The sequence below is a fragment of the Natrix helvetica genome (assembly GCF_964273705.1).
Source record: "Natrix helvetica genome assembly, chromosome: 6".
Classification (NCBI taxonomy): Eukaryota; Metazoa; Chordata; class Lepidosauria; order Squamata; family Natricidae; genus Natrix; species Natrix helvetica.
In genome coordinates, this window is record NC_138553.1 from 40468228 (window position 1) to 40699973 (window position 231746).

The following is a 231746-nucleotide window of genomic DNA, read 5'->3' on the forward strand; positions in this document are numbered from 1 at the left end:
TGGGTGGAAAGTAATCAAGGAGAGAAGCAACTTAGAACTGAGGAGAAATTTCCTGACAGTTAGAACACTTAATCAGTGGAACAGCTTGCCTCCAGAAGTTGTGAATGCCCCAACACTGGAAGTCTTTAAGAAGTTATTGGATAGCCATCTGTCTTAAACGGTATAGTGTTTCCTGCCTAGGCAGGGGGTTGGACTAGAAGACCTCCAAGGTCCCTTCCAACTCTACTATTGTATTGTATTGTTGTGTTGTATTGTATTGTATTGTATTGTACTGTATAGTCATTAAATGAACTGTTGTTAAGTCAAGAATTACCTATACATTATCTTTCCCTTACTATCCCTAATTGACAAATATATCCTTTTGTTACTATGAAACACTGCAACAAATCCTAAAACCCTACTAGCTACAGGAGCACTGAAAAATCTCTCAGCTTGCCTGCTTTAAGACTTTATGAAACCAGGTATCTTAGGACCTCAGAAAAGTGAGCTATCAACCCTCTTCTGAAGGCAAAAGAAAGGATCCAATGTTGCATTGGAAACAAAGTAGGGTAAAGGTCTTCATTGCTCATTCATTGCTCTACTTCATTCATTCATTGCTCTACTGGGAGTTTGCTGCCAAACTCCCAGTTCATAGGCTGGATACGTCACACACTGGCCATGCCCACACCCGGTTTAGTGAAGTGGGGGGAAAGCCCCAATATATCATGTGATGACTCCATGAGTTTGACACTCCTGCTCTATTCGGTTTGTGAAACTAAAGCAGATAGAAGGAGCAACAACATTTTCTCTTTTTTCACCCCTTTTAAAGCACCTTCACTCCTACTAAATTTAATTAGAGGTAATTTATTCTATACCCATTTTTGGAATAGCATATATCTGCTCTGGTCTGAGAGCAAGCATGGGATCTAAGGAAAGTGTAAATCATTGTCACTGAGAATAGACCCAGTACCTCAACTGGTATTTTCTAAGCATTTACGTAGAATAGCTCTTTCTTTCTTTCTTTCTTTCTTTCTTTCTTTCTTTCTTTCTTTCTTTCTTTCTTTCTTTCTTTTTTTCTCTCTCTCTCTCTCTCTCTCCTTCAGAAATAAAAAGTTGCGGAATTTTTGGATGAAGATTTATTGGTCAGGATTCACCTTCTGAAGAATGATCACACATATCTTGCAGCAGTCTGAAGATACATCCCAGGAGACATAGGGTGCAGTCTAAGAATTTCTTGAACATCGATATCGTCCCTTTTCCTGCAAAGAATTACTTATGGCCTGGAAATAGAAATATATGAGTATTTATTGCCAGTCTGATGTGAAATTTGGTTCAGGCTAATAGTGAGGGTGATATACACTGAAAATTCTGCACCTAGGTGAACAGAAATCACATCAGTTGGAGTTATAAATTAATATACTGCATTTCAGTTGTCCAATTAAGAATAGATTCAGATATTCTGAAATTACTTACTTCTGAAATTACTTACTTCTGAAATTAAGATAAAATTAGATTTATTTGATTACTTAAGGGTGGAGTCAATCCATAATTTTATCTGAAAAAATTACTTCGTTAAATAAGGTTCCATACTTGTAATTTCTCTTTTGTACCATATTTTGTTATTGGAAGGACCTGTCTCAACTGCTAATTTGGGGGGGGGGATGTGCCATTTTTAACATGTGTGCAACTTCTAAATTAGCTATTCAGATAATCCTTGAACTGGATCCCTTGTTTAAGAGTAGAATTAAATTGATGTTGTTGCTGAGTCCCTGTTGTTCCAAGAGATCAACTGCCAATAACGCTAACAAGAATTATAAACTGGTTTAAAAGCATTAGCACCTCCTTTCTCAAGTGGGAAGCCATGCTGAGTGCTCCGTGGTCATCCGGGAACGTACCCAAATATTTGCTGGATGACCACCTGAGCTCAGCTGGCCTTAATATTCTTCTTTGGCTTTCCACTAGGATTAATTACAAGGAAGAACTATCATTGCTCTTAATTCACTAGGAAAACACTAATACCGGACTTCTAATTACTTTCAGCCAAACCAAAACAAAGAATGTGGTTCTAGTTATACAGTTCTATTTTTTTTTCACAAGTACAGTTAAGATTTACTCAGCTAACAAGTATGAGAAATGTTCTTACAAATATTAAGATAAGATGAGGGGACAGATGCCTGCACAACATCTGCAAACAAAATTTATTATAAAAATTTCCATTCTTTTTCAGTTACTATAGCTTATGAATTTGGGAGGTATGTTTCCAATTGCTCAAACTCAAATTATACTGATCACAGCATGTAAGAGTTTTCCTCCACCCTTTTCTGCTTTCAATATAGTTATGCAATAGAATATTCTGGATTAAAATCCTGGGAAGTTTGGGTAAACTACATTTCAGATATGACAGTTGGTTTGTAGCAGAATAGTTTCCAGAGCAGCCATGTTACAACAAGAATACAAAGAAACAAAATAAAAACTAATGTATGTATTAGTATAAACCTCTAAGAGTCCTACTTAATCATAATTATAGATTCTCAAAGCATATTCTGCAAAAGTATTCTCAGTGTTATAAGACACCAGAAGATTCTTTGATACAACACAGATTAACATGATCACTGCAAACATTACCTGTGTATTGTTCCAATCGCAGTATAAGCATTGGCCTTTTTATAATAGGCCTAACCTTTGGAACTCCTGTTAATTATGGAGAAGTCCTTTGAGAAAAAGTAAAATAACAATGATAGTTATAATTATAGATCTCACATTACATCTATATGTATCTTCAAATGCAAAAGTAATCAGAGAATGTGGACCAACTTCTGTAGTTTCCATCAAATTTAGATGTCAAACAAGTTCTTATTAAATTAGTGGGACACAGATTACAGTTCAGTGAATAAATCATTTTTTCTTACATTAATATGTGAATGGGCTAAATTCTCAATGAAAAACAACCAGTATTCTTTCACTGACCAGATTTTAATTATTTTATGTTTTATTTAGATAATGTAACAATACATTTTAAATCAAACATCTTTTTTTTCTTTCTAAAGATTATCTATATCAAATTGATTTGTCAAAAAGGAAAATATGACAAAGATTCAGTGTCATCAGCTGATGGCCAAAGAAATGAAACTTTGATGGCATATTCCAGTCTCGGTTTCTGAGAATTCGTATCACTATGATAATTTCTTGTATTTTGTTATAATAGGTTATACTAGTAAAGAATATATTTGTAACTTGTAGCAATAGAAAGTGATAGTAAGGAACAGAGAAACACAAACATACATCACACACACACATACACACACCTGTAAACATTTTGCATTTTCTGTAGTTCAGCAACGCCTTCCAGATCTCTGGTATTTCAGCATCCTGCTGGGATATTTGAACAGCCAAATCTTATCTTCTGGTTTTCAATATGCATCTAGAACCAAAGCTTTCTACCCATTATTTGTTCATGTTAAACTAGGATAGCCACCTGTTTCATAATTCAAGTGTTGAATTGTTAAGAAAGTGGCTCCTGATTTGGTGGCTTAATTTTTGGAAGTAAAGATAAAATATACATGCATAGATACATTTAAAACATTTTATGCTACTTTCCATTTTAAAAAAAAATCAGAAAGTATTTCATACTATTCAGAAAACTATCTCCTTTATATTATTAGTTCTTATTGATCACAGGGTTCTGTTAAAATTTGAGACTTACCAATGTCTAAGAGACCAGGATGCTTCATCTTCCTCTCTGCGATGAACTTTCCATGTGTTCTGACACCCAACATCATAACTTAACAGAAAACATGCAATTAAGGTCATTGGTTTCATTTGGAATTCTTCAGTACAGATGCTAGTAATTTACAACAATGTATGATTTTGGATGAGGATGTCTCTAGGGAAGACAGGTTGGATTTTTTTTTTTTATATCCTATGATAAATTCTGCACTATGATAACATCATAAATGCTAGAATGGAGTGGGGTTTCTAGTTGGGTAATAAAACATCTGCAAGGAAATAATGAAGCTTAGAGGGTACCAAGATTCTATAGTTCATTCCTGGGCTACAAATATTCTCTTCTATTCTTCACTGAGGATGAATATTTTATCTACAGATAGAAGAATAAAAGTAGCAGCTTCGAAATCCAGAAATTCAGAAATTCATCACAGGTAAATCAATCAAACAAAATACTTGCATTTACATAAATTCTATTTTTAAAACAAATAAATGCATTTTAAGAATCAAGAGCCTGAAGGAAGATCGAGAGCTGACCCTGTGTTTCACTATTTTCATTCCTCCGATTTTAGAAACTTTTGGAAACATTGCCCAAGAGGTTAATTTGTCTCCTGATAAAGTAGAGTTAGGATATGTTATCAAATTATAAACACTGAAAAAATGTTTTCATATTGTTACTTTTCACAAGTCTATGGATATTCTGCCATATAGTGATCATAATTTCCAATAAATAAACTCTCAACATTTTATTATTATTTTAACCAATACCTGCATCACTATTTATCTTCAAAACATTTTTCCCCATCTAAATCCTTCACTTATACAGAAGCACTATGTGGTTCTTGGCATAAATATATGCTTCTGATAGGTTCAGAATGTTAACTTTGTCAATCCAAATAAAGCATAGATCTATATACCTCCATATGCTAACCTTGGATCTGATGGTGGATTATTTATTTTTAACATTATCAACAAAATAATTTGAAAAAAATATAACATTGCAATCAAACTGATAAGATCAGAGATCACATTTTTCTCCTCATACATTTTTTATTAAGACTCAATTAATTTTGCAGGCAATCCTTGCTTACCAATTACAATTGAGCCTGGCAATTCTGTGGCTAAGCAGTGTGAATGCTAAGCAAAAAGAATCACGTGATCACACCAGACCTACGATGTCACTTGCCCTTCAATCATTAAGCAAATCACAACAGTTCTTCAGAGACACCTTGTGACCACAATTTGTGATTTCACTTCCACATTATCTGTTAATTCTGCTTCTTGGAAGCCAATTGTGAAGCTTGCAAATGGTGATCAAGCGACCATGGGATGCAGCAATGGCCATAAATGGGAGGATTGGTTCTAAAATTATTATTTTTCAACCATTGTTAACTTTGAACCGTTGTTAAACAAGGAAGTCAATGCCTGAGAACTACCTGTGTTATCATGTCATAACAGTATCAAAGTTTTATTCCAACTGGAGATCGCTTCTAGCTTCTGAAGGCGAGAGACATTGGTCCGCTGTTCGCTTTTCCGGTGGGCTCCTCTTAGGAGCACAGGCGGTCTTGGAGGGACCACCTGCCGTAGGGCAGCTTGCTGGAACCCCGTGGATAGGTGTGTGTGTGTGTGTGACTTCTTGGCTTGAAACTGTGACTGAGGATTAACTTTCACTTTTGGATTTGCCTGTCTTCTCAGACTCACTCGGCTGCATGCTTCACAGATGCCATTTCTTTTGCAAAAGATTTATACTCATCTCTGAACTCAGACAATGGGGCCCAGAAAACCACCTTCAGGCAAAGCAGCCTCGGCACCTACTTCTTCTACATCCATCCCAACGACTCAACAGACAAAAATTTCATCATTTTCACAACAAGAAAGGACTGGAGAGAGTTCAAAAGATTGATCTGTTACTCAAATGTTCCAGGCTCTTATGCAGGGACAAAATGAGTTGAAAAAGGAGGTGGCAGATTTTAGAGAAGAGCTCAAAAGTGTACTGCAACAAATAACAGAAAATAAACAGAGAATTGGTGTGCTGGAGGAGGGTGCGGTCAGGCTGGGGGAGGAGGTTAAGGCAATCCAGAAGGGGAATACAGAATTGGAAAATTTTATGGCAAAGATAGAACTTGAAAGAATGTCCTTTTTTCTCAGATTCCAGAACCTACCGGAGACAGAAGATGAAGATCTTAAGAATATCATGAGTACATTTTTAGCAGAATATATTAAAAGAGATAAAGAACAGTTGTGGTGGGATATGGATCTGGTTTACAGGATTAATTCAGCATATGCCATAACACATAATGTTCCAAGGGAAGTACATGTTAAATTTCTTAGGAAGACCACGAGGAATGAGATTCCAGGGGCTCAAAGGGGGAGACCACTAAAATATAAAGATAAAGAAATTGCCATTCTTAAGCAAATTCCAAAAAAATAAAATAAAAGAGCGATAAGAGGAGGAAGTATTCCTCCTTATCAAAGAAATTATATAATAAAGGAATTTGGTTTAGATGGTTATTGCCAGAAGGAATGTTCATCTTCTGGGAGGGAAACAGAATTAGAATTAACACAGTTGTGGAGGCAGAGGCCTTCATTAAAAAACATAGTGCCCTTCTAGAGGACTAAAATATAAGAGGTAGTGAAAAAGGCGACAATACACAAGACATGAAGGAGGGAGGGGCTGCGGCTCTGCCTGGGGACATGGGGGAGGGAACAATATTGGAAAGACTCAGGTCACAAAAATAAATATATCTGGAATATCATTCTAATTGTTGATATATTAGAAAGTGGCAAAAGAGGTGATTGAACACATGGTTGATACAATGTATAATAACATGCTGTTTCTGCTTATCTTTTATCTATTGTTTTTTCCTTTCTGTAAAAGTTGTGAGAATTGGAGAGATTCCTACCTCTAGCATGATGGAGCTGCCATAAATCTTTTGTATATCCACCTACCCTTTTCCCATAAATTTTAAAAATCAATAAAATTCTTTAAAATAAAAAAGTTTTATTCCAACCCTTCAAATAATAGTAATATGCAGAGTGTTATATAAAATTACATAGAACCCATACAAAGAACAATATGTAATAACCAAAAGGAAAACATTCATATACGCTGTGTTTTTATGCACAGAATTTTTTTTTCTACATGCTTTATGATTTTGGAATTTTAGTCTGGAAGTAAATAGTTTTGGTTAAAAAAAATCATCTGGAACATTTCACAATTAAAGATGATTTTGGGGTGATTACAGATCTTTCTAAAGAAAAAATAGTACAGAAAAATACAGGCCAATTATTCTTCCACAATTGCCATGGAGGGTCACACTCTTTCACTGAACAATGCTACCTGGTAGCAAAATCATGTCTTTTACATTGCACGTATGGATTTTAAGCATTAAATTGTTCTTTATACTAGATCAAAATTATGCAGAAAGCTTAGAAGCATAACAATTTGTCATTAAATGCATTACATTTGTCATCTTATCTATAGGATTTGTGAGAAAAACAATCAAGGAGAAATGTTTGATTGGGCAAGCCACGTTCTGATGTGGTCACTATTACAAGGGCCCTTAAACAAGATTGTACTGTTAACAGCCCTACTGTTTTTAATATTTACATTCATACTATGTTTAGTAATTTAAACTAAAATAGAATTTCATCCACCAGATATTGAACATAGACATATAATATGAATAACTATATACAACCATGCAATGAACCTACCATTGCCATATACTAGTATCAACTGCATAGCAGGTTGAAGTTATATTAGACTTATGGTGGAGGAAAGTGCTGTCCATTTTTTCTTGGTTTTAACAAATTTGGAATCAAACCATGGTTTTGTGTTAGGCTTACACCACTTATATCTTCCTTTATTTAAGCATTTAATACTATGCTAACAATAACATAGCATAATATAGAGCGGTATCTCACACAGGATCTGGAATAAATCAACTAAAATTATCTAAATTCAGTGGATTGAAACTGATCTTCTTTGTCTGATAGATATATATGTGTGTGTGTGTGTGTGTGCATGTGTATGTGTGTGTGTGTGTGTATGTATGTATGTATGTATGTATGTATGTATGTATGTATGTATGTATGTACGTACATAGATTATAGGTACATAGATGAGAGAAAGAGATTCATACCCTATAGCAGCAATGGCGAACGTTTTTGGGCTTGCGTGCCATAAATGGGGGGAGCGCAGGGGGGGTCATGTGTGGGCGTGCCTCATCCATAATGCAATGTGCGACCCCCCCAGTGCGCATGTGCGCACTACTGGTGCTCCCCCCCATTGTTACATGCTTTTTTTTAGTCAACTGAAACAGAATGATCAATTGGTCTGGAAAAGTCAATGTATGCTGCGGTCATAGGAAGTACAGTCTCTAGGGCTTATCGAAGTTGCTCTGGGGCATGCTTTTGCATTTAGCCAGCCTATTCCTAATCTTATAGTTGGTTGATGGACATAAATTTTTTATTAGCCCTATACTGTTCAGTTTAAGGACTTGTTATCTGAGGTTTTGTGTACACCTCTATGACATGCTGGTAGAAAAGAGTTGATCAAAACATGGAAAAAGAGAAGGAAGAAGACCAACTGACACTCTTGTTCTCCGAAATTGACATTCCTCATAGGGAATTTTCTTCATTCTGTACAGGCAGTCCTCAACTTACGATACTTCATTTAGTGACCATTCAAAGTTGCAACAGCACTGAAAAAAGTGACTTATGACCATTTTTCACACTTGTGACTATTGCAGCATCCCCATGGTCATGTGATCAAAATTCAAACTCTTGGCAACTGACTCATATTTATGATGCTTGCTTGTCCCATGTCATGTGATCACCTTTTGTGATCTTCTGATAAGTCAATGGGGAAGCCAGATTCACTTAACAACTGCATTATTAATTTAACAATAGCACTAATTCACTTGACAATGATGGCAGGAAAGGTCATAAAATGGGGAAAAACTCACTGTCTCACTTAGCAGACATTTTAAGCTCAATTGTGATCATAAGTCAAGGGCTACCTGTACTCTCGCCTCACATGACTTTCTCAAAGCAAAAAGCAAAAAAGATCCAGTTGCCTTTTGGATAAAGCACCTTTGAGACAACCATGACCTGGACGATTGAGAATCTCCATAGGCAGATGTACTAAATGGGCAATGTCACAGACTATGCTCGATTGAACTTCCTCAACTTTTTCAGGCCCAAATCCAAATTGCAAGATGGATATAGCTACATTCCAGTCCAAGCTTCAGTTTGCAATTCTCTGACTTCAAAGAAGCTCCTGGAGTATATCTGGCTTCCGACTCATCCTCCCTACAAGAGTGTTAATGTCATTTTATGTATTTTTTTTTACAGGGCTATTTTTAAACTGTGACAATGTATGTGTTAGTTCACACAACTGTATGTACTCTCATTTAGTTCACAGCGTGATCAATATTCTGTTTGAAGTAGGATTGCCAATTTCTACCTCTCACAAGAATGGATGGAACTCTTGACCAAGAATGCCATGGTTAAATATTTGTGAAACATAAAACAGACATATAAAGGAGAGTCATTAAAAACAAAGACAATTAGTCAGACTAGAAAAACAATACGTAGAGATATTTATGTCTAGCCCAGATACACACAGTAGCTACAGTCTGGAATCACTTACTTGTGGATTACTTTTTATCTATTAATAACATTTGAAAAATCACTCTGTGCCCTAAACCTTGTTTCATGAGACAAGTATAATGCAATCTTGACTATTTTTAATAACCTTTCCATGATCATAGCTCTTTAAAGCTTTAGCTGCTCTGTTTCAATAGGCCTTTTAGGATTTTCCTCAACAGTTAAATTTAAAGAGGAAAAAATATCTAATTTACAGCACTTTCTGAAGGGTAGCAATTAAGAATTTTGGACTATAACTTTTCTTGCTCTAGGAAAAAATGCTATCTTCGAAATGCTTATATATCATAACATTACTACTGCTGTTTCTTTTTCTTTCACTTCTTCCCAAGTGAGCCCAGAATAGTATGTGAATAACAATATTGTAATCGAAAATAAAATCATCAATCTTAGAGGGGGGGGGAATTCCTCACAAATACAAAAGAAATTGTCACGGCAGATAATTGATAACAAGTGTGAGAGACATGAAACTCATTGTATATATTTGGCCAGATTCCTATATTATCAGAGTGGAGAGTCTGAGGTTTCTCCAACTTCATCTCCTGCTGCTTTGAAAAACGTAAGCTTCCCTTTTGATGTCCTGTTCTTACTGTGGTTTCTGTTAACCATGAGTGCTGTCATATTGAACTGGGCACATGCAAAGAATTCTCCCTTAAAAATATGTCTCTGAAACAAAATGGGGACAGTTGTTTATCAGAATCCAGTGCCAGAAAAGAAAGTTTGTTGGAGCATATGAAGGCATGTTGACCACACTGATCTTATTTCCGTTACCCACTTCAAGGATCTAGAACTGGCAGAAATAATTTGAAATGTTATAACAAAAGAAACCATAAGATTTACTCTCTATTTTCCCTTGGGGGTAAATTGGAGGAAAAAAGATCAAAGCAGATATATACTTGCATAGTATTATATATAGATATATGGATACAAACATACACACACACACAGAAACACACACATATTTCAGACACATTACATTTAAGCAGATATAAAGTAACGCTCATGTTAAGACGTCCCTAGTTCTCCCTGTTCATGGCCGGCTACTATACTACCTTTTCTCCATTCAAATGGCTTTAATACAATGTTATACTGGACACATCTTCAAATCAAGTATGTTTTTCAATAAAAAAATTGACCCCAAATAAAGTACTTTCATCCACAGAGTAGACATATGGCCACAGGATGTGAATTATGCACATGTTGCACTGTAGGTAAACATTTACATTACAGGGGAAGATAGCAATGGAAGGCAACCACAATTTGAAGACTGACAATATACATTGTATATTCAGTATACATGACTTTGTTTTAGTACAATAGTTAAAATAGATGACCTTCAAATCCCACTGAGGTTTCAAAAGATAATATAAAAATCTATATACAATAATTGGACAGTTAATAAATTCTGGTTCCTTCTTCCTTAAAAGCCATTACAATATATTTTTATTTTTAGCATTGGTAAATTTCTGTCAGTCCTAACTGTGCTATTTTAATGTGTTTCAGCACATAGGAAGTACAACTTAAAGTCAAAAGTATGCATGAAGTAACTAATAGATTACCCAGTTCCATAAGTCACAAACATTAAAATTTCAAGGCCAAAGAGGAATGCATAAATTATTGGATTCTCCAATTTTTGCTCTAGACATTAACAAAAGATTTATGTGGATCTTTCTGTATTTAATTAAAAATACCACTTCTGAATGTAAGCACACTTTCAGAAACAACTTGCTGTCAAGTCATTGGACTGTTGAACTTACTTTGGTGCATTTAAAAGAGGAAATATGTTTTGCATAAATTAATCATTCCCTAACTTCTTATTTAGGGCAGACCAGTGGCTGAGCAGTTAAGATTGCTAGACTTTGTTTTTGTACAAACCCAAACCTGGGTTTGAGACCCAAGCACCACACAACAGGGTAAGCTCCCCAATGTCTGCCAACCTAGCAGTTTGAAAGTATGGAATGCAAATAGATAAATAGGTACCACTTGCTGCCCACATAATGACATCATGCTGGCCACATGACCACAGAAATGTTTTCAGAACATGCTAGCTCAATGGTCTGTCCACTAGATGTCGTTGGCAACAACTAGTGGAATTGCAGGTGCTCTTTACCTTAACTTGTATTTAAATAGAAACAAATACAGTGTATTGTAAAGAGAAGAGAAAGGAAAAGATGAGAGGAAAATGGTAGCCAAAGACATTTCCATTAAGTGGCCAAGTAGAGATACTATCTTCTGTTTCATGTACAGCAGCAAACGTTTCAGCATGGGATAACATTCTGCCTACTGTAAGACAATTTCAGAGAAACAGACAATGCCCTGTAGCACATATAGTTCTTTTCTCTGAGGCCTTACCACCATTCCTCCCTCCTCTTCCTGAGGTGCTTGTTTCACTCTGCCTCAGGGTAGGATCAGCAGATCTCTGTCACCAAAAGAATTCCATAGGAATTTATCCAGAAATACATTGCATAATTAAGGAGATTGCACATTGTTATTGTAATCCCTTCTCATTGTTAACTGTATGGAAATAATGTCATAATTTTGTCTAAGAACCCAAATGATTTGCACTGAATATTAAACAAACTGTATGCTGCACTGAGGAGGAAAGGGCTTAAAATTAGCAAAAGCTATTATCAAAGATAAAGCTATTCATATTTGGCAGAATCAATGGAGTGAATTATTGCAGATTGTGTAAACAGCATGAAAAAAAACCCAGAGAAAGAACATGAATTTGTATATCTCAATAAAATATGTATTAAAAATGGAAAACGGATGAAGAAGTTTGAATACATGCAAATGCTGATAGAATCGGGGTAGATATATAGTGTGTTGTGAAGAAGGAATGTTTGCTGAAAGAAGTGAAAACATCTGGGTATAAGAACATGTTTCTTCCTTTGTTAATGGCAAAGAGAGTTTGATACTGTATGTCAGAAGAAACATAAACATAAAATATGTTTCTTCTGAAGAAACATAAGAAACATAAAATATATATGTAATGGAAAGAGAGCATTTAAGAACCATGCGTAGCATAATAAAAAAAGATAGTCCTGACTGAATGGGTGCTGAATGAATATGGATTAAATGCTAAAGTGAGGAATGACTATGAAAAAAGTGATTTGATCATATACACCGAATGAATGAGGATTAAACTGCCAAACAGATATATGAAGAACAGCAAACATTTCACAGGTAAGCAGAAAGATTGAAAAAAAAAGGTTGTTGGAAATCCTCAAAAGGAAAAGAAAGTTAAGACATTTTAAGAAGAAAAGGTAATCTATGGCCCAGGGTGGAAACAAAGTATTTTATACGTAATTTAGAAATGTTTTCTTTATTTTCTTACCTATGCCCTTGATTACTTTGCTTTACTATTTCTTAATTCCTTTCTGCACTTTGCATAATATTGCTTATTCTGAAAAGGAATATTGTGATGGAGATGTATGTCAAATGGAATAAAAACGGATATAATATATTTTAATTTATAATGTTTATACAGCAAGATAAATTTTGCTTTTCTCATATCTGTGGTATATCAGTATACCTTGACCCTAAAATCAAATGTCTACTCTTGAGGGAAAATGTTTAGTACATGAGAGATAATTTGACAGGAAATTGCTAGAAGAAATAGCTGAGAAGTTACATATTCCTCATAAATTGACTGGGATTAGTTGAATATTACAATCATGTGTTCATGAAAAGACTTACATTGCTACCGTTTAGGGAGAAGAGCTTTGATTTCACCACTCATTTTGACTGATTATGTGCCATCAACTCCACGCAAATTGATTTTCTCAAAGCCGATCTATTCCTAACCTCCTCTTTCATGTCTCCACTCATTGCATCTGTAACTGAGTCCATCCACTGTACTTCTGGTCATCTTCTTCTTTCCTTTCCTTTTACCTTTCCTAGCATTAGAGCCTTTTCCAAAGAGCTTGATATTCATATAATGTGTCATATAATATAATTCATAGGATGAATTTAGCCTGGTCATTTGTGCCTTGAGTAAGAACTCTGGATTGATTTGTTTGATAACCCATTGGTTTATTTTCTTGGCTATCCATGATATTCTCAAGAGTCATTACCCACACCAAAATTCATAAGCATTTATACCAGGGGTGTCCAAACTTGGGAACTTTAAGACTTGTGGACTTCAACTCCTAGAATTCCCCAGCTGTCTGGGGAATTCTGGAAGTTGAAGTCCACAAGTCTTAAAGTTCCCAAGTTTGGACACCCCTGATTTATACTATTCCTATTGTGCTTCTTAAAAGTCCAACTTTCACTTCCATAGAGTATCACAAGTAATACCATGGCTTGCATGATTCTAATATGTGTAGGCTATCATGGCATTTTAATATCTTTTCCAAGGACTTCATGGCTGCTCTGCTGTGTGCTAATCTGTGATCTATTTCTTGACTGCTTAGTCCTTTACAAGGCAGGTCCTAAAATGCAGAGATATCCACCACGTTGATGTCTTCATTGTCAGTTCTAAAGCTGATTGTTCTACCAGTTGTCATTAATTTGGTTGTTTTAATATTTCATTTTAGTCCTGCTGATTCACCGTGTTCTGACTTTTAGTTCTAGGGTCTACAGATCCTTTGCATGCTCAGCTATCAGGATATTGTCATCAGCATAATGCAGGTTACTGATCTTCCTTTGTCCAATTTTAAAACCATGCTCATCTTCTTCCAGTCCAACCTCTTTTAATACATATTCCACATATAAGTTGAATAAATATGGGAAGAGTACATAATCTTGTTTCACTCTCTGACCAACTTGAAAGCCGGTCTGTTTTACTACGTTCTGTCTGGACTGTGGCTTCCTGACTTGTATATAAGTTTCTCCTGAGGACAATTAAATTTCTGGGATTCCAACTTTTCTGAGCTCATCCCATAGCTTCCATCAGCAATAATGTCTCATGTTCCTCAGCTTTTTCTAAATCCAGCTTGAAATCTGGCATCTTTTTTTTCCATGTAGGGTTCCAGTCTGTATGATTATTATAATGAATATTCTATCCTAAATCAATAATTACTCTTGACTTAAAGTCTTTCAATACAATGTTGGGGTGCACACATCATTGTAAAGTGTAATGGAATTTGTTTGGCTTTGGCTTACCAAGATGTGTAAAGCTGCCGTTGTGGTTTGGAAACATGGCTTACCATTTTTTTTAACTGAACCAATAAGTTTGTTCAAGTTACTGTGCTTTTTTAAAAAAATTACTTTAACACAATTTGTAGACCCAGCCTATGACTAAAAGGTAGATTGCAACAAATCAGCCTTGGTTTTGGACTAGAAACTCATAATATTATTGCTAGTTGTATAAGTTAGTAATACAATAATGTTTATGCAATAGCAAAGCTTGCGCTACCATAATCTAAAATAAAAGCTCAAACCAGTACAAATATTGTACTAAAACTCCATTCACTTTCACAAGGCACAAATGCTGTCTTTTTTTCTGAACTTTCCAATTTTAACACTGGAAAGGTATAAAATAATTTTGCATCACTTATATATCGATAACATAGTTATTAAAATTGTCGTAATAATTCCCTTGAGGGGTATGTATAGCAATGTTATGCACTATTCAATTATTACACAAACATTAAACTTCATAGGAAGGAAAGGGACTCAAAGAAGTCCTGTCCACAACATCACATATGATATCTTTAAATATTTAGCATGAAGATCTGAAGTAGGTCAGGTTTAGGTAGTCACAAAAGGCTGTACTGTAAAAGTGCTAAGATTATTAACCATATTCCTCTGAACATAATCATATATTTCATTCATATTATTGTGCAAAATTAGTGATCATATCAAGAAACGTCTCAATATACTGGAGCTTTGTTCCTTATTTATACTGAATTTACAGTTCCTCACATTATTGATTTGAACAGGATAGGAACAGGGAAGGATGTTGGTAAGGGTGTTACTTTATGTTTGAGATCATGCCTTTCCTCTGATTTCTAGCTACTTTGTTATGAGGAGCCTCTTGCATTTAATGAAACTATTTAAAACAAGCAAATGACAATTATATTTTTTTGTGTAATCTTTTCTGGCATTCACACCAAATGGCAAAAACATTGAAACCATTAATTCCAGGTTTTAAAAAATATTATTTTAAAGGCAATGGGATAACACAGTGAAAACTAATATAACAGAAAAAGTTTCAGGTAAATACATATATGCAATTATGTATCATACATTTCATCATTTTTCCATAGTAAAAAAGGAAGAAAAATATTGTCAATTTATATAATTATTATTCAGAACTAATCTATATTTGTAAAATGCCTACTCTTCTAAAGGTTAGTCTCTAGAAATAAACTTGCTTTTCCAAGTAAAATGAAGTAACAAATATATACAATTCGACTTGTATACAAAAGCATACTTATTTGCAAAGCTAAGCCAGAAGTCATGAATTACTTAGAAGAGCTAGGAGATCAATAAAATTAAAGATAGCCAGAGAGGCAAAAATAACTCCCATATGAATTTTGTTTAATAAGGTTATATCAAACGTTTCTCAATCCCATATGGTTTTTTCTAAAACTTTAAATATTTAACTAGATATCAACTGGACACAGTGACATTTGCACAACATATATGGTAATCAGACAATTTAAACCTCCACAAACAAAGTGGAAAAAAGATTGACATCAATGTTAACCATAATTCTGAGATGTTAATGAATATAAGGTTGCCTGAATTGTACAATTAAAGCTAGGTGAAGTACCGGAACATTTTATTAGATGCAATCCCCACTGGGAATTAGTCATTCATTGTACTTAAACATCATTGAATTGATAAATACCATTGTCAGTCACAACCATAAAGATGAACCATCCCCCAAAATAAAGCTAAGTGCTTATTTCGGGGGTCAAGAGAAAATAAGATCCCGTCTTGTTTTTGGGGAAACAGGGTAGATAAATTACTATTGAATATACAATCACAAATATGAAGCAAATTAATTAATTAATTTGAAAATAAGATAAGGTGGCAACAGTCTGCTTATCTTCAAACATTCTGTGGAATAGTTCAGAAGACCAAAGGAGATGGGCAAATCTTCATTCTAATGTGGTCAGAAAGTAAGATATGGTAAAGAAGAACATATTGGATGGGCCAATTTAGATAAACAAAAGAAAGGGAATAAAAGCAAGATAACTTTCTTTTTCCCTTTCTCTGTTTCTAGTCATGAAAACAAATGTGCAGCAAATTGTTATCACTGTTTTAAGTGGGAAATTGGAATGTCAACCCTGAAGCTGGCCTGGCTGAAGCCATCTTGGAACGTCAGTGCTGTCACACTGGAGCTGAGGGATAGGGAGGGGGGATTAGAGATAACTGGGGTTGTGTAGTCAAAATAAAATACTTTCTCTTGGGATCCAAGGACATTCTAAAGCTGGTCGGAGGAAGGAGGAGTCATGTGAGAGGATCACCGGGCAGTGCCGTGATTGGACCATGTGATGAATTGCTTGGGGTTGAGGGAAAAACCTTTACTCTTAACTAGATGAAAAACAAGGGACTAGGTAGGTTTTCACCAGATTTGTGCCAATATGATATATCTAATAAAGCTATTCTTTGAGGGATTCACCTGCCTCAGAGTTTTGCTTATGGTTCTATTACTTGGAACCCTGACATGCAAAGTAGGATGCAACAAAGAAACATATGAAAAGAAGCAGGAAAAAAATAGGCAGATCAATAACCGATGCACATACTGTCTTAATCACGATGCCAAGGGCTAGTAGAAATTGGCCTCATCTCATGCAAAGGAATTATATCATTCCATTTTTCCCTTCCCCTTCCAAATTTCAAATATTAAAAAAAACACAATCAGGTTTTTGTCTGGAATGATAAATGGCAACCCCAAAGCAAAGCAAACTTGTTTTGTGATAATCCTAGGAGATCAATAGCTGCCTTGTTGTCTAGCTTACATTGGCCAAAGAAACTAAAATGCAAACATTCACTCCCTCTTCGTGTATAATTGCTGCAGGGAACTAGATCTTGATTCATTTCTGCAAGAATAAAATAAAGCTTTACCTAGACCATATTTTATTTACAAATATAACAATCACATGGTTTGCTATAAAATAAATCCTACAAACATGACAATTATTTGGTTTGTTGTAAGCTGCAGGTTTCTTATAAAGTACACTCCTGGGGGAATTCTTAGACATCTGGCTAGGATAATGTTTTTGCCCATAAAATCTGTACTTTTCTTTTTGAGTAATGGGCAATGTGCAACTTTCCAAATTATCTTGAGTGGATATAGCTACAAATAAATATGAATCGTCAAACAGTAATTTATAAACGCAAAATTCAATGGTCTCTACTAATTTTGTTAGAGGGTTTCTTCTTCCTTTTTGCTTATCATAATACCTGAGATTATTTCAACCAGAAATCCTAATTTGGTGGGATGCACCAAATTGATTGACATGTTTGGCATTTGTGATCAAAAAGGGGGGGAAATCTATGAAAAATTTTACAGTTACAAAGCATTGGCTTAGCAAAATTCACCTCTTTTAGCCCACTCCTGGAGTTACTAGTTACATTACACTACTCCACTCCCGTAGTTCTAGTTACATTTGCTATTTTATCCTTTTCTTGGAGCAGGTGAACTTAATTTTGGTGATAATAATAATTTTAAAAATTGCATCATTCTTAATACCATATGGCTCTATTTAGGAACTGTGGGTATTTTGGGAAATAAAGATGACAGTTGGAATCTAGCCAGAATAACCTTGAGGACCTTAGTCCATGGAGGATTCCAAGCCTTATATTTGGTGGGCACTGAAGTTAATCAGAATTTACTTGTATGGGTACAACTAGTTGCATACATCATTTTCATTCTCTTGTGTCTGTCCAGGGCAGGAGTTATTATACTATCCTGGACAAATGACTGTCCAATCTTTTCTTGAGAACCTCCAGTGATGAAAAACCCACAATTCCAGGAGGCAAGCTGTTCCAAATGAAATTCTTAATGTGATTCTTTATCAGATCTTCATAAGATGAATAATCATATTAAGTGAGAACTGGGTGTCCTTGAGATTGCCCATTAATAGTCAGGACCTGAATAGCAGATTGAACATAGAACACCTGGCCACAATCTTATTTTAAAACAACATATGTGCTGCATTTTCCATTAAATTATTGTAAGACTTTCTAACTGCAGATCTACATGTTTACATTCACATAATGCAAATCATCTTATTTTGCCATTAATTCAAGATTTTCTTCCAAGAAAAATAAAACTTTACTTTGGATATACCTATCATTAAATATTGCATTATTACTATGCAGCCCAACATACTAACATTTGCTTTTCATTCTTTATATCAGAACATATGGAGTGTAAGTCTCCATAAATGCTAAAATTGACTCTTTCATGATGTGAAACTGTCTAGAATATACTTTTTGTTCATTAACTGGACAAAATGTGTACGTTTTAGAATGTAGACAGAACATGTCTAAAGATTGGGGAAGTATTAAAACTTGTAAAATAAATACGTTCCTTACTATAAAGTAGCAGGAATCTTGCATGGATAATAGAATGGTTTACCACTAATGGTTTATCATTAAATGTTCCAGGATCATCATCAGATGCATTGATCAATAAATCAGTTTAAGGTTTATTATCCAGGCTGAATTAACTGAGAATTGCTTTTCAGAAGATGGACAATAACCATTACATATCTGTGTTATTTTTCAAAATAATATTAAATGAAGAACACTATCTCTTTTTCATGAAATAGACTCACATTTTGTCCTATTGTCCTGTTGCCAAATACTAAATGCTGTTACACTTACATGCATACACACAGACAGAGAGATTTTAGTTGAGGGTGATGTCATGCATTGGCTTTAAAATATTTTCCTTTATAAACTGTATTTCACATTCACAATACAGCACAATACAGCTCTCCATCTTTTTTGTGAAGGCCGCTATAGCTTTCAAAGAGCTGTTCATAAGCTCACACTTCATCTATCATGTTCAGCTACAACATGATACATATTAAAAATGCAACCTGATAATAGACAGAACTGCTAGTTTCTCAGCCATAGCTGTACTGATGCCGGCACAAAAATTCAGACAGATAAGGTATTACGTATTACGGCAAAAAAAAAAACCAAACCTTTAAGCAAATCTGTTAACTGGCTTTCTCATTTATTTAAACTGTGTCACAGGGAATGAAAAGCCATTGCGTATATTATAAGAAAACTAGAAACTTGGACACAAAAAGATCAAGAGACAGAGTGACATTTTTCTTCCATTAGATGTTCTTTTAGATGAACAAATATAAAGTTGTTTTTACAATGACGGTGGTGATGCTGTCTAACCCACATTCTTCTACTTTATCTAGTAGTAGGTTATGGTCTACCTTGTCAAATGCCTTACCAGATGCCTTACTTATTGTCAGCTACAATTTTGTATCCCAGGATCTTCCTTCGAGGTTTAATTGGTTCCTCATCAACCAAATGAATCTCTTGTAGTGGTATAATATGTATCTTATTATCTATGGCCAATCTGTTTAAGTACTCACATTTATTTCTATTTGAAACCTTCTTTAGTTGCAAAATATGGAACCAGGGTCCAATATCTTTTGTCAGTGATTTCTTAAAATAACTGTTGTAATCTAATTGCTGCCTCTGTAGTTTTTGACTATGAGGGATGCAATATCCAGTTCAGTCACTGTGTGTTTAGACTTTTAGCCACTATGTTAAGACAGAACATTGCCCATATACCATCGTTTAAAATAGTCAAATGTGGGAAAAGGATAAAATACAACTACCATCCACAATATGCCATATGCTGAATAAATATAGCTTATTAAGAAGCCAAGTTGCAAATCAGTTTTGAAATGTGTGGACAGGCTTTTTCTATTTTCCCAAATAATACTTTGATTCTGCTTATGCAAAATATGATTGCAGAGATAAAGAATAAATTGGATGTTAAAATTTTATATGGAGCCTTGGGCTGAACATGCTTATAGCTCAGATTTCCTAAAAATATAGAATATGGATCACTTTTAAAAAATCATCCCAGAATGCATCGTTAGAAAAGAAGTAGCCATTTTCACACAAGCTTCTGTTTACAAAGTATCCTTCACATCCATTAGATAACTATTCACACATCTCCTTCTCTGCTCAAACCTGGCTCTATTTTGTTGATCACATTGTCTCTTACAATATCAGTTATCTAAGATTGGATACTCACGAGGACAGAAATCATTCTTCTCTACCTTTTGCAGCAACATCAGCCAGAAGGAGATGGAGAACTGAAAGGTAACATCTTAGAAGCTTCCAATGGTGCATAACAGCAATGTGGAATCAAGATCAAAGGTTCTGAAAAAAAGCCAGATTTGACTAAGAAAAAGGGAGGGAGGGAGGGAGAGGGGAGGGAGGGAGGTAAGGAGGGAGGGAGGGAAGGAAGGAAGGAGGGAGGGAGGGAGGGAGGGAAGAAGGAAGGAAGGAAGGAAGGAAGGAAGGAAGGAAGGAAGGAAGGAAGGAAGGAAGGAAGGAAGGAAGGAAGGAAGGAAGTTTATTGCTTTATTGGGAGTGAGGATCATACAATGACATAAAAGGATAAAAATAGCCATTAAAACATCTGCAAACAGTTCTGGGGAAGAGATGAAGGAAGGAGTAAAAGCAAGGACGCCGCCTCCTCCTCCACATGCCAAATGACCTATACTCTGAAATGTTCATTTATATCTATACTGCTCTTTCTTTGACTCTTGACCACTAAAGTAGAGATAACCAGATTGCAGCCCATCTCTTTTTAAAACAAAGATACATTGAAATACATGATCCTGATGGAGGTTTATGCCTCTAATTATTTCAACCACTGCTATTAATTATTTGATATATATTTTTCTTTACTAGTACTACAAAATATCCATCTCCTGGATCATAGCATTGAATGCATTTGCTTTAGTTTGAATTTTGTGTGTGTGTGTGTGTGTGTGTGTGTGTGAATGAAATAGGGAAAGTCACACTTAGTCCTTATTTAAATCCTAAACTGCAGAATCAAGCAGTACATATTCATCCATTAAGGTTATGAGTCTGTATACCTTTCCTTAAGCAAATAAACACAATGTTTCGAGCCATCCAAAGCAGTTAGAAGTTCGCTTGAAATGTTCTGATTAGAGAATTTTAGCAGCAAACCTCTGGTTGAATGGAAGGATTAGTAAAGCATATCTAGCTGCAAAGCAGAAAGAAAGACAAGTTCTTGCAGTTTTGAAGCAGAGAGAGGGGGAACATAGATCAAGCTGCAAACCTGAAAGCACAATATAATTTGCATTGTTATGAATATAAAAACTGTTTGCTGGAAACTAATGTTTTATTTATAGATTTCCAAATATGTTAAAAAGCAAAGGCTTCAGTGACTTCTGCTCCCAAAGGAAACCAGTCTCTGATTAATGGTACCCAGGAACTTCATGCCAATTGAAGAAGAGGAAAATATAGAGAAGTTTCAACAAAGGGCAATATTTGTAGCTTAGGGTTGAAATGAAGAGTCCTTGGTACTCTCTGAGCTTGCTTGCTTTCTTGCAGATGTTTCATTACCTAACTAGGTAACACCGTCGGTGCTAGTAAGGAGTGCTACTTGCTGTCAGTTTATGTTCTGGTGTCTTACCTGTCTGTATGAGTGTGGTGGTCTTGGATATTATTTGGTTGGCTTGTTTACTGATGGCTCTTTGGAAGTTTCTTGATTTGGGTATTGCTTACTTGATTTTTGATCTGAAGTTAACCTTGGAGTTAATCTGTGTTGATCTGGGTGCTGATTACTGGTGGAGAAATGCAGGAGTCATTTTGTTCTCTTTTGAGCTGGTTGATTGTCTCTTTTGCATAGGCTAAAGATGTTGTTAATGTCTATGTGTCTATTGGTGGCTGATTTGTCAGCGTACCAGATTTCTAGAAATTCCCTGGCATTTTTGGACCTGGCCTGGTCTACGATCATCACGTTTCCCCAATTGAAACTATGGTTAAATCTGTCTATATGTTGTGAAATTAAATTATTTTTGTCATGTCTCCTGATTGTCAGTTGGTGTTTATGGATGTATTCTGCCAGCCTTCTTCCTGTTTGTCCTACATAGTGATTGTTGCAGTTCTTACATTGTATGTTATAGACAACTCCTGTTTTTTTCCTGGGGTTACTGGGTCTTTTGATTTGCTTAGAATGTTTTGAAGGGCTTTAGTTGGCTTGTGTGCTATGCTGATTCCATGTGGTTGTAGTAGTCTGTTGTTGGTTTCTGAGATATTCTTGATGTATGGCACTGTAATTCTTTATAGGGTTTGTGTTGGTTGTGCTGTATTGGGTTGAGTGGTCAGGAACTTTTTGCTAAACTTTTTGTTGGATAGGTTGAGTAAGCTAGACAGGCATCCAGTAAAGTTACTAAAATTGCATCGTATACTTTAGGTTTTACACTAAGCAAGGAGTTGCACTATGGAGTTTCATGCTTTTTTCTAACTCCATTAGTATGTGAGTTCATAAAAATGTAGTCATTGTCTCTAAGAGGCTTGACAATGTAAGTATGGCAGAATGAAGAAGGCTAGAACTATTATTAATTATTATAACTAAATGCATATTCATGTCTAAAAGTGGTATACTCAAAGATATGCTATTTGGGAGGGCATGAAGGTGGTAGATACAACAGGACATCACTTCAGCTTGTGACTTCTATTGGCATCTAGTTTTGCTGCTGATAGAAGCATTGTGTTGTATTAAATGCAACTTCATTTTGATCTAACAAGGCAAATGCTGTAATGGCAAAGTCTGAATATTTTTGCTTTAAACTGCTTAGCATAGCTTATAAATCTATGAGTCATAATGCAGCAATGTAGATCTGCAGCAGATATTTTCCCCCCACAGTCTTTTTGTCTTAGTGGGACTGCACTTGATAATGTGACCCATTAATGAATTAAAACATAAATCTGCTGAAGAGCTACGAACAGTTGCAGTGTGGTCCTTTTATAACTGCTTGAGAAATTATCTTTTGGTTATGTTCCAGCCCTAATTGTTGACGGAGAGTCAATAATCTCATTTTGTGGTCACACAGCAGAGTTCATAGTCTATCTTTTCCACTGGCTTCACAGATTGTCTACTAAACACAAGATTTTTTCTGAAGTTTGACATTAGAGTGGGCTGCTTATTTACAACATACCAGCAACAAAGAATTAGGGTCACTTCTTTTTACTCCTACCCACTACGCTGAGCCTGGTATTTTAAAAATTGATGAACATATAACATTCTTATGGAATAACTGAAAGTAAAACTCCACTGTATAGCAAAATTTTCATTTTTCATAGTTATGATTATGATGTTACCTGTTTTAGAATTCTACTTTAGTTTTCTTTTGTAGAGAGAAAACCTACGTCCAAGATCTTATATTTCACATATTGTGGCTTAATTTTCAAATAACCACAATTCACTAGTTTAAGATTAAATATAAGAAAAATAATCAAACAATAACTATATTCAAAATGCTAGATCAATGACAAATTGCAGATTAATACTGGCAGATTCTTCAATTAGGATAACAGTTCTTCAGCCCTGGATTAATCATTAAGAAAAATAGGCACATGCTTAGAGAATCAAGAAAATAAAGGGTTTCACTGTCCCCCGTCCACCCCAGCTATCATGTCCTTAACTCTTCCATTGCCACACTCCATTTTACTTGAACATCTTCTAATTGTTCTTTTCGGCCATGTTTGACTTTAATCTGCATTCCCCAAAAAATTATTTTACTTGGAATGGCGAGTGAGTAAAGTTTAAAAGCTTGGCTTGAAAATGATGTCATAGATAATATTACAATTGTTTTCATCTCCGCTCCTTCCGTGTAAAGCTCAAGACCCACCTTTTCCAATTAGCTGGCCTGGCTCAACCATAGTTTTATCCCATTGCTCCTGACAGCCTTTTTTAAATTTGTAATTTTAACTGAGGGTATTTTAATTGTTAATTTTAATTCTATTATTATTATTGTATGCATTTGACGATTGTTACCTCCTCCATGTATATGTACGTGTATGTGTTTATGTGTATGTGTGTATGTATTGTATCTATATGTATATTTGTATGGGTTTTTATTGTACGCCGCCCCGAGTCCTTTTGGAGAAGGAGTGGCTAACAAATTAAATTTATTCTATTCTATTCTATTCTATTCATGGTGTGAGATTTTCCCTTCTATTGAGGGACACCATTGTTGGCTGCTCATAGGTCATCATTTGGCATTCATTTGATCCTGGGTATCTTGTCTTTGGATTTACTTATTAGTAAAGTAAAAGCATTGTAGCAATAAGTAAAATTATGTAAGCATTTATATACAAATATATAAATATGAAGGATTATGTCCAGCATTAGCTGGGAATAAGATGCATTGAATAGTAGTAGCATTCAAATTTAGCCCAGACATCCCATGCACTTCATCATTCCTGCAATGCCCCTATTGGCATTCCAACTATTTGCAATTTGTCATTCTGAATACTTCTTTAACAATGCAATAAAACAATTTAATATTATGTATTTCAAGCAGTTATTTACTTGCATAATGATTAAGTAAGATACAAGGATAAACCATTTTAAATGTATGGGATTTAATTGTAACTACTACCATTGAGTTCAACAAGCCTATCCTAAACAGAATAGCAGATGGATTCAACCCACTGCAAGGTAGCTATGGACATTACTATTTCTCTTCTCACTTAGTAATTGATGGAAAGTATCCCCCCCCCTCCAAAAAGAGAGTTTATTTATAAATTGCTTTGGTCCACTTGACAAGGTCAAATCCATTCTTTTAATGATGAATCTCATCTGTTCTGATGCAGAAAGAAATGTTTTCTTTCACTTCTACGTGTTGTAAGAGCTCATTCATCTCTGTATGTCCTATAAGAAAATCTAGCTACATCAGAGGGAAAAGGAGTAACCAAAAGGGCAACTGATGGCCAGGAAGATATATTAAATTCACTTTCCTGGGACAGACAGTCAAATGGTAACAAGTGATAGAAAACAGGGCTATATTTCAGCATGATGTGTGTTCTCTCCCTTATAATTAACCCCCCTTGTGGGCCATCTGCATTTAATGAGTCCAAACTACTTTGTAACTGCAGATTTTGTTCCCTTCTTCTCCTTCTTCTTCACAGCCCTTATTTATTTGAGAGGAGGCCCAGTGACACCCTCAAAACATACAGCCCTGCCAAAGGAATTTGAAAGAAAGAGCAAATGAATGAGCCAGTGTTGTTTTAAACATTTAGTAGTATAAATAGGAAGTGTGGATAAATACAGAGGTTTAAGTGGCTCTCTGAGTAGCTTTGTTATATCCTTTGCTGACAGTCGAGCAGAATTAGGTCAATTAATGTATATAATATTTCATGCTGGCTTTCAACCCAAAGACTCGGGGTATATAGAAATTGATTATTTGAAAAACTGATATTCTCTGTTGGAATAGTTTTTTAGTTTTTTTTTAATTTGGAGATTCTACCTGCAGTAAATGCATACTAATTGATAAACAATAACAGCAGTAGAAAATATGGGTGCAAATTTCTATCAATGCAAGATTTAATTCAACAATTTAGGAAGCTATATGATTGAACTATTAGAATTTGGAAAAGCAAGAGAGGAACAATATTGATGCTTTTAAACTTTGGTTTTGATGAAGATTCCTGAAATCCTGTGGACAGCCAAGAAAACAAACAGATGTATCATCAAACAGATCAACCCAGGCACAAATGACCTGACTCAAATTATCCTTCTTTGTACAAATTATACAAAGATCTACCAATCTGGAGAATGCCGTAATGCTGGGAAAGGTGGGAGGAAAGAGAAGAAGAGGACAACTAGCAGCAAGTTGGACTTAGTTACAATGGTGAGGTGAGTATCATTGGAAGACCTGAAAGACCAGGTTAGGGATAGATTGTCATGAAAAAACCTATCTATGCGGTCACTAATTTGATGGCAAATAAACTATCAATCAAATGATTGAACTATATGAGAGCAAAAGAATTATAACTTGATTGCTATACTAAAATACATATGCTATGCTGGCCATGACTGTTAAATGTGTTATAGCAGGCTTTCACCCAAGCCTTGTCTCTCTATCATTTATATTTCACACAATGCTGCACTCTGATTTGTAAAGTTCTTATTTGCCCAGTTTTGTGAGTCTATATTTTCAGGACATCATTTTTGTTGCTTTATTAAAACTATTGGGAAAATATCCTATCCAATAATGTCCTTGTTACACCATGAATTGTGTTCAGGATGAGGGGGAAAAACAGCATTCAATCTGCAAAGATCTTGAGTTTCTACACAGGAGATAATAGTCATATATCATTATACAGATAGAATATATAAAAGGCAATACAGTAATTGAAACTACAAGCCTCTGAGCTGACAATTGCTAAAACAATCACATAATTGATTGCAAAGCAATACGTTCTGTATATTTTATAACATCATCACCTACAAAAAATACCATGGTGGTTGGAGAATCAAGAAAATGCTGACAGTGTAAAGACCTGAGGTTTCTAATTGAGTGTCCAATTAACTTTCACTGTTAGGATGCATCCAGTGAACCAGAGAGGCACCAAGAAAATCTAGATTCAAAATTCTCAGCAACAAAGTCAGTCTATGACTTAGTTCACAAAGTGCATCATTAATCATTGTAGTTTGGTTTGAGCTTCCTACATTGTGTGAATTCAGGATCATCATTTTTAAATTATATTTTAATATATAGTCTATTAAGTACACTCAGCTATCTGCAGTTTTCAATAAAGTATGGTTAACAATCAATTTTTTATCATGAAGCTGAGCCCAAATTTCACATATCTCATCAAATTGTAATACATACACCCCAGTGGTGGGTTTCAAAATTTTTAGAACCTCTTACGTAGGTGTGGCCTGCTTTGTGGGAGTGGCTTGCCAGCCATGTGACTGGGTGGGAGTGGCTTGCTGCCCATGTGACCGGGTGGAAGTGGCTTGCCAGCCATGTGACTGGGTGGGCATGGCCAACTTGTAAAATGTGGTGAAACTCACTTAACAATTCTCTTGCTTAGCTACCAAAATGTTGGCTCAGAAACTCATTTGAAGCACACAAGTCTTACAAGACCCTTGCACCCCTAACCCTTTAGAAAAAAAACCCAAGGATGTTCAAACTTGACAGCTTTAAGACTTGTGGACTTCAACTCCCAGAATTCCTCCTCTCGCTCTTCATCTTGATGATTTGGAGATGGGCAGGGGGAGGGAGCTGGAACCGGTTCTAAACGGCACTGTAGATTTGTGGAACCTCTTCTATAGAAGAGGTTAGAACCCACTCCTGATACACCGCCTTGAGCTTCTAGAGAAATGCAGGATACAAATACAAGAAGCTTCTTTATCCATCCCAGTCTCTTTGTCTCGATTTGTGTTGTTCCTAAATTATAGATCAGTTGAAATGTTACTTCTCATGTTCTGACTCACCACATTTTGAAGTTTAGTTACTAGTGCAAAATCCTACAGGAGTCTGTAACATCTGGATACAGCAGATATAAAGGACAATGTGGTTCCAAGGAGTAATTAGTTTTATCCTAACAGGCAGAAATAGTTGAACAGAATGTCCCTCATCAAGGCAAAACTTTATGTGTTTCTTTTTCAAAGTCAAAGAGAAGGATTTCCATTATCATCTCAGCTTTCCTCCCATAAAGTACATCCTCAATTGATGTCTCCTAAAAGGCCAGTGAAAGCAATATAGACATATGCTTTATGTGTGAGCAAATTGGAGGAAAGGAAGGTCAAACTGCATACTTGTTTTGCAAATCTAACAGGATTTTGGCATTGCAATTTAATTTTTCCTGGCCCCAAGTGATGGCTTTCATGGGAAATGTGTGGGCCAAACTGTCATCAGTGTAGCTCTATGGCTGCTCACATTTTTCACCCGCTTCAGTTATCAGAATATTGTATCTTTATAGAAAGTAGCATCCTGGATTATGCAGTATTAACGATGCATTAAAAGTCAGTCTCATTTGCTTTCTGCTGGAAAATACAAGTCTTAAACTGCTATTTTTTGCCAAAACATATTTAGCTAAATGTTGCAAACCATCCAGAGACTTCCAGACAATTTTAATTCTATCATCACTAGCATCAAAACAATGGAAGGAAATCGTATTTTTACAAGTCAATAATACAAGTCATTCAATAGATATCCTGGAACAAGCTAGCCCTGCAAAATTGATGAAATTGTGGTTGATTCTAGTGAAAAATCATGAGGTCCTCATTTTTTTTACTGTATTTAAAAAAAAGTCATCACTGAAGGACCTTGTGGTAGATTTATTAGTATTGCTTGCATTATATTCTGATTTGTGGAAAATTTGTTTTGAAAAGTGAAATATTTTTTTAAATAAATATGTTTTGTTAAAATGCCACTAGATGCATCAGCTGTCATTATTTTAAAATATAAATAGCCACCATTACATTCAAACAAGATGAGGCTGGTCTTGTGAGGAAAAAAATAACACCTTTTTTGCAGTCTGGCAAGTGTAAGGAGACTGATAAAATTGGGTTGTTTTTCAGCCAAAATTTAGGGGAATAATTTTGCTCTATTTTCTTGGGGTTAATGAAAATTAAGGTAGTCCATCTTTCATGGGTTTTGCAATCCCATTTATTTCTGTAAACAAACATGAAAAAATATGCTACTAAAATTTAGCCATTTGATTGCTAAATTTTGGCAACCTGTTTTGGAGTGCTTTGAAAACTAAAACTAGGTTTTACAGAAACTCCATGTTAGCTTTGGGAAATAAGTTGCCTATTCTCATTCACAGAAATGAAAAGATTTTGAAAAAATGAATAAATGTTGTTCCCTTTTCCAGTTTTCTCTTAGCAACTGCCTATGAGTTAGATTAGGATGAAAGATGCTGACTGGCCCAAAGTTACTCAGGGATCCTCTCTGGCTAAGCTTAGACTTGAATCTGAGTCACTTGAATCCTAGTTGAACATCTAAACCAGGGATGTGAAACTTACATCGTCATGGCGGCATCATGTGACATATCAGGACTTTTTTCCGCTTCACTAAACTGGGGGGGGAGGGCAAGGCCAGCACGTGACGCATCCGTGACATGAGCCATGAGTTTGACATCCCTGCCTGATCTAAACCATACCATTATACAGGCACCATAATGGGAGGAGAAAAAAAAGAAAAAATCAAGGGTGCAAAGTTTTCAGTGCTTATCTGGAAGTAAGACTCAATGAAATGGTAGGATTTATATTTGAAACAGGACAAACAAGGTTTTATTTCAGGCTGAAAATCTATACACACTTATCTAAATAGCTTAGATCTAAACAGGATTAGACAATAATAGTGTGATTTATCATCATCCTCATCCTGAAAAAGCAGAAGAGTCCCTATCAATGGGATTATACATTATATTAACAGTCAACTTTTGGTGAAACTTTAATGTTTTCCAGTGGGCTTTGCTATAGCTTAAACATCTTTCTTATATTCAGTATCCTGGTAACAAGCACTTTGAAACAGAGTCCAACAGTGCAAATTAGGCCTTGCCATTATAACAAGCATCATTATTGCATTCCTATCTGAGCTGACAGGCAGACTAGCAATTGACAGAAAATGAGCATGTAAGCACCTTGTAGCCTGATTCACACAAGCAACTATTCACATGAAATAACCCTTCAGTGATTGCATGGTAAATGATCATCCTACGATTCCAGAGTTAAGAACTGACCATTTTGAGGTTTGGAACAGGCTTGAACAGCCTGGAACTTCTGAGGCTTTTTTTCTTTTTTCTTTTGCAGTCCCTGGAGCTCTCCTGGCCATAATCATTTCCCTTTCTTCAAAAGCTTTTTGAAGGAAGGGAAACACAAAAATAGGGCTGTAAACCCAAGAATATATTCCACATAGCAGAATAAAATAAAGTCTTCCCCCCAAAAAACAGAAAAAAGCCCTGTTGTTTTACAAAATTTGCTGACCATGTCCGTAGAATCTCCCAAAGTCTTCAACCACATAAAAAAATTTCCATTCCTGAATGAGACCCATTTTCAATATCTAAGTTCCCAGATCAATGAACAAGACACTCAAGCATGTATTGTATCAGTGATTCGATTCAAAAAATGTGATTCTTGTCTTATGACTCTTTAAGGTCATAAAGACTAATCTAACATAACTCTGCAATCTAATGGCTTCAAACCGACACGGGTTATCTGGTTCCCCATTCATCATGTGGAAAGCTGCCTCGCCTCGATAGACTTTCATTCATTGCAGCTATGGAGCTGTGTGCAGAGGCATGACAAGTTTAAAGCTGTGTCTGCGTCTCATCACGCTTCTGCTCCAGGAAGATCGTGAATACCTGCTTGTCTAACTGCATCAGGGTATGCCTGCAGTATGTAACCAGAATAATTTCCACCATAAACATAGTGAGGGAAAGTTTAATTTAAACACAGTCTTTCCAATTAGTTAGAAATGGCAGGAAATTTGCATCCACACCCTCTTCCCCTCAGTTGAAGTAATTTTACACAATGGTTGATTGGCTGCAAAGTCTCCACTACTGCGGTCTACTGGTAGGAATTTTGCTGTTTAGAGCTTATCAAGATTGCTTTGTACTTCATCATCGTAAATAATACTAACAATAAGTAACATTTTCTGGGAATGACCAGATGATATTCTGGCTTTAAAACATTGGAGACATTGGGAAAGAAATATTGCGCTCCTGTTAATAGTATTGAAAAAAAATTATCTGAAAATATACATTGAACAAGATTCTGTGGAAATTTAAAAAAAAAAAAAAAACATTTTCAAGAAGAGTTTTGCTACTTAATTGCAAAATGCTTGTATTTTCTCTTCTTATTTTCCTCAATGCAGGAGAAAATTCTCACCAACAAATTCATAGAAATATTTGGATTTATAGCTCAGTAGCACCACTTCATAATAATCATTTACTCCCTTGCAATATGAAAACATAAACTTTACTAAATTCTGACATTTTACTTTACATTTTTTAAAAGTAATTTTATCTGCTACTAATCCGGAAGGTTTTTTTTTTCATCCCCCACCTTTTTCAAAGCAATTGTAGACATGCTTTTGAAAGAAATAAGATGGCAATTAGCAAAGGTTTTCAAAAAGAATGCCAATATTGAATTGAAAATTGCAAGCAAAAACAATACATTTTTTCTGATAAATAAGTGATTGTGTAAAAACCCATTTAAAGTGCATTATCAGTAAGTAATTTTTAACTTTATTTTTAACTGTTTTTAAAAGAAAAGAGTTCCAGGTTTTCTTGATGAAGAAGGTGACTAATCAGTAATTCTTTAGACAGAACATTACTTTCAAGTTCCCAGCTGAAATACCGATTTAAGAAGCACATTTCTATACCCATGGTAAATATTTATAAGCTCATATTTGAACAACTTCCAGTATAAAAATAGGACATGAAATATTAAATATTAATCATATAATAATTAAATATGGATACAGTCCCCAAAGTTGCTTCACATCACTTAAGTTATTGGAGTCCCTGCTCTTAAAAAAATAGCATCTGGATATATTTTTGCAAGTCAGTTTTAAGGGTTCAGAAAATGATTCTGACTACCCATTTATTCACTCATTCTTCCAGCACTAAGCCATTCTAAACCTTCAATCAAATTTACTTTCCTTTCCTTTCCCTTCCTTCCCTTCCCTTCTCCCTTCCTCTTCAATAGTAATAAAAGCATACAGCAATATATCCATTATTGTGAGAATTTGGTGATTGAAAAGTTCATTGCTAGGTCTTGAGGAAGAAATCTCAATGAAATTTCTAAAGGCAATGTAATCCATAAATTGCATTATATATATATATATATATATATATATATATATATATATATATATATATATATATATATATATATATATATATATATATATATATAAATATATATATATATATATATATATATATATATATATATATATATATATATATATATATATATATATATATATATATATATATATATATATATATATATATATATATATATATATATTGTATTTGTGCTGATAAATAAATAAATTTATTTATTTATCAGCACAAATTTATTTATTTATTTATCAGCACAAATACAACACAAATATAAAAAGGCAACATTAAAAATAAAAATATGGTTTTCTGCCTGGATGGTTTTCTGTGATGAGCCGAAGGACAGAAAGAGGGAGTAGTGAGCTTCCTCCCATATTTGGGCATACCAGGGGATATTTGGGCATACCAGGGGTTGTAACACACATACATACATACATACATACATACATACATACATACATACATACATACATTACTGCGGTGAATGCAGATGAACCATTTTCAAAGCAAATCTAACACCTGAATCAATTTGTGTGCTTCTGAATAATATTCTTCCCTAGTATACTATATTATACTGCTCTTCTCTGACCATATGTTCAATTCTTCAAGCCAATGGGCACAAATAAGGTTCACCGCAATCACTGATTCATCAAAGCACTCTCCTTACTGTTTATCGTCTTGGGCTGATTGTTTCAAGAACATGAATGAGAATTAAAATAAGCTAATTTCTACCTAAGCAAGCTATTTTGAGACAGCTCCATAGGTTATTGTAATTTTTAACCAACTATAGGCAGGACAAAGTATCTCAATGTGTTGAACATTGTAGTGATAGTATGCCTTAAGGTAAAGGTTTCCCTTGCACATATGTGCACATATGTGCTAGTTGTTCCCGACTCTAGGGGGTGATGCCCGTTTCAAAGCCAAAGAGCCAGAGCTGTCCATAGGCATCTCCATGGTCATGTGGCCGGCATGACTATGGTCATGCTGGCATGACTAAATGATCATGTGGCCAGCCTGACTAACTGCCGAAGGCACACAGAACACTGTTACCTTCCCACCAAAGGTGGTTCCTATTTTTCTACTTGCATTTTTATGTGCTTTTGAACTGCTAGGTTGGCAGAAGCTTGGACAAGTAATGGAAGCTCACTCCATTACGCAACACTAGGAATTTGAACTGCCGAACTGCCAATCTTTCTGATCGCAAGCTCAGAGGCTTAGCTACTGAGCCACCGCATCCCCTTAGAAATGAGCAAATATGCTTCAAGTTTGATTATTTTAATTCAGACAAGAACTATTCTAACATTTAAGATCTGCACCATGAGCATGCATATTTTCTTTAGATTTGTGGTATAGTGAATTGTATAGTTTATTCTACTTTTAGAAAAAACAAATTTCCCTCTAAACAGTGAGCTTCTCCCCACAAAAATCCTTCAATAAAACAAGTTCCTGGTTTATTATCTGTTTTTGTGTTATATATATTAGATGTTTTGTCAAGGCACATGGTATGCCCCAAATATGGGAGGGAGATACTGCTTCCCTTTTGCCTTTCAGCTCTAACCTAGGAGCCTTCCAGGCCGAAACGTTTTATTCTGGATTTTTTTGCTGATAAATAAATGAAGGGAGACTAGTATAGATCTATTTCAAGCTATTTACTTCTCATCAGCTAGCCATACCCTTACTGGGATTTGAACTTAGGCTGTTTTCACATGTTAGGCAATTATAATAACCTCTAAGCCACAAGCTCTCCATAATCTCTAGGAAATGGTGTAAAGTTGAGAAAGGCAGAAAGAAAGGAGACAACCAGCTACCAGGTGGATGGATTCAGTTATAGTGGTGGTAAGTCCACCATTGGAAGACTTAAAAGACCTGGTTAAGAATAGGTAATCATGGAGGAAATCTATCAATCAATTCATTAGAACTTGAAAAGAAAAGTTATTTTGTTTTCAATAGCTACTGCATGTGTCAGGGGGGGGGTGGTAATCATGGTAATGGCTCAGTACGTGTAACTCTTCTTCTAGATTTAATATGGCACCCACCCCCACTCAAACATGATACTTAATGAGTGATTTTTGGTCAGTTGTCATTTTTCAATATCAGTTGTCCCATGGGGTTGATTATTGAAATAGGGGGATTTGGAGGGAAGGCAAGTAAATGTAACAAACATATCAACTATACTATAGGATAGCTCAGCAGGATTTGAACCCCAAGGACCCACATGTCCCCCCACATTTCATTAACCTTAATGTGACAGAAGAAGAATATTATAGACATGAGACTGAATAATCAAATTAGCTATATTGAATTTTATTACATTTAGGTGCTAATGCAATCTAGTAATATTTTTCACTACATTTTTAACTGTGGCCCTAGTATATATTTGAAGATGTAAGTGAAGTGCTTCGGCCTGCATTCCTTGCTGCTCTTACCAGTGTGTGGTGATGATATTGGTTAGCTATATTAATTTTGAATTAAATTTTCTCTTGAATTTTCTATTCAAAGGTATTGGAAGCTCCCTTGAGTTGAAGAGTAAAATGTAAAAGTATGTAATAAATCAGAGAGATTCAGAGTGCCACATCTAGCTGATGTGTTGAAGTGAGGAAAGAACAAAGTCTGAGTTGGAGAAAGGTGTGTCCTCAGATTGCATTAAAACATCAACAAGTTTAAGCTGTAAATTTATGTGTATATATGCACACATGGTGTTGTTAGTTGCGAAGTCATGTGTGACCCATCGTGACCCCATGGACAATGTTCCTCCAGGCCTTCCTGTCCTCTACAATCCTCTAGAGTCCATTTACGCTTACGCCTACTGCTTCAGTGACTCCATCCAGCCCCCTCATTATCTGTCGGCCCCTTCTTCTTTTGCCCTCAATAATTCCTAGCATTAGGCTCTTCTCCAGTGAGTCCTTCCTTCTCATTAGGTGGACAAAATATTTGAGTTACACACAAGCAAACATACTCATAAATAATCACAGGAAAAAGACAGAAAAATCTGCCAGTTGCCATTACCAACTGAAAAGAAGCATTTACATTCTTGGATGATGCTCCAGTACAGGAATGTTTCAGAGTTCTATCCTGTTATTTAACATCATTATGAAGTTGTTGGATAAGCTAATAATATGCTGGGAGTTGGGATGAGATATCAATATACAATTATACAATCTCATTCCATATCAAACTACAAGGGTTATGGAAAGTCTGAATCAGTATCCAGAAGCTGTTAAGGGTTGAAACAAGTTCAGATTATATCCTGCCATGATCAGAATTTTGCATAAACATTGTGCTAACACTGATTCTGACAAATATACTATCTGGGGACACATTTCCTCCTGAAAGATCTGGTTCATGAGGCAGAGCTGACTTCACAACTCTTGCTAAAAAGTCTCTGGTTTCTGTGCCTGTTGTGGTTAAGATTCTCTGGCAACGATAGTGCATGCTTTGATCACTACCGCAATGCAGTCTACATGGGGTAGCTTTTGGATATAATTTGGAAATTGCAATCTAGAATGTAATACCAATACCAGTTAGATGGCAGAGCACTCTCACCAGTTCAGGTTAATCCCATGTTGAGGTCACTGCTTTTTACCAAGAGTTTCCAGAAGTGAAGACAGTCAGTTTGAACATACAGTACCATATCCTATCAAAGACAGCAAAGGCATCATTATGAGATATGTCATAGCAATCAGGGAGAAATAGTGTGTGTCCTCATTGGCTGCATTCAGGAGAACCATCCAAAAGTGTTTTTGAGTGGAAGATGATTTAGCCTGCTATAATTCTAGCCAGACTTTCTTATCACTGAGCTCCACTGCAAACGGTTTAAGCAGATATTTGCAGACAAAACATTTTAAGCTCAAGTGGCCTTTGTGTCACTTTGGGCAGTACTGGACCATACCTAATTTATGCAAGACCTCATTTAATAATATTCATTTGTATCAGATATATATTACCTCTCTCTTGAGGAAGTAGATAAGGCTTTTGGCTATGTTTGCATCCATATTTGCATATTTGATGCTGTTTTACTACTTGGCCTACAAGGATCCCTAAGAATTTCTTCCTACCAAAGAATATAATTCACACACATTTTTTTCCAGGCAATCCTTTTCATTAAACCTATGTCCATGTTTGGCAATTTGTTAAAGAAGTGACGGTTTTGCAGTTCCAGAAGTTCTGGGATGAAATGTATTGTTTTTATCCTTTCCAATCTTGGTTCATACTTGATTTTGGCAAGGAAATATTGTGAAATAGATTACTGTATATTGGGAGGAAGATGAAGTGTAACCCTGTTGATAATCTGTTTTCAAAAGCCCTCAAATATTCATCTTATGAAATGAAGTGTCATTGGAGTTAAAACATCTATTTTTTTAAAAAATAATAATATTATTTTAGCTTTGTGTTTTATACCTAACATGCTTTTAATGTTGTTTTTATGACTGTTTTACAAGGCACTCAGAATTAATAAACGGTAGGTGCCATATCAATTTTCCAAATAAACTTATAGGTAAAGTCAATGTGCCTATATTTGCCTTCTTATTAGGAAGCATGCAAATGGCAATTTAAAGACCCAATGCTTGGTTGACAGTATATTAATAGTAGAAGGAACTACTGTACCATAATGTGGTAGTCAGCAGTCTTTGATGCAGTGTCTCCTCTTGTCCTCTTGTAATTTTATTGCCTAGATTTTCTTTCTGCAAACAGATTGTCTTCCCTTCCTGTCTGAAGTTCAGGGGTTGTGAGAAAAAAAGCAAGAATGAGCAAAGGCTGGCCTGTATCCTGTTCTACTCAAGGCCCAATCTCAAGTATTCCTTTATTTCAATTAAGTTGTATTTGCCTTTCTGAACTTGGGAGAATGTTTCTTTCAAAGAAGCGAATATTTCGTTCATCTGAAGGAGTCCGGAATGTGACAGGGGAAAGGGAGGAGAAGTAAATCAAAGCAGATAGCAATTCACCAGATGTAGAGTATTTTTCTTCAATGCCCCCTCCATCTTCCATCTTCCCTCCCTTCATCCCAACACACACGCCTTGTTTTTTTCTCTCCTACCAGAAGTTTCAGAATGTTTGCTGACAATTTAATTCCTTCATATAACAGAGGCACTGACATCCTGGAAAGGAGCAGCAGTTTCGTCTTGCTCCTGATGAAAAGCCAGAGGGAGTTTTGCCTTGAATCATCTGCAACTCAACATACCACACAGACAAATCTTGACTAAGATGGACTGCAGTCAGTTTGAAAGTTCAACTCAAGTTTGAACTATTATAGATCTTCTTCCAACTTTGCAAAGTCATTTTTCAGCTCAGTAAAAGTCTGGAATTGGCAACATTGCCTGCATTTTCTTACCTTACCTTAGGATGCAGAAGAAAAAGGATTCCTCAGAGTTTTGAGTCATTTCATCAAGATGCCTTTAGTATTGAAGAATGCCTCCCAAGCATGAAATATATAGTCAAAGGTTAGTAAATAGTAAATGATGAACTGGATTGAGAGAAAGCCTTTGAGCAAAATTTTACTCACAGAGACTCCCTTCCTCCCCCTCCCCCCCATAAAAACAATTGTCAGGACATGGTACAGGAGGCTGCAGGGAATAAAACAGTGGGTGAAACTCTTCTGCCTTTCACTGTCTTTCATGGGTTGTGACCTGCAAAACTCATTGTGAGTAGAAGCATACATAAAAAGACTACCTTGAATTTAGATTCAATGCAAGAGAGAGAAGGAACAGGTCTCTTTAAAATGTGAATGGGGATAAATCAAATATTTACTCAGTTACTACGGACATGTATTGTGGATAGAAAAAAAAACAATTTCTACAGATACTGGGAGTATTCACAGTGTTTTGTGTGCAGTATAAAATCCAGAAGCTTTAAAAATGTGGGAACCACCAAAACTGAATTAGAAGTGATATAAATGTGTAAAGGAAAGGAAAGAGTTGGAAGTGAATAATAGTTAGCAAAAGTAGGAAAGTAGGAAGCAGAAATTCATGAATCATTTAATCACTTCATTTTTTTTCTTTCTCCTAATTTATAATCTTATCCCAATAACAGGACAGATCCAATCCTTGACAACAAAATAAATATCCATTAAATATTTTTGAAAGTATATTAAAACTTTAAGAGACTCTACCTATTTATTGTTTTCAAGATCCCATTGAAAAAAGGTACAGAAACTCTTTTTCTAACTTTTCTTTTAAAAAAACATGTCCCACAATTGCAGAAGAGCTATCAATGGAAATAAGTGATGTCTAGAACACCTTTTTTCTCCCTTTTTTATATTGATGCTATTGGTGTTTTAATAGAGGTATCCTACTGTTGAGAAATAATTGGGGAAAAAATCTTCCTATAAGAAAATCAGAGCAATTTTTCTGTCTACACCAGGGGTGTCAAACTCTCAGCATCACATGGTCATCACATGACGTATCATGGCTTTTTTCCCTTTTGCTAAATGAGTGGGCATGGCCAGCACATGACACATGTGGCCTGTAAGCAATGAGTTTCACACCCCTGGTCTACACTCTTAACAGAAAGTTTGTCAAAAACTATTTGTGTCTATGTCCATTTGGACTTTGCATTTTCATACTACCTGTACCAAAATAAGTTATAAGTTTATTTCAAAATGTACCATATTTTTCAGCTGTCATTACAAGTGAATGGATTGTTAAAATAAAAGTGTCTGGCTTTGATTGCTACTAAATATTATATTAAAACATAAAACTGAATTATTATAGTGCTTTACACAACTGTCCTCAAACATCTTATGAATGCGCATATCATTTTAGACTATCAATCTCTCCTGAATGTCATTAAATAATTATAGAAAAATTGTATTTTCATCTTCCTATAACCATTAAAATTAGCAGAACCTACGTAGATTCTTTTTTAAAAAATCATTGTATCTTTATATGTTGAAGTACAGGTTCAATATAGAAGGCCTATTAAGAAAAAAAATGTGGTAGATAAGTTTGCCATAGATACTATCACTTCTTAATTCCTCATTACTCACAAGATGTTCAATATAAACGTATCAGTAATAATATTTGATAAATTTGATCAGTAACTTGGACCAATGGGGAAGAATGCAATTCCAGTATTAAAACACATCTAATTCTTTTTATTTCTTTTTTTGCTCAATCTATCTCTTCACACTTAAACAGCAAAGCCAGTAAATATGCAATTTTGCTTCTGCACCAATTTGTCGTGCCTCTAACACTTCCTTTTTTCCTGTGGTTGTCTCCCCTTTGCCATTACTGAGATGCTCCCTCAATGGAGCTATATCTTTTTTTTACTGTTAATCATAACTTTGGACATAACTTAAGTAGAGTCTTCTATTCACAATCTTAAAAATGTTCAAAAATAAAATTTATTGGGAGGACTGCAAGGAGTGACAGGGAGAATTCAACAGCCAAATGATTTAAGTGTGAAGGCTGAGACAGCTGCGTTAAAATGCTATCCATTATTCCTCAGTAGGCAGAAAGGTACGCCAACATAAATTTTGCCTGAGATGTACTCAGCATCAACAGCAGCCACAGATACTGCCTTAAAATGTGAATGTGGACCAGGTAAGTGAAGCAACCAATGCATTCCTTTGACTTTGTTTCTTTCCTACTATAAATTATATGCCAGCAGGAAACCACAGCCAATTGCTCTTCCTAACTTAACTGGGACTAGTGTAGATAGAGACTTGGAGTGGTGCATTCAGCACCATGCCAATTTGCCCAGAAAAAAAGATCAGAGGTACTCTGTGCCTGTGACCTGTCAACTGGTCAATGTCTCAGCACTAGCCTGTTTTTTTTTAAAAAAAAATTACAGGCTCAGAAATCCCTTTGAAAGAACTCTAAACCTGTGTCTAAAAATAGCCTGGCTGACAGGCCACAGATGGAGGAGCAGAGCAGGGTGAGACGGGAGGCAGTAACTGATGAGTGTGCTTTATTCACATCTACCACAGCAAGAGAATGATAGCAAGTCCCCATGGTCAACAGCTTCTGAAAGGAGCGCCTGACAACTCCCCCCCTCCCCCGAATAATAATAAGAAATTACAGTCATACTGTACTTTTTGGCAGAAGCAGTCAAAAACATGTAAACCAATCAATGGTGACAGAACCAGCAACCTCCGCCTGACGGAACCAACTTTTTTTACAGATTTTAAATCAGCCTTTTGTGAAGCACAGGACTAGCATTCTGTCAAGAAAGTCCTGCTTTTTCATCCCATGTCTAGGGTTCTTCCAAATGTCCACTGAAACCATATTTTTGAAAACAAACAAACAGACTGAGGTAATATTCTTTCGAAAAAAATCACGAAATTTATGTGCCTAAGGCTCCTGATTTGGAAAGGACTTTGGAAAGCCCTAATCAGGCGTCATGTGTATAGCTGCCTCTTTGGAAGCCAATTTCCCATTTCTCCTCAGCCCAGACCAACTGGTCATAGAAGGCTGCCTGCAGTAACCAACATGGCCAATAGAAGCTAGGCACTTAAATGGGTCATCATCAAAATCAAAGAGATTGATTGTAGATCATATCAAGGCCTACAATCAGCAAATAACTCATATGTTTAGTGGAGATGAGACAAAAGCAGCATCATGAAGACAAGTCATATAAAAAACAGTTTGCAGGACATAGTTTGTGCCACGGTGGGCCCTTGCTGTTAGATAGAGGAAGCAACCTACATATCCTAAAAGAAAGCATGGCACCTGGTAAGGCATCCAAATACAATATTCCTCCTACTGAAACATTTTGCTGCATATTTTATGTTCATATGCAAAATTATACCTACAAATGTAGTTTGATATACTTCCTTTATATGTAAACATGGTTTATGTGAAGTATTTCCTGCAGATCTATCTTTTTTTTACCTGTTGTGTTGCACAAACTTTCTTAACGTCATGCGGCAAATATAGACTTTTTATAACATATAAGGAATTGACATAAGTTGTAGCTGTTGAGGGGTGCAGAAAATTAGCTCACTTGAAAGAGCAAGATGGCAAATTTGAAGAAACAGTAAGAAATTGCCCTAGTGGTACTTTTGTACTATATGCCAACAACCCTGAAATTGTATATATTGTAAAGCGGATACCTTTCAAAGCTCCAGAAAAACTCATCATGTTCGTGGGAAATAGTTTTTACAAAGGATGCATTATCAAATAAATAAATGCACAACTTCTGTTTGTTAAACAGAAAGGGGAAAACATTTCATTCAACACACCACTTATTAAAAGTTTCCTTTAGAAAGGAACCTTTCTAAACATTTGTTGTAACAAATGCATTTTTCTCTGTCAGCCCTGCTTATGAGTAAGCCATCTATCTTGATATTGCACTGACATCAAGTAATATGTAGCACACATAATTGTTTAATAGGTTTATTATCTTTTGCAGATTTTACAATTATATTTCATCAACTGGTACAACAAAACATATTTTGCTATTTTTAGAGGGCCTTTGGAGATTTGCATGTGGTGGTTCCATTCATATACATTGATGCTTAAATGCTAAATAGCATATTGGGTATTTATTCAAGCAGGCTTCTTTGTACATCCTGATCACTAGCAATTCATCACACAGCAGCTTATTGTTGAGTCCTTTAATTATGGAAACAAGAATGGTGGTGGAGGAGAAGAGCTTTTTTTAATGTCTGACCTTGAAATGGAAAGAGATTCTGTTACATTACATAGCCCAGGAAATATTAGCAGTATGTTCCTTGGCTTTCATTCGTAAAACTGCAATACTGGAAGACCTCCGTTCAAATTCTGGCTTGGTTTCAAATGCATGTCCATTAGTTCCAGAAAGTAAAGAGTCAGTAAAGAAGTTATTAAGGGGAACATGGCTGAACTGGCTCTGATGATTTGAAAAGCCAGAGTACCCGGAATCTGTCCGAGGCGAATGGGAATAAGGGGTCATACAAGAGGAAGTATCCCTTGGAAGCATGCAGGAAGTCACCGAACTGCTAGCTGCATTTCCTGCCCACAAATTATTCTGAATCTGGAACATATAAACAAGACAAGATTAAATGTATATTTCAAACATCTCTTTCTTCCTTTAGTTTCATTTTTCATTGAATCTATTGTCAAAAGTGCTGGCAATAAAATAATAAGTTTATGCAATTGAAAAATAGAAATTCAAATGAGAACTGTACTTTTCTGAAGCAGTTGACAAAGTAATAAATCTGATCTTAGATATTCTGTCTTTCACTAGGGAACTGGGTATCATTTGATGACTTGCCTCAGGCTAGAAAATAGCTTTGACCATGTTTGGTCATAAGTAAAATTCAACAGTGAATGTAACACTAATAGGTTTGACTAAATACTTGGTAGCCATTCATGGAATGTAAAAGCACTTGTTTTATTGCCCCTAAAATTAGGGCCTACAGTATGTTTTCTGAGGAAATTGGTATCTTGCTTACAGTCCCTTCACAATAGATTGAGATAGAATTTTAACAGAAACTCTCAGTCAATGTCATGAGCAACTTTGTGCTCTATTTTTGCAGGAAGATTGATACCAATATGATGATTCTCCTGCAGCAATGCATATATATAATGAAATATTTTTCTGGCCAACTCTGGTTTATAAGTCTGACATGTACGTATATTAATGAAACATATATTTAATGAAAACGAAGGATACCTCTGCATTTCATTTCAACCTTGAAAATAAAGTATCTAGTATATATAGAACTTTTTATTTTTTCGTTAACTGTTCAGAAATATATATATTCCTATCGATGGGACAGCTCAGTGATGCTTTCTGAAATTTTTCACTATTTACAGGAAAATGGCATGAGTTCGAGAAAGTTCCCCCCCCCTATAAAGAATGGTCACCACATACTCCAATCAGATCTGGATTTACATAATGGCCTGAAAGCCAACAGTTACCATAGGTAGTGCCTTTGGGTACAATAAGTGTCATCTTAAAAAGGCTTTTAGAAAATTTCTTCTCTCCCTAGAGAAATGCAGTCAATGATCACTTAATTCATCAGCACATGGAAAGTGTAAAAGATTTGTAAGAGACGTTTGTGCACAGCTGTAGATTCATTCCTTAGTTTGAAATTAGCTTTGTATACAGCAGCAAACATTTACAACTATCCTGAAAATCACTGCAGAAATGGAAGCAAGCTATAAAACTAAACAGCAATATATAGGGAGAGTTTAACCCTGTCCTCTGACCTTGGATCTGGACCAAAGAAAAAAAATCAGAATAGCAACTACTATTGTCTGACAACAAAATGATAGGTTCATTTCAGCTGTGGTGGGGAAATAGTGCCATACCTGGAAACTTCATTTATGGAGATATTGTCAAACAATTGCAAGCTGGAGAGAAAGTAACTGAGGAAAAGTCAATTTTTGTTATCTTAATCAAATTCTCAGGTGACTAAATGAATAAACTGGAAACAGGATTACATTCTGTTTGAGAATGTCTTCTGCACATATAAAACTGTATATGCACAGGAGCTGTAGGAATAAATAGAAAATTTCATCAAGGGCTACAAAAGTGATTGTGCATATACAGTACATGTGGTTGTACATTTGTTGTTGTCTGATGTATATTTCTGTTCTCTTTTCTAATTGATTCACAGCAACAGTTGAATGGCAAGAATGAGAATACAAAGTGCTCCTTACTCACATGATTCTTAGCATCCTTCCCTCTTTCCATATATTCCATTCCTCAAAAATCCTCTTGTATAGATGTTCCAACATCCAATGAAGCACTTCTGGAATGTCAGAGAAGTCATACTGGCATTCCTTATGTCTAGCAAGTACCACTTTTATGGTTGCTAAGAGATCACCATATAATCTCATGAAAACAATTTACTAACCCATGGTTGGGCCACATTTAGGATTATATTAATGTGGCTGAAGGTATGTTGCCCCACTTGTTCCATGGATGTTACACAAACAAGCATTCCCATCCCAGACCCACTCATATCTGGCCACACATCCCCAAAGTTCAAATACTGCCAATTGTGGTGTTTATTTGCTGGAGATATTTAAATCAAAGCAGCACCACAAACACTTCTGCTGTTAATATATTTTAAGACATTGATAATATTTACAGTAATTAAATTCTTAAAGTTATGGTTCCAAATAGCTCAAAAATTCTAGTAAAGTCTAACTATTCATCCTTTTGGGGAGGAAAAAGACACAACATTTGGCCATGATTAGGTTTCAATTAATTTTGTTCAAAATAAATATATAACATTCCATATGGTGACAGTTATGTCAATAATTATCTTAGACTTCCATTAAATAAATAATTATTAATATCAGTATAACCCAAATTTGGGTTAGCCTTTTCAAAAAACTGGCACAGAAAAAAAAATGCAAGAATCTTGCTTGCAACACCCAGTTCTAATTAAACCATGCAAACCAATTTCCATATAAGTGGCTAACAAACTCTAAATAACTAAGTTCCTTTTTGCATTAGCATCGGTAGCAAATTTTAGTTTCGAGTGCCATCCAAACTTTCTTAATATCTAATGGATTTTGGCATTACCATTTACCATTTGATCTAACATTTTATCAAGGTGTGTATCTGAACTTCCAAAGAACATTAAAAGGATGTTAAAAAGACATGGGAAATGGACAAAAACTGAATTCATGGCTGGTTTATATGACAAAAACAAGCCTATGTTTTTATATAGAAATTTTTCATTTGAGATGATAACACAGAGGTGTCAAACTCACTGCTCACAGGCCAGATGCATCACATGCTGGCCACTTAGCGAAGCAGGGGAAAGTCACAATATGTCACGTGACGACGCCATGATGACACGAGTTTGAAACCCCTGTAATAACACAATGTAAATTTCAACCCTTTGAAACACAGTTAGGAAAATGCCATGGAAGATTATTTCAATATATGATTACTATTGCAAGATTATTATATGCACAGAAATAAAAATATTTTATACTTCCCACTATGGAAGAATAGTTGGTGAAACTATTAAATTTTGACAAATTCCTTTGATTAAATTTTTTTTACTGATAACTGGATCTTATGGACTTTTTGCATAAAAATGAAAAATGTGAATTTGTGGTTATGGCTTTGATAATTACATAGGATTATAGAAAGTAGGGTGCTATGATGTAACTTTAGAGAGAGGGGCTAAAATATATTTGTATTTATAGCTACCATCAAGAATATTGGTTGCTACTTCTTTATACCTTTTTTATTTCTTTTCTATTTTTCTTCAGCTTTTTTCTTCCTTTGCACTTTTGTTTTTATCTTCTTGTTTAAAGGTTACAAATACAGAGCCTGTAATCCCTCTAACAACACATGGTTTAAGAGCAAGTGGCAAATGTCTTCCATGTTTTATTGCAAACTGATCATTTAATTTGCTGTGAAACCTGAAAATTTAACCACAAACTTTATGTCAGACAAAGACTTTAAGAATGTATAAAGCTGGCAAACAACTGTGAAAAATTTTCTTAATGGAGAGAATATAAATTGGATAATACGAGCACAACACAACACTTACTGCTTGGCTCATGAATCTAGTTGAACCTTAAAAGTTATGGTACTGTGAGTTTGATCTGTTCCACTTCTTTGAGTAAAAGAATACATGCCAAAGATTCATTACTTAGCAAGTTATATAGTGTAAGTATCATAAAACAAAATTCTAAACCTAAATTTATATTGGAATTCAAAATAAATAAAATTCTTTACAATAAGTAGAAAACTCTGGTACATGGGAGGGAAAGAAAACAGTGCTTGAATGTAAATATAATTATTCTTGTTTAAATTTTCTGTGATCCATGCAGTATATAAAAGGTAATTCAGGGAGTTTCTGAATAAGCCTACACATAGATCTCAACTCTGGTTTCTGTTACATCACAAATATTTTAAGTTTTTCTCTTGTGGTTAACATGTAATCACCAAAGTATCCTTTACTGTGTTTGTGCATGTGTGTGTGTTTATGTCTGAGTATGTTACATAGGGTCTGTAAGATTTTAACAGTTTAACTAATTTGAACATCAACTACAATTTAGCCAATTAATAGGTAAAGATAGCTTTAATCTATGGGACCTGGCAGAAGATCTATAATTTGAAGTTATTTTAGTTCTACTATGTTACCCTACTACAAAAAAAATCAAACTACTTTACAATCTTAAAGAAATACATATACATAAAGACATATACAAAAGTATCTAAATACATAAAGAAATAAATATAAATTCACACTTGTATTAAAATGTGCTTGGTTACAACCACTGCAAATGCAGATTATTAATCAGTTTTAAATATTATTTAATTAACTAGCAGCCTCACTGTCTATGGTGATTCTCAGTCATCCAGATCATAGTTGTCTCAAAGATGCTTTTTCAAAAGGCAACTGGATGGGGTTAATTTTTTTCCTTGAGGAAGAAGAAGGAAATTACTTAATTAACCAAGAAACTGGGAAAGACCCCTTGCAGGGTAGGGCTGAAGAATTTGTTCAGTATCTGCAGGATAAAATCGCTCAGATCCAGACAGGCTTGGACTCTGACTGGGTAGGTTGACCCTGTGACCCCCGAGGGCATGGACAGGATTATGGGGAGACTCAGTGCTACCACTTGTGTGCTGGACCCGTGTCCCTCTTGGTTAGTTTCGGCTTCCCAGGAAGTGACACGAGGCTGGCTCCGGGCGATTACCAACGCTTCATTGAGAGAGGGGTTCTTTCCCACCGCATTGAAGGAGGCAGTGGTGAGGCCTCTCCTTAAGAAGCCTTCCCTGGACCCAGCTTCTTTAGCCAACTATCTTCCAGTCTCCAACCTTCGCTTTGTAGCGAAGGTTGTCGAGAGTGTAGTAGAACGTCAGCTTTCCCAGTACCTGGATGAAGCTGTCTACCTGGATCCATTTCAGTCAGGTTTCAGGCCCGGGTACAACATGGAGACGGCATTGGTCGCATTGGTCAATGATCTCTGGCGGGCCCGGGACAGGGGCTGCTCCTCTGTCCTGGTCCTATTAGACCTCTCAGCAGCTTTTGATACCATCGATCATGGTATCCTACTGCAACGACTTGGGGGGTTGGGAGTGGGGGTCACCGTTTTATGGTGGTTCTCCTCCTACCTGTCAGATCGGTCACAGTTTGTGTTGACTGGAGGACAGTGTTCGACCCCAAGGCATGTCACTTGTGGGGTGCCCCAGGGGTCAGTTCTCTCACCCCTCCTGTTTAACATATATATGAAACCACTGGGTGAGATCATCTGTGATTTTGGGGTACAGTATTATCAATATGCTGATGATACCCAACTTTTCACCTCTATTGCAAACCACCCAAACGATGCCCTGGATGTGATGTCCCAAAGCCTGGATCGGATCTGGATAGGGAGGAACAGGCTCAAGCTCAATCCCTACAAGACTGAATGGCTGTGGTTTCTGTCATCCCAATTTGTGCATCTTCTTCCATCTTTGATGATAGGGGGAGAAATTTTAGCCCCCTCAGAGAGGGCTCGTAATCTGGGAGTCCTCCTGGATACCCGGCTTAGTTTAGAAGAGCACCTGATGGCCGTGATCAGGGGGTCCTTTTACCAGTTCACCTGGTGCATCAGTTGCGCCCCTTCCTGGATCGGGATGCTCTGTGCACAGTCACTCATGCTCTCGTCCTTTCTTGCCTGGACTACTGGAACGCTCTCTACATGGGGCTGCCCTTGAAGAACACCCAGAGGCTTCAGCTGGTCCAGAATGTGGCTGCACGGGTTATCATGGGGGTACCTAGGTGCTCCCATGTTACATCCCTTTTAGGCAGCCTGCACTGGTTGCTGGTTGTTTTCTGGGTACGATTCAAGGTACTAATTGTGACCTTTAAAGCACTCCATGGCTTAGGCCCAGGGTACCTGAGAGACCACTTATTGCCACCAGTAACCTCCCACCATCCAGTGCGATCCCACAGAGTTGGCCTCCTCAGGGTTCCGTCGGCCAGATAGTGTCAGCTAGTGACCCCCATGGGGAGAGCCTTCTCCGTGGAAGCACCTTCCCTCTGGAATGAGCTGCCCCCAGAGCTTTGCATTATCCCCAACCTCCAGTCCTTCCGACGCGCCCTAAAAAGTTGGCTTCTCCAGCAAGCTGGCCTGGCCTGAACAAAATAAAATAAATGATTGATTTAATTGTTAATTTTAATCCAATTTTTAAAATGTTATTGTTCATATTAATTGGGTTTGTTTTTGGATACTCTATCTAATTTCTTTTTAACTTTGGTAATATGTGTTTTTTTATGTTGTATGCTGCCCTGAGTCCTTTGGGAGAAGGGCAGCATATAAATCCAATAAACAAACAGGAAATGATTTGCTTCTCATCCAAAAAACTCAACTGGTGAACGTTCTTGGATGAGAAATGAAACATTTTCTTTCTCAAGGGAAAAGAAAACAACAGTCAAGTTGCCTTCTGAAAAACCATCTTTGAGATAGCAGCCCCCACTATTTGCTAGATAGAAATGCCAAGTCCTGCCCTCCAAGTAATTTCTGGACTACTTAATTTTCTCGCTGTATCAGTATGCAGCAATGTAAATTTGAGGAACAAGTAAAAAGAAAGTGAAATATACAGCTACAAGTAATAGATGCCCTACAAGCTCTGAGATTACAGACATTTCAAGAATTCAAATTAAATGGCAGGGGTAAGAAAAGGTACAGCATGCCAGCTGATATCAAAATCTAAATCTAAAGAACAATAACCATCTGGATGTCTTATAGAAAATAAAAAGCGATACACAATATTGTGTCACACAACATTACATTAGATTGGGGTGGTCCAAATACCATCCCAATCCAATCTAATGTAATGTTCTAATGGTTAGTTGTCAACTGTACATTGAACTAGATTATTCTCTTTATTTATTTTGTAATTTTATAATTTCATGTTTGATGTCCATTGGCTAGATTATAAAAATTGTAAAATAATTTTAAACAACCCAACCTTAAAAATAAACTTCACTAATTTATCACTGATAAATCATGTCAATATTTGCTCCTTAGTCAAATTGATTCCATTTTATATGGATAATGAAAAAAGTTAGAAAGGTATCAGGCTTAAAGTATCATAGCTTGGAACTTAAGCCCAAACTTAAAGATGATGGCAATTAAAGCTGTGCGCTAGTCAAATAATTCCATGGACAATATCAGCACAGGCAATTGTGCAAAATTCAATGCAATCTCCACAACAAATTTAATTAGGCCAATGGGGACTAGTATTTCCAGGGACTATCAAAAAAGGCCAATTGATCCAAGTAATTAACCCAAAAGTTAGTTATCCCTCAAAGACCAAGTCCTGTTTGCAGTTAAGTTAACTTCAACCAGTCAACTAAATCCCCCATGCTATACATGAAGAGTAAATATCACATTTGCATACACACTGCAAACAAGCCTCCATGTCTTCTATAACATTAGTGCTAAAGTTATTAGTAATTCCAAGGGATGTGAATAGATGGCCTCCTGCCTCCCTTCACATTAGGTGAGAGGATCAAAGCATGAGAGAAAGGCTATAGTAAAAAGTTACTTTTCCGCATACTTCCCTGATTGGAAATATGACTTTAAATCAGGATGACTTGAATTTCTGGGAGATGCAGTAACAACACATCTAAAAGACAGGCAGGGCAACTATACTACACAAACAAAAGCAATATTTGGATAAGGAGCAGGAGGCAGTCCTCTTTTTTTATTCACAATATGATTATGATTTTGGCTTTTTTCAACATGTGAGTTAGATTGCACTGAAAGAAGTAGCTGATCTATGAATTCCATGGTCATGGTCACTTTGTTTTCTTAAAATAATTACTATATGTCACAGTGTATTCATTCTGTCTTCCCTATCTCTCGCTTGCCATGTAAAGAAATCTAAGACATGGTCCCCTCCTAGAATCATATATTGAGCCATTTCAAGAGACAGGAGAGTAAACCATCTGGCCATGGCACCCTAGAATACATGATATTAAACTTGAAGTGCTGGTTTGTAGAATCACAGGTGTGTTCTTATTGTCCATACTGAATCTTTTATTCTATGCCACACAGAGCCAACCTGTGTGGTATACAGGTTTGTAGTTTTTTAAAGAAAGAAGGACTTTAGCCATTTTCTTTTTCAAAAACAGCTGCTATTTAAGTCCCTGCTTTGGAGGATCACTGCAGAGGGTTATTTTAAAAAATCTTCTGAATGTATTATATCTCCATGCCTTTACTTGCATTCTCGTCTTTTAAGAGTCAACTGTTAAGCAATACCTCCTATCAATCTGTTTCTCTTGCAGAGTATTAGATACAGAGACTGAAGCAATAGGCTTCACCATTCTGGTGGGAAAATACATTAAGCTGATTGGCTGAGCCGTCTGACAGCTCCCTATATAAGAGCAGACTGTCAGACAGACCAGCGCTGGATCTGTACCTAGTTGCTGAATAAAGAGTTGTTGTTGTCACTGAAGCCTGAGCCCTGTCTCCTCCGGTCACCCTATCTAACACAAAGATTTAGAAAAAAATCAGAATCTCAAATTTGCACTTTGTGAAGATCCCTAGACAAGCACAAAAAGAGAGAGGACATGCATTGTTTTTCATAAAGTGATTTTTTTTTCTCAATGTAAATAAACCTATCTTTACCTCAAGTTTTTTTTCAAAATGCTAAAAAACAGACTTTTGATCAGAGCAACAACCTGATAATTTAGAATTGTGTGCCTTGTTATGTTCTATTGTTTCTCTGTCACCATTACCAGAGAGAGAATCTTGTATCACCCCAATTACCCCCGCATCCACAACTGACCCCATTTCAACCATTGCCTCTATGCCTTCCTGCCTTCTTCATCCATCCCCACTATGTGTTTTCTGGACAACAACCCTGCTCGTTATTTTTATATTTAGTTTCACTTTCCTTGACTTCTAGCCTTCAATTTTATAGGAACCAAGAATCAGAGTTTAAAACACAAATTTAGTAACCCAAGCAGCAAAGGAATCTAAGCTATTTTTTTAAAAAAAATTAGCAACTGACCTCAATTATTTTTAAGTTGCTGTTTTTTATTTATTCAGTATAATAAACCAAAACTTGAGTGTGATGAAATTAAGAAAAGCTCAAACACACTGATGATGTCTAATGGCAACAAAACATTTGCAACCAAATTGCCAAGAATAAAGCTCAAACCAACAGCCTAACTACCAACTCGAGCTACTAATATTCAAACACATTTTAATTAAAGAAAAAGACATGTAACTTCACCTAACATCCAAAAGACACTAATAATGCCTCTCCTGGGGTATGATGCTAGTTTGCCTCCTTGTAGTGCACCCTGGATAGCATGGAAGTGTGAACCAAATGACTAGCAACAATTGGTAGCCAGACTACATTGACGAATTGGCAGCTAACAACAGTTGACAGTCAGACATCTTTGTAGAACTCCTGGCTCTCTAAATACATGACAAAAGATAAGCAAAATGGCTCCCCATCCTGAGCCACATTGCACCACCAGCTCTACCAAGGCAGGAAGCCTTAGTAAAGGAGTACAAGAAAATTACAACTCATTCAATAGCTGTCTAACAACTTTGATATCAACACACAGTGGAAAGCTAAATGGGCTGCTGAACGCCCAGCTACAGGCAGTTACATAGATGACCCTATACAAAGGATGCCAAATTTTGACCTTCCTCGCCAGCATTGGTCAACTCTGAACAGGATCCAACCCAACATGGTGTCTGCCAGGATTCATTTTTTTATGAATTGGGTCTTGTCTCTACCCCTCAGTGTGACTGTGGTGCTCCTTGACAAAATATCCATCACATTGTGTCCGAATGTCCATCAAGAGCTTACATCAGCCCATAGACCACCCTGTCCTTGAATGGCTGGGTGGACTGGATGTTAACATGTGAACTACTAAAAGTCCATGCACTTGCCATATGCTAAATAAATAATAAATGCTTCTCCTGAAGAAGTAATCCACTAAATTCCACTGCAAAGCTCTGGCCAGGCTATTAAAGAAAGCCTTTAGGGATTCCCCCTCCATCATTAAATGATTTCAGGGGCATCTGTGGGGGTGCACAATCAAAGCCCTGTCCTTTTAAAAATATGTCAATCACAGAGAACCATCTTGACTTTTTTTCTCTCATTCAAATTGCAGATGCTCCTTTATAATTGTAATGTTGGCAATAATGATATTACATAATATATTGGAAGTGAACATTATTGTTAGTTGTTTGCTTTTGTACTGTATTATTTATTGCTTTAACATTTCTATTCCATTGGACTGTACACTGTTTAGAGTCATTCATGAATGAAGTAGATTATTAGCCTAAATAAACAAAATACTGAAAGTGGCTCATGACTCATAGTCTTTACTCTATGTAACCATAGAAGATTTCACTCTATATGTTTATTGAAATCACAGGAAGGAAAGAGTTATATATGCATGAATTATCTGTATAGTCACTCAGATTTTCTAGTTCTCCTTTCTAATTTAGAATATGCAAGCACTGGTTTCATGCTATAACTTTCATATGCTCCAATCATCATAACCAATGATGAGAGATGATACACTCCAGAGAGTTGGTAGGCACCATTGTGAAGAAGACTGGGGCAAAGAGACATAAGATGTTATAAAATCAGTCAATTTGATCTCTAACCATACCTAGTCAAGAAATATTTTGCATTGGAATCTCCATTCTAAATAGTTTTACTTGGAAGTTCATCCCATGCTTTTCCTATTTTCAGAGAAATGGAGATACTAAAGCACCTATGTTAGTTTTATTAGGACACAATATTGACAAAGAAAAGCTGTTGTATTAGCATAATTACAGCTAGTTTTATAATATGTGAGATGACACTAAATCATCTACAAGACTCCACCAGATTGTCCAAACAGAAAAAAGAAGTAGAATTTCCAGACAAAAGGTCAATGCCTGACATTTTGCTAGCAAGCCAGCTTTGGGACTTTGGAAAGAGTTGAAAGAAGTTTTCTCTGACTCTCTTTTCATGCAATATTCCAACAGTCAATTATTTATCTCTGTAAACACTTCAGTTGTTCTGATTACAAATGCTTCCTGACATTTATGGAAGGCAAAGGGGAGAAAAAAATCTCCAAAATGTGTCTGAAGGAAAATAAAATTATACAATTAACAATTAACAGAATGGAATAAAAAGAAAACAGATGGTTGGCTTCATTACTGTTTTTATAAAATTCTTGTTCGAGCAGGTTATAGATTGCCAAAAAAGAGTTCCCAAGCATTGTCCTATCATGCTATTCAAGGGCAGATTTCTTTTAATAATTAACAACTGCATTGAATTGAAAGAGCAAAATCTATAGTAATTTGGTCAAAACTTTTTATGGTTTTATGAGCTTATGGGTTTCATCTTGACTTCTATTTAAAATGTCTTCCAAGCATCATAGCTAAACCACATCTACTGGGAAGCAGACATCCCGGTCCTGTAACAGCTCACAACCGATGGAACTGCCATCTTTCCCTTGAGTAAGGATTCCCTGGTTAACTCTGCTGCCTGCATCTCAGCTGTACTGAGAGCTTTGATTCTTCACACAGAATGAAATAGTTCCAGACAAGTGTTCCACGTGGCACACAAAATCCCCAATTTAGATGAAAATAATGTAGGCAAAATGAATTTACTGTATAGCAATTACACCGTAATTGTGCCACTTGTAGGTGTGTGTGTATGTGTGTGATAAATAAATACGAATTATGCATTTTTGTCTTCCAGAGAAAACAAACAAACAATAAATATTCAATATTTAATACCTGGGGATAGCTATCAGTCCGTGGTAAAACAGATATATCATATGTGGCAGCAAAATGACTTTTTGCTTGTTGGATTTGCCCGTAACGTTCTCTCTTTCTCCATTTTGCTCTTCGGTTTTGGAACCAGACCTATGTCAAATAAGAAAGTTGTTAGATTGTCCAAAAGACCATTTCTGCTGCCCTCCTTCTTAATTGTTTTGCCAGCCCATAGATCAGTGATAAATTACTTAAGTCCCAGGATTGCAGTTGACCCCTGAACATCCTGCATGCATCCCCCAGGTACCTGGAAAAATTATGTCCACATCATAAATATTAATTGGCAAAAAGATAAAGTGTTATAATCAAAATAGTAATATAAAGTTGATAAATCAAATAACAAAATGAACTGCATTACATTTTAATTTCAGTCACTAAAAGTGTGTTAAATTTTAATATGTAAAGATAGAGTTTCTTAGTTCACCCACTACTTTCTGAACCATGGGCCCCACATGTTGTCTGTGCTAGCCCTGGAAGGAGTTTTGCTTGAAATTTCTTTAAGTAAGATAGAACTCTATCAGGAAAATGTGATTATAGCCATAGGATTCCTTCTTCTGATTCTTCAAAGAAAATACATGTCTTAACACACCTTACAAATGTCACGAGAAGACACTTTCCTCTGGAATGACAGAGACCTTGTATATAATCTGACTTGCAATGTCTATTCCTGAATAGCAGTGGGAAAATTTATCCCAATATATTTATTTCATTATTACTATCTGTAAACTTTTGGCTCTCAGTAAATGCTAAATTCAAAATGGGAGATAGAATGTTTCTACAATAATCTTGCACATGGGTATTTTAGTGATTAAAAAATATACTAAAAGTTGATCTACCAAGAAAGAGGGGAATCCTGGAAAATGAAACAAAAACAGAAAAGGTATGGAAAAAACAGTAGAAGTCCTTTGTCACATTAAGTGATTAATTCCAAAGAAAAGATTAAGAACGGCTTTTCTACTGATGCTGACTTCATTTTCTTTTCTTTACCTTCTTTCAGATTCAAACTTTCATAGTCACTTTTAGTTTAAATATTTCTTATTAGGTTATAAGATAAAATACAAAATATAAAAGTAAATAGGAAGAACAGTGAGGTGGGGGAAGAGGGAGAAAAAAGTGAGGAGAGACTGGGGAAAAGAAAAGAAGAAACGTTGACTTCCAACTCCCTCCGTTGCAGTAAAATAAAGCATTAACATGAAACCACAACTTTTTGTTTTTCTGTAATAATATAAATTAGTCATTTCTATAAAAACATGTCAATCTAATCGATAAAACCCAAAATCAAAGTTTCATTTTTTTTCCACTTCAGGCACAAAGTTCGGAAGTGGTCTCCATGTGGCAACAAAGCTACTTATATTCTTTCCTTTAACCAAAACATTCAATTTAGCCATTTCTACCAACTCCATCTGCTTCTGTAGCCATTCTTCCATAGTGCGAATCAAGATGTCCTTCCATTTTTGTGCTTACAGTAGTCTTGCTGCTGTCAACATATATAAGATGAAAGTTCCAATTTTTTTCTCCAAGTCTTTTTTTCATTAAACTCAAAAGAAAAGTTTCTGGTTTCATTTTTATTTTTGTTTTAAGAATTCTTTGTATTAAAATATGAACCTTACTCTAAAATTTCTTTTCTTTATCACATGTCCACCACAAATGATAAAAAGTTCCTTCTTTGCTTTTTCACTTCCAACATTCATTTGAAATACCTTTATACATTCTAGCTAATATATCCAGTGTTAATACCAGCAACAAATCATCTTATAAAGATTTTATTTTAAATTATAAAGGTAAAGGTAAAGATTCCCCTTGCACATATGTGCTAGTTGTTCCTGGCTCTAGGAGGCAGTGTTCATCTCCATTTCAAATCCCCTTACACATATGTGCTAGTTCCTGGCTCTAGGGGGCGGTGCTCATCTCAGTTTCAAAGCTGAAGTGCCAGCGCTATCCAAAGACGTCTCAGTGAACATGTAGCTGGCATGAACAGTGCATGGAACACTGTTACCTTCCCACCAAAGGTGGTCCCTATTTTTCTACTTGCATTTTTACGTACTTTCAACCTGCTAGATTGGCAGAAGCTGGGACAAGTAACAGGAGCTCACTCCATTACATGGCGCTAGGGATTCGAACCACCAAACTGCCAACCTTTCTGATCAACAAGCTCAGCGTCTTAGCCACTGGGCCGTCCCTTATTTTAAATTATAATTTAGTGTAAATTTTAAACCTTTCATCCATATATTTTCCCATTGCTCAAGCATCACATTGTATCCAAAATTCGTTGCCCAATGAATCATACAATGTTTTACATGTTCATTTTCCAAATTCAATTTCAAAAACATTTTATAAATCTTACCAATAATATGCTCATCACTACACACAGTAAGATTTCCAATTCATTTTTAGCAAAACCAAACCCATAAATCTTTTTACCTGATTTAAATCGTTCTTTCAATTGTTAATATATAAACCAATGGCAAAAATAACCTTCAGATTCAAGTTCTTCCCTTGACTTTAGTGTAGGCTCACCGGAGTTTAAAGATAATATTTTACCATACGTCCACCAGTCTTGCTTCGCCACCATTTCTTTTCTTTAAAAAAAACTTCCTGGGACACCCAAAGAGACAACTTCATAGAGAATCTTATTTTATATTTATTCTAAACTTTTAGTATGGCATGTCTAGCAAAGTGATTATTAAAATCAGCATTAACTTTAACTTTATCATACCATAAATAATTGTGCCATCCAAACCTTAATTTGTGGCCCTTTAATTCAAGTAGTATCACTTTAATAGTCATTTTAATGTTATATGTGTGATGATACATTCAGCAGAAACCAGTGCAGCCAACTTCCATTAAGTATTGTACAGGATTACTGCTGGAAGAAAAGATCCTGCATGACTGCACACTTTAATCAAGCTGAATCTGTCAAATAAACTCCAATTATCTGACTTAGGGTACTCTTTTCCCTCTTAAATTCTTTTTTGAAATGTGACCCTTATTAATTTAGTACAAAAGATTTGTAGCTCTTTGTTCCCCAATGAAACTACTGGAAATATACTATTTCTGTTTCATTTACCTGGCCCAGTCAGAGAATATAAATGGATGGAATAAGCAGCAATGGGGGCAGGGTGTGGGCTACTCAGGGCCATCCACAGAAAAAGACTTTATGTGTATCAGTAGCTGTGTTGATTACCACTCATGGTTGGTATCTAACTATAGAACAATCAATTACGATATTGCAATAAGACATCAAGAAATTATTTAAAATAGAGTTTTTCTTATTTTGTCCAAATAAATACCAGGATTTAAAGTCACATAACAAGTAAGTGCCATTTAAATATGGACATGAATATAATAATAATACTTTATTTACAGTCACAGACCAAAACACGACCACTACAAAAGAGACACAGCAGCCAGTCACCAAAACCCCAACTAAGGGAGGATTCAGCTCTCTCCTCTAATGGTCACAGCTCTCAAGAAAAACCTGGAAACCTGAGAGGTGATGTACGAGGAGACATCCCCAAGGCAACGCACAAACAAATCACAGCCATCAGGTCCAGAAGGGACGATTTCAGGAAGAGACAGTAACCTAGATCTGTCCGCGCTATACACAGGGCAAAATAGAAGGACATGCTCCGCTGTCTCAACCTCGGCTCTGTCACAAGGGCACAGCGGCTTATTAATCGGGAGCCTCTTGTAACGACCATCGAGAAGTGCTGAGGGTAAGACATTGAAGCGAGCTGGGGAAAAAGCTCTTCTATACTTGGGAATGGTTAGGGTATAAAAATAGGAAGCCATCCTCAATCCATAGTTATTAACTTGGTTGAGAGTCAGGGGGGAGCAAGTTTTATTGGCTCTGGCTCGTAGATATTGTAAATCAATGTCCACAAGCCGTTGGACTATCCTAAATTGGGCATCTGGACATGAATATACAAAGACAAGGGATGCAGTGGCTAAGACACTGAATTTGTTGATCAGAAAGGTCAGCAACTCGGTGGTTCGAATCCCTAGCGCTGCATAATAGAGTGAGCTCCCGTTACTTGTCCCAGCTTCTGCCAACCTAGCAGTTTGAAAGCATGTAAAAATGCAAGTAGAAAAATAGGGACCACCTTTGGTGGGAAGGTAACAGTGTTCCATGCACTGTTCATGCCAGCCACATGTCCACTGAGACGTCTTTGGATAGTGCTGGCTCTTCAGCTTTGAAACTGAGATGAGCACCGCCCCCTAGAGTTGGGAACGACCAGCACATATGTGCAAGGGGAACCTTTACCTTTACCTTCATACAAAGACAAGAGCAACCATAGTTTTACTTCCATTCTTTGTGCCTTGGAAATAAAGTAATAGTCTCCCACAACTGTTAAAGTAAATATTTCACTTCCAGTAATTTCTAGGCGCTTTAGATCATATTCAGTCTTGAAGGAAGTCCTACTGAGCTTTATCAATATTTTAATGAGTTGAATACTCTTTCGGTAGATTAAAAAGAAAGAAGAAAGAAAGAAATACTACCAAATTATGATTAATGGAAATAAGGGAAACCTGAATCCATACATGATATTGGGGAAACAGTCTTGGGATTTCTTATGAAAAATAAGTAGAAATGCTGAGAGGTGAATAAATTCAGTTTTAATAAGCCATTCCAAACAGAATTTCAAACATTTTCAGTAGTTAATTCTAATCATATAGTCTAATAGGAAATAGTTTAATATTCCAGCAAATGCTTAACAAATTATAGTTCCAGTTTTATAAAACTAAAAGGAAAATAGGTTTTGCCAGAAATTTCTAAATTGGCACCAGAATGGTGTACTCCAGTATTTGTTCAGTCATTTACATATATAAATACTGTCAACATTACTACTCCTTCAGGCTGGAAATGGAGTACAGTTGTTCCAACACATTAAAAGGCAATAAAAATGAAATGATATCTTGTATTAGATACAGCATTTAAAACTGTATATAAAATGCATAAATAAGGAAAAAGGAAGAAGCATTTTTTTTCCAGAAAGAGCAAGCTATAACTATGCTCCTTGAAGAGTCTTGATATAAGAATCACCAGTATTTTCTATACAGACCTAAAGACTGATAGGGATGATTTTTAATCCATATTTCAGCCAGTGGATAGAGCAACAATGAGAGCCAAATTGTTCTGGCCAAAAAAATGCTGAACGAAGTACAAAAATTGCAATGTGACAACTGAATTGGGATGAAATTGGATCCAGGTGGATCTCCCTCAAAGGACATAAAATATTAAGTTTAAAAATGGATATACTTTGATTCAGGATTTTTTCACATAGTTTTTGTATCAAAACTTAGCTTATTTTTTTTTTCACTAACAATATAAAATCAGAAAATTCTAGTTCTTGTTTGAGCAGAGGATTTGTTTTCCCCTCTTATAAAGTTAGACCTGAAAACTTTCAAGAGTATTGCCAGTAAAAGAAATCAATAACAAGCTATTCAAAGCCAGAGTTTTGGTATAAGTTTAAAAGTCTATAAATATCTATGGAGATTCTCAGTCATCCAGGTCATGGTTGTCCCAAAGGTGCTTTTTCAAGAGGCAACTGGACTTTCTGCTTTTTCTTTGAAGATGTTTCACTTTTCATACAAGAAGATACTTGGATGAGAAGTGAAATGTCTTACAATAATACAATAGTAGAGTTGGAAGGGACCTTGAAGGTCTTCTAATCCAACCCCTTGCCTAGGCAGGAAACCCTATACCATTTCAGACAAATGGCTATCCAACATCTTCTTAAAGACTTCAAGTGTTGGGGCATTCACAACTTCTGGAGGCAAGCTGCTTCACTGATTAATTGTTCTAACTGTCAGGAAATTTCTCCTCAGTTCTAAGTTGCTTCTCTCCTTGATTAGTTTCCACCCATTGCTTCTTGTTCTACACTCAGGTGCCCTGGAGAATAGTTTGACTCCTTCTTCTTTGTGGCAACCCCTAAAATATTGGAACACTGCTATCATGTCCCCCCTAGTCCTTTCTATTAAACTAGACATACCCAGTTCTTGCAACCGTTCTTCATATGTTTTAGTCTCCAGGCCCCTAATCCTGTGTTGCTCTTCTCTGCACTCTTTCTAGAATCTCCACATCTTTTTTACATCGTGATGACCAAAACTGAATGCAGTATTCCAAGCATGGCCTTACCAAGGCATTATAAAGTGGTATTAACACTTCACGTCATCTTGATCCTATCCCTCTGTTTATGCAGCCTAGAACTGTGTTAGCTTTTTTGGCAGCTGCTACACACTGCTGCCTCATAATTAAATGGTTGTCCACTAGGATTCCAAGATCCCCTCACAGTTACTACTATTGAACAAGGTACCACCTATACTGTACCTGTGCATTTCGTTTTTGTTGCCTAAATGTAGAGCCTTACTCTTTTCACCATCGAATTTCATTTTATTAGATGGTGCCCAATGTTCAAGTTTGTCAAGATCCTTCTGTATCTTAAGCCTATCTTCTGGACTGTTGGCTATTCCTGCCAGCTTGGTGTCATCTGTAAATTTGATGAGTTCCCCATTTATTCCCTCATCCATCCGTCTTCAAAGAGAAAGCAGAAAGTCCAGTTGCCTCTTGAAAAAGCACCTTTGAGACAAGTTTATAAATGGTTTATAGACATTTATTGACAAGACAAAAATGCCCCTCTAAGTGTTTGACAATGTGAACAATATGAATTTGCTACAGGTACACCTAAGTACAATTGGAACCAGAATTTAGGGCACTAAGCAATGCAGTTGTTAAGCAAGAATGAAGTGATCAGACAAAGTTTTGGGACTATTTTTATCACAATCATTAAGTCAATTATTAATTGATTGATTGATTGATTGATTGATTAAATTTAATGCTGCCCATTTAGCTAAGGTGAATTTCATGGTTGTTGAGTGAATCATATGATCATTGAATGAATCTGGCTTCCCCTATTGATTTTGCTTGTTGGAAGCCATTTGGAAAAGTTGCAAATTCTGATCACATGACCATAAGTTGCTGAAATCATCATAGCAATAGCACTTAGACTTATATACTGCTTCATAGTGCTTTTAGAGCCCTCTCTAAGCAGTTTACAGAGTCAGCACATTGCCCCCCAAAATCTGGGTCCTCATTTTACCCACCTTGTAAGGATGGAAGGCTGAGTCAACCTTGAGCCAGTGAGATTTGGACTGCTGAACTGCAGCTAGCAGTCAGCTGAAGTAGACTGCAACCCTGCACTCTAACCACTGTGCCCACTCAGCTATCATAAATACAAGCCAATTGCCAAATGCTTAAATTGCAATCACGTGACTTCAGGGTTGATGCAACAATCTAACTTTGAGGGTAAGTTATAAGTTACCTTTTTTAACACCATTGTAACTTTGAACAGTTTTTAAATGAATGGTCATAAGTTGAGGACTAACTGTACAGAATGGCAATGAAGCAACTGGCAATTCCAAAGTGAGAATTGGCAGATATGTATCAATTTCACATACTGTAGGTTCTTCCCTATCACTAACAGGTAAAAGTCAACTTGTGGATTTATTTTTATAATTATAACTTAATACAGACATAGAAATAATCAACTGTTTTCAAGCAGATAATGTTTCTCTTTAAAAATCATAATGGAATTAACTGATTTGCAAATTGGGTGATCATAAAAATCATTTACAAATGAATTCATTTTTCCATGTGTTAGGACTGCAGTTAATGCCCTCAGCAATCATTGATTAAAATTATTCTTAAAACACTCTGAATACCTATTCATGTATTTGTGAAATCATAATTTAGACAGTTCTGGAAGCCCCTGGGGTAGCACATGTGTCAGTGCTGTTATGTGAGCTCCACTGACTGCCATTTAGTTTCCAGATCCAATTCAAGTATTGGTCATCGCCTTTAAAACTCCTATATGGGAATCTAAGGAACCACCTTGCCCTGATGGAATTAACCCACTTTACTCATTCCAGTGAAAAAGCCTTCTTCGGATTCCATTAATCAAATAATTTTTGCTGGTGGAGTGTAGGAAAAGATGCTTTTCAGCTGTGACTCCTACCTTCTTGAATATTCTGCCATCTGAGGTGAGATCTACTCCCATACTCCTGGCCTTCTAGAATGGCCTAAAAACCTGGCTCTGCCACTAATCTGGGGTCCTGACAGAGGCCTGCTATACTGGGAGCGGCTAATGATGTACAAACATTTCTCACCCCCAGGCTGCCCACCAACTTGTTTTTTAACTTTTAATCTTTTTAATCCTAGCTTTAACTGTTTTTAGCACTTTTAGACTTTTTATTATATGATAAGCTATCCAGAGCCGCTGTGTTAGTGAGATGGGCGACATAGAAATTTAATAAATACAATAAAAATAAATAAACTTCTGGTTAAATATATTTTACATTATTTACCGTACTCTAATTTTCTCTGTGTATCAGACCAGAATAGTTACGGTATAATATTTTAGTACAAGAGTTGGAACTCAACATTTTGGCTTTTTCACTTATCAAATTGTCCAGTTTGCTGTTTCCGTAAGAAAGTTATATGCTCCCTCTTTGAGCAAGACTACAAGTGTTCTGAAATAAGGATTATAATCAGATAAGGACTGTTTTCTTAAATGTTTTATATGTGTGGGATATATACTTTCTCTTTTTTTAAAAAAAGGTTGGTCTTTATTGTTTATAAAGCCTTGTTTTATTCCCGTGTGATTGCTTATCTATTACTTTTGCTACAAGCAATAAAATGGTAATTCACAATACTCAATATGCTTAATGTGACAAATGGATCATATTAAATTCATTGGAGTATAATCATATCAACTATGTTTAATCAATTTGGTTTAAAAGAAATGTTTTCTTTTGGTCCTGCCTATTTCTTTGCACTGCTACACATCTCCATCATTTGATTGAACAAATTGCAGCCCTTGGTTCAAAGCACTGAGGAGAAAGACAGCCAAAAGTTACTTCTTGACTTATGATTTAATAAGCATCTTTAAATTTACAGCACTGTGTGGATAAGATATTATCCTTTCGTCCCTCCTTTACTCTGTTCTGGATTTTAATGAAATCCTAGAAACTAGCAATGTTCTGAACTTGATAGATACCATCATAAGCTATTCCTAAAACATGCAGTGAAAGATGTTACTGGCAGAAAGATGAAGGACTTCTTAATAGAGGCCTTTTCTGAAGACAGAATTAGAAAGAACAAGGATGGCTAAACTATGGTCCAGCCCAAATCCATAAAACTCCTTTTTATAAAATAACACAGTTTTGACCCCCAATGACTTTTGGGTTTCGTGCAGCTTTCGTGAAAGTCCTTTTCAAATAATCAGGCTGGAGCTCAGACAGGAAGGGTTTCCATAACAAACATCATCTACTTGACTCTGATAGAATGTGGGCAAATGCTAAGATGACCATTCCCTACTTCATATCTCAATTTCAAGTGTCATTACCTGGAATAGCATATGGTGCTTCCATCATGCATTCTTAATGCAACAGGATATTTAAAAGACTTATCATCACCTTACGATCCGATGAATCTGATGAACTCATGTTTTAAAACATTTGCTTTGTTGCATTTGACAGATACCGCTTTTTGTACAAATTGAAAGTGCTTTCACAAAATGAAACTGCTGCATCAAACAAGTCTATTGACACTATCTTTCTAATAGCATTTGCTCATTTTGTTTCTCTGTGATACATTGTTCTGATGCACTGATGATATTACCTAGTTTGATAATGAAACATCTGCAAGAAAATCCTCAAGCTCAGGGAGCTACCAAAGGCCCCATATTTTCATAATTCTCACAATATGTCGGACTTTTTCATCATTATTAATCAAATGATGATTAGCATTTTTAGCAATACAATGTTTTTAATTAAAGTGTGCATACTGATTTTTTTAGATATGATGTTATTACACACTTGATAGACTACAATATAGTATGCACTTTCAACTTTTTCTTCTTTACTTCCTCTTTTACCACTTCAATTGTCAAGGGAGTATATATTATATATACTACATATAATGTTTACATTAAATGGGAAAGTTAAAAAAAAGTGTGACTCACTTTATTTTCAATATTCACTTCATTGTGATAATCTCCACAATATTTTTAAGATATGCTTATATGATTAGGTTCCCATATGTTCTCTGGAGAAGTGGAGTGCAGAATTCTCATAGCCTTTGGCAAAATAGAAATAGTAGAATGGAATAACAGAGTTAGGAGAGACCTTGGCAGTCTTCAAGTCCAACCCCCTGCTTAGGCAGGAAACCCTACACCACTTCAGGCAAATGGTTGCCCAACCTCTTCTTTAAAAATTCCAGTGTTGAAGCATTCACAACTTCTGGAGGCAAGTTGTTCCACTGATTAATTGTTCTAACTGTCGGAAATTACTTCTTAGTTCTAGGTTGCTTCTCTCCTTGATTAGTTTCCACCCATTGCTTCTTGTTCTACCCTCAGGTGCCTTGGAGAATAGTTTGACTTCCTCTTCTTTGTGGCAGCCCCTGAGATAATTGGAACACTGCTATCACGTCACCCCAGTCCTTCTTTTCATTAAATACAGATATACAAAATACAAATATACCCTTAAGGATATGACCCTACAACCAATAGACTTCCAATATCTGAGAATATTTTGTTCTGCACAATCATTTGTAATTGGATCTCTAACATTTTCAATCATTTTTATTTTAAATATGCTAAATATGGCAAGCAAAATGAAAAAAACTGCAGGATCCAATCTGGGTCAGTCACCAGGACCTGAAGGTTTAGTCTTCCAAGCTTTGAGACTCATGGAAAATCTCTCTACTGGTTTGTGTGCTTTGGGCTATTCTATGCATAGAATAGTATGTATGTATAGTATTTATTTATTTATTTATTTATTTATTTATTTATTTATTTACTTACTTACTTACTTACTTACTTACTTACTTACTTACTTATTTATTTATTTATTTATTTATTATTAATTTATTTTTGTTTGTTTGCTTGTTTGTTTAGTATTAGTATTTACAAGGACTTGGCAGCATAAAGAAATAATAACTAATGTCTTAATAGCTGGTCATCAGCATCTCAATTAACCAATAAGAAGCCGCACCCAACCAGGGACCACATAAATACTCTGAATAGAATAGCCCAAAGTACACATTCCGGGAGAGAGAGATGTTCTCTGAGGATGGGCTCCAGCACAAGTATGAAAACTCAGGTGACTAAACCTCTGGTCTCGGTGACCCACCCAGATAGATCCTGCAACATTATCCTGGGACATGTATATTTGCCTTCATTCATGAAAATCAAAAGTACCAATTATCATTTAAACTCGTATTTTCAGACATGACCATTTTAAGATAAGTCCATAAAACCTAAAATTGCCAAGTTTGAGAAGCAGTGATTACAGTGGTGGGATTCAAATAATTTAAAAACTGGTTCTCTGCCCTAATGACCAGCTGGGTAGGCATGGCTTGGTGGTCATGTGACCGTGTGGGCATGGCAACATCACTCAGGTCAATGGGCGCTTCTCCTTAGTTGTTACAGTAACAATGTAATAAGGGTTAACCGGAGAGGCAGTTTCTGTAAGCAGGGCAATAAAGATTAGGCTAGAAACAACACCAGAATGTTTCCTTCCTGCCTTCCTTACAGGATTAGCCCTGTAAAGTGGGGAAAAAAATAAGATTTCTTCCAACTACCGTTTCTCTGAACTGTTTAGAAAGTTAACAACTGGTTCTCCCTAATAGATGCAAACTGGCTGAATCCCACCACTGACTGATTACACTAAGGACAGAGGGGCTACGTTTTTGGATAAGTGGCATGCTTTGCAATATCTGTTTACCAGAGGCAAACTAGTGAGGTTATTCCTTGTCACTCTTTCGGACCCCAAAAGTAAAAGGAAGACATATTTCCAAAGAGATGTGAGAGCTGCCTTCAACCACCGTCTTTAAGAACGCTTGTGGACTGGTTTAAGGCTCCAGAAGCAGTCTTGAAAATAAAGATGATGTCAGAGACTATTTTACACTATCCAGCATTCAATTTTTAAAATAATTAAAATATTTTTTAAAATAAATAAATAAAGTCAGGCAAGTCAAGGAGCCCAGTGGCACTAGCAAGTCTCCATAAACACACTGGTGAAGAAGGCCCTGCATTCTCTGCCCCTGGTCTAAAACATTAACACAATCAAAACATTGTGCTTGGAAATATATCATTTAAAATATAGTTCCATAAGTAAAAGGCATTTGTAAAAGCAAACTTTACAGTAAAACTCCATGTGTACCAAAAGGCAGGCAGAAATGAAGTTGCACAGGAGAAGATTCTATCCCTTGAAGGGAAAATGCTAAGAGAGCAGAGCAAGACATCTTGATCGTCATGATCCCGTTAATCACTTAATCCCATTTGTGGGGGGGGGTTGTGTCCGTTCTCTCTCCCCCCCTCTCTCTTCCACCCTCCCTCTCTCTCTCTCTCCTCTTTGCTTCAGAGTAAGCTATAAAAGGTGTTTGAAGTGTACATTTTATATTAAAATGAACATTGAATGAAATATAACATTGGAATTACTAAAAGTAGATTATGATCACTCCAGTGACAGCAGAAATCTCTTTTGCTCAGTCTCTTTCTTTCTCTCTCTCTCTCTCTTCCCCTCACAATAGTAATTGAAAACTGGCAAGTTTTCGGATAAAAATTCCTGATCTTACTATCTTCTTTATTTATGCAATCTCAAGGGAATGAGAAGTCCTTGTCCATGCCCAAGACATGTCTATTTATCTTCTTTCACAGAGATGTACATTTTCTATAGTTTCTTTTATCATGTTAACAATTTTGACCTGGGGGTCATGTAGGCAATGCAGGCTGCTTTCCTTCTTTTTATTGACTTCATTCTGATTGTATATGAGTTTTAAAAAGGGGCATCTTTCTATGCATTTTTGAATATGTGTGTTTCTCTATTTTCCAGTTTACTTACTGTGACATGGGTATTCTGATGTTGTTTGGAAGCGGGGGGGCAAACTGCAATTTTGCATATGGGACATAATCCCTACTCTAACTTTTATTTAGCATCTTGGACACATTTTTGTCTCTGGTTTGAATTAGTTAGCTTTCTGAAATTAGGTACTGGCTTCCAAAGAATGGTGGCGTGTTTTGCAATTCAATCCTCACTTCGATCATTTTCATATAATTCTGTTTTGTTTTGTTTTTACTTTTAAAAATAAAAACAGCCCAATATTAGTAAGACTATCAACAGCTAAAGAAGTAGAGAAAAGCTGGGAAACAAAAATAGGAAACTTAAAAAATCATCTTGAAGAAAAACAATTGGCAAAACAAATTGGACAGAATACAATGTCTTTGCTATATTTTATGCAATCCCAATTTTTCCCTTCTTCCATGATGATTCTAAAAACTTGCTGATCCAGTCAATTATTCAGCTACACTAAATAAAAGAAGCATAGTATATTTTTTTTGAACCAACTGAAGTTTCCAAAGGCAGTCTAACCACGTCAAATATATTGTAACTAGCTGATATGAAGCAGATGGAACTTATGTTCTTAAGGTTTGCTACTTTTGTGTTCTCCAGTATCAGTACAAAGGCTTATCTGCAGTTCTCAAAGAAATATAAGCTGGAATAGTTGCTTTATTGGAGCGGCTATCCCCAAGTCATGACAGGACTGGAATTTCATGAAAGCTAGTAGCTGCCTGTGACCTTCCAAAGTTATTGTTGCAAGATGTATGTAAGCATGGCAAATTGCACAAATAATTTATTTCATATTTGTTCCTTTTCAACTGAATTACTGACTATATTCTAGTGTTACCACTATTCTACCACATTCATAGTTAGCATTACATAATGACAAATCTGCTGCAAATAGAACACTCCTCCAGGGCAGTTAAAGATTAGCCAATTAAGAAACAATTAAACCACTTGAAATTACTTTCACTGAATAAAGTGATTGCCATGCTGAAACACCAGCGTGAGAATTAATTTTCCACAAAACCTCTTGCAAATTTAATAGAACAATTTTGAAAAGTTCTCCCAAACCATCAAAAGAAGAAACACGGCTAATAAATATATTATGAACATATATATGTAACCATTAGTCAATAAATAACCACTAGTCAATAAAGTTTAGCCAACTGCATAATCAATTGCAGGAAACTTTTGTTGTTGTTGATAAATTTGTGCTGTACGAAGGCTCTGGGAAACTTTTTTTTTTTTGGCCTCGCCTTTGTGTCTGCAGTGAGCAAATAACTCATAATATTTAATATTTAGGACCCCGGCACTGTAAATGTCTTGACCATCTCCTTAGGCTGGTGCCAGTTACTCCTCTGACACGCAACAGAAAAAGAAAACCACTTCAATAAATTAGATTCAGGCAGGCTCTTTCGGCATGTAAGCAGGATGAAACTAAAATTGGATCTTGATGAAATACTGGCAAAATGAGATGTGCACTGAATATATTCAGCCAATCGTTTGGCTAATTTAAATCAAACAGTTTGCTTGAATTTTAGGAAGGAACTCATGGGGGGGAAAACCCACATTTTTTAACCCGGACACTCCCCCAAAATGTTTCTGTTTACATCGATTTACTGAAAACCGACTCTTGGCAAAGATAAAGTAACCGTTGCCTATATAAAATGAAGCAACAATCTGCTGCTTGTTATCCCTGCCTAACCAGATGCCGGTCTCTAATGATGTAAAGCCTTTGAAAATTGCTTAATATTATGATGGAATACTGTTGCCGATCTGTGGAATTATGATCCCCATTTTCTTACATTGGCCTTTTTCAGTAGACTGATCAGAGATGCAAAAATCTAGGGCATTTACTTCAATAGCACGGAAATCTCTATGTACACAAAGAGTAGAGTAAACATTATCAGGGAAAAAAAATGAAACCAGCAATTTTGTTCCAAAGAGAGAATATAATATATACAAGCCATAACATCCCTCTCTCTCTGGCTCTGCCACTCTTTTATCTGTCCATAATGACTTGAGAAGCCTTAGTAAAACCTAAGCAGCTGCCTTCTGCATTAAACCAAATCTTGCTATTCCTTCAAATAGTAAGATGTGATGTTAGCATGAACGGCATTCTTCGAATGCAAAAGCAAAACCATAATCGGTAATTCTGATAATTGTGTCCAGCAAATTTTGACTTAGATACACAGTGTTCAAAAATATTTATTATTGACACTATTTTTTTTTATATTTGAGAAACAGGATGCTTTGGGTGTTAAATAACTACTAAATATTCTGGATTTAATGAGATTTAAAAAGTATAGTTTTACTTTGCTTAAATGAGACTGTATTTAATTATACCACCAGGAAGCTGTGAATTTTAAACCTTCCTAAGGAATAAATAACATCTGAGTGACTTTGTGCCAGTCACACTCTCTCAACCCAACCCACCTCACAGGGTTGTTGTTGTAGGGAAAATAGGAGAGGGCAGAAGTATTGTGTTATGTTCACTCCCTTGCATTATTTATAAAATTAACAAAGGCAGGATAAAAATAAACAGACTAAATAAATAATAAGAGGCATTCTGTAAAAGACAAATACCATCCCTCTCCAATCACTGCAGAAGATATGGCCTTAATCCTATTTAGAATAGATTAATTCAGATTGGTGCAATTACTCCAATATTCCAGATTTAAGTGAACTTTTGTTTAGTTTTATTAAAACCGGAAGGATTAAACTCAGTAGTTTTTTTTAAAGCATGAATTAAGTCTGGATCCAAGGTATCATATTTCTTTATAGTTCTCTACAGTTTAAGGTATATTTTTGGATTTGTTGATATATTCATTATCAGCTGTTTCCCAGTGTACTAACTACTATCTTAAACCTATTGTATTCAATGGAATTTGCTTTACTTAGCAGGATTTTTATAAGTTTGCCTCAGAGATATTAAATTCATCAGAAAATACATATAGGATTGCAATACAGGTAGTCCTTGATTTATGACCACAATTGAGCTCAAAATTTCTGTTACTAAGTGAGACACTTGTTAAGTGAGCTTTTTCCCATTTTACAACCTTTTTTGTCACAGTTGTTAAGTGAATCACTGCAGTTGTTAAGCTAGGAACATGGTTGTTAAGTGAATGTGGATTCCCCATTGACTTTGCTTAACATAGAGTCACAAAAAAAAGCATAAACTCACATGACCCCAGGACACTGCAGCCATCCTAAATATGAGTCAATTGCCCAGCATTTGAATTTTGATGTGACCATGAAGATGCTGCAATAGTCGTAAGTGTGAAATACGGTCATAAATCATTTTGGGGCATAGTGATAACTTTGAACAGTCACTAAACAAACCGTTGTAAATCAAGGATTGCCTATATTAATACCTGCATCCAACAAGTCTCTGTTAGCACCCCATAAGCATTACATGATTTGACAGAATATATGAATTAATGCAGCCTCAACTAATGCAACAACCTTTTCAGATGTATTAGATTATAAATCCCATTTTGTAAAGCTTTTAAGGGGTTCCAGGGAGCGGGGAGGGTTGGTTTGGCCCTGGGGTATGGATACAACCAGGCCAACATGTAGGGTCAAGACGGAAGGGAGGGTCAAGACGGAAGGTAGCGAAGCGGAGCGGGTGGGAGGAAATAACATCCCTATAAGGGGAATTCCAATCACGACGGTCGTAGGGAGGGGCAGGCGCGAGGACACCAGAAGAACGTATAGTCGGTTGGCAGACCGGGGCCACTGGATACGCCCGGTCGCTTGCACCAACCCCCGCAGACTAGGTGGACAGGATCAGCAGAGCCTGGGCCTTAGGCTGATGTTATGTAACGCGAGGTCCGTGGTTAACAAGGCCCCCCTCATCAGTGACTTGATCACAGAGGGGGAGCCGGACCTCGCAGGAATAGCGGAAACCTGGTTGGGCCCGGAGGGGGGGTTGCCCCTCAGGGAAATGTGCCCTCCAGGTTACCGTGTATTCCACCAGCCACGGGCCCAAGGTAGGGGTGGGGGGGTAGCAATTATCATCCGGGACGATCTGGCACCGAGAGAATTCACTGTGTCGCAGACATCTGGTTGTGAGTCTCTGGGCGTAAAGTGGGGTCCAGGGAGTCAGTTGGGCCTGTTGATAGTATACCTGGCTCCCCGCCATACATCAACGGCCCTGCCCGAGCTCCTCGAGCGGATCGCGGAGATGGCGGTTGAGACCCCCAAACTACTAGTGATGGGGGATTTCAACCTGCCGTCAACGGGAAAGGCATCCGAGGTAGCCCGGGAATTCATGGCTTCCATGACAGCCATGGGTCTGACTCAAGTAATTCAGGACCCCACTCACGAGCGAGGCCACATTCTGGATCTTGTGTTTGTCTCCGACCAGTGGACGAGTGATCTGGGAAGAGGGCATTTAGTCATCACGCCCCTGTCATGGTCAGATCACTCACTTCTCCAGCTTGACTTCCCTGGCGCTACTCCCCACCGCGGGGAGGCGGAACCAGATTATCCCAGATGGTTCCGCCCCAAGCGCCTGATGGAACCGGATAGGTTCCAGGCTGAGCTTGGGCCATTTCCTGCTGACCTGTCCCGCTCCCGGGCTGAGGACCTGGTAGCCGCATGGAATAGTGCGGCTGCCGGTGCCTTGGACCGGGTGGCGCCTTTGCGGCCTCTCCGATGGCCACGATCGACCCGGGCCCCCTGGTTTAACGGGGAGCTAAGGGCGATGAAACGCCTTAGGAGACGCCTGGAGAGTAAGTGGAGATCCTCCCGCTCCGAAGCTGACCGAACACAGGTAAGAGCCTACATAAGGACCTACCTTGTGGCAATAAGAGTGGCCAAACGTCAGTATTGTGCCACTCTTATAGCGTCCGCAGAGAACCGCCCTGCTGCCCTGTTTCGGGTGACCCGCTCCCTTCTGTCACAGGAGCAGCGGGACCCCCCATTGCAGGGCAGGGCAGAGGAATTTGGAGAGTTCCTGCAGGATAAAATCGATCATATCCGGAGAGGTTGGACCCACTCCAGTGCTCCAGTGTGGACGTCCGAGACTAGTCTTGAGAGACCATGCTGGGAGGAGTTTGACCCTGTTGTCATCAAAGATTTGGACAGGTTGCGCATGCGACTGCGGGCCACCACATGTTTACTGGACCCGTGTCCCTCCTGGTTGGTGCTGGCCTCCTGGGAGGGCTCACGAGGCTGGCTACTGGGGCTGGTGAACGCTTCGTTGGGGGAGGGCCGGATGCCGGCCGCCCTGAAAGAGGCGGTGGTCAGGCCCCTGCTCAAGAAGCCTTCTCTGGACCCAAAGGAACTAGCAAATTATCGTCCTGTCTCCAACCTTCCTTTTTTAGCAAAGGTTGTTGAGAGTGTGGTGGCTCAGCAGTTTCCGCGTCACCTGGAGGAAGATGATTATCTAGACCCGCGCCAGTCCGGCTTCCGACTCGGTCACAGCACGGAGACGGCCTTGGTCGCGTTGGTGGATGATCTCTGGAGGGCAAAGGATGAGGGTTGTTCCTCCATCCTTGTTCTATTAGATCTCTCGGCGGCCTTCGATACCATCGACCATGGTGTCCTATTGCGCCGGCTGGAGGGGTTGGGGATTGGAGGCACCGTGCTACGGTGGTTCCACTCCTACCTCTCTGGCCGGACGCAATGTGTGTTGACGGGGGAGCAGAGGTCGACCGCAAGGCCCCTCATTTGTGGGGTCCCACAGGGGTCGATTCTCTCGCCTCTCTTGTTCAACATATATATGAAGCCGCTGGGCGAGATCATCCGTGGTTTTGGGGTGAGTTACCATCTGTACGCTGATGATACTCAGTTGTACATTTCCACCCCAAACCACCCCAACGAGGCTGTCGAAGTGATGACCCGATGTCTGGAAGCCGTACGGGTCTGGATGGATGACAGCAGGCTCAGGCTCAACCCCTCCAAGACAGAGTGGCTGTGGTTCCCGGCTTCCCGATTCAATCAGCATATTCCATCGCTGACCATCGGGGATGAGCAATTAGCCCCGGTGGAAGGGGCGCGCAACTTGGGCGTCCTCCTTGACGATCGGCTGACCTTAGAAGATCACGTGGCGACCGTGGCAAGGGGGGCGTTCCTCCAGGTTCGCCTCGTGCGCCAGTTGCGGCCCCTTTTGGACCGGGAGGCCTTGCGCACAGTCACTCACGCGCTGGTGACGTCCCGCCTGGACTACTGTAACGCTCTCTACATGGGGCTCCCCTTGAGGTGCGCCCGGAGACTGCAGTTGGTCCAGAATGCAGCCGCGCGGGTTATTATGGGGAGATCGAGATTCTCCCATATAACACCTATCCTGCGCGAGCTGCACTGGCTTCCTGTGGCCTACCGGGTGCGCTTCAAGGTACTGATTACCATCTTCAAAGCGCTCCATGGCACAGGGCCTAGTTACCTGCGGGATCGCGTCCTGCCCCATACATCCCTGCGACCCACTCGCTCACACAGGGAGGGGCTACTCCGGGTGCCGTCCTCTAGAGAGTGCCTGGGGACGGTGCCCAGGAGTAGGGCCTTCTCTGTGGTGGGCCCTACCCTTTGGAATGACCTCCCCCCAGACATCCGGACAACAACCGATCTTCGCTCCTTCCGTATGAAGCTGAAGACCTACCTGTTTTGTCAAGCCGGCCTGGCATAACGTTACTATCTTGCCACCCCAGGTCATTTTACAATGGGAAATTTTGTTTTTAATATTTTTGGGGTTTTAAACTTTGTAAGTATGCTTATTTATGGACTTATTTTTACCTCCTCTGCACGATTTTATGGTGCTATCTTGATTATTGCTCTGTACGTCGCCCCGAGTCCCTGTGGGGAGAGGGGGCGACTAATAAGTTCAATAAAATAAATAAATAATAAATAAATAATAATCTCTAGTCTGGTGGATGGCAATAATAATTGTAGTCTGACATCTGGAAGATATCAACTGAAGAAAAATAAAGTTCTGTTTGGGACAGAATCTATATAATAAAATAATTCCAAAACACAACCTAATTTCTTCTATACCATCACAACATGTAGGAAGTTTTCAAGCTTCTAGCGGCTCAAGTATTACTGTGCCTCCTCTAATTTCAGTGGGAATAGCTGCCAGGAATGGGAACTGAATGTGGTAGTTTTAACTAGTATAGCAGCAGATTACCAATATAATATTTTGCAAACTACGGTATATAATGTTCAACCTGATACTGCCAGCTTTGCAGGGATATGAGTTCCTAACCTGCATTAGTAGTTCTATGTAAGATATATGCACTTACAAATACAAGCATGCCATGCATTTGCTGTTCACCATATATATGTTTAAGTATATGCTTAACACATCATAAAAATCATGCTTGTAATAATGAAGAGGAGGATATGTATATATACAATAATCTGAAACAGCTTTAACTGATAGCTTACACTTGCATTTGAAGAAGCACAAGAATACTGATTAGCAGAATGCTGTTACGACCATTTACTACATTAATCTTGACAGTTTAATGCAGCAGATCCTATAAACAGAATTCCAGTGCTTTTAGTGAAAGATCCAGAACTCTGTACTTTTCAAAATCAGTCACTGATGATGCTATCGACTCATCGAGTGTGCAATAAAATGTTGGCATCACACTTCAATAGAAAAGTTCCTGGGATTATATAGATTTCCAGATGGTAGAAGAGTCATGTGTGAACTTCAGGGCCAAGTCCAAGATTTCTCAGCTCAGGAGAAGCCAGTTGGGTGAAGATAATGGTACTCAAAGGACCTCAACCGCTATGAATATGCCAGAGGCTAAAATGCTTGACACTGTTCAATATAATATGCTGTTTCTTTATTCTACTCTTTAAAGACATTTCAGAATCAACAATAATAAAAAATAAAATAATAATACAATGACTTTCTATAATGAATTGAATCAATTCACTACAGAGTTGTTTTATTATTATTATTATTATTATATTATTGTTGTTGTTGTTGCTGTTGTTTAAGCAAATTATCATTTTCCTGAACGGAAGGATAGATATTCCCAATTTCAGAATGCAGATAACATTCCTTTAACTACCTGCACAACTTGGCATTCCTTAATCATTACGTTAAAATAATTTTACCATATTTACATCAGCTTTATATTTCCAGAGTCCCTAATGTGAATAAATTACATAGGAATTGGACTATGTAATTATTTTTATTGAAAACATGGCTTCTTCTGTTCTATGTCCCTCACTAACAAAATTTAGCTCCAAAATGCAGCTCATGCAAGGGTGGTACAAAGGCACCTTAATGAAGCAGGGTTAAAGCTGTCCAACAGAACCATTTGCTGCCACAGACAGGGGATCCAGGGAAAGCAGAGCATATGACAAAATGTGTGTTGTGACATCATAATGCAACCCACATGGCTTACAATGCGGAGATGCAAGCACAGAAAAAGGGATCAAGTTGTGATTGTCCAGGTTCCGACTAATGAACCCAACCAATTCAGCACTCGGAGACTTGCAGCTTTCTCGAAGAACTGTTTTCATCCATGCTAAAATGATGTACTCAATAAAACAGTTTTTTTGAGAAAGCTGCAAGTTTTGGAGTGTTGAATCAGTTGGGTTCATTAGTCAGAACCTTGAGAGTGATATTATAATGTACTTCTCCTCATCTGTTCATGACTGCTGTTAGCAGTAGGGCTTTAGGCTGTCACCGCTCCAGTTAAACCCCAAATGTCCTCAGTCCCTAATCCAGTATGATATCAGATGTCCTAAAGCAAGACACTATGCTTTTGCCATTTCTGGCTGAAGGGTATATAAAACTATCTTGCCTTACCTTACCAAGACCATTAGACAAACTCTTGAGATCATGAAGTGAAGAACTGGAGTGGTGGTGGCAGCTAGGGAAGTTACTCAGTGTTAACTAGATGGCATACCTTGTTAGCAAATAGTAAAGTTCTAAATAACCTATTTTATTTTGTCTGACTGATAATTTATACCTTTTGGTTGGGTTTTTGCAGGACCCTACTGCTTCAACTGTTTCTTCTAGCCATTCAGTAATTCAGTGTTTCTCAAACTTGGCAACTTTAAGATCTGTGAACTTCAACTCCCAGAATTCCCCAGGGAGCACGAAGTCACATGTTTTAAAGTTGCCAAGTTTGAGAAACACTGAATAGATTATGTTGTTCTGTTTTGGATGGAACTGAGGCACCTACCTGAACTCGAGCTTCGGTAAGTTCCGTTCTCAGAGCCAACTGCTCTCTGACATAAACATCGGGGTAATGTGTCTTCTGGAACACTTTCTCCAGTTCTTCCAGCTGTAAACTGGTAAAAGTGGTCCGGTGTCTTCTCTTCTTACTGCTGGAAACATTGCTGTCACACTTATCACCAAGTTCATCCAATTCTCTTTTCTCCGGAATCCCTTTCACAGGAGACATTCGGAGGTTGCTGCAAGTGTCCAGGGGTCTGCCCATCTCAGAGTGCAGTGCTTGACTCTCAACTTTCGTAATCCCAAAATTCACTGCAGAAGAAAATAAATGAAGTTGGCCTGCATTCATGTTAACTTTAGCATCATTTTTTTTTAAAAAATGTGAAAAACCATAGATTCCTTGTATGAATAATGTGTGAAATGTTTATAGGTACATGGTCTACTTGTGGGTGAAACTTGTCATGCCCAGATTTCTTTTTATATGAGTAACTAAAAATTAGTGGATGAGATAAGGGTATTATTGTGGATTTTGAATTTAGACTCATCAAGATCTAAGTCTGATTTTTTTTCAAAGTAAGATGCACTTTTCCACCAGTGCTATTTCTTTTTCTACTAAAGATAAATTGATTCATACTTAGAATGGAAAATTGGATCAATGTAATAGTACAAACATATGGCACAGTACTAGACATAGCTTCTTAGCAATAAATCTTGTTGTATTCATGGGGAGTTAACTTTGTATTAAGTCTATTCATTTAGAACAAGCCTTATTTTCTTCAATAGGGCTTATTCTCTATGAAATATCTCTAAAGGGTCAGCTATATTGTGAAGCCTATGTCTACTTTTCATTTACAATGTAATCAAAGGGGTTTATTTTCAGGTAGACAAGCAACACTATCAGATATAATCATAACCCAATTTACTTAGGAGTAAGATCAATTGGGGATAATGAAACTTATTGCTGAACAAAGACTATGCAGAGAAACTATCTGAAGATATTCAATTTGAGGAAAAACTCAATCAGAGTTTTAAAATGCTTTCCTTTGGATGGATGATGTCCAGTTATTTTATTTTGCAAATTATTTAATAATGAAATTGCATGTATTACAAGGATTTGTTAAAGAATGCAACATACTGAATCAAGGTTAGTAAGAAATGGAAATATTTCACCAAAAAATAATGTTCTTAGATCTTAGTTGAGTGGCTTTGTTTCCAATTAGTTTCTTTATTACTGCAAACTGGGAGGGGGTGCTATTTAAAATCACAACACAGTCAAACTAGTTATTTCCTATATGTTGCCCTGGTCCTACAAGAACTATTTATCTTTTCAAAAAAACGATCACTGTCCAAGATAAAGCTTAAAGTATTCCCCCGCTCCCACTTAGCTTCTGAACAGATTCCCATGATTCCACACCCCCTCCTAAAAACGTCATATTTCTAAGATAATTGATGTTACATGTTGGGGTGGAATCACAAGTTTAGGAGGAAAAAGTTATTCCATCTACCCATAACAGTAAGCATTACAATGAAAGGAATTTAGCTTGCTATTTTGATTTTGTTTTTAGTGTTCTCTGTCACTCCCAGTAATTTCACTACCCTGGTCTGCTCATTGGGTATGATTTTAACAAGGCATGGCTTACAATTTATACTAGTGCTCCTACCTCTAGGTGACATTCCAAGCAAATTCAAGGGAAAGTTCTACTGATCAAATATATCTCTATATTTACTTATAAATTAGGGTTGGAGTTACTCTTTTGTCTGTCTCTCTCACACACGCACACACACAGACACACAAACAGAGAGTGAACTACACACATAATAAATAAAACTATATATAAAATTAAATAATTTAAGCGAGATGAGAAACGATTTAAATTCTGCCAACAATGTACTTCCTGGTTCCTTTCCTGGTAAAACCTGGATTCCATTTTCTATTAATGCAAACAATAACTAAACATGTATGAATACTGGCCCAATATTAGGCATTAACAAATAGTAAACTAATCAATACTTTTATGAAATTGGTAGATTCATTAGATATTCCCTGCATTTCTCCATATGTATGTGGGAATGTGTGAGTGTGTGCTGGGAAGTGATTCTTTTTGAAATCATTTGAACTTTTTCCTTAGGCACACTGAATACTGAAAACATTACAAATGGAAGGATAAATCCTTAAATCTAATAGTAAGGGAAATTATATAATGCAAAATTAAACTTACCAAAACATAACAATCATTGAACATAGTTGCTTTATTTGACACATGTTTGGTATGTAAATGTCTCTCACCATAATGCATTAAATATCTCTCTTTGCTGTTTTAATTGCAAAATTTCTAAGAAGCCTTCCACAGATTCAAAGTCTTTATAAACTCCTTTGCTTAGAATAAATTATCACTTAGAAATTTGATGTTTGTATCTGTTCAGCTATGAAAAGGTCACATTTTTCATTCTATATTCTTTTTTAAAAAATACAAATACAGTGCCTCAAAGTCAAAATTGTAGCCAGTTCACTAAGTCTAAAATTAGAGAGCAAACCATCTTTCTGTTGTGAATTATGTGGCAAAGAACACATTGCAAACGAGAAAATAAATGTAGCATTTAAAGAACAGAAATGCTAACTAATCCTAGAAAGTGTGTGTGTGGGGGGGTGTTACTAGATGTTTTAGGCCAGCATCGAATTGTTTGTTTTGTTAAGTGATGAGTTTTTGCACTAATTACACAACTAAAGAGAAATCCAATCCACTTAAACTGAAGGACTTGGTAACAAAGCATTTCTTCTTGACTTGGTTTGTCAGGTTTTAAGACTGAGATAGATAAGAGGTGAATATGAGAGAGTAGCGGAAAATGCTTCCAGGTTTAGGAGGCAAATCTGCAAGTTAGGAAGAGTAAGGGATGTTTTGCTCCTGTTTTTGTTACGGAGTTTTGGATGACCCTGAAGCTCCTGTGAAATAGTTGGAATTAATGGAAGATGTCTTCCCTATAAATCTCCGAAACAAGCTAATTCCAATATACCCTTATCAGTTAGAAGTGGTGAAGTGTGTGGCTGTGTGTGTGGAAGCCTAACTTTTGCGATGATTTTTGTTGTTGTTGTTGTAAGTACAAAGCTTCGCAAAGGCAAGATTATTCACGCAGTCGCCAAGTTCCAATGACTTTCAAGGGTGGAAAAGTGTTAACAGGCGTGCCTGATTGCCACGAAAGCCTCAGTGCAATGCACAATTGCTTGGGGAGTCCATTAAAGCTCATTGAATTCTTACTTTTTGCTTGCTAAGTATGAGCATGTAATGGCAAATCAAGGACTTCATTTCTGAAAGAGTCTGCTTGCTACTACTACTGCCGCTACTGCTCCTGGATGAAAGAGGGAGAACAGACTAATAAGAACCTGGCCCCTTTGTATGTCCTGGCAGGTTTCTGGTTTCCAACATTTCATTTTGCTGGACTGTTTCTTCAACCTCCAGCAAGTAGGCAGAGCGGCGAAGCTACGCGGCGCTTCCGGGCAACATGGAATTAACCGAAAGGGCAGCTGCTGGTTTGGGAGAAAGAGAGAGAGAAAGGAAGTAGAAGGACCACTACTTAACTACGCAATCGTTTGTTTTCCCCTTCATTTAATTTATCTTAGGGAGCAGCGCACAAAATAAAGTATAAAAGAACTATTTGCTAAAGAAAATAAGTAGAATAGAAATACGGAGATAAAACTATCTGTGAAGCAGCAAAGGTTTTTTTTAAAATCAATGAAAAAATAATTCAATGTAATCGTGTTGACCGATGCCTCTATAAATGGAGAGTTGGTCCGAGTGAGGCCTTCTATATATGTAACCGGTAGTTTAAAGGGAAGAAAGCTTTAGAAAATAGGTTCAGAGCGACTGACCAGTTGACCATATGCAAAAAGAAACTCAACAGCAGAACGATGTCCCCCCAAATCATAATTAAGTTGCCTGGTCCCTTCAGTTGCTTCGTTCTGCCTAATATAAGTTATCCATTGAGTAGTCTTATTCTCTCTCCATATAAACAAACAAAAAATTATGCTCTTATAATGGGCTGGGGTCTCCATTCAGATGTTCCATCGTAAAAGTCGAGTTGACTTATGTACGATTCAGATCACAGCGGCATGGCAGTTAGCTGAAACAGAGGATGAAAATGAAAAGTTGCTACTGCACCCGGGTCAAAAGTAAAATGAAGTTTCGGGACGCCACTTGACCCCAAACAACTGCTGCTTTCTGCCATCCTCCCCCCTCCCACGCACCCCGTCCTCGCCCGGTCAATAATTTTAAGTTTAGCATCCCGGACTCTGCCTGCCGAGCCTTTGCGGATTCACTTTCGTTTTGCTAAAGAAAAAAGAAAAAAAAAGAGGAAGATGCGATGTTGATGTTTACAAAATAAAAGCGATGGGTTTTCCTCCGTGTAAGATCGACGAGTAGAGGAATCCGGAAAACCTACGAGGCCAGAATTTCGAGCGTAGGGATCAAGATATGGGTGTTTGTGGTATGTTTAATTTACAACAGTCTCCACGTTTTCGAAGGATTTCCTAAACGTACGTTCTTCCCAGAGGATCTAGAAATTCGTCTGGAAACAGTCGAGACGTTCAAATATTCCAGGGCGGTTTCCAGACCAAGCTTCTGCTTGAGGGAAGACTGGGTGTGCGTTGTGTGTGCTTTGTGTGTGCGTGTGGATGCGTATGTGTAACCAGGGTGCCCAGAACGTAACTGCAAGCATTGATCAGAAATTGTCAACCACTATAAAATGAAAGGACAGACGGAGAGGAATACGCGATACGTTGTCTCGATTTTTAAAGAGCGCGGATTTTCTTTCATTCACAATTATAGCAGCCGGTCCTAAATATTTTTCTTTTCCCCGAAGTCACGTCTGTTGATTTCAATTAATTTTGGAGGTTCTTTCTGCCCCCTAGGCCGTCGCCCATTAATAATGGGAATCTGTCAAAAGGCCCCTGCGAGGCATCCGCCCGCCCCCCCCCCCCCCCCATCAGAAGACGGCTCCTAAAGCGAACCCGGAATCTAAAGACGTCAGGAAAGTTCTAGGTGGATCGAGCCCCCAAAGTGCCAATTGCAGCATCAACCAGAAACTAGCCAGCTGCAACATTTTTGTCTGGCCTGTTGTGCTGTCTCAACTCTCCAGATATTTTCCGGTTCAGGGTGTTGTGCAAACCCCCGTGTGTAAATCAGAAGTTAAAATTGCTGTCCGGAGCCGGACTGTTTGTGTACTTAGGGGAGGGAGAAGAATTGACAAAGATCACACACGCGCGCACACACACACACTCACTCGCTTCCCGTTTCCCCGTCCAAAAGGCCAGCTGGGCTCCATTGAGGCGGCTTTTCTTCGCCAAACAGGACCCCGGCCATCCTCAACCGTCCCGTCCCCGCCCCCGTTGCCTCGCTTACCGGAGCCGTCCCTAGCAGGGGAAGTCCTCTCCAGCCGGCCGTGAGGAGCGTAGGCAGCCTGACCCACGCATTTGCCTCCGCCTTTGGCGTAGAAGGCTTCGCCGCCGTCCAGCGCTTCCATGACGTGCTCCAAAGGGGCTCCGGGGGCCAGGTAGAAATCGCCGCTTTTGCCCGCCGCCGCCGGGGGGCTCTTGAGGCCGAATTTGTCGCTCAGGAATTCCATAATCCTCGACGGAGCCGCGCTCGCCCCAGCTGCTGCCCGCCCGGCTGCCGTCCTGCTCCCTGGCTGCCGCGACGGAGGCGCCCCGACGGCGCTTTTTATATCTTGAAGCGCAGCAGGGGTTTCTTGCGCAACCCTCCCTGCGCGCAGCCTCCGCTGGCTCCACCCAGCCTGCTGGCCCCTTCCCTCCCCCCTCCTCCAAGCCTCGGCCCACAGCCGGCGAAGGGGAGGGGGACCGACTCACATTTCGGGCCGGCTTCTTCCCAGCCCAGAGGAGTCCTGCCCCCGCCCCGCCTCCCCTGCCCCGAACGAGGCCGTGTCGACCCGAAGATTTAGCTTCGGCTCCGGTAAACCGGAGGAGGAAAGCAAAGGCGACCGATGAGCAGGGGCGGTGATGAGAGGGGCGGCCGCTGAACAGTCGCAAGATTTTTCCAAAGTTTCCTGGTTGAGCCGGCAAAACAGCGCCGCTCCGAAATCGCCCGGGAAACTTCTCTGGCCGCCTTCGAAGGAAGTGCCTTGGGGAAGCCAGCAAAAATGAGAGCGCTGCCAGGCCGGCGTGGAAAACAGCTGCTGCTGTTGCTGCTGCTAGAAATTCCAAAGAACTAGGGGTGACCCGATAGCAGTACTCCAGCATTTGAGGGGCAGTTACAAACAAGAGAAGGTCAATTTATTTTCCAAAGCGCCAGAAGCAAGCACCAAGGCAAGAAACAATCGATGGAAGCTAATCAAGGAGAGAAGCAGTCTGGAATTAAGGAGAAACTTCCTAACAGTGAGGACAATTAACCAGTGGGAAAGCTTGCCTTCAGAAGTTGTGGGGGATTCATCACTGGAGGTTTTTAAGAAGAGACTGGACAGTCACTTTGTCTGAAATGATAACGGGTCTTCTGTTTGAGTGTGGGGTTGGACTAGAAGACCTCCAAGGTCCCTTGCTGTATTCTGATTGAAATTCTCTGGAATAAGCAGGTCCTCTTAGTGGCTTCTGGCTCTGGCTGCAGATCCGAAATGAATTTAAGACTGAGTAGGATCCTAATCTAAAGCATCTCCTGTTTCAAAGTGCAGCAGCCTTGTTCCCGAGCTTATCCTTTTTTACCATCAGGAGCAGCTTTGCCGAACTTTAACAGATTGGCAGGCCAAAGAATTTGACTCCGCAGAAACGCGCGTCTGCCTGCCTGCGGGAGCTCTGGGGATCTGGAAAAGTCCTCCGCACTCGAGGAGGGCTCAGGTAGCGCCAAGTAAGCCGTGAGGTGGCGATTTCCCAGGAGAGCATCCCACCCACCCACCGAAAGGCCTAGTGAGATGCCTGATATCTTGTCCCTTCCATCAAAATATTAGGCGGCTTAATATTTCAAGTGAATGCAGAAGGATGGGTCTATGTGGATCTGGGGCAAGGAATTGCAGAGAAAGGAGCTATGTACATTGTGAACCCTTTTGGAAATGGGATGGTGGTGGTGGTGGTGGTGGTGGTGGTGGTGGTGGTGGTGGTGGTGATGATGATGAAACAATTTTAGTGTGATTAACTAAAAAAATCAAACTAGCATCTTGAAGGCTAATGAGCTGATTATGAACACTGTAACCTAGGAATTAGGAAAGTCTTTATTCCTCTCTCCCCACCCCCACCCCAGCATCTTTAATCTTTAAGTCACTAAAAGTCTCCTACTGTTTATTTCAAGTAAACCAGCTTCGTGCATAAGTGCGGCCAGCGTACTAAAATTGGTTTGTTGTTAAGAAAACAATACTCTCCAATCTAAACCTTTATCTGCTGTTAATTCTTCCATTTCAGAAAAAAAATACGGGCGGGGGGGGGGGGAATGCTGCAACCATTTCTCCTATTTATTCCTTCTTGCATCTCCCACGGTGCTCAACCAGTCCCCTACACGGTCAATCTCTTATGTTCTTAAATCCTCCCCATTCCGTTTCCCAGGATCGTCGGAATGGTGTGCAGAATAGACACGTTTCGCTTTGTTGTGGCCTTTGGCCCCGAAACCGTTTCTTGTGCTGATATTGCAGGATCTCTGTCCCTTCCTCGCCGCGTTCTTCCCCTGTCTGTGAACTTTGCATCTCGAGGGATAAGAGAAATCACAAACTGGTAAAACATTGGTGCCATTTTTCCTTATCAGAGCCTCCCTTCTTTATAAGGAGAGTTGGCGGAGGGGGGGGGGTGCATGCCCCGGGAAGTGGGACCTTGGGAGAAAAGATGTAAGGATGTTCAGTAAGCCAGTTCTCCCACGGCTTCGAAATCACTGAGCATTTTGCTAGGCATTTTACAGCACTCCGGATGCTCCAGGCGCTTCTTGATAAATATTGGAGACAGCTAAAATAAGAGCTCCCCCTCCCCCTTTCTAAACCTGAAGTGGGAAAGGACAAGGCATCTTCAAGCCCGCACCACTGTAGTCACTTTGGGATATTATTGCTGTTGTTGGTGTTGAATAAATCAAGGCGAGGTGGGAGCCAGATTCGTTTGGAGAGAAATGTGCGTTAGACGAACTTAGTACAAGCTACCCCTCTTGCCTGTGGCTTCTTCTGCGTTAGCCGCGATTTGCCCAGTCCAGACGGGGCTTTGAGTAAAAGAGCTACTGAGTAGGTGACGCTCCTCCATATACTGTAGAATCTCGAACAATGCCAGCATTTCTGTCCCCGACGATCCTCTAAACGTCACATCAATGAATAAGCATTTCCCGGAGTTGAGTACCAAATTCCGAACTATTCAAATCGGAAGAGTCAGATTTTTGTAAGCGCCAGTAAGAATCCCCTAAAGGTCGATTACAAAAGTCCTATGCTCATTTGGAACAGCCTATCCTAACCGACTTGAAGTTGGGTTGGATTATTGGTTCAAAGAGTTCCGCCACAAAGTAATGGATGCGCCATCGGGGACTGTTTGCTGGCTTTGTGGGGTCTACGCTTGTTTCGGGCATAAAACCCTGGCTACTATCAGAAATAGCTGTGAGTGAGAATCAGTTTCTTATTGACCTCGGGACGAAGTTCGGGGTGTGTGTGGCATGGTGGCCTCCCGATGCACAAGGTAGAGAGAACCATTCACAAATTTTGTACCGGAGGAAGGGAGGATTTCGGGCAAGAAGCAACTTACTACGTTAACAACTGGGATGAGATCGTTTTGTGCAGTCACACAAAGGAAAAAGGTGCCTAAAGTTCAGTCCTTCCGGACTGTAGCTTTGAAAAATCGTTCCAGAACCTTAGGATAACCTTCCGAGTTCGGAGTTCCCTCACCCTCCCTTCTCCCCTCCCCAGCCTTCATCAGTCAGAGAGATGTGGCTTTCTGTATCTTTGAAATGAAAGTCATGAGCGTCCTCCTCCTCGCCTTCAAAGGCAGCCCACGCGAGGAAAGAATGAAGAGGGGGGAGGAGAGTAAGAGGGACCCTTCGATTCGCCCTTCCTCCCTTTCCCCGGGAGGGTTGGGCAGGCCAAACATCCAACGGGGGTCACCCGGCCTCTTTCTTTGGAAGCCGCCGGGAATTTGAAGGATTCCCCTCGTCTTCTTCCGCTGTCTTGTACACGGTCTCTACCGGCTTTGCCCTGGATTTAGGGAGGCGGTGTGACCTCTCGCCAGACAAGCTCCCGTGATTTATAAGCCTTGGATGTGATAAGATCGAGCCCAGGGAGGGGCGAGGGAGGCGGACCAGCAGAATGTTTCCCTAAAGAGGGGGAGGGAAGGGAAGGGAAGGAAAAAGGAAGGAACGGAAGAGGGAAAGAGAAAGAAAAAGAGTCTGCTCTCCTGGGCTCGCTGAATCGGGAGACAAGAAGCCCCGCTAGAGTCTTTCTTCGCAACTGTTTCTGAGTTACCTTTGGTGCGCAGCTTTCGCCTCGCCCCCCAGGCCCTTCGCATCTCCAAAACCGGAGAAGCGCAAAACAGATCCAGCCAGACGACGCTTGGGGAAAGAAGAAGCCCGGGAGGAAAGGAGGGGGCCCGAATGCTTTTCCCGTCCTGTCCTATCCTGTCGCGTTTTCTCCCACCTCTGCCCGCCCGCTCCGACGAGTCAGAGGCGCAATCGCTCCGAAGAGCATCCTCTGAAAGGGCGCCTTCTCCGGCTGCAAAAGCCAGACGGCCAGGTTTCTCCCAGCGGCCGGCAGGCAGATGTGGGGCTGTGTTCCAGAAATGCAGCCTTCCCCGGACCGGCTGCGGAAGGGTGTCGGCTGGATGGGGAGACGGTTCGTGGCGGGAGGGGTGTGTGCAAGAGGAGGAAAACGGTTCCTGAGATAATCTCGGGAGCCATCCCGGACAAACTACCTCCCCGCAGCCCGGGCCGGCGGCGAGGAACCCGCCTGTTGAGGGACGGTGCTGAAAAGTGCAGCTGACGAGTTGCGTCAGCCTTCAGCCTCGGCTCGGCCCCGACCGCTCGCCCTTCAGAGGGTGAAATTGGGGCAGCTAATGAGCTCCAGGAGCAGAGGACACCTCGCGACTGGCTTCAGAAGGAGGGGGGAGGGGGAGAGAGCGCTGCTGGCAAGACGCTGGAAGAAAACGAGGGGGGAGTAGGAAGGAAATACAGTAAGTGAAAAGGGGAGCAGCAGTGTTCATTTTTACAGCGGAGCGGGGGTGTTCACCATCCGCCTCTGCTAAAAATACCTGAGTTACCCGAAAGGAAAACCATTACGCATTTAAGATAACTATCTTCCACATAAAAAAGCGAAGGGGCAGGGGGAGAGAAAGATAGAGAAAAAAACCACAGCTCTTTTCTCGGTTTTTAAAAGGCTCCTGCAATTAAAGATCACATACTTTGATTTAAAAGCTTCAGTTCAAGTGTTATAATGTTCTTAGCGCTAACAGCGGAAGGAAAACGGGGAGCCCTCTCTTTGAGAGCCCTGCTTTCCCGTAAGCGCCCCCCGCCCCCGCTCGGCTAACGTTACAGGATCCACAGGATTTCACCGGATCCAGACCCTCACGCAGAGAGAGTTGCGAAGAGAACGTTCCTTCCAACATGCTGACACTCTTCAAATAAGAGAAAAATCACTAGGTTTGCCTCCTGTTATATTAAGTGGTCAGCTCTCCTTTCTCATTATTGTAACCCAACTATTTGGTTACACTGCCCACTTTCTTCCTGGTTCTCTCCCCACCCTTCCCCCAGCATCAATTCCCCACAAACTAGGAGCTCCCCCCTCCTCACTGTTTTAGCTCTTCAAAGAATCGCCTTTTGAAATTGCCCACGAGGAACACCTCGCAATGGCTTTTACGTCAATTTCAAAGCCCGCGTTAATTTCAAGAAGAGTCTCCCAGCCCTCCAGTTTCAATGGAGCTTGTTCCTCCTGTCCGATCTCCCACCGCTGTTTCTCTCCCATCCTCCCACACCCAACATTCAGGAAAACGTCGTAGTTAAAGTTTAGAGCTGGCCTTCCCATTGCGTTCTGTCTTGCTTACAAGGAATCGATTTTATTGCCAGCCTTGCAAAGAGGCGCCTATTTGTGGAAGAAAAACGTCAAGGTTTTCCAGCTTTCTTCAAAAGAAGCGGCAGAGGAAAGCACAGACTCGCTCAGAAAGAGATTTCTCTCCCGGATCTCTTTCTCGATTGTTTGGAATATAAATTTAGGATTATTTACTAAGAAGCCTGTTGAGAATGAGGGATATTTTTAAATGCTTCAAATCTAGACAGGCGGGGTAGAAAGAAGCGAAGCAACTTATTCGACTAGTTCGCATTCTGTAAATAAGAACAAAATGTTCCTACCTCATACCTTCCATGCTTATTATATGGTCTCCAGATTCAGGTAGGTTAGTGTGTGTGTGTGTGTGTGTGTGTGTGTGTGTGTGTGTGTGTGTGTGTTTCTCCTTGTCCAGATTTCATTGCAAATATCTCTTATAATTATGTCATTAACAATTATTGTAAATAATTAAAATGTGCTGTTCAACTTGAGTTCTTCGAGTGGTATTATAACCAAACACTTCTAAGGTACAGATTTACCTGGGCAGATGCTAAACTACTAGAAAATGTTTAATTCAGGGTGATTTAAGATGTTGGACTGAGCAGTTCGAAAAAGAAACAAAAAAAGCTTCCTACTTCTCATTGCTCTCCTGGTAAGGACAATAATGCTTTCTGAAATACTCAATGTCATTAAGATTCTAAGGATGGAGCAAACTTTTGGGGACAGGTGAGAAATGTGCTTGGTTCCGCCTCTCTACTTTATCGCCAGATCCGATTAAACCATCTCTTAACCCCCCCCCCCCCAATAAAGATTCTGATGTTGCTCTAAGAGGCCTGCAAATACCCTGGAACTAGAACTTTAAGGTTTGCAAAGCTCTTTCGTTGCCTTCGCGCAGTTCACACTCAACGCGTCTCCTCGAGCTTAAAGGAGTCTAACTCTCGATAAGGGAATCTAGGCTTACACGCCACTGCAACCCAATTCTACGCGGCCGCCCAGGTAAACCCCATGGAGCTCAATACGGTCGTTCTTAGTGGTATAGGCGTACACGCGCACAAATTTACACACAGATAAAAACGATTTCTCCTAAAAATAGGTGTTAGGTCTGCTACGTATCCCAACAGAGAAAGAAATCATAACAAGCACGTGGTTTAATTTCCGATTGATTGGAAGGGTGTAAATCGTCCCGTTGGAAAGAGAGCTATTCAAAGCCTTCGGGGCAGATCTGTCCGCATCCCAACGCTTCCCGTTTCCTTCACACTCCTGTGCTAGTTTTGGACAAGCTCGCTCAGCGATGAGCGTGAAAAGAAATTCAGATGGGGAGTGGGGGGGGGGGAGAGAGAGAGAGAGAGCATAGAGAGCAAGTGGCGTGCCTGGAGTGAGCCAGAGGAATATCCTGATAGGAAATTCTCTCTTTCAAGAATAAAACAAAGCCACCCAATTCCGATGGAGTCAGCGGCATGACTCCAGAGGACCAAGGGCCAGGGTCCTCTTAGCACCCCTTTCAGTGTTGCTTGTGACTCCCCAGAGAGCCTTCGAAAGTTTCTCTGCTAATCTTAAGTTTTAAAGCAACTTAGCAGCATCTGATAACTTTACAAGTGGTTTAAAGGGAAATGGTATTCATGAAATTCCTGGGCCCGCCCACGGTTTAGTCTGAAGAGACCCAACTCTGCCCTGAGGACAGAGCCCCAAGGCGCCGGTCTCTCCTTGGTGTCGGAAGGAAATTGGCTTTCATTGCCACGGCTATATTTAGGGTTCTCGGATGCCCAGTGTAAAGTAGGCACCGAGAAATAGGGACCCAGAGTCCTGCCGTGACGGGGGATGTTCATTGGTCTCTTCCTTTTCCGAAGCAGGAGTCCCGCCGCTTTGAAGGGGAGGACGCGGGCAGAGAAGGAACAAGAGGGAGCCCTTAACGCACAAGAACCGACTTGGGGCCGGTCGTCAAGGCTTGGCCGCTTGCCTAAGCCGTCTAAAAGACTCCAGCACTTTCTTGCCTCCCTTGACTCAGAAGAGACTGCAAGAAAACTCTTCGCAACTGGTTTCCTGGACGTATCATCTTTTATCAAGTCGAAATGCACCTCTCGGGTTTACGGTCTTCGGTTCCTTCTCGACTTAGAGGTGAGAGCGGGGCCCGGTTTGGTCTCGGTCTCGATAGGCAGGTACTCAGAAACGGCGAAGGTCAGCTTTACTTTAATCCCTCAAGCACCTGGGCTCAGGAGAGGGACCAAATAAATATAAACTCCATTCTGGATCCAGACCAAAGTCCGTCCAGAGATCGAAAATCCCACGGCGGAGTTGAACAGGATTTAATGCCAAGTTAGCTTGAGGAAGGTTGGAGCCCCCGTTCTATATTTTCTTCCCAACAGCAGTTCTCCAGATGCGCTGAAAAGTTCACATGCAGGGCATGAACCTCATCTCTCTCCCGCCCCTGTGAGTGCTTGTTTCAAGGATCTGGGGATACTATTGCTGTGCACGGAGGATCCGTCGGTGGACCTGTGATCTATTTATTTGCCCTAGACGGATCCGTCGGTGGCCCTCCCCTCTGATTTATTTGCATAGTCGCATTCTCCCTGTTCCCGATATATTTTACTCCAAAATCCCAGCGAGATCAGATGGGATGGTCTCTGGAAAGGGGGCATTAAACTGCAGCTTGTTTCTTCACAGGTTTACTCCAAATTTAGTTATGTGAGATTTGCTCTTGGGGAAGTGGTGCAAGGAAAGGATTTTTAAACCTTGGTGGATGACAATGAATCTACTTTTAAAAAGTACCAGTGTTTTCCCCGACCTAATCCCCCCCCCCAGATGTTCTGAGCTAGAACACCTATCATCATTGGTCCTTGTAGTTGATGATAATGGAAATCTACTCCAACATAGCTTGAAGATGTCCAGATGGAATTTATACTGCCCAGATACAATATATAAGCTGTATCTATGAAGCTTATTTGTAAGTAGTGAAAGTGATCTGTATCCTGAAAGGCATGTGCTCATATTGGAAGGGAAAGATGTAATTCGAGATAACAATGAGAAAGTCACAGTACAGATTTGGAGCAGGAATCAGCCGAAGTTGAGAAATTCACTTTGCAATCTTGTACAAACAATTCCCTTGGATTAAAACTGGAAATGTGAATATTCACCTTGACACAAAACCCTCTTTAGTCTTTTTGGAAGGGTACCAGAAGAAACTGATCCATGCCCCACATCAGGAGAAAACGCCCATGCAAGGTATAGATCGGTTTTTTAAAAGGAGCATGTGGATTAGCCTGTTTTATTCAAAATGGTCAAAGTAATCAGTTAAAATAAAATCACCAAACACACTCACTGATCTTGTCCTATAAAGAATTGTGATGATTTGGGGTATAAAAAGAAGACAATGTGTAAATGTGAGATTCAAAAGATAATTCAGAATCTCAAATGGTCTTCGATCTACTAATTTAATGTAGTTGATTCCCACTTGTGCGTGCCCAGGGAACTATATCACAATCCTGTGCACTAAAAAGGAAGGAAAATAAAATCTAATTTCAAGATAACTCCCCTCTCAATTTTTGGTTGGACAGGGAGCCCCAAATAGAGCCAATCGGCAGCACCAACAGGATCTTTTCATCATTTGAGGAAACTCAGGTGCAGAATAGTCCACTGGACATGTGTGCACACATAACATCTATGCAAGATGCTTAACCTACTCTGCGTCTATGTCTATGCAAATGCTTTTATTTGTTATTGTGTGTCCGTTTAAACCAAAGGCTAATCATTCATTTGATGTGCAAAAAACTAAAATAACTAAAATATTTTAGCCAATTATTTTTATTACCTCAACTAAAAACCATGCCTATATAGGTGATCACAGCAGATATTGAACTGTATTTGGCTAATCTACATACAGTATGGGAGCTCAATTGCCTTGGTGCCCCCTCCATAGACCCTAAGCTTAGACTGCTGGTACCTGCCCAAACTTCCACTTGAATTCAGTAAAACAGCTTGCCAGTTGCAGCAGTCCAGCATTTTGGTGGCATGTGTCTTAGGGGACAAAAATGAAGTTAGGGAAAAAGTCATAGTGCAGGTTTCTCTCTCCCCCCGCCCCCCAATATTAGTAAATGATGTAGCTGATTCTACTATTGATAGACGAGGTCTTAAAATATCTGGAAAACTCTCCTTGTTTTGCTCCAATAGCAATTAGTATAAGGGAAGCTCCAGATGCCCCCCCCCCAGTACAACTTCCCTTTCCACTGTTTAAGGTGAAAAAGGTGACTCATTTAAAATCAGGTTTTATGACCCAATCCCCCACCCTTGACATCTCTCTCAAAGGGATCAAAAAATTAGCTTGAAACATATACGAAGAGATGAGATTCCAAATGTGGTTCAGTCTGGACCTGGCATCCTTCTCTTAATTCAAACAGCATCAGGCTTTGAGTATCGTTTTTCCTGTAGCAGGGCACCCTGAATGGACGCTAGAGATGGACCCACAAGCTCTTGAAAACCAGCTTAGTCTCCAGTGGAGATGCCTAGTCTCCTGGTCTTTTATCAGTCTTTTACTTGCAAGACTGACCTGCCACATGTCAGAAACCGCACTCTATTTAGCATTACTGATTTAATCAATTCAATTACACACCCACCCAAATACTGATAGAAGACAATATTTATAGCTCAGGGTTGAACTGTTGGATTGCACTGATGATGTTACCTAGTTTGGTAATGAAAACTCTGTATCAAACTCAGAGAGCACCAAGGACTCCACGTATACAAATCCTTAATCAATTACCCTATATTTAACATTGGTTTGTTGAACAGATGACTATTAGTTGAGAAGACATCAATATCCTAAGGCATAAAGTATGGCTGAGTTCACATGACATGCTAAAAGAAATCCAACCAAACCACATTATGGTTAGTCATTTAAGATCTTCCAGGGAAACATGCACACAGTTGCAATCATGTTGCATGCCCTACAAGTCCTTATCTCAGTATTTGAAAAAAAAATGCACACAAAATCAAACTCTGAAGGAGAAGCCTAAGAAACTTAACTCATAATAAAGCTCATCAACCGAATCCTCACAATTCTCAATCTAATTTCATTTCTAAATTAACCACTTTTTTTTCTGAGTTTGTGTAATACATAGAACCTTAAAGATATGGGTTGTATAACAAGGCAAAGTTACCAAAAGCACTTAACCAAGGTTAAAGTAACCAAGGTTAACAAATGGAAATGCAAGCGCTTGCTCTTTAAACGAACTAGTTAAGCCTGTGGTGAAAACACAGCCATCCAATTTCGCTTTTTAAAAAAAAAAGAGAGAGAGAGATTACAGCCCCAGAGGGTGAATTTGCAAATGTCTACCTCGATGGAAATCCCCTTAACTTCTATAGGGCTTGGTCCTCCCTACCTGGATATCCTGAAACTAGCTCCAGGCCCTATGTCAGTTTCCAGCAAGTATCAGGCAGGAGTGGATATATTCTTTGAGGCATTACAATTGGATGATTCTTTATCTCTTCTGGAGCCACAACAATTGACTATCTTTCAGGCATTTCATTTTCCTTTGGGTCTCGTCCCTCCTTTTTCTGAAATTGTGAAAATTAGTGTGTCAATGAGCTCTACTTAAAGCAAAGCTTTCTGGTGCAAAGTGCTGTGCAATCCAATCCAATTCAACCTACCTTACTGACTCTTGTTAATTTCAAAAGTGACAAGTTCCAAAGAAGTTTTTTGTGCAAAGAATTAGACTTGTGCAATGAATGAGTTCTTGCGCATGAGTTTTGAGGATCAGGTGAAACTAGTTTTTCTGGAGGAAGATCTGCAATTAGTTTTAAGTAGAAATATGATTTTTTAAAAAAATTACTTAGCAAACTGTAGTTCTCTGTTCATGTAAAATTCTTAAAATGTATCATTTTAAGACAAGACTTGTAAAGCAAGTCTTTGACTCCCTACCCCTCTGGCTTTTTGTTTTAAGTTACTATATTCATTGCTAGCGGTATACTGTCTGTGATGTACAGCAAGTATTTACATTTTGCACAGCACTTTTGTTTCCATATCTGAATTTTATGTTCACAATATTTAATCCCATTATTTATTTTAAAATTGCTATGAGATCCATCTTATTCTAGACTTTAAAATCCCACTATTACCAATAGAAGAAAAAGAGGGGAAAAAACACAGTCTCACTTTCTGGTTGAACCAATCCAATACCTGTGAAGGGATAAATCCCAAAACCAATAATATGAAGATTAAATGCAAATATTTTCCTTTCTAAAATGGAATATGTTCTTGTTTGACGTCTCAGGTTTTTTTTTTTTCATTGTTGTTCTTGGAAAGGAAAGGAAAAATTGATTGCTGTGCAATCTTAATTCCACAAATGTATTAAAATGTTACATAATAACATGTGGGCTAGCCAAAAGTAATTGGGATTCAGATTAGTTGATATTAAGCGTTTAGCTGCAGAATATATGAGGTTGTTCATATCCTACCAAGAAGAATGTACAATATGCATCTCGCCTGCTTTTTCGATCCACATTTACTACTCAAAGAGGGACACGGATCAGTCAAGTCGACTTACAGGCAGGAGAGCACGAATTGGACTTTTTCTAGGGGCAGCGCTGGCTAAACGATAGGATTTGTAATTGACAATCCGCTCCATAAGAGCTCCGCTGTCCAAGGCTAGAAATGAATGGCATGGACGCAGCCAACATGACCCGGAGGCGACACGCAGTTAATCCTGAGTAAACTTCCCTGGATTCAGCAAAGGCCGCTTGAATGGCGCCATTTCTGCTGCTAAATAAAACTAAATCCTTTAAAATAAAAATTAAAAAAAAAAAAGGCCGGAGCGATTGCATCCTGTGGGTTTAAGGCAGAAATCTGCTTCTGAGCCGGAGGCGTTTAACCTTTAAGAAACAGAATCAGCACCAACTAGACGCCCCGGTTCAAGGTCGAGCAATATAATTGGATTGCTCAGCGGATCGCTCAGATGCTTTTTCACCATTTGCGAGGTCCCCTCCCCCCCCCCCGCTTTTCCGTGTCATATTCCGGAGGGCAAAGGGAACCGGCAAAGGGAATCCGGACTCGCGTTCTGCCCTGCCATCCGGCTGTCCAGCTTGTTTTATATAAGCCTTACAGGCCTCGGGTGAATCACCCCGAGGGAATCGGGTGGCTACAAGGCCTCGGCGAATGCTCCACAATCAGCCCAAAGCCTTTTCGCCTCTTGGCGAGGACGAGAAGCGGCCGTCCTATCCTGGTTGGATCTAAGGCCTCCAGCAGAGACCAGGTTTCAAAGCCCAGGTTCCCGAGCAGTTTGGAAACAAAGCGATCTGAGAACTCGACCCTTTCTGGCCAGAAACAGAAAGGAGGGCCCTCGGCAAACAGTATAGGTAGTCCTCGACTTACAACAGTTTGTTTAGTGACCGTTCAAAGTTACAAGGGCACTCAAAAAGGTGATTTATGGACGTTTTCCCACACTTATGACCTTGGCAGCATCCCCCATAGTCATGCAATCAACATTCAGATGCTTGGTAACGGGTTCATATTTGTGACCATATTTGTGACCGTAGCTGTGTCCCAAGTCACCCTCTTTGGTGACCTTCTGACAAGCCAAGTCAAGGTTACTAACCTATCAACTGCAGTGATTCATTTAACAACTGTGGCAAGAAAGGTGGTAAAACGGGGGCAAAATCTATTTAATAAATGTTTCGTTTAGCAACAGAAATGTAGGGCTCAATTGTGTTCATAAGTTGAGGGCTACCGGTACAGTCTTCCTTGGCAGGTACCTTGAAGCCTGGGTCTGCAGACCCTTCGGTTTCAGGGGTGTGGCGGGCGGGCATCTGGGTTCGAGCGAAGCCCTGATTACAGAGGGTGCCAGACTGAAGACCCTGAGCAGTGGCATTCTTCTTTGGAACGGGGTAAGAAAGCTCGGTCTCGGTCTAAGAGTCGGGTTCAGCCCATTGCAAAGCTGCGCAGGGAAAAAGTTTCCCAGATCGTCTAGTCCTACTTCAGAGCATTTTACCTCCTCGGTTCAAGCAGAGAAAGGGCTCGAGAAATCTTGGTCGTCTGAAGGGGTATGGTAGCTGGCGACCTCGGGGCCCGCCGGCATTCTGAATTTTGAAACGTCGAGCATTAAAAGTCGTATCGAATCAACGTCTCTTCGAGGAAGCAGAGCTCAGCGCCCACCAGCTATTTGCGGTACCCAGAGCCTTTACCTTTGGCCCTGCCGGCTGCGGCTGGTGGGATCTGGCAGGCATCCCGTTTCCTGTCGGTGATTTTAGAATACAGAGGCAAAGCGAGTTTCGGCATCATCCTCACCCACACGCCAGTATCAAGAGTGCGAGAGTCCACCTCGGGGGACACAGTTGCTTGTCTGACAGAGAGAGCTTTCCTTTTTCTGGGTTCAAACTTTCAAGGAGTTTATAAAAAATGCAGTTTGCTAGCTCGGTTCTAGGGCTTCGTGTAGCGTAAGCCAGGAAGAGGTCGCCTCTGCACCCCAAACGGGATGCCAGTATGAGGAGGGAGCTGCTAGCCGGATTGCCTTCTGCGATTTAAACCATAATTCGGATCCGACTTGCCCAGAAACTCGAGCGAGCGCACTGTTCCCGCGTTAGCTTCTTTTGACTTTTCCGCCCGGAACCCGGTGTCGCAGAACTGGGGGGAGGAGCGCGCGGGGGGGAGGGGAAACTGGGGTCCACTTCCCAACAAGCAGAGTAAGAGTGATCTGAATTCACAGTGGCCCCCGGGGGTGTCAGATAAATTCGGCGGGGAAATTGCAGCCGCTCGCCTCCCGTTTGCTCCAGTAGAACCGTCGAGGGGCAGTGGGCGCTTGGTTTGGCAGCTCCCCCACCTGGCCGAGAAGCAGTCGGACAGGGCGGACTTGATTCGCCCTTCTGAACCTTCGTGTCTGAGTATTTTTCCGGGAAGGGAGAGAATCCCTTCAGAAATAGGTCTGCATTTGTCCTTAAAGAAAAATGTCCCGGATCAGAATGTTAATAAAATGAAAAGAAATCAGCTCGAACTCGGAGTTTGCGGCAAGAATATGGTGTTAATAAGAGCTCATACGCATTTTTTTTCCAGAGATTGAGACAGGCATACAAATTGTGCACAACACAATAATCATTTCTCATAAAGCATTTCTTTCCCTAAATTATATTTTCCTCAAATTCTATCTTTTCTTTTGATTCAGCTTTATTGAGCTGACGTTTTATCAGGATGACACACTGTAGGTTTGTAATAAGCTTTATAAACGTTAATTATAACAAACCCTTTTGATTTGATTTTCCAGGTAATACTTTCCAGCAGGGTATCTGAGTATTTTGCCAGCAACAAGCAAATGACCAGCACAAAAATGATGGCTGAAAATTAATTCAATCAACTTGGTGTATGTATGTACACACACACACACACACACACACACACACACACACACACAATTATCCTAAAATACGAGTTCCAGGTGTTGTTATAAAAGGAAAAACAGTCATTGCTACCCCGGAACTTAAAATATATTGCCCACTTAGCTTTAGTTAGCCTCTGCTAACATCATCAGTGTAAAAACTACCATTAAAGATATATCTGCTTTTATACATCATTAATCAATTTGGCCATTGCACATGTGATAGGCTCACCACACATACATATATCTATGTATATATGTATATACCTATTGTATATAAATATATATGTATGAATATTATATATATGCACACACACATACATGCACACAAACCAAGATATATTTCTACATGTGTATTCTAATCTTTAATTTGCCACAAAATGCTGCTGGTGGTGTGTTCACCTCCAGTAAGAATTCTAAAATAGCAATAATGCAGCCCAGCCTGTGTAGCTTACTCATGCATTAATGAGCGTAATATTGTAGCTTTAGACTTGCAGATGTCACTACTCTTTCTCCAGAGAGTTTTGGTTTGGAATTAAATCTCTTTGTGGAATAGTACTTTCTCTGACACTTTCAAATATGCATTGCATAGGAAGCAGTGTGTCTGATAGCATCAAGATTTATGACCGAATCCAGCTATAAATAACTAAATGTGGTGAGACTGGTGTTTCAGAAATTAGCTGCTGTTTCTTCTTCCTCCTCCTCTTTGTTTTAATTCTGTTAGAATAACAAATGTTTTATATACTGAGTAGGATTAAAATAAGCAAGAGATGCTCGTTGGACATACTTCCGAACAAACAGGCAAAGGATTGGATTGTGCAGCTCTGGCAAATCTTTTCCAGTTGTTACTGACCTGAAAACTAAACATAAAGAAAGGGATGAAGCCAAGTTTCCTTTGTCAGACACGACTATCTTCCTTTCAATTATGTAATGCTACCTATGCAAAAGATGAAGGTGAGTGGTGGCAGTCTTCTTGCCTGCACTCTTATCCATGACTGATAAAAAAAACCAAGTTCTTTCATTCTGTGCAGGAATCCACAAATTCAAATTCGAATCTTCTTCCTTGGAATCAAGTTTTCTTGAAGGTCTTGTTAATGTGTAAATTGTCCAAGAACAGAAAACTGATGGATTGTGTCCCCATTCTAGTTTCGCAGCTGTCCTCTGGGTATAGTAATCTTGGCTTGTTCATGTTCAGGCACAAGTCCAAGGCTCCATAACCTGTTGGAAAGATTCTGGATTACGAGCATCTTTTTCTTTCCACCCCACTTGCTGTGGGTCTGGACCTCTACTATTGCTCCCTCTATTCCTATGTCTGGAGCTTCTGAAGGACATCTTGTTTAGCCACTCTGCCAACACTATGCCTCAGCTAACCTTATGCCTAGGGCTTTGCTGGTTTACCCTTCTGGGGTTTTGTGGTAGTAATTTTCCTACTTCCAGAGTTGTGACCTTCCTTTTCTGTCTATTTCCACGTGGCAGCCCAAGCCTGTAGGTTTCTAAGTGCAAAACAGAAAGGGAGAGGAAAAGCCATTTTAGGACAGCTAAAGATGGAAATTCTGGAAATTAAGCTACATACTCTCTCTCTAGACCCACAAATAAGCCCTCATCTTTGGCCAAGACCTTTAAACCCACCCACAGAGAAGCATGAATTATTTTAGTGGTCCAGGTCATGATTGAAACAAGGGTCCAAGTTTTATTGTAATCCGTTCAGAGCAGCTGATATAATTTCTAAGAAAGAAAGAAAGAAAGGAGAGAGGGAGGGTGGGGGGAGGAAAGACAGACAGACAGACAATTTTTAAAATTTATGTAGGGGACAAAATGACACAGTTTTGCCCCGAAGGTCCAGGAGATACCCTCCTATCCATCCGCATTCATCCGGCAGCCGATCATGACCACATTGGCTTTTCTGAACAATAAAGATATTCGGGATTGTATTGCGTGGATAAACTCATTGGATGAACAAAGTCGGCCGGATGTCATCTTCGTCCCCGATTTGAATTTTAGGAAAGTGACTTCCGACTACCGGACTACCCGTCCGCCCGTTCTATCGGCCCCCACCTCCCATCATTCCCGGGTCGGTTGATTAAGAATGATGGAGAATCTCTGCAAACATTCTCTCATGGTTGAAGTCAATAGAAGTTGCTCCTTCAAGAAGCAGCTCCGGAAATAGACAAGTGTCGGAACTGGGTCCCTGAACCCCACCTCCCCTTAAAGATGCCTTAAAACCCTTGCTTGAACTGGGGCGAGTGGGAACCACGCGAGGTTTCTGTGGGCAAACCGGCCTGGCTTATTCGAACCCACAGGAGCCATTTATTTCGAGACATCTTGAAGACAAAAGTAACCACTACCGGAGATCTCGCTTTTCCATGCCCATTTGGGCTTGGCCAGCAGAGATTTAACTTGACTGATTCTGGAAAGGCTGGAGAGAAAGGTTCTTGGCCCTGCGTGGTGTTTTGGTGTGGGTGGATTGGACCCTGCGGTTGTGACCAGCCTTGGTCTGAACCCAAAAAGTGCGGTGTGGGGGGGGGACCCATTTCTTGAAAGAAAACCGAGATATTGGAGTGGACGTTGAGAGCTTTTCTGAAGGACTCGTATTCTTCGTGATTTTCTCTGAAAATTATGAGGAACAATAACGGAAGTCGAGGTTGTAAGAACTTCTAGGGTGCCTCAACAGAAGAATCGCCTTCTCTCGTGTTTGTTTGGCCGGATCGACGAAGAGTTCCGTCCCAACCTGTGGACGAAGATTTCGTCGCTTTCCACGATGGGATTTTCTCCTTAGCTTCAGATTGAAAGACCGGCGTGGCTTGTTTAGCCTCTGCTGATCTCAGCACTTTGGATCGTTCTGATTTTGTTTCATTGGGATTCCTCATAGAGAAACGTAGATTGGTTCAAGGTTCCAATTGGGGTCATTCATGCATATTTCTCAGACACACATAATGCATGGGCCTGTTCATGACCGTTTAGTCCAGATCGGGGTTGTTGTTTTATTAGTGGAAGATGCAACAAAATGTTGCTGCATGACGTTTTAACACACACACACCATATAGTTTGCTTGTTTATATTCTATTTTTATTATTTTTACGAATAACTCGGCAAAACAAATCTATACACAATCCTCTTATTTTCCCCACAAGAACCCTGTGAAGTGGGTTGGGCTGAGTAAAAAATGATTGGCTCAAAGTAACCCAGTTGGTAACCAAGAACAATTCCTCCCCCCTCCCGTTTTTTGTGTGCCAATCTCTTAATTCCCTTCCCCAGCCATATTGGTTTGCTCCTCTAGCAACCTTAGGTTAACGTCCTACAGAATTGTCAAATCTTTTTCCATGGATGGGACAGTTTTGGTTTGATAGGAAAGTTATACCCACAAACACAGAGTGAAAATAGAACTGCTGAGACTTTGCTTAACCGATCACCTTCCTCTTAACTTGCTTACATAAAGGCTTGTAGAAAATTGGCATAATGTCAAAATCTTATGATTTTTTCTTTTCCTGGAGAGTTTTTTCTTTCTTTCTCAGAGATATGAAATGACACAGCTGAATTAGCCAGCTACTGCCTACTGTTCCTATTTAAAACCCAATTTTAATATTTGTTCTTTCATGCTCTCTTAGATAGGAATCGAAACCTCCTCCCAACATGAAGGGAAGTCTCTGAAATTCAGTCTAACAAAATGAAATGTGTTCCAGTGGAATTAAACGGGCCTCCACACAACAATCAAAGAACACTCTCAATGCACTGATCAGATTGCCTGCAGATTAGTGAGAAAGAAACTCTCCTTTGGCACATATGATCAAGCCTACTTACAGTTTAGCTGCTTTTGAGTTTGAGTACCTAAATGTGATTTCTTTGGGAGCAGCTACTAGAGATACCAGAAACAATGTCCCTGGATTACCTAATTTTCATGGGGACCACGTGTGCAGACTTGGTGTCTGCAGAAGAAATGTGACGCCAGGCATCTCATGACATCATGGTGCAAATAATGCAGACCACATGATTCTTGACATTTGCCAGATGACAGCATGGCACATGTGACATCACCATTACTTCTACTAAAGAGCTATGGCAGCTCGCAGCTGGTGGAGAAAATGCGTTAGCTTTGCTGTTCCAGGGTTTGATTCAAGCCACCCAATTTGGACTTTCAACCTGAATTAAGCCAGATTCCCCCCAGGCTAAGAAACTAATAGGGGATATATTTAGAAAAGAATCTTCATTCTTTGCTTTAAACCAGCTTAGCATCCTGTTTTTGTTATTTCATTATAAATCACCAAGAAATCTAGATAATCCATGATATATGAAGTCTAATTCCTATCTGAAATAATAGAAAATACTAGAGTTATAATCTGACAGTTACTTTGCAACAAATAGGACTCTTGTACTTCTATTGGCTAAAGATAAATCTGAAAGAATCACACAGTTTTAGGAATCCCTCATTCTGCAATGATATGAGGAAGGTACTTGAGACTATTTCTTCTTCTCTAGAATTGCTAATATTTCATCAGTGATTTTCCTATTAGTGACATAGAATCACAGAGCATCACCCAATAGTTGAACCCAGCTTTACATTGCATCCGTTATAACTGGGGGAAGCTAGAAGATGGAGCGATTCAATAGGGGGCAAATACACTAAGTTAATGTTACAGACTTGGGTTTGGTAGGATGTGAAAGAAAGTAAAAAGTCTTTAGGTCTGTTTTGGAGTGGAAGGATGGAAAATAGTATTTCAGTGAGTTTGCAGGAGATGCCAACTTGTCCTGCAATAGGAACTAAAGAACCCCTTCCTCAGCAACTACTCCTGACTTCATTTAGATACAAATTTTGATGAAACTAATAGGAACTTCCTCTCATTAATACTAAAGTAGAGATTTGACAATGTTTAGCCTTAATGCTCCAGCCCTTTTTTATAGTATACACATTGGGGTATTTTTAAAACTCAGGCAGGTAGCTTGAGTTGTAGCAAATCCTACTGATTTATTTGGGGTTTTTATATTCTAAGAAATTAATTAGAAAAAAAAGAAAAGAATAAAAAAATTCTAGAAGAGTGGGAGCTGCCATGCCAGATATCTTTATGCTGCAATAAAGGTTCAAAAAGATGATAAGAAAAAAATGCTATGACTGTACATGTAATTCTGTAGCTCAGCTGTCAGTTTTAATTAACTGTGGTTTTTTGGGAGTTGCAGAGGAAACTGGAATAATACCAGGCATACATACATGTTCATATTCACATTCCATAATTACGATAATTAAATTTCAAACAATTATATCCATAGGTGTCTTTTTGTTTTTTGATTATACTTCATTTAATTTAAATCAATATCACAAAAAGCTGCATTAGTAAACAATAGAAACAGGTGATCAAGCAATGACAAAAGAATAGAGAAAGAGAAGATAACCAATTTTGGCTATTTCAAATAATATCATTGTGGCATTCAATTTTCAAACTACAAATCAAACATAGATATGAATCATATTATCTGATCTTGTATGAGAGTTGACAGGCTTAATTGAATTATACTTAAAATCTGATATTTACAAATCTTTCTAAGAATGATCTCAAATAATCTTTTGTACTACCATTGATGTATAATATAGTCAGAGCATTCATACAGTCAGGTTCTAAAGTGTACAAATATAATTTATGTTTAAATTGTATTAAAGCATGTATGTACTTGCAAGAAACTGCTCCACCATTAATATTTATTGTCTAGGCAAGAAAAAACTACCAGTGGATATATCCAAAACATACATACTAATGTGCCCTCAAAATTGTTCCATCTGTAATAAAAAGATAACATTCTTTTTCAAACATCTATTATAATGTCAAAATGTATCACCATCACCATCATGTTTTTAAACAAGAAATATACTCACAATCTTAAACCCTAAATTATAATTGCAATAACAGATACTATGTAGTATAAATTTTAAATCCATCTTTATAGCATTTTGTAGTTTTTGTCATAATGAATTCTAGGTTTAGCTCCTATAAAAACCTTCACCGACAGAGGTAAAACATCTGGACTTTTAGAGGCTGGTAAGAATGTCATAGCCAAACATAATAGGTATTTTAACTGAATACATTGCCATTTGGCTGTTTTTAAAAAGTGGTATTTTTTGTAGCTTTTCAAATGTTTTAAAAATACCTTTATGTGTTAATTTACAATAATTATATCATTTTAAATCGATTATTTCCAACCATTCTCCCTTGTCTTAACATGCTAAAAATAAAAATAATTCTAAAGCATCTGAAATTTCATTTTTTAAGATCTAAAACCACTTTTAGTTTCCAACAAGACCCAGATAAGTAAAACAACAATGTATCTGCAAGAGGTTTTTATTGGTATCAATGATATTGTAATTCTCAAATTTGATTGCAATTTTCAAATTAGTGAGCTTAGGGTGACAACTTTGAGTTGTGACCGCGACATGATAATCACATTCTCATTCACATATTCACAGTATCCATTAAGTAAAATTGACTTATATTGATGACAAAAGACAATTGGTTCTTAACCCACCGTAATGCTTAGAAGCAGTACCGCACTTTTTATGATTTCATTCAGATTGTATTCTGGGACACAAGTACATATTTTTACTTATAATGCACTACAAATTGAAGTTGAAACTTCATAGTTAAACTTTAATACTATTATATTAAGTCAAAAGTGAAAAATGAAAATTAATCTAGAATTGCATTCCATAAATCAAGAACAGGAAATATCTAAATTTGAACTTGAAATCAACCATTTTACACTCCACGTTTTGCACAACTAGCTTTCAATTGACTTGCATTCACAATTCTGAAATTGAAGAAGTTAAGAAGTAAATTGAGGGAGCTAAAATTATTTAGGCTGCAGTCCCATTAAAAAAATACACAGTGATATGATAAATTAAAATATAGAACTTAATTTTGTAAATGGTACATGGTTGGGAAGTGATTGTGTATTTTTCAATAGCTTACCCATAACATCTCTGATACCCTTTATTACCTCTATTGTTGTGGCTTTCTTGCAATGTTCTAAAAATATATTCAATTCATATTAATTTGAAGACACTAATATAAACAGAAAATATGGGAGGTTTAGTATGTCAAGGAAGATTAGAGTTAGAGGTTTTACATACAGCCATGCTATTGTAGATAGATATCATACTTATTTTATTGATTAGAATCTTTGTTCATCCTTGTTTTTTCATTTTGATAGTAATTTTGAATGTGGAATGTAATTATATATAAGCAAATATAGATGATGATGATGATTCATTGTAATTATCCCCACCTCAGTTTTTATCACTAATATCTGCTGCACTAACCAACATATTGCTTCAGTTAGAGTGATATCATTTAATGGAAATGGGAAAAGTTATTATGACATTGAAAAACAAGATTTTAACAAATGCAAATAATCATTAAGGTAGACCAAAATAATTGTGTAGTTTTTGATAACAGTTTATTTCTGGAGAATAAAAAGATTGCCAGAATACCACAGAATGAACATAATTTAGCAATATGAAATAAAACTTAACATTGCTGAATTTAAATGGACTGTAAGTATGCACTTTTTCAATCTTATCTAAATATGTTATACTATGAATACTTTCTGAAAAGTTCTGTACACAAAATGTATTTATAGTATTCATATGTATGGAGAGATATGACACTTAATATTTTATTCTTTATAAATACATATTCCTAACAGTTATATATTCCAATTTACACATTAGCCAAGCAAAATATCTAGACTTGGGGACCATTTTAAACTATTTTTTAATTATATAATCTGAAGAAATCTGTCTTAACACAAATATTTTATGCAAGCCATTTCAACTGTACACTACAATAAAATCATATACCCATTATTGTATATTTTCTTCCAAATTTATTCTTCCATTTATGTATTACTTTTTTATAATTGCAGATGGTTTTGAAGTTTAAATTGCATTGCAAAAATAAATTTCAGTAACATTTATTTATTTATTTAACATTTACAAAACTTCTTTGCCAAAAAATGAGAAGTTGGAAAATCACAGAGAGTAAAATTAAATACAGCACACACAATATTTAAGTTTTTTGCATCTAGGACATTAAAACATGATGATAATTCATGTGCCAACTGCGAACAAATTGCATTTAGATTTAAATGCCGTAGGTCAATTGCTATTTCAATAATTTTGTTTTCTTTTTGCCACTTCCCCATCCAGCGCTGAGTTGAACTGGATGGTCTCGAAATGATATCCGTTGTTTTTGGGCAGGGCTCAGTTGTGATTTCTCAGGTGAAGGTGTATCCTTTTCTAGAGAAACAGAAAATGTTATTCAAATGATAACATTTGAATCCAGTCATCTTCCATTAAGCTTAATGGAAAAATAACAACTTTCCATAATGCTTTCAGTAAGGTTTCATTGGGACACTGCATCCAAACTACATTTAAATCATTTATTGATTATAAAACTTTGATCACAAATGTTGATTTGTAAATATTCAGTACAATTGCAACACAATGCATCTATTCAACATACTGAAACAGAAAAAATGTTGAAAACAATAATGTACTTAATACTGAACAATCTTTCATGTAACAGCATAAATATATTTACTTTAAACAAGTATTTAATTATATATAAATTGTCTTGATATTTTTAATCCTTTACCTGCTACTTACTAAAACCTAATGATTTTTGGTAGTTTTAGTGGAATCTGAAATGTTCAGAATTAGCTGAATATAAAGAAGCTGAAAAATTAAGCAAATATATACTTTATGATCTTTAAAAATATTTTATCCATTTTTTTTTTGTAATTTCCCTACCATTATTTCTTGCACATCAATTTCATGGATTTGGACATTTTTTAACCCATCAAGAAAAATCAAGGTAATATGAGTAAGAAATAGTGCATAAAACAGAGTAGATAGATATCAAATTGAGACTTTCTACATTTGGGGTCACAGCTTTAAAGTAAATGATGATTTTCTCTTCAGTGGAAAAACCCCCAAGTGTCAATAGAGATGTTGTGGCTCAAGAGACCGAGGAAGAAAGCATTATTGTGGTCTGTTGCTGCTGTAAGCATTATCCCACTGACATAATATTGCTTTGCAGTAAAGCTATGGAATTTGGGCTTCTATATGCATCTATTTATCTAGATATCATTGAATGCACTCCAGGTTTACTAAAGCTTTGTTTCTGGTAAGGTTGGCATATTCCAATTCTAAGCCATGCATTGAGTATATAAATCATTGATTTGATGAATTGATGATAGATCATGAACAGAAATTCAGCTTCAAAACCATGATCAATTAATATGCATTAGATTTCAAGTAAAATACTGTATTTCCAGATGGTATTCCAAAGCTTCAGTTTAAAAGATAAAGATCTTAATGTGCAAGGAACAATAACATCAGCAAAAAGTATTTCCTTTCTTATGATACTAAATAATTTCCTCTTAACACACAATTGTTTATTGTAATTTCCCTTCCTTAGACCAACCAGCTAGCCTGTCAACCAGCCAGCCTACACTTACCCTTTCAGGCAGAATATCCATTAAATATGGGTTATTATAAAAAGCTGCAACAGAGGACAATAAGAAAAATTGGAAAATAAACTAAGAAGTCATCCTATGTAGTTTGATGGGTATTGTATTTTTAGGCCATTCTAACTGTAGTATTCTATAGTCAGGTCTCCAAAACTGGCATATACACCTGTTTGTCTGTCTTTCAGTAGCTACTGGTCTCCCCGTAGTAATTACTGCTTCTTCTTCTCTATGCTTTTCAGTGTGTCTGTTTGAGAAAACTGTTTGCTGGAAAAGAACAATTTGCAGAATAGAGAGACAATAGGCAGTGGTAGAAGGGATAGACTTAGTGAACCATCCAGACGCATTATTATAAACAAGGATAGAGTTAGAGATTGCAGCATGTCACCTTCTGATTCAATTTCAATTTATTTTAACTGAAAAAACTACTATCGGATGGGAAATGAACTTGCCATGTGAAGAGAGAGCTTTCCAGAGATACCATGTGCTGTATTTGGTTTCTAAACTATATCCCTATGAATATCATCTTCCCATGTTGCATTTAAAAGAAACTTGATATGCAATAGCTGCAAGCAAAAACACTCAATACCTGGTTTTCATCTCTATAAGTAGCTGAATTACATGTTTGTAAATGCCGTAAGTCTACTTATGGAATAAATTTTCCAAGCAACTAAGCCCCAAACAGATTCTATTTTCCAGAATTTTTAACACTGCTGCTATCTCTTGGTGGGTTTTAGCCATTGTCTGTTGGTCACTTAAAGATCTACTAATACAAAGAAGCATTCATATTACTTCTAAAGCAATGAAAATGTTTATAATGCACTAGAATATCATTAGGAACAACTCTGGATATGCAGTGAACTCTTCACTGAAATTGTAAGAACCGCACAGGAAACTATATATAAAGAGCTGATCAGTAATGTAAAATGCTGATATTGAATAATATTTTTGATAAGGTTTCTAATTATGCCATGAGAAAATATAATTGAGTTAAATTCTATATCTTAAGGCATAATTTTTAAATTTGGCAAAATTTCAAATATGTTGAAAAAAAAGGGAGAAACTTCATTGGAGATTTTGAAAATGATATTTTCTTATGAAAAAGTTTATTCTTAAAACCCCTTCAAGGCTATTGTTTCTGCATAAGATATGAATTCTGTATTTGTTACTACATGTTGCTAACAAATATTATACAGTTACACATAGTTTGTCCATCTCTTACACTAATTACTTCCTATCCTCTGGAGAAAGTTAGAATTGTTTTCATTCACAAAAGAAAAGAAAAAACAAACATCAAGTCTCAAGAGCTATAAGATAACCATGTAAACCTAAACCACAAGATGTAACTCATGAAGACATCTTTAAAAAAGATACTGAAATGAAAGATAATTGTGGAAGAGCACAGCTATGTTCCCAACAGTTCCCATTTAGTCTAGTATTACATTGAAAGGAGAAAATCTTGTTGGATTTCATTCAAAAATTTATATATAATTATGGATATGGATTCTGATTAGACAACAAGATAAAAAATAGCTTTCTTTGGGTTGAAAACATGAAATGTTTAGTTCTTCTTTGCAATTCCATCATATCTATATATTTAAAGTACCCACCATCTACAATTTCAATTTAATATTATGCATCTACTCTATTTTCTCTATTTCCAAAATACAGTACCAGTTTAAATTACAATAGGGAAGTAATAGAATTTACTCTTTACATAAGTTACTCGGGTATTGGAATTGCTTTTAATGCTTCATAAGAAAACAGAAGATAATGACAGGTGATTGTTTCTTCTGCAAATAAGCATACCTTTGATGATACTAGATTTATTTTTTAAAAAGAGAAGAATTTGAACACCCCAAACTTCAGTATGTCTCATTTAATATAATGCATATGATTTTCTATTGATCCAAGTAAAATGAGTACTATCTGTATTGATAATAATTGTAATTATCTAAAAGTGGCAGGAGCAAAACAAAGTACTATAGAGTTTTATATTATTATGAAAATATTATTATGAAAGTATTTTGGAAAGTACTATTCCATATAGTGTAATCCTTGCCATAATTTCTCAGAAGTAAATCCATTTTGGTTCTCAAGACTTACCAGCAATGTACCTACTGTAGGATGTAGTATTAAACATTTGGAATAGCTCCAAATAAAGGAGCTAAAATTGTATCCATTAACAATTATCTCCACAAGATTCTTTTTAAGTAACAGGCTAATAATTGATTGTGTGTGTGTGTATGCATGTATATGCATGTGTGCAAGCATACACACACGTATGAAATTTGAAACAAAATCACAAGGATTATGCATGCTCTCCAGTGCTCCTAATATAATTGTTTGGGCGGGCCCTTACTTGCAATTCAACATTATAAGAAGTTTAGAAAAAAGAATAGAATATAAATTTGTTGCAGCTGCCACTTCATTATATTCTACAGAAATTAAAATTATAAAAAGTAGTCTTCTCATTCATTCATAAATAATGATTATTTACATCATTGACAGCAAAGCACATTAGCCATTTATTTAAGTGAAAGCTGCCAAAAAGCAAATGGTCTTAGGACTGTGGCTTAAAAATGAGATAAGTACCTGCCTTAGAAAATTAAATATTAAGGGTTTAGTAAGGCCTGCAAGAATAAGCAATTAAATTATAGTTTTCAAGTTAAACCAAACCATTGACAACTCTAATTTTTCACATGATTGAATTTATAAGGCAATATATATGCACATATAAACTTAAATATACAAAGATTTCCCCTTTTTTCTAGATACATTTAATTAGTTAACACACAGAGAAATAAAATTTGTTCAAGTCTATACATTTTAAATGTGCCCATATATAGTTTTATATATCCTATATATACATAACAGAATAACATTTCAAAGAAGGACAGAATCCAAAGCAAAAACTTGATCACGCTACTAAAAACAATTGTAATGTAGAAACGAATCAGGTGATCTGAATTTTATCTACTAGTATTAAAAAGAAAAAAAAAACCCAGCTTACTTGAAGATTCTGCAGAGTGTCTGTGTGGCTGATTATTTTTTTCTCTGTTCTGAGTCAAAGTACTTCCACTGGTCAGGGAAACAAGCTCTAAATCCGTATCTTCTCTCCTTACAGGGCTTGTCTGGAATCAGTGAGAGAGAATGTACACAATCAAGAAACAAAATAATGCAGCTCACATTACTCTCAAATAAACAAGCCAGCTCTGTCAAACAATCTTCTTCAGAATGATCCCACAATCCTTTATTGCTGCCCATTCTGAACAAATGCACTATGTCAAAGCATTTTGGTAAATGGGAGGCGATCTTAAAATTGTGGTTTGTGATCAGAATCAGCGCAGCAACAAAAGACAACATTTTAGTACTGTAATTTTGAAGAAAATAAATCTTGCAGACAACTGATGAAACCTTAAACAGCTTAAGATCATTTACTGGGCAGTCTGTAATTTAAAGTTGGAACTGAATGCCAGAAATGTTATATCTGATTCTTGTTGTCATATGTCCACTTAATCCTATGCAAGTATCTGTTTTATCAATTCTACAGTGGTTTAAGTTATTTCACCTTCATTATATAACTAAATTCTAAACGACTGATATAGATGTACATAGATATAGATGAATATAGATATTTAGATCATAGAATTATTGGTATAGATATGTAAGCAAATTTCTAAGTAAAAGAAGAATTACTTTCACATAAAGATCATATTTTCTGAAGCTAAAATCTCTATTAATTTGGTTTCTACAAAGAGCCTTATATAAATGTAATACAGGTAGTCCTCAATTTATGACCACAATTGAGCCCAAAACCACTGTTGCTAAGTGAAACATTTGTTAAGTGAGTTTGCCCCATTTTATGACCTTTCTTGCCACAGTTGTTAAGTGAATCTTGCTTCTCCATTGACTTTGCTTGGTGGAAGGTCCCAAAAGATGACCACATGACCCCAGGACACTGCAACTGTCATAAATATGAGTTAGTTGCCAAGCATCCTAATTATGACCATGTGACCACAGGGATGCTGCAATGGTCATAGGTGTAAAAATTGGTCATAAGTCACTTTTTTCAGTACCATTGTACTTTGAACGGTTACTAAATGAACAGTTGTAAATCAAGGACTATCTGTATTTATGAAATCTGTATGTGTGTATATACATACTGTATATAAATATCAGTTTATGTATAGATTAATATTTATGGCAAAATCTGTGCTACCATAAAATGTACATGTGAGTGGTATTGATAGATTCCTAAAATGAGCTCAGGCTGTCAATATGTTTGCAGACAATATTTCTGATGGCCATCAACTTTCCTACCCTATTTGATATGTATATTTTTTTTAGAAATATAAAGTAAAAGAAGTGGGATGCTGACATACTTTAAAACAAAGACCCACCTTACTTTGACTCCAGGAACAAAGTGAGCAAGTAAATAAAACATTTCTGCACTTTTCCCTTCAAATTGATGATTTTTTTTTCTTTAGGGGAAAAAACTGCAGAAAGATTTTATTTCCTTCCTCGCTTTGTTCCTCTACTCTTCAGCCTGGAGTCAAGGTTAGGTTTTAAAAAGGGATACATATCAGAGACCAAAGAGAGAGTTTAGTTTTAGTACCTAATTTGGTGCCGGGGGGGGGGGATATATATTTTTTCATTGAAGAAATGTAGCTGAGGGAAGGAGCGGGGTGGGATGGGGGAATTAAGGAAGGGAAAGGTTTTGGAAAGGTTTTCCTGAAGCTGCATTTTATGCAAGGGCTGGCTTCTCAAAACCAGAGAAGGGGCAGGAGAATTTTGCAGCCTTCCACTGCCTAGCAGAAACTCTGAAAGCAATAGCCATTTCTGCAAGGGTTGGGCCCCGGAAAATGGAGGCATGGGGAACCAGCCCAAGCATTGCAGGGGGCATGGGGGGGAAGAGAGGCGGGGGTTGGCATCACAGCTGTCGTAACTTTGAAATAAGGTTGCATATAGTTTTGAGGTGTTGGTCATAAATTTGAATCATCATTAAGTGGCCTATTGTTTCTGGAGAACTACCTGTATAGCATTAACACAGCAAAAAAGTATTACCTTGCCATGAAAAAGATACAAGAAAAGTGCCCAGGAAGTCAAGAAGTCAAGACTCCCTCTTTGAATCCAAAGCAGGGCTATTAAACTCCCAACCTGTGGGTCAGAAGTATCACCCGCTGGCCATGCCCAGTTTAGCAAAGGGGGGGGGAAATCCCAATGTCACATGACGCTGCCATGATGATGTAAGTTTGACAGACCTGATCTAAAGTGTTTGTGCAAACATGAATATGAATATACACACATTTCCAATTTCCAATTCAGTGTAAGTACTTAGACTTAGACTAATTTTATTGTCACTTTAAATGTACACTAATTGGCATACATTAAAATGAAATTTGGTTGCATACAGCTCAAAGGGTCACCACCTCCAATATGCACTACATAAACAATAAACAAACAAACAAACAAATATGCATATACCCATATACCTACATATATTATATGAGACAGAGAAACAACACAGTCTAGTTTGGATATATACATGTACATGGCAAGAAAAACAAATCTTGTAAGTTTACCAGACAGATGGCATAGGGAACAAAATTCTTCCTTAATAACCAGTTGCTTAAGACCATTCAACATTATGATGAACCCCATCTAAAGATACTTATGATCTGGTTTCTAAATTCTAATAGCTGCATCCCCCTTGCAGTGACATGAATGCATTTTGCATGCTTGGCAACTGGCTTACATTTACACCATTTGTAGCATCCTACACTCACTTTATTACAATTTTTGACATTTTTTGCTGGTTTTCAGTGTTTACTTACAATTTCCAGCAAAAAATCTTTCTTTCCCCTGCTCATTTTCATGTTCTTATTTTGTACTTCTTGAGGATTGTTACAATGTTCTATCCTAGGACTCCATAGATAATAAATAAAACATGAAACTCAAATTATGCAAATAGCTCCCAAATGTATGTATTTTTTATTAAATGTCTCCTTTCGGAAGCCAGTAAATTGAATTTTTTTTCAAAGAGCTTTAAAAAGTATAAGCGTAAATGGATAAACAAACTGAAAAAAAAATACTATGAGTTACTGCTTATCCATTTCTGACAGCTATGATAGGAACGTTAATGCATGTCTCCCTGAAATAAGAAACTAAACTTTATATAAATTTAAAATTTAACAAATGGTGACAAAGTGGTTAGAGCCTTAAACATTGTAAAGAGTTATAAAATTACAGAAATTAGAACCTAAGCATTTAATACATATTTCGGAACTATTACAATTTACATCTTTATTTAGAAGTAATTATTGTTACTAGGGTTGATAAGAATGCACAGGATTACAGCCTCCATCATTTATTGCAAACTTTTATCAAGGAAAAAGTATCTTACCACAAGCTGAACTCTTCCTCCCTTGAGAACTTCTGGATCAATCTCAGGTAAGAAATGCTTACTATAATAGTGATTAGAAAATATGTACAAAATCAGTGACAGTCCAACATGCAACCAAGTTAATTAAAGTGGGATATACTTTTCTCCCTAGTTAAACAACTTCAGAGACTTAGGAATGTATGTCTATGATTTTTAGCAACCACCTATAACTTATTCTACATTATATTTATATTTCAAAAGTAGTTAGCTTTATATAGAGACTGCATGATAAATCTAAATTCTACTTGATTACACACAAAAATAATTGTACAATTGTTGGTTCCTGATTTAAGAGTGCATTTGTTTACTTATTAGTAAGTTTAACAATAATCAGTAGAATTTACACAGAGGGAAAGACATTTAGAAGTAGACTGTAAAGCTCCTTATATTGGTTGTTAAAATGTTATCATTTTAATATGCTTTTGTTAACAAATTTGGCTCCTGTTTTAAACATATATTTTAAACAATTTAACCAGAACAAATAAGTACAGATAGTTCTTGACAGGTAGTTCATTTAGTGACTGTTCAAAGTTACAACAGCACAGAAAAAAGTGACTTGTGACCATTTTTTACACTTACAACTATTGCAGCATTCCCATGGTCACATGATTAAAATCCAGATGTTTGGCAAGTGGTTCATATTTATGACAGTTGCAGTATCCTGGGGTCAAGTGAGTTACTTTTGCAACCTTCTGTTAAGCAAAGTCAATGGGGAATCCAGATTCACCTAACAACCAGGTTACTAACTTAACAATTGTGGCAGGAAAAGTTGTAAAATGGGGCCAACTCACTTAACAAATGTTTCACTTAGCAACATACATTTTGGACTCATGGACAACCTGGTGCTATTAGTAAGCAGGAAGAAAAATCTCAAAACCTAACTTATTGAGTAAATACAACTTTATTAAATTTACTAGTGAATTGAAAGTGTACCTCTGCTGCAATAATCTTGGATTTTGTCAGATATGTTTAACAGCTGTTGAATACATGTTTTTTTATAAAGGGCTTTACCATCATATTCGGAGTAATAGAATCCATTATAACATTTATATTATCCTAATACACATCCTATAGTTATTTGTGTGCCATATAGGTGTACAGAAATAACTCATTACAATTTAGAAACCATTCAAATTGCATAAGGAAATAACATTTTTTAAAATAATATTTTTCTAGATTAAAAAAAAAGATTAACAAGTATTAAAATGCAATTATATGCAAAGATAATTTAATTCAAATTTAATTATTGGAAAAGAATTAAATTAATTCTCTTTCAAGAATTAAATGCTAAGATGAAAAAAGTATAAAATTTTAATTTAGTATTTTTGTCATCATCTAAAATATATATTCAGGCAAGAAAGCACAAGAAATCAGAATATTTGATTTAAAACATAGTATATAACCATAACAATCATTTTTCAAAGTTAATGCTTCATTAATTGATGTTTTTATTTTTTATTATTTAAAATACAGTTGAAAAGATTATAAGTTGATTTTCTATATTTTTACAGAACACAGCAGAAATATCTATATCTCAGAAGCCATATTTTGCTTCAAGTATTTTTTTTCCGATTTGAAACAAGAGTTAAAAAAAGCAATGGAAATCAAAAGAAAAAATGTTTTCTCAGCTATAGAAAATGAATACTTACATGATTTTAAAAAAATAAAAATATTTCTATTTTTGACCTAATTACATTTCTTCATATTTCATTCAAATTTAGTCCTTCGCTTTGCTGCTGACTCTCCTGCTTAGTCCATGTTTAGTTCAAAAATTTCACCTGCCACATTTTAGCATTTCACAGCATTCTTTATTGTAGTTGGTTGACTGTTAAGTTATGATTATTTAAATTCATTCCATAATTTAAAAACTATCGGAAAATATTTTTATCCCGGACTGTTCATAAAAAATATTCTACTTTCTAACAGAAAATATGTTCATGGTTATATTAAAGAGATACTCCATGCTGGTGTGTCATAACAATAGTTTAAAAACTGGCAGAATGAGATGAAATTTTTATTACATTAATTCTTAACAGGAGCACATTTTAAACTTAGTAATAGCACCCTTGTGGAGGTGGGGGGGGGAGAACTGTTTTTCCTTTAGAATAATTAAGATGGGTTTTGTATTACATGCAATATTAGAAAAATCCAAACATTTAACTTAAAAGCAATGATCTCACCATTTTTCAGTTCTGGGACTAGCTTCTTCATAATCCCAAACTTGTGTATAAAGCCATTGGCACGTACGTTCTTTACTTCTTTGTATCCTCTCTGTTGCAAAATCTAAGTGAGAAAATTCTTCTCCTTTACCTGCGGAGGGGAGATATATTGAGTACTGATCTTCTGTATAAACTATTTGTGGAAGACACCAAATAAGGTGGGCATTCTGGATAACGTTTATGGTATAGTAAGCTATCTTGAATTTATGCATAATTAATATTACATTTAAAAATATTAAATCAATGGACAACCCAGACTAAAATGTTCAAATAACAAAATCCACAAAATAAAACAGGGGCCATTAAATAAATAATAAATATTAATCCCAGGCCTGAAACCAATAGCAATAGCTTTTAGCCTTATATACCACTTCACAGGGCTTTACAGCTCTCTCTAAGCAATTTACAGGGTCAGCATATTACCGCCAACAATTTGGATCCTTGTTTTACCAACCTCGGAAGGATGGGAGGCTGAGTCAACCTTGAGCCTGATGAGATTTGAACTGCCAAATTGCAGGCAACCAGCAGTCAGCAGAAGTAGCCTGCAGTACTGCATTCTAACCACTGTACCACCAAAGCCAGATTTTCAAAGCTTTTGGGAACCCTAGAAGAGAGGGCACTGTCCTTATCTCTGGTGAACAGGGTTACTGTTCCAGAGCATGAGGGCCACAACTAAGAAAGTATAGTTTCTCAGTCCCACAAGATGGCAACTTTTAATGGAGGGAACCAGGAGCACACCCATCCTGCTGACTGGTCAAGTAGAAACAATTGGAGACAAGTGATCTCTCATGTATACAGGCCCTATGCCATACAAAGCTTGATAGGTAAGAACCAACACCTTGAATTGCATTGGAAAGCCCAGTAGCATCCGATGCAACATAGCACACTGAGTGGCATTCATTACTAGTTGTGCCACTACATTTCAAACAAGCTGTAGCTTCATGAACAGCCTCAAGTAGAGCACATTGTAATGGATCATGTAAATTCTTTGTTATCTTACTGCAATGCCCACTTACAGAATGATCCTCCATACAGAAACATCTATATCTGTATCTGTGCATGTATTAAGTTATATAAGAACTCTTATTATTTCTTATTATTTCATTAAAGAAATAATAAAAGACAAAAAGAATAGAAAAACTTAAAAGAAATACATAAGTAAGTCAGCTTCCATACATTACTTCTATAATTCCATTTATATTACAGATGCACAGAGATTTTTCCTCAGATCATAAAAGAAGGCAGCTCCTCCCTAATAGTTATATTAACCAGCTGAGATTTAACTTCTGCTCCAAGGGAAAGACCTATGAAAATCTTAATGGTGCCATTTATTCATCTTCTACACTCTCTTCTATTCTCACTGAGCCCCAAAATATTCTTCTAGCTTCCTGTTTTCTCCTCAATTTGCCTAGAATCATATCACTTCCATATCACTTATTCATAGCCAAATCAAAATAAAGAATAGGAATAGGTGGTGGGCAAGAATGTAGGAGATAAGCAATGGACTGCAGAACAGTACAACTTTAAAGCTATACTTTTCTTTACAGACATACAAAATAAGGAGGGAGAAAACTAGGTATAACATATACCAGAGCCTAGCCAAATTCGATACTTCTACCCAACAGATGAATTTGTAAAACAGAAGGATGGGAGGAAAGAAACCATCATACCTAAACATGTGTGAACCAAATACAGTACCACACAGAAGTGAGGTAATCTCCTGTGCAGCTTTTGCTTCACAAATGCAGGAGATATTGAAAAGTTACTTACCACCAGCTGGTAAAACTCCATTTATGAATGAAGAAATTCACATCAGAATATGTGGTATTATATCCTACTTATGTATATATGGAGCTGTCTTTTATTTCTTGTTTTGTCAGTACAGGAAGCTTGAATCCTCTGGCTAATTGTATAATGTGTAAAAGCACTTAGTGAAAGGTGTTGGAATGAACATCCTAATTAATTTCTGATTTTTTTATAGTGTGAACTTGGATCACTGTTCAAAATCGTAACATGCCTAGCACTTGTTTCCTAAAACCGATTCAGGGCAGTCTGTAGAATATTTAATCTCTTCACATGATTATACGCCAGTTTAGCACCCTTTATTAAAAGTTGAAGTCTCAAGAGAAATAAAGACATATTATATTTTAGCTATTTTAATTGCTTTTTTCCTTGTCATCAGCAACAGTTGTTTTATGCAAAGTTTATATATGAAGTTGTTGGGCTTTTATTTTCTACAAATAAGAAAACATAGTATTATTTTTGAGAAATTCTGGAAAATTGATGAAAACACAAATAATTGGAGGGAAATAAATCCTATCTATTTTGTCACCTTGAAAAAGGGGACAAAAGAAGACCCAGTGAACTGTAAATCATCCCCCCCAACAATGATTCTGGAAAGATCTAGACCAGGGATGTCAAACTTGATTTCATGTAGGGTTGCATCAGGGTTGTATTTGACCTTGGGGAGGAAGGGATGGGAGTGGGTGGGGTGGCCAACTTGACATCACCTGTGTTGGAGGCACCTGTGGTGGTTTCTCTACCAGAGAAAATGGGCTCCTGAGCTCCACTTTCGACTGTGACGGCCTCCTGCAACCCTCTGCCAGTGAAAACAGAGCTTGGAATGGCCACATGAGCTCTGTTTTCACTGGCAAATGTGTCATGGGCCAGTCCTTTGCTGTTTCCAGAGCAACCCTGTGGGCCAAATCTAAGCACCCCACAGACCGGATCTGGCCCCTGGGCCTTGAGTTTCACATCCCTGATCTAGACAAATAGTGAAGAAACATTATGAAAGTACACTTAGCATTATAATTACCATGGGTGTGCAAAGCATTCTGAAAAAATTATTTACAGTTTGAAACTGGCTGTATTGATTTGACAATTTCACAATGTTATGAACTTGAAATGAGGCCATATTGAATTTGAAACAGATTATTAAGAGCAGCCCATTTCAAACTTGGGGGAAAAGCTGCTCTTTTAAACAGGTATTTTGAACTCAAATTATTTCAAATTCAGGAATTCAGCTTATTCCTAGTGATAGTTTGCCAAAAGCAAGTTTTATTGGAATACCGTATTTTTCAGAGTATAAGATGCACCTTTTTCCCTCAAAAAAGAAGGCGAAAATCTGGGTGCGTCTTATACACTGAATACAGCATATTTTGCCTCCCTAAACCTTGCCCCCTTCACCAAAATGACCATGCATAGCCTTTAGGAGGTTTCCAGAGTACTCCTGGGGGCTGGGGAGGGCAGAAATTAGTGAAAAACAGGCCGCTTTTTGCTCATTTTTGCCCTCCCAGCTCCCAGGAGCACTCTACAAGCCTCCTAAGGGCTATTCATTCCCTTTTTGACAAAAAATGGGCCTCTTTTCGCAAAAAACAGGCCATTTTTGGGAGGCCTGCAGAGTGCAAAAACTTTTTTTATTTGCCTTTTCAAAATCTTGGTAAGTCTTACACTCTGGTGCATCCCATACTCTGAAAAATACGGTACTCTTATTTCATTTTTAATGTGTTACTCACTTTAGTTGACTATGGAGTAACAATAAGGGTAGTATATCTTTATTTAAAAAGAAGATTTGACTAAATACTCTATAACAAATTAGATTTTTATTGTGACTATGGTGAATTAACCAAAATACTGATTGCAGGGAATCTGTATATGTCATGGGTATAGATGAGGCTGGAGTGTAATTTTTGTGACTTAAAAAAGAATCACCTGTGAAAGCTTCAATAGACCAAAGCTATGATGTGTCTTAGGGATCAATATCTATGGTACCCATCTGGAAGAACCAAAGGCAAAATTAGGGGAAACTGTAACAGTCTGAATTAATGCAATTCAGAGGGGGTTGGAAATGTTTTGATAGGTGATATGATGCATGATAATGGGATTGAATGAGTAGAATAAAAGTGATGGGCCTTGTGGAAATTCAAGAATAAATGAGAATGTTGGCTGATCAATTTCTTCTGATTTTTTGAAGTCAATAAATACTGGTACTTTAACAGGTTTTTTTTACGCTTTGGAAGGCAAGTGAGATGCAGATAACTCCCCTGTTTCCCCGAAAATAAGTCCTCCCTGGATAATAAGCCCAATTGGGCTTTTGAGTGCATGCGCTAAAATAAGCCCTCCCCTGAAAATAAACCCTCCCTGAAAATATTGCAACACAGCAGCAGCCATGAGGTGACCATGCTCGCCGCCTTCTGCACCTCAAAAATAATAAGACCTCCCTGAAAATAAGGCCAAGTGTTTATTTCAGGGGTCAAAAGAAAATAAGAACCCTGTCTTATTTTTGGGAAAAGATGGTAGGAACTGCCACTGAATTTAGGCAAGAAACCACGACACTGTGGTTTATTATCTGATTGATAATAAAAATCTCAGGGAGTGGTAGATGCACAAACTACCTACCTCTGACTTAGATAAATTTTTTAAAAAGTTTTCTAGATACTTACAGTGAATTCACAACACTCTGTAGCTCTACCTCTATACTATATTTTAAGTATAATTCTTCCATACTTGTAATTCCATTTACTCTATTTTTTGGAGTATAAGATTTTTTTATGGTTGGATGGAGCAGAATGTTTGTAAATAGTTGTTTAAAAGAAGCAGTGCAGAAAGATTAAAGTAACCTACTCTGGGAATTTGGTCTATAGACATAAAACATTTCTTTATACTCTGTGCTGGTTTTCTTTTGGCCAGCTGCTCAGGATGCCAATCCACATTTACAAACATTCTGCTCCATCCAACCATAAAAAAATCTTTTCTAACACACTCAATATAGGTGCATTACAAATTAGAAACGTGATTAAATAAACAAAATACCACAGAGTTACTCATATGGATTGATTTGGGAATAAATCCCAATGAATTCAATTCTGAGTAAATATCTATGGGAATGTACCACCGAGCTGCAGTTCTAGATTTCTGATAATAATATCAACAGTATCAGAATTCAAAGTTTTCTTTTTCTAAATACATTAATTTTAACTCAATATATAGTATAAGTATAATCTTTATTGTCATTGTACTTAAATACAATGAAATTGGTTAGATAGGATCTGTATCAAACAAAGTAATGAATATTTTCCAAAATTGATTAACACAACTATCTAAGATGAATGTTTCAGTATAACAATCTTCCTGAAACTAAACTAGTCGAAAAACCAAAATAGATCTTTGTACAAAGGAGGGTCAGAGGGAAAGGCTGAATAAAAATGTGCATACATGGTAACCATATACATTATAACATTTAAAGAGTTATTTAAATTTTCTGATTTTTAGGAATAATTTACAACCCACACAAACATCAATGCTACTGCTGCCAGGATAAGATTAATAAAGAAAGTAGTTATTCAATTCCTACATCCTGGATGAATTTCATAGCTTTGTACTACTGTGCCAACATCTTGATCTATATTTAATTTAACAGCAGCAACAACAAAAAATTCAGCTTGCTTGAGGTTGCATTAAAAAAGAAGATAGGTATCAGAAGAATCGTATTTGTGGTCTGAAAGCAAAGCATAGTAATTGAGATTTTTTACTTATAAAAGTGGTTTATACTTTGTTCATAGTGACTGCAGATTTTGAAAACAAAGTTTACATTAAGGAAAGTGTTTATATATCTAAAAAATTAAATAAGAAAATCACATCTATCCAATATCCTTTTTATTGTACCATTACATTATAAAACAATGATTTAAAGTCAATACTGTAAACTGGGAAATGAGTACACTTAGAATAAAGCTATCTACACATCTATGTATAACATATACACAATATAAACAGGATATGTGTACTGCAGATATCAAATGATTCGGGCAAATAAATTTGCACCAGTACATGTTTTTGCACTTTGAGAAATAATTGCTATGCCTGAAAGAACAAAAAAAGTATTATAGTAAGAGGTCTCATAGCTTTAATTTATTGTTGGACTCTAATTTTGGTTATTTCTTTTGAAATTTCCAAGATGTGGGATCTTATTACAACTGAAAATGGTATTTTGCCTACAGTATTGTCAACAATGTAGTATAATCTATCCCAAGGGATCAGAAAAGCTTTGGCATCTGTAGGAAACTGAATAGAAAGGTAAGTCTGATTACAACTGAATGGCTTTATTAAACAGCATAAGTGTCAGAGTGATATGGCCCAGTTCAACTGCATATTCCTGGCCTTACTATGTTTTAGCAAGTTGGAAATGAATAACACAGCTATGAATTCACACTTTGGTGCTTCTCTTCATTGATTCTTGATGATGTATGTGTAGATACTCCCTAATCTGATTTATAGGTATGTATTTATTTAGATATCTATTTATCTAGATTTTAAAAGCATGCATTGAGATCCTACTAAAAACAAATAAGAATTGAACTATAATTCTTCATTTCTAATATATCTAATATAATCAGTAACCCAGAATAGGCATGAAGCCTTTTTTTTGAAAGTAAGAAGACTCAGACAAGAAAGGCATAGAAGCACTGCCTTGGTCACAAAGGCAGCTCTGGGTGACCTTGAGCAATCACTTTCTCTCAGCCCCAGGAAGGAGGCAATGGAAAACCACTTCTCAAAGTTTTTACTAAAAAACCTGCAAGGACTTGTCCAGTCTCTGTGAATTGGACACAAATGAACCGAAGGGAAAAAAAATAATTGCTTAGCTTTCAAACTTTAAATTTTACTGTTGAATTTGAATCTTTTGCTAATAACTGGATTAAAGAAGTTATCTATTTGATCTTTCTGTTGTTAAGAGTTGGACTATGGGGTGAAGAGTTTTATATTTGGTATTTAAAAGGAGATGAAGAGATCATGGAAATTTATTTATTTCCCGCCTTTATTATTTTTGACAAATAATTCAAGGTGGTGAACAAATCTAATACGCCTTCCTCCTCCTTTTCCCCCCACAACAACAACCATGTGAGGTGGGTCAGTCTAAGAGGGAATGACTGGCTCATATTCACCCATCTGGTTTCCATGGCTAACGCAGGATTTTAACTCACAATCTCCTGGTTTTTAGCCTTGTGCCTTAACCACTAGACCAGAGTAGCTCTATATTATTACTATACTATATTGCTATATTATCTATATTACTTTATTATCTATATTATACCTGCCATGTTGAGGGTGGGAAGTTGTTTCCTAAGGGAGGGAAGTGGGAGCGTGTGTGTGTATGTGTGTATAATTTTCTCTTCTCCCCTCTCTCTTTTATCTCTTCTAGTTTGTATTACTTTATTGTTCTATTCAAAATATTTAATAAAATTATTTTTTTCAAAAATGAAGAGTTGAATTATCTGCTAAGTTGTTATATTTTTGCAATGTATATAGGGTTTCAGTATAGGAACATTAAAAAAATAACTCACAACAAAAACATAAATTCAAACTAAACCAAGAGAAGCAAGTTATCTGTTTACATGTGAAGGGCTGGGTTATTAAAGGTTTCCCTATCTGAAATTAGGGGGAAGAGGGGAAATAATTTTTCATCATAATAATGATTCTATCCATTTGGAATTTCTTAGCTCTAAACATTCATGTGGTGCCCTCCCTTTATCATTTAGGAAGGTGAAGCCCTTTCATTTATAGACTGTTACTAATAATAGGCACAAAGGGGTTTTGAGGAGGTTTTATTTACTTTTCTTTATAAATTGGTTTTATTGTTTGAATAAAACGATGAAAAATTGTAAATAGCTAAGAGTTTTAGCATTCTCAGCTTATAGCTGTGGTAAAATAAATCTCTATTATATCTGTTTTTCATACCCACGCACACACTAAGAAAGTGATTTATATAGTACATAACTGTATGATATTATCCTTTTACAAAACACATGTCTTTAAAACAATAACAACAGTCCCCCCCCCCAAAAAAAAAAAAGATTTCAAAGAGTGCACCAAATGCACAGAGCACTTTGACAGCTCAAGTAAATTTCAGCATAGTTTGGCCTACTAGAAAACTCTGACAAAAATCTACCAAGGCGGACCTGGCTAAGAGTCAGGAGTCATGCTTATTATACAGAAGTCCCAGGAGTTCCTTTCAATCAGAGGTCACAATCGAGGCAACAGAAGCAGTGTCACAATATCAGAGAAAGGGCCAATTCAGGCCTGCTCCCTAACAGTCAGTAGGTCAGGGCTTGCGGCAAATCATTGTATTACAAGGGAATATTCCATGTACACTTTTAGAGCTGTCATCTGAACAAACAGCACCAGGTCATCTATAGGTTAAATCAGATTTTTTTTTTTGCTAACATTCACTTTATTCCTTATTTAATTATATAGTTTTGTTTCCTCCAAGATGCATTTTTATTAACATTCTTTGCTTTAGTTTTGACCTAAGAGTGGTACAGAATAATTTTGTAATAAAATTAATTTTATTCATTTCAGTAAAACCTCTGAATTATAATGGCATTTATCATCTTGTACTACTCTAATGCATTATGTAAATGAAAATGAATAGCTACAGGCCCCTGCGTTATAAAAAGAAAAAGACAGTTAATTTTTTTGATATTTCCTTTTATTAGATGAGAGTTTTATTACCAGTTTGCTGTATTCACTAAGTTCTGTTCACATGTAAAAGAAAAAGTCTACATCAAAATTACATTTCTGGAAATAGGTACCCCAGCAATACTGTCCAAAAGCTATTGGATGGATTAATTCTCCTCATGCAAAATGAATCACATTGATTCAAAGCAACATATGGTTACTTCATTATATGCTAGCAATATGAACTAGCTCTTGGAGAATGAGAACATTCAGAAATGGCCTTCCTTCTCTCCTCCTGCCTTTGAACAACCTGTCAAAGGCTGACCTTAATAGGTGATTTTGTGGAGCTAAGTTAAAACCCAAAATACATCTTCCTGGGGGGGAAAAAACAAAGCACAGATTCAGCTATAAAGTTTCAAACTGAGCACCTCTTTGTTCAAAATCTCATTGTCGTTGCAGCTACCTCGTAATTACATCTTACTGGTCTTATTGACTTCACTAGGCACATCAAGTGAAATACTTGTTAGCTGTTTCCATGTATGTATGTATGTATGTATGTATGTATGTATGTATGTATGTATGTATGTATGTATGTATTTGTGTTACAACCCCTGGTATGCCCAAATCCCAGTAAGGGTATGGCTAGCTGATGAGAGCTAAATAGCTTGAAATAGATCTATACTAGTCTCCCTTTATTTATTTATCAGCACAAATACAACACGCACACACACACATACGTGTGTGTTTGTATGTATACACACACACACACACACACACACACACACACACACACACACACACACACACACACATATATATATATATATATATATATATATATATATATATATATATATATATATATATAAAATAAAATATCACACTATTAATGACTCTTTGCCTGTATGATTATCAATAAACCAACATATGTTCTGATATAATGAGTCTTGGCCTCCAGTTCAAATGTACCCCTAAATATTGTGCTGGAATAGACCCCTGTTTTGGGATCATGTATATACAGAATGCAATTAAGTATAAATGGTTGACAAAAATTGCTGACATACCATCTGACTTATTTCTTTGGCATGTATAGCTATATTCATAGTGCTTATTTAACTGTATTCAAATGTGAAGAAACAAAAGGGGAGAACATATATATATATATAGCACATTCTCTAATTCTTATTAGAGACATAGATGTATATTCTTACATAATTCTATTAGAAATGGCCTTTGAATCATTTATAACTGTATAACCTCTCATAAATATTTCTTAAACTATAGTAGCAAAATGGAGGGTAGAAATTGCAGGCAATGGAATAATAATACAACTAAGCTAAACTAAAGCTAGTAACTAAATAACTGGGTAATTAGATGACAATATTTAAATCCTTCACATTCTTAATCCCAGTCTAGAATGATCCCCTTCATTTGCTATCATGTTGGAAAAAACATGTCCTTCAATGAAAATGGGAGCTTTTTTCCAAAGGATAAAAGTGATTACTTTGTATTGCTTAAGAATGTGACTGAAGAATTGCAAAAAAATTGTAAAGCTTTTTTGCAAGGTGATACATAAATCGATATATAGTATTTCCTTTTAAAAATGATTTTTAAATGGCAACTGATTTCATTTCTAGACTTAAAATAACATAAAATAGATAAACAGCAGAAAATAACCATGTTGGGAATAAAAACTGAGACAATTAATGAACTAATAAAAATAAAGTATAGCATTTTATGTGTTGTGTAGAAGAGTTTTTATAATGTACAATCACTATTGTAATATTTGTTCAAACATTCTTACTTGCTTACCTGTCCCTTTCCTTCTCCTGTTAGCTAAATCTATTTGAATTTTAAGTTGTTACTAAAATTATCTGTCTTTTGCACTCTAAGACCTGGGTCACAACCTTACTTAGAGGGAGGAAATAGTCATCAGGTCACTGACTGGTCAGATGAAAAGAATTTGAAATGCTTCAGCACTCAGGATTTATTCTTCCAAATATCTGCCTTATGCTATAAAATATGTCAAGATTTGTCTTTCCCTTCTATTTATTTATGCGGGCTACAGAAAATTTAGCAAAGTTTCAGGTGATGGAGGCACAAAATTAAAACCTTAAATAACTGATGTACCACATTTATGTGATTTGATAAGGACTACATTTTTAGAGGCAAAAATAAATAATAAGTTAATATGAATTAGCTAGGTATTTATTCTTTAAAAATGTCTAATAGTGAACCCAAAAAGTAAGTGATCTGAATTTCTACCTCAGAGTTCTTGTAGAGTACCATTGGATTAAATGTAAATATGTTCAGGTTTATGAAAATATGCTAGATAATAGACAAAGATAATTGTTTAGGCTAAAATTTAGAGGAAACTATAAATACGAGCACAGAATAGTCAGTTGTCCAAACTTAAACCAATCTTTTCTGAATGTACGAACTTCAATTTTGTAATCAGCTAAAAAAAAACTATAAGCAACAAAGAATAATAAAAGAAAAAGACACACATTCTTCTCAGCTGTCATTGGCTGCTCAGTTGAAGGTATAGGAGTGAGGGAGAGTCATTTAGGCCCATGTTTATGTATTGAGAACTATATTGATTTACTCTTTCATTAAAAGACACAAGTTGAAAATCATAGTCAACTATGAAGATTGAGTTTCATTGCTGAGTCAAGTGTTACCTACCCAGGCAGTCTTCCTCTCATTCCCTACAGTTAATAATACAGTGTGCTTTTAATTGCTTAGTTAAGCACTTAAGACTGGTTAAATATATAGCAGAGTGATGGAGACAAAGATATTTTCTTACCTGACATTGCTAGTCTACATCTCCCACTTTCCTGCCAAAAGCTTCCCCTCATTCCATTTTCTTGTTTATTTGAAGATAATTTACTTGCTGGGAACATGCATTTAGTGTGCACAAGTGGAGGCTGACTTACAATTAGCAACTTCTGTCACAACCACCCACTAATAATCCAATCAGAAATCCATAGCTAATGTAGATGTTGCTGGATCTAGTTACTGCCTTGTTTGGGTGAAATGAGATGCATGGGTCTGAAGCCGCATGGTGCTGAAATGTAAGTGACTCCAGAAATCTTATCAGTTGGACATAAGAAAAAGCATTCTGCCTGAAGGAATTTGTTGTTCCTGAAGCACGTTTTGATCTTGCTTCTCTGTGTCCGAGGGAGCCTCCTTGTCGGAGAAAAAGAAAAAAGAAGAAAAATGGAAAGAGCTTTCTCTGACAAGGAGGCTCCCTCGGACACAGAGAAGCAAGATCAAAACGTGCTTCAGGAACAACAAATTCCTTCAGGTGCCGAGCCAGATATGGGAGAAGGAGCTACAGGACGCGACATCCACGAAACGAGGTCAGTGGTTCCTCCTTCTAAAATATCTCCAGGAGATTATGAATTTTTGGGGGCCAAGCCAAAACTTCCCACTCTGCCAGAGCCACTCCATTCCCAGACCCTCGCAGATTATCAAACGATTGATGAATGGCAACTGCCGGCACAAAAAAAATCCTCCCACGCAGAAAGCAGATTTTATGAAATCCCCCCAGATGATGAGCAAGAAATGCAAAGCTATCTTGATCAAATAAAGCTGTTTGAAAAATATGCTAGGGAGGCGAGAGTGTGTTTTGAAGAGATAAGTCGAAGTAGGAGAAGCTCCCCCACTCCCAAAATGTCTGAGGACGCCATCTTGTCTTCAAAACAACAGCCTAAGACACACCCCACAGAGTTCATTGGTCAATTAGAACAAAGAGACATGTACACGTCACCGAGGTCATGTGGTCCCTTTGAGTCAACGGAACTTCCGCATACGTATAGAAAGGAGAGGCAGCCAAAAAGTGAAGCTGCACTGCCATCTGCTGGCGGAGAAAAATTATTACAACAAAAGATAAAGCAATTGGACCAGATTTTTAGAGATCTGTCTATGAGTTTTACAGAAGCCCAAACTTTGCCCTCAAAGGTTAAGTCTTCAACACCCCCTGGCGGTGCGGAATTCTCCCTAGATGGAAAAAGGCAAAGCCAAAGGCGAATTCGAGGAAGCCAATTTGATGTTGCCACGCAAAGGCCAATGATGCAACCCCAGCATCCCCTGGTTCAACAACCAGATTTGCAACCAGAGCAACAAATTGTTCCTCAGCAGGTATTCACAGTCACCCCCTTGACTGGTGAGTCCAAATTAAAGGAGTCAGGAGAGAATTATAAAGCCTGGGTCAGTGAAATTGCGCTCTTACTTCGAAGAGAAGGCACACATTCCATGATTTTTAATCCTCCCCGTCAACCCTGGACACCTGCAATGAGAGACCTCGAAAACAGAGCAATCACGACTTTGCTCATGTCAATGGAAATTGAGATCCAAGGTATCTTTCCACCTGATGCAACTGCCCAAGAAATATGGGCTATTTTGGAAGATTGCTACAGGCCCGTTTCAATTGAATCTTCATGTTTGCTCATGTCCGAAGTTGAAACCTGGTGAACGAATTGGTGGACATTTGACCAAACTGAAAAGAATGAGAAGTGAATTGAGACAAAATGGCCATGTAATCGATGATATCCAAATGATTAGCATCATCATTAACTCATTGAATTATGAATGGAAAGATGCTGTTGCAAAGATTAACTACGTGCCTATTGCTCAACGCACAGTTAACCACGTTTGCAGACTTTTAGTGGAAGACGAAACTATCAGGTTAGCTACCCCACATCTGCAACGACCTCCAACGTCAAAGGCTCCAGCCAGACGTCCCTTCCGAGGAAGAGGCTACGCTCCAAGGATGCCAAAGTGCTACACCTGCAACCGTGTGGGACATGACACCCAGGATTGTCCCCAACGAGTTCCAGCTCCCGTCACGTACCAGCCCAGAGGAACAGATTCCAGAGGCAGAGGTAGAGGCGGAAGACAAGGTCGTCGTGGTCCAAGGCGTGATCCACAAGCTCCGCTTGCAACACTGGCCATAACCAACGTTCCACAACCTGATCCAAAGTTCGACAGACGTCTTTTGTGGACTTTAGACAGTGGAGCAGCTGTGCACGTTACCCACAGAAGGGAACTTTTCACAGAGATGGGCGAACCAGAGCCCGAGTATCGAGAACTGTATTCCTTCACCAACCACACTTGCAAGGTTATGGGAAAAGGAACTGTTTACATTGAAGAGCTCGATACACACATCCCTGATGTTTATTACATACCTTCAGCAACCAGTAATTTGCTTAGTCAAAGTCACTTGTCTAGAGATTTAAAGTTCCAGGTTCACCACCTCGAAAAAGCAAGTTACTTAGTTAAAGATGGAGATATTGTTGCTGAAACCATGCTGATTGGTGGTGTTTATTACTTAAAGCCAAAGCCTAAAGGGCAAGCACAGGCAAGTATGCAAACTCCAAAAAGGCACAACGCAAACCCAGAGAGAGTTGTCCCAGAGAAAGAAAGCGTTACTGTGCCAAAGGCTCCTAAAGCCAACAAACAGAGAAAACAAAAACAGATTGCTCAGAGCAAGCCTGAGGGTCCTCATGAAACTGTTAATGTTGAGAATTCACTAACTGGTAAACCTTTGCATTCCAGGTGTATTCACAAGTGGCACAGAAGATTGGGGCATGCCAGTTTCCGTGTTCTTAGAAAGATGCCGGAGTTCGCAAAAGGTTTGGATCTAAAGGGGTGTAAGGTGTTTTTGGATTGTGCGGTTTGCAAAAAGGCTAAATCCAAGGCGGCTGCAATTCCCAAACACGCTACACGCCGGTCAACACGCATTTTTGATTTGGTACACACTGACATAGTGGGTCCTTTCCCACCAACACTTGGTGGCAGAAAGTATTTTTTAACAATTGTAGATAATCATTCTAGATATGGATTTGTATATCCTATGAGAGAGAAATCTGAGACCTTTCAGATCTTTAAAGACTTTGCAGCGTTTGTTTCTACACAATACCAAGTTCGCATCGCCAGAATCCAGAGTGACCGTGGTGCAGAATTCATGTCTCAGCGTTTCCAGGACTGGATGCGTAAGAATGGAATTCTTCATCAGACATCTGCTCCATATACACCGGCTCATAACGGAGTCGTAGAAAGAAGACAAGGGGTTCTACAAACCATGATGCGTTGTCTTCTAGAAGATGCCAATCTCAGTAACGCATACTGGGGTGAAGCAATCAAATATGCAAATTACATTGTCAACCGTACTTGGAGCAGTGTAATCAATCAAACTCCTTTCTACATGCTGTATGGCTACAAGCCTAATCTCAAGAACCTCCATATTTTTGGTTCATATGCTATGGTGAACACTCCCTTAAGTCAAAGAAGAAAGGGAGGTACAGTAGCAAAGAGACTGAGATTTATGGGTATTGATGATAATTCAAAATGGTACAAATTCATTGATACTAAACATGTGATTGTCATTTCACAATCTGCTAATTTTGAGGAAGACATTGACTGGTCCAGGATTCATTCCAATGATCCTGAAGTTTATTTTCCTAGAGATGGTGTTCCAGATGCCACGCAGCCTGATGACAATTTGCAGGCAGATGTTCCTTCTACCAGTTCTTCACAACCTGATGTTCCGTCTTCGCAAGCCGCGGATGCTGATGCTAGCGACGAACGTGAGGACGAGGATGATGATGATGATGATGAAGAAGACTGGACTGATGTTCCTAGACGCTCCAAGAGGGCCACAAAAGGAATCCCTCCACAACGTTATTCATGGCAACTGACAAAAACACCAGTACCTTTGATTTGCAACGTTACTCTTCCTCCAGAGACATTCACACAAATCAAACAGCTTCCTGATTCAGAACAAGACAAATGGTATGATGCAATGCAGGATGAAATGGACAGTTTAAAGAAACTTAATGTATTCACACCTGCAAAACCTCCAGCAAACAAGAAAGTCATTGGCACCCGATGGGTCTACAGAATCAAGAAGAAACCGAATGGTGAGTCTTTATACAAAGCCAGACTTGTAGCTCAGGGTTTCGCTCAACGTTATCCTGAGGACTACACAAACACTTACTCACCAACAGTCAGAACTGAAAGTGTAAAAATTGCTTTAACCACTGCAACTATTCTTGGTTTAGAAGTTTTTCAATTTGATGTGGACACAGCTTATCTACATGCAGACCTAGATGAAGAGATCTACGTGAGAAGCCCTCCAGGATTCCGAAAGCAAGAAGGGGATACCTGGTTCCTGAACAAAAGTCTTTATGGTCTGAAACAGTCAGGTTTAATGTGGTATTTATGTCTTACTGACAAACTAAATTCAATGGGCTTTATTAAGTCCGAAACTGATGAATGCGTGTTCACAAAAAGATCTAACAATGCATATGAGATAATTCTTGTTTATGTTGATGATATTGTTTATATTGGTCCAAATAAGAAAATGAGTGAGATTTTTGCTAAAAGTTTGCAGAGATACTTCACACTAAAATCTTTAGGACACATTAGCACTTATTTAGGTGTTCAAATTGAAAAGACACAGAAGGGGTTTAGTCTTTCACAAGAAGAGAAAATTGACCACATTCTACATCATTGCAACATGAAAGATGCTAGCACAACAAAGACACCCATGCAAACAGATTTTCACAACTTAACACATGAACCAAGTCCTGAGTTCGAGGATCAAACACTCTATCGTTCAGTCATTGGTTCACTATTATACATTAGTAGTTGGACCAGACCTGACATCGCACTTAGTGTTAATCTTTTATCACGACACGTAGGTAAGGCAACACAATTTCATTGGTCATGCATTAAGAAGTTGTTGAAATACCTGAAACACACTAAGCACATGAAGTTATTGCTAGAACCAACACACGCTGATCAACCAAAGTTGATTTGTTTTGTTGATTCCGACTGGGCGAGCGACAAGAAGTCACGCAAAAGCACTTCTGGTTACATGATGTTCCTAAATGGTTGTCCTGTTTACTGGCAAGTGAGAAAACAGAGTTTTGTTTCATGTTCATCTACTGAAGCTGAATATGCTTGTGTTTCAGATGCTTGTAATTCTCTAACGTGGTTTGATGCTTTGATCACAGATATCTGGACACGTCCGATTCGACCAATCACCGTGATGGAAGATAATGTATCTGTTGTTTATATTTCTGAGTCACATTTTACAGGTTCTAGGTCCAGACACATTGACATTCGTTATCAAAACACAAAGCAATTAGTTAAGCAAGGTTTTGTTAAATTGCAATATGTTTCTACACATGATCAGATTGCAGACATGCTTAACAAACCACTTGCCGCAAATCAACACGAGTATCTGCGAAAGAAGATGTGCCTTAATTGATGATTTGATGATGTCAGCCCAGACTAGCAAAAGACGGGGTGTCATGATGTTAAAAAGTTTGCTAGGCCTGAACTGCCTAAACTGACATTCAAGAGTTAAACTAAGAAAGCTTTTTTGCGCAGGTCATAAAACAAAATGTTATCTGAAAGTGATTTATTGCGCACGCGTTACACATTCCAAAATTCCTCTCTTCTTTGTTCGGCAGCCAACTTGGCAAACGTAGCTTTCATTATCAAAATGTAACAATTAGTTATTTTCTGTTTCATTTACTTTTATTATTTTATTATTAAAGTTTGTTTATTAATTAGAATATTTTAAAGACTTTTGTTTTTTCTCAATATCTCAAAAGATATGCGGAAGGGAATCAGCCACGGTCCATTGATCTCCAACAGGGTGTTTTTCCCCTGACATAATATATTGATAAATATATTAGATAGATAAATAATTATATTGTAGTTTTTAAATTCTTAATGATGTGGAAATTAAAGATTAATGGACTTAAACCTAATGTTATATGAAATGTATATTGTTTGTGTGTGTGTGTTTGTTCGGAGAAATTGTCAAATGTAAATGTTTGTACTATCTGTCATAGTTAATTCCATTAAAAGATTGAGCGATGAATTTGTCAAATACCAAAGTTATATTGATGAATTTATTGAGCTTTGCAAGTAGTTTGCTTTTTTAAAAAAACTGGATTGGGCCCAGATAACAACTGGGAATCAGAAAGTTGGTTCAGTATGAGAAATAATGAAAGGCTTTAAGGATGCTTCAGTAACTGTTCATGCAGCCACATACTAGGCCAGTTGAATTTCTTGTCATTCAAGAGCATTCCCACCTCAGATCATTGCAGTAGTCCATCTCTGAAAGTTATCTAACTTTCAGAGCTGGACTTCTCTCTTCCCCTAAGTAGACTGCATTATCAACTGAAACTGACTGCATCAGCACTATATCTAAAAAGATCTGGAGAATGTGTATCTGCTTCTTAAGTGAGAATGGAACCCATTCCAAAGCTTATGTATCTGAACCCTGAGGTTCAACTCCTGGTATAAATACAAACTTTATCTTGCCTGAATTCAGATTTAGCTTACTCCTCCATACCAGTCCCATACAACCTGAAGACAAGAGGAGGAAGGCATTTGAAGGTATCATCTCTTAGCTTGCAGAAAGGAAAGTAATAGCAGAATTTTGATGACACTACAAATGTTCCTTTGTATTAATCCTTCTGTTGTTATGCAGCATTACAATCCTTCCACCCTTCAAAACTTTATGTAGAAAAATGACTATTGTTCCAAGTCAAGAGGTTCTGCAAATATATACATATTGGAAAGTTAATTAAAATGGCTTTTACTATGCAGTCTTATTTTATCACTTCTAATGTTTCATATTAAGTTGAGGTTTTTTTTTTACTGTAATAAAGGTTGACTGTTGATTGACTGAATATTTCATGCTTGATTAATTGTTATTTTAATCTGATACTATGGTTTTACACTATTTCATTCCTCACCGGTATTTCTCTTTCAGTTTTTATTGTATTTGTTATTCATAGGGACATTAGAAATAGAGATACAGGATTTACCTTAACAACAGCCGCCCCTCCCTTTTTAAACAATGAGAAAGCAGACAATTTCAACGATGTAACTGAAACTTCAACAAATGCATGTAAGGCCCTGCTGTCTTGCAACTTTTCAGAGCAGTTCTATTGTGAACTAGGTTTGCACTTTGCCAGCAAAGCAGCTCTGACCCATGGAGAGCACTCCTTCAGATCAACACTGCCTCAGGCTTTGCTGAGTTCTCCAAGAAGTCTTACATTTCAGGCATCAAGTTGAATTTCTTCTGGAGATGATTAGCCCAAACCCATGACAGATTTTTTCCAAGATATCTAACTCTTTATGTTTATTTTATCCTGGCTCTTTTTGGATGTACTGGACACAAGTAACCTACTCATTTTACATGTTAAAGGACTGGTGGAGAGCCATTAATTCCTTAAAATATTTCAATGCACAATTCTGTGAGCTCACATTAGATAATAAGAAACAAGCTATAGGATTATGATACTTGAGTGAAATATTCCTTTCTGTCTTGAAATATTTTTAAAAACATTCTTAATAATCAGGAGACAGTGATCTTAGGCTTTATAGAAACCCATAAGCTGTAAAAATAATTGTTGAGATATTACACCAGCCAGTTAAACAATGCAGCATCTAAGTTTGGGATCAATCAAAAAGTATATTGTGGTTTCCAAAAGCTAATATTATTCCCTAATGTTGGTGAATCATCCTTAAATAAAATTAATTTTGAAGAGTCATAAGCAGGTTCTAGTTTTAGAGGAATTATGAATGTGACAAAAGTCTATTGCTTTTTGATATAATAGAAATATCAGACTATGGCATAATCTTTGTTTCAGATAACCTGAAAATTAGTTAGAGCTACACTGTATATTCTCCAGATCTTTATATTTCTCTCTCTCTCCCCTTATTTCTCTCTCTCATTCTGTCTAGGAGAAGATGCAGATCTTGGGGGCTAAGTCAATAGAGTAATCAGTATAGTGTCCTTACATTCTCACAAGCAATCCAACTCTAGCCTCCCTTGAATTTCTTTAACTCTTGTGTAGTGCCAATTTAGTGTCAACCATAAATTGACTAGATTCTTGTGTACAGGTTCGAGCAATAAATAATCTTAACTTGAACTTAATGTGTGGTCCTGATTCTTTGTGTCTGTTTGACACACTCTCTCTCCCTCCCTCTCTCCCCCCCACTCTCTCCCTCCCTCTCTCCCTTCCCCCTTTTTTAGAACAGGTTTATTTTGTCCTTCTTCCAACAAACGTGGATACAAAGAATATATAATCTTTACTTTGGTTTCATCTTTCTAAAAATGCATAATTGGTTCAGTTAGAAGGTAATCTTAAAGAATGCTCTGGCAGTACACATATATGAGCACATACAAGCTTCATGGGCTCCTGCATGTTTTTCTTATGACATGACTGTATAGGGACTAGAAGCATCCACATCTGTTTTTAAATTAATTAGATTTCTCTGCAACAACCATATTTAAAGAATACAAGTTGGTTGTACTTATGATTTTATGAACAAGTGAAAATAATGTTTGATCCAGACCTTTTAAAATAATAGTTCAAATTAGCCAAACTTCATCCAATTAGTTTAAAACTCAAGTCTAAGACCAAAACTATCAAAGCCAAAATATTGTGATAACTATGCATCCATACAAATCAAGCACTGATGTACAGAGATAACATAAAAACAGAGCTTGCTGACAAAATGTAGAAGTGAAATTTCAGATAGAATAGCAAGAGCACTTGTAAGAGGGTGAAACATGAGGTTTTGTTATACGAGATCATTATATTTCTTCTATTGTATGAATGCTTGGCAAAAATATGGGATTCCTATAATTCATATGATGTGCACATTTTGCACCACACCCCATGTGGTACTTTTATTATCTTACTATATACACTGTAACAGTGTCAGATAAACACTCCAGAAGTATGATTTGGCATTTATCTCTAGTTATTACTGAGCCATGGGGGCATTATTTTAAGAACTGTGTGTGTGTCTATTTGCTAAAGTAGAAGGGTTTGTCAGAGGTGTGTGTGTGTGTGTGTGTGTGTGTGTGTGTGTGTGTGTAAAAGAAAGACAGAGATAGAATAGAAAGTACTTCCTCTTTCTAACAAATGAAAAAAGCTGCACAGTATGGTATATTATACAAATGTCCATATTCATTGACACTCCTACTATCATATGTACATTATATACACACACATATATATTTATTTAACATTTAGAATTATGTACCAAATAATCTCTGATCCTTCCCACTCAATAAACAAATTTCCTGAAAGGGCTATACATATATTATAAATATAACTATATTGTATTTCCAATATGTCTTTTTAAAATAATCTTTTTTCTGCATTCTTTCAATTCATTAAATTTGAACTTTTAAAAAAAATGTAGTTTATCTATCAATTTGTTTTAAAAGGTACACGAAGAGCTGCCAAAGTAACTTACAGACAATGTAAAACAATACAACATAAAGATACATGCACAATAATTAGATCCATAACAGAAAAAGCCATGCTTACAGAGACCCCCTTCCAAGATTAATGGCAAAGTCATAGTTAACAATGATCACTTATTTAATTGGAGTTATTATAAATCTAACTCTGGATCCAAATAATTAAAAACTAAGCAGATCAGCTATAGTTAAGTAACACTAGTACTACATAATTAAGAGTTTTAAGGATTTGTAATGCCTCAAGCAATACCATGTTTTCACAAAAATAAGACCAGGTCTTATATTATTTTTTGCTCCAAAAGGTGCATTAGGGCTTATTTTCTGACTAGGTCTTATTTTGGGAGAATACGGTACTAATTGCATCCATCTGGCTGAGGATATTAACTGGGGATTACTTTTGGGTCAGGACTTATATTAAGAGCATCCTGAAAAACCATGCTAGGGTTTATTTTCTGGTTGGATCTTATTTTCGTGGAAACAGGGTAGAAGGCACTAACCAATCGTACAGTGTGCTACAAATGGAAAGTCCTCACCTTATTTGCCACTATCTACCTCCTAACTGCTGAAAGCAAAAGGAAATGCAAAAAATATGAAAGAATAAAAAAGCCGCTTAATGTTCTTTAAAATGTTTACATAATTAAATATATACATAGCAACTATGGACAAAGGGTTAAATGTCTACTCTAGGTAAAACAAAAAATAAGAAAAAAAAATGAGGGAAGACAAATTAACTTTTGGAAAGAAAATAATAAAATTAGGATGTTTTAGTTATGATAACTAGGTGAGTGATGTGGGACAAACATATATCTATTTTTCCTATTCATTAAAGATGCAACTGTAGGTACCATTTTTAATGTAAAATATTTTCTTTATCTACTGGTATAAGACATTTTACATCTTGCATTGTTCTTAGAATCTGTTCATTTTCCTGCATATTGCATGCATCCATGTGATTGATATTTCATTTGGAGAAAACAAGGTTCTAACAATTTCCCTTGTTAAATATTTTTTGTTACCATAACATTGAGATCAGTTATATTCATATAAAAATACATGGGAAAAGGTGAACCACTGCACAGTAGTTCATTTACAGTTCAAGGATCAGGGGAACTAAAATAACTTTCCACAACAAAACAGGGATTTATTTGTTAAAATGGGACAATATTAGTTGTTCAGTGATATTTTAACAGTATATGAATAATTTTATTTTTTCCTATGATATACATTATCAGATGCAGAATATTTAAATCCAAAAAATATGCAATATAAAAAAGTTTTTTAAAAAAATAAATTAGTCATATATTCTTACCATAGCATCAAAAGCACTTTCACATATGATTGCCAATTAGAAGTCCTTTTTTTCTCTTCTATATTATGCTAGGACCAGTTTTAATACTGATAAATGTTGTATCAGTTAGAGACTAAAAGAATTTCTCAGGCAGCACCATATATTCAGATGTCTTATGATTTTTCATGATGGTGATATATTCCAGTTTAACAAAACCTTTAAAAAAATCTAATTGTTTCACTTCCTAGGGCATACCCTTTCTAAACTAGCAATCCTTTTAACAACTAACATATGTGTACTTGCTCATGGTGTTAAATTCCACTCTGTATTTCTAACTTTCAAGAAATAAAGGAAATATATTTTGAATGAAGCTATCTCTTCAGTGGGTCTCCAGAGGCATTTCAATTTAAAATTTTCACCTGAACATTTTATGTACACGTATACCTGCCTCATTAGCAGATTTAAATTGTATGCATTAAAGCTTTTCTTCCTGTTAACCAAAGTAAAGTATTTTAAGAAAATTGATCAAAATATTGGTACGAGTTTTATAATTTGATCAAAAGATAAGTAGAATAAAATTTCTTTGCCTACCTCCAAAGTAACCAGTTTTTGTAATCTGTGGCTTCTTTGGTGGTTTGACGGGGGGATGTTTATTTTCATTGTTTTTGAACAACGCCAGTCGCACAGCTGGGTCTAGACGACAAGAACAAGTTAAAATCAAAAGGTCAGATCTTGCTCATTCGTTCCTTGAAAGAAGTATTCGCCTTTTAGCCATTTATTAAGAGAAACAGAATATCCTTGTAGGTTTTACATTAGGAAGGAAAATATACCATTTCTAACATTAAAGAGTTAAAGTTAAAGCACCTCAATTTCAATCATATATCTTAAAACAACTATTGTTTTAATTTGGCTACTATATACAAAATTGCTGTCATAACTACAATAAAAAGTATACTTCAGTTAATAGTTGAATGTTCTGGTTTGAACATGTATTTTCTACTAAGTTAAAAAAATGCAAAATATACCTTTAGCTATAGTGCATATGTTCTTACCTTCATTTACTAATAAAACAAAACAAAATAAATGAGTTCAATGGAAGAACAGTATTATAACCTAAGGGAATTCAGTAACTAAGGTTTCTACTAAATTGAATCAAGAATCTAATTTGAGATTTAAAAATTTAAATATCTTATGATCTGATACTAAAGAAACAATCTAATGCAAGAAGCTGCTTTGCACTGTCTCTCTATTTGTCTTCATGCATAGCTACTTTGTAAAACACTGAGCTTTCCTCTCAATGTTAGTTGGGTTTATCCAGCTAGCTGGGTTTCTGAAAATAGGAGAATTACATGAGGAGTGGCCAATAATCTATGGCAATCTATACCTCTTTTGCTTTTGTACTACATCTCTACCAGAGTTGGAAATAGTCCAGCTGTGGCACAATAATTTTGTCCAATCAAGAGTTTTTAAAAAGCTTCTTCTTCACATCTTTAATTTGAGGTTAACTTGAAACAGTTCCTGCTCCTCTTCTCAATCCAACTTCAAAATTACTCTGACTGAATTAGTGGAATTCAAAGGGTAACAAATAAAATAGGTCGCTGCTAATAATAATGGATGTTTAAGGTCAAAGAGGTGCATTATGCTCTACTGCTGATTACAGTTGTATCTTAAAGAATATTTGCCAGAATTCTTGGTTAGAAATGTTCCAATATGATGCCAACCCCTTTTCTATTACCTCTTAATAGACAAAAATAGTTAGAGTGGACAGCAGTAGATGAATAAATCACAGCACACATTTGAGTTAATTAAACTGTGGCCACAACTTATTTAGCTATTTGAATAAACACTAATCACTATCATGAACTAAAGGAGAACAGCCTTCTGAGCCATTACCTAACAGCATTGGTCCACATGCATGTACTCAGCCATCAGATAAGTACAACTTGTATGGAAAGCAAAGCTGGGAGTCTTTTCTTTTGATAAAAGCCACAAATCCTTTATATTTTTTGAATTTAAATTTCCTTCAAGTTTTCAGACATACATACTGAGTAAAATAATATGATATGCAAGTGGTCTTGGTCACCAATTTTATTTTGCGCTCAAGTTAGTACTCTGTTTTTAGTGTGAACAACTGCTTTACTTCTCATGGAATTTGAGATATGTTGTCAAAGGTATATTTACAGTAATATCAACAAACTATGAGTATTTAATTTAAATTACAGTTTGTCAATCCTTAGACCTGCCAAGCAAATGTATTGGTTTGAAATAAAAGGGATGTTCTTTATTTTATATCCTCATAAAAGTTTTAATCTATTAATTCCTGGTGTGCTTCTACCACTGTCATTATATTAAGAGACTCGAACAGTAAGTTAAGTCTCCCCAAATGATTTAGTGAATACGATGATATAGAAATGAATTTTTAAAATGCTGGTTTTATTTTGGTTTGTTTCTTGAAAAAAGTTTAGTTTATAGAAAATATGTAAATATGTTTTAAAAAACAGAAAATCTAAAACTAGATTCTAAAGTCTGAAATGCACAAAACGACTAGAGAGAAAACTATGAATTAAAAAATAGCACATCATTTACATATTCTGCAAATGTTTACTACAAAAGTATCTCTTTTGTCCATATCCATTTTTGGAGAATTTATCACCACTTAGGATTTCTCTGACAGGAACATATATATTAATGAATCAAGATGAACCATATGTATAATTTCCTAACAGAAACTAATTTGTACTGGAAATATTTTAATGGGAGATGGTCCAGATAAAAGGATATAATCTGAGAAAGTCTAAACAAAACCAGTGGAAATCAACACTTAGCTAGTAATTGACTGGAGTGGAAATTATGGCTGGCTAGATTAATGAGAAAAGACTAGAAATTGAAATAGGGAGCTTCAGTATTTGTCACCCCTTATATTATATTGGGCACAGCTAGGTATATGTATTAGCAATCTATTAATTTATACAAATGATTTGCAAAGTATTAAAAATACCCAATCACAAGTATTTGCTTTTGTTTTTGTGTTTAATTTCACTTAATATGCTCATTTTGTAATAATCCATTTTTTGTATGTTCCCATCCATTATTCAAGCCCATGTCAATGGTAAGTCTATACAAGTAGAGTCATAGGGCCACAGTTTGGAGGTACTGGGTGACATATGCATGTGTGTATGTGTATCCACCAAAATACATATTTACATAAGTTTATATTTATGTGCATAAAGAGATACGTATATACACAAATGACTAAATATATTTCTACTATAAAGGAACACGGTGGCTTAGTGGCTAAGATGCTGAGCTTGGCCATCAGCAAGGTTGGCAGTTTGGCAGTTTGAACCCCTAGTGCCACATAATGGAGTGAGCTCCCGTTACTTGTCCCAGATTCTGCCAACCTAGCAGTTCAAAAGCACATAAAAATGCAAGTAGAAAAATAGGAACCACCTTTGGTGGGAAGGTAATAGCGGTCTGTGCACCTTCGGCATTTAGTCATGCTGGCCACATGACCATGGAGACATCTTCGGACAGTGCTGGCTCTTTGGCTTTGAAACGGAAATGAGCACTGCCCCCTAGAGTTAGGAATGACTAGCACATATGTGCAAGGGGAACCTTTACCATTATTCTTTATTAACTGTTAGACATTATTGAATTCTTAATAATATATGAATTATTGTTGCAGCTATCTTACTATATATGTAAATTGCCTCAGTCCATAAAAGCTGAAATGGTAAATACATAAATTCATAAATAAATAGCTCCTAAATTTCTTTTTTAGGTATATTTCTCATTACCCAATAGAAAAACTATTGGTCTTTCTAGCTAAGGCTAATGGGGTATAAACTACAGTAAAAGGTCATATGTTTCGTATTCTTGGATTTAGTTACTGGTAGAGAGAAAAAATGTATTTTAAATAGGGATAGAATAGAATAACAGAGTTGGAAGGGACCTCGGAGGTCTTCTAGTCCAACCCCCTGCTTAGGCAGGAAACCCTACACCACTTCAGACAAATGGTTATCCAACATCTGCTTAAAGACTTCCAGTGTTTGAGCATTCACAACTTCTGGAGACAAGTTGTTCCACTGATTAATTTTTCTAACTCAGGAAATTTCTCCTCAGTTCTAAGTTGCTTTTCTCCTTGATTAGTTTCCACCCATTGCTTCTTGTCCTACCCTCAGGGGCTTTGGAGAATAGCTTGACTCCCTCCTCTTTGCGACAGCCCCTGAGATATTGGAACACTGCTATCATATCTCCCCTAGTCCTTCTTTTCATTAAACTAGACATACCCAGTTCCTGCAACTGTTCTTCATATGTTTTAGCCACCAGTCCCCTTGCTCTTTTCTGCAATGTAGTCTCAACATCTTTTTTACATCGTGATGACCAAAACTGAATGCAGTATTCCAAGTGCGGCCTTACAAGGCATTATAAAGTGGTTTTAACATTTCATGTGATCTTGATTCTATCCCTCTGTTTATGCAGCCTAAAACTGTGTTGGTTTTTTTGGCAGCTGCTGCACACTGTTGGCTCATATTTAAATGGTTGTCCACTAGGACTCCAAGATCCCTCTTACAGTTACTACTATTGACCACATATTCTGTACCTGTGCATTTTGTTTTTCTTGCCTAAATGTAGAACCTTACCTTTTTCACCATTGAATTTTATTTTGTTAGATAGCGCCCAATGTTGAAGTCTGTCAAGATTCTGCTGTATCTTAAGCCTATCTTCTGGAGTGTTGGCTATTCCTGCCAGCTTGGTGTCATCTGCAAATTTGATGATTTCTCCATCTATCCCCTCTTTCAAGTCATTCATGAAGATGTTGAAGAGTGCTGGACCTAAACCAGAGCCTTGGGGTACTCCACTGCATACTTCCCTCCATGTTGAGCGCAGTTGGTCAGCCAGTTATGAATCCATCTGGTGGGTGATGCTGTCTAACCCACATTTTTTCTATTTTATCAAGTAGTAGATTATGGTCTACTTTATCAAATGCCTAACTGAAGTCTAAGTAAATTATAGAGAAAGTATTCCTCTGGTCCACTAATGTTGTCACTTTGCCAAAGAATGCAATAAGATTCATCTGGCATGATCTGTTTTTAATAACCCATGCTGGCTTTTGGTTATTACTTTGTTTGCTTCTACGTGTTTGCTGATTTGTTGCTTGATTATCTTTTCCAGAATCTTCCCTGGTATTGAGGCTGATAGGTCCATAGTTTCCTGGATCAATTTTTTCCCCTTTTTTGAAGATGGGAACTATATAAGTTCTGTTCCAGTCCTCTGACAGTTCCCTGGTGCTCCAGAATCTTTGAAATATATAGTTCAGTGGTTCCGATATCTCGTATGCCAGTTCCTGGTGATTTCAACTCGTCTAGGGTAAACAAGTCTTCACTTACCATTTTCTTCCCTGTTTTAGTTTGTGTTCCTAATCTGTTTTTTGTGGTGCTGTTTTTGATAGGTTGGACTATTTTTTTCCCTTTGGTTAAAGACAGATGCAAAAAATGAGTTAAGTAGTTCTGCTTTCTCCCTGTTGCTTGTCACCTTCTTGCCACTTTCTCCCAGCAATGGACCAATTGTTTCCTTGACTTTTTTTTTCTTCTTTTTACATGTTGGAAGAAGCTTTTTTTGTTATTTTTTACTTTTGTTGCAAGCCTTTGTTCATTGTGAGCCTTAGCTTTCCTCACTTTATCTTTATAGACTTGACCGATTTAATATTCTGCCTTAGTTATTTGCCCCTCTTTCCACTTTTTATACTTGTCCTTTTTTTCTTTCAATTTGTGATATGTTTGCTATCTTTTTTTCAGGAAACCCCCACCCCAGGATTTGGAGGTCTTCTAGTCTAACCCCCTGAACAAATGGGAGACAATGTAACATTTCAGACAAGTGGTTGTCCAATCTTTTCTTAAAAATCTCCCGTGAGGGAACACCCATAACCTCTGAAAGCTGTTCCACTGATTAACTGTTCTAACTGTCAGGAAGTTTCTCCTTATTTCTAACTTATATCTAAGCCAAAACCTGTTCAGACCTGATATTACCTGATACATATGATTAAGATTTCATTTTGAGCCATTTATACAAAAATATAATAATGAAGACTACATTACCACTCTATTTTTGTTGAGATTTAAACAAAACAAAACAAATCAAGCTTATTTATTCACAGTTTTTCACAAGTACTTAAAGTACCTTATGTATTATTACTCAGTAATCATTTTAACATGCTTTGCATGATTAGTTCTGTATTATGGGTGAGACTACCACTCAGTAAATAGTTATTTGATATCCATTTAAACATTAATAGACATAATTTCTAGACAACTGGTGTCTGATGCTCTTTCACTGTTCTGCTACAGCTGGTCTCTATTTTTATATTAATTACATTCTCATCTACTTGGGAATTCTTTTTAGTAAGCAAACAATAAGAAAAGTATTTTCAGTATTGTTAATATTAAGCCCCTTAATATTAGAAGCCCCAGAAGCCCCCTCCTAGATGACAAAAACAAAATAGCTGTCTTTGATATTCTTTAAGAAAAAAATATTTATGGCTGGATTAGTCACTTGTTACATAAAACAGATCACATGTGGAGAAAAGATGATACATTCCATGATATGTGGGCCACCAAGTTGAACATATGTGGAAGATTCAACTGGACTCCTTCTTTCTCTTCTTTTCTAAATAGTGTGATAGAACAAGGCAGAAAGCCACGAGAATCGCTATTTTTTAATGCAGCTTTTTAGCGCCAGATAATTTTATTCTGTCACATGATCAAGATTTAAATAACATTTCTGAAAGGCATAAAACCTGATCCAGTGGTAATGGATTAAATATTTAATACCAAAGAGTTAAATGAATATCTTCAGCTTTGATGTATGGTATGTCAGTTACAAAAGGTATAGAAAATGTCATTCTGGCATTGCTTGAATCCAGGTAAATTCATTCTCAACATAGATATATTTATTTCTGTCTACTCTAAGTAATCATGTAGAACGCCTACCCTAGATTATTACTATTATGGAGAAAACCTATCCATGTGGTTGCTAGGAGTTAAGAACGACTTGATGTCACATAATCCATCAATCAATCACTCTAAATAAACACTCATAGAGCATAACTATTGTGATATAAGGTCTCAATAAATGACTCTGAAGCCAGTAGGAGTGAGAGCTCCTAATGTGTTACACTAAGTTTGGAAAGGAAGCAATGAACCTTTGCCGCTGTTATATAACCTATAACAGCGGCAAAGGTAGTCAAGACAAGTCTTTGTAGCAGTTAATAGAAAGCAATCCTCCCAGAGAAAGTCCTTCAAAATCAAACTTGGAAGATGGATAAGCCAATCACTTCTTCATAATTGCCAAGGAAACTATGCTTATGACTATAACATTCAGGGGAGTTTGGGTGTCAGATGGAAAGATCTCCAGTTGAGAAGACATATTTGGTTATTGGGAAGAGTGAACAATATAGCCAGATAAAAGCAGAAAGGAAAACTAGTCACCAACGGAATCAGTACTGAAACATGAATTCTTTCATTTATGAGGACACAAACAACTGGAATATAGAATATGAAAGGCATTAAACAAGAATAACTTGAAAATATCAAAATGGAAATGAAGTGGATGTTTTAGGAACATATGATCAAGTGAACTGGAATGGGCCATTTTAAATATTACATGATAAAGAAAAGTGGTAGTGATATTTTGCTATAATCCAATAAATGACAAGATTAGTAGATATCCAATGGATATTAATATTGATAATTAATATTGACAATATTGACAACAAATGGTGAAGGACCCTGATGATTCTTTAGTAAAGTGTATGAGATGAGTACTACAAAAACTGGAAAAAATGTACAACTAAAAGTTAGGGAAATAGAAGAACCTGGAATTATAAATAGATTTGGATTAGAAAAGTAAAATAATGCTGGAAATAACTTTACTAAGCGTTTTGTGGTTGTTCATCTGCTTCAGGTAACCTAAATGAATGTTCTAAACTTGGTCATCTAAACATTGGATGAACAACACTGGAATCAAATTACGTAACTATATAAGAGAAAACCAAAGATGTGCAATTCAATCAGCCAAGACATTTCTGGGTACAATTTGCGGGGCTGAACATGATTTGCTAGTGTTAAATACACAGTTTAATTAGAAAATTAAAGAGAGTGGGTATTATCAGAATACCTAAATGAATGGTGTGGAAGAAATTTGGTTAAAATATAAAATTAGTGAATGAAAAGTTTTGGTAAAGTTAATTTATACAAAAAAGATCTTGAGAAATTATGGGAAGACAAGCAATACTAGACAACAACACTGTCTAAAAAATCCAAATGGTTTTCAGGATACATCTGGAATATGATTATAAATCACTCCCTGTGATTTGTAAATCATTCCCTGATTTCTATCCAGACAACTGATGTACCACACACCCCAAAAACCCCAAGAGCTTTTCATGGTCTAGAAGAAGAAAGAAACAAAACAATTTGCAGAAACATATAACTGTCAGAAAATACCAAGCAGAGGTCAAGATGATGAGCTTTTATCTGTATAGCCATTTGGGGGTGGGCCAGCCTAATGAGCCCGAGTTAGTAAACATTTGAAATTAGAATTTTAGAGATCTAAAATTTTCTAAAATACCATTTTCCAATTATGGTATAAATGAATAGTATAGTATAAAAAGCAGAATTATTTAAAGAAATGCTTTTATAGGCACTTACTTTATAGGAACAAAAATTAGAACACATTTCTATTTTAATGCAAATGGTCAGGGGATGATATAAAAATTATTAATACGAAACACTTCATATACTATACACTAAGCCTATCAAACAATAACAGATAACACATAAAGAAATTTGATTATCTGGCATAAGAATTGTTTATTTTTAAAAAGGTATTCATTATGGAAAGGTTAGTATTGTATTTCTTTCTTTCTTTCTTTCATTCATTCATTCATTCATTCATTCATTCATTCATTCATTCAAATAATAAGGTTATTTGATCTCCTTATGACTTTGGAGATGTACAATAGTAAAGCAATTAAAAAATGTAAACAAAATAATAACAAGTATCCAGAACAAAACAACAACAACAAAACAAAAAGAGCCACACAAATCTCTAACAACTGCCACATAGTACACAACAGGCTTATTATCCACTGTAGCCCAAGTCAAGGGGATGAAAGCCAGGTTTTAAGGGCTCTTTTAAAGAAGGACACCTGGGAGACCAAATGAATCTCTAGGAATATTGTTCCAGATGATAAGTCCAGTTGTCCAAAAGTCATACATACATGCATACATAGATACATATAAACACACACACACACTGAAATAGAAAAGACAAGCTTTCTGAGTCTTACTGATAATAATGTTTAATGAATGGGATTTGGAGTAGGCCATCTCTGCCTGCTTGTACAAGACAGGGAGAACTATGAAACAGCCAGTCCTTCTGCTACCATGCACCATAAAGGATATTAAAGTTAACTACCAATACCTGAAAATCTGCAAAGCTCAGAAAGCGTAGATGTTACATGAGCATGCCAGTAACTGCCCATACTGCTCTATTCTGGACCAGCTGCAGCTTTTGAATGGTTTTCAGAAGCAGCCCACATATAAAGCACATTTCAATAATCTATATACAAGCTGATCAAAGGATTCTGAATCGCAATCCATCCAACTTCTCAACAACCTTTAGAAACTGGACCAAGTGACTGTCTGTGGATATAATAAGAGTGGGAAAATACCTATGTAACATCTAGTCTGATATGTTATTGTGTTTGGTTGGATTCACATCTAATTCTTCTCCATTTGCACTCTAGGGATCTTTTCTGGCATTTCATTTTCTGAAGTTGCTCAGAAAACCAAGGAGCACTCCAGGATCAACCCACAGAGAGAACCTGTAGGAACCATCTAATCCAAAGCCCTTCCAGCCAGGCACCAAGGCTTCTTCTGAACCTGCCATTAGATCCTTGGAAAAGCCCAGCTAGTTATGTAAGTACTAAACCTTCAGCACTCACATGGGAGGTCTAGACATACATCCAACTCTGAGAAGGGACTCAAGAATCAACAGAGCTAAATGAAGCCACTAGAAGAACCACCTCAAGACCCTGTTGTTGTTAGCCATAAGATCTCACCCCATCAGCCTCCATTTTGGCTCCCGTTTGTAATTTGTTTCTCTTGAAGCTGACCAGCACTGTTGTCAGGACCACTTTCAGGTGACAGATATATAAGATCTTTAAACTTATTTGGTGTCTGATCACTGTTCTTTATAACACTATTTAAATAAATAAGAAATCAACCAATCACACCATATAAATTCCAACTTAACTCCAGACCTCCATAAATATAGTGATTCTTCCACATCCTATTTTGAGTTATTACATCATGGCTGATTTGTATTGTAAATATTTAAGGATATTTGATGACAGTCCTTAAATACTTTACCATCAACCAATATTAATTAATTGGCATTTCTAAAAATAATAAAACATAAATGTACTATTTTGAGTACAAAAATGGTAAAAAATGATTTGAAAATAGATAACTTCAGTAGGGCTGTAACCACCTCTACAGATTCAGACAGCTGAATGATGAAGAATATTCAGCTCCATAATTCTGGGTAGATTAAAAGTATATATTTGGATTACTTAAGAGTCTCTAGAGCACATTCTACTGAGAATTAATTATTGCCTACAGAATTATATAATCAAAGTCAACAAATAATCCTACTGACTATCACTAAATTGAGGGGGAAAGATTAGTATGAGGTCATCATATATGCTGTTCTCTCTGTTCAGTTTTGTGAACTGAACTTTCTGTTGCAACTAGCTGCAATACCAAGGTTTAGCTATATAAAGTTTCGTTAAAATGAATAGAGCTTTCTTTATTATTAAAAATCTTAGTATATGCCATCATACTAAAGGCTGATTTTAAATACGATTTTTAGAAAAAGTAATAAGCATAATTTAAATCATTAGATTTAAAGGGTACTCACCAACTTTTTTAGCATTATATTTTTTTGCTTTCATCTTATGTGCTCTTTTTAGCATCAGCTGTGCAGTAGAAATGTCTTTAAAACCCCTAGAGAAGAAACAGTTATTCTCCACATGGAAACATAGGTGTTTGTTTAATAAGCATGCAGGCTAGTAACTTCTGGATACTAGTAGCAGCCCTTTTGCAATACTGAATTTGCTCTGGGAGGTCTTTTGATCTTCAGGAGTGTCTTTTCAAGGAATTGTAAGGCCAAGAAACATGCAGAGAAAATTAAATATGCAAAAAAAATTAGTTCATGTGACTTTTGGGGTTCTATATATTTCTCCCATCCAATTCTAAAACAAAATATATGATTTTGCTGCATATATTACAGTGAAAACTATAGAACATAATTTTGATTTTATGTGTATTCAAAACATATTTTATAATCATACAGACCAGAACTATACACATACAGTATGTCCTAACAATATGGTTGCCATTAGGAATGCTGATGAAAGAATATCTAATACTCTGGCCATCATTTAGGACGTATACAATATTGCTGAGTAGAATAGCAGAATTATTTTATATCATAATGTCAACATATGCAAAACTGTCATCTAAACATTCTGTATACTTTCAACCCACCATTTATGCTTAAAAACTAGTCATGATCTAGGTTGGGCATGCTAGTGGGAATCAGGAAATGGGTCTTCTCTGCTATAGCTCCACACCTCTGGCATATTCTCTCTTCTGGAATGGGACAACCTGCTGTAGCCAACTCCCTGCAGCCAAATTTGCTAGAAGACAACTTGCCACATGTCAATTTAACAAATCTAATAGTTAAATTAATTTTGATGGAATCATGGCCAATAATAAAATGAAAAAGTCAATCCAGAAATATAAGAATTACAATAATTTTGACAAAAACATGGTCAGCAATAATAAAAGTACTGAATTAAATGATTATACAGTGTTGAATTGTACGGAGGTGAGTTGGCCTATGGTGAATTGGCTGTGGCAAGTTGGCTGAAGTGACTTGTCCTAGATCCGTGATGGTGAACGTATGGTACGTGTGCCAGAGGTTGCGCACAAAGCCTCTCTGTATGCATGCCCACTGTGTGCAAGCCCACTACGCCAGCTGCTCCTCTGGTTTCCGGCATGCCAGTTGCTCTTCGTGCACGCCGAAGTGCCAGAAATCTAAAGAACAGCTGACCAGTGCACACATGCGCACTGGGCAGCTGGTCTTCGGGTTTCCGGTGTTCCGGCATGCACGTTCCTGTTGGGCACTCAGTGCTGAAAAGGTTTGCCATCACTGTCCTAGACCCTCTCCCTTCAGGTATCTGGATGACCCTGAGCCCATTGGCCTTTTGCATTGTGTGACTGTGACCCCAATGTCTTAAGGATTCCATTTCCTGGCTGTATTAATAGTCAGGGTAGCAGTTTTACTTGGTGCCATGTATATTTATTTGTACTATTTTGATTATTTTAAAATTATTTTTATGCTTTATGATGTATGCCACCCAGAATCATTTTGTTGAGATGGACAGCTATGCAAATAAAATGAATAAATAAAATGAATTTAAAAGAAAATAACCCAAACATACCATTCTTCTGAAATTTTTTCCTCCTTTTCAGATCGTAATGATAACTTTTGGCAGGACTTTGCCTCAGAAAGCGGTGAAGCGGTGCTTCTTCCTGACCTAAGGAGAGCAAGAGCAAGATGCTAAAAAGCTAATCCAACAAGATTTAAATCTTTGCAGCTTTTGCTGTGTTATAAATTCCCATTATCTTCTGAAGTTAAGAAATAAAATCTAAGCTCCAAGAAAGCTTTATGCTGGAGAATAATAGAAGTTAGAGATTTATATAAAATATTTATATTTGTACTTCAAACATATCCCAAGATTTTTTTTACAAAGAAATATAGGGTATAGTAAAGCTTTCTTTATGTTAGATATTTTTCTTTTAAACTCTATATAATTTTTATTGACTTAAAATTTTAGGATTTGAGAGTTTAGTACTGCTATGCTTTTCTTTAAATGAGTAAAGGATGGCTTTAAAAGTCAACTGCTTAGCTTGAAAAGTAACATTCTGAATTTGGTGTGTGCCATTTAGTTATGAACACATGTGCTTTAAATTTAATTATTTGCAGGAATTAGAATAGCAAAGCATCTAGATGTTTTCAATTATTCATCCATCTTGGGTGTTGTCAGTATGCAAATAACCACAAACAGCAACAGATAAAGCAATTTATTTGACTTACCAGTTGCTAATATCGCTGTTTTCTGATAATGTTGTCATTTTCCTAAGCTGCCACATTTCATGGGGAGGTGATTTTAAATGAAATGCATTGTCCTCACTTTCTGTTGATTTGTTGTACTTGTAAAGAGAGAATTTTTTAAAATCAATAATCTCACTTTTGTCTGAATATGAAATATGAAAGAAGGGCTGACTTATGTACCACTTTCATTTATTGAAATTTTTATAAGCTGCTTCTTTAGGCCAAGTTAGTCTACAAATAAATTAACACTGTGACTAAAGAAAATACTAATATCAAAAAACCCACAATAGAGGGGGGAAATGAAGCTTCAAGTATTTCTAAGAATGAAACCGTGCCAACACAGTCAATTTCAAGTCAATCAAATCGTAAGTGAATCAGTCAGTTGAAACAGAGTTGTGACATTGTGTGAATGGGGGCAATCACTTGCCTTGGGGCAATTCCTATTTAAGGTCTGCTTCTAAAAATTGAGCTCGCGCTGGTGGAATAGATAGTAAGTCTAATGGGGAATATAATTAAGAGGAGGCCTCCAAAATATGCAGTCTCAGAGAGAAAAAAGATTCTCAACAGCAAACTAGGATCTTTAATTTGGTACAGAAATGCACAGCCAGCCAGCTCAAATTATGTAACACAGTCAAAATACTTAGATATCATTTGTTACATTTTTTTCATTAGTTGAAACTTCCAGGTTACATTCAAAGTAACCTCACACTGTAACTTATTTCCATAACACATTCTTCTTCTGTGGTGAGGTTTCTTTATCTGGGTTTAATAATTAATACAGCCTGCTATATAATTTTTTGGTTCACATGGAATATTTCTTCACATGTAAATTATGCTTTTAGGAATATGCAGCACCGTTGAATAAACTTTTTGCAATATTTGCTAGGCATTGCACAATGCACATGGAAAATAAGGCAAATAAGTACATTGAAGTGCATGGAATAAGAATAGGATGTTTTTACATCCTAGGATGTTTACTAGTCTCTTAGGATCTGACATAAAGTAAGTTATGTGTAGAGAGAACCCTGTGAAGTCAGAGGCTTGAGGTTTTTATAACAGCTGCATCTTGCAAAGACAGGATGCATTTTAAATTTTTAATGAAACAATGGCCTCTGTAGCAGTAGAAGCAGCCGAACTGAAAACTTCAAAGAAACATCCGGTATTGTGGAACATTCTCCTATACCCATAGTCTCTTTTGTTGGATCACAGCCACAGACTTTAACAGGATCCAGTCATTTTACCATAAGCTGGAATGCACTAAATTTTCCCAATATACCTATGGTGTGAGCAGATTTAAACTGCACAGTTTACATGGCTTCTAGATCATGAATTTAATGTTTAAACATATTTGCAGTATTTTTCATTCCAGCTTATGGTATATTTACTGGGATAGGGGCCCCACTTAAAATCAGTGAATTCACTCAAGGGCATGGGTTTAGAAAAGGATGCAAATCTTAACTACTTTCATAAGAGGAACAATAATGGATATGAAGCTCTACTCTTTGCAGCTTATGATCATTCTCTTACTACTGGAGGGAATACACTACACATATAGTTAGGATACACTTTAGAAAATATAATGAACGTTTACACTTCAGTTTATCAAGTAACTAACAAATATTACAGTTCAACACTTTTAGATGGTCTGAAAACCTTCAGCTGTTGCTATATAATGTATACTTCAGTCTTTTTTAAAGCACTTTGTCAACTAGCCATTTTTAATCCACTGCCAAATGTGCAGCTGAGACATATCATTTTTTGTTTTGCTACTGTGAAGTAAAGTGTTGAAAGAAATCCAAAATAAAGGGGGGAAAATTAAGCAAATCAAAGAAAAGCTACATGAAAAATTATATCTGGGGATGAGGAGGAAGTTACAGACTTCTAAAAGTAATTATGTTTCTTCAGTCAATAAATTGTGGTATTAATCATACCAAGTATAGCACGTTTCTAAAGGAATGAACAAAGGCCAAAGATGAATAAAGTTTCTGTGACATGTTACCTTTGGCGAGGGCAACTGGTCTGAGCAAAGCACTGTTTGTGAAAGGAAGCAGTTGGAATCCAAGGCTGGCCATTCTTTCTCAATGACAGCCTGGTTTTAAAAAAAGGCAGTGAAGTTAATAGTGCAAGGACAATATAAAGTCATTTTGATAACTTTAATAAAGTAGCATTTTAACTATGTTGCATGAGTTTTCCAGTATCCCTGGAATAAGAATTGTCACCCATTATGCAGCCAAAACAATATTTGAATTTGAATTTTATTGAATTTATAGACCGCCCCCTCTCCCTGAAGGGACTCGGGGCGGTGTACAGACAGCAGTTAAAAGACCATATACAAAATAGAAAATCTTAAATACCCCTAAAAACAGATTAAATATAAAGCTGTACAATAATAATAAAAATTAAATTCTGAAGTGATAAGGATTAGTATTGCATTAATGATATACTTAAAAACTTACTGTTGATTAATAGTAACACTAATGGAGAAAATCTAGGTTCTAAATTATTTTTCATTCATGTTTAGCTTCAGACATTGCCACAGACTGGATTTAACTCAGACAATTATCTCCTGCATATTAAAGGTGTTTTTTTGTAAAATTGTACAATGGAATGTGAAATTACACAGAGTTACACAGGAAAAGTGAAAGTACAGGATTCTTATGGAAGTATTGTCTGGAGAATTAATTAGTTTGTCTCAAGAATATACACAGCTGCCAAACTTGAACATTGCAATTGTGGAAGGCATATATTAAAACAAAGAGCGAAACAAAACAAGATGCACAGTCCTAATTAACATTGAACAGACATTCCTAGCAGGGGTGGGTTCTGGGTGCTGCTACTTCTGGTTTGCTCAGGGACACACTGAGTGTGTGCACATACTTGATGCGTGCTACGGGCGCATGCACAGTACTAAAAAATGCTTCTGGACATGTGCAGAAGCAAAAAACAAGATGGCGGCACCTATGGCATTGTCGAGAGAACCAGTTCAAGGGCATTTACTTGGCTGAGCTGGTCTGAACCGGTAGGAACCCACCTCTGATTCCTAGGCAAATAGAAGCCCAACTTCTTACCTTCCTCTGAACAGAAACTCAAATCATTGTGGCCCCATGGCCATAAAACCCCCCAGCTTTTAGTATTTTTTCCTGATGCAACTGTTACTTTTTGAAATTAAATTAAATTTTCAAAATTTATAAGTCAAAAATTACAGCTGTGAAATATCACAATGATTGACTTTTGAGAAGATTTATATTTTAAAAAAATCCAATTGTGTTCCCTGAAGTACATATACTTTCTTCTTTTCTCCATTTTCAGTTAAAACCAAAAAAGTACAGACTAAGTTACAGTTCCATGTATTACCTTTGCTATACCTTTGAAATTGTAATCTCAAAAGAAGGCGCACTGGAGACAAGAAATATGTTTGTAATAATGTTTGTTTACAACATAAAAGCTGAGCAACTATTATCAAAGCATAGAAGCAAACACATCCAGTCAGGCAATGCTGGATTTACAACAGCCTCCTGAATCAGTCACTCAAATCGGAAACCCATAAACCAGAATGTTTAGGGCACTTTGACAAAGTACAGCAAGACTTAAAAAAATTATTGAAAATGGTGGTGCTGAAACAGCCTAGTATAGTAACTTTTTTTTCCATCTGACCAGGATTTCCACATAGATATTCACTGTATGGAAAGGGCTTCTGGCAATTTCAGAAAAGAATACATTTTCCTACAGTTTAGGTGAAAAGATCCCCTAGATAGGAATATTCTTTAGCAGTAGCCTAATTAATAATAAAAGTATAAAAGATGCCGAACTAAATTAACATCACCACATTGCTGACATCAGGTGGGAGTGCTAGTGGTGATTGAGTTCATAAATTAAGAAGATTTAGGTATATTTGATATTGAATGGACCATTATCAGAGAATTCTAGGACTCTTGACTGGTCGGGGAAGTTGAAAAATATTCTGACAAGCCACTTTTGTATTATTGCTAATCACATGAAAGTGTCTGTAAAGTAATCAGAGGTCAGCCTCAGAGAATGTCATTTTGCTAACCTAGCTTACTGGTTAGTTCTAATGACAAGGTAACCTTTGAAAAGATATTCTGGGTACTCAGATGACCACTCTGAGCCAAAGTCTTTTCCCTAAATGCACTTTCTTACCTGCAACTGAATTTGGGTCAGGTTTATAATGCTTTCTCATGCTGGGAGAAAGGCTTACATATTCTTACTGTGTCAGAAAGAAAGATTTCCCCCTTTTTCCTATTTTTTTCCTAATTTCCTCCCCCCCCCCAATGAAGACAGACAGAAGATCAAAATAATAATCAGAACAACCATAACAAAACCCAAGAACAACACCAACTCAACTTCTTGTTTGGTTTTATCAACTTTTAAGTTGTTTTCTTGGTACAGAAAATGCATCTCTGTTTTGCTTTATTTAGTTAAAAGATTTATATGGCTGTCCATTTTACACAAGCCTGGGCAGCTTATGACACCGATAAAACCAATAAATGAAAATAATGAAATCAATAAAAAGAATAAAACAATAAACCAAAACTGTGCACCCTAATCGTCCCCCTAGGCATTCCCCACAGCAGACTCAGATACCCTCCTTCTATACTTCAGTATCTAAAACTTAAGTATTATAACATGGTTCTATATAACTTTGATAAAAATGAAATAATACTGTTATAAATTTAGAATATTCATAATTGGAGCAATCCAAATAGAGTAGTACATTTTCATTTCAAATAGTCTAATTTTTCAATATTTTAAACTGCATTGATGATATAATTACCATATAAAATGAAATTATTGACAACATGACACTGTAAAATTTGTGTTCCAAAGATAAGGTTGTTTTTTTTTTTTTTGAATGAGCCTATTTATGAAAAAAGCTAAGGTAAACTATACTATGAGAGGAGTAACAATATTACTTTGGTAGATATAGTTTAGAGAAAATTAAAAAAAATGAATCAGGTTTTTAATGAAGGATACAGCAAGGAGCATATATGAAATATGGAAATATATGACATATAATTTATCTAGCTATTGAAACAATATGACTTAAATATGTCACATGTTTTTGTACTTGAAACATTTTTAAACATTACTAACTAAAGGACTTATAATCAAAAGTTGTATCCCATTACCTACTTACTTCATTAAACACAAATTCATCCACATTAATTTCTTGATAGTCATCCTCAACTTCATCAGTTTTAACAGCTGCCAAAGCGCTGGCTAGTTTCTTTCTCAAACGGAACCCTTTCCAAAGTGCCTAAACAAAAATGTAAAGCATGCTATATGAGGCCATAGATCAAGTCCACATTCAGATTCTCTATGTTATCCCATTAGAAAGATAAAACATTTTAGACTCTCTCTCTCTTGCCTAGCAATAGCTCAATGATCTGTTTTTTGAACTTTATGTGACATTTAAAACTAGAAGACAAATTAAATATCAGCATATGCCTAGAGCTCAGAACACTCTGGAGGTTTGACTCAAGCAAGCAGAATGGAATCCTAAACTCCTTCAACTACAAACCAAGGTCAACTAATTAATTATTTGACAATTCCTTCAGGACCTACTATGAGTGTAGAAAAATGTGTGTGCGTGTGTGTGTGTCCATGTATATGTATGTGTGTGTGTGTATGTATATGCATATGTGTATTCATTCCATTAAAAAATAAAATACAACAAAGCCAATGTGGAGGTGAAATCTGGAATACTGATTTACAGTAAACATCCCATAAATGTATGCATTACTCTTATTACTTTTTAAAAATACATTTAAATAATTTCTGCTACTAGTATACTTTTCAAATAAACTTCCCAATATTTTTAAAAAAAATCTCCAATACATTTAAACATTTTTGCAAATATTTGTTTTTAATAACTCCCCCAGAGAGATATACACACCATTTAATCATTTGCTTTCTAGCATAAAGCTCTTAGGGGCTCCATTTGATAATATTTCAAATACAATTATATTGGGAAATTAAATTAAATTAAAAATGAAACACTGAATTTGTAATTCTACTGTTCTTGTCACTGACAGAACTGCTTTGCCAGTTAGAATTGCTCCTTCAAATAACCAATAAGGTTTGGTTATATATAATAATGGATTTATATTTGTATGATCAGATAAGATAATTTGCGTTCTGTTGCAACAATGATAAAATAAGAGTTTGTACACTTTAAAGATGAACATTAACAAAATGACTCAAGATTCTGTTTGTGCATATCTCTGCGAGTGATGCTTGCTTTTATGCTCAAGTAATCCATAAGAAATCACTCAAAAGACACTTGAGTTATACAAGCCAATTACTTGTATTACTAAAAGACCACAGGAGGACTTTTCAGAATGACTTACCATAAATGCAACTTTATACTTCAGTTTGCATAAATTCAACAGCTAATTACTATTTCTTTGAATAAATACCTTTAAATCCATTTAGCTATCTGAGTTCTCAAAAAGGAGGTGAGAGGGCACATTTTACCAACCTTAGCTCACTAACCTGAAGTATAGTAGCAGCTTTATGCCTATCCAAAAAATGATTATTATTTTTTTCACAGCTGACAATCTTTCTTCTGAGGCAGTAGCTCCGCCAAGCAGACTGGATTACAGTTGCTGCCAGATGTAGCCTTGTAGAAAAATTGATCTCTTTACGAATTCTATAACCTCGCCAACATGACTGGATAATTGTGGCTGCTGAGCTATAAATAAAAGGAAAAAAAACACATTACTTTAAACACATAGGCTGGGCCAATAATTGTAAAGCATATCGCTGTTTTTTTAAAAAAATGTGGGATACTATTTGTGGAACAAATAAAAAAGATTAGATCTAACAAATATAAATGTGCTTTTACTGGAAACCAAGGACAAGTTGAGCCCTGGCAAAGAGCCAAATTTAGTCCTTTTCTCTATGGATACTTTGTTGTGAAAAAATCTTCCCTATCATGAGAGAGAAGACTACTGAATGCAAGGAAGCTTTAATATTAGATAATTCATGCAAAATTGAAGAAAGAAGTAGGGAGGATAAAGAAGACTGATGGACTATTTTCCAGGCGTTTTACAATAATGCTATTTTGCTTGATACCAAATAACTGTCGATGCCGACATTGAAGGTTAGTGCATGTTACACAAGCAAACTAATTGTTAATTAAAAATAAAATGGCATTGCAAATTTTAAATCCATATATGCTAAATGCATTTTAAGGAGATAACTACTTTTTCCATACACAGTATAATAATCTTACTGATGCTAAGAGTAAGTTTGGCAGTTCCTGGTAGGATCATTCTTGCTAAAACGTTTGGAAGGGGAATTCAAACAGAGTGAGGAAAGGAAACATATTATCTTCATATCTGTTAAATTTATTTAACAGCAAATATGAAATGTCAGAATTGGAAGATAGGAAACTTAGAATCAGAATTCAAATCAGGATCAGAAATTATTAGTATTTGAACAATCATTTCTGATTCTGTCATTAGAACTGGAATTGATAGTTTTAGTGTTAATAATTTTAGATAACACTATTTATATGAAAATAATGACTTTACATTATAAAGTAAAAATGAAAATATGAACTGAAAATATTAAAAACAAGGTAATGGCAACCAGCATGCTTAATGATCTCACAGCTGATATCAAAGTAATGAAGGTTAGTTTTGCATTACTTGGCTCAAGAACAAATAAAAATGAAAGTACATCAGTGAGATAATCAGGAAAACAATTATATGGAGAATAGCAATATCACTTAGACTTATATATACCACTTCACAGTGCTTTACAGCCCACTCTAAGCAGAGAGAAGAGAAGAACAAATGTCGATAACTTCTATGAAAATAACAATCAGACTATTCAAAGCACTGCCCCCCCCCCCAGTGGAAATGTCCAGCTATGAAAGAATCAGAGAGGTAAGACAGATGACTCTGAATTATGTATATGGATATGGTTGTTATGGATACTATGAACTGCAAGAAAAATTAATCAATTGATCCTGAAAGACCAACTGCTCCCTGGAGGCAACAAGGAAAAAATCATCTGATGTAAATGAATGACAAGACTAGAAATACTATTCTAATAGAAAAGACGTGAAGACAACAAACAAGATAAATGGGTGGGATGAAGAAAATATTGTAATATCTGTGGAAGAATGACAGATTATTATTTGGGAAAGATTCAAATGGTAGCATTTACCAAGGCAGCCTCCAGGAATCAACCTGAGTTGATGGGACATTATTTTTGCAGCTTGTTCAGTCATAGAAATCCAGAAAAAAAATAACATCTAGGACGATTTGTTTTTAATACTAGTATCAGAAAAAAGTACATTTCTCTCATTATTGGCCTGAAGCTCATCTCTGTTCCAAATGCAGAAACTGTGCGTACACTTTGGCATCACTCAGTAAATAGTATTTGTAATAACCTGCTGCCTCAATATCAGTAAGAACATGCATAGAATGTACTCACTGAAGCTGAAAAATCCTGAAAAGGCCAATCTTTACATTTCACAGTTTACAGCAGCATAAAATGCAATAAGGTATTCAAATGCAACTCAGGGTCTCTGATCTGATCATTTTTTTCTGTGCCTTCAAGTCAATGTTAACTATATCCTGCAGTTTACATGACATTTTTTGGAAATGGTTTCCTCTCGCCATCCTCCCAGGGATGAGAGAAATGACACAAACTCACCTAGCTCACTTTGTATCTTATTTGAGACTAAAACTTATGCTTTCTAACCTGATGCCTTTACCACAACACCAAAGGATTTCTTCATCAGTAAACTATAAGGCAAGAAGGAAAGTTAAAGAAGTTCATAAGGTTTAAAGTTTAGGACATCTCTGACTGCAGATCTGTATCCTATCCATCCCAGATGAGTTGAGAGGCAACTAGAAATTTTTTGAAGAATTCCTGTTAAGAATGTACCAGAATATTTTGTATGTTACCTATAAAGTAGAATCTAGGGGTGATCTATATGCATAGACCAGGAGATAGCAAAACACTGTCTTTTCACTAATCAGGAGGATTTGTTTGATCTGAATTAAATAATAGTTTGTCTCCTTTATGGCTGATAACAGATTGCTTTTTAAGATTTAAACATCTTCCTTGATTTTTAGCCCTAGAGTGCCTTAACTATTGGAGAAATTGGTTTATGTACTAGGGGGAAAATAATTAGATTAGTGTATATTTTTCTCAAAATTACTTCACCCTATTTTGGTAGAGCTGCTTTGTATGCAATGTTCACTCACAAGGACTAACAGAAAGCCTTAGATGTTATCACCATCAGAATAGTTTTGAATGTGCAGCTAGGTTCAAATATTTAATTATGGAAACAAACCTTACATTCCAGGAGCACTTGTGCAATATTGAATTCAAGTATTAAAAAGTTACATTATCTGATTGGAAGTCGTGCCTGAAACATGCCTGAACAACTAAGTAAGTGAGCTCCAAATCTTGGCTAACTGTATCCATTTCTTCCTATCCTAATTTGAAAAGATCTATTCATCTACAGAATATTCAATTAAAATAAATTAATAAAGAGGTGAAAGATTATTGGTGATGCATGCTGTCTCCCATTAAAACCTTGGCCTTTCTAGATGGATGAGAAAAAATCATTTGAAAAATTGGGAGTGTTGCTGTTAATCAGTACAGATAATACTAAGTGGACCTAAATTCAGATTTAACACAAAGCAACTTGCATACATCACAATAATAAATTGGACCCTTTTCTTAATAAATCCTGAGAAATTGTCACATAATTTAAAAGGTGTTGTCAAAATATATCCAAAACATTTTACAATTGCTGTACAATTTTTCTGTCATGAACTACCATACAGAGCAAGAGAACATACAAAAATATATTAATATCAGTTTTTTTACAACTATCAGATTATAGATTGTGGCCTTGCCAGCCCATCCCACACTATCCTGAAAACTTCCAAATTAATACCCATGAATTATCTTTGTCAGAAATGTTATTTCACCAATCAACTAGCTTAATTTCTATAGTTCTACATCACCAGCAACCTTAGGAAGATAACGGATACAGTGAAACCACTCAGCTCACCATTTTGGTATAGGCGTTACCAGGAATGCAACAAAAAGAACAGTCATAGAGACAGGGGAATCCCTTCAGGCTGAGGAGCAGAAGAATAACTAATAGCAGCATGCAACAGTACTCATATTATGTTACTTAAATCTTCTCAAAAAAGTGCTTTATGGAAATTTATAAGATGCATGACATCAGCACAAATTCACCACAAATAGCTCACCTAAAGAGGCTATGTATATATTTGTGAAAATGTTTTAAATAAAATATCAAAAAAAGAGGCAATACACTATAGAGAAATGCTGAGAAACAGAAAATAATAGAAAATACTGAGAAAAACTTTTGTTTTTCTTGTTCCACTAATAGGTAAGCCAGAATTCTTGAAATGATTTAATACATATAAGTTTCATGCCATCCACAGTATAGAAAACAGTCCTTTAAAATTGATAAATTCATTTTATGGCAGTTATATGAAAATAGGTTACTGAATCGATTATAAATCTACTGTCCAATAAGACAGTATATTTTGGAGGTTTGAGATTGGAATTTGTTGTGCAAGTAAAATTCCTGAATATTGCTCATTTTCATTAATTATATTTATTTCATATTTCACTTCTTCAGAAAATGTCTCAACAATTAAAAATAATCTTTCCACCAAAATTAATTTCATTCAAATGTCAAATTTATAGGAATCTAAGGCAAAATGAATTAAAAATCAATTGATTAACGACTATTCTGTTTGTTAGAATACTTTGGGACAGAAGGAAGTAGTACTGAGATAGAAGAAGGAAACAGAAGAAAAAACCAGAGAAACATGATCTTAAAGACTCTTGAGGTTTTTGTGTATGCATGTAATAAATTTCTCTTCTATTCGGAGCACCAAAATAACTAAGTGGTTATGTTAGGAATAGCCTTTGGAACAGTCCTATACATCAGTGTTTCTCAACCTTGGCAAGTTTAAAACACGTGGATTTCAACTCCCAGAATTCCCCAGCCTGCTATATTTCAAGAGATTCAGCTTCCTAAATGTTTCAAAGACAGGTGATGTTTACGCCAATAATCTTTTTGAAGGAATGATTTGCAATGCACTGCATAGCCTAATGTTTATAGATATATTCTTAGTACAACTAGTATAATTATGTTTATACAGAATAGAGAAAGAGTAGAAATAGAAGACAACACGGTAGTTGCTTTTTTCTTGCTTATGGTGTGCTACTCACATGTTTCTATTATTACTGATGTGCTGTCAAAGTAGGTGTACAGTATATGTACTTAGTGATGCTGCTGTCTGTTTTAAGATTACAGAGAGATAGAGTTATATTTCCATAAAAAAGCTTGACCCTTTGATCTTACTTTTGTGAATTGTCAAAATGTTGAAGGTAATTTCCTCTTTCAATGGCTGTAATTTGCCTGTTGAATTTGTTTCTCTTAGGGCTGATTAATGCATTGCTTCCCTCACTGTCATTTGTAGAATATTGAGTATTATTTTGTCTGTATACTTGATTTTCATCTGTTTCTGGAACTGTCATGAAGGAGTTAATAGGCTCAGCGTGAGTATGGCCAGAAGTAATCCATCTTTCAGGCATATTCAACAAGTCCTGCTTATTTTCTTTTACACTTGAAGTAAAGAAGTTATTTTTCTCTATGAAGTCTTGTGTCAAATGATCTGCCTGTTTTTTTGGTTCTTCTGTCTTTGTAATGTTTAGAACTCCATACTCATGTGCATAGCGATGTTCAATACTAAGTTTCATCAGTTTTTTTAAATACCAACACTGGAGCTGTACAGAGTCTTCAGAAAATTTATCTCTGGAAAAGGAATAGTTAAAACATATCTATTATTATTTATTTCAGGCATACTGCTCTCCCAAAATGGTTTATAAGATTAATAACATATAAATGCATTACATATAAGCTAAGTTTTTTCTAAATATATCTTAAAATAATTTTATATCTTAAAATAATAATAATAAAAAAATCAATATATCTTAAAATACAACCTTGGTGAAATATATATCACATCACCCTAGAGAGGTTTACTGATAGAGTCTTATATCCTGGACAAGCCAAATTAGTTGCTGTTTTTGGTAGGTCAGCAAATAAGTCTTTGACAATATCTAGAAAAGAACTTGCTTTTGGGATCAATCTGTTAAAATGGCATTGTTACTCTTCATTGAAAACGCTGCCAACTTTGAGGCATCTATGGGATATCACAACACACATAGGAAAAAAAGTATTGAGATGCTACAATGTTGCTGATGTCTGACATTCTTTTTCTTATACCTCTCCTCGGTGCCACTGATGTCCATTCAAGATTAATGTGATCTGATATAAAATTCAGCACTAAATATTATTTAATTAGAGCATTAAATATTATATTATATAATATTTAAATGTTATATATTTATCTTTATGTGAATTAGACAATTGTTTTATTTCAAACAAATCAGCGTATCTTCATTTATCAGGAAAGCATGAACAACTTAAATACTATCTATTATATTATGTTCTCCAACTTAAGAGAGAACAAATGATTGTCTTCTGAGCAGAATGCTTTGCAGAGAACAAAATTCAGTTGAAAGTGAGACACACACACACACACACACACACAGAGGGAGCATATATGTGTTTTATCTCTACCAAGAGTAAAAGCCATGACAAATAACAATACAGTAATATTATGTAATTCTATATAACTGGGTGTATCTCCTAATATTCTTATTGTTCCTTCTTTCTTGTAAAAAGCCTTTAAACTTCATAAAGAGTTTTAATGTTTATATTTCTTCAGTTTCAATTCCTTTTATAAGCTTTTTATGTCATTTTCACCTGTTTAAACTGTAACTTTTTAAAAGGGTTTCAGCTTCCATTAGGGTCTTTTATTTCCAATCCTCTGTACAAGGCCCGTTGAAAACCAAAACACTGAAACAGAAGTACATTTTTGCATAGCTGTTTTCAAGTAGGTGTTGGAAGATTAACTGACAGACCTTTATTAGATCTGAACAATTTTTAAAAGCATATAATTCTTTAAAAAGAGCAAGCTTACTTTGTGTGAAATCAGGATGGAACATCCTAATTTAGCTATACACCTCTGTTATAAAAAATGCCTTAATGGTTATGATTATATGTGGCAATTTACTTACTTCAGGTTGTTTCTACAGGGCCTCATTTACTTACAAACAGCCAAAATGTTTATGGGGTTTCATATTGTTCTTTAGGAATATAATATTAAGGCTACAATCTTATAGACTCTTTTTAGGGGAAAAAAAATCCCATTGCACCCTATGGGAGGTAATTATTAATATTGTTGTTGCATAATCAGCAAGATGTTTATACTGGATTTGACATTTTTATCCACCTATTGAATCTTTCCCAAAGACCTTGGATAGGCAGATGTTGTTTGGTGATGTTAAAAGTATTGTAACAGCTGTTTCAGGTAAAGCTTATTTTGCAATTGACTGGTGGTGATTTTGTCAATGCCAATGGTGTTCAGGACTGCTCCAAATATTTTGGGATTTTATCCAAGGATTTATTACTATCAGTATCATTGCTTTCTTTTGCCATAGTCATTCTACTTCTATTTGCAGGTTTTTGTATTTTGTGTTTTTCTCCAGGTACTGCAACATCCACCAACCAATTTTGTTCTTTCTTATCAATGATAGTTAAGTCTGGGATATTATGTGGTAAGTGCATGTCTGTTTGAACTCTAAAAACAAGATTACAATTGTTATGGTTCATTGCATAGTCAGACAGATGATTAAACTGAATTTGACATTTTATTCACCTATTGAGTTCTTTCTAAGGACCTGGGATAGGTGGATATTATTATGTTTATATCCTGCCTTTTACATATACTCTATAAGTCAAGGCAGTGAGCACATTTCATTCAAATATACATATCCATATTTTGCTGTTTATTTTATTTAGGATCACAGCCTTAATCTTTGCTAAATTCTTTAAGAGCAAATTTGAGTACAGTTGAGTACAGTTTTGAAAAAAACATAGAAGCAAATAATCTTGGTCACATCTTTGAATAAGTGCTTCTTCTAATTTCCAAATGCAATATATTTACAACAATGATTTGCAATTAACACACATATTCTACTATAAAACTCAGATTTTTTTTAAAAAAACCCTAGGAGTTCTTGTACGACATATCACAGACATGATCTCAAGAAAAATAATAAACAACATAGATAGCTTCTTATTACCAAACTGCCACATAAAACAACACCTTCTTTATTGAAATTCAAATCTACTACTGTCAACTCTTCAAGATAGAGCAGATTAGGAAACCAATGCCAAGTAAGTCAGTACTGTTTTCATTGTAAACTTTAGTAATGGAATAAGCTTCTCCTCCTCCATTTATCTTTTTGTGAATTAAGGAGGGGCTTGTCTGAGATGCTTATTCATATTACATTATTTCCTGAGGCTCAAGCTCCCTTTATCTAACTGTTGTCTTGCTAGCAGTTCTTCCTCCTGACCCTCACAGACATTGCTTCTGCCATTTATAACTATGAATATTATGCAGAATGATATTACAAGAAGTCTGAAATGTTTTAAGTAAGCACTTTATGGGTTTCTTTATGGATTTTTCAACAATTATCTGTTAGTCATCTGGATTTTTTGGATCTAGTAACTCTACTTAAGTGGCACAGTGGTTAAGAGTGCAGTACTGCAGGCTACTTTAGCTGACTGTTAGCTGCAGTTCGGAATTTCAAATCTCACTGGCTCAAGGTTGACTCAGCCGTCCATCCTTACGAGGTGGGTAAAAGGAGGACCCAGATTGTTGGGGGCAAGAGGCTGACTCTGTAAACCGCTTAGAGAGGACTGTAAAAGCACTATGAACTGGTATATAAGTCTAAGTGCTATTGCTATTATTCAGCTTCGGCTTTCATTCAATTTGTTTATTTGCCCTTGTGTGGCCTATATAGACACAGTACATTTACACATATAATTGAATACATAGGTATTTCATACCTATAATATGCAACATATAGTAGTTGCACATATTTCAATATTCTTGAAATGCAATATAAAATCATACTACTTTACATCATTTCATATATTACTTTTGTCCTATACACAGATTTAGCACTAATTAAGCTCCTTAAGTAGGGTTACTAGATTCAAAAAATCAGATGACTACCAGATATTAGCAAAAAATTGCAATCCATCTATTTTCTAATATCTAGGAGTCTTCTGGATTTGTGTAGTTCAGATTGCACAAGCCTGCATTAGGAATCTTTAATTCAGTATCCATGTAATTAATTCTAATGGATTAGTGAACATAAAACAGTAGAAATCAAGAAAGATTACTTCATTTCATATAAACTCGTGAAGGGTATTTCCGTCTGATCACATTTCTACATTTAGAATAGACTTTCATCACTTTTCTACCATATTGTTATTCCAATGTATATATTGTTACATCAATAATAAGTATCAAGGAACAAAACATTTGAAAATTAATTTCTTTAAATTAATTGTAAATACTTACAATCTAGTTGTAGCTTTTTTGTGGAGTGATATAATTTCTTGAATCTGAGCTTGACAAAATGCTGCAAATGTTTCTGACCTCCAGGTTTTTTCATAAACCTTTTCTGCACCACAACTTACATTTTCATCATTAAGTATTTTCAAAGTGGGCAAATATTTGAGTAAGGAGCATCTTTAAAATGACATAGAAACCATAACTTTAGTACAAGTTAGCTTTTTGAAACATGTTACATACAAAATCTCTGACTGCAACCTAAAACACAAAGGCAGCAATGTCTTAACTATATAGAATTTGGCATTTCAAGAGAAGCACAATGGGGTTAAACACTGCTGTGAATGCTTGCTTCTCCAGCTGAAACTGGCACCTTGATGTTGGAGCTAGTCCAATTATTAAATAAACCCTTGTTTATTTATGAGATTTTTCTATATCAGGTAACTGAAGGGATGTCACACAGAAGAAAGATACAATATGTTCTCTATCATCTCAGATTGCAGGAAATGGGATAATGTCTAAAGTTAAAGGAAAACAGTTGAAGATTTTCCTTATAGCAAAAACTCATAATGGAACCAATTAACTAAGGAGATGGTGGACTCCCCTTCATAGATATGTTCAAACAAATGTTAGTTAGACATTTGCTCAGGATATTTTACATAGGGTTCCTACAGATGATACAAAGTGAGTTGCATTTGATGGTCTAAAGAACTATTTCCAATGATGATTCTATAAGGATTAAGTAAAAACAACCTTCCTCACAGAGTCAATAGCAGAATGCCATCCAGATAAAGGAAATGGAAAAAACTACAATCCAGTCCAATATATTTCATGGAAAGGATTTACAGATTATGGAATATTTTCTTGAACTAAACCCTTTTTACCTCCAGGCTAGTTTGAATAGACTCTTATGCCAAGTTTTCCAATCAATTATCAAAGAAAATTTAGAAAAAATCTGGCCAAGAATTCCAGATACTTGAATAGAAAAACAAGCAAATATTTCAGCCCCACAAAGTTAACATGCTGAATTCAAATTTTGGCTGACTCATATACCTTGTTTCAATATATATCATTAGAATCATAATTCCAATTTATATCAGAACAAAAAAAATATAAAATCTGCATTTCCTTTTCACAAGTGCATAGATGTCAGATGGTAATGTTAAATGAATAACCGTGAATATGCTGTCTGGAGATATTGGAGACAATGTTGAATAATGAGATATTCAAAAGGTGCCATATCAAGTTGATTAATGTTGGAAACCATGGTTTCTTAGAGCCATGGGATCTTAGATCTAGTTTTTCCAGCTGGGTTTCTGCTAGTGAGGGCTGAATCAATATTTCATTTAGTGAAAACTTCCTGGTGAATATTCTGTCACTTAAGAGGTTCTATTAATCATTACTGCAATGAAACATATTCCCCCTAGGAATGCTCAAACAGATCTTAGGGTTTAATTTCCAAAAAGTGATTTCTCAGTACTTCAGCTTCTTCAGTGTTATCACTGGCTAGACATGAAAGTAAGAAACCAATTGGGAACTTTTATAAGTAATTCCTTTGTTGGTATCAGGGGGTTATGTAAAGTTCATTGAAACATATTGCTTGCAGTTATTGTCAATGCTGAATTCAACAAATCCATACTTTATAGTATCCCATTAGATAAATTAATCTTTCTCTGACCATGAAAGCTCAAATGGCCAAGCAATGTGGGAGGATCTTGATGACCCTGGAATTTCAAGGGTTATTTTAAACTGAACTTAGGTGGAATAGCAATTACACCCCAATTAAGAATACATCAAATTAAGAACAATACACCAATTTAAAAATAAATCCCTCTATTTCTCTTTTGTTACTTGCAAGAAATTAACAGTGTTTAATGGAGAAGGATTTTTGATCCCCTGGTTTAAAGGCTTTCAAGCTTTATTTAATATTTTCTAACTTTGCAATCAATAATGAAATTCCTAAGCACATATGCACAGCTAAAATTACTAAGTTTAGAAAAATAGATTTAGAAAAATAAAAAACTATGTTAGCCAAGCTCAATGGGGAAAAGAGATAATGGAAAAACAATCCAAAAAGTTTGGAAGCATAAGTATAAACAAACTGTAAAGCTAAATGAGGAAAATGGCAGAAGACCAATCCAGCTGCAAAAAACAAAAAAAGAACTTTGGATTATTTGAGAAATGAAAATGAAAATAAACAGGAACTGAATACAGGGCAAATTATTAAGAGTAGATTCTATCTATGATTACAAATGCTTCCATTTAAATACAATTTGTAGAGAACTTAAGGCTGCTAAGCATCTGACAATTTATATTTCAATCTTATTAGTTAATACTGAACTAGACAGAATCAATACAAAAGAAGGCACGGTTGTAGCAAAACATAAATGCATGTTCTAAGCATTTAAAAACTCAAAATGAGTTGATTTCTAATTGCAACTTTCTACCTTCTACAATTAGCATAGTATCCTCCCCCTGCCTACTCCCCCTAAAGAAAAACACAAAGGAAGAAAATAAATATGAGATGTTGAAAAAGACAAATGTATGATTATTCCAATCCAAGACTATGTTGAACAGCTATCGGATCAGACTGAGCTAAAGTAAATTTAAATATAGGAGAGTGAAACTATTATGAGTGCATTAACAAACCTTGGAACCATATTAAGTTTAATTGAGAAGAAAATTAACACCCAACTAGGAATAAATCAATGAATAGAATATGGAAAATATGATTAAAATGGTATACTTTTAAAATCTTAGGAAACAAAACAAAATAAATGTATAGAAATCCAATAGAAATTAAAATTTGTTATAGATATTTAATACAATTTGCACATTTATTTAAAATATCCACCCAATCAAAGCACAGATCAAACATACGGTAAGTTGTTCCAACCTTCTTATTAATAGAGAAGAATAAAATATAATTAGTATGGAAGCAAAATAACACAAATATGAATTCTGATGATAATATGCAGATGTAGTTTCTAAAGAGGGAAATGTAAATAATTCCATGCACTCTACCATTAAGTATTTAATATAGTCAGCTAACAAATAAAAGAAATGTAAAACAAAACCCTTGCCTTTTCTGTAGTTTGCACATGTTGGTAATTCTAAACTATCTCCAGTAATTGTAAATTATAGTTATAACAATAATTTGAATTAATCTGCTCTCATTAACACTTCAGAACTATTATATGCTGCCAGTGATAGAGTGCTGAAACAGGATGAACTCATTCCCACTGAAATCAATAAGAAAAAATGGTCACTAAACATTGCTGGTGTGTCATTAAGGAATGCTCATTTCAGTTAAAAGTAAATGCAACTGATATTTCTTCCATCTTACAGGACTAGCTTGGTTTGTGATAATTACTGTGACCAATCATAGCTGGTAACAGATTGTTATATTTTACCTTAAATTCATGTTTTACCCGAAACCTCTCCAGAAAAAGGCTATTGCTACATCAGACCATCATGCTTTTACTCTTTTTTTTTAAACAAAGTTTTATTGGTTTTTTGAAAAATAACAGGGAAAAAGGTGGTGGAATGGTTACAAATTTTGGCAGTTGTGATGTGCGGTAGGTGCCCCCTCCCTCCATACTCATAATATACATTTACACAAAATTCATTACTAAATAGTAATATATAGTCAGCATGTAAGTTCAATTAATAATTTTGAACAATTTATGTCAAGCAGATTTTCTTATTCATTTTTGTGATCTAAGTTTTCTCGGTATTGCCCCATCTCCCCCCGCCGCCAGAGCTCCGGCCCCTCCCGTGTCCTGTATGTCTGTTGTAGGATCATCTGGTTTTTCTAGGAGAGCTTTATTTTTTTCCATAAAGTCCTGCGCCTCTATGGGTGTATTAATTCTAACTCTTGTGTCCTCCCAGAAAATTAGCATACCTTCAGGCATCAGCCATCTTAACCACACCCCCTTCTGGTATAGTTTCTTCGCTAACTGCGAATAGCTTTTTCTTTTCTCTCTCACTTTCTTGGGGATCTGTTTCAGAATGGTTATTTCCCTATCTTGGTATTTCAAAGCTTGCCCCCTTTGTGCACTCAGAATTTCATCTCTTGTACTTTTTCTGAGAAATTTAATGTGTACCTCCCTAGGTACGTTGTGTGTTTTAGCATAGGCTGAGTTCACTCTATAAACCAGATCTAGTTCCCACCCCATCTGTTGTTTCTCTTTCTGAATGTATTCAGCCAAAATACTTGTCATAATGTCCCTTATATCTTCATCATCTGTCTCCACCACATTTTGAAATCTAAGGTAAAAGGACATTCTCTCAAATTCTATTTTCATCTGTTGGGTATCAAGTTCTTTGTTCCCCTTCTGCACCCCTTCCACCCCCTCCCTCATCTCAGCTGTCCCACCCTCCAAAAGATCCAGTCTCTGTGAGATTTTATTAATTTGGGCCTGGTTCTCTTTAATTTCTTCTTTCATCTCTTTTAATTGTCTTTTTATTTCCTCTTGTCCCTGTAGAAGTTGTTGGAACATTTGTTGAAATTCAGTCTCTGTGGTTCTAGGTTGCATCAAAGCTGTTATCGTTGATTGTGTACTAGGACTGGATGTTGTAGATGTTGGGGCAGAGGCAGCAAAGCCAGGTTTCCCAGGAGGTGGTTTTTTATGAGACATTGTTTGTAGAATAAAGAGTTCAGTCAATACAAAGAGTGATCAGTCAGATAGGTAGAACAGCCAGGAGAGTTCAGGGGATTAAAGGTCCAAGCAAAAGGTGATTTTTCTAGTTACACAGGCAGTAAGATAAAGTTTTTCAGACCAGGGAGTCCAAAAAGTAGCAATCTACAAGAGATTTATCTGAGTAGCACGGAGACAAAGACCGGAAGCCTGACGTTTTAAAGGTGGAGTCAATTTTCACAGTTCATAAAGACAACGGAAGTGTGCCAACTTGCCCTGCCAGCTTCAGGTTTAGAGGCATAACAAAGTTTTCAAAGTTTCCAAAATTTCCAGATCATCACTGCATTGTAGAGTTAAATCCAAAATTTGCTTTTAGTAAGAGTGTGACATCATTGGTTGGCTCTCCCCCTCCTCCTTCCCCTGGGGCTGAGAGCAAAATTGTTTCAAGCCGCCTGTCTGAGGGGGGGGGAAATCCCCCTCCCTCCAGCCGCGCTTCTCCAGCCAAGCCGAAAGAAAAGTTTAAACTGCTGGCAATTTCTCCAGAGTAGTAAAGGGAATGGAAGGGAGTTTTCACCTCACTGCACCGCAGCCGCGTCCTTCTGCTCGTTTATTCTTCCGTCAGCCTCACAGCGAAGACGCCGGAGCGTCTCCCCATCATGCTCCCCAGTGCCTGGAGTGAGGCGGGGGCCCCCGGCTGCCGCCGATCCAGGGGATCCCCTGTGGTGCCGCCCCTCCAGCAGGAGCCTCTACGGGGCGTCCTGTGCCCCCCAAGGAGTGGGGAGCCCACCGGGAAAGCGCGGGGCGAGCAAAGCTTGCCCGTCGCCGTCAGCCACCGGAACCGGAAGCTCATGCTTTTACTCTTATCTTCTTTTCAACATTTCCCTTTTATTTTAATTGCTTTGTGGCATCTTAAAATTCCAGGAGAATTTGATGGGAATTTATGAATGACCAAAAAAGTTTACTCAAACACAGTAAGGGGCACCCAGAGCAATTTTTCTAAGGTATTGGTGAAAAGGCAGGGCTTATTATCATGTGTTAAAGAATCATGGCTGCCATTTGGGGGACCAAGATTCCAAGAGTTATTATCTTTTCCAGGACTTGAAAAAGTTTGAAAACACTGATCAAACTTACTTCTATAAAACATCCAACAAGTGAAAATATTGAGGAAGATGAAAAGCCTTTCTCAATGTTTATCGTATAATGTAATCCATTATTGGAATATTAATAGAAATTAAATAAAGCAATATTGTTATATTAATAAGTATAATAATTTTAATGATATTATTAAATGTTATATAACAAAGCTATCCACATGTTTATAAACATATATCTCATATCCCAGTTTATCTATTTACCTCCAGCTGTCTTCTTGAAGAAGAGGATTTCCAAGTAGGGATAGTTCCATTAGGCTATCACAGCTGTCAAGGCATTGAATGAGAGTCTTCATGTCTGCATTTGTTAAGAACAAAACAAATATCAATAATTATAAATATATTAACAGTGACCACGCAAATAGGTATCAAATACTGAATACAATGAAATCTTCATGTCTAGGAACACTCTTTTAAGCGTCTTTAAAGGATAATGAAATGAAATCCCTAAATTTTAATTTACTGTACTGTATTCCATTCTAATAACACTGCAATCATAGGAATCATTTTGGTCAAAATTAAAAATGTAATAAATGACACTGGAGGGTTCTAGATCCTAATTTGGCTATATTTTCTGTTTCAAATTTAACATTCCATAGACTCCTTTTTAAAATCTGTTGGAATCCTAATTGTACATAAATGCTTTGAATACACCATTTATCTTTAAAATACTGAATGTTGCCCCTTCAGATTCTTATGTCAACTGACACATGTCATCCATCAAGTTTGAAATTTATATAACCAAAAAAACATTATTTAACCTACACCAGAATGGATAATTAAACTTAGAAATAGGAATGGTCTTCTAAGCTGAACAATAACATATATTTTAAGATGATTATGGGGTGAAGAATGAATTGTGGAATAATCAGAATACTTTCTTCCACTTTTAAATATTCTTAAACAATACTAAATTTTAACCTACATAATTATAATTCACAATATACAAGGACTATTAGTAAATATAGCCGCCGAGGGGTCTAATAGGACCAGGACAGAGGAACAACCCCTGTCCCGGGCCCGCCAGAGATCATCAAGCAACGCGACCAATGCCGTCTCCATGCTGTACCTGGGCCTGAAACCCGACTGAAACAGATCCAGATAGGCAGCTTCGTCTAGGTACTGGGGAAGCTGACGTGCTACCACGCTCTCAACAACCTTCGCTACAAAGCGAAGGTTGGATACCAGACTATAGTTGGCTAAAGAGGCTGGCTCCATGGAAGGCTTTTTAAGGAGGGGCCTCACCACCGCCTCGTTCAAGTAAATATAGAGTTAAAAAGGATTAAAACCTTTGGCTCAAATCCTCTTATCTATAAATATTAGACATTATAGAATACAGGTAGTCCTTGACTTAAAACCACAACTGGATCCAGACCTTTGACTGTAAGTCATTGTGGTCATAGGTTGAGGCACCCACATGATCAGACCTGACTTTTTCCAATTTGTTGACTTTTTTTATGGTGGTGGTTAAGAAATCATATAGCTGTAAGTCATTAAACAAATCCATTCTCTTGAATGGGTGTCTTTTGCCAGAACCATTTAAAAAAATCAGAAATCATGATCACATGACTGCAGAATGCTGCAGCTCATCATAAATGCAAGTCGGTTGTCAAATGCTCAAGAAGTGGTAAAGTGGGAACACGACAATGTTTTTTTTTGATGGTTCGAAGTGCTTTACAGGCCATAAAGCGCTCTTTCCAAGGCCTTAACTTCAATGACCATTAAACAACTGATCATAAGTTAAGGACTACCAGTAAAGTAAACATTGCCATGGTTAAAGCTAACAGGAATGCTCACTGTTAAAAAATGAACAACATATGAATCTGGCTGCAAAACTGAACTTTAGATATAACAGAAAGAGAAAAATAAACTTTTAGCCTTTTTTTGATATACAGTATATGTTAATAATGAAACTCACATATGGTTTATAATATGGCATTGGAAACTGAAATTATTTTTTCCAATTTATCTTGCAAACTTACCTAGTAAGCAGTTGTTGCTTATATTTAGTTTTTCCAATGACACATACGAACAAAGAGATACAAGTTGTGTCAAACTAGAAGAAAAAGAAGAAATAAACCATGAGTTTTATAGACATTTGTGCTAAACCTACCCTCTAGGAGTTGGCATATAACAGGCCAAATGTAGCTAGAAGTCAGGCAAAGATTCATCATCTGTTACCAACTTATAAATTGCTTATTAACAGTCTTAAACTGTGGATATTTCCTTTAAGTAGCAAGGTAGCATTTTTCAAGGTGCCAGCAATTGGTAAGAGCTGCAGTTTTCAAATTAAGAAATGAATGATTTTCTTACAGATGAATAAAGGTGTTCCTTAGACTAGAGGAAAATGTTCTTAACTAAAAATGTATTTTCCTTGAATAATTAGAACTAGTTTGAATGGCAAAATTTGACAAGGTATCCTGCCTAGGTTTCTATACAGCGTCTTTCCTTATGTTGCCTTTTTAAAAATTCCACCAGGCAAAAAATAGAAATAGAAATAGGAATGGAATGGAATAGAATATAATAGAGCTGGAAGGGACCTTCTAGTCCAGCACCCTGCTCAAGCAGGAGATCCTATGACCATTTCAGACAAGTGATTGTCCAGTCAATATAATAAGCATGTTCAGATCTCTCTCTCTCTCTCTCCCCCTCCCTCTCTCTCCATTCATACACACACACACACACAGAAATACACAGACAGGCAGATAAAAGGATAGGGATAGATGTAGATCGATGGTTTACACACACACACACACACTGCAATAATGTACTTTTTTTTCAAGGGATTTTTAAAAACAATATAACATTCCAGCCCCTTGTGTGTTCTTAGTCTAAAAGATGAAAGAATTCATCTTTCCATCATCAAATACTATTGATTGGTTTCCTGATACTAAATGAGTAAATGGCTTCCCTGACATACTAGTATTTTTTTAGGAAGACTTACAAAGTATAACTGATTCTTATGAAATAAAACTCCAATATACATGAATTTGATTAAATCTACCTTATGTGAGACAATTCCATTTGCCCATTTGCCTATTACTGGCAATAGTTCTTTGAAAAGTTTTAAATAAGCAAGTTAAAAACTAATTGTATACTATTGATATTTGTCATATTAATACCACATATTTTATTTCCCACTCAACTTTGAAAGTCATCTTATTCATCAATTATTCTATTTGATCTTGTATTTTTATATTTTTTATCATCATCTTTCTTTTGTTTGTACCTCTTAAAACCTGCTGATGTATCAAATTTTTAGTTTTCTTGATACATCAATTCCCTGTAAAAGATCTTCTAAAACCTTCACCAAGTCATTTGCAAAGTTTCTCAATTTGTAAGGTTTTTTTTTTTAAAATAATCTTTATGTTCATAATCCTTTCATCTTGTCTTATGTCTCAAGTCAATATTTAAAGAAAAGAAGAGAGTATAATTGTTGTGGCCCAGCAGTGGCTGGCTGAGCTGTTGGTGGACTCTGACAGCTCAGACTATTATGGTACTGCTCTGGAGGATGAGGAAGACTCTGGAGGGTGTTTGGAGTCAGAGCAGGAACTAGAGAGGCCTGTTGGCCACCAGGTGGCATCTGAGTCAGGGAGCAGTGAAGAGGAACAGAGGGAGGTTGTCCCTGATGTGCATATGCGTAGAGCTGAGAGGAGAAAGGAACAGCTGTGGAGAAGACTTCATAGAAGGAAGTAGGGATATCTGGCTAAGGTTGTGGCCCCTCCCAAAGAGTTTATAGGTGGAGCGACAGGAGGGGAATCTTTGCAGGAAACAACAGTCCATTATATGAGCCGTTGAGAAAGCATTCTGTACGTTTAATCTTGGTTTCTTGAAGATAGCTTTCTAGGCTCCTAGCCAAGGGGTGGCTTTATCTATGTAATTAGTCGTGGCAGACAGCCAAGCCTGTGTCTGCATATTCATTGGAATCACGGGACAACCTTCTCTTGTTGAACTACTTAAGATCACTAGGGATTTTTTATGTCTATTGTGAGGTATAAATTTATTTTATCCCTTTTATAAATTTTCTACAAAATTCATTTCTTCCAAAAGTTTGAATAGGAAGTCCAATTCAAATTGTTCAATGTTTTCTTTGGATACAATTAAGATGTTCAAAATATTCTAACATATCTAGCACAATTCTAAATTGTCTTTTAATTATTTTAGATAAAAACCCATATTGTCTTCATGAATAAGTTCTTGTAACATTATTTACAGTCTATCATCTAGGATCATTGTGAATAATTAAAAATAATTCAATAACTATACTGGTCAAATCCTGTCGCTCTTTGGGTATTCATGCTAAATTTGCATCTTTCTAAATCACCTAAGTGTTGAGCATCTTTCCATCATTCAAATAAGATTAATCATATTTTGCAAAAGTTGCATAAATTTATCCTCAAAACATTTACCATAACAGGATATCATGCCATTTATTCAAATCTCATCACATTTACTTTGATGAGAAATGCTTATCTTCACTGGACATTTCTTTAATTTTTTTTTCTTTTTAATCTCATCTAAAATAGTCTGTGTTTTCTCTGGGCTGTTCTTTTTAAAACTTTAAAATGAAGAATTAATGCAGTTATTATTAATAGCTATACAATATACGTTTAGTAAAAGTAATAATCAGTCAACAAAAGGCCTCAAACACACACACACACACACACACACACACACACACACACATCCTTTTCTACTAGCCCACATATAGATTTCCAAGATATTTAATACAATTTTGGTGAAGTAAATACGCATGTTTTTAATCTGTTCAACAACAAATATCTCCATACCTATGTACCATAAGGCTTGAGCTCAGGATCACCTGAAGGGATGATGACAAGACTGAATAACTAAATTTAATTAAAGAGACACCTCCCCACAACTAAATATAGAGTAGAATTTAAGTAGCTTGGACAGGCACATAATTTTGTTATGGCAGCTAATGCTATCCCTTTTAAGTGCACACCTAACTGAAAATGAACTATCAATAAGATAAAAACACTTTTAAAATGTTTAACCTGAGTACAACATTTATAAATCTGGAGCACAGAAATCATGAATAAATGTAAAATCCAATTGAGGAAACAAGATAACAAAGAAAGCATCATAACAGACGGCAGTATCTATCTGACATTGACATGTCTCCAAAAAACCAAATAGGGTTCAACATGGTTAGTATTTGGGTGGGCGAACACCAGGGCATTTCAGGGCTGAAGACAAAAATGGGTAGTTGAAAACTTAGAAAGAACAAAATGTCAAATTGCGTCTATATTTTGCTAAGAAAACATTGTAGATAAAAGCATGATTAACTCAGATGTATCTGTGTAATCTACATGGCCCAAGCTCAATTTAAAATAGCTGTAAAATATAATACTACATAGCTGTAAAAATATATAATATGACATAAGAAAATTATATATCACGACTTCCGGTTCCGGCGGCTACGGCAACGGGCAAGTCTTTGCCCGCTCCCGCTCTCCCGGTGGGCTTCCCCCACTTCTGGGGGGGCACAGGACGCCCCGAAGAGGTGTCCTGCCGAGGGAGCGGCTAGCGGAGGGCCCTGGCATCGGCGGCGGCTGGTGGGGGCTTCTCCGCTTTGCTCTAGGCACCGGGGAGCAGTTTTGGAGGGCGCGCCTGCGTCTCGCCCCATGCCGATCGGGCAGCGTAAAATTGAAGGTAGCAGCGGCGGTATGGTGAGATGCTTCCTTTCTCCATTCCTTTTTTGTTGAATTGATGGACTTTTCAGCAAGACTATAAGTTAAACTCTCGGAGCTTCGCTGGAGGTGCGGTTAGAGGGGGGGATTTTACCCCCCCTTGGACAAGCGGCTTGAAAAAATTCTGCTTTTGCCCCTAGGAGGATGGAGGAGGGGGGAGAGCCAACTACTGATGCCTCACCCCTGTAAAAGTGATTTTCACTGGACTTAGTTTTATAACTTGTTGATGACCTGAGAACTTTGTGAACTTTTGAAATTTTACTATGCCTCTGAGCCCAAAGCTGGCAGGGCAAGATGGCACACTTCCGTTGTCTTCATGAACTGTGAAACCTGACTCCACCTTTAAAACTCAGGCTTCCGGTCTTTGTCTCCGTACTACCCAGAGGAATCTCTTGTGGATTGCTATTTCTTGAACCTTCTGGAGAGGAAACCTTTTCTTAACGCTAGATTGACCAAAGAAACTCTCACTTGTTTGGATTTTCTGCCTCCTGGACTCATCTGCCTGCTCTACTTCTCCAGCTGTCCAGTCTCTACACTGATTGATTTCTCTGTTTTATAAACTATGTCTCCAAAAAGGCCACCACCTGGAAAACCTGGCTTTGCTACTTCTGCACCGACATCTGCAACATCCAGCCCTGCCACACAGTCAAAGATTACAGAAATGATGCAACCTAAGAGCACAGAGGTGGATTTGCTGCAAATGCTTCAACAACTCATACAGGGCCAGGAAGAAATTAAGAAACAACTAAAGGAAATTAAGGAAGAAATTAAAGAGAATCAAGTCCAAATTTATAAGAACTCGCAGAGACTGGACCTTGTGGAGGGTGGGGTGGCGGAGGCGAGGGGGTGGTGGAAGTTTTACAGAAGAGTAACAAAGAACTTGATATTCAACAAATGAAAACAGAGTTTGAGAGAATGTCCTTTTATCTTAGATTTCAAAATGTTATAGAAACAGATGGGGAAAATATAAGGGACATTATGACCAACATTTTAGCTGAATACATACACAAAGACAAACAACAGATGGAGTGGGAGATAGACTTGGCCTATAGAGTGAATTCAGCATATGCTAGGACACACAATGTACCCAGGGAGGTTCATATTAAATTCCTTAGGGAAAGCACAAGAGACGCAATTCTGGGTGTACAAAGGGGGCAAACATTGACATACCACGATAGGGAGATAAACATCTTGAAGCAGATCCCCAAAAAAATTAGGGAGAAAAGGAAAAGTTATTCGCAATTGGCGAATAAATTATACCAGAAAGGGGTGTGGTTTAGATGGTTGATGCCTGAAGGGATGTTGATATTCTGGGAGGAGACAAGAATTAGAATTAATACACCCATAGAGGCTCAGGCCTTTATGGAAAAAAATAAAGCAAACCTAGAAAAAGCAGAAGATTCTACAACGGTTATACAGGACACGGGAGGGGCCGGAGCTCTGCCAGCGGGGGGAGAAGGGGCAATACCAAGAAAGCTCAGATAACAAAAATGAATAAGAAAACCACATTGCTATAAACATACCAAAAGTAATAGTGAAATTATATTTAGAAAATATGTTATAATATATAAGTTGACTGAAAACTTTTATTCCTATATGCTGATTTTACATGATTATGTATTAATGTTTTATACCTAGATGTATACTATGAGTTTGGAGGGAGGGGGCGTCTGCCATACTTGCAACTGCCAAAATTTGTATACTATTCCACATACCCTTTTCCTAGTAAATGTTTTTAAAAAACCAATAAAAATTTTTGAAAAAAAAATTATATATCACTATTTATTTTCATTTGACAAATCTATGGAAGAGAACTTCAACTAAAGAAAAATGCAAACTTCTCCAAGGAATAGTTACTCCAACAGGCTGCAAAGCAGATAAAGAAAAAGAGAGGAGACATTCTATTGCTTCTTCAGTCACATTTGCCAGTCCCTCATTTGAAGTTTTCCAGTCTGACACCTCCACAGGTTACTTGATTGTTTCTCACAACAAATCATAATTAGAATTATATTCATATTATGTGTTTGCTTTTGTTCATCCCACCCTCATTTTTTTCTTGTGTATCAAGTCTTTTAATTTTAAGCCCAAATCTAGGCATTGCTATTATTCTAAGTATGTTTTGTTAAAAATGGTACAACTTTTTCTTACCTCCAATTTGCAGAATATACATAAAGTTTAAAATCTTTTGATTTTCTGCTAACCCTTCACTGATTTTCTCAGCAAAAATAACTCAGCAATGAATTATCTGCTTAAAGTATATTTAAAATTCATTCTTATGGGTAATTGTGAATTCTGAAAAGTAGATTCTGGGAGGTGAGGCAAAAACCTTTGCATATGATTTGCTATTTTAAACTGATATTTAGTTTTGATAAATGTTACTACATTCCCCAAATTTGTAAAGAGAGAAACTAATATAAATGGAAAACTATAATTATGGAAGATAGAAGCTTTTTGTTTCGATACAGGTCAATTTATTCTTTCTTTCCAAATGTTATATTTATTCCACCAGAGTTAAAAATTGCAGCTTGACAGTTTATAATTTTGGACAGAACAATTAATAGCAATGCCCAGCAATGTGTTCAATGAAGGACGTCCATTAACTAAAAATTCAAATGATGGCTATAATGAATTATAGAGACTTAATTACTTGGAGCAGTTTGGCAACTGACAACTCAAATGTTGATTTGATGGTGTTCCTAATCACTATTCAAACATATTTTATGGTGAGAGTACTACTTATTTGTAAAATACGTATCGTCTATACAGTAAAATTATAGACCAAGGTAAAATAGAAGAACTTAATTTGAGTAACTATCTGCTTGGTAATTTCACATCATATATTACATTTTAGTAATTTAGAGTAGTATAATGTAGAAAACTCAATGGTTAACCTGTTTTTTAATATAAAATTCATATTGTGTGCTCTACTTTAAATAATAAGATCCTTTTCAGTTTGTCATTCTATAGTTTCCTTTTCGCTGGCGGTCTTTGTCCTTTTCTTTTTTCTTTTAAAGGAAAATTCAAACCAGAAAAACAAAAGGCATTACAGAAAACTTAATACCACTTGACCTTGTCCCACTAGCCCTAGGCTTTAAAAGGATATAAATTACAAAGACGACACAAAACCAAAAAGATATTTTTAAAGAATCCAATAGCTTCCTTTTTCTGGTATCATTTAAACTCAAAGCACTCACAAAAACTGGACAGTTAGCAACACAAGTATAAAAAAAAAGTAAAATTGAAATATACTTGAAATTACACATATGCAGAAGAGAAAAAAGGATGTTTCTTAAAGTCTACAATAAACATATTAAACATGCTCTGGATCCAAAATGCAATTACTGTTTGCTTGCTTGATACCAGCAGGTTTTCCATGACACCAACAGATTTTTCTTCCAAAAAGTGAAGTTAAAACATTAGATCTTTGAGATGAATAGAATAGAATTCTTTATTGGCCAAGTGTGGCCATGACTTGTTAGATTATTTATAATGATAGTATATTCATTTTAACAATGAATTAAAGATATATAAATAGAATTATTTATAAAATTTAAAAGGCAACAAACTTTTATTTTACAAAAAGGAATAAACTTAAATGTATTTTATTTTTTGTTTCACTTAACATATTTTGCAAAATATTCAGTAGGTAATATAACAATTCAAATGAATATTTTAGTTCAAATTCTAAGAGATGCACATATGGTTAAGGGTTCAATGTTAGACCATTTTCAAAATTGAAGATAAATCTCACTGAACTTAATTTTAGTAAGATGCAGAATTATAGAATTGTAAGAGGCAATACTGCACTTTGCCTCTATCCTCATAGAAACAAACAGCATTCCCAATAGACGGCTATTGTTTCTTCAACGGTTCTCTCTGGTTAAGTGGTTTATGCTGAAATGAAGACCCTTCTTCCCAAATACTCAATCAGAATGAACATTCCTGCAACTTAAATATATATTTTATATAGAATACAGAATAAAGGAGAACAGATTGTGACCTTCTTTTGATAACTTTTCAGGTATTACATAGAACTATAGTATCAGAAAAGGGATCTCGGAGCTTGTAGTGATTAGGTAATCCCACATTCACTGAGAAGAGGCATGGCAAACCTTTCTCTTCTTCATTCAACCAAGCAACCAAACATAGCTATGAAAGCCACATCTCTTTTGCAAGCTGATGAGGAGGCTTGGTCGAAAGGAGGCATTTCCTTTCTCCAGGAAGATAGGCAGTGCCACTGGAAAAGTTGCCACAATCAGAAACTGCAACATGCACCTGAGCAGGAAATAGGCATGGCCAAGGTCATAGCCAGGAGGATCACCTATGAGTATTGTACTTTTCCTCCGGGCATCTCCCTGCTCAGCACAGGATCCACTAAAACAGCCCTTCTTAACTATTTTACCCTGAGCGTACCTTGAAATAATTGCGTAAGAGTTGGAAAAAAATGAAAACTTCACAACACAATTCACTTCTCACCTACACAATCATATTTTACAACATTTACAACAAAATGGTAGCAACTGAGTTGTGTGCATAAAAATTCTTTCCACTGTAAGTACATTGCACAGTACCTAAAGTTCAAAAAGCATTTTTGCCTCAATGACAAAGAGAAAGGATACTCTGAAGCATTTTTAATAAATGGCCATTCACTTTGTGTTTGCAAACCTGGTTAAGGAAAACTCACAACTTCAAGTGGCAGCATGTTATACTCACCAACAGCCAGAAATTTCCTCTCACATTCTAGCCTGAACCTTGTCCTTTGTACTTTTTACTAAAAGGTTTTGCTTCTATTCTTTTCTTCTTATATAATCACTCCTACTGTATTACAACATTTCATAATATTTAAAGAATGCTATTGTATTCCACATCAGTCTTATCTGACTGACTCTATTGAATGCCTTTGATTTTATTTCATAGGAATTAATTTCTAAATAAAACTACTATTAGCAGGGTTCAGGATGAGATTTTTCCATCTACTGATGTCGTTGGAAAACCCGAACAAATTCTCAATAGAAACATACACTGTATGATGGATCTACTCTTGCCCGACAAATGCTAACTTCTGAGAACTGTAGGCCTCAAAGCACCAGCTATATGGTAAACTGTTAATGATCAGAATATATTCTGGTTCAGCCAAGGGGTAGCAGCAGTTGTGCAGATACTGTTTCAGTAACTGATAACAAGGCTAACTTAATATGTTTATATATTAATTTCTCTAAGAAATAGTAATTTAAGTAATAGAATCTAATAAAAAAAATCCATAAGAGTGACAATCATTAAATATAGCGAGCACTATGAAAAATGGGTAACTAGTAATCAAGTGTCTGCAGAGGCAAGGGATGGAAATGATCAGTATGGTGCCATTGAGATGCAAATCATGCCTCCTTTATATATCTATCATGGCATTATTTACATATATAAAGAGATTGAACCTACATTAAGATGGTGTGAAACTATTTTTTATCATATTGCCAAAAGTAATGGAGCTTGCAAATATAAATATAAACAATACAAAATTGTAAATCTATTTAATATGTATTAGTCTAGTATATTATTCATAAGAATTCTGAGGATCTATTGGTTTTTTTTAGCCCCAAGCTTGTTTAGCACAATTGTGCAAAAAATTGAAAAACATGGCATGCAGAAACATAAGAATTAGGTTCTTAAATTAATTATCTACACAGACAATCCTCAATGACTGAGAAACTCCAATGAAAAGATTCTGGTTTTTATTGAGAAAAATTGATATATACAATTCTTATTTATGTATTGTTAACATATATTACCATTTAAGTAGAATCCTAGTTATTTCAGTCTTGCAAATTTAGAATCAACTGGAACCAACTGTAGCATTCAAAGGGATCATTTATTTGCTGGTTTGTACAGTATTTGGGACCAGCAAGGAAACAAATAGATCACAGTTTAATATAGTATGTAAACAGAACCATAAACTTTTGAAACTATTTCCTATTTGGAAAAAAAAGCCCCTCTTGTATTGAGTTGTACAAGTAATTCTCAATTTTCTAATAATGATAGTGAATCTAATGGGTGTATTGTCCAGTTGTTTGCATTTAAAATATATTTGGAATATCAGCAATATTTAGGCATTACCAGTTGGATTATGATTATTAAACTTTCTTTGGCATCATATTAACTTTTAAAATGCATTTTTTTCCTAAACTAAAGATGAAGACTTGTTTTTATTTATCATTTGCAAATTTGATTTTTCCATTTGGATCTTTAATCTTATATATGGATTCACAATCCTAACATTAATAAGGATTTCCTGCAATCAACAAAAGAGGAAAAGACAGTCAATGCACACTCTTGAGAAAAAAAATCCCACAACTGTAGGATAAAAGCAAAGGAACAGCTTTTCTTTCAACAGCTTATTTCATTACATTTAATCCTTTCTGTATAGAACATCCAATCACTTATGCCATAGACAAGCATATGGAGCTGCTTAGAACATAGTCATATTGATAAAGCAAGTACAAATATCAGCTACTGATATTACTTTTTTACTGCTTTAATCAGCATTTTGCTGATACTGTCATCCATTCTAGCTATATCTACAGTCATGGCTATTCATTTTGTCCTCATTCTCACTTTTGCCTAAATGATTTATGTTAAAGATGTTGACACATAGAGCAAACTTAGGGGAAGTTTTTGCTACTAGAAATGTCAGCCAGATATCTGCTCAATGGTTATGACAAAGTGCTTCCTTCTGCACAACAGGAAGTACTTCACCAGCTGTCAACTGTAGTACAGATCATCAAAAAGAATGGTAAAAGAGGCGGGGGGGGGGGGATATGAGAGTGTTTCATGGACTGAAAAATATGTCAGCCTATAGCTTGGTAGTACAGCATATAATTTATATCCAGAAGATCCTAGCTCAAGCTTTTATTTTTCCAACTTTAAAAGAAAGTCTGAAAAAGAAGATCTGGGAAATATCCTTGTCAGAAAAATGCATCCAGATCTGCTTCTTTTCTTCAGAGAATGTTTTGTTCAGATCAGAAAAAAATAGAATAGATAAGAAAGGCATTCAATAATGTTCAATACAAAAAGCAAAAATTAAAAAAAAAACACCACAATGTAAAACCCACCTCTTTCAAAGATTTTTGAAACTCAAATTGCAATCATATTCTATCTGAGAGTAAACTCTTTTGAATTGAATTTGATTTACTTCAATCCTATGCACATTTATTTGAAAGTAAGCTACATTTTTCACAATTGCATCTTTGTCTGAATAGACATCTTAGATTTGTTCTGTGAATTTTCACAGAATGACAGAAGCTGTATTCCATCAATCCATCTTAGATTTTTAGTAACAAAAATCAATTGAATGTAGAGGAGGTACAGTATCATTAATTTGTTTTAAAATGCAGTACATGACAAGATGTATTTTGAATACTACAGTGTTAAGGATTCTAAGTCTATAATAAAAGATTTGGGTGGACTCATAACCCAACACAATTTTGGTTATGACATATTTATCAATTTAAATTATGGAAACCTGTTACAGTGATAAAGATGTTAGTAGTAAATAAATGAAAAAGTAACACGAAGCATAATTTATTTACCATAATAAAGATTTATTTTCTATAGGACTCCCTATTTAATCAAAAAGAATAGAATTTTTATTTTTGCAAATAAAAATGCAAGTGCTAAAAAGGTACTGTAGCTAAGTTATATTTCCAATGAAACCAGGACCTACTTCATATTTCTATTTTTATCAACAATATCTAGTTAATAAAAAATCCAATTTTGCAATTTATTTCATTTTATAACAGGCAATTATAGAGTGACAGCTCAGATGTGGATTAAAGAAATCACTTAGTAATGGATATACCACATTGCTTTACTGTAGATGAGTTCCTTTATCACATTTCTTACTATTCAATTAGCTTTTATGATAGTTTAGTATCTTGGTTAAACAGCTTTACATTTAACTTATCCAGTTGCCATTAGCAAAAAAATAATTCTATACAAATGAAAAAGCAGACTATGCAGATTCTGCCAATCCTTTTGGTTTATATCAAAATCTGATATATCAGAGTTACCGTACACGAAGCTCCAAAAATAATTCAAAGTTCTAAGCATGATCTTCAGCCTACAATAAGTTGTATTTTCGTGCCTTATATACTAATAATTGAAATCCAGTGAAAACTTATAATTTCATTCAAAGCAGGCTGCTAAGATGTCAATAACTTGCATTCCCATGCTGGCAGTTAGCGGAAAAATGTAGGGTACCAGACTCTTTTTTGGTAACTGCTTTCTGGCAAAAATATGTGTTAATTTTACCTGTTTTGTGAGATGATAAGTATCTGTAGCAAAGGCAGCCAGTAGTCAGTAAGTTTTCCCAATCTTGATATGTTATTGTCTTCCAAGTATAATTCTCTTAGCAAAACATGATTTTCCAACTTGGGGAACTAAATATAAAATTAGTAATTAATAAAACAATGCTAGAGTAGCTGAATATTTTTCCTCCATAAATAATCTTTATGTACTAATACAGTTACTAGGGCAGTAATCCTAAATACAACTATTACAGCAAAAAGCTATCAAATTCATAATTTTGATTAAGTCTCTAATATAACAATGAAGTGAGGAAATGGGAATGTATTCCATTATAATACCATTGTATTACTTACATCAAATTCCAGAGAAAGGTAGAACAGTTACCTTGATAATCACAAGCATAGTTTAGAGACATTTTAAAGTTTAAGCATGATGCAAGAACTACATTTACTGAATCACTTCTATACAAAAGCTGAAATTCCTTCTCTCCAAGATACAAATTTCCAGCTACTACACATAGGAGAATATTCCTTATCTTCAAATATTTGCCACGTTCATAATTTTTTCATTTATCTGATATGCTTTTGACACTTAATCAAAAACAGAAATTGCATTTTAATTATCATACTGAAGAGCATATAAGAACATTATCATATTGGCAATTTGTTATTCAGGCTTCTTTTTGCTTGCTGTGAAATTCATGACATACTCAAAACATGTATTTAAAAAAGTCAGTAAGTACTTCTGGCAACAGTAGCTAAGTGAAAGGATAATTTACGAACTGTGCACCTATTTGTGTTTCGCTTTATAGATTTATGTCACTGTGTCTGTAATATATATCTGTCCTCAATTCTTTTTACTCACATGTCTGCTTACATCATTACATCAACAAACACAGATATTCACTCATACTTTTTAACAGTGCTGCTGTAATATAAATCATGAGATAAAATGGAATTCTGAACTATAGATTCCTTTTGAAGTAAAATATGAAATGTTACTTGAAAAATGAAATTGTACAAATCCTTTTCAAGACAATAAAATACCCTCAAATTAAGAAAAAAATGTGCCCTCTTTTCTGAACAAGGGGTTTATTTAAAATGAAATTTATTATCCAAAAATAAAGGAAGAGTGCTTTTTGACAGGGTATTATTGGATTTACCCCTATACACATTTCTTTAATTTAGTTTTACCATAGAACATCAAGTGTTTACCTCATTGAGATTATTTCCTTGTAACTTCAGAATCTGGAGAAGACCACAGTTTTCAATGCCTTCAATATGAGTGAGATGATTAAAGGAGCAATCTAGGTATAGCAGAGTTGGAGTAGCAGAGAGCCCTTTTGTACTGATCAATTGATTGTGATCCACAGCCAGTCGCTGGAGTTTTTTCAATGTCTCCAAGCCTCCTAAAAACAAAAAAATCATATTGTATAACATATTGAAATTAATTGTATTTGATTAATTTATTCATAATGGTATACTATTTGGTTTTAATATATTTTTATAAAATATGCTTATAAAATAAAATACTGTCTTCCATACTATTATTATTCAAATTGTCTTGAAACCAGAAATATTAGCTTAGTACCTGCACACAATATATTTCATTTGCTATTTTTGAAATTTTGTACCATTATATTATTCATGAAAAACAAATGCATTTCTTTAGAATTTATGTTTTGTCCCTCAACGAATTCTTATTCCACATTTCATGATTAAAACTTACCCAAACTGACAACAGTAAAGAAAATCAGTTTGATTTTTGTTATCTGTACTTTGTCTGCATAAACCCTCCAGACAGGTACATCCTAATCACATTAGACTTGATGACTGAGCCTGACTACATGGGAAGAAATCTACCACACGGTCATTATATCACAAAACAATATAATGTATAGAACAAAAAGTATTTTATAATAGATGCTGAATGCTGAACAAAGAAAGAGGAAAAAATGTTAAATGTTAATACAATAATAGTTAATATGTATTAATATCTAAGCATGTGCTGTAAAAATTTCAAGGACTTTTCTTAGTAGAGAAAAATATTTAAGCTAAAAAATAAAATATTAACTTTTAGTATATTTTAATCTTGACCACTTTACTTATAAGGAAATAATTTTAGATGTGCTTCTGATTTTATCCCCCAAAATTGCACGTATCTTATTGAATTGTCTGAAATGAAAATAGCTTCAGAAGCTAACCAGCACCACCTAGTGGATTCATAAAATACAACAATAAAACAAAAATAATCATTTCGATTCGGTTTAACGATTTCATCTGAACTTCCAGTTTGAAACAAAAATGGAAATACAAATGCACATCCACAGACACTTCCTGAGATGATATCACAACAAATATCTTCTTTCTATTCTAACATATTGGTTTGGATTTCTACACAAAATAGATACTCCTCAAGATACTCATTATAAAGATCAAACTAAGTAAGATTATACGGTACATTATTGCAAATAATTAATAAAAGACATGGGAAATGAACTTTTCATTTTTCCCCAACACAAAATAAATTTGCCTCTCAAAATCATTAAATGGGGCTATTCTACTATGTTACATTTGTTTTCTGCAACAAACAGCACAGGGAGCCTTTGGGGTGGATCTTCAGAAGGAAAATCTTGATCATCTTTGGTACTGATGAAAATCAGCTGATAAAATGTTATTTTGAAGAAATCCAGTACTCTCACATCTATAGTATTTTTTAAAAATTCATTTGAAGTGCAGTTGATAGATTCATCACATTTCTTTGGAAATGGATTTATTTAAAAATCTTTTAGAACAAATAGGTTTCTTAACAAACACATTTTTATCACTTTTCTAATGTCCTCTCATTAGTTTCACAGGATTTAGAAATAAAAGAAACACTAAAATTAGTTAGGGAATAAGATATTATTAAGCATTCAAAATTTCCAGTACTGTATAACTTTGGGAAATTCTATTGGATTTAGACATGAAAGAAGTGGGCAACAAATATATGTTTGTGTGATTCCATGTTTTCAAAATAATCAATATATTTATGTGTAACATGAAATGTAAGTCACACAGCCTACCGACCAGACCTCTTCAAAGCAGCTGATAATGAAGGCAGAAAAGCAGAAACAAATTGGTTTTCTTCAAAATCTACTTTCTTATTCAGACTCTTCTCATGTATAAGCATAGTGTTTTCATTATATATACAGACAGGACAAGAGGCTTTTACACTGTTGGCTGTGTAGGCTTCATAGCCAAGACACATTAATTTGTATTATGCCATTTTCGTTTAACCTTTCAGATACTCTACCTAAGGAAACCTATCCAAAACAAGAAATCCCTTAGAGCAGAACTGGCACTGAAGACAGATTGAATGTAGATTCCATCATTTCTCTTGGTCCATGTTGTTCATTTACTTTGGATTTCTGATTTTTGACATTTAATGAACACCAACATTCATTAGAAACTTGTGGCTACTAAAACGATGTCATTTTAACATGAATTGACCGTTTAAAAATTTTAAATGTAAAGCATCTGTCAAGATTAATATACTCACTAAAGACTAGATTTTTTAAAATAACCTTTAAAAAAGCTTCGCAGAGAACTTTGTGCAGAGCAGCAAGAAGCACTACAACTACGAGCATTCGAAGATCAACTTCTGGAACAAGCGTAGCGCCTTCAAGTCCATCAACGAGTGGGAAGCCCAGACCACGGATGGCAAGCTGCCTGAAGTCACCAAAGATGTCCAGAAGACGGATGGGGCCTTGATCGTCAATGCCATGTTCTTTAAACCGCACTGGGATGAGAAATTCCGTCACAAGATGGTGGACAACCGCGGCTTCATGGTGTCATATTCCTACACAGTCGGCATTCCCAGGATGCACCGTATGGGACTGTACAAATACTATAATCTTTCATATACTACAAAAAATGTAATTTTCTCATATAAAAAAGTTTTTCTTACAGATACTTTCACATCTCATATTTGCCTAGCTTATTGCTTGAATTCTTTATAATCCGAATGTATTTGTGTTACATATTCTTATCGTTGTATAATGTTGGGAAATCAGAGTTATAGCTATGAGGTGGGTGGCCATATAAATAATTTAAATAAATAATTAAGCACATTGTTATACATTTTCAACCTGTATTTGTGTGAGCATTCCTTTGTAAGGTAAAAAGTTCCTTTACTGCTTATCAGACATTATGCCCTTTCTTATTGTTGTTTAAGTTTTATTTAACTAAAAAATAGTGCAATTAATGATTAATGCAAAGATTAGCATGTATAAAGCAAAACAAAAACCCCACTGTCTTTTACAACTTACAGTATTTTCAAGAGTCTCTGTTGATCGTTTGAGACACAAAATCATACTTTAAAATAAAAGGTAGACACTGGGGCACAATGTCCATTTTGAACCATAGCTAAGTATCTCAAAAGATTAAACCACAATAAGTTGGCATGCATCAAGAAAAAATGTCCCACTTATGCATGTTAGGTTTGTTCTATTCGGTGTTTGGCATGAGATGTGAATGCTTTTCCTGAATTTTATATGTGTTACATATCAGTTTAATTTATCTGTGGATTTTTTATTTTATTTTTGTGTGATGATACAGATAGTGTCCCAATTATGACTGATTATATCTACATTGACAGATTTATACTAACAATTCAGATATATAGGTCGTTCTCGACTTATAACCATTCATTTAGTGATCATGCAAAATTACAATGGTGCTGAAAAAGCGACTTATGAATGGTTTTCAGACTAACAACTACTGCAGAATCCCCATGGTCACATGTTCAAAATTTGGGCAGTTTACAATTGGCATATATTTACAACAGTCCCACTGTCCCGGGGTCATGTGATCATCATTTGTAACCTTCCATCAAGCAAAGTCAAGGGGGGGGGGGGGAAGGAAGCCAGATTCATCTAACAAATGACTATTTATTTAACGATTGCAATGATTTGCTTAATAACAATGGCAAAATGATCGCAAAATGGGGCACAATTCACTTAACAACTCTCTTGTTTAGCAATGGAAATTTTGGGCTCCATTGTGGTCATAAGTCAAGGACTTTTTAGATATATTATTCTATATGATCAAAAAGGACTCAAAGCTAGAATCAGATATTTTCAATAGTTGTCATTAAAATCCCATACATGCAGATTATGATTTGAGGAGTCTACCCTACATTACCTAGTGGTAGGGAACAAAAACATTACAGAAAGACAGGAATGGTGGGACAGGAATTTCTTTCCATCAATGCCACAGTCATTGGGGGTCAGGCAGCATATAAGTTTAAATAATAATATTTACCTATCAGAGGTCTCGGAGAGAACTCAGCAGATAAATAAAAATGCCAAATCCAGTCTACCTCCTCCTCCACCACCACCATTACCACTTCCTCCTCCTCCTTGAATATTTAAGACAGTTGATGGGAATATGTGAATGGACTAGTTATGTCAGGGGTGTCAAACTGGTAACCCATGGGCTGGATGTTTCACGCACAGGCCACACCCACCCCAGTTCTGCAAAGGGGAAAAACATTGCAATACGTCATGTGACGGCAATGTGACATGGCAAGTTTGACACCTGTAAGTTATGTGTCCACACTGAAAACTATTGTTTCCTTAACTACATCATCTCTGGATCTTTTCCACATTGTATTGATGAATAGCACACAATAATTGAAGAAGATATTTGCTAGTTAATCCTTAAAAAAAACACTTCTTGCAACATAAGTGTTCAAGTGCTTGGCTTCAAATGCTGATGATTTCAGTTAGTATATTTCCGGATCATTAGTCAAGCTGGATGGGAATATTGTAAGCGGAATTCTACCATCTGAAGGATCATAAGATGCCCAGTAGAGAATACATTCAGTCCCATTTAAAATCTAAATTGGTCCATAGGTATATACTCTAAAGCAGGGGTGTCCAAACTTGGGAACTTTAAGACTTGTGGACTTCAACTCCCAGAATTCTGGGAGTTGAAGTCCACAAGTCTTAAAGTTCCCAAGTTTGGACACCCCTGCTCTAAAGAAAGAACAGAACAGAATAATAGGGTTGGAAGGGATCTTGGAGGTCTTCTAGTTCAATTCCCTGCTCAGGCAGGAAACCCTATACCACCTTAGACAAAAATGGTTGTCCAATGTCTTCTTTAAAACTTCCAGTGTTGGAGCATTCACAACTTCTGGAGGCAATTTTTTCCTCTGATTAATTGTTCTAACTCTCGGGAAATTTTTCCTTAGTTCTAGGATGCTTCCCTCCTTGTTTAAATAGATATTAAATACTATATTAAATAGTAATAATAGTCTGCAGCTGTGAACAAACTAATTTCCATATTTTGTTTTCCTTTAACAGATCTTATAAACAAGACCCACTATGTTTATTAAGCTACCAAACATACAGACTACACCCAAAATCTATGTGGCAGAATAGAGATCCTCTACCAAAATTACTTAGATTTCCTGTAATATTACATGCCAACCTTTCTTCCTTCATCACAATACATTATTAATTTGGAGAAATTCATGACCAAACTTGAGAACTCAGTATCATTAAATCAATCCTATCTATTCAATGTGTATATCTTTTTTTTTAAAAAAAAAAGATATACTACAGAATATACAGATTTCAGGAAATAGTAGGAATTATTTTTTCCTAAAACAGAAAATATTTTATTATTTACATGAATTAATATGCTAAAGGTTGCAGCTCTATTATTTATAATTAGTATCTTACCAATGCGAGTTATTTTATTATAGGAAAGTTCAAGATTCAAGAGATTACTGCAGCCATATAAACCATGAAGTGATGAAATATTATTTTTGTTCAGAATTAGAATGCAGAGATTTTCTAGATTCTCACAATTAATCATCTGAATGTTATTCTCCTATTGGGGGAGGGGGAGGAAACAAAGCAAAACAAAGACATAAAAACAGACTGATTTTTCTCTTTGAATTTCAATATTTTTTTAAAAAGCGTATTCTGTTTTAATCCCATGCGCATCTGCTGAGAATTAAATCTCATTGAGTTAAGTATAATTTATTTATATATTATAAATATATAATTTATTTCCATATCATATTTTGTCAGCTGGTTTGATATTTGGAATTGACTCCCACTTGAATAACATTTAGAATTAAGATGACAGTTTCTAATTTATAATGAAAAAAATGAAATGCCATTAAAATCAGGCTGATTATAGTAATAGTCTTAAAGTAATATTTAGATACAGTAGTATGTCATTCAGAACTGCATTACTTTCTTGTTAAACATTCTTCTCACATTAGAACACTGATGCAAACTTATCTAAGTTTCCAGCCATAATGTTCACATTTCAAATGTATTTAAATATATTCATATATTGATTGCTGCAGGCTTTAATGTAGCAAAATATCTGGACAAGTACTATTGTTTTTGTTGTGCAACTCTGTGAGTCCTTTACTCAAATATTTCTGGGGAAAAAATGCTATGAATTATAGGACGATTACATTTTAAATGCTTCATAAAATTCTTCTCTCATCTGATCAATTTAAGCTATAAAAGTTACACTATTTCCATTACCCCAACTTTTAATACGTATCTCTAGTTTTCAAACAAAAAGTAATAAAACATAAAATCAAAGTAGCATATAGAGAGCATGGTTTTTAGCATTCTTTCTATCCTCTGAGTAATATCTTTGTTCTATGTCATGTCACTTGGAGAAAGTGACATGACACAGAAATTGCTACATTTTGAGTCACTGTCCGATTGTTTTTTTTCTCATAGGAATGATCAGAGGAATTATCTAGATTATTTCTTTCTCCAGTGCCCACAATTTAATCCATTCTTTTTCCATCTGAAAAAGAAACCTAATCCAAGATGTAATTCACTAGAGACACTCTGACAGCATTCTCTAGAGCCATAGGCTGATTCAATTCAGCATCCAGTGCATTTGGAAACTTCAAACTGATAGAAGAAATCATAGTCCCATTCCACTCTTGTTCCCAGCAGCCAGGATTTTAAGGCATGTTGCAATAAACATTACTGATTTGTTTCAGTTCAGACAACAATAATAATTTAATGATAGGAGGCAGGACGTAAAGTCATGTTTACATAAATCCCCCTTTTGGGCTGAAGTATTAACGTTTTAAATAAAGATTCTCACAGTAAGCTTGAGAACATTTCTGGTTTTTTAATCACCAAAATTACATACAACATTGTTCTCCAGTTCAGGGGAAATGAATTGGATAGAGGAAGAGAAAGCATGATGTCACAGCTAATTCTCAGTTTCTAAGTTTAATGGAAAAGTGAGCCTTGTAGTCTTTTCAAACATTGAGAAAAATGGGAGATCTGCACTAGATAGCATTACAGCTTCTCAAATTATGCATATTTCAAAGCATGCTTTAAAATATAATTGCTGGGAATATTAGTAGTTATATTCATAAATACTACCGAATTTCATTTTACCCGGAAACCATTTACAGATGATAATTCTGTACATGGATTTAAAGTACCCCAAAGTTGTTCGTGGCTGCCTTTTCTAATTTTTTTTTTATACTGAAGAATGTATTAAATTGCTAACTTGATACAATCTTTGAACATTATTATTCATCTTAATGCAGCTTATAAATCTCTTTTATTTCTTTTCACCCCTATCTCGGTCCCCCCCCCCCCGATTTTTCTTCTTTTTCTTGGATGCACTTTTAAATATATATCAAAATGAAACAAAAATATAAAAAGTAAAAAAGTAATTCTAATCCAGTTAGTCTGCAAAATCACATTTACCCCGCAATCACTATAGTTGGAAGAGATGGTTACAACTCAAAATAGTTCACTTCTACATACAATAAAATGCACGGTACCTCTACATCTATGTATTTCAAATCCTTGCAGTTACTGAGTCCTTCCAAGGCAAGTAATCCACAGCGTCTAAGGCTCAAGAACTGAAGCCTTGCACATTGTGATAATGTGGACAGGCTGCAACCAGGCAAATCTTGAAAGTTAACAGTGGTCACCTATATGTATCCAATAAGAAATAAATACATTTTGATAACATTTGGACAGCAATAAAAATGGCAATTCTGCACAGCTGAACATGTTTTTTTTTCAACAAACAGCTAGGAAAAATTCAAAACTGTACTTGTGGAAAAAATTATTTCTAATCTTGATCAAGCAGACAGTACTATTCAAAACACATGAAATTCCATTTATACCAAGCCAGTTGCCTGCCTAACTGAATATTAGCCACTCCTGAGTTGGGAATCTATCTTTAATCACTAATTCAAGCACTCATTTCTACACGGTTAATAATATATTCCTATGAAAGCATGCTGCTTGCCAGCTTGGGTTATTCAGCAATCAAATAGGATTCTGACCCCACTTACTGAAAACTGTTCTTTCCTGAGTGCAAGAATTTCTCCTGGACATTAAATGGGGGATTGCCTTCCTGCAGATTAAAACGTGCATAACTTTCAGGTAACAACTAGAACAACTTTTAAAAGTTACTATACATAAATACTAAGAGTATTTACAGGACACTGGATAGATTTCTAGCATTGATTTACCTGTTGTAGAGAACTCCAAGGGCCCGCCTGAATGATCATAGTAGCACTCAATGGAGGCATCTGGTCAAATGAGCATTTCCGTGGTTTGCTTCTTTCAACCATTTTCTTCGCCTGGTGTTCCTGATAAACTCTGGACCAAGATTTATACGTTTTCATCCAAGCTAGTCTTTTAGCTTCAACAAAATCAGATACAAGTGGTCGTTCAAAGAAATTGTTCGAGTTATCACCTTTGGCCCACTGATTATTAACCTCCTCAGGAATTTCTTTTGGAGCAAAATCTATTTTACTATTTTCTGAAACAGAGGATCTGGCTATTTTTCCAATGTCCCCAGAATCTAACTGAACATGAAGGCAGTGAATGACACTTTCTTGATTACCGGTAACTATTGCACTGGTTTCAAAACTAAGAACATTTGTGTTGCTATCTTGCTGACATTCTGCAGTTTCTAAAGATTTTTTTACGTTATTCTCCAGTGATTCTTCATTATTTATCTCAATATCTTCTTCTCTTCCTGATTTTAACTCTTCATCTTTACTTCTTCCAATATCATTCCATAATTTGTCATTCTTTTGTTCATGTATTTCTTGTTCATTTTGTTCCTTGTACTTTTGGTCTGGTGTTTGTTTTAAATATTTCTTTTCCATAATTAGAATTTTTGGGTCACTATTATCTTCTTGTTCTTTTAACTTTTTAGTTTCTTTTTCTTTATTTGTTATGTCTAAAGCTTTATTTATACTTGAGGGTTCCAGTATTATTGCAGCTCTCCTTTCCTTTTTGACATTTACATTTTCAAAGGTTTTACTTTCCTCTTCTGGTTCTATTTTGTTAGCTTCATTTTCAAGCTCATTTCCTTTCTCGATTCTTTCAGTTGTGTTTTCTACTTCCTTTTCTATTTCTTGCTCTTTCTTAGTTGTTTGTTCAGTATCTTCAGTTATATCAAGAGATTCAGTATTCTTTGCTGTCACAAATTCTACTTCGCTTTTTTCTTCATTTTTCAATTCTCCAATAATTGAATCTCGTTGAAGTCGCACAATTTCTTTCTTTTTTTCATATTCTTCATACCTTCTCATCTTCTCTTCATTTTCTTTCTTCTCTTTCTCCTCTCTCCTCTTTTTTTCTTCCTTCTTTTCTTTCATTTTTTCTAAAACCCTCCTTTTCCATCTTTCCTCCTTTTCTCTCATTTCCTTTTCCATTATTTCTTTCATTTCTCTCTTCTTTTTTCGTTCTTCTCTCTTTTTTTTCAAGACAGGACCAAATCTTTTGTTCACCATGAAAGCTCTAAATGTTGTCTGAATTTTTATAGCTGCATTATTCTGCTGTTCCACCAATTGTTGTCTTTCTTTTGCTTTCTGTTCATCAAAGGCTTTTTTTTCTTCTTCTATTTGTGTGTGTAATTTCATAATGAATTCCTGTATTCCAACAAGACAAGATGCTTTTATAAGAAATACTATAGCTATAAACTGGATTTCTACACATCAACACTATTTCTATAATGAATTTACATGTCTGCAAATCTCATTAGATTCTTGTAGATTAAAAAAAATAGAGTTTTCTAGGTATTTCATACGGACACATTACTTTCTGTTCATATTCCAAGTTTGCCATTTATATTCTAATATTATATTGCATTCTTGACTTTCCACTCGTCATCCAAAAGATTCAACTGGTCCAGAATACAGCAGTGTGAGCAATGTTGGGTAGGCTTCAGTTTCTTTCTGGGTTAGGGTTATGATTAGTGTTCAATTCAAGGGGCTGATTGTCACCTATAAAGCCCTATGTGGCATATAGAGCCTGATTACTTGAGGGATCACCTATCTCCCATAATATCTTTCCAGTAGATTCATTTGGCAGAGTTGGCATACTCCAAATTCATTGATTTAAGCAAGACATCTTTCACCAGTTGAATCTTTTGGATGACGAGTGGAAAGTCAAGAATGCGATATAATTGGGACCCCAGAAGTGCATCTTCTCTGTAGCAGAATCTGCCTCTGGAATGGTGCTCCTCCCAGGATTCAAACAGCCCCTCAACTTGGTGGTATTTCAAAGAGGCCTGAAGTCCTGGCTCCTTACCCAAGCCATTGGTGACTGAAGCCTACTTTTAACTTGGGTTGTTTTCTCGTTTCTACCCAGTTTGTTATTCTGCTATTTCTCTCCCACCTTTGGTTTCTTGTAATTTTCATGATGAGATTTCATATTTTAAACAATTTGTCAACCACCTAGAGTCAGTAGGAGTTGGGCAGCATATAAATTTAATTAATGATTTTAAAAAAAGTCAAAATGTATAACTGGGCCAATCCTATTTCTAAAAAAACAAATCATTCTTGATATTAGCTGGATTTTATCAGCTTTTCAGTGATTTTAGGGTATAAAGGAAACTGTGGCAAGTGATCAGCATTTACTTTAACTTTATGTTCTTGCCTCTTCCCTATTCTGTACTGATTATTTGGATTTGAACTCTTCTCTGGTTTTTGATTTAATGGAATTACTAAAAGAAATTCTATTTAGCCTTGACCTTACCTTTTTAAATTCAGCCAAATTTTTCACGGAGAAGAGGAGAGTAGCAGCATGATTTTTAAAAAAAATTACATCCAGGCTAACCAAACAGTCACTGATACAGCTTCTCCAAGACTATCATGCCACATGTTGAAAATGCATAAAATTGTAACATTAAGAATAATTTGTATGGTATAGAGGTTTATTTTCAGGTGAAAAAACAAGCAGCTCCATATTTTTATAAAAGTGAAAATGTTACATCTTTTTTCAAATACTGAAATATTATTTAAATATTTTAGGGTTTCAAATTATAACCAAAAGGATTTGGACGAAAGGATACTGATGTGGAGACTCTTTTTCTAATATGTTCTGATTCATACCCTTCAATTTTCAGTTCATCGTCAAACCATCATACCTACAAATCAGATTCTACATTGAGTTTGAAATTCTGACTGCCATTTACCCTATGATTTGCAGAAACCACAGTTTACTATATTCTTATAATAGTAAACCACAATTTGCTGAGAATCATACAAATAGCAAAGAAAGGAAGTGTGCAAGGAAGGTGGAGTCTATACGCTCATTATATGATTTAATTTTCCAAATCATTCAAAGTTTGATTTTAGCACAACCTATAAGCTAAACCATAAAGATTGTAGGGATGCATGTCCCATATAAGTAGTTGGGAACATTCCTGAATGTAAATTACCTCATGTTCTTTCAATTGTTCTTTCCAAGTCTGCTCTTCCTTCAGCAGTTCCTCTTCCATCACAGTCTGTTGTTTCTGTACAGAGCATAGACTTTTGTTGTCATTATTTTAATTAATATTGGATTTTAATTATTCTCTGGAATCAATACATTATGCAGTCCCATTACAGTGGAATATTTTTATTTCCATTGATCTCAAGAGAAGAAAAATAACATTTCCCCTCTTTTCCATACCAAAATCATATTGAAATATCAGAATTATATTTAGTGGAAAGATATGTATGTATGTATGTATGTATGTATGTATGTATGTATGTGTGTGTGTTACAACCCCTGGTATGGCCAAATATGGGAGGAAGCTCACTCCTCCCTCTTTCTGTCCTTCGGCTCATTACAGAAAATCATCCAGGCAGAAAACCATATTTTTATTTTTAATGTTGCCTTTCTATATTTGTGTTGTATTTGTGCTGATAAATAAATAAATGGATCTATACTAGTTTCCCTTTATTTATTTATCAGCACAAATACAACACACACACACACACACACACACACGTGTGTGTGTGTGTGTGTGTGTGTGTTGTGTCACAACCCCTGGTATGCCCAAACATGGGAGGGAACACACTGGGATTTCTTCCCAATCCTTTTATAGGATTATATCTAATGTTATAAATAGAAATAGATTTTGCAATCCAGGCTAATACGTCACTGAAAATAATATTTGTGAACAGAATCCCTCATTTTAATGAAGGGATTCTATTTCTGCATAGGAAGGAAGGAAGGAAGGAAGGAAGGAAGGAAGGAAGGAAGGAAGGAAGGAAGGGGTCCCATTTACAAATTAATTGAAGAATTACTCCAGAAAGGACAGGAATGGATATGAATAGAATTCTTGAGCCCCAAATTATACAGTTAAATATTGCAGAAATTATTTTTCAAAAAGCAAAATATAATTATCAAAAACAGAATATCCTCAAAAAATTTTTCAAAGACATTTACAGATAGCAAATGGGTACTTCAAATGGAGAAACTGCAATTTCCAGAATATTTAAATGCATATCCATCAGTTCTTTGTTATTCAATCACTAAATCATGTCCAATTCTTTGTGACCCTATCCATCAGATCAGATCTCTACAAATATATTTATGCCACTATACATAATGAGATGGAAAAGAATCGAAAGTGAGAGAAAATAAAGTTTGTACATACAATCTAATATCCTTCCAGAAAATATTTTTATACCATCCAAAGTCACTATTGTGAGATAGGCAAATAAATATATCTAGTTGCTGGTTGTTAATATTTTAAATAACATTTCTGAAAACTATGTTCTGATTGGTGAAGTTACCAAAGTTCAATAAGATCCCTTTTGTACTTATCAAAAAGGTGGTTGCTTTTAAAAATCATTTTAAAATTTTCATCAGTTTTACTTGAGAGTAAAACTGCAGTATATAGGTTAAGTATTGGACTATGAGCAGGGAGACCCAAGATTAATGACACTCTCAGACACTGAAGTTTATTGGGTGACTGTGGGCCAGTCTTTTTTCACTCAACCCAAAGTTGTGGGGAAAATAGGAGGAGCTCAACATCTTGAATTTACGAGGTCAGTATTATAAAAGGTAGTTCAGTATTAAAATAAATCAATTAAGTTAATGCTGACAAATAATATTTAATCAGTGACTAACACATTAGAAAGAATCAAAACCCACATATGTTACATGTAGGACTTGCTATTAACAGTATCCTCAATGTATTGTGTTGATCCTTATGAAGCTAAATTGGTAATACAGATAATCCTTGACTTACAACTATTTGTTTAGTACTGTTCAAAGTTACAACGACACTGAAAACAGTGACTTATGACTGTTTTTCACACTTACAACTGTTGCAGCATCCCTACAATGATGTAATCAAAATTCAGCTGCTTTGCAATTGGCATGTATTTATGATAGTTGCAGTGTCCTGGGTCATGTGTCCTGGGTCATGAGGACCCAGATTGTTGGGGGCAATATGCTGACTCTGTAAAAACCACTTTGAGAGGGCTGTAAAAGCACTATGAAGTGGTATATATCTAAGTGCTATGCTTTTGCTATGTGATCCCCTTTTGTGACCTTCGGACAGGCAATGGTGAAGCCGACTCACTTAAAAACCATGTTACTAACTTAACAACTGCAGTCATTCACTGTGGCAATAAAGGTTGTAAATTGAGGCAAAACTCACTTTAACAAGTGCCTTACTTAGCAATGGAAATTTGGGGCTCAATTGTGGTCCTAAGTCAAGGACTACCTATATCTACATATATGTGGTAGAATGTGAGCCAGAGTCGCAGTAGTGAGAGGCTCTTCCCCCCTCCACCCCACCCCCAAACAAAGAGACAAACAGGCCTGGGATTTTTGATATGCCTAAATAGAGAAGCTCTACTCCCCTCAGCAGTTTGCAGGGTATATCTAGTAGTTATTCAGATAACTGCTTTAGTCTGGCAAGATATCTGTCTACAGGCAAGTAACAATAAAGAAACTACTTTGAAGCAACTCTTTGTGTTGTTCTTGGTTCCTTGGGTCTGACAATATGAGAACAAGTTGTTGTCAGGCTCAAGAAATAAATAAAAAAACTTGCAAGAATAAAAACCTAAAATGATAAATATCTTCAAAATTCCAAAGAGGACTGAACATGCTCAGTTGGTAGAGAATCTGACTGTTCAATAACGTATCAGGAAATAAAAGAGATATATTGTGAAAGGAGCACTTCACGTGGTAATGGGCATTGGTCCTTACCTGATACGCTCATTTTCTGGTAGAGTAGAGTCAGCAGCCAGACTGGGTATGCTCCATCCATTAACCAATTGGACTGTCTACACTTATGATGTCATCGGGCCCTTGTGGCTCCTCCCCAGTTTCAGATGAAGGAAAACTGTAGACTCAAGTGAGAATTGTGAGCAAAAAGTGAAAGTCCATAGTCACTGTATCTCTCTCTCTCTCTCTCTCTCCTCTGCACAAGGAATCCCCTCGTGTGACCCATACCAGGGCGGGGCTGGCTGCTATCTCTACTCTACCAGAAAATGAGCGTATCAGGTAAGGACCAACACCCATTTTCCTATTATCATAGAGACAGCAGCCAGACTGGGATGTACCAAAGACTGGGCTGTCCACTAGGGTCGGAAATTGTAAAAAAAAGGTCAGTTAGGGCACAAGCACTTGTTGCAGCACCCTGCGTCCAAAGGCATACTTGTCCAACTTGTAATGACGTATGAAGACTGTGGGAGACGCCGAGGTGGCCGCCTGGCAGACTTCTTCCAAGGTGGCTTGAGTGGACCAAGCCGCAAATGTCACAGTACTGCGTGTAGAGTGAGCTGTAATGTTTTCAGGATTGAAGTTCATAAGACAGTTTAATACAGGCTCTTATCCAGTGCCCCAGACTAGACAATGAAGCCTTGGTACCCAAGGAGGCCTGGCGAAAGGAGATGAAGAGAGCTTCCAAATGGCGGAACGAGGCGGTGTGGTCAATGTAGATCGAGGGCATGACGTACTTCAAGAGTGTGCCACTTGCGCTCCCTCTCGTGACGGGGAGATGGACAGAAATCACATAAGGTCAACTCCTGACCTCAGTGGAAACAGCTATTGACCTTCGGTATGAATGTTGGGTCCAGTCTTAAGACAACTTGGTCTGGATGGAACACACACAAGTCATGCCTGACTCTAGGACACGAGGCAAGTCCCAAGTCGGATATCTATGTATGGCAGGGGGATGCAGGTTGGACGCTCCATGGAGAAATCTCCGGATCAAGGGGTGAGAAGGCAGATGTTCGGATGCCAGGCCATCCAGAACAGAGGCCACAGCGGCCACCTGTTGGCGTAGCATGTTAGGGGTAAATCCCTGATCAATCCCCCTCTGCAGCAAGTCCAATATCTGCGGAATGGATGCCCTAAGTGGGTCAACAGTCTGGTTGGAACACCACAGCGCAAAAGTCTGCCACGTGGCATTATAAATGTGGTTAGTAGAGCTTCTGTGTGATGCCTGAATAGTAGCAATGATGTTGAGGGAGATGTTATCGGCTGTTAAGGCTTGCCGCTCAATCACCATGCGGTTAACTGCAGCCACTGGGGGTCAGGATGACAAACTGACCCTTGGTGTAGAGACAGGAGAGACCATGGGATGTGCCATGGGGTGGAGATTGACAGAGTCACTAGGTCGGCATACCAAGGCTGGCATGGCCAATTCGGCGCTAGCAGCAACAGTCCTGCTCCAGTATTTTTTGAATTACCCTCTGAATGAGGGGAAGGGGAGGAAATGCGTACAGGAGACCCGTGGGCCACTGGCATCTGAGAGCGTCTACTCCTTCTGCCATGGGGTCCATGAACCTCGTGTAACACCTGGGTACCTGGTTGCTGTCTGCCATCGCGAACAGGTCTAGGACTGGGAGGCTGAACCATAGTGTCAGTTGATGGAAGAGGCTCAGATGGATGGTCCACTCCGCCCGATTTATCGTTGTCCGGCTCAGCCAGTCTGCTTGGACATTGGAGACACCTGAAATGTGTTCTGCCCTGAGAGATGACAGGTGAGATTCTGCCCACTAGCACAACAGGTTGGATTCCTGCATCAGGGACCAGGAATGAGTTTCCCCCTGTCTGTTTATGTGTGCCTTGGTTGTGGTATTGTCCGTGAGGACTACTATGTGATGGGCCTGAACTCTGTGGTGGAAGTGTCTCAGGGCGAGGCAAACGACCCACAATTCTAGCCAATTTATGCTGTTTTGGCTCTCTTCGAGGGACCACTGACCCTGAGCCACTAGGTCCTGCATGTGTGCCCCCCATCCTGTCAGACTTGCGTCCATCGTAAGTGTGAGATGGCATGGCTCTCTGAACAAGGTCCCTTGCAAAATCACCAGGGATGGCCACCATTTGAGAGAGTGTAATACCTGTCTGGAAGAGGGACTCTGAGAGGAGAGCTGCTCCGGTCGGTCTTTTGATGTGGAAGCATGAACCATTGAAGGCTCCTGCTGTGAAACCTGGCCCATGGGACAATCCCGAAGCAGGATAACATCTTGCCCAAGACTTGGGAGAGAAGAAGAAGGGATGCCTTGCGTAGACATAGCACCTTCCTGACAAATTCCCTCAGACTGAGAATGCGGTCGTTGGATAGGAACACCTTCTCCGCCATGGTGTCTATCAAGACCCTGAGGTGGAGAAGGCGAGTGCTGGGAACGAGGTGACTCTTTTTGAGATTTACCCCAAACCCGTGATTCCGCAAGGTGTGAATGGTGACGGCGAGATCTCTTTCTGCCTGAACCAGAAACCTGGACAACAAGAGGATGTCATCCAGGTAACAGAGAATCCGAACTGGGGATGACCTGATGTGGGCGGCTAGTTCTGCCAGTATCTTTGTGAATACCCTAGGGACAGAGAATAAACCGAACAGAAGAGCTCGGTACTGGAAGTGCCTCCCCCCATAGGAGAAGTGGAGATATTTTCAGTGGTCTATGAAGATGGGGATATGAAGGTAAGCTTTGGTCAAGTCTACCGACAAGAAGAAGTCGCCTTTCCTCACCGCCTGGAGGATGGTGTGCAGAGAATGCATTTTGAACCGCCGATAGACAATGTGGCGGTTCAATGTTTTTAGATCTAAAATTGTTCTCCATTCCACGGAATTATACGGTACCACAAACAGGCGGGAATAAAAACCCTGCCCTTCCTAATGGGGAGGAACCGGTTGGATGGCCTGGATCTCCAACAGGTGCTGAATGGCCTGTTCCATCAGTGCTACTCTTGTGAGGACACCAAGAGGCCGGGCATGGCACAAAGTGTTCTTGGGGGATGGAGAGGAATTCTAGCATGAGACCAAATTTGACAGTTTTGAGTACCCAATTGTCTGTTGTTGTCTCCTCCCAGCAGTGGGCAAAGAACGCCAGGCGGCCTCCGATCGGAAGAGAGTCCAGATAGTCATTTGCTATGTGAAAAATGGTGGTTGCCTCCTCAACGGTAAGATTTCTTGGAGGGGAAACGCTGTGTGTTTCTACTGGACCTGTCCTGGTGAGATCCCTGTCTGGGAGCGTAGGATTGGCGTTGTGGACGGGGGAAGGAAGGTCCCCCGTCCGCCTGTCAAAAGGGCGACCTCCTATAGAAGGGAGTGGGCAGACTGTCCTGTTTCTTGTAGATGGATGAAGGACCTTGCACTTGTCTTTAAATTCCGTGAGGTACGGGTCTAAGGGATTACCAAATAACTGGGTGCCACTGAGTGGGGAGGCTGCAAGGTGCCACTTGGTATGGACATCCGCCTGCCATGGCTTGAGCCAAAGCAGACGCCTGGCCGTGACCGAAGAGGCCATGGCTTTAGAAGTGAATCTAGCAGCATTAAGGGAAGAATCAGCTGCAAATTCAACCACTGCCCTGATCTTGTTGAGATCCCTATGTGATCTAGTGTCAGTGGGAGCGATGCGCTCCTGAAGCTGTTCAATCCAAACCAAGGCCACCCTGAAGAAAAAGGAAGTGGCCCTAGAGGCCCTAACAGCCCAGGCCCCAGCCTGATAGTTTTTGACTAAGGTTTGATCTGACCTTTTCTTCTCAGGCTTGAGAGCCTCCTCAGGGGCTCCAGAGACCACAGTAGGTGAAGACAGGGCTGCACCGGTGCGTCCACTGGGGGATCTCGAAGAACTTGGTGAGGTTTGGTGCAATGTTGTAGAGACGTTTGTCAAGGTTGGTCGGCTGTAGGACTCCCACTGCTTCTGGATGACATTCAGAAATATCTTGGGAGCAGGGATCACCTCCTTTTCCACCGTGGGTTCGGTGAATGGGGGTCCTGGGACCCTCAGTTGAAGCCGGTTCTGCCAGTTTATCCTGTGAAGTAGAAGCTGAAGCAGAAGATGGTAAGTTAGCAGCTTTAATGGCCTTAAGTAGAAGGGACTTGGAACAATCAGTTTTGAATAATCTGGTAAAGACATGGGTATCTGGGTTGACCACCTCATCATCAGACAGGTCTGAGTCCCGCAGGTTATCTTGCTCCCTGCCAATTGAAGCCTGAGAAGTAGAGGCAGAGGGATCAGGTTGCTGAGCCGCAGCAGAAGATTTATGCTTATGGCCATGTGATGGAGCTGGTTGGAGTTGCTGTTGTAGGCCAGCAGCCATGACCTGTTTAATGGTTTCAGCAATGATGGTTGCCATATCAGCAGGAGAGGTGTACATGGTGTTGGGGCCCCCAGAACCATGTGTAACCGGGAGGGAAGCCTGTTCAAAGGTGCGCTCCCTATTGAGACGGACATCAAAGAAATTGCCTGTTGTCAGGTTCCATTGAAGACGAGGACTCCGAAGAAGACAATTCCCCTTCTGAATATGCCGGGGGGGGGGGGGTCAGGGACATGGGAGGCAAGACAGGTGGAGCCAGGGACGCCACTTGGTGATCCTCGGAGGGAGGGAGGGAGGGAGGGCTGGGAAGTTAGACTATGTTGTTGTTTTTGGTCCCTCTGAAATTCTTTGTCGAGGGCCTTCTGCCTGCGCTCTTCTGCCCTGGTAGTCGCTTTAGAGACCTTGGGGTTTACTACTGAGGAAGGGGGCTCTTTGGCTTGCCTCTTCCTGCTGATCTTTACCCGATGGGCCTGCCTCCTCTAATCCTACATTCGTATCCATAGCTGGATCAGCCATTTCCCCAAACATAAATCAACACCCCAATAAATAGGCAATGGTCTCACCCATTTGCTGGCCAGGCGCTTCTGATCCGGTCCACCTGGGGTGATCCTACGTTGCTGGGCACTCCAAATGGCTGCTGTAGAGTTTGCGCCTTTTTTAAAGCATCCAAAATGGCTGACTTTTTTCCTCTGAGGCTTTTCTGAGCCTCAAAATGGCCACCGCTATCTTCATGGGCTTTTCCAACCCGCAAAATGGCCACCGATACTAAGTGTGGCCAGGCAATCTGCAGAATGGCCACTGGACTTGCCTGGAACCGCTACACGCGAAACAGCCAGTCGCACGTCCCTCCGAGTGCCCAGAATCAAGGAGCACCGCGGGGAAACAGCCGTGGAGCCATAGCTCGTGAGGTGGCCGATCTGATTGCAAGGCAGGCTTCCTGAGCGAACTCGTGGCCGCAGCCAATCAGACGGCTGAGGAGAGTCAGCCAGAGATCAGTTTTGAATTTCCCTCCAATTTGTAGAATAAAGGATTATTTAAGGAACCAATTTAAAGGAACAACAAATTTTGGGGGGAAAAATTCACCAATTAAAGATATAATTAAATAATTGGGAGGAGAGATCAATTTTTACAGCCAGCCCAAATTGGACTGAGTCTGAAAACTGGGGAGGAGCTACAAGGGCTCGATGACATCATAAGTGTAGACTCTGTCCAATTGGTTAATGGACGGAGCATACCTAGTCTGGCTGCTGTCTCTACAATAACAGGAAAATAGTTCATTGCAAAGTCCAGTTGCTATAGTTTATATAATATGACCTGTAAGTATTGTTACTTTATCCTAAATATATTACCGCATTAAACATTTCTAAGTTCAGCCGTTCATTTTCAAGTTCTTCTTGACGTAATTGTCGTCTTTTCTTCTCTTCTTCATTTTGAGAGATTTCCATGTCCTTCTTAGCTTTCAATTGATTCATTTTTTCTTTCAACAGTACTTTTTGCTCTTCCAACCAAGACTGATACTCCTGCTTGCACCTTTCTTCAACTTCTTGGAAACTAAAGTTGATGGGTATGTCATTGGCATCTAAAAGAATACACATTTACATAAATATATGACTTTCAGTAAAATTATATCATTAATTCATTATGATTTTAAGGGATTTGCATGTATTAAAATAAAGAGACACTTATTTTTCTCTGTGTTAATGCATTTTAACACTTCCCTAAAGAGTTGCCTTAGACCACAAGATGAGTGGCAATACTAAATAGATTTAAATTTAATAAAGAAATAAACGTAAAGATAAATTAGGATAGTGAACTTGGGGTCCACTATTTCATCAAAGTGCTTGGGGGTAAAAGTAGCCTCTGGAGACCTGAAAGAAAGAAAGAAAGAAAGAAAGAAAGAAAGAAAGAAAGAAAGAAAGGAAGGAAGGAAGGAAGGAAGGAAGGAAGGAAGGAAGGAAGGAAGGAAGAAGTTCCTTAATTCTGATTTAAGACAAATTTAATGCAATTGAAACTTGACTGCATGTTTGGTTACCTGTCAAAGAATAGCCATCAGCTATATTTTTAGAAGAAATATCCTGATCAGTTTTTAACTCAATAGTACTTTCTGGTAACTCACTCATCTGCTCCTCATCTTCTATTTCAGACAATACCTAAAAATCAGGAAATATTTTGAATCTTAAAATTATGAAACCTCAGTACTACATAAAAGGATTTTTATTGTTTAGAAAATAAAAAACTGGGGCATTTTTTTTATTATGAAAGAAAACTTCTATAGTATTTGTATCAACCACAATCCAAATATGTTTGTACAAAGAGCTGTTAGAAAAGTTGTCTGGTAGAAAGAACAAATTCAGCTCCCTTATTCTTTTTTTGTGAATTGCTGGTCAGAGATATCATTAATTTTCTCACAGGGACTTTTGTGTGCAACCTCAACAGCTGGATCTGCATAGGCAGTGAGGCATAGGTTTGCATTTAAGATTTCTTAGTCAGTTAGTGTCATCTGATTAATGAAGATTTATTCAAACATATACATGTAAAAAATGCCACCAAAACATTTATGGTCTGACACGATACACTACGCTGCCAAAATTTATCTTATCCGTTTATTTTTTCTGAATAGAAAAAAATATAATCTGTCATGTTTATTAACCAAAAGTAATGCAACTACATTTTTAAAAATAAATATTGCTGAAACAAAATAATTATAAGGCGCTGATGTAAATGTGTACATATTTTCTCTCACATAAAAAATTATAAATGAATGTGGAATCCTATATATCTGTTTCAGAAGTAAGCCACATTAAACATGTAGCTAATCCAGGCTAAAAAAATCACAACAGGGCTTATTGGTGGTTGGTAGACATTTGGTTGCTAAGTGTCACATCAGAATTTTGAGAGAGGCTAAAGGATCTATGAAACATATTGGTAGGACTGGGTTTTAGAGTGGAGCGTTAGGGCATTATTAGCTTTTTAACTCTTTTACATGTATTTTACCCCTTGTAAAATTCTTTTCTCTTGCATTTCATACTAAAATGACAGGAAATTATAACTTTCAGCAGACATGAACAAAGAGGTTTGGGGGACTACTAAAAAGGACACAGAGATCACAGATTATCAACATCTGGCTTAGTGTTATGTAAGGTGACCAACTTTTTTACAATGAAAAGGAGGACAAATAAATTGGAAAAAATATATCGTAAAGAAAAGAAATTATTTTATTCATTGCAACAATAATACACTAAAATATGATATATGCATAATAAAACATTAGCAACATTTTATATTGTAATTATGCTTACATACCTGTTAATTATTATTTAAATGAGTACTTTTCCATTGAATTAATATTTTTTGTCAATGTATCATCTTCTAACAATATATTGGAAATATCTGAACAAGAAATATCCTTCATATTGAATTTTACGGCGAGTGCTGCAGCTAGAGTATCAACATTCAATCTCGATTTCTCACTTGTCGAAAAATCATTGGCAATTGAAAAAAACTCTTTCAACTGCTGCATTAGTTCCAGGGCAGCACAACGTAAATTGAACAAGTATAAATAAATGTTCACATGGAATATGTTCATTTTTGAAATGGCTGAAAATATCCACCCATCTTTTATCAATTTCAACATGTTGATTTTCCCATTGTATTTATTTTTCAGAATTTAAATATACATTCAGTCTTCTAATTTCTTCAAAGAGACAATTGTTGTCTATTTTAATGTCTAGCATTTTTTTAGATAAAAATTCAACACAAGATTCAATATCTGTTCAATATACTTGCGATGAAGTAAAAAAAACACCATTAAAAACTCTTTAATAAAATACGTCACATAACGCGCAACAGATTAGCCTTCAAATATCAAAAAGGAGGACATGTAGGAGGACACTTTTCAAGGGAGGACAGAACTTACAAAAGAAGGACTGTCCTCCCTAAAGGAGGACGGTTGGTCACCTTATGTTATGAGAAAATCATACAGTGATAAAAAGTGGGAATATTTAAAGTAAAAAAAATATATGTAGAAGTTTTAAAAATCTATACAACCTTTAATAATCGGAATACATTTTACATTTTAAATTTCTTCCTACATCTGCACCCTAATTTCCAACTAATAATTATAATAGTATACGCTATTTAAATAAAAAACAATGTAAGATACTAATCTTATTACTTACACATTTTATTCAATGATCTTAGACTGATACTTGTCAGTTCAAATAATTTCACTTAATTGTGTGAAGATTAAATATAAAAAACTAATTTATACATATCTATTTTGGGTACAGATAATCACTTAATGGCTGATTATATACTCAGAATCTAGAAAATCCAAATCTGTGATTCAATTGTTCCCATCTCTCCCTAAAACTAAATATCACTGCAATCATGATCACTCAATGGATCATTATGTGGAGAAAGAATCTCACTGATACAGTAGTCTTTTCCATCTTAAATGCTCTCAAATATGTGCACCTGAACTCCCAGAATTCTTGCTAATGATCATTCTGGTTGATAATAAGGTTGAAGTTCGCAAGAAAAGGAGACAATTATCTTTTCTATACTCAATTTCTAATTAAAATCATGTTTATGATTGTCTGAATAAAACATACTTCTTCTGAAGAATGAAATATCTTTTAGATGATCTAGCCCCAAATGTTTAAAAAACAAAAGATTAAAGAAGCTTATCTGGTAGTTAATTCCCACTGAACTAAGTTAGGCTCTTTTTAGCAAACAAAGAGAAACCAGCTATTTATTGATAGCTATTAATTTTAGGTAAAAACAAAAAACCTCTAAAGATGTACTGTGCAAAGATTATTAGCCCTTATAACATCTGTTCAATACTAAAAAGCGTCAGATTCATGTTTCATACACTGTTTCAAGCAATAAGAGTTTGCTTGTTCAGATTCAGCTGAATGATTCCTTTTCACCAACATAATTTGATTACAGGATAGCATAAATTGGTCTTGCTGAATTTATTGCAATGTCACACAGTAGAAAATATTTTTTCTTTTTTAAAAAAAAGAGTTTTATTGATTTTTAAACATTTATAGGAAAGGGTAGGAGGCTATGCAAAAATTTTGGCAGCTCCATCGTGCTAGTGGTAGAAATCTCTCCAAATCTCACAACTTTTACAGAAAAGAAAAAAACAAAAGATAAAAGCTAAGCAGAAACAGCGTCTTGTTATACATTGTATCAACCATGTGTTCAATCATCTCTTTTGCCACTTTCTAATATATCAACAATTACAATGATATTTCAAATACATTTATTTTTGTGACCTGAGTCTTTTCAATATTGCTCCCTCCCCCCTGTCTTCAGGCGGAGCCGCTGCCCCTCCCTCCTTCATATCTTGTTCACTATCTCTTATATTTTCGTCCTCTAGGAGGGCACTATGTTTTTTAATGAAGGCCTCTGCCTCCACAACTGTATTAATTCTAATTCTGTTTCCCTCCCAGAAGATCAACATTCCTTCTGGCAATAACCATCTAAACCAAATTCCTTTATTATATAATTTCTTTGATAAGGAGGAATACTTCCTCCTCTTATCTCTTATTTTTTTCGGAATTTGCTTAAGAATGGTAATTTCTTTGTCTTTATATTTTAGTGGTCCCCCCCCCTTTGGGCCCCTAGCACCTCATCCCTCATGGTCTTCCTAAGAAATTTAACATGTACTTCCCTTGGAACATTATGTGTTCTGGCATATGCTGAGTTAATCCTGTAAACCAGATCCATATCCCACCACAACTGTTCTTTATCTCTCTTAATATATTCTGCTAAGATTGTACTCATAATAGCCTTAAGATCTTCATACAGTAGAAAATATTAAAGTGCTATAAAATGGGGCAGGGAGATAAAATGGTGCAATCAAGTAGATGTATTTTTATACATCTATATATATACAATACCCTTTTTTTCAGTTCTTCTGGATCTTCATTATATTGAGAAGCTAATTCAGCCAAATATTCTGAACCATTGTTAGGAACAATATAATAGACATCACCTGCAAATGAAGAAATTGTCACTCAGACTTTGAGAACACTCATTTTAATTCCTGAATATTCAGATGAAATATTTCTTGCAAGTTAGTAAAATTTCTGATTAACATAATTCTATATCTCAAACATAACAAAATTAAACAAAAATGAAATACTTCAGACAGTTTCAGGCAATCTACTTAGCACTTTCTTCCAAGTAGACATGCTTAGTATTATTGTGTTGGTAAAATTAGAAGTGTAGTCTTGAAACAACTACACTTCTAATTTGATATCACTTGATTAATCATGAACTTACCAAAAAACAGACAATCAAAAGCATCACTTCAAACTGCAGGATTGCCAAAAATCTTCCAGGACTGTCATCGTCTAACAAACAACAAAATGAGAGAATACAACCCTATTCTCTCTATTTTGCTGTAATAATCAGTCTATCTGAAATTATTATTCATTTTTCTACCCCATCAAGTCAAAGATTATAAATACCTCATACCAAATCAGTTTCTCTTCTTTAAAACACATTTAAAAATAATACAAATACTGCAGAAAGAGATACTAAGAAGTAGAAAATTTACAGTCAATTTCAATTTACAAAATCAGAAGCACTAAGATATTTTCAGTGTTCTCCTTCATTTTTTTTCCTCTAGCGTTTTTGTGCAAGTACAGGATTTGCCTTTCTCTCTCTAATAAACCGAGTTTTGATCCATTGGTTGTGAAAGAACTTGACTGACTGACTTGTTATCCAAGCCTGATGTTGTGGACTAGCCGAAAGACATCCAGTGTGCTTTCATGCCTAAGGTGGGACTAAAACTCACAGACTGCTGGTTTTTAGCCTGGTGCCTTAACCACTAAACCAGACTGGTTATTATTCTCCCTTAATAGTAAGTAAGTAAGTAAATAAGTAAGTAAGTAAACTTTTATTTATAAACCACGCCCTTTCCTAAACAGGACTCGGGGCGGTGTACAGACATATTAAAAACCATATAGATACAAAATATAAATGTGCATAAATATATAAACATATAAACATATAAACGGAGGAGGTAGAATGTGCTGTACCAAATTTAAATTAAAATATAAATATAATTAAAATTTCCCTTAAAAATTACACAGTAAGATGTTTGCCAGGAGGTTAAAGATGGGACTATACATCAGTCAAGCCAGCTAATTGGAACAGGTGGGTCTTAAGCTTCTGTCGGAAGGAGCGGAGGTCGTTAGTAGTTCTAATATCGGGGGGGAGGTCATTCCAGAGGGTTGGGCCCATCACAGAGAAGGCTCTACTCCTAGGCGCCGCCTGCTTGCACTGCTTGGCGGATGGCACCTGGAGGAGTCCCTCCCTGTGAGAGCGGATTGGTCGTGAGGATGTGTGAGGTAAGATGTGATCCCGCAGGTAACTAGGTCCCATGCCATGGAGCGCTTTGAAGATAGTGACCAACACCTTGAAACGCACCCGAAAAACCACAGGCAGCCAGTGCAGCTCGCGCAGGAGTGGTGTTATATGGGAGTATCTTGTCCCTCCCATGATAGCCCGCGCGGCCGCATTCTGAACTAGCTGTAGTCTTCGGGTGCATCTCAAGGGGAGCCCCATGTAGAGAGCATTGCAGTAGTCCAGGCGAGAGGTCACCAGCGCATGAGTGACTGTGCATAAGGCAATAGGGGGCGCAATTGGCGCACCAGGCGAACCTGGTGGAACGCCCCCCTTGCCACGGCTGCCACATGGTCATCCATCGACAGCCGGGCATCAAGGAGGACGCCCAAATTGCGCGCCCATTCCACAGGGGGCAGTTGTTCGCCCCCTATGGCCAGCGATGGCATCCACTGGTTGAACCGGGGCGCCGGTAGCCACAGCCACTCAGTCTTGGAGGGGTTGAGTCTGAGTCTGTTGTCCCCCATCCAGACCCGGACGGCTTCCAAACACCGGGACATCATTTCGACGGCCTCGTTGGGGTGGTTTGGGGTGGAAATGTACAGCTGGGTGTCATCAGCGTACAGATGGTATCCAACCCCAAAACCATGGATGATCTCACCCAGCGGCTTCATGTATGTGTTGAACAGGAGGGGCAAGAGGACCGACCCCTGTGGCACCCCACAAGTGAGTGGCCTCAGGGTCGACATCTGCTCCCCTGCCAACACACACTGCATCCAGTCGGAGAGGTAGGAGCAGAACCACCGCAAAACGGTGCCCCCCACTCCCACCTCCTCCAGCCGGTGCAATAAGATACCATGGTCGATGGTATCGAAAGCCGCTGATAGATCTAATAGGACCAGGATAGAGGAGCAACCCCTATCTCTGGCCCCTTTCCTCCAGGTGGCGTGGGAACTGTTGTGCCACCACACTCTCTACAACCTTCGCTAAAAAGGGAAGGTTGGAGATGGGACGACAATTAGCTAGCTCCACCGGATCCAGGGAAGGCCTCTTGAGCAGGGGCCTCACCACTGCCTCTTTCAAGGCGGCCGGCAATGACTCCTCCCCAAGTGAAGCGTTCACCAGACCCAGGAGCCAGCCTCGTGTAACCTCCCAGGATGCCAGTACAAGCCAGGAGGGACACGGGTCCAATAAACATGTGGTGGCTCATAGTCGCCCACGCAACCTGTCCAAATCCTCGGGGGCAACAGAGTCAAACTCCTCCCAGCATGGTGTCTCAGGACTTGCTTCCGACGTCTCCCCTGGTCTGCTGAAGGGGGCCCACCCACTCCGGATCTGAGCGATTTTGTCCTGCAGATATTCCCCAAACTCCTCTGCTCTACCCTGCAAAGGGGCTTCCCGCGGCCTCTGAAATAAGAGGGAGCGAGTCACCCGAAACAGGGCGGCAGGGCGGTTATCTGCGGACGCAACGAGAGCGGCACAGTATCTACGTTTGGCCGCTCTCAGTGCCACAAGGTAGGTCCGTAAATAGGCTCTTACCTGTGTTCGGTCAGATTCGGAGCCTGAGGACCTCCACCTGCTTTCTAGGCATCTCTTGTGGCGTTTCCTCACCCTCAGCTCCTCGGTGAACCAAGGAGCCAGGGTGGTTCGTTGCCGCAGGAGAGGCCGCAAAGGCGCTACCCGGTCCAAGGCCCCAGCAGCCACCCTATTCCAGGCGGCCACTAGGTCCTCCGTCCGGGAGCGGGTCAGGTCTACAGGAAGTGGCCCAAGCTCCGTTTGGAACCTATCCGGTTCCATCAGTCGCCTGGGGCGGAACCATCTGGGACAATCAGGTTCCGCCTCCCCGCGGTGGGGGGTAGCGCCGGGGAAGTCGAGCCGGAGAGATGAGTGGGACCATGACAGGGGTGTAATAACTAGATCCCCTATTCCCAGATCACTCGTCCACTGTCCAGAGACAAAAACAAGGTCCAGTGTGTGCCCACCTTCGTGTGTGGGGCCCTGAATTAATTGGGTCAGGTCCATGGCTGTCATGGAAGCCATGAACTCCCGAGCCACCTCGGATGCTTCGCCCGTCGACGGCAGGTTGAAATCCCCCATAACCACAAGTTTGGGGGTATCAACCGCCGTCTCTGCGATCAGCTCGAGGAGCTCAGGCAGGGCCGCTGATGCATAGCGAGGAGCCAAGTATACAATCAGCAAGCCCAACTGCCTCCCTGGGCCCCATTTCACACCAAGGGACTCACACCCGGAGATCTGTGGTACAGTGAACTCCCTCGGTTCCAGACTCTCCCGTATAATTACCGGGACAAATAGGACAAATTGGTTAAATATTATTCTTCCTCACTGTCCTCAAACACTCACCAGCAGTTTTCTCCTTGGAACCTAGTTATTGAGAAAATAAATATGTCCTAACATGTGATCACTAGACAGTTCAGCAGAAATTATGCAGTAATATATTATTTTGTCCCATAATATTCTGCTTCAGAATAAAAATAGTAGTCTATTATTTGTAGAAATATATATTACAACAGTTGAATATAGATACAAAGTAGTATTACTTGTAGAACTTTTACAGAATAAATGCCATATGCATATGAAAAAACACTTTGCTAAATCACTACTTACTTGAGAATTCAACATTTTCCAAATCTTGCAATAGAAGCTTTTCTGCATTTTGACTTCTGCTTCTCACAAAATCTAAATACTGGAGAACAGATTCTGGTAATTCTTCTGGAATCTAGATGTAGATTTTACATTATTTAAAATTGACAGTTACTACTATTAATTATGCTTAAGTTAGATTTGTCTTCAACCTGTCCCTACATGTGCAAGATAGAACTAGAATTTTTACAGCCAACATTTAGTAGCTCTGTTAGATAGAACAGTAATTTTAGAAAGAAGAAGGGGAAAACTTGAATTAGCCCAATCTATGCTGATAGTTCAAAGTTTGACACACTCTTTTTAAGATAAAATAAATTACTAAAGGGAGTACAACTAAACTTTTTAATAGTGCATTTTTAGACAAAGTCAACTATTTTATCTACAAAGTCCCAAATATATGATCTATGTATAACGACTCAGAATTCTGTCTTTAATTCATATATAGATAGCCCAAGCACATGGAAGGCCTCTGAAGAGCCCACCATGATGCCCAAGCCTTTACTATCAATTTATATTCCCCAGCTCTACCCTTCACCTCTCTTTGACTGATGAAATGCAAGTCTGTTAGTCATCTCTGCATGCAGAATATCAATCATATTTCTGAAAGCAGTATTAGATTCTTCTGGGAAAGAAAATGAGACAGGGAAGAAGCGTGAGAACATTCTCACATACCCTGCCCCCCCCCAATTGCTGTAGATTCTAAATAGCTCCCCAGATATCACTGTGATTCTCTCTATTTGAAAAAGATTACCTACTCTGAGTTAAAAAAACAACAACACAAGGATATTCTCCTCTTCCACAGGGAAACAAACAATAAATTTAAATAAGATTTAAAATGGTCTTTACCGCTGTCAAAAGAGAAATAAGCATAAATGTATTCATTTATTAAATTTATTTGCCACCTATCTTGCTATGGGGCTACTCTAGGTGGTTTACCAAAAAAAAGGCGAACGAAAAGAAGTGTAAGCATAACAATAGTAAACTAATGGAACAATAGAATAATGAAAAAGAAAACAATGATACAGTGATATGAAAATAAAAGATGGATAGGAGGGGAAGTAGGGAGCAAGGGTTGATATCAATCCAGTAGCCACCTCTAGTCTGATACTACCCCTTTGAGCCAGGTATTCAGGCTCTTATGGAAGGCTAGGAGGTTGGAGGCAGATCTTACTTGGAGAGTAGCATGTTCCAAAGGGTAGGTGCTATGGCAGAGAAGGCTATTCTTCTGGATCCGAATAGTCAGAGCTCTTTGACTGATGGGATCTGAAATAGACCCTCTGCCAGCATGAATGCAATAGGCTTGTCCTAGAGGGACAAGTCAATTTATCAAGTATCCTGGATCTATTCCATTAAGAGCTTTAAAAGTCATAACCAATACCTTGAACAGTACCTGGAAGCAGACTTGTAGCCAGTGCAGTTTGTGGAGCAGTGGTGTAATATGGGTCATTCTATGACCCTCAGAGCCTGCTCTTGCTACTGCATTCAAATTAGCTGAAGCTTCTAAGTGGATTTCAGGGGTAGCCCCATGTACAGTGAATTCAGTAATCCACACGAGAAATGACTTGAGCTTCAGTCACTGAGTGCAGGGAGTCAAGTTCCAAGTAGGGTCACAGTTGATGGGCAAAGGCTCTCCTAGCCATGTCTACCACCTGTTCTTTGAACAGAAGCCATGAATCTAGGAGAACTGGAGCTGAATGAGGTAGTGCAATCTATCCAGAACTAAGGATGATAAAAACTCAAATTTTGAGGCTCCGTGCACCCAAAGCCAGTTGGACTTGCTAGGATTCAGATGAAGCCTGTTGTCTCCCATTCAGGTCCCTACAGCCTCCAGGGACCATCACCTGATGACAGATGATCTCCCTCAACTGCTTCATATATATGTTAAATAGGAGAAGAGAAAGTACTGAGTCCTGAGGGATGTTGCAAGCGAGCAGTCAGGGAGGGGATCTTTCACTCCCCATCAACACCATTTGGGGAGAAAGGAACTGAACCAGCACAAAACTGTACCTCCCAACTCCAGCAACAGTAGCTAGCTCAAAAAGATACCATGGTTGATGATATTGAAGGCCGCTGAAAGGTCAAACAGAGCGAAAATGGTTGTATTGTCCCCATTTTGCTCTTGCCAGAGATCATCTATAAGTGTGACCAAAACTGTCTCTGTCCCATAGCTCTGTCTGAATCCTGACAGAAAGGGGTTCAGAAAACCCATTTCATCCAGGACCCCCTAAAGGTGCTAAGCAACCACCTTTTCAATCACCTTCCATAAAAAGAGAAGATGGGAAATTGGATGAAAGTTGTCGAGGCAGGTGAAGCTGATAGTTTTTAAAGAAGAGGGATAACCAGGGCCCCCTTAAAAGGTCCTGGGAATACCTCCTTTTGCAGTGAGGAATTACCACTGCATGAACCCACCCACTGTTGGTCACCATCCTGGAGATTTGCACCAGCCAGGAGGGACAAGGATCTAATTCCTAGATTGGAGTTAGAAAATAGATAAATAAAAGGGAAACCAAATTTGAAAACAAAAAGCATTCTACGCAGAAAGACTATATATTCAAGGGGGCAAAATGATAAAACATGTATGACATTATTATACAATGTTGCAACTTACATATTTGTGTCCTTATGTCTGACACAAATATGTAATAGATGCATTTGCATTTTGATGAATGTGTGTCACCATTTAAGTGTCATTATAGTTTGTTGTACATGTTTCAATACACAGACACAAAATGCTCTGCAAACTTTTATTTTATCAATCAATCTGGGAACGATATTCACATATAGAACATGACAGATTATTTTATAATGTTAACATAGTAAAATCTTTTTATTGCTCCTATTATTCTGGAATACTTACTGTTTCACTATCACTTGAACTTTCTGCTGATAAATCAGTATCACAATCATCTGCTTCAGATGAAGAATAGTTAGTTTTCCTCAACTCAAGTTCTATTTCTTCTTCAATTCCTACATCATCGTACACTTCTTCCATCCTTTCTAATGTAAAAACATACACATAAATAAACAAATATCTATGTATGCATCTATCTACATCTATCTACATCTATATATACAAATTATTCAATTTTCTATTTACTGTTATCTTTAAGCCTTTAATTACAAAAACCGTATTAAAATAAAAAGAACATAGTGAATGTAGTGGTAGGTTAAATAAAAATAGTGAATGTAGTGGTAGGTTAAATAATTAAAATGGGCAAAATCTTAAAGTTGAGAGGTAATCCTTCTTGAGTGAATATTTAACTAACCATTAATTGGATAACTTGTAAAATGCTCATTAGTTCATCTCCTCTCATATTATGTGTATTTATGTCTCTCTGTGGTGCAAATGGAGTTGCAACTGCCATCTATTAATAAAATAAAAGCGTTCAAGTTTTATATTAAAATAGCATCCATCTATCCAATTTCAGGCTATCCAGATTTGAGGTGGCATGTGCATAATTCGGTTAAATATATATGAACGAAGAGAAAGCAATTATTCTTTCTCACGGTAACTATTACATTGGCATAGAAAGATAGATGGAATTATCTATCTCAGCTTTATCTCAGATTTTAAATTAACCGGTGCCTACCCTGCCCTTAGAGCTCCGCTTTCTTCTAAGTGGGTGAGGACTACCAGTTCCATGGTGCCTTTGAAAAGCAATCCTTAAAAACTTATTTGAAAGTATCCTGTTGAATGCTGGGAGTCGTAGTTTTGAGTTCTGTTTTCAGGTAAAGACTGCCCCGTATCATCACGACGCTTAAAAAATGTTCCATGGCCTTTTTTAAAAAAATTGAAGATTAGAATAATCCCTATTTTCGTTATTCAGAAACCCTTGGTCTTTACTTGTTTCTGACGTCGCTAATCACCAACCTGATTGAGAACGCAAGACTTCAGAGCAGCGAGCTTCACTGTTGCAGGAAGTGTAACCATAGTGACAGGGGACGTGGGCGGTTACGCCTTTGCTATGGAAGCCCAAAGCGACCGGAATAGAGAGAAAGCGAAGAGGCGAGTGGTGGAGGGCCAGTGGCTTCTTTGTTGGGACTGAACGGCTCTGGGTTTTTGGAGATATTTCTACCCCTTTTTGTTAATCAAAACAGACACACGTTTTGCAATTTCGTGTCCTTTCATGAAAAGAGACCTTACCTCGATTTTCGACTCCCCTTTCCCTTCCCTGTTGAAAAGCAGCTAGCCATATTTAGACTTATTAGGAAACAATATCAGAACAACAGTTGATGAGCTTAATGCTTTTATGTCACTTCAATTATTGGGATTTTAAAAAATAATTTATTGGTAAAGAATGTTTATCATTACATTAGCAACAGTTGGATGGAATGGATGGAACTATCAACCATAGCAGGAACATGTAAGACAGGGGTGTCCAAACTTTGGAACTTTAAGACTTGTGGACTGGCTGGGGAATTCTGGGAGTTGAAGTCCACAAGTCTTAAAGTTCCCAAGTTTGGACACCCCTGATATTGTAAGATCTCTTATCACTACCACTACCCCTCCAAATATCTTTAAAATTAATCAGGCCTTCCCATAAAATTGTATTTGAATTCTGCAGCATAATTAAGAAAGGCAAATGGAAAACAGAATCCAGTTTCTGCTGCAGCTTCTACATGGAATAAAATCCTTCTGCTTACTTTTAGCTTTGATTAAGACACTGACATGTTTTACTAAAAAGATGTTTTAATTTGGTTTGAAAAATATGATACGTGAAACCATTAAAATATCAGTTTTTTTTTCAAAATTACCCTGACATGTGGCACAATTCTGTTTTGTTGAATTGTGTTCAATTCATAAGATGTTAACTCCTATATTCAGATGTCAATGGGAAAAAAATAAAGTGAAAAGAAGAGAAACTCTTCATAATAAAAGATTTCTTAAATGTCTTCATTGGAGTTTTCCTGATGAGAAGCAGTTATATAATTGTATAATAAAATGTGATGATCATACGTTCTACCTTTAGCATCAGTCAGACTATCAAGTATTAAGTCTTATATCTCTAGTATTCAAAATCTTTAGATTTCATTTGATAGAAACAAGGCTTTTAGTCTTGAGTGAGTATTAATGCTTATATGTGTACTTTATAATTACATTTTAAAAAGGCAAAATTACTGTATGCTCCATTTTCCATCGAGCATCCCAGTACTGACCTCCCACAAGGTGGCAGCATTGTGTTATAATGCCTATCACATTAAAAATAAAACTAATTCAGTTACTGACTTTCTTGTCACTGCATGATGCCTTTCACCATGTAAAGATGTGTTCCAAACCAATGAAAGAAAGAAGGCTGATTTAATGGAAAAACAGCATTGTTAGATTTTTTTAAAAAGTAGGAACTCCCTAGACTTTATTTTAAATAAGTTTAAACCGCAGCTCTTTATATCCATTGGTTTGTCATAAATTGTGGGCAATTTTCTCATGCTGTTGCAGCTGTTGGGGTAAGGCGTAATTTATGTGAGATTCCTTGTGCAGCAATCTCATGTTGCACACTGACTCTTATAGTAGGTCTCAAAGAAGAAAATCAATATTACCTGAACAGCTAGAATGCAGTTTCATGATGGGCTATAATGAATAGTAGCAACATTAGATAACCCATTCAGGAGATTGCAACATTCATGTCAGTATTTCTTTTTCCTTTGAAGCAGGAGTAATTCCTCCTTGAACTGATACACTGTTCCACTCTCTGCACCCAAATTTAAAGGAAAAAGGAGATGTGCTAAGTCAGCTTTTCCCAATTTGGATCTCTTCATTTATATTGGGATTGCAATGTCCAGATTTTCTTGAACCATTTTTTATTTATTTGTATCTAGTCTTTGTTATTTGTACAAATGATTCAAGGTGGTAGACATATCCAAGAGACTTTTCTCCTCGTATTTTCCCCACAAATAAACAACCCCCTGTGAGAGGGTTGGGATGAGAGAGAGTGACTGGCCCAAAGGGATCCAGCTGGCTTTCATGGCTAACACAAAATGCTTGCTTTCTAGCCTGGTGCTTTAACTGCTAGACCAAACTGGCTCTCTTCAATATTCAGTATTTCATTTTAAATACTGATGGGAAATTCTTTGCATTTCAGACGCCCAAAATGTAGAGAACTCCAAAGTCTGTGGTAACTTAATAGTAGCAATAAGTGGTTTATTGTTTTGCCTTATAACAGGGGTGTCCAAACTTGGGAACTTTAAGACTTGTGGACTTCAACTCCCAGAATTCCCCAGCCAGCATGGCTGGCTGGGGAATTCTGGGAGTTGAAGTCCACAAGTCTTAAAGTTCCCAAGTTTGGACACCCCTGCCTTATAAAGATAAGGCTTATGACCCTGAAGATGGTTCAGTGAATAATTTGAATTGGGGCAGTGGGGTTGCACAAGTTAACAATTTGGTATATTCTAATTCCTCAAGTCTGATATTCCTTGTCTGAAATTTCCATGAAGAAAGTTATGAAATAATTAACTTATATAATTACCTCAATGATGGAAATACTCCGTATGGATAATATTTAGATTTCCATATCCTTTTTCTTTCCCCTTTCCTCATAATTGACAGGAAATAATGGACAGCATAAAGCTATCTAGAAATGCCATCTCAGCCTTCAGTTCTAGCCCTGAAAATGTATATATGCATGTATTTGAACAATTTATAAAGCAGTCCATATCATGAGATGACAGTGTACAGAGATTAAAATTCCTTCCCCAAAACAATAGCAGGGAATATAAAATAAATCTAGAAACCTCATGCTATAATGCAGTGTTTTTTAAACCTTTTTTCTCTCAAGACTCCTCCTGACTTTAAAAATTATGGAGAATCCCAAGAGGCTTTTTATGTGGGTTATATTTATCAATAGTTACATATTAAAAATTAATATTGGTGCATTCATTAATGCAACTGCTTCTCACAATTGTTTGATGAGATTTTAATACTGTATTATTTTTCAACATAGGCTGACAAAGAATTTTAATTTTCAAGGATCCCTGAGAGTCTTGAGGGATTTCCCTGAGATCCTAAGACTACACTTGAAGAAAGACTGCTATAATGTATACTTGGGACTGAAGAGCACTTCCCTTCCTAAGACAACAAAAAATATACACTTAACCTCCTGGTTTAAAGCCTGTGTGACCACTAAGGTATTTAATGCCTTGTGAATGGGCAGTAGTGTCATAGACATCTGATCTCCAAAAAGATACTATTGTGCAAGGCAAGCACAACAATACAGAAAGCAGAACTCCTGGGGTCCCCCAGGTAACATTGTTTAATAGATAGAACTCAGAGTATGCCTAGATAACAGCAGAAGGGCTCACAGATATTAAATGTTTTTTCTAAAGACCAGAAGTACACACAAGTAGAAGAAATATGTAAGAAAAACTTACCAATTATTAAATAATTTTTTTTCAGCCGAGTATCTTTTTGTATACTATATTGCATATTGAAACAAATATCTTCTATTAGCATCTTAAATGATGGACCAAAAATAAATAGCAAGAAATCTTATTTATATTTGTCTTGGCTCGGCGAGGTCAGGGCAGTGTGAGAATGAGTAATCCAACTGATTCTCACTCTCTATAATCCAAATCTGGCATCTTGACCACTACATTGAACTGGCTTTTGGTGATTAAAGAGTTTTAAATCTCCCTTTTCTCCTTTTCTTTTAGAGTGAGGGAGCAAAATAAAAATATGCAGAATGACTTCATTACAACTTCATATTTTTCATCAATGCTTCTTGCGTGACTTTTTTGGAGGGAAATGTCATCGATGTCCCAAATTTTTGCTTAAAAGGATTGTGTAAGGACACTTTTACTTGGTTATGAAGATTATAAGACACTTTTAAATGTTTATTTGACTGGAGCAAGTTTCTATTTTGACAGAACATGAATTAAGCCTGTATTACATGGCACATTAGGATGGACGTATTTATACTATTAGAATTATCCTACCTTTCATTTGTTTACAACTTCAAAGAATGAATCAGACACTGGGTGTTTACTAGTCCAGACAGGATCACATACCCTTGCTCAATTTTTCTTTCATCCCAAGAGAAGTGATTGTTTAAGCAAGAACAGGGTGGAGCTCACAGTTCCACTGAGAACAAGTTGCCTCTGGATGACCCATACGTAATAAAACCAGGAGATTCATGTTGCAATCATAAGATGTTAAATTTAAAAACTAAGTAATAGGTCCCATTTGTAGAATGATTCTTAACTCTTAATAAATATGGAATGTATATGCTGCGAAATACATGCATGTTTGTACATGCAGATAAAGGGCAATTCTAACATTGTCTCCATGGTTGCTCCCAGCTATTTCTTCAGCAAATCTCAGAAATTCAATCTAAATTGCAATGGATTAGCAATGGGGCTGGGGCCAGCGCCAAACCTGCTGTCCTGCAGTCTCCTCTCAAAAGAGTAATTGTTGGAAGCACATATGTCTACGCATTGATTCTTCGATCTTTGCCATAGTCATCAGCTCCAACTCTAGTTCATCCACATGAACAATGGTTTTATGAAGTTATTTACCACTATCCAGTGGTGGGATTCAGCCAGTTCACACCACTTCCAGAGAACCGGTTGTTAACTTTCTGAGCAGTTTGGTGAACTGGTTGTTGGAAGAAATCATTAGGGCAGGGAACTGGTTGTTAAATTATTTGAATCTCACCACTGCCACTATCAATATAGGACTAGATACCCCAGCTTGTATTTGATCTCTGTCACATATATATTCCTATCAGAACAAATTCATATACAATAGTTCAGATCTCTCTTTGTCCTACACAGCTGTTGCAGTCTTTACACTGTATGTTGTAGATGACTTCTGTTTTATCCTTCTGGGGCTGCTGGGTGTTTTGGTGGTTTTAGTTGGTTTGTGTGCTATGCTGATGCTATGTGGTTGCAATAGTCTGTTGGTGGTTTCTGAATTGTTTTTGATGTATGACAGTACCCAAGGGCTAATCAATAAAATAAAGTAACGTATGGCAGTGTTATTTCATGGTTTGTGTTGGTTGTGCTATATTTGATTGAATGTTCAAGTAGTTTTGGATGAATTTGGATAGATATCCGTTTTGTTGCAAGATGTTAAATAGGTTATCCATACAACATATTCCAACAAAATGGATATCCATGCAACTTCAAAGTTCTCATGTGTGAGAAGAGCTCAATGGGAGTTCTTAATTGGCATATAGTTTTGCTTGTCTAATTAGAACTGTGCCACAGTTGCAAATGTAATTATATCCTATATAACATTTTTAATTCTAGATTTTTCTTGCCCAAATCAATGTTCTGTCTTTATAGTTTTATTTCATTCTTATTTCATTCTCATTTTGTCTTCTATAAACTGATGATTAGTCAAATCTATAATCTTTTGCACAGCTTTAAGATTTTTAACTATAGTATTTTTGTACTTTTACCTGAAAACGGGGAGAAGCATATGTGCTGCTAATATTTACAGCTGTAAGGATACAAGGATTGGTTATAAGAATATCCTGTATTGAACTAAAGAGATTTGAAAGCCATATATTTTTGGTTATTTTAAATTGTTTTATGAGTCATAAAATCTTGATTGTCAAAAACAGAAAGGGGATTCAACTTTTGCCTTCATCTGCAGAGACAAATCAAGGAAACCAAAGATACAATTATATACCAAACAGTAGTTATTTCCATGCTGTCTGTTATTGAAATCAGTATGATTTAGGTTTTTAAATTCCATTTTATTTTTCTTTCTTCTTGTTTGGAACCACAGAATAAGGCACTTGTAGTAAAAAATACAAAAAAGAGTGCAAGCAACCTTGCAGAAATAAAAATATTATAAACAGGATTTGAAAACAATGAATAAGTCTCAGCACTGAATTTTCTTAGTAATATATTTTCCAACCTGCATGTAAAGACAGGATTCAGTTTTAACTAAAGAAACAGATAACTAGCTTTGTGTCATCTCAGTTTCAGGTCCAAAGCGGCAAACCAACACTGCAACAGCAGGGAGTTTCCTTTCATTGCAGACACAACTTTCTAGTCTAGTTTGGTGCTTTGATCACAAATGATATGGAAATGATGTCTTCTGACAATAAGGTGATTAAAAAAGTCTGGGTAGGAAGTGTCATTTGAAGGACAAAGCCTGCATGTGATTTCCCACCACTAATTTTGGCTTGGTTTAAATAACATGATTATATCTCAGTTTTCCTTTAGTGCCATTGGATTTCACATTTTGAAAATGAAACTCGTAGAGACATACGGTCAAAGTTTTGCTCTGGGGAGAAAAAATGATCTGGTATTAGCTTCTTTAAAACAGTCAAAGAAACAGAATTTTATTTATAAAACATAAAACTGGAAAAATCAGATGAACTTTAAGAATCCCCCTTGTTATTTATACTACGGTAGAACAACTGTACATCCTTTGTTATAAAGGACAGTTCTTTATTTCAGATAGTTGTCCTTTGGATTAATTTAATTTAATTACTTATTTTTCTTGGTTTCCTTTGTAAAGCAAAGTTATAAACAATTAATTCTTATATTCTTATGAACCGCTTTCAGATTTGCCCATTTTTTAGGTTTTTCCTTTATTTTTCCCAAGAAAATAATGGTCAATGTAATATAGACATAACCTTATGCATTTGATTATGTTTATCTGTGTATTTGATACATTTGATATATATCAAATGAAAGCATGAGTATTTTTTTCATCAACATCAATAATGCACTTATACCTTTGTATGCTTCCTTGCTATTAGTGCAATTCCTGAGTTGAACTAATTCTGAAGAATGGCAGGAACTACATCTTTTTTTTGCTAATCTAACATTTGTTCAAAGCTATCACTCATGGCTTCATCTATTGTACAATGGGATTGCTCCTTACCAGGGAGTTAGCCTCTACTCCGGACTTACCCAAGCTTTCTACTATGACAAGTTGAAAGTTTCTTTAAATTTAATTTCTCTCCAGTGAAACTGAAGGAAACAAATAATATACTTTTTTGAATAAAAGGAAGCAGTGATGAGTTTTGGCTATCATAGAGAACTTAAATTGACCTTTATTCTTTTCTTCCTTAAGGAGTCATATAATCAACTGGGAATATGAACGTTTCTGGTAAAGTCATAGCAGAAGCAGTGGCACAAATATATCTATGCTCACAACAGTTTACAAATTAAATGAAATGGGTTTCTGTTCAAAGGGGCTTATAACCTTAACATGGGGGGGGGAAGCGAGGTTACATCTCACAAAACACTTACCAGAAGGCACCCCCTGGTGAAGTTATTTCTCCTCATCCTTGTAAGCTTCTCACAAAGTTCTTGATCACCCCAAGTTACCTTTGCCTTTTTCCATGCATGCCTCCAAATAAAGCTGCAGCTACTTAGCAGTTTTATTTGTGAAATATGTTTTGAGGGCAGAGATGTTCTGGGAAATAGAGCTGATGTGACTTATGTCTTTTTTTTATTAACTATGCACATCTTTAAAAAATAAAATAGAAAGCAAGCAGGCTAGTGAGCATACCTTCATCATGGGATATATCAACCAGATTCTTGTGATATAGATCACTGTGATTGATTGCCATATTTTGTGAACAATTGTTTACTTACTGAAATATGTATGCAAAGTATAGAAATTATAATCAAAAAAACATTTTAGAGTAATTAAAAACATTTCAGAGTTTTATTTCTTACTATACACACACACACACACACACACACACACACACTCTAGATGGCACCTGATTGGACCAAATTTAATAGGACATGTATGTAGCCCAGTACTGAATGGGTATACAAAGTAAATAATATAATCCAAAATTTCTGGGTTGTTTTTAACAATGAAGTATATTTAAGACCTGCATTTTTCCCTCATGTGACTTCTCAACAAATTATTCTCCCACCTCAGGCAACTAACAACTGATATTTATTTCTAACAATACAACATTCAAGAAGCACTGACAGAAAATACCTTGGCAATGTACATAGAGATGCTATCCAAACCTGGGGCTTTCTAAGTAGGCTTTACTATTGAGGGTCTAATCATTGTGTAGATCTGCTGGCTGAAGCTGTCTGGGTTTTGTTTGGATGTAGGCAATTTCAACAAAAGATCCATATATAAACTCCTTTCTCCCTTGTTGAAGGCAGAAACGTTGTCATTAATTGAAGTGGACATAGCATGCTGATGGCTGGATTTTAAGCTGTTGAACTTTAATTGCATTTCATGGGGGTATTATAGCAATCATGATATGTGAACTGTAATATTTAGTATTTAAAGAGCTAAGTGTGGTTTTTACTGCTTGCTTTTGTATAATATCTGAATCAGGTTTGTTGTTAAGTTCTTCCTATCATGAAGAATGAACGGTGTTGTAAGGGTCCCAGAATTACTTAAGAGGGGCAACTTTATAAATCTTTAAAATAAAAATAAGTTCTTGTCTATTTATTCAGTAGAAGAAGCCAACAAATATAGTCATTATCTTAGAACAGAAGAGTGATGGTAATAATTTGATTAATTTGCTTTTCCCCATTTAAGTCTATATTTGATCTGCCAGAAACCTTAATATTTCTATATACAAAACATCACCTCAGATCAGTATTAAAAGCAATAACATAAGGGCTTAATAGTGGAATTTAATATACGGCTACCTTAGTTTTGAGCAGTGGTGGGATTCAGCCAGTTCGCAGCACTTTGGGAGAATTGGTTGTTAACTTTCTGAGCAGTTTGGTGAACTGGTTGTTGGAAGAAATCATTAGGCAAAGAACCGGTTGTTAAATTATTTGAATCCCACTACTGGTTTTGAGGAATACAATTATCCTACCTCTCCTCTCTGGAACAGGTGCTAAGCACTGTCAAATATAGCTGATAGACAAAGACATATGACAAAAATAGGGATATCCAAATAGGAACTGTAGAATCTCCTATCATGTACATTTTCTAGGAGACTGGCTCAAAACACTTAATTGATTGGATGGATTAGAAGGTGCAGCATGGGTAAGAGGGTAAGAGATATCAGAGATTTAATGTCTGAACCAGAAGAAAGAGAAAGACAATAAAAATGCTGGAAAATCCAAGTAATCTTTGAAATTCCTTTAAGTCTACAGTGAAATTGTAAAAAGTTCTGGAAGAAGTTCTTATATAACCAGGCTGACTTTTTTTGCTTTACAAACTATTGAGTGAGCTCATGTGGTTCATTTCACTTTCACCTAGCAACTGATCATTAGTAAGTAGAATAACTCTGTTAATCCTAAACACTGTATTAGTACTTCAGTTTTAATACTCTTGGCAGAGTTGAGAGCCAAAATGCACACTACTATATGAAAAATTGTGATTCTGTTCTAAACATACCCAAGGGCCAATATTTTTTCTTTTTAAAAAAATAATTTTATTTAACTTACCAAAGAATAAAATACAAATTTAAATGAAAATAGCAGGAAAATGGGAACGGGAAAGAGAGAGAAAAAGAATGTAAGGTAAAGAGGGGGAAAAAAAAGGAAAGCAGTTTCTGACTCTTTTTAGTGCAGCAGAATAAAAAAATAACACTACAGCCTTAACTTTTTACTTTAACATATTTAATATGTACTATGTACTCCATACCAGGGGTGGGTTCCTGCCAGTTCCAACCTCTTCTATAGAAGAGGTTCCACAAATTTACAGTGCCGTTTAGAACCGGTTCCAGCTCCCTCCCACCGCCCGTCCGCATATCATCAAGATGAAGAGTGAGAGGAGGAATTCTGGGAGATGAAATCCACAAGTCTTAAAGCCGGCAAGTTTGAACATCCCTGGGTTGTTTTTTTCTAAAGGGTTAGGGCTGCAAGGGTCTTGTAACTCGACAGCCTTAAGACTTGCATGCTTCAATGCCAGAGTTCCTGAGCCAACATGACTGGAGGAAGAGTTGAAGTCTACAAGTCTTAAAGCTGTCAAGTCTGAACACCCCTGGTTTTTTTTCCCTAAAGAGTACTTGTAACGTGACAGCTTTAAGACTTGTGTGCTTCAAATGCCAGAGTTTCTGAGCCAACATTTTGGATGCTAAGCAAGAGCATTGTTAAGTGAGTTTCACCACATTTTACAAGTTGGCCACTCCCACCCAGTCACATGACTGCCAAGCCACTCCCACCCAGTCACATGGCTGGCAAGCCACTCCCACCCAGTCACATGGCCAGCAAGCCACTCCCACAAAGCAGGCCACACCTACAGAAGAGCTTCTAAAAAAAATTGAAACCCACCACTGCTCCAGACAGATCAGAAGACAGCACCAGAGTGCTGTAAAGAAAAGCTTGCTGTCAACATAATACAGATTTACAAAAAAGATACCATGTTGTAATTAAAGTCATAATGCTGTCTGTCTGTCTGTCTGTCTGTCTGTCTGTCTGTCTGTCTGTCTGTCTGTCTGTCTATCTATCTATCTATCTATCTATCTATCTATCTATCTATCTATCTATCTATCTATCTATCTATGAAAAACCTGATATGAAAAACATACCACTGTGCTCCTTATAATACCAGAGGGTTGACCTGTGGAATTGCGAGTATATAGCCCCATAATAAAATATGTTAATAGCCTGTGATTTTGGTAGCTTTAAAATGTTTTTAGGTTTTTATACATAGGTTTTTATAAATATTGGATATAAAATATGAATGGAATCTCTAGTTGAGGACCAATCTTTTCTGAATAAATGATGCTGGAAACAACCACAAGACTATAGGACTACTCCACCAGCTCCCCACCACAGTACCTCCAAAGTGTCAAAGATCTAACCATAGACAAAGATGACATCATTGTCTCATTTGATGTCACAACACACTCTTCACTTCTAAAAACCCAGAAATTGTGAAAACATCCATGACAGCATTACTACACAGCACACCTGAACTAACTATACACCAGGAATGAAATACCCAGAATCATGCACTTTATCAACTTTTGCCTGACCAAATATTCAGGTTAATAGACAAATATATCAAAAAAATTAAAGGGACACCCATGGGATCACCACTTTCAGGAGTCATAGGTGAGATTATAATACAACACCTGGAATCTAGAGCACTCCCACACATATAGTCCTAAGTTTGGATCCAGTATGTAGATGACACTTTTGTCATAATTTTAAAAAGACCAACTAGAGAAAATTCACAAAACTATCCATATCACCTTCAAGGAATAAAATTCACAAGAAAACAATAACACATCCCCCTTCCTAGATACCCTCATCTGGAGAGGTAGTGATGGCATATTAGAAACACAAATCTACAATAAAACTATCCACACCAACCAAATATCATTACCAAAGTGACAACCCAACCACTTGCAAAAGAAGCTGTGTAAGAACACAGTTTAGACAAAAACACAGCAGCCCTGAACAGCAAAAAAGTAAACAGAGACCATCTATACAATGTCTTCCCACAAAATGGATGTCTATATAGCTATCACAATGTGCCTGACAATTCAACATACCATAATGCAATCAACACAAACTATGAAAAGGTTAACACTGACGCATGACAAGAACACCTCAGAAGCCACCACAGACTATTACAACCACAATGCATCACCATAGCGCAAAAAACAACTAAAGGCCTCCAAAACATCCTAAGTAAACAAAAAGGCCCAGCAGCCCAGATGAAAATATAGGAGTCATCTACAACATACAGTGCAAGGACTGTGGCAACTACTATGTAGAACAAACAGGCAGAAGACTGGCGGAGCATAGCACCAACTAGCAATGAAAAGACATGATGAAAACTCTTGTTTCCCAACACATGGACAGACTGCATATAACTTCAACTGGGAAATTGTGAACATTCTAGATCAAACCAGGTCCAAAAATGCCAGAGAATTCCTGGAAGCCTGGCACTCCGACAAATTGGTCAGCAACAGTATCTACAAATCATTCAAAAGAGACAACCAAAAAGCCCTAAAGGAAATAAAAAGACCAAAACACCCCTTCACATGCAACCAATGTCCATATGAGCAGAGATTAACACCAAGATTAACACTAAACCAGCAATCAAGTGAACAATAATCCATTCAAGGAATTACCAACACAAATGAACAATCTAACAGTAAACAACAACTTAATCAAGGAACCATCAAGAACACTCTGACCAACAGGGACAGGGCAAGCCACTAGTATATAAAAATAAGAGCAAATCCCACTTCCCTCTAGACCTGAGGATTGGTAATGAAATGTCTGCAAGAAAACTACCAAGTGTAGAGACTACCAAGGACTCTATAAGACCATGATGGCGAACCTATGGCATGCGTGCCCAAAGTGGCATGCAGAATCATGTCACATGGCATGCATGGCATTGCTTGTTCCTCTTCAGGGTTTCTGGTGCACATGTGCGTGAAACGATCAGCTGGCCTTCATGTGTGCGACAGTGCTGGAAACTGGAAGAGCTAGTCTTCCATTTTCTAGCAAGAGCATGCGTGCCGGGCAGATGATTGTCATGCACGCAATCACACCAGTAACTGGAAGACTAGCTGGCCAGCACATATGCGTGCATCGGAAACCGGAAGTTCATTTTCTGACATGCGCATGCCCCCTAACCAGCTCCTCTTCTGGGTGGTAGCCCAGACAAGTGCGTGCACAAAGCACTCCCAAAGGTTTGCCATCACTGCTATCGGACTACCGTATTGCAAGGAGTGATTATCCAATTGACAGTCTGGTTATAAATCTCTGAAGGAACTATTCTTAAAGATCTTAGGTAGAATATAGAATTCTTAGAGGTTTCAGATTTCCAGGAATTAATATTATCTCTAGAAAGAAGATGGGAATGAAATAAAGCTATTTGTAAGGGGGGGGGAGCTTTTATCTAGCTCTTATCTTATAGAAGGATTTAGTTTGTGACAATTTATCTGCTTAGCTAATCTTTTTTCCACTACCACTT

At 36.9% G+C, this 231746-nt stretch overlaps 2 protein-coding genes across 3 annotated transcripts; both read right to left on the reverse strand.

Moving 5' to 3' along the window:
- Positions 1 to 41511: 41511 nt before the first annotated feature.
- Positions 41512 to 81567, reverse strand: ALX1 (ALX homeobox 1). The gene is made up of 4 exons (XM_081958319.1): positions 81294 to 81567; positions 75908 to 76212; positions 53820 to 53948; positions 41512 to 42117 (listed from the first exon to the last, which is right to left on the reverse strand). The coding sequence occupies exons 1-4, from the start codon at positions 81514 to 81516 to the stop codon at positions 41803 to 41805; spliced, it is 972 nt and encodes a 323-aa protein (XP_081814445.1). The 5' UTR covers positions 81517 to 81567; the 3' UTR covers positions 41512 to 41802.
- Positions 81568 to 103500: 21933 nt separating this feature from the next.
- Positions 103501 to 218834, reverse strand: LRRIQ1 (leucine rich repeats and IQ motif containing 1). 2 transcript variants are annotated; one of them, XM_081958767.1, is made up of 27 exons: positions 218784 to 218834; positions 217770 to 217909; positions 214877 to 214955; positions 210799 to 210893; positions 206922 to 207039; positions 206239 to 206468; positions 197778 to 197852; positions 194575 to 195984; positions 193873 to 194025; positions 191768 to 191918; positions 186255 to 186448; positions 185044 to 185171; positions 173008 to 173081; positions 171230 to 171323; positions 165244 to 165414; positions 161103 to 161555; positions 156218 to 156416; positions 154860 to 154979; positions 151704 to 151793; positions 149687 to 149802; positions 149031 to 149126; positions 147443 to 147528; positions 137051 to 137152; positions 114369 to 114498; positions 112150 to 112210; positions 108757 to 108877; positions 103501 to 104511 (listed from the first exon to the last, which is right to left on the reverse strand). In XM_081958767.1, the coding sequence occupies exons 2-27, from the start codon at positions 217902 to 217904 to the stop codon at positions 104378 to 104380; spliced, it is 4815 nt and encodes a 1604-aa protein (XP_081814893.1). In that variant the 5' UTR covers positions 217905 to 217909; positions 218784 to 218834; the 3' UTR covers positions 103501 to 104377. The 2 variants fall into 2 exon arrangements, with proteins under 2 accessions (XP_081814893.1, XP_081814892.1); XM_081958766.1 differs by having other exon boundaries at positions 214877 to 214988.
- Between the last annotated feature and the right edge of the window lie 12912 nt (positions 218835 to 231746).

Bases quoted from the DNA above. Each gene is read 5' to 3' on its own strand.
- ALX1 (XM_081958319.1), bottom strand. From the start codon at position 81,516: ATGGAATTCCTGAGCGACAAATTCGGCCTCAAGAGCCCCCCGGCGGCG. The intron at 76,213-81,293 runs GTAAGCGAGGCA...TTTCTTCTGCAG, and splicing joins CCCTGCTAGGGACGGCTCCG to TGAATTTTGGGATTACGAAA. The intron at 53,949-75,907 runs GTAGGTGCCTCA...TATTTGACATAG, and splicing joins TTACCGAAGCTCGAGTTCAG to GTCTGGTTCCAAAACCGAAG.
- LRRIQ1 (XM_081958766.1), bottom strand. From the start codon at position 217,904: ATGGAAGAAGTGTACGATGATGTAGGAATTGAAGAAGAAATAGAACTT. The intron at 195,985-197,777 runs GTAATTTACATT...GTTGGAATACAG, and splicing joins AACAATTGAAAGAACATGAG to GAATTCATTATGAAATTACA. The intron at 171,324-173,007 runs GTAAGTTTGCAA...TAACAAATGCAG, and splicing joins AAGCAACAACTGCTTACTAG to ACATGAAGACTCTCATTCAA.